The sequence below is a fragment of the Lissotriton vulgaris genome, chromosome 11 (genome assembly GCF_964263255.1).
Source record: "Lissotriton vulgaris chromosome 11, aLisVul1.2, whole genome shotgun sequence".
In the NCBI taxonomy this organism is placed as follows: Eukaryota; Metazoa; Chordata; class Amphibia; order Caudata; family Salamandridae; genus Lissotriton; species Lissotriton vulgaris.
Window position 1 is genome coordinate 766,712,228 of NC_141699.1, and position 288,358 is coordinate 767,000,585.

Here is a 288,358-nt window from a genome sequence, read left to right on the forward strand (position 1 = left end):
TCTCTGATGACTCTTATTCTTCCAGGCCATCAGAGAAGTTTGTCTATGGTGATTGTGAGAAATCGGGTTGTTGTTGACTTGTGTGCGTGCCCAAGTCAAGCAACAAACACAATGCCTTGCAGGATGAACCACAATAAGTCATTTAATTAACCTGTGCTTAATCCTGGATAGTTCGGCACCAAAAAGCAGTCAGTTTAACTTAGAAGCAATATCTAAAGTGTTTATGCAGTTATGTAGCTCTGGGTTCAAGATGAAGTTGCAGGCTCAGTTCTCCTCTGCCAAGCAAGAGGACAGCATGGCAGCATTTCAGCAAAGCAGCAAAGCAGTCCTTCTTTTTGGTATAGTCCACAGTGTTTCATAGCGGTCTTACCTTTTGGGGCATTTGCAGCAGTCCGTGGTCTTGCCGCCACCGCCAGGAGTCAGCGGGGGCCATTGTCGAGCGGGGAGACGCCTGAGGGGAGTTAGCCTAAAACTCCCAGTGTCCCCTGCGACACACACGCCGCGCCCGCAGCCAGCACGCCAGGAGGCGCATAAAGGGACGCTAGGGCTCCCGCGCTGCGGGACTCGCGCGGGCGCTGCCCCGGCGAAGCCCGGACCAAAGGCGGGCCTGTCCGCGCCTGTCAGCGGCAGACAGAGGCTGGGCTGGGCCACCCCTGAACATTTTCCTCCAGGCATTAAAAGTAAGCATAACCCGGATACTGTTTTGGGGGACTATCTGCACCATCCAATAATTTTTGCTTCGCTGAGACAACCACCCGGTGAATTGTTGGACTTATAACCTTGACTTTAGCCATGTTGTTTAGAGACTTATCATATCTTCGTCTATTTTATCATAAGAAAATTGTCACTTTGATCTATGCCCAAATCCACACGTAAAGGGGGAAATGGGGTGGGGGCTGTGGGTACTTTGGATGCTTATCTTTCCAGGGCGGAGTCTATCATAACCCAGGAGATCCAACTAACGGAGCGGAGGTTATCTTTAGAACCTTTTAACCTAGCTCTACCACAAGCTCCCCCGTTAGAACCAAGTATTACTGTAGTAACCCCCTCCGGAGGCTCTCAGGTTATTCCACATACACAGCCCCAGGGTCTCTCCGAACCACTGACGTTGGTCAATTCATCATGCTCATTACCCTCCCGCTTCCCTTCTTCTACTCGTAGCAGGCAACTGAAGGCAATGCCTGCTTTTAAGGGCAAAGAACAAACAAAAAAGAGAAAAGCTCATAGCATCCCTAAATTAAGCTACCAGTCCGCAAAGTACGCTAAGGATAAGCAGACAGGCACGATCAGGGAGGACAGGCAGCTATGTCCTTAGCCATAGATACTTCTAAGGGAGTTGGCAATGTTACTAATCCACCATTAGTTGGATCAGTGGAGCTTAATTGCCATCAGGAGACTGTTGACGTTCTAAAACAACTAGAAGATAGGCTAGCCAAAATAGTCAGTCCTGTGATGGCTAAACTGTAAGCAATTGAAGAGAGGCTGGGTATACTAGAGAAACATATACTTATAAACCCTAATGCCACTATGGCACCCAATCGGGGAGAGTCGGCAGAGGTCACATTGGTAGAACAAATGGGAGATACCATCAAAGACCCTATAACCTCCAGGCCCCTGCAAATGCCAAATCCAGCTAATAGATCGATGGGTACCAGGAATAGTGACAGCAGAAGCAAGGGTGAATTGCCTTTCAACGCCCCAAGTTCTATTGTTTTACAATTGCCACCCCAATCTACACCTTTGGTGGCAATTCTGGGGAACGTCTCGCCCCTTCCTCCAAGCTCTACTGAAGATTACCCCCAATTGAAAAACAACTTATCAGTGAACCCTACAATAAGCCGTAACATAATAATGGCCCGTCGTGTAGGATGGGTAGGTAATTACAGGAGATCAGGCACGGGGGACTGTATCGTTGTGAACTTAAACAACTGTAAGCTCGTTGAAAGGCTATTCAGAGAACATAGTTTAGGTACATCCAATACCGGCACCAGTATTCAGTTTCTCCCTTTGGGATTTTTTTATAAACCTGAGCCATCAAACCGTAATCTACAAACCCCACATACCAATTGGCAGATACATGGCAAGACTACAGCCTTAAAGCCCTCCTCTTACATACCGGTAGCAGAACAATATCGCCAAGGGCACCCAGACTTATCACTCGTTGCCCTAGGATATTCCGACTTATTACCCAGTTCAGATAATAGATTTGATGCCCTCTTGTCTCTAGAGGACTGTGATTGACTGAATACATCTGAGGCCCAAATCGTCCCTGCATTGCTGTATCCAAATAAGGTCTGTTTACGGGCTCCACAGGGGGGAGATCCACTTGTCATTCAGGCCAATAGCTCAATATTCACCCAAATTATAGCTCCAGGTAAACATGTTGATTACAACATAATTTCCTGGAATGTTGCTGGCCTGGCAGGGAAGTTCCAAGATCCCAAGTGTTTGGAGTTTATCAGGCTTTTCCTCGTGATCTGTTTACAAGAGACCTGGCTGATGGACTGTGCCTCTTTTTTTTTTACAGGGCTACAAGACCTTTTTTGTCCCGGCCAAACAATCATCTAGTGGCAGAGCCAAGGGAGGCCTGGTAACATACATTTCTTTCGCCCTGAAATGCACAATAACTCCAATATCCAGTGCAAATTGTTATTTTCAGGCAATCACCTTGAAATATGGGAATGTAAAGCTGCTGTTAATTAACTTTTATAATGCAGTGAGCACCTCTGGCCCTTGCCAGATTACTCAATTTGTAGAGGCTGTGCTTGAAGAAATTGTGACTTTCTGTAACAGGCTGAATTACAATTGAACATGGCTTCTTCAAAATTGGAAATAAAGTCCTGTTCTTCAATGCAGTTTGCATTCAACTTTCTTAGTATATAACGTGGGCTCCCACTAGAGACCAATTTATATTTGTGCTACTTACTTGATTGTTTTGAAGTATTCCTGTGTGTATTGTTGATATCTTCTTGTAGAAGATATACCAATGTGTTTGTGACTGTGTTGCATAATAAATAGACTTATTTTTATAAACACTGTGAGGTTCTTTTTCATCTAATCTACACTGTTGATTAAATGTGGTAAAACAAGCTGCTTTGCACTCTTTCAATTTAAGCCTGAAGGCCACTCTTCACATCTATCACTTTCAGAGCTTTCTATGGTTATCAAAAGACCACTAAAATCACCATAAGGGTTGCCTGGATTAGTGTAAGGTGCATCGCACCTGAGTATGTACACCATATACTAAGCCAGCCTCCTAGAAGGACCCTGTTAGACCTGGCCCTTTCTGCAAAACATTTTACCTTCACCCCGAATATTTTTGCTGATCTCGTTTTTGTTCACCTTAGGACTCTGATCTTTACCACGGCTAACCAGTGCTAAAGTGCGTGTGCTCACACCTTAAAACAAGGTTATCCCTAGGTGGCATATTTAGTTTGCTTGTAAGTCCCTAGTAAAGTGGTACTACATGTGCCCTGGATCTGTAAATTAAATAGCACTAGTGGGCCAGCAGCACTGATTGTGCCACCTTTGAACATGTCATGGGTCTGCCATTGCAGCCTATGTGTGCAGTTTTAAACTGCCATTTTCACCTGGCAGAATAATTCTTATGCCAGCCCCAAACCTTCCTTCATTGTTGTAAAGTGGAGTGTTTTACAGTGGAACAGCGTTGAGTGCAGTAGTATACAGAGGAGTGGCATACATTGGAGTGGTGTAGAGTAAAGTGTCATGTAGTGGAGTACTGCACAGTGTATTAGGGACTTGCTGTGGGTGGAGAGGGTGGGAATTGGGAATAGACCAGTGATTGGGCTAGTTTTCTTTGGACATTTGTTTGGGACATTGGTTGGGGACTGAGTGATTTGTTTGGGAAAAGGGGTGGGCCTGTTGTGGGTGGAGAGGGTGGGTTTGTTTGTAAAAAAATAAAGGGGAAACTAATTATATAGTATCTACATTTATGCCTGAAGTAGATTGTTTTACTTTTACTTTGCACTGTTACCTTTAATTTTTACCCAGCTTGTTTATGGGCTTTTAAGAGTGTACAGCTTAGTTATAGAGTTATACCTCTCTAACTGTGGTGACCATTAGGGGGGATGCTGCCATGGCCTATATTGTCTACAACAACCTAGATTAACGATAACTTGCAGTAGCAGTTAGTTACTTACATACAAATGTAACTAGTTCACCTCACTCCATAGTTGTGTTACCTGAAAAAGACTACTCACACAAAAAAAACCTCTAACGGCCCGTTGGAGAAGAAAATCCATTCGAAAAGCCTCTTAGCTGCTTCTTGAGCACAACAACTTCTCGAGCAGTCCATTCGTGATCAGCTCTGTATTGGTGTTGCCGTGGCGGAAACCGGGCAAGCGAGCACAAAGTGTAATGCGAGCTCGCTAGTGGCCCGTTTATCATGGTGTTTGCAAGCAAGTGCTCAAACAAATCACGATCACGCGCACGAAAGAAAAAAAATCCACTTTGTCACGGAAAGGAGGTAGTCAGAAACTCCATGTTCCTCCGTGGAGCACAGAGGGCGTGGAGTTTTACCCCTGTGCCTAATATTTATTTAAGCTTAATGTTTTTTATTTTTTCAGATACTAGGTTTTAAAGGTGATATCGGTGGGGAGTGTTTCATAACAATGTTCTTTTATTTTTTTTTCCTTGAATCATTATTGAATCAAGGAATAATAAAACCCAACGAGGTAAAATGCTGGTTGTTGACTCCCAATCTTTTGCTTTACAGGCTGCCGATGAGGAAGGTCGTAATGCTTGAAACACGTTGGAAGCAAATTCAAAGGAGCTATATACATGAGACCTGAGCGATGATCCTGAGTCTGCCTCCACCGCAAGAAGGGAACTTTGTTTGTATATTTATTAAATGATATATGTTTATATTGTTGTTATAGATTTTATTCTTAAAGCTTTTTATTTTGTTGTTTTTTTCTTTAATACATCAAAGTTACTGATATTTTCATTTCTATTCATTTGAATACATTTTTTGCTTTCAAGGTTGATTATTTTCGATTGTGGATAATAACTTTGACCCCCAGCTCCACTCATACAGGCAAATATCTTCTGCAATGTTGTTTATTTTGGATTGCAATACTTCATGGCTCCCCTTCCCCATCCCCCTGACCCCACAGAATTCAATAGCTTTCCCAATGTTGCTTAGTTTGGAGTGAAAAGAGCCCTCCAGAGTCCATCTCTTCTTCAATGCAGTTTTTTTGTAGTATGAGTACTAACTTTTACTGCATCCCACCAAGTTGAATCGTTTCCCCAGTGTTGTTTAGTTTGGAGTCGGGATAAAACGTTTGACCCCTCCACCTACCCCAGAGTTCAACGCTTTCCCTGAAGTTGCATACTTTGGAGTGTGAACAGTAAAACTGACCCCTCCAAAGTCTAACACTTCCTAAATGTGTCTTAGGTTGTAGTGGAGTTAGTAAATCAGCCCCTCACCAGAGTCCAATTTTTTCCACAATAATTTGGAGTTGGAATAGGTAATTGTGGTATTGTGGTATCGATCTATGTATAGTGTTTATAGTGTTTATACTTGAGCAGCACCATGGTGATGGAATCTGGTGATGGGAATGTTAGAAGTAAGGAGTCAGTTGATGTAGCACAGCCTTGCTGGATGGATGAGACCTTTTAAACCTGGATTAAAAGCTGCTTCTACTTCAACGCTGGACTCTTCATTATTTAAGGTTCATCTATTTTACACTGGCGAGGAGCAAAATAAACAACCCCAGCGTACTTTTGACATCAAAAAAGATCCAGGGACTCAACATCATTATTTAAACCGGAGAAGTCTACATTGGAAAACTTCACTGCACCTACTTTAATGTGCCACGTGAGTTTGTTTTGGGTGTATTTCTGATTCGGAGCAAATCACTGAGTAATCTCACCCCTTTCATTTCTGTCATTGGGGCTGGAAGGCTTCGGCGCAGGCTCTTCCACACACTACATATTTGAAAGTCAACACGCCTCTTCACTTACCACACGAGACTCCGCGCGAGGCTCTTGCAAGGCGTTAACAACGCGCACTTCTTTGTTCTGGCTGTGCCCGTGCTTCTCGGCATCTGCAACAAGGCGCTCTTTTCTGTCATCTCCATTACGCGCTCCAGTGTCTGCAGGAATGCTGAATTGATGAGTGACATCATACGCCTCTTTACGCCCCTCACGTTATGTGCTCAACGTGGCAGCCATATTGGTGGAGATTGAAGGGAATCTCTCCTTGCTATTTGTCTACGGTGACAGGCACACCCTGCGTGTTTGGCACAACGTCAAGAATTTGTATACTCGCTATTGTACTGTACACGATTCGTGAATTCATGTGATGCACACACTTTCTAAGGGTACTAATTTGTCGAGACACGCACACTATTATTTACTCATTCGAGTTCAGTCGTACATGAATCTCATTTCTTTGTGCATTTACTCGCAGTTTTAGTGATGCACACTCTTCACAGTGTATTTATCTGAAACCTTAATGACTCCTACATTGATAACAGTTTAATTTTGTTGTACAATATATAATTTTAGTGAAAGTATACAAGTCATAGAAACAACATTTTAAACGTTTAGGGGCCGATTCCGATTCCGGAAAAAATGCTTTCCTAATGCTATTCGTAGGCTTACCTTCCAACTGACTCGTATCCAGAGCTTTTTCTACAAACATACAATTACGATGCGTATTTCATGCATATTCCGACCGAATCGTCGGGTCCGATTCGTGCACTATGTCATTACCTAACAGGCTCAGGAAACACGGATATTGCGTCGTACGGAGGCTCAAACCAACCCTTTTCCGGATATGCAAGTACGATGCGTAATTAATATGCGTCGTACAGGGCAAAAGTTCCAACACCTTGCAGCATTCGGACGAATCATATTTAAGCTCCGAATCGCACCATAACATGTTCAAGTGAGACGAGACGGAGTCTGTCGTGTCGTGTATGTGCCAGGCAGTGTAGAATCATATAGGTACGTGTCTAATGGGTTGTGTTAATGCTGGACCATGTGGCATCGTTCGCGTCCGAGTCTGTCTTGTCGTGTTGATGCTTGGCTACAAAGAGTTGTTCGTGTACGAGTCTATCGCGTCAGGCTCCTTTCCCGCATTCAATATTTTTTCGAACAATTCGGTTGGAAATTACATGCTTCGTATCGTACTTGCCCATTCGGAAGTCGTGTGTACGATTTGTTGGAAATTCTAACGGGTCCTTGTCGGTAGAATCGATTTACTGCCGAAATCGGAATCGACTCCTTGGTGTGAGATTTACCCTTTTAATTTATTGCTGATACATTGATATATATTGCAGTTTTCTTGTATTTTCATTGTGGTACATTGATACCAATTTTGCATTTGTTTTTTTTAGTTTCTTATTTTTATATTCATTTGTTTGTTTCACCATGCAAAATGTTATGGTACCTCCTTTCTTTTTATTATCTCCTGGGGATCCTCTCATAAAATGGCAAAAGTGGACAAAGGTGTTCAAAAGATATGCAAAGGTTTGTGGAACCTCTCTCAGTGCTGAGAGAAAAAACGCTCTTTCTCCTGCACTGTCTGGGTCCGGAAGGACAGGAAGTGTTTGATCACTTTCCAGAGATAGTCGGTGAGAATTCAAACAAATATGAAATATGTATGTTGAAACTTGATAGACATTACTTACTCAAAGTAAGCACAATTTTAGAGCGCTATCATTTTGATCACATGACTCCAAAGGGTGGTGAGTCAGGAGAAAACTATGTCACTGCACTAAGAAAGTTAGGTTTGTCATGCAAATTTGGGGCTTTATCAGAAGAAAGAATAAGGGAACAATTCATGCTAGGATGTAACATGGAAAAAGTGAGAGATGACTTATGGCAAAAAGATGATCCCTCCTTAGATGAAGTTCTTATAATAAAACAAATTGAACACTCGTTAAAATGTGTAGAAGTCATTACTAAACATGAAGGTAAGGGGATGTAGTTCATTTAGTAAATAATTATTTTAGATAAAAGAATTTGACAAAAACAAATTATTTTAAGCCTGAAAAGAAAAATAGTTTTCTTCCCAAATGTTATAGATGTGGAAATATTGATGACCTTGCCAATGACAAGAAGTGTCTTGCACTTAAATCCACAAGCTCAAATTGTAAGAAAACGGGGCATTATGCTGCAGTTTGCAAAGCCAAAACTTACAGAGTAAAAGTTAATGCAGTCTCTCAAGGAGATAGTGATAGTGATGAATGTTCTGATTTTGACTGTGGTCAAATTGTTTCACAAATTACTTCTGTTAATAAGAAAGGTCCCTTTGGATGAGATAATAGTGGAAGGAAAAAAGATCAAAGTTTTATTTGATTCGGGGCGAAAATAACTATAGTCTCCAAAGAGTGTTATTTATGCAATCTTAATGACAAGATAAAGATATTAAAGCCAGACATTAAACCCAGTGCTTATGGTGGAGAACCAATAAAACCTCTAGGTTATTTTTGTGGTTCGTTAGAATATACAGAAAGATGTCTTCCTGGAAAAATGTATGTTTCCCAAAAGGGTGACAGTATCCTGAGTTAGTTTCACCAGAGAGATCTAGGTGTACCACTTGATCCCAATAATGACCCCCTAATCATTTTGAAAGAGAATATTCAAATAAAAGAGGTGAAAGTGGGAGAAGACTTTAACGACAGTTACTCTCTAATGTTGAAAAAAAATCCTAGAGTATTTAGAAGTGACCTTGGATGTCTTCATGATTATGTTCACAGTATACGACTGGTCAGTGGGGCAAAACCTGTCCCTGGAAAGGTACGTGGCATGCCTCTTGCTGTGAGAGATGAGATGAAGTTGCAGTTAGAGAAACTTAAAGCTGAGGCTATCATTAAATAAGTAGAAGGAACTCAGTGGTTGGCACCAGTTGTAGCTGCCAGGAAGGCATATGGAAGTCTGCACCTATGTATTGACTTGAGAGATTTAAATAAGCAAGTCATAGTCAATAAATACCCTCTCCCACAATTTCTGACTTGCTAATGCTGTTAAAGGGTGCCAAGTATTTTTCTACAGTAGACCTTAAATCTGCGTATCACCAGTTAATGCTTGATGACAAATCCCGAGATCTTACTTCTTTCATAACATCCTTCGTGACATACAGATTTATCAGGTTACCATTTGGGCTAGTGTCTGCAGCCTCAGTATTTCAAAGAGCCCTAGAAAAGGGTTTGAAAGGTCAGCAGGGTGGAAAGATTTAGCAAGACGATGTTTTAATTTTTGGAAAGGATGGATAATAACATGATATGAGGCTAAGACAGGTATTAAAAAGTTTTGATCAAGTTAACCTCACTGTTAGATTGGACAAGTGCAAATTAAAAAAAAATCTTATATTGATTATTTAGGCCACACCATATCTGGTGAAGGTGTAACACCGAAAAATGACTTGGTTGATGCCATACAAAAATTAGCTTCCCCTACCAATAAGGAGGAACTTATGAAGTTTCCTGGTATGGCAGAATATTACAGTAAAATTGTAAGAGGGTTTGGTGAAAGGTGCATCAACCTGAGAACTTTACTGTGTAGAGGTGTCAAATTTGCGTGGATTGAAACGTGTGAAGCTGAATTTAAAGAAATTAGGGAAATGTTAAAAAAGACTCCTAAGTTAAGAAGTTTTGATCCCTCCAGGAATTCAGTTCCTATCACTGACACTAGCATGAAAGGTTTAGGTGTAGAATTACAGCAGAGGGATGAAGGTTCTGAAAATGTCATACTGTTTCTTTTATGCATTCTCCGAGCAGCAGAGTTACGTTACTCCATTATCGAGAGAGAGGTTCTGGCAGTACACTGGGCTGTTAAAAAACGTAAGAATCTTCTATGGGGCACAAAGTTTGAGGTAAGCACAGATCATATGGCTGAGATACCCGCCACCCCCTCTCAACACGATCCCCAAAAGAAGGGAAACCGGAAACAGTTCTTCAAAGTTTTTGGATGTGGGAGGGAGTGACCCTCCCGCGGCCGTATTTATTAAAACAAAAAATTAAACATTAAACGTTTCATATTATGTACAATTTCATTATCACATTTGCGATGTTTGGCTAATCTTAACATATTCTCTAATACAGAGGTTCTCCTAGCCGAACTAGCATCCTACAGAAACATTCTCTATAAACACTGAAATTGTACATCCTAACGTTTAAGGGCCAACGGCAAGGTCATAACCGGTGTCAAGATCCCTAACCAGACTTACCCCTCCCACTTGGGAAGGGCGACAGCACAGAGGCTTACCTCAAGTGCAACTACTAACAATTTCCCTTGACTTGTCGGGGGCACTTAAGACTCGACGCCATTTAAAGGTCGTTCGAATACTTGTGTGTGGTATCTAGAAGGTATCGTGGACCTCCCCCCACCCCACACAACTTACCGCATCTGCCGTCGCAGATGACCCTGGCCCCGGGAAATTCCTCAGGAGGGGGCTGTAACCCCTCCTACACAGGAAGGGGCCATGACCGCCTTTCCTTAACTTCCGGCGACCCGCCCTTAGACGGGACCGCCTCCCCATTGAGGGGCCAATGGCCACCTCCCCCGAGCGCTCCCATCCGTGTTGGGTGACGCCCACTCATAGGGATCTACCAATTAGTGCTCACCGATCATGACCTTACCGCCTACCAAAAAATAAATACGACAGTTTGAACTTAGAAAACATTGGTCGCTACGACCGAAAGAGCATGCTCAAAAAGTAACACTACATCAAGTCCTTTTAATCGAAACAACCTAAATGATATTCACCATACTTTATTATGAAAAACACAAAACTGATACTTTCACAACCTGTAAACGAAAAAGGAAGAACATACTTAGAAAAACCATTTTATTGCACAACAACTTGCTGTCCTCAGGGGCTGGTGGGTGGGTCAAAATTGGCTCTTTGTTCTGTCCCGAGCTCACGTGTAGCGAGGAGGTGCAGCTTCGGAGCACAAGAACAAGAGGACGTCTTCCGGTCTTGCGTCTCCTTTTATCCGTCTTCAGGGCGGGCGTAAACCCGCCCCTGCCCGTCCCGCGGGCGTGGCTGGCTGCGTCAGTGTCTAGGCCAGCCCACTCTAGGGCGGGAACAGGCGCGCCCCGGCTACGCCGCTTCGGGCATACCAGCCGAGACGCGCCTCCCGCCCAAAAATGGCTTCCCGGGGGGATCGAGGCACTCCGCCATACGTTCGGGGGGACCGAGTGGTCGCCCCTTTCCATATGGCTGAGATACCCGCCACCCCCTCTCAACACGATCCCCAAAAGAAGGGAAACCGGAAACAGTTCTTCAAAGTTTTTGGATGTGGGAGGGAGTGACCCTCCCGCGGCCGTATTTATTAAAACAAAAAATTAAACATTAAACGTTTCATATTATGTACAATTTCATTATCACATTTGCGATGTTTGGCTAATCTTAACATATTCTCTAATACAGAGGTTCTCCTAGCCGAACTAGCATCCTACAGAAACATTCTCTATAAACACTGAAATTGTACATCCTAACGTTTAAGGGCCAACGGCAAGGTCATAACCGGTGTCAAGATCCCTAACCAGACTTACCCCTCCCACTTGGGAAGGGCGACAGCACAGAGGCTTACCTCAAGTGCAACTACTAACAATTTCCCTTGACTTGTCGGGGGCACTTAAGACTCGACGCCATTTAAAGGTCGTTCGAATACTTGTGTGTGGTATCTAGAAGGTATCGTGGACCTCCCCCCACCCCACACAACTTACCGCATCTGCCGTCGCAGATGACCCTGGCCCCGGGAAATTCCTCAGGAGGGGGCTGTAACCCCTCCTACACAGGAAGGGGCCATGACCGCCTTTCCTTAACTTCCGGCGACCCGCCCTTAGACGGGACCGCCTCCCCATTGAGGGGCCAATGGCCACCTCCCCCGAGCGCTCCCATCCGTGTTGGGTGACGCCCACTCATAGGGATCTACCAATTAGTGCTCACCGATCATGACCTTACCGCCACAGGTCCGGATAGTTGACCGGCTATCCGGACCCCCCACCAAACTCCTACCTAAAGGTCATGTTTTAACGATTTTAACCAAGCTAGGAAGTCACCTATGAGTAACTCGTTGCCCACCCTCGACAAATGCACACCATCCCCCAAATACATACTGTCATCATTAATACAACTATGCGAGATCGAATGCAATGTTTTGGAACGGAACAACCGACTCACTTTGTTATTCAATTTTTTAACGGAATGATTCAAAGCAGGGATCGAGATAGCCCCCCGCCACACTTTTCGTGGGATCATATGAGACCACGCAATTGTACACCCCGGAACTCTCCTTGCTAACCAACTTACCGTGGAAAGCATAGCCTCCAGGAGAAGTCGTCTACCGGTGGTGACTAGATCATTGCCCCCCAAATGTACTATGACTATGGACGGCGGTGACCTCATCCGCTCTAACAAACCCTCAAAAAATGCTTGAAACTGGTCAATACAGAGACCGCCCCTTCCGTAGAAGGACACTCTGTACCCGTATTCCCCAGGTACGTGAATCATATCACCTGCTTTGAATACGTCTGCGGCCCGTCTCACGTATGAGTGGCCTACAACCCACACCTCCTTTCTCTCAGCCGGTGATGTGTGACCGCTGGCCTGGTGTTGGGTCAACTGCACAGTCCGCCCTGCCGCGTAGGCTTGCGCAACTGAAAACAAACAAAAGACAAGAAGCGTGAGTACATGATTACAGCTTCACAACATGTGCAATCGCACATACCTCTTATAACAATTGGAGGACCAACGCCCCACACGTTTCACTTGTTCTACATTGAGACCCCTGGCTGTAGCTTCTGTGGCAGCCCCTATACGAAAGGAATGGGTCCCAAATTCACCCGGGTCCAAGCCCGCTGCGGCAATGGCCATTGCAAGCACCCGCTGAAACTGAAACCTCGTCAGCGGGGTGGCGTCTACATGCCTCAACAATGTCCCCCCCCATGATGCCACCCTTCGTGCTAGGTAATCTTCTAAGCACTGAACCGGACACATGGATGACTCGGGGATCCTGCGAATGATCGTGCAGTCCCCTCTCCCATCTTGGTCAGTCTTGGACCTGAGAAAGGAGACAATCATCACATCACCCCTGATCTGAACCTGCTCCCTGCACAAGCCCCCCGTCACATCCCGTTTGTTCCTTGCAACTAGCTCACTAACTCTCATAGCCCCGTGAAATGCCAGCATAAATGCAGTCCGGAACAAACAGGTCTCGAACGGGGACGAGCATGTGCTAGGGAGTGTGGCCAGCAACTGGGACAACCTGTCTAGACCTATCGGTCGTCTCACGTCTACTCTGCGACCCTCTAGACGTTGCCACCCACGCAGCGCTTTCTGTACCGTAAAAGACGCTGTTGGGTCCAGGATGCCATGGGCCCTGGCAACAAAGGAGATGGCGGCACGATGCCTTTGGGCCGTAGCCACCGATTTCCCAGCCCTACGTAAAGACATCAGGAAAAGTACCACCGACTCCTCCTGCCCCCAAAGTCCCCCTCTCTCTGCCCCCAAAAAGGCTAAATAGGCCTGGAACGCCCCTTCATATGCCTTCCTTGTCCTGGGTGCTAGACTCTCTCCCACGAGGTGACGAAGTTCGGGGCACCGAGAGACCAGAGAGCTTCGGGGAAGGGTGCCGGCTCCGGGTCCGCTGAAGGAAGGAAACCCGAGAAAGCCTGCATGTGAAAACGAGACAGTGCATCAGCGGCCTGATTCATCACCCCAGGGACATGTTTTGCTCTGAATACTACGTTCAGTTGCATACACAGTAAGACAATTTCTTTGAGCAGCCTCAAAATCAATTTACAACGGGCTGCCTGACTATTGATGCATTCTACCACGGTCATATTGTCGGACCAGAACACAACAGAATGATCTCTGAACCCTTCTGGCTAGGTTCTCAGGGCCACCAGAATGGGAAATAATTCGAGGAAAGCGATGTTACTTGTCAGCCCCTTCTCGTGCCACCATAGGGGCCACTTCTGTGCCGACCATTTTGTGCCGAAGATGGCGCCAAAACCTACGCTTCCTGCTGAATCTGTCCATAGCCCAAGCTCCTCGGAGGACATGACTGGCTTGTTCCAGACAACTCGGCCATTGAAGTCCGCCAAGAATGCTAACCAAATCCGCATGTCCTGGCGGACCTCAGTCGATAACCTTGTGCGATGATGACCCTCCTTCAGGCCAACCATCGCTTGGGCAATTGAGCGGGAAAAGGGGCGAGCCATTGGTATCACTCTCAAGGCAAAGTTCAACTTTCCCACTAACTGTTGCAACTGATGCAGTGTAACCTTGGATGCAGTTAAACATACTTGGAGGGCTGCCCTGAATTTCGACACCTTGCTAGCTGGTAAACGGAAGCACCCCTCCCTTGAGTCCAACTCGATCCCCAGAAACTCGAGGCAAGTCGTGGGACCCATAGTTTTACCCGGTGCCAACGGCACTCCGAGATGACCCATTAACACACAGAATTTGTCTAAAGCCTGGGCACATTCGGGGCTACCGGCGGGGCCAAGGAACAGAAAGTCGTCAAGGTAATGCATTACATTTCGGAAACCCGCTGTCTCAGTGAACACCCACTGCAGGAAAGTACTGAATTGCTCAAAGTAAGCACATGAAATAGAGCAACCCATTGGCATACACCTATCCATGTAAAATGACCCCTGGAACCCGAATCCCAAAAGACGCTGATCGTCTGGGTGTACCGGGAGCAACCGGAACGCTGACTCGATATCAGATTTCGCCATCAACGTCCCGTGCCCCAGGCGATTCAAGATGGCTACTGCCTCATCAAAAGATGCGTAACGCACCGAACAAACTTCTGGATCAATTGCGTCGTTCACCGAAAGACCTCGTGGAGCAGACAGATTATGGATCAAACGGAACTCACCCGGGTCCTTCTTGGGGACCACCCCTAACGGAGAACAAACGAAACCTGGTACCGGGGGTTCACTAAACGGGCCGGCGACCCGTCCCCGGCTAACCTCTTTCTGAATTTTCTCTTGCACTACCGATGTATGTTGTAAAACGGAAAGTTGATTTTTGCACGTCCCTACACCCTGAAAGTCCCCTACCGGGATGCGGAAACCATGTGTGAAACCGTTCCGTAGCACCCCGGCAGAAGTACGATCCGGGTATTCGCTGAGCCAGGGAATCATTGCCAAGGTATCAATCGGGGTTGGTAAAGGCGCCCCTCGGCCTAGCTTAGACCTGTTTGGCGCCCCCCTTACCCCCATTCTCACCCGTTCTGGCTCTGCACGCTGACTCAGGATGGGACGACCCACACGTACTACACTCGTGTTTGAACTTACACGATCCTGGAGGCCTGGTACATTTCCCCTTGTTGAAATTAAAACAGAAACCCTTTTTCCCTGTATTGCCTGCGGGCCTTGACTGGTCGTCGGTGCTCGTACTTGGCCGAAAGGGCGTCCCCACATTTTGGCGGGAGTAATCAACAACATTGCTCCCGACCAATGGCATTCTTAACATTCCTGATTCTTTCATTTTGTCCCAAGTTAACGAATCGTAACAATCCCAAGTCAAACTCTTGTTATGTTCCTTTTCCTTTCTGAACAGATTGTCATAACAAAACCAATGGTTACCTTGATACGTTGTCGAGTAACCCATAATTCGTGATTGGTAAACGGGAAACTCAGGGAGCAACTCGGGCCTACGTTCCCCCAAAATCGATGTGAAAATACCCCATGCATTGCCCCAGTTGCCAATGTTCTCATTAACCTTAAAGGCGGCCATTTTTGCGCGCCAAACACTCGGATGCATCAAGTCCTTCTGACTTTTCACATGCTCCACATCATAATGATCAACAAGCAGGGAAAAAATATTCACGTACTCTCCCGCCCAGATCTTTTCTTTTATAGCTAACGGCACATGTTGTCCCAATCTCTCTCTACGAGAGGGTGCTGACTCGTCCCTTGCAATCGGCAATGGCCGCTTACCTGCACCGGACGCAGCTTCTGCCGCTTGCGGCTTGTCTATCCCCGCCACTCTAGCTGCCTCTTTCTTCTCACGAAGCCCTTTTATCAGCGCCTGTGCCTCGGCAGCCGTGGCGCCATCACCACTATCCCCCAACCACGCTGCTAGCTGTGCTGCCAGCTCGGGGGGCATGTCTTCCTTGGATGTCGGGGAGACGACCCCCGGGATTGGATTCCCCTCTATCGGTACTGGGGTCGGCGCCTCGAGAGGGGCAGGGGGAACCGGGACGTCCCCACCGGCTGGAACCTTTCTCGGCCTCTTAGGTCTCCCTCCAGCCGGCGAAGGGCCCGAACCTTCCCCCCCATCTCGCTCCGCCAACCGTTTCTTTATGTCGGACATATCTTTAAAGAGTGCCCGAACCATCTGGTCAGTCGTCATTCTCTTTTCGCCTTTCCTGGGCATCTTCTTCGACGAAGTATCTGGAAGACAAAGAAAAAGATCAAAACGCTCAAAATTGGCTCTTTGTTCTGTCCCGAGCTCACGTGTAGCGAGGAGGTGCAGCTTCGGAGCACAAGAACAAGAGGACGTCTTCCGGTCTTGCGTCTCCTTTTATCCGTCTTCAGGGCGGGCGTAAACCCGCCCCTGCCCGTCCCGCGGGCGTGGCTGGCTGCGTCAGTGTCTAGGCCAGCCCACTCTAGGGCGGGAACAGGCGCGCCCCGGCTACGCCGCTTCGGGCATACCAGCCGAGACGCGCCTCCCGCCCAAAAATGGCTTCCCGGGGGGATCGAGGCACTCCGCCATACGTTCGGGGGGACCGAGTGGTCGCCCCTTTCCATAAGCCCATGTGTGAGATCTTTAAAAAAGAAGGGTATTAATGCTGTTTCCAGTGAATATGACTCGTTATTTCGCAAACCCTTACTTCGCAGCATTTTAATACAAAGTTTTTACTTAGCAAATACCATTACTACGCAAGTTTTTAGTTTGCATACCTTTACATTGCGAATGTTAATCTATGCATACTAAACACTTGCCTAGTAATAAAAACAGACATTTACCCCAACACTACACCAAATACTAAATACAAGTACACAACCCTACACATAACAATCTCTAAAACACTACCCAAACACTACACTACCCTACACTACTCAAGCACCACTACACTACCTTAGACCCTAAATCGCTACCCCCAGCATGACCCTGCCCCTACCCCCATTCCTGTCCCTACTCCCAAACACTACCCTTCAAGACCCCCAACACTACCCTAAACCCTAAACAACTACCTTAGACTACAGAACACCAAAATTCTACCCTAAATCCTAAAACACTACCCCCTTCAAAACTCTTCCTCGACCCCCAGTCCTATCCCTACACCCAAACACTACCCTACAGGACACCCCAACACTACCCTAAACAATAAAACACTACCCTACACTACACTAACACCACAACTGTATCCAAAACCACTACCCCTGCACAACCCTCCCCGACCCCCAGTCCGCTCCCTAAACTACAACACTACCCTGCACAACACCCCAACACTACCCTAAAGCCTAAAACACTCCCCTACACTACATAAACACCACAACACTGCACTAAACCCTAAAACACTACCTACTGCACAACTCTCCCCGACACCCATTCCTGTTACTACAACAAAACACTCCCCTGCATGACCCCCCAACACTACCCTAAACCAGTACCCTACAATACACAAACACCACACCACTATCCTAAACCCTAAAACACTACTCCATGCACGACCCTCACCCTTCCCGCAGTCCGCTCCCTACACTACAACACTACCCTGCACGACACCCCAACACTACCCTTCAAACCCTAAAACACTACCCTACACTACACAACCACCACAACACTACACTACCCCCTGCACAACACTCCCTGACCCCCAGTCCTGTCCCTACATCCAAACACTCCCCTGCATGACCCCTGACATTACCCTAAACCCCAAAACACTACTCCTCAAACATAACACTAGCCCTAATCCTAAAAGACTACACCCTGCACGACCCTCCCCCTACCCTAAAGCCTTAAAAACAGCCCCTCTTACCTCTCTCTCCTCGTGTCCTCTGTTCTCCTTCCTGCATCGTCAGAGGGGCGGTGATCATTGCACATCATTGTGAGGAAACACCTCAGTTTCCTCACATCTATGTGGTTCACATTACAATGCTTGCGTTGTTGCCGCACATGCGATGTAATAACATGAGTAGAAATGGCTACGCGTTATTACAGCGCATGCGTTGTAACGCTTGGGTTGTAATGGTACGCGGTGTAATGACAGCGTACAAATGGATGTTTACCATTTCAGGCAGAATTTCTAAATGGGTGGTTGTGCTGCAGGAGTATGACTTTCAAGTAAAATATTTACCTGGAGTCAAGAATAAGATTGCTGATACCCTTTCGAGATTAGTGCAAAGCACTGAAGGAGAGGAGGACCATGAAGAAGATGAGCAGGATGAATGGGTATGCAACATTGAGTGAGATGGTCTCAAAGAAAGCAGATGGTGTGAACAGTGTGCCATAGATAAAGAATTGCAAGAACTTTAACGGTTACTTAAAGAGGGTTGACATACCAAAGTTAAGGGAGATTGTGAGAAATATTGGACTGTTCGGAATGAACTCTCTGAGGGCAATGGACTTTTATTTAGAAGAACTAGACTTATTCCCCCTGTTTCACTTCATCAAGAGTTATTGAATTTGGCTCATACAGGACATCAAGGTATGTCCACAACTAAAGAAAGACTTAGATTGAACTACTGGTGGCCTGGTATGGATTTACAAGTAGAACGCTTGGTAAGAGAATGGGTTCCAGTTGTTTTGAGGGAGAAGAGTTTGAAACCCAGATTACAACCCACAGTTGTCATGGATTGTCCAAAGAAGCCATGGGAAGAAGTAGCCTTTGACACAATGAGTCCCATACAAGGGAATGGATGTGATGTCTATGTTTTAGTCCTCATTGAAATGTATTCAAGGTGGCTGGAATTTAAAGTTTCTAAGGGCATTGAAACAAGACATGTCATATTGCTTTTGAAGGAAGTGTTTGGGAGAGAGGGGTCACCTGGTGCTTTATTAACTGATAAAGGGGTACAGTTAGTCACTAAGGAAGAATTTTGGGAAAAATGTGCTATCAAACATAAGAAGTGTTCCCTTTATCATCCTGTGACAAACGGTATGGTATAACGCTTTAACCGTGTATTAAAAGAAACCATTGCCATGGCCAAACAAAATAACCTAGATTGGAAACAAGAGATGAGGAAACAGGTTGAGGTTTATAGAGTTTCTCCCCATGCCATCACAGGAAGGACACCGTTTGAGTGGTTTACGGGAAGGTATCCTAACAATTTAAATGCACCTCATTGGGTGAATAGTACAGAATAAAAAAAAGAGAGTACTGTTGTCTGATGGGGAATGGGGAGTCAAGGAAGTGGAAAAGATTAATGCTTGTAAGTTAAACTTTGATTGTAGAAAATCGCTGAAAGTTTCTTCTGTGAAAGTTGGCGATTGGGCAATGATTAGAGCTCCCTTTGGGAGAAAACCATCTAGTATGTTTCAGAAACCAAGTAAAGTGATCAAAGTCTTGACCAATGCTATTTAAACAGAAGATTCACACATTTGAAATCTGAACAGAGTTGTTGTCATAAAGGAGGATGTGTTGGAATAATATGAGCATGATTCTTACGCTACAGACTCAGCTCCACATTACCCTACAGACTCAGCTCCACAGCGACAAAAAAGAAATGTGAGACAGCCATCACGGTTCAAGGACTTCGTTGTAGAGAAGAAAACGAAATGAGAAGATTCTATTATTTATTACTTTTAGTTAGATGTTTATGTACTCTATTTTTAGCTTTTACTGTTTTGTTTATCTGTTATTGTTTCCCATGTTTCCAGGTGTACTTTACTCATCTATATAAAGGGGAAAGGTGTGCTAAGGAGCCCAGAGGTACTCGTGGCTGAAGACAGAGGTGAGCGATCCTCCCCAGCGCGTGGCAAAATGGCGGCTCCTTTCTGTGCTGGCCTGCAGAGAAGGGAAGCACTTGTGACTCGCGCTGCAGCTGTTTGATTCATGGAAGCATTTGGGAGCCCCCTGCGAGGCGAGAACCATCACCCAACCGGCTTGCTTTGTCCTCCCGGTGCTGGGGGGGAGAGAATCAATCATGGCCAGGCATGAGGCCTTTGCTAGTAGGGGGAGCGCCAACATCAACGCCAATGGTAACACAAATCGAAACAATAGAACTTGTAGAAAATGCTGATGAAGAAGTTGTTGATCTTACATGTGAATCCGCATCAGATGCAGTCGTAGTTGACTTAACTCACAATGATTATGTTGTGTGCCAAGAAACCATGGTCTGAGCATCATCCTCTGCACCCAAGAGCTTAATATGAAAACATCTGGATTGCTGATGTGCAGTGTACTATAAACTTATGTGAATTGAGAAAAAAATAATAAAAATAATTCAAATTACAAACTGTGCTTCATGTCCTGGATGGCAAAGCTTCTGGAATGGCCTGTGCTAGCTTTATATCTTTGAGATGGTGCAAACTCATGGCCACAGAGATAAAACAGTCTGTTCCCTAAACTGATGCTGTTTGTTCCCATTTAGTACTCTTTTTCTCTTTGTCTACTTCCCTTGCTCCTATCCCCTCTTCCCTGAATCTCTCCCCTTGCCTGCTACACCGCCTAGCCCCTTGTCCTTTGTGCCTTTTGACTAAGCACTCCTTCTCCCCTTGTTGGATAAAGATCCAATATTTATACTCTGGAGTCTCAGCGAACCCGCTGAGAGAGTCGCCAGTGCCAAGGGAGCCACTCACAGCTGAGGTATTGTATGGCACCCTTTGCCAAAGCACTCCCTCTACCCTTTTTTGGGAAGGATTCAGTATGTAGGCCTTGGAGTCTCAGAGACACCTATGAGAGGGTCCACAGCGGAAAGGGAGCCTCTCGCAACAGAGATCGGGAAATTATACCACTTCCCCTAGGATCACAGCTTACTGGGCTTTGGATGCAGCTTTGACTCATCTACCAGTTTGTGTCCCCGTCGCCCTCCCCCTCCTCTTTCCATGCTGTGTCTCTCACCCACCCCTCCTCTTTCCCTCCTTTATTCTCTGTCTACTTCCCCTTCTCCTATCCCCTTCCCCTGAATCTCTCCCCTTGCCTGCTTTAGAACTTTATGTATATGTGCTTATTGTTTCTCTCGACCTTACAAGTAACTATCTTGCCATGCTCTAATAACTGTGCAACCTTTGTAACGATGTAACCTGCAACTATGATCTGATACTCTGATGCGCTCTGATACCTCCGGGTCTAGCCAGGGCTAGATAAAACCTTTAAAGTAAAATAAATAAAAATAAGGTGTGTGGTATTGTGGCATCTATCTATTTATAGTGTTTATAGTGTTTATGATGGAATCTGGTGATCTGAATGTTAGAAGTAAGGAGTCAGTTGATGTAGCACAGCCTTGCTGGATGAATGAGACCGTTTTAACCTGGATTAAAAGCTGCTTCTTCTTCAACATTGGACTCTTCATTATTTAAGGTTTATCTATTTTACAGTAATCTGTTCACCCCAAAGACCAACACTTTCATCAATGTTGCTTATTTTAAAGTTAGAGTAGTGTGACCCTAAAAAAAATACATTTTCCTATTAAGTTAAAATAGTACATTTACCCCAGTATATATACTGGAGTTGGAATGATAAATCAGACCCTCCTAAATTGATGTGCTTTCTCCAATTCCAGTTCGGCTAGCCTTTGAATATTAAACCCGACTCACATCCCACATTGTTCAGCTATAGCTAGGAAAATATGTGTTTTTTTGACTAAAAACATGAGGTTAGTTGTGAGGACATTCAATTTTATTTTTATTTTCAGATAAATAGACCTTTACAAAATATTTAGATTTTAATTGATCTATGTTTTGTAAATTAAATAATGTTTCAATGTTAAAAAGATATATTTTAATGATTGTATTTAAAAAAAAGAATTTTTTAAAGAATATTTACAAAATAAATAAATTTTAATCATACAAAATATAGTTTTAAAAAGGTTTTCAACTTTTTTCAATGTGAATGTATTTGTAATTAAATACATTTAATATTGTTGAACTGTGTTTTTGATGTTTTTTACGCCATCGTTTTTTCTTCATTTCTCTCAAATCCAAGGTTGATTTTAAAGCTACATATTATTGTAATCTATACTTTGTATTCGATTTTTTTCAATTTTTAATATTGGAAGGATGATGCAATCAGATTGAGGGGATGTGGTTTGAATCAGGTATTTTATGGACAAGGTTGTTGTCATGTAAAACACAATGAGTTCAGAAACCAGCAGTCTTTAACAGGGATGGCACAGAGATCAACTGGGAGGTTATGGAATTTTGATGGAGCATGCTTGTGAACATTGTAGTCAAAGTCCCCTTAATTATGAAAGTGCATTACTGCCATTCTTCCAATTTAGCTTAGAGTTTTTTTGATGAGTAGTGGTTCAGTTTGAGGAGAAAAGTGACGAGGTGGAGGCAAGAAATCGCACCGATTTTTTTCTAGCAATGATATAGCCTTCCAGGAGAAGAAACATTATGCTTAAATGTGTCCTGACTTTAAATATTTCACAGATTGAGAGATTATAAAGAGGGGGCATGAAGATACAGCAGCCAGGTTCCAGTTTATATTAGTGTCACAGATCAAGACCGGTAACTATGAAAAATATGTCTGGTAGGGCTGCCGGTAGACCAGTAGGTTCAGGAAAATTGGAAAATATCCATAAGCTAGAAAATATGGTAAAGGGACTGAGAAGTTTTATTTGGGATAACCTGGAAGTTGTATTGTTTAGGTGTGGCGAAAGGTATAGAGTAGAAAATGTATTAGGCTCTCATTTGCTATTAATGTATGGGGTTGTGAGGTGAAAGGACAGAGGAGTTTTGTATTTAGTTTGATCCTCCTTAAAAAAAAATACAGTGCCTGATTTGCAAAACGTTGGTATAGTTCCAAACTGTTTGATTCTGAGTCTGCATTCTCAAAAAAGTGTCCATATACTAAATCCATTGTAGAAGTCGTTAAAGTTTTACTGACTCCTAAAATGGGCTTGCGACTGGCAAAGCAGCATTTGGAATTTGCATGTTATGAGTATCTGAATATCGAATTTGTACCAGATGTAGCAATCACCCTTGAAAACTTACTGACACCAACATTTAAGTGGTTAGTTCATTTGCAAACAGGAAAAGCCCACATTTGACCCCTTCTCCTTTGAAATTTGCGCAAAACGTTGCTTTGGGAGAAAGTAGTGGCTCGGAGGAACGCTGCCAACTCTCAAAGAAACTTATTTTTTTTTAAACAGCCATGTTTCCTTTTGGGATAATTAATTGCAATGACAGTCATGGTGGGCCTGGTTATTTAGCGAATACACTTAAAAGATATAAGCCAGAAAGAACATTAAGGTCCAGTTCAAAATCTCTTCTTACCCCACTGCGCATTCGCACCGTATGTAATGGGCATCGATCCTTTTCTTTTATCGACCCCCATCTCTGGAACAATCTGCTGTTTCATCTTCTTTCTATTGCAGACAACCAGCGTTTCCACAAAGAATTGAAAACGTGGCTGCTTGACCCAAAATTATGCAATTGGATATGGTCGCCAGTCTTTGGAATCTCCGCAAGCACCACAAGACCTACAGGTGATATGTACGCTATATAAGATTCTCTGGCTTGACTTGACTTGACTTTACTATCCGGCCTCTCTGAGCATCACTCTCCTCTCCCAGTCTGCCTACCTTTCCAGTTCTTTTCATGATTTAGTCACTCAGGGCCCCCGGGGCTTTCCAGTATCGTATCATTTCTCCTTTTGCTAGGAAGAATGCTAAGTCCTGGAATTTGCTGGTCACCTTTATCTTGGAAAAGTGAGGGAACCAGCCAATCAGTCGATGAGCTGGGTAGTAGAGAATTACCTTTTCTGTGACAACTGCAAATATTTTAGTTATTATTCCCAGCAATTATTCAGCTCAGGGCAAGCCCATAGAATATGTAGAAGTTCTGCCGCCACTTACCTGCACCTTGGACAAGCTGCATCTACCATATGGAATCATTTATTAATATGCCCAGGTGTAAGGTATGCCCTGTGTAAAATATGGAAGTTAATCAGTTTAAACCTTGCATTTCTGGAAACCTTGGTGGTTTGCTCCAGTATATTTTTCCAGTCTCTATCTGTCATGTGGACACGTAAATCCTCTTCCCTTTCGAATCATAGGTCAGCTATTGGCTGGAGCATGTTTCCATGTTTTTCTCTGTAGAGGCATGCGACTCCATTGATCATGCCCCCAGACAAGCCAATATATTGGCAAGCTTTACGGAGTGTAGGTTCCAGTGTACCTGTCTTCCAGTGGCAAAGACGGACTGCTGTCACCACTCTATAGTGCAAGAAGAGGCCCTGAGGTAGGTGAAATTCCAAGTGGAAGTCCTGAAAGGGAAGTAGCTCCCCCTCTCTGTAAAGGTCCCCAATATTCTTTGCTCCAATTTCTACCCATTCTCTTCCATCCCCCTCCATTGTCCGCCATAGGGTAGGGCAGTCAGAATAAGCATGGGTAGGTCAGGGAAGTATGAAACTGGACTATACGTGTTCTGGACACATCTATTCCAGCAGTGCCTCATGTCTTCAACCTTCAGCAATGCTCTTGTCAGTATGTCTAATTCTGGGACACAAGGCCCTATGATGTTCTCACATGCCTGTCTGTTTGTGAGCCATTGCGTGAACTAGTGTAACTGACAGCTAGACCATAAATCTCATAGTCAGGGACTGCCAGACCCCCTCCTCTAGTTTCAGTCATTTTAATGTGGATATGGCCACTCTGTTATGTCCCTGTTGTGACCGTGTTTTTGGCTCTATTTCTGAGTGATGGTGACTTTAAGCTTGCTACCATCCTGGATCCCTATTCTTGGCTTGTGTTGGTCCTTTTCAGGCCTTTTTCCAGACCTAGAAGCATAAACTAGAGGATAGCTGCTTTATATGATGATAGATCCCTTATTCCTGACTCTAATCCATCTATTGCCTATTGGCTTTGACATAATTATGTGTCCTTTCATTATCCTACCTATAGTAGAGGGTGGATCCTGTAGTCCTGACTTTATATTACATATTGGTATGGTTTGTGTATGTACTCTGACAGAGCTAAGTGTTATTTCATCCTTTTCGGGCCTACAAGGCCCAGAACTAGAGAGACTCAATTGTGCTTTCTATCCCTGCAGACTGAGATGCTTGCAGGGTAAAGGTGATGTTTTAGTTATGAGGTGTTGTTCGCTAGGGGAAAATCAGCCGAGACTGGATCTTATCGAAAGAATGTGTTTGTCTCTTGGGCCTAGACATAACATGCAGATGGTCACTGCATGCTGCGCAGGAGGCCTCGGAGCTGGCACAGGAATTCGGTGGGAGGCAGCTCTCTGTTGGAAATTTCCATGAGAGAGAGCATTCCATATTAGTGAAGTGCAGAAGAGGCGGAGCAGTCAGTTGGTGTTTGGAACAGAGAGAAGTAAGTCGGTTCTTGGAGAGAGAGTAGTCAGTTGGTGTTTGGAACAGAGAGAAGTCAGTCGGTTCTTGGAGAGAGAGAAGTCAGTTGGTGTTTGGAACAGAGAGAGAGAGAGCAGTCAGTTGGTTGCTGGAGTTGTCAGAAGCAGTTGTGAGCAGATGGTGTTTGGAGCTGGAGAGAGAAGGCAGATGATGTTTGGAGCTGAAGAAAGCAGTCAGAAGCAGTTACTTATCAGAAGGAGTTGTGATCAGCTGGAGTCTGGAGTGATGCCTTTTGGAAGAGACTGAAGTTATATCGTGGATTAGTCTGTGGGAGCAGCTGGAGTGAGTTGGACATTGGAGCTGGGATAATCAGACAGAGTGAAGAAGCTAGTGGAGCGAACGGTTATCAGAGCGGCAGAAACTATATCATTAGACTGAAGTTTGAAGGTGAAGACAGTTCGTGGGGGAGAAGAATCCAGTGCAGAGTAATCAGCGCAGATGCGTGTCCAAGAGTGCAGGGGAGAATCTGAGATGAGCCAAGGCACAGACGAGAGAGGAACCCAGATGACAGCTAGAGCAAGACTTCATACTAATCAGGTGATATCTGTCCTGTTATATTAGTGCCCATAAACATTAATCTTGTCTTTTATTTCCTAGGCTAGATTCCCCTACTGTATTGCTAATCCTTTTTCTTTCAGCGGTGTGCAGTATAATCCATTCCCTTTTTAGCTATCTATAGTCCCTGTCAGTTACATGTGGATGTGTTATAGTAATAAAGCTTTCCATTATAATAAAGAGACCCCGCAGATCTGTGTATGTGTCTATTCCCCTCTTACTTTTCAGGCTATGTGTGATATTGTGGTGCTATATTATTGATGTTATTAGTGAATAAAGAAACCCCAGTTCTTAGTGAACCAGTGTGTATGTTTTATTGTCTTATGGTAAAGTTAGCCTTTCTTCTAGTCAGATGCTGTTATGTGAACGGATGCAATTCCCGTCCAGGTAAATGGTAACTGAATAATGAGGGAGAGAGGAGCCCTTGAAATAGGGAATAAGTCATACACCGTGTAATTTGGCCATTCTTGTGTACCACATAAAATATAACAATTACATCCCCAGTAGGTATTAGATGTATGAGAGAAACTTCCCAACAGAGAGAGAGAGAGCTGAAGGTATTCATAGGACAGAGATTATCACTAGAGAGAGAGTGGCATTAGTGAGAGCATTGAGTGTGGTCAGTGTGTAATGAGATCGCCGCTAGGGAAAGTGGCGTTAATGAGAGCATTGATTATAGTCAATATGTATACCCACAGAATTGTGGCTTGTGTATGTATGAAATAGTGAGAGCACTGGGAGAACACAGTGTGTATACCCACAGGATTGTGGCTAGTGAGAGCACTGATTGTGGCCAGTGTGTAATGGTAAGTTATTGGAACTGCCCCTTCACTATGAGTAGGAGGGTAGCAGAGTCTGGGTCTGAGTTGCCGCGAGACTATAAGGTATGAGTGTGGTGTAGGGCATGGACGTCCTTAGTAATCAGTGAGTATTCCTAGTAATCCCTATAGATTTAGTGGTGTTTCTGATGATATGAGCTTGTATATTGCTAATTCCCCATCCTTAGTTTGGAACACAGATACCTGTTGTAAATAGGTCCTAAGGAGGGAGGTGGTTGCGTTTCGGGTGGGTTGGTGGTATTTTGGTGAGCTGATTCTATCTGGTCCGAAAATCCGGTCCTTACAGTCCCGCCCCCCAGATAAATGACATAATCAAAGAGCCCAGTTCAGCAAAGCACACTCTTGGGATCCATATGAGAAGCATTACGAATACTTACAGTAGACTAGGAAGTGCCACCATTTTTGGAAGTTCTATCCTACCCACTACTGACCAGAGCAGTGTATTCCAGAATTCTTTCAGGTCCGTTGAGTGTAGAGCTCTTAGGCTGTCCGGTTGGTCGCGACCTCCCTCCATTGGGAACAACCAACACTTCTGCCTGTTAATCTTGAGCCCCAATAGGGACCTTAACTCCTACATCATCTCTGTGCTCCTTCCAAGTCTTCTCCCACATCATGGAGGAAAATCAGCAAATTGTCTGCAAAAAGCACTATATTCTTGCAATGCTCTCCTTTTCGTATGCCCTGATAGCAGCTTGCGGAGCGGGTGAGGCTGGCAAAGTGATCCACCGCCAATGCAAAGAGCAACTGAGACAGGGGGCCACTCTGCCTGTTCTTCCGCTCCACTTTGTATTGCTCTGATATTGTTCATCCCGTCTGGACCCTGGCCTGAGGGTTCATCTATAGCAATTTAACCCAAGCAAGGAATTTGGCCCCAGCTACACTCACTCTATTACTACACTTAGGAAACTCCATTCCAGGTTATTGATAGCCTTTTCTATGTTGATTGCAAAGACGGCTGAGTCTTCCCCATCCTGGTCATGCGTTTCCAGCACCCACATCAGGCACCTTATATTGAGTGCTGAATTATGACCCTAGATGAATCCTGTTTGGTCAGGATAAATCGATGTAGTCATCTATGGAAGGAGTCGTGTTGCTAATATGCAGCATAGAACTCCACTGGGAGCCCATAAGTGCCCTGGCTTTTCCCCCTTGCATGGCCCTTGATAGCTGCCATTACCTCTTGTGTGGTGTATGCTTCTCCTACTGATTCTGCCTCTTTATCTGTGAGATTTTAAGGGGGAGCTGTGCCAGGAAGTCCCAGATCTCTCCCTCATCTTGCCCCACTGAAAAGGAATCAATAGATTTTCTCAAACACCAGCTTACCCATGAAGCCCAACCTGTTTTTATAAGCTTTGGAAGTTCCTGGGGCCCAAGCTTTGCCAATGAACTATGATGCCTCTGGCGAAATGGAATCAAGACATTCTGCAATCCTGCTATTTTTCAAGCAGCAAGAGTGAGGGAGTTATCTATAACTAGGTGTGGGGCTGGCCAACGGACCCAGAAGTAGATTGGGAAAGGATGGAAGGAGTTATGGGAATTCGATCGGCAATTCTAGAAGGTGAGGAAACCTTATCTGTGATTGTCAGAAAAGGACTACTATAACTGGGGTAGCCTGTTGTTTTCGGATCTGTCCTAGAACTCAGTTGATCATTACGAAAGAAGGTCAAGTGGATTAAATGGGACCAGTCCTCTAAGAAAGCATCTCTAGTTAAAGCTAGTGGTTCTGGACGCCAACTGAAGAGGTAGTTGTGAATTTAGCCTGATGACGAAAAGATGAATGTTGAAAGGACCCCACTTGTGTATCAGTGACTGAAAAACTGACGGATGAAGTCTTCAATTGCTGGAGTCTCGAAGATGACGGAAGCGCCAATCTGCTATGGAATTGAGAATCCCCCGTCAGTACTCTGCTTGAAATAAGATTTTTTTGAGGAGGCAGAATTCCTAAAAACGTTTTGCTACCTCTGCTTGAGGCTTGGATCTGGTGCTGCCCAGATGATTAATATAACAGATCGCTGAAATGTCCATACGGAGAAGTATGAAACATTGCACTCTGGGGTCTATTATGATGGTGGGAAGACAAAGTCTGCCCCCCACCGTAACGGCAAAAGGGACCGCACCCCATAGGTGCAGCGGTCCTGCCATTCAAATTAGGATGCACCCGGCACATTGGTGGGCACATCCCGCATTTTTTGCATTGCAGCGGGCGGTGCTGTAAGCAGCACCCGCCGCAATGTCAAAAATGCATGTTGTGCATTTGCATGCGTGGTGCCTGCCACCTTGTGCATGCAAATGCACCCATGTGAACCCCCCAACACCTTGGGGGCCCACAATGGGTTGCCGCCATGGAAAGGCTGTTCTCCACAATGATCATAATATGGATGGCGGTGTCTTGCAGACACCACCACCATATTATACATGTTTTCCGCCTGGTCGACGAGTCGACCGCCGGAAAGGCGGCGGACAGTCTTTCCATCTGCTGCGGACCCCACAGCCATATTGATATGGCGAGGGGTCAATTAGGCACTGATGGTGGGTGGATCGCCCCTGCCGGGCAGGCAGTGGCTACTGCCGGCCCAGCGGGGGCGCTCCGCCCGCCATCATAATAGACCCCTTAATTTTTGCTAGGCTTTTGATTGTAAAGAAACCTGCAAGCATCTCTAAATAGTCTATGTGCGATTTGGTATCCTCAAGAGACCATGCACCCCTAGTCAAGTTTGGACCACATCGGGTACCAGAGTCCATCCAACTTGCATCAGATTTTCATACAATATTGTGGGCCAACACGATGATAGTTCTGCCTCTCCTGGTGTCTAAATGATCTATCCACCAATGAAGCTCTAATTAAGACTCTGGGACTATGCTGATGGGATTGGAATAGGCAAGACCTGTGCATAGGTGGCAAATATGTAGACCTTGCAGGGCCCGATAATGGAGTGTACCTAGAAAGATGATTTGCATGGAAAAAGACAGAATGCCTTCAATCCTTGCCGGAGATCTGAGGGAAACAATGAAGCTGCAAAGAGTCTTAAGAATTTTGTATTTGTTTGCCTTTACTTTTGTGAAAGGTAGCGCTTGAAGAATTTACAAGAAAACCTAGAAATTCTATCTGATGTGATGGGATCATAACTGATTTATCTGTGTTTATAAGGAAGCAGCACTCTGAAAGAAAAGAAACAGTGAGGTATAGATGAGATTGAAGAGTATGTAGATTTTGACTCATTAGCAAAAGATTGGCTAGGTAAATTATTAAGTCTGTTACCCTGAGATGTGCTACTGCTGGTTTCATTATTTTTGTAAAGCACCTTGGTGCTGAAGAGAGTCCAAAGGGAAGAGATGAACACTGGTAAGTTTGTCCCTACTACTGAAATTGAAGACATTGTCTGTGACTGTGATGAATGGGGTTTGTAAGATTTGAATCTTACAAATCCAATCTTGCCATCCAGTTGTATTGAAGCAAGGAGTCTCTGAGGTGTAGTATAGTTCCCATTCTGAAGTGGCAGTACACAACAAACCTGTTGATGATTCTGAGGTTAATCACCAGTCTCATCTTTTTTCTTCTTCTTTTGGACTAGAAGCAGGGAACTGAAAAATCCAGAGTGATCTGGAGCGGAAAGTTGAATTGCCGGTTTGCGTAAGAGAGACAGGCAATTCTAGAAAAATCAGGTTGGACTAGGTAGCCATAGTTTGAATTGAAGGACCCTCTGGATCCCTGGTTATAATAGGTAGGCCCGGTAAAGCGGCTTCTCCCTTTTCTGGCCCGTGCAAAAGCTCACTGGGAGAACACTTTTATAAGCGACTGTTGAGCTTTATCAATAGACGAAAAGGTAGTGAGACATATACTGAAATCTTTGATAAAAGAGAGTCCAAATAAAAGACATTCTGCTTTGATGCAAGCAACAAGAGTAGGCAGATTTGCTATTTTCAGATCCAACTTTAATAGAAGGCCTTTCCTCCATTTGTGTTATAGTAGAGTTAGAGTTCGGTAGCAAGCGAAAAGCTCTTTCGATCCTTAATGAGAGATCTTCAGGATCAATACTGGAATTTTCGAATCTGGCTGCCTCTGCCATGTCAAAAATTTGAGCCAAAGGACCCACTATCTCAAGCATCTTTGCTGGAAAATTGGACCAGGCCTTATCAACTTTGGCCTTATGGAGATCTTTGCCAACTTTTTAAAAGAAAGTAGGCAACAATGGTTCAATTGTTGATGTGGAAGTGATGTTGGACGATACAGTACGCCGGGGACATTCTGATTTCAACTTGGCTCTAGTTTGCTTGCCCAAGGCCAAACACTGCCTGGAAGAGATGTAAACCCCCACATGGTCAGGGGGAACCATTCTGTGGAATTAGCTTGTCATATGAGGGTTGGATAAAACACAGGAGTCTCTTCTGTATCCGGAACCATTTTGGCCAGAAAAGTATCAGACCTAGAAGGAAGCAATTTGAACATTTTTGGAGGAGCGGCAGAAGATGGATCATTGATCCCAACATTTTTGATATTATAATCTGGATCCCCCATGTCATCAACAGTTTCCATAATATTACTATTCTTTGTTGGACATCCTGAAAATGTTTTGCTTCACTCTTGCACTTACTATGAGATTTAGGATTCCCCTGCTTAGAAGGAGGCCTGGGAGGAATAACGTTCTTCAGTGAAGAAATCTCACTATTCAAAACTGTCATTTCAGGAGTAGGGATCGTTACTTGCTTCTTTTTTGTTGTTAAGGAAAATGTTTGACTTTTTTTTCTTTCCCCCACAGAATGGACCGTTAGTGTCTTAGACATCATATTCAGTACAGAATTGTCAATGTCCTTAAGACATCTTATCAATAGAGGCACCCATGGCCTGTTCATCTGAAAAATGAATACATTCATTTAAATTGTTTTTAAAAGCTTCCCCATCATTGTCATTCACCAGTGAGGAACTGTCTAATTCCATGATAAAAAGAAGTGCAAACAGTAGGGTTAGACAGAAAAGGGGTAAATGTATATGGAGGCAGAGACAAGGCCCAGTTCACTCTTGTAGGTCGTGTACACACCACGCAAGCCACTGAGAGGGACATTAGGATTAACCCTGGGCGTAGTTTGCGAAGTAGCGCTACGCGTAGATATGCAGAGTGCACTTCGCACTACACGAGCTACGTGTAGCACTACGCGAACAGCATAGTACCCTGTTCGCACTGTGCATGAAGCCGTTTTTGATGATTGCACAGTGTGGACAAGCATCCGGCACTGTCCAACCATTGAAAACGGTATCTTGCACAGTGCTAGCTGTAGTTTTCTGCAGCTCGAGTAGATTTTTACTCAAGCTGCAGCTTTCTCAATGCAGACTGGTAGTTTCTCATCGCAAGCGGTCGCGAGCATACGCGACCACTCGGAATGAGAAACCTGACCTCCCCACGTTGAGAATCTCGCCAGGAGGTTTATTTTCCACGCTCGCGATCGGCAACTTGATGTTGCTGATCGCGAACGAGGAAAAAGTCACGCCGGATGTCATTATGCTTGCTCGCAGTCGCCAACTTGACGTTGAGGACCCCGAGCAAGCAAAAAATGACCTCTGCACTACACTACGCTACGCATGTTTGCACTGTGCTACATGAAGTTTGCGTAGTGCGAAGTAGCGCAAATTTCGCAAACTATGCAAGCGTAGCTTAGTGCTTTCCCCAGGGTTAATTAGGAGGTGGGGTGAAAAGCTGCTCCTCTCCGAAGATAAAACAAGTTGGAAGAAGGCAATGCAGGCATAGAATGGGTCAGAAATACCCACTGATGTGAGAAACAAACAGCAGCAATACAGGGAACCGAGCGCCACACAAGACGGGAGAGTTGAAAGAAAGATCACATTCAAAATGGTGAACACAGGAGGAAACAATGGGAAGAGAATGTAGTGCAGCATGCCCCAGAGAAAGCTGCAGCACATCTCACTCTGCATTCAAGGAGACTATCAAGCACATAATACAGTTAATAAAACAAATACACGTTAACCGAATATAGAGGCAGTAAATTATAACATATATAAATAAAGACACATTATGGAAATGAAGTACTTACCTTGACTCCGAGCAGCAATAAAAGAGGGCTGTTCGCGGTCAAGTTGGGGGTTATACATGTTGCTGGTATCCTATTGGTGGTTACTGTGATTACATGTTTCTATCCTTTAGGCTGGTCTGCTTACTGAGCTTTGTGGGACTTGTAGTCTTAAAGTTCTTGACTGCTGCTGTGTTAATAAATGCAAGATTAGAGAAGCATAATAGGAGCCTCCAGTCTTGCCATAAAATTCCTAAATGATATGGATACCTTTGTTAGGGGAGCAGGTTAAGACAGTGGAGGATTGAACTAAATGATATGTTTTGAGGAACATTTTTACAGAAGATTGTGACTCCTTAAATTGGTAGAAGAAAAGTTAAGCATGGGTGAATGAGTTATGATGGCCATGAGCAAAATATGAACATACTAGCCACAGTACAATATGGCAAGATTGAGGAATGGTCAGTAGGGATGTTTGACGAAAGTAGGTGGTTTATGAACAGGTGGTATCTAATTATATTTTGAGAACAAGGGTACCCCATAAAAACTAACTTAACTTCTTTCAGGACCTTATCAGGCCACCCTTGAACCATTGTTCCTTTAAAAAGCAGGTGGTATCTAAGGCCTACAAGCTGGAGAATGTGGTAGAGTTGCGGAGGATGCTCTACAGTGAATATACTTTGTTAGGGGTGAAGAATGAATGAAATATGAAATATGATTGAGTGTCAATTTGTAGCATATTCATTTGCGAAGATGAAAGGTAATGGGTTGTACTATTCTGAATTGTGTCCTGTAACTATAATACAGAGACAGTTTGTCAATGTCAAAGCGCGTCACTCTTTTACACTGCCTCCATGGCAAAGGACAAGAAACCTTGATATCAAACCTGTTAATCTCTTTGGGCCTCATTTATGAAAAGTGACGCATCACTGCCAGAAAACAGCGATGCGTCCCTTTTCATTGCGCCCTCCTTGCGACATGATGGATGTGTCATATTTTCTGTATGACATGATGGATGCGCCATATTTACTGTATGACATCATGTCTCAAGGAACAACAGATGCGTCCGTTTTACAAAATTACGCACTGCTGGAGTTTTGTCGGAAGCATGACACAACTCCAGCAATGCCGGGGAGGGCTATAGATACAGCACTGCATCGCTGTTATCCCTACAATGAGGCAGGCGTAAGGTTTTGACTCATTTGCGTCCTAGAAGTTTTGCAGTGAAATCCTTTAGATTTCACGGTGTCACTTCTATGAGGCTTACTTGTGTGGGAATCCCCCCGCTTACATTACAACTGACACAGGTAAAATGCAGCGCAGGGGTTTACAAAGTGACGCATCTGCTTAGATACATCACTTTGTAAATAGCACGCAACAAGGGGCATGTTTTACACCACCGATGCGTCATAAAATGTTCTGCGACGGCAGCGCAAAACTGTAGCAAGGCCTCATAAATACGGCCCTTTTCCTTTACTCATGTAGGTTACTACCAAAAAATACATAATTAAAAAAATTGAATTGTCCACACATTTGCAGCAGAATGCAATGAGAGAACAGGATTTGTCTAAGTTCTTTAAACAATCTGTATTGTACTTTCCTAATCACTGGTGAGTCCATATGGAAAGGGAAAGCACTGGCACTCCTCAGAGGAATTTAAATACATTTTATGGATTTGAACTTTCAACTCTAACATAGAGAACAACGAACAACGAGGCAAAAAACACCAGTACCAGCACTTTTTTCAATTGTATGAATTAACCTCATATTTTCAAATAAGACTCAAATATAAATTCACTGTTTTTCGAGCATGTCTTTATCCCAACTGCTTGAAGTGAAAGTTGAAAAAAAAAAAAGATTTTCTACTCCTCACATTTTGCTTTGCCTTAATGGTGTGAAATCAGGGGACACAATTAACAGATGCAAGATATTTTTACTGCTTTGCAAATGGATTCACAGGACGAGGTGGGAATTTTATCACAGCTTCAAAGCGTGTGATTCCTATGATGTTATCAGAGCAGGAAGGGAATCCCACATGAAAATGCAAACTTTTTGTCAGTTCAAAGTTTGTCAAAGTCATTGGGCACGTTCTCAGAAATTATTAAACACTCTGGGCAGTTTTTTGTCAAGAGTTTAAATGGCTATTTGTTGACTTAAATGTATGTAGCGTACCAGGAATCCCATATATATATATATATATATATATATATATATATATATATATATATATATATATATATATATATATATATATATATATATATATATATATATATTCACTTAATAAAAACATAGGTTTCAAGCCTTATATAGTTAGCATTTAAAAAAAACATTGAAATTGCTCCTATATAGTTAGTTGTACTAACTATATTTCTCTCACCCGCAATCCACTGCTGATGTTGTCACATATTACATCATTCATGACATGGTCAGTGACATCACTGATGACATCACTGATGACATCTCAAATGACATCACTGATGACATCTCATTTGACATCACAGATGACATCATCCAGTGACTGTGTGTTTCTGTAAAGTTTAAATATGGAGTGGATGTGTAAGTGTCTGGATGAAGGATTTAGTAGGTGCGTGACTGACTGTATGAGTGAGTGATTAAATGTGTCTTACTAAATGCATGGGTTAGTGACTAAACTGTCTGAAAGTGTGCATCAGTATGTCTGTTGTTGTGTAAGCTGCTGCATGTGTTGATCAGTATCTATATGAGTGGCTATATGGGTTATTGATTGGTTGCCCAAGTATTTGAATGGGAGACTGAGTGTGTGTGTGGGTGGCTGGGAGGTGTGTGACTCTGTGCATAGATGTGTGAGCAGTTGATTCACTAGGTGTATGAGTTCAAGAGTGCATGTGGAAACAGCTATATGGGCGGTTGACTGTGTGCATGGGTGTCTTGGTGAGTGAATGGATATCTCAATGCTACATGTCCAAGTAAGTACATATGTAAAACACAGTGCATGTGAGAGTTGGCATATATAAATGACTATACATGAGAGCCAGTGAATGTGCGAGTGGCTGTATGGATCATTGTGTACTTGTATCAGTGATTGTATAAGAGAGGAAGTATGTGTTAGTACATGTTTGAATAAGTAAGGTGTTGTGTGTATAACTGTATAGTTGAGGAAATGGAAGTGTGATTGATTCTTTGCATGACTGACTAGGTGTGTGAGTAACTCCATGAATGAGTGGCAGTGGTTGAGTGTCTGTATAGGTGTATGAGTGCATATGATAGTGTTGTATCGATGAGTAACTGTATGTATGAGTGATTCGATGGGTGAATGAGTGAATGTGTGTGTAGACCTAGGAATCAGTAAGTGTGTATGTAGTAACTGGTATTGGTGTGTCACTGGTTTCAAGAATGCTAGTATGTATTTAACAATGGGTGTATCAAAGGTTATATTAGAGTGTGAGGAGGTGCATCGTATTATCACATGAATGATATCATCAGTGATGTGATCAGTGATGTCAAATGAGATATCATCAGTGATGTCATCAGTGATGTCATTTGAGATGTCATCAGTGATGTCATCAGTGATGTCACTGACCATGTCATGAATAATGTAATATGTGACATCATCAGAAGTGGATTGCGGGTGCGTGAAATATAGTTAGTACAACTAACTATATAGGAGCAATTTCAATGTTTTTTTAAATGCTAATTCCTAACCACTCTCCTCTATGCTACTCAACTGTATGCTACACTACTCTTCTCCACTCTCCACCACTGAACTCCATGCTATTCCACTCTACTGCACTCCACTCTGCACCACTCCACTGTAGGCCACTCCACTCTTCACTATTACACTGTATTCAACTACATTTGACCCCACTGCAATCTACCCCACCCCACCCTACCCCACCCCACTCTCTGCTGCTGCACTCCATGCCACCCACTCTTTGCCACTTCAGTGTACACTACTCCAGTGTGCATCACCCAAGTCAACACAACTGCACTGTATGATATTCAACTGTATGCCACTCCACGCTACACCACTCCACTTTACACTATTTCACTGCATGCCACACCACTCTATTTGACTCCACTGTACGACACTACACTGAGCACTATTCCACTTTACTCCACCCCACTCTATCCTACTCAACTGTATGCCACTCCACTCTATGACACTCCACTCTGCACCACTAGACTCTACCCTATTCCACTCTACACCACTCCACTCTACTGTATTAGAGTGTACGCATCTATACTCTACTCCACTCAAGTCTATAACACACCACTCATACACCTCTCTACTGTATCTTATTCCACTGCACACCACTCCACTGCATGCCAATACAGTGTACACCACTCTACTCTACATTATTCCACTGTACATCACTCCACTTTACTACACTCACCTCTATGCCACTCCACTCTACACCACTCCACTGTACGCAACTACACTGAATGCAATTCCACTCTACACCACTCCATGCTAGGCTACTCAACAGTATGCTGCTCCACTTAATACCGATCTGCTCTACACCACCCTACTCCACACTATTAGACTGTAGGCAACTACACTCCACCTCATGCTACTCTACAACACACCACTCTACATTATTCAAATCTATGCCCTTGCATTCTACACCAATCCAGTCATCACCACTCCAGTCTATGCCACTCCACTGTGCAACACTCTACTTTCCCCACTCCACTCCATGCAATTCAACTATATGGCACTCAATTCTAGGCCACTCCACTCTACATCACTACTCCCTGTAAAATGATCCTCTGCACTGTTCTGCTCTACATCACTCCACTGTACACCACTAAAATCCAAGCTACTCCACCTTATGCTATTCAACTCTGCAGAAACTCCAGTGTACGCAAATTCTCTGAAAGCGATTGCACTGTACACCACTCCACTCTATGCCACTCTACTACGTGCCACTCGACTGTATTGTATTCCACTGTACACACACTCCACTGTATGTCAATGCAGTGTATGCCACTCCACTCTATGGTATCCCACTGTACCTCACTAGACTTTGCCTTACTCCATTCTATGCCACTCCACTCTACACCACTCCACTGTACTCTATGGCACTCTACTCTACTCTACACTATTCTACTCTAGGCCTCCCCACTCTATGTCATTTCACTTTCTGCCACTTCACTCTATGGTATTCCAATGTATGCCACTGTACTATATCATACTCCACTCTGCGTTACTCCACTATACATCACTCCACGGTATGCTATTTCCTTTACACCACTCCACTGTACCACACTCCACTCTACTCAATTCCTCTCTGCTCTACTCAATTTCTCTCTGCTCTACTCCTCCATACAATGTTATACTATACGGCACTACAGTGTACAACACTGTCCTCCACTTTAGTGTATGACACTCCACTTAACAACACTCCACCCTAGGACACACAATTGTATGCTTTGAAATACATTTTTATTAAAATTAAAAACGAAAAATTCAATGAACCAAACAAAGGTTAAGGGTTACTGTCCTGAAGAAAGATCTTGGGAACTACTTTCTGATATTCATGCTCCTTGATTAATTAAGGACTTTCACAGGAAGTTTCCTAATAAACCTAAAGCGGGAGACCTACTTTGAGGGAGGGTACTGTCAGGATCCGTCAGCCCCCCAGGAGAAAAGGCTTTTCAGTTAGCGTGATTAGCCTCAAGCATCTTTGAAGGCAAGGAATGCTATTCATGTACTTAAAGGCAGAAGGAAAAGAAACCCCAAGATGGCCACCAGGAAACAATCTTTGAGTCAGCTTCCTAGTGCTCAGGTAGCTAATTGTCGTTTGAAATGTCCAGGTGAAGCGACAGCATTATTACGCACTTCACCTGAGATTCGACAGAGATAGGACGTGAGGAGATACTTTTGTTGCGCAATTGTTTTTTTTACGCGTTTCGTCGCATATTGCGTGCATATTGCGTGCCGGAGTCGAACGTGAGCAGCGAAGTCATTTCCAGCTGTCAGTAAGAGTTACAGTTTCATTTTGGGGCGATAATTAAAGGTAACTGGTGAGCCTGGCAGTTTTTCAGTTGTGGCGCATTTCAATTGGGAATGTTTTTCAGGACAACACTAGTAGATGTAAATATTTCCTGAGAAAATCCAGAGCAGAGATACAGGAAGTTCGGTGAGAGTGTTCTTTAGTATATCTGGAGTTCAGTAGAAGAACACATTAGAACGTACAAGTAAATAGTTGTTTAAGGGTAACACTTGCCAGAGTAGGAGTTAAAGTAAAGCTGAGTCTTCTGAACCTAAGGTGAAAAAAATTAGGAATAATAAGAAAGAAATATAGTTAAGGAAAAGCAGTGACAAATAATAAACAATGTTTAACGTTCAGTTACAGTAAGCCAGTAACAAGAAGAAGACAACAAATGACAGAAGAGAGGCACAGGTCACAGGAGAACTGAAGTTGTACACTAAGAATAATTTATTTAAGATAAATGTTGAGTCAAATAAGTTGTTTATGACCATTTCTTTCGCAGTTCACTTCAAATAAGACAAACAACAGAAAGAAAAGAAGAAAGGTCTAGGCGCTGAAGGAAGAACCAGGGAATATCCTGAGGCTCTATTTTCTCTGTCCCATCTCCTTTCCCCCCTGTGGTTTTGTGGTCGCTCAAGTGAGTCATATGTGCATGCCCAGAAATGATAAGGGGTTGATGGGAAATGCCTCTGTTCTGCTCCTGTGCATAATTGGTGGAAGACACCCTCTGACACCCGGTGACTACCACCTCCCCGGTGCAATGCATAATAATGGGTGGGGGCCTCATGGCCCCCCAAACCCCGGGGACCATCACCTCCCTGGAGCTAGCTTTAAAAATGTGTGGGAGGCTCAAGCCCCTCCACACTGCCCCGGGGACCAACCCATCTCTGTGGCTTCAATTTCTTTGGGACAAGGGACCTCACAGGCTGCCCAAGCCCTAGGGCCCGTCAACTCCCTGGGGCAACTTCTAAATACTAAGTGTGGGGGGCTTAATCCCCTCCACACTGCCCCAGGGACCACCACCTTCCCATGGTCATTGAATAATAAAGATATGGGGGTTCGTTCTGGGCCACCAGCCCCGGGTGCCACCACCTCCCTGGGGCTTTAAACACTAAGGGAGGGGGGCTACGCAGCCCCCTCCAGCAGTGTTCAATTTCCTTGGGCATCACCACCCCCCAGGGCTGGCTCCAACAATGTCCTGGGGTACCCACTCCCGGGACATTGCAGTTTGCAATGGCAGGGCGAGAGCACTGCTCCCGCCCCTCCATTGCAAACTTCTGTTTCGCTTCATGGAAGCGAGAGCAGAAAAACGGCTCTTGCTTCCATAAAGCGAAGCAGAATTGTTTTGGACCAGGGGAGCTACATGTTTGCAGCTCCCCTTGTCGAAAAGCAATGCCGGCTCCCGCAGGAGGAGGGGAGCCAGCAGGGACTGTAGGGGCATTGGGGCTCACCCGTGGTCCCCATCACGATGACAGGCCCAGGTGATGGGGTCCCAGGCCCAAAAGTGGGGAAGGTAAGCCACGTGGCCCCACTCCTGTAAAATTAAAATATTTTTTTTTAAAAGAGGCAAAGCGCCGGTGCCGAAAAAGGCCTCAGGAGGGGAGCCGCGTGGCCCCTTTCACATTCTTTTTTTAAATGGCTCGGGTCCTGAGGGATGGGGTCCCCAAGACCCAAAAAATACTAAGGGAAGGGGAGCTACACAGCCCCCCTCCAAAAAAAGAAAAGAAAAGGAGAAGCCGGCATCTCGCCGGTAGCCCCGCCCCCCTCCGTGCACCATTCTGCAAACACGTCTCCTGGCCCGTTCTGGGTTGGGGGATTAAGTCCCCTTGAATCCTAAGGGTCCTTAGGGGCCAACTAGCCTACAAGGTACATCCATAAAGCCCCACACAGTGGGATTGCTGAGAGGTGGTCCAAGGCATACCCCTTTTTATACCACTCTGCAAATGTACCTCTTGGCGCACTGCTGGTGGGGCAATGAGGTCCTCTTGTGTCCTTAGGACCTCAGGACTAAAGTGTTCTTCATCCCCCCAACAGCATTGCACCAGGAGGCGCATATGCAGAGTGTTGTAAAAAGGGTGTGTTGAGACAACATAGTAAGAGAAAGGAGTTCTCCCAGTTAGTTGTAGGTCAAGAGGAGGGAGATAAAAGTGAACAAAGCGTAAACAGAGCCTCTTAGAAGACCTATATTACTTTTATCAAGGGAATAAATCCAACAAATATTTTCATATACAAGGATGCTATAGATAAGATTTTACTTTTTTAAAGATATATACATATGATCTATGTGGTATTGACCAATCTTTGATGCATTGTCCAGATCTTATTGGGATGTACGGCCTACGTACGTTTCAGATCATCGTTTGAACCGGTGGAATCCCCATTTATATACCAACTGTGGAAAGTGAACCACCATTTGCACCTTTGGGTTATTATTTCATCCTATTCAGTTTGTTTGTATGTTCCTGTTTTAAACAATTATGAATGTGGTTGTATGACTGGTATGTGTGAAAGATTGTATGTTAGTAAGATGTGTTAGTAATAGGGGAAAAACTTCTCTCTAATTGCACTTTATCTATTTGCACTGTTAGTAACCTATCAAATGTATTAGGATTATTTATGAATTCTTGTATGTAATGTTGTATGATAAAATGCATATATGTATAAGTCTTTAAAAAAGTAAAATGATAAAAAAAGACAAAAGAAAAGGAAAATAAAATAATTGTTTTGTAATATCTAAAAGTCTTGGCTCTTATCTATAGCATCCTTGTATATGAAAATATTTGTTGGATTTATTCCCTTGATAAAAGTAATATAGGTCTTCTAAGAGGTTCTGTTTACGCTTTGTAAAAAGGGTGTGTGGCCTCGGACCACTCTCAGTAATACAGCTGTGAGGGGCTTACTAGAGATAGCAGGAGGGCTAGTTAGCCCCCACGGAACCCCAGGAGGCAAGGGGACTTTATATCCCAACCAAGAGTGTGCCAGGAGGAGCATTTGCAGAGTGGTGGAGAAAGGAGGCATGGCCTGTATCCACCTCTCAACAATCCCACTATGTGGGGCTTACTGGAGGTATCAGGTGGGCTAGTTTACTCCTAAGGACCTTCAGGAGACAAGGGGACTTCAATCCCAATCCTAGAGTGCACCATGGAGTTGCAATTGCAGACTGGTGGGCAAAGGGGGCGTGGTCTGCTATGAGAACTTACCAATGCTGTTGTGTGGGACTTACTGGAGGTAATAGAAGGGGATGTTGGCCCCCAAGGTTGTTCTTGGTGGTCAACTACCCATCCTGTTACCTCCAGTAAGTCCCACACAGTGGGATTGCTAAGAGGTCTTCAGAGGCCACGCCCTTTTCACCATTACTCTGCAAATGCTCCTCCTGGCACACTAAAGGTTGGGGATTTAGTCCACTTTACTCCTGAGGGACTTTGAGGGCCAAGAAGCTCTCCTGGTACCTCCTGTAAGTCCTACGCAGCAGAATTCCCGAGTGCTGGTTGGGGCCCAGCCCCCTTTCTCCACCACTCTGCAAACATGATTGCTAGTTAAAAAAAACATAGAAATTCACTGAAAAAAACACAGGTTTCTAGGATGTTATTGTTAGAAATTGGCATTTAAAAAAACCTTTGAAATTAACTGTAAAAACCAAAGGTATCAGGAACTTTATAGTTAGTACTTAGCATTTGAAAGACCTTAGAAATGCACTAAAAAAAAACACAGGGTTTAGGGACGTTATAGTTAGGCTGTCAGTTCACTCGTACAAAACCAGAGAAATTCAGCCGTTATAGTTAGCTGCGCTAACTATAACTCGCGCCCCTGCAATGCACTGCTGATGACATCACATACTACATCACTCATGACATGGTCAGGGACATCACTGATGATGTCTCAAATGACATCATCCACTTAATATAAGATGCACCTCCTCACAACCTAATATAACCTTTCATACACTTACCTAACGTATCCATAATTCTGACAATTCTTGCCTTATGACCATTGCAACAAATCTAAGTAGAAACTACAATGACTTGATTGGAACCATTTTGAACAGCCCACTCAACATGTGGCACAATACAAAGGTCAGCTTCCTCCAATTTGCTGTTAAGTTTTTGAACAATATGACCCATATATCTCTGCAGACACAAACTCTTCTTTGACAAATCATTCCACTTGCAATAGTTGGAAATTCAGTGTTCACTAAAGCATCAGCAATGTTTTGGTGACTTAACATCTCCAAGTTTATCTTGTTCAATGTTGATGACCAGAATCTATCAAGTTGTACAGGTATAGGTGTCGAATTTTTGACGAAGACAAGGTCAACTGTTCCACTTGTAGACATTTGTCTGATTCTCTCACACTCTTTGACAAATAATTTTAGATAACTGTATAAGACATTTTGCAGTTCTTGCAAGGTGCACATTGGCTGTGATATCTGTAGAACAGTCTGAACGACCTCTCTGAAGGTTTGCATGGATGAAATCTTGACAATTCGCAATAGTGGCATATAGTCTACAACAGCAGCAATTGTCAATGAGGACACAATTTCGAAATGAAATTCCTCAGGTGAAAGTTTTTTTCTCTAAGTTTTGTATGCGTTTGTGCTTCACTGGTTTGATTGCAGCATCTCCTTCAAATAATGCATTTGTTGGAAGAAGATTATGTGAAAATAAAGCCTTGATATATTCACCCATTTCTTTTGCTATATCCATATCTCTATGTGCTTAGGAAAGTTGCTTTTTGTAACCTGTTCTGTGTGGCTGGTTGGACGGAACACCTACTATGGCAATTAAAGCGTGGAAGTTTTGCTTTAGTGATTTAGCGTCAAACAGCTTTTTCTCTTTCAAACCAAATCTCTCCTGCTTCAGTTCTGCTAATAGTTTCAATCCATGCTCCATGACATCTAGTAGACGTGTGTTTATATCGTTCTCCACATATTGTTTGGTCACAAAGTTGTGCAGTCGCGGGGCATGGCCAAGATGGCAAACATGACCTATGCATTCTAAGGGGCTTTGAACCCCTATTATCCAACATTAATCTGAACCAGCACCTGCTATCCAGCTCATATTTGCCAACCTTCCATATCCTGCCTATGGAACTGACCATCTTTGGCCAATTCTAACCCTCTCGATGTGCTGAATGCCCTTTGGTGCCGCTGTTGAGCGGTGGAGTGAGGCCTGTGGTGCAGCCGACGGCCCTTGTCCAGACCTGCATACACCGGCGTGGGAGGTGAAGGACTTCCCTGTTCCACCATCTGCCTCGAGGCTGGGGATACTCAGATGAGATCCTGGCACAGTGGTGAGGCAGAGCTCCACTGCTGTTGACAGGAAAATACTGAGCCCAAGAGAATTGACTGATGACAGTGGCCCTTCTGGTTTGCTCCTGGGGTAAGCCGTGTCACACAGCGCTTGTGGTGGGGGCTCCTCCACAAAAGATCCTGGGGCTGCCCACTGACCTTCCCCACCCCCTCGGCTTTCCTGCCCTCTGCTTGATGCCTCAAGCACAATGCCAATAGCCCTGCCTAGTGGACTCTGTGTGGTGTCTGGGGTCTGGTGAGAAACGGGAGCTACAGTCCTGGGTAGCCACCCACTTCTCAGGCCTACGCATCTGCTTTGGGCCTGCAATGTGGTGCCGCAAAGATCACACACCAAAGCCAGTGGTGCATCTCTCCGTGTGTGGGAATGGGGTCCTGAACTGCAGCAAACTCTTGCCCGAGACAGTGCCGGGGCTTCTGAAAGCGGATCCCTGTGCTTACTCTTTTGTCATGTTATCCCATGGGGATGAACCTGCACCGGTTTAGTGGGGCCAATGGCGGAGGCCCACCTTGCCCCTGCAAAGGCTTCACATGCTGCACAGTCATTGCAGTTGCTAGAAGGGAGAGACCCGCTGGGGATCTCCACACAGTGGCAGCAGGGATGATGGGAGACCGGGGCCTGAAGCGGAGCATGGCCTGGTCTCCGTGTCTACCTTCAGGATCGGCTGGTGCAACCCGAGCCAGTTACTGCAGTGCTCATAAGTAATACCTGGTGCTGTGGCTCTCTCTGGACTGGGGTTGGAGTCCTATTGGCTTGCTGCTACTACCTGTTGGGGTGCCGCCAGAGCAGCTATAGGAGGAGTCTTGTGCCGGTGCCCCTGCTGTGTCCTCTTCTGAGACTGTGCCAGTGGTAGGTGCAAGGACGTGCCTTCTTGGGGGTACCCCTGCTCACTTCCCCTTACACAGTGTACCGTATCCTATACCCCATGCACCTGTGTGCTCTTCATTATTGATGACCTGCTGTGAGAATCCATTGGATGTATGACCCTGTTATGCTCCGCCGCTCATGATTACTTTGAGGATTCCGGATACTCTGCAAAATGACCCTGACTGCTGACTCCCGGCTCACTCCTTCTCTGTGCAGCAGGAGCTCTGTCTGTGACTGGCTGGACAGTTTGTGCATCTTGACCCAGCGAGGCTCCGCTGTTGTGGGGGACCCAGGTTGAGGGCATTGTCTACCCTTTATTACTTCTTTCAATCAGCGGCTATCGGCAAAGACAACCCTTCCTGTTCTACTGCCATGCAGATGCAGATGGACCAATACACCACAGGCCCCACTATTTACACGCTGGGACTATCAGACTCTGATGAATCTACGCCTCTTTTGAGTGATCTTACTGCCATTCTGCAGGCCATCCAGACATCACAGGCTGTGGTGGAGGCAATGGTCAGTGAGGTGCGGATGGATATGGTATTGCAACATCAAGATTTCCATAATGCTAATGTCCGAATAACGGAGGCTGAATCATGACTATCAACAGTCGTGGACAAACTCTCCACTCTTAAGTCTCATGTTTTCACACTGCTCGCTCGCAAGTCGGTGCTCCATAGATGCAAAAAATCACTCCAGACGTAACAACATTTGTGTAATTGGAGTTCCTGTAAATACTGAGGATGCTGGGCCTCAACAGATGGCAGACTTCATGGAATGTTGGATGAAATCTTGGATGCCCAGTGACTGTTCTCTTGGATTGCTGTTGAAAGGGCCCACTGAGCCTTGGCCCCAGACCTCTTCCTAGTGTCCCACTTAGATCTATAATAGCTTCCATTTTAAACTATAGGGATAGGGATGCGATCCTGTGAGAGGCCCGGCTTCATTCTGACCTCCGCTGCAGAAACACTAAGGCTCTCCTTTTCCCTGACTACGCATGTGAGGTGCAACAATGAAGGCATTCCTACCTGGAGGATAACCAGAGGTTGTGAGCTATGGAACAACAGTATTGACTATTATTTCCAGCCAGACTCTGTGTTATTCATCTTAACAAGTCAAACTTTTTCGACAACCTGGAGCCTGCTGCACGGGACTGCCCGTTCCTCAACATGTCAACATAAGGCAACTTCTGCCTCAGACTCACATTCGCTACCCAAGCCCCGCAGACAGCTCACTCGGTCCTGAAGGGGGAGTAGGACCGCTCGATCGGCCTCACCTTCAGGCTCCTCAATGAGTGCAACCAATGCAATTGTCTGGGCCTGTCTCAAGCCCTGCTTCTGTGGTTGATGGGGGTCTGGGGCCTGACAAGCGTCTGGCTTTTCCATCCATCGTTCCGACTATTCTGCTCCTAGACTTTGGTCTCTCCCGCAGTCCTGTGATTAGATTGCATTTGCATGTTTCATTACTTTCTACATTGACTCAAATCTGTTTCCCAGCCTTGTAATTTGACTGACCTTGAACTCAATTGACTGCACACACTCTTGATTCATATTTTTTCCTGTCTGCTATCCGGCCAAGTTTAATTGAATAATTACATATTTTTGATGTATCTCTTTGGCCAAGGTCTGGCTGCTGCTGTCTCCACCTGCTCTGACTGCACGCACTACTGATTTGAACTTTGCCCTATCTGCTTTTTAGCTATGTTACCTGCTTACCTATCTATACTCACCTTTAAGATCTGTTCTGTTTTCTCTTTCTATTTCTCTGCTGCAGGATAGTGGATGCTCTTTTCATGCCTTCTCCTACCATTCTGGGGTACCCCCCTTGCAGTAATTATGATATTGTGTTTATGTTTTTTTCAGTTGTATCAATTCAATTCAATTCAAAATGCTTTATTCAGTTTGTACAAGTACAACCATATAGCAACATACATAAATACAATTTCATAATCACGTTTATGTAGGTTTTAAATGAAAAAAACAGTTTAAATTATATCAATATCAATACACCAAACCCATTTTTCGTTATATTATTGTACAAGGCATATCTCATTTGAGTGCAAAAAAAGCTATTCAGTCACTGTAAACATTGTAGCAGCAGTTATTATAGTAGAAAAGGTTTGTGCACAAACGCTAGTGTAAAGTGCAGAACACCAATCCTATCGTATACATATGATACTTTCAACGAGTGCAAATATGCAATATAAAGTGCGTAGCAAATAAATACATATGTAAACAGTTTGACTCAAGCGGTGAATCACACACAAAATAGTACACATCATATTATGATTGATTTCCTAAGTGATGTACATTTTAAGATGTAGGTGGCCACATGGTAACACACGTCTGAGGAGGCTAAATTAAACAACAGTTGCATCGCGGCTCTCGTATTGCACATATTGTATTTTAAAAACAATTGCTTCAGATAAAACTTTCTAAAACCAGTATAAAAATTACAGAATAATAAGAAATGGCAAGTGCTTTGTTTAGATATTCCATCGCATGGACACGGACATGTCCCAGGTTTTTTTGCAGTGGGGAAAGCCACTAGGTGGTGAACTATTCCCAGCCTCAGACGTGCAAGGACAAAGCGATGAGAATTAATACTGACAAATGTAAGGTAAGGAGATAGACCTGGGCTGAGGTTGTATTCCATATATAAATTAAACGTACTTTGCGTTGCATACTTGTTCATTCTGGTCCCTTTTGCATGGACCAGGTAGGTGGATTTGAGGTCACGCTTTGTTAAAGTTGACTCTGTTAAGATGTCTTTGAAAATATCCTGGCCAAAGAGGGTCTTGTACCAAAGTTGTATATGTTTTAGCCATGGGATATTAGAGTGACGATCAAGTTTGATACAATCCACAATTACTTCCTGTGTGAACCTGGTTTCTTCCTTGGCCCATATAGATCGCCATAGGGACAGCGGACGCAATGCAATCAAATCTGTTACGTACTTTAGGCCAAGCTCTCTGTGTATAATCTCGCTAGAGGCCGCAGCAGGGAGGCATAGTAATCGTTTTAAGTACTTGTTTTCCTCCCTCTGGATGGACAGGGCAATTTGGGGGTTATAGCCCCATATCCCAGCTCCATATAGAGCAGAGGCCATACACCCTGAATTATAGATGGAGATCATCTCACGGATTCTACGACCCCCGAGTTTTGATGCAAATCTAAAAATGCAATTTACATTTCTGATCATTTTCAGGTCAACACATGATTGTTCATTGGCCCACCTCCCATCTCCTGAAAAGGTGATGCCTAAATAACAAAAACTCCGGACGGCCTCGAGTTTTTCCCCATCCAGAAAGAATGCCTTATTTTTCCTCATTTTCTTTCCACAGGTCATAGTCATCATCTTACCCTTGTTAATTTTAAGCTTTCTACCCTGTATAAAAACCTGTCAATTAACTTTTGCAGTCCTTTCGCGGTCCTGGAAATCAGGACCGCGTCGTTCGCATATAGAAGGACGGGTATTTGTTTTCCATTAATTAACGGTGCATCGGCATTAGATTCTCGTAAAAATTGATCAACCTGATTAATAAAAAGAGAGAATAAAAGTGGGGCTAACACGCACCCTTGTCGGATGCCTCTTCCAATTTTAAAAAAGGGGGTACATTCGCCATCTGTTCCGAATCTAACCGTACTTGAAAGACTACTATACATTCTGGCCAGAAGGTGAATGATTTCTGGTGGTGCACCCATGGCAAGAAGTGTTGGCCAGAGCAGCGCGTGTTCCACCAGATCAAATGCGGAACTTAAATCGGCAAGCACATAAACAAATTCCCTTCCTTGGCTTTCGTGTACTTGCCGATAATAAGTTCCAGGTTCACGCACTGCTCCATAGTTCCTAGGCCCCTTCAAAACCCGTTCTGGATAGGTGAGAGGATATTGTTGTCTTCTACCCAGGTTTCTAGTCTCACCAGGAGTATGCGACTCAAAATCTTTAACGACGAGTCCAAGAGTGAAATTGGGCGGTAATTTCGTGCTTCTGCCCTGGAACCCTTTTTAAATAGTGGCACTATGATTGATTGTCCCCATGAGATCGGTAACTTGTCTTCAATTGCAGCGTTAAAATAGCGGGTCAGAATGGGGGCCCATAGGGTGATCTCAAATTTATAAAAGTCCACAGGGACCCCATCGGGCCCAGGGGCTTTTCCCCCCTTGCTGTTCTTAATTGCCTCAATCACCTCGCTTATTGTCACAGTAAACAGTATTTTCTCCCATTTAAAACAGGAAGCAACATCAGTATTTATGGTTAAAACATCAGGGTTAGAATCAGAAGTAAAATCAGGAGTAAAATCAGAGTTAAAAATCCCAGTAAAATGTGCTATCCAGGCCCGGCAACTGACGTGCAAAGTTAATTCAGGAATGTTATCATTCTTCAGAAATGGGCTATTTACAGTCTCCCAAAAAAGTTTGTGATCCTTTGTATCTGCAGCCAAGTCTAGTTTTGCCCATGCCTCATCCTGCAATTCCTTCTTCCTGGTTAAAAGTGCAGTTTTGTAGTTGTGCCGATCTTCCCTGATTTTACTTTTTTAGTGACTGGGCACAATGGTCATCAAACCACACAGCCTTGACCTTCCTTGATTTCCGATTTCTGCATGTCAAGGATTTCTCAACCATTTTTGTTATATTTAGAAAGTTGGATAACAGGGTTCGCAGGCATGTATTAGAAGACAGACAATACTCAACCTCACTGCTACATGTTGAGATCACATTGGCTACAAAATGAGTTGGGTCAACTTTTATCCATTTCACCCTCATCTCATTTGGTCTTTCTGCCGCGATGTCATGAATTGGTTGACTATAAACATTCCTTTTGGCTCCCCATCCCAGTAGTTCAACGGTTACACTATTGTGATCACTTACTGTTTGTTCAATTACCCACACATTGGAGTAAACTACGCAACAGGATATCATAATGTGGTCAATAAATGATTGGCTGTTTCTCCCATGACACCTAACATTGTTTTTGTTCTTGTTACATTCTATAAGATCCAGGTCATATTTGGCTAATAAGTTATTTAATGCACTGCCGTAATTGTTGTGTGGGAAATGGTTATATACACTAGTGTCCCTTCCTGAGAACTCCTCCCTATGACCACAGGCCCCTTTAAGAGCATAATTACATGTTTTAATGTTGAAATCTCCTACCCATAGGATTGCAGCTGATTTAGAAGTTCTTGATAATGTCGCATCAATGACCCGCTCTATGTCAGAAATAATCATTCCCCGTTTGGGCCCCACAATGTTATTGTAGAAGTTTACTACTATTAAATCTCTACATTTACTATGGACCATGCGCAAAACGGAGGCATGCTCTCCAAGTACTTCATGGTGGCTAACACTAAACTCCGTCAGTGCGGTAGATACCAAGGTCACTAATCCTCCCTTGGCTCTGCCTGCCTGGGATGCCACCGCCTTCACACTAAAAGAAGTGTATCCTTCGACGTGTATTTCATCCCTGTGCCAGGTTTCTTGCAGACAGATTATGTCGAAACCCTGTTTAGTAAAATCATCCCAGATGGGGGTGGATACCTTGGTGGCTAACCCTGCTATGTTCCAGGTAATGACCCTTAGGTTCTCTTCTAAGGTTACATGTGGTGGGTCATTGATAGTTGTGGCTAAAGGTGTTAATGGAGTTTCCAATTGGTTATCGCCAGTACATATAATTACATCTATCAAGGTTGAGCCATTTAAATTTACTAAGGCAATGTCTGGTGTAGGATCCTCAACTGCATTAATGTCCATCAACCCGGGGGCCTCAATGACGGATGGTTTAGCAGCGTGAGTACCCCCTAGTCAATCGTTCTCATCTAGGGAGTTAAATATCTGGAACCTTTTAGCTGTTGGGACTGCGTATTGGTCATAGACGTTAATTCCTAACCCAGGTACGTTGGGGTTGTTAAAATAATTGGGGTTTGGTACTCTAAATTGGTTCGGTAGTTGCTGTGGTACATGATGGGTGCCATAATCATAAGCAATCCTTGGGTGCTCAGCTAGTTGTACTGGTGCCTGCTGTACAGGCGGGTGAGACATATGTATTGCTCTGGGGTGTTTAAAGTTCTGCACAGGAATTTTAAATCCCACATGGTTCCTGTAAAAATAGTCCAGGGGGAACAAGGTAGTATTATAATCATTATCTGATGGGATCGGTGCATTCAAGATAGAGTCCCTTGCCCATTCAGTGGTTTTATAATTTATGATTACACAGTCCCCACTTATTTCCTTTTTGCTAGGTCCCACCCACCCTACCCTTTGGGTTGAGAGGATTTGACTTGCCCCTCTCAGGGGGAATCCACAGTTGTGGGCCAACCAGTGCAGAATTTTATTTTTTAGTGTCTCGTTATTTTCAAATTGAGAGGGTTTCAGTTTCGGGACATTGGCAAGAATTGCCACATATGGTCTGCTTTCTGGCGGGAGATTAATCACAGCAGGTATAGTGTTGCTATAGTAGCTGCGTGCTGGAGGGTTCCCGTTTGCTGACGCATGGCCCGTTGCCTCTCTTCCTCTAACCCCGCTAGGCCCGCTAGTAGAAATAACTGGGCGATTGGAATTTGAGTTACCGAGCTTGCCAGTGACTGCGACAGGGGCCACATTTCTGGCTGGTATACCCGGTGTTTTTGTTAAATTACTAACGGTCGAGTTATCCTCATTCCTAGGAGGTACGTGCAAAGGAAATGGTTTAACTTGTGTAACCAGATGTTCGAGGATTTCTAACTTGGCGAGGCCCAATTTCTCTAAGTTTTCCACTTTTTTGCAAATCAACTCCAGTTTGTCAGTTAGAGGGGCAATAAGGAGCTTCATGGCATCCATAAGGTGACCCATTAGAGACTCCCCATTAGGTATAGTTGAATTAGAGTTATCCCTTGGTCCTACATTTAAGCTGGGCTGCAGTGATGACGGCTCTCCACCATTCGCCTGATCTAATGGCGGTGATGTTGCCTTCTTTCTCCTGCCCCTTTGCTTCACATGCACCCTACTTGGGGCCAATAATTTCCTGTTGCGTGTGCGTCTAGATTTACGATGGACAGAGCCGTGGTCAGTTGTGCTGTCTACACAGCTATTGTTGGGTGAGTCGGCTATGGGGATGGGGTCTTCGGTGTCGCAGGGAATCAAAGCCGCGCTGGCATTGAGCACAGTACTTGACCCCAAAGTCCCCACCGGTGTATCATTAATTAACAAATTGGGAGTTAGGGACAGTCGACTTTCCCTATCTTGGAACACAACAGGATCTGGGGGATGGTCTCCCACATTAATTAACTCAGCACCGGGAAGACCTGTATAAGATTGCATTAATATGGAATCATTTGAGAGTGATGTCACATTTATGTTATTTGTATTATTTACTGTGAGTTCTTCAGTTTGTGATGACTGTAAGATTAGACAAGCACTGGGTGGTAAAGATAAGCGTCTCTCGGTATTTTCAATAGCGTTAGCTACTACCACGATTGTCTGTTGTAGCATGCGGTCGATTGCAGTTAGTGTTGGTAGTGGGGTTTTTGCAGTAACAATGTTCCTTGTGACCGAGCGTGTATGAATCGGCGTTTTTTTAACCATGGACTTAGCATTGAGCTTAGGCTCCATATCCGCTGTTAGCAGAGGGCTGTAGTCGGTTAGTAGTGTAATTACCTTTTGGCACGCAGTTGAATCGACCAGGATTTGTGGCCCAGCCCAGACTCCTCAGGCCTTTGAGGGCCACAGAGGGCCCGCCCTTTGCCCGGGCTTAACCCCGGGCACGGCCCCGCGCGCGGTCCCGCGACGCGGGAAGGCCAGCCCTTTTAACGGCGCCTCAGCGTGCAGCGTGCAGGTATGCTCACGCACAAAATGCCACAAAACGCCACAGGCTTAGGCGCAATGACACCCGCTCCGCCGCAAGGCCAGCCCCTTTAACGGCGCCTCCGGGCGCTAAGCCTCAACGTGACTTCCGGGCCAGTCGCGGAGGCTTCTGGGGGCTGTAGTCTCTACTCCCCCGCTCTGCGGCAGTCCCGGTATTGGAGGGCTGCGGCGGGGGGAGGAGACAGCAGGTGCAGTGGAATCAGGCAGCAACTCCGGTCGGCAGGTCGCTCGGGTCCCCAGGCAAGGCGAGGCTGAAAGCAGGTCGGGACCCCCAGGCAGCGTGCAGCGTGCAGCGTGCAGGTAGGCTCACGCACAAAACGCCACAAAACGCCACAGGCTTAGGCGCAATGACACCCGCTCCGCCGCAAGGCCAGCCCCTTTAACGGCGCCTCCGGGCGCTAAGCCTCAACGCGACTTCCGGGCCAGTCGCGGAGGCTTCTGGGGGCTGTAGTCTCTACTCCCCCGCTCTGCGGCAGTCCCGGTGTTGGAGGGCTGCGGCGGGGGGAGGAGACAGCAGGTGCGGTGGAATCAGGCAGCAACTCCGGTCGGCAGGTCGCTCGGGTCCCCAGGCAAGGCGAGGCTGAAAGCAGGTCGGGACCCCCAGGCAGCGTGCAGCGTGCAGGTAGGCTCACGCACAAAACGCCACAAAACGCCACAGGCTTAGGCGCAATGACCTCAGTTGTATCATTTTTATAGGTAGCCAGATTCTTCTTGGGTGGAAGTGCTGGAAGAAATGGGAGTTGGCAGAGGGGTATTTTTGCAAAATGTTGAACCATGTCGTTGTTTACCTTCTTCCTTCCCTTTTAATCTCTTGCACAAACGTTTACCTTACTTATGTACATGGTCTTGCAGTAGTGATCACACATCATGTCCCACTAGTACAGTCTTCTTATCTCCATAGGGCCCTGTTTGTCCGGCTTCTCTGTTGTCCGCTGATCATTCCTTGCAATACCTTTCATCCCCCTCGCATATAACTTTTGGTTTTGTTCTAGAATGTTAATGGTCTTTTAGATCGAGTGAAGCGAGTGGCAATTTTTACCTTTGCCCATTGTTACCTTCCTGAGGTCCTATTGCTAAAGGAGACCCATCTCCTAGGGGAACATTGTCCCTTCCTGGGCCGCAAGGGTTATGGCAGAGTTTTTCATACGTGTTACTACCGGGAGCTAGGGGGTTGCAATAATTTTATGCTGTTCCTTTTGCCTTGTAGTCTCTCATGTGACACGTGCTCCACAGGGACATTTTCTTGCAATAGGTGGCACATTGGAAGGGCGTGTGGTCATATTAGTTTGTGTCTATGTGTCTGCTTCCTTGCTCGCCTAGCTCAGATACCTTTCACACCTTCTCTCATGTCTCCCACTGGGGCTTACAATAATAGGGGCGATTTCAATGCTGTGCCTGGCCTAAATATAGATAGTACTGGACCTCCTACTGCCTCTCAACAGGTCAGCGCTCACTGCCTCACTGAATGGACCACTTCTCTAGGTCTCTGTGATCCTTGGAGATCTTGGCACCCCTGCCTTCAGCAATTTATGCACACATCGGTGGCTCACCACACCCACTTTCGAATAGACTTAATTTTTATACCCGCCCTTGATCAACCAGTGACTCAGATCCAGACTCTGCCCCACGGAATGTCTGACCATTTCCCTTTACACTTCTCTCTTGAGCACCCACGGTGGGGGAACGCACCCTATGCAGTATCTCAACACCTGATATCTCCAAGACAGTGAGTTTGTCCATTCACTCGGGTCCGAACTCCGAGATAATTTCCATAATACCGAGGGATTAGTCACACAGGTGGGCCGCCAGTAAGGCGACGCTTCGGGGCTTTGCTAAGAGTAATGTTCGAGCCCAGCAGCACGCGCTTCTAGCAGGGTGCTCTTATCACCCAGCTAGAAGCGTGTTTCCTTTACCTGGAGCAACAGTTGCAGTCTAATAAGCAGCCTACTATTTCTCACCAATTAGGTTTTATCCGTGAAGATAGTCATCTGCACTCCCTTTAAGCAGCCAAACACCTGTGATGGGGCACAACACCCAGGATTTACAACTGCCAAGGCAAGAACAGGAAACAACTTTACTGGTTGGTCTCCCCTCTGGAAGCCAATAGAATTGTTTCTGAAATTTTAGATGAATCTGGTGGCTCTCTGCAATCCCTCCCCAAGATAGCTCAAACTTTTGCTCAATATTATCAAGCATTGTACTCCAGGCCAATGGACAGGGATGCAGCTGTATCCAGTTCCTTTCTTGACTCGGTTCCTCTCCCTAGGCTATCACCCTCTGAGTCTCGTCTGCTTAATGAACCTTTTACGATGGAAGAGGTTGGAGAAGCATTGTCAGGCTTGGCGCCCAGTAGGACTCTGGGCCCTTAAGTCTTGCCTATGGAAGATTATGCTATATTTTATGATACTCTTATCCCTCATCTGTTGTTGCTCTACAAGGAAGCCTCCTGCATGGTTTCCTTTCCATTGGATGCAGCTGTATCCAGTTCCTTTCTTGGCTGGGTTCCTCTCCCTCGGCTATCACCCTCTGAGTCTCGTCTGCTTGGTGAACCTTTTACGGTGGAAGAGGTTGGAGAAGCATTGTCAGGCTTGGCGCCCGGTAAGACTCCGGGCCCTGACGGCTTGCCTATGGAAGATTATGCTACGTTTCATGATACTCTTATCCCTCATCTATTGTTGCTCTACAAGGAAGCCTGCTGCATGGGTTCCTTTCAATTGTAGTTAGATCCAGCCAGCGTAATGTATTACACAAGATGCAGCCTCCTCCTATGCCCTGCACAAATTATCGCCCGATATCACTCCTCAATGGTTTAGTTAAAATCTTTGCAGCAATACTTGTCAATTGGCTCAAACTGGTCCTACATGGGTTGGCGCAGACGGACTAATGTGGCTTCATGCCATCCCGGAGCACAAGACACTATACATCGGCTCCAAATGGCCCTGGTCCACCGTCATTGATTGCCTCAAGACCTGGCATTGATTCCTATTGATTATGAGAAGCCTTTCGACACAGTGGGCAGGGACTGCCTCCAATTGGTGCTGACTTGTGCTGGTTTTGGAAAGCGAATCCGGGGCCGGGTTTGGGTCTTCTATTCAAACCCTACCAGTCAGGTTTGAGTCAATGGGGTCCTCTTCGATGCATTTAATATAGAGCGGGGGACAAGTCAGGGCTGCACCCTGTCCTCTATCCTATCAACTCTAGTGATAGAATCCCTGGCCCAACTTATCTGTACAGATCATGTATACACTGGATGGGTCCGGAGCACGGGACACAAGGACACATTGCCCTATATGCCGACGATGTATTGCTTTATCTTGTGAACCCGACTGTGAGTGGGCCTGAATTCTTCAGTTGCTTGAGGACTTCGAAAGGGCCTCTGGTCATAGGATGAACTCCTGTAAATTGATTCTGGTCCCCCCTGGCACCGCCTAGAGATTGCTTCAACTGGCAGATGAATATTCCACTCAGTTGGCTCAGTTTTAAGTATCTCAGCATATTCGTCGCTTTACATCCAGAACTCACCTGGACTCCTATTCTTCACCCCCTAGTTCGGAAATCTAAGTCAGATTTCACCTGATATTGAGTTCTCCCCCTCAATGTCTTGTGGTGCATTGCCCTATACAAGATGATGATCCTCACACGATTTCTCAATGTTTTACAGAACTTGCCACTCCACCAACCCCAGATATAGTTTCACGACCTGGATGGTGCAGTGAAACATTTCTGTGGTGGGGTTAAAGGCCACGTGGGGCTTGCCTGAATTGTCAACAGGCACCTATGATGGTGGCCTGGGGATGAACAACCTCTATCTGTACTATCTGTCCACTCACCTTCTTGTTCTTCATGATTGGTTTAATGGGGGATGGTCTGACCCCGCCTATCACCTGAAACTTTCATTGCTGGGTTCCCCTCGTCTACAGGTCATGCTCTATGGATCCCCATTCTCTCTCTCTATGCCCCTGGTAGCTCAAATGGTGTTCATAGCATTGAGAGCTGCACTTCGAGACATATAGTGGAAAAATAGGCTTACGCAGCAGACCCAGCTTTGGCATGCCACTTGGTTGAGAGAGGTGGCTGTACTTGGCGGTTTCCATTTCTGAAATCTTATTTGCATCATGCGATTAGGAGATGTATGGTTGAGGACACATATCTGCTCCTTCCAAGACTGTCAGCAGACATATAGCCTAATCCATACCAAATGTTATAAATACTTCCAACTCAGACATGCTCTTCACATTCACTCCTCGTCAACCAACACTCTCCCAGAGTTCAACCCTTTGGAAGCTAAGTTGCACATTGGAAATATGGGCTGAGGAGGACTCGTCCTTATTTACCGCCCACCCATTATGAATTCCCCCTGCTCGTTGGATCACCTTCGAACCTGTTGGGAAAGCTGGATGAGCCCTGTGGTTTATGGGATGGGTGGAATGCCTTGTTGGCTCCCCGGGAACGTACTACCTCTTCCCGAATAAGGGCCTGATTAGGATGCAGATGGAAACGGCTCAGACCAATGGCCAGAGCTGTTCCGACAGCATCCTAATAAGGTGGTTGGATTCCTTTCTGACTGACCCATTAGGTTGGAGTCGGTTGGAAAGGAATGCAACCGGACATTCTAACTGGCTTCCGATGAGTTCGGTGAGTCCGTCTGCCCCCCTGTTGATCCGTGCACCCGGTGGCAGGCACCTTCAGGTGCTTGCCACAGGTTGCAGGGATGAACTGCACCTCTGCTCTTTGCAATGAGAGCATGCATTCCGTTCGGAATGCGTGCTCCCATTGTAAAGAATAGGATTGTGACCGAACAGTGTTCGGACAAATCTTAATTGCTGGTTTGATACCGCTGACAGGAGGTTGGTCGGTCTCACTTCCAGAACGATGTCAGACAGACTCTGGTCTGTCCAACATCATAATCAGGCCCTATGACTTGTCCAAACCTATTATCTCTACTTTGCATATCTCTCCCCTGCCCGCTTACACCGAGCAGGCCTACATCCCACCTCAGCCTGTCCTCAATGTGGAGTTGATCCAGCCACTTTTAATCATATCATATGGACTTGAGCAGTGATGCACTGCTACTGGACGAAGGTGAGCCAATATCTGTCCGATGTTCTAGGAGGGTAAGTTCCCCTTTCTCCCTTATTGATTCTCCTTGGGGTGTTCGAGGAGTCTGGAGGCACAAGGGCCGATAAGGCGTTCCTGGGCTTAACTCTACCAATGGCAAAGCGAGACATCACTCTGGGTGGATATCCCCTATTTCCCTTACCATGGCAGGAAGGAAAAGGGGCATGGATTGTTGTGTGCAGCAGAAACGTGTTCTTTCTGAAACCTGTGGTTGTCCCCAGAAGGATGGACTGGTATGGTTAAAATGGTTAGGTCAATTCATGTAATCTGCCATGGATTTGTACTTGTGGACATTCTTCCTATTTACTGTGGTATTCTGTCTGCATGTTCTTACTTTGCAGAGACTATCTGCCAGATTCATCATCGGCATGTTTTGCGAGTCTGTAATAGCGAATCATAAGGAATCGCTATTACAGACTGGCAAAACGGGATTCATGTAGGAATCGCAAAATAAATTGCGATTCCTACACATTCCTTATTAAGGCCCATAGGAATGAATGGGGGGGTTATTCCTTATTTGAGATTAGCAATTTGCCAATCGCAAATAAGGATGCGATTTCAAGGGTGGTAGGGGTGTCCAAAGGACACCCTGTAGCACCCCTGAAATGTAATCTACATTGGTGTTGCACACACACATGTCCAAAGGATATGTGTGTGTGCAACATGCAACTTAGAAAAATGCATTTAAATGCATTTTTCTAAGTTTTCGCTATTTACCACGAGGTTTGACCTCGCGGTAAATAGCGGCCCGAAATTGGGAATTAGCAATTTATAAATGGTTAATGAATTGCATTTAAGGAATCTCAAATAGAGATTCCTTAAATGTAATTCCTCGCAATTTAGCGAAATCGCATTTACCGATTTTTGCATTTGGGATGATGAATCCTAAATGCAAAAATTGCGCTTGCAAAGGGCCAGATTCTCAGAATCTGGCCCTTTGCGAGCGCAATTAAGCTTCATGAATCTGGCTGTATGTACACCATCCTGCAATGCACTGCATATGTGCCGCGTGTTAATCTCTGCTATCTCAGATGGCCGAAAACTCAATAAAGTTTATCCCCAAAAAAGTTTTGTAATCACACAGGCTCAGTTATTTCAAAGGGGTTTCCTTGCTGCTGCATGAAAAGAAAAAGGCTTTCAACGTGTTCATTAAAATGTCCACTTCTCTTTTGCACAAGTTCTCGGTGAGGAACAGTTTCATGATGGCCCATCAATTTTGAATTTGTCATGTCTCTGAAAACATTGCCAATAGAAAGGACTATGTGGTAAACTAGCTGCCATTGAACAACATGTTCACTTTTACATGTCTGACCAACAATTCCCGTGGAGCATTTCTGTGACCTCTGGCTTGTCTGTTCCAGTTTCATACCGGGAGCAACAGCATTAAGCCTTCCATCTCTGTCTTTCACCACAAAATGTCTTTGGTTTTTTTTCAGTAGATATATGGGTTTTCCACCACTAGCTACTTCACTCTTTCCAAATACAGGCACCTATATCTTAGGTAGTTTATGCAATAAAATTCACGAAACACAGATATCAGTGACTCCACAGTGTTCGCGTGCAGCTCCCAATCACCTTCCCTATTAGCATGTACTAAGTTTTTCACTAGAGCTATCATGTGTAAAATATTTCCACAGTACTTGCAAGGTTCAGATTTTTCGTCACACTCTTTGACAAACTCTATGAACTTAGTTTTCAGGTTTTCTGATTTTGTATTGAACTTTGCCTGACTTTGCATTATGTCTTTTGAATGAAGTGCACCATGTGTCTTGGTCCTTTTTGAGGTAAGATATGCAAAACCAAATTTGTCATTTCTGTTCCAGAAAACTTTCCAAAACAATGTTTCTATAGCTTCAGATATGATAAGGATACCTTGTAAAAAATGTTGAGTTCTGCTCAATACTGACTGGACAGTTTTGTTTCCAAAGATTTCAGCCTCAAAAAGTGCATCATCTATGCCACATCCACTGAGATAACTTCCTGCATATCGCAATGCAACTTTTGTCATGTGAAAAACACCCAGCATCGAATAAAGATCATCATGGATTGCTGATAAAATTGTCAGCTTCACTGCAGAATATTGGCAAGATAGGCTGGTCTTGAAGTTGAACACGCACATTATGGATTTTTTTTAGAGCTGTGTATAAAGTTGCAGAGTTTGTGACTGGAGATGGTATTACTGGTAAAAACCCAACCTTCTTCCGTGGGACAGTATTCTAGGAAATCAGAGCATGAATTCTAGCCCACAGAGAAACTGGCTTTTGCAGGAAACATCCTTTACAATGCAACTTTTACAACGCACTACCATTATGACGCAACTTTAACAACGCAGTCATTACAACGAATTGCGCTGGAGGGCGCTCTAGGATAGGGAATAGTTTAATTACTATCCAACACCTTCCCTACTATCCACGGGGATTGGAGTTGGAATAGTAAATTAAACTATTCACTATCCAGTGCCCCCCAACGCATGTCGTTGTAACGACTTGCGTTGTAAAAGTTGCGTCATAATGGCATGCGTTGTAAAAGCATGCGTTGTAATGGCATACATCCGGCTTTTCATATTGGCTTAATTCTTGCCACCAACTCATTGCATAATCACTGTATTTTTCTTTGGTTATTTGTTATTGTTGTTGTTTTCTTATTGTCCAGTGTCTGAATTTGTTGTGTTTAGTCGTCTGGTTTGTATTTATTTTATGATTGTCAAATTCTGTCTTGAGTTGGATTATTATGTTCAATGAGCTCCTTTCTCTCTTCTCTTAATGGACGATCTGCCATTATTCACATGAAGGTGTCTGTTTACATGTGATTTGAAGCAATTGACTATGTATGTTGTATTCATGAATATTTATATTTTTGATAATAAAAGTTAAATACTACATGTCTGTGGGAAACCATATGTTTATTTTGAAGGAATCACCAGAATTTAGAAAATTTTGGGGAAGGATTTGTGTTTTTGCTTACTGGCTTTTTTTCATCTTTCAGTCTGCACCAAATAAGCAACTTGATAAATTCAGTTAAATCAGCTTTGCGGACCCGCAGCATCATGTAGAAGGAGATCCATGTCCTTAACCCTTTGAAACTTTCTGGTGGATTGGGACGTGTTAATGGCTTGTAGTGATTTTGCATACGTTGGCAGGGCTTTTGGGTTATACGTTTTCAGCTTCATTTGGTTATTCCTACAGATGACAAGGTTTGTTTTCCAGCGATACTTCTTTGCTACAATCTTGAAAAAGCACAAGGTCAATATCAGGTGTGCTGGATGTTCCAGACACAGAACGGCTGTCTTTAAAATCAAAATTCTCAAGAGCAGCAATTGCAAATCCTTTCCTGGTATAGTGACTTGGAGCTAATGTGCTGTCGGATTCACACGATTTACATTATGAGCTGCAACCAAGTTCCTGCTCAGTACTATATCATTATAACTTGTTGATACTCCAGTCCAAGTCATTGAAGTAATTAGCTCTCTACTTTTCCACCTGTCATAGATTCATAGTTTGCGTGGGCAGTCTTCATGTGTAGCAGAGATTTCTTTTTGCTGTGATGTAATTCATAACACATGATTTATAAAAGACAGTACATTTGCACAGCATAAGTCTGTCAGTTCATGGGATTGTCTTCCACTTCTTTGTCTATAGTTTCAAAGCAGTCATCAATGTTGTCAGATACTGTTACAAACTCAAGAACTTTAGTTTGTAGCAGTTTTGCTTTGCTGATATTAAATTATGATGTAAAAAACATTTAAGACAACATCAGGCACTCTTGTTGACTCCCATGATATGCGGAGCTCTGGGGCAGCACAAAACTTGTAATTCAAACAGAAAACTGCTTGTAAACGATGCACTATACACACATCCCCGCAGGGTATTTTATCAACCACACTTGTATGTAGTATCAACTATTGTAACAATAATTTCAAACAAATTTTAAATAAAACAATTTTTTAGTATTTCAAGCAGTAACATAAAACCAGTCGGATGCAAAACATCTTTTGTTTAATCGAAGTTTTCTTGTCTTTGTTATTGATGCTTCAATCTTGGTACATTACTTCATGTACATACATCTTGTCAGTAGCTCCCAATGCATTTCGGTATAGCAATACCTTCGTCAGGGGATGCTCTAAACAAATACAACAATGGTAATCAGAACCGTAAATGTGGGAACCCCACATTCCACCAGAAAACAATTTTCATTGTTTGCAAGTTTGTCAGAACAAGTACCAACTGAGTGTGACCTCCACCACTGTGCTTTATAACTAAAAAGTCTCCACGTGTGACACTGCACACAAATCCAAACATGTGACCAGGACTGTACCTGTCTGAATGTCGTGAACTACTGCATTGCGTTTCATAAGATGTTCCTGGATGACAAAACACTAAGGTAACTAATGATGTAAATGACACACCAGACAATGTCATTCTAAACAAAAATATGCACAACTGTGTAAAGCTAAAACCAGACACCGCCTACCTCTTCAAGTCGCTCTTGTTCCCCAAGGTGAAAAAGCATCTAGTAGTCCTCCTTCTTATGTTCTAACTCTGCAATGAATGCACATGCTGTTTTAGTGCCACACTAACCCGAGGGTTCGTATCCCACCCAAGGTCCCACGCGTTTTGCTGCTTACCTCGCTATCTCGAGCCTTGACTGAGAATCGCCGCCATGCGTTCGAAAAAACGCCTCCTCTAACCCTCGCCTATGAAGCTCGCTATCTGTTCCGGGTAGAAACTAAAAACGGACTATCGGAACTGGCGTTAGGCGCCATCTTAGCCTAGTCTCCAAACGTAATAATGGAAACAATAACCAAACGGTGCTCGTAATTACAAAAGTGGTTGCAAACTAATGGAAAAAATAAAAGTATACCAATAATAAATAATAAATAAAGTACTCCACTGAGTAAGCGCTAGTTGTGACAAAATTGCCATTTAAACAATGCACGTGACCATGATAATGACAATATACAATAATTCAATGTTGATTACAGAAAACATGTAAATTCAATTTTATCATTGAGACCCTGTGGCTCAAGCGTGTTCAGCCTGCGAATCCAGTATGTCTCCCTCTGCAATAGTTGGCGATTGGTGTCAGCATGTACTTCCTGATCAATGTTTTCTAGTACTGTGTAATGCAATTGCGGAATTGTGTGCTGTCTCTCCTTCCAGTGCACGGCTAAATTGGACTTCGGGTTACCTGTTCTTATGAGACTCTTATGTTCTGTGATGCGAACTTTTATTTTTCTAGTGGTTTTACCCACGTACACAAGCCCGCACGGGCATTTGATGGCATAAACAACTCTACTTGTGTTACAGTCTGAGGTGTGCCTTAACTGTATGCGTTGACCTGTTTGTGGATGTGTGAACACATCCCCTACTATTACGTTGCCACAATGGCCACAGTTGTGACACTTGACCATGCCTCTGTTTCGTCCTGTGCCTGTTTTAGTTTGGGAATGTTTCAAAATCTCTTTTATGTTCCTGGACCTTGTGTGTGCAACTATGGGTTTGTCAAAAAACACATCTTTGAAATCCGTCTCCTGTTCAAGCACCTCCCATCTTTTCAGAATGCTTTTCTTAATGAATTTGCTGGATGTGGAATTTTTAATGACAAAAACTTCCCTCTTTAATGGTGTTTTGACTGTCTTGGTGAGTAATTCCTGTCTGGTTTTCTGACTTGCCTTCTGTTTTGCCTGCTGTAGTACCTCATCTGGATAGCCTCTTTCCTTATATGCCAAGACCATACCCTCCATCTCTTGAATGCCTTGTTCTTCCTGTGAACAAATTCTACGTACACGTAAGAACTGTGAAAAAGGTAGGTGGTTTTTTAAAGACTGTGTGTGAAAGCTGCTGTAGTGCAGCGCACTGTTGCGATCTGTCGCCTTTTTATACAGTCTGGTTTCCAAACTGCCCTCTTTGATTTCAATAAGGATGTCAAGGTAATTGATGGACTTATCCTCCACTGTGTATGTGATCTTGATTTGATCGTGACACTGATTTAACTCTGTCAGCAGGTGTTCTAGCTTGTCTTTTGTACCATCCCACACTATAAGGATGTCGTCTATGTACCTGACGTAAAGCCTGAGGTTTTGTGTCCATTGGGGATTCTGTAAAACATGCTCATTCTCGTACTTTGCCATGAATATATTAGCAAAAGTCGGTGCCCCTGTAAAACCCATGCTGGTACCTGTCCTTTGTAAATAGTAACTGTCTTGCCATCTGAAATATCCATGAAACAAACAGAAATGCAACAGTTCCAGAAGAAAAACATTTGTACCCTCGTCATAATCATGCTGTAGTAACATCCATTCTACCGCCTCTAGGCCCTCCTGATGAGGGATAGAGGTGTATAAGGCACATATATCTACAGTACATAACAATACATTTTCTCCTTGTGTGATGGTAACTTGACTGATCTTTTTTAAACAATCCGTGGTGTCTTGTATGTACGTGCCCCATTGTTGTACTAATGGCTGTAGATAGTAATCCAGAAACTTGCCTAATGGTTCATGCAATGACCCGCATCCCGCTACAATTGGCCTGAAAGGGGGATCTGTTGGATTTTTGTGCATTTTAGGCACCATGTATATGTGTGGCCTCTTTGGATGTTGTACCGTCAAAAATTTACGAGTTTGCTCATTGATCCAACCCGTCTCTTGTGCTTTCTCAAGAATGGTGTTCAAAATGGTTTGAAAACGAACTGTCGGGTCAGTATCCAATTTGATGTATGTGTCTTGATCAGTGACATGCTGATTCACCTTTGCCAGATAATGAGAATGGTTGAGTACAACCAATGCTCCTCCTTTATCTGCTGGTACAATTTTTAACATATCATTCTGTGCCAATTTAACCAAAGTTTGGTGTTCTAATCTAGTTAGATTGTTGTGTCTAGATTTAGTAATTGGAATATGCTCTACATCTTTCTTTACCAAGGTTTCAAAAAGGTCTAAAGCCTTATGTGAAAATGGAGCCATAAAATTGCTCTTAGGTCTGAAGACCTGTGGTTGTTCAGTTGTGGTGGATGAAGTTGTGGACTCTTTGTTAATCGTATGGAAAAACCAGCGTAACCGAAGTTTCCTCATGAATTTAAATAGTGCAACCTCAGTCTCCAGTGGGGTAGTGGAATATGTCGGAACAAAAGACATACCCTTGTTTAATACTTTAAGTTCTATGGGGTTCAATTGGTAGTCTGAAATGTTCATCACTAGTTCCTCCTGTTTCTTGGCTTTTTTTGTTGAACCTTTTCCCCTCCTTGTCCGTTTTTTTGGAGTGGTTCCGTGGGCGGGTGGTTGGATGTTTTGCCCCCCTCTAAAAAAGCCGGCCCATGGGTGATGTCTGGGCCACCTTCTGCACCTGTATCACTACTAGTACTGGGAGTTGCTTCTAATGGTTTACGAGTGGGTAAAGTGTCTTGTTCAGTCGCAACACTTTCTTCTGAGGACGAAGCTTGCGGTTTTTTATATGCTCTTCTTTGGGCATACTGATCCGCCCATGAATAGACCTCATCAAGCTTGTAGTCTATTGTGTCACGCTTAAACTTGCGCAGTTTACGTTCGTGTACTTCCCTGGTATACTCGTCTAGCTGGTCATTGATGTTCTTGAGTGTAGTTGCTAATTCTTCCTCTGTTAACCTAGATGATAATTCAGTGTTCAAATCTTGAATCTCTGTGTCCAATTCTTTTAGTATGTTTGACAACTCTTCCACTATGAGCAAAATTAGATCAAGCGAACACTTATTAAGTATCGCATACCACCTTAACATAAAAGGTTTATTGAATTTGAATAGGAGTGGTCTGAGGGATACACGTAGTCCGCGCGGAATACGCTTGACTTTGTGATATTGAATTAACGTCGTGGCATGAAGCCTTTGGTTGATTTGTTTTCTTAATGTATATTGCAGTTGTTTTATCATTTGTGTGGTGGAACCTGGTTTTCCCTGAAAATCTTTGACATCTTTTATCAGTGCATACACACTCTCTGCTTCCTCTGCTGTGTATGCCTTAACATCTGCTTGAATGTCTTTAAAAAACCACCTACCTTTTTCACAGTTCTTACGTGTACGTAGAATTTGTTCACAGGAAGAACAAGGCATTCAAGAGATGGAGGGTATGGTCTTGGCATATAAGGAAAGAGGCTATCCAGATGAGGTACTACAGCAGGCAAAACAGAAGGCAAGTCAGAAAACCAGACAGGAATTACTCACCAAGACAGTCAAAACACCATTAAAGAGGGAAGTTTTTGTCATTAAAAATTCCACATCCAGCAAATTCATTAAGAAAAGCATTCTGAAAAGATGGGAGGTGCTTGAACAGGAGACGGATTTCAAAGATGTGTTTTTTGACAAACCCATAGTTGCACACACAAGGTCCAGGAACATAAAAGAGATTTTGAAACATTCCCAAACTAAAACAGGCACAGGACGAAACAGAGGCATGGTCAAGTGTCACAACTGTGGCCATTGTGGCAACGTAATAGTAGGGGATGTGTTCACACATCCACAAACAGGTCAACGCATACAGTTAAGGCACACCTCAGACTGTAACACAAGTAGAGTTGTTTATGCCATCAAATGCCCGTGCGGGCTTGTGTACGTGGGTAAAACCACTAGAAAAATAAAAGTTTGCATCACAGAACATAAGAGTCTCATAAGAACAGGTAACCCGAAGTCCAATTTAGCCGTGCACTGGAAGGAGAGACAGCACACAATTCCGCAATTGCGTTACACAGTACTAGAAAACATTGATCAGGAAGTACATGCTGACACCAATCGCCAACTATTGCAGAGGGAGACATACTGGATTCGCAGGCTGAACACGCTTGAGCCACAGGGTCTCAATGATAAAATTGAATTTACATATTTTCTGTAATCAACATTGAATTATTGTATATTGTCATTATCATGGTCACGTGCATTGTTTAAATGGCAATTTTGTCACAACTAGCGCTTACTCAGTGGAGTACTTTATTTATTATTTATTATTGGTATACTTTTATTTTTTCCATTAGTTTGCAACCACTTTTGTAATTACGAGCACCGTTTGGTTATTGTTTCCATTATTACGTTTGGAGACTAGGCTAAGATGGCGCCTAACGCCAGTTCCGATAGTCCGTTTTTAGTTTCTACCCGGAACAGATAGCGAGCTTCATAGGCGAGGGTTAGAGGAGGCGTTTTTTCGAACGCATGGCGGCGATTCTCAGTCAAGGCTCGAGATAGCGAGGTAAGCAGCAAAACGCGTGGGACCTTGGGTGGGATACGAACCCTCGGGTTAGTGTGGCACTAAAACAGCATGTGCATTCATTGCAGAGTTAGAACATAAGAAGGAGGACTACTAGATGCTTTTTCACCTTGGGGAACAAGAGCGACTTGAAGAGGTAGGCGGTGTCTGGTTTTAGCTTTACACAGTTGTGCATATTTTTGTTTAGAATGACATTGTCTGGTGTGTCATTTACATCATTAGTTACCTTAGTGTTTTGTCATCCAGGAACATCTTATGAAACGCAATGCAGTAGTTCACGACATTCAGACAGGTACAGTCCTGGTCACATGTTTGGATTTGTGTGCAGTGTCACACGTGGAGACTTTTTAGTTATAAAGCACAGTGGTGGAGGTCACACTCAGTTGGTACTTGTTCTGACAAACTTGCAAACAATGAAAATTGTTTTCTGGTGGAATGTGGGGTTCCCACATTTACGGTTCTGATTACCATTGTTGTATTTGTTTAGAGCATCCCCTGACGAAGGTATTGCTATACCGAAATGCATTGGGAGCTACTGACAAGATGTATGTACATGAAGTAATGTACCAAGATTGAAGCATCAATAACAAAGACAAGAAAACTTCGATTAAACAAAAGATGTTTTGCATCCGACTGGTTTTATGTTACTGCTTGAAATACTAAAAAATTGTTTTATTTAAAATTTGTTTGAAATTATTGTTACAATAGTTGATACTACATACAAGTGTGGTTGATAAAATACCCTGCGGGGATGTGTGTATAGTGCATCGTTTACAAGCAGTTTTCTGTTTGAATTACATGTTATGTCACTGACTTGAGCCAGTCAGAGCAAACGATAGCACCTATAAACAAGGATTACTAGATTCATTTACAAAAAAGGAGTGCAGGGTGTCAAATCTCACATATAGATGCAGCACAAAACTTGCCATTAAGTCAAAAATCTGAATGTTTCAGGACATTTCTTAAAATGGTTACTGCTGATTTTACTGCATCTTGTGATCTTATTTTGGCAGCAAGAACTTCAGGAGTCAAATCAGCTATAAACACAATTAATGGCTCATTCTTTACGTTAGAATGACAAAAACAAAATCTGTCATTGTACATGCTCACCATAAAAATCTTAATTTAATTATTATGGATAAATACAGTTTCATCAATGTTTTTTTTCCGATCTCACTGAGTGTGAACCCTGTAGCCAGCACTCATGAGTGCCTTTAGACCTTAATTTGCTTTTTCAAAGGGTGCAAAAATCACTGAAGGCCGGCTGTTTCGTTGCAGCTTGGAGGTCATTGTAAATTCATATTTTCTAATGTATGCACACATGCAGTTTGGGTGGACACACAAATCCACTGCAAATACATTCACCTCAATTTTTAGATAAGCTACTAGGCTGAAAACGTAATCTTGGAAGAAAGTAGCGGCAGATAAAAACATGTTTGCCCTTTGAGACTCTCATACTCTGTTCATTGTTCTTTCAAAAGTCCCTTTGGCCCTTGTTCTGACTAAACCACAGATAACCCATTGAAGATCCTCTGCTTTCTGATCACTTGTTGGAGATGGATAAGGGGTAGCCATCAATCTTCTAAGTGGATAGGCTTTGGGGTTGGTTGTCATCACTTCATCAGAAGACTCGGATTCCTGTTGTGATTCATAGGTTTCTGCATGTTTTTTAAATTAATTTGTTTCAGCCTTTTACCATTGTATACAACTTGTAGCACGTGTTGGTACAATGATAAAATATTTTATTCTCTTCACTCATCAGTTCTAATCTTTTGTAAACTTCATCTTGCTGTATTTCTGCAGCATCTCAAACCCTCTTCTGTACAGCCTTTGTTGATGTTAACTTTTCTTTCGAATTAGTTTGGCATATGACACATTTTTCTTTGTTGAAGGATTCCTCAGATGTTGTAGTTAGCAACATTCTGTCAAGAGGTAAGGATCCTCTGCTATCACATCATTCGCTCATGTTTACAAATTTGAAGCAACAGAAAACCTATAACAAAAACAATATTAAACTAAATTATCAATATGATGGCTGAAATACATTATTATAGAACAGCCATTTTAGAAAATGGTTTAAGGGTTCCTCTGAGGAGTTATTTTCTGTCTCTAAACGTTTACTTGACCCCCCCAAACCTATGATTTAACACCAAAATGAAGCATGTAGGTCTCATGGTTCATGAAATATTGCATCATCACTGCAACCTAACTGCCATTTTAAAAAATTTCATCCAGAAAAAATCGGCCTGCATTGGCAATGTCTACCCAAGTTCAATTACTTCTCTGCTGATACAAAACACACATCAAAAATGAACATTTTTGGACAACAGTTTTTTTTATGGTGGTTTATCAAGGGGCCGGACTATATGGTCCTTGGACCTCCAGGGGTCCACAAAACTTAAATAGTGTTAGCAGAATAATGAAGTATACAAACATGAAAAAACAAAGTGTAAAATTAAACATTTTAAAACATTGTTTAAATGTGACAAATGTGAGACTGAAGTCTAAAAGGTAAGCTGGTATCCTTACCTGGATTCGTAGGAACAGTCCAAGTACAGCAAACAGAAACTAGTAAGGATGATTAGGGGCCCCAAATGAAGTAGAAATGCTCCAAGAGAGAGCATACATTAGAAGAAAAAAATACAAAGTTGTGTGTTTGAGTCTAGCATGTTGCTCTGCCTTTTAGAAATAAAAACACATTTTGAAGTTTAAACCTTCCCATTAAAATTCAACATTTCAGTTTTTGCGTATTTTTTGTATGCGTATTAAATAAAATATCTTGCTATTTGTTTAATTGGTTATACATATTTGTTTGTGTGTATTGTTTTGTGTTACAATCATAAAAAATGCTCAGGCAGGCATCCCCGTGTTCCAGCAGTGGTTCATTTCGGGTCACATATGTCAAATGTTTAAAGACCACTGGACCAGAGCTCTTGACAATGGAACATGGGGAACAGGTTTGAATACTGGAACTTGCTCAAAATTCGGTAATTGTGTCAAATCACTTACTCTCCCTGTGCCTGAAAAAATGTGTAATGTAGTCTGGTTTTGTTGTAGACTACTCTAATGTCAGGTTTGATCCTTGAAAACACTGCAGGAAAAGTCCTATGAAACAATTATTGAGTTGACGATCCAAAAATCTGATCTTGCCATGCATGCTGGAATCGATTTTATGACTGTTGATTGTGGGTGACTAGTGAGGTACCTTTTAGATGAAGAAGTTCTTACGCTTTTAGGTAGGCATGTCCGTAAGGCAAGTCACCTATGAGCCAAAGGTTTGCTCAAAAGTGATCACATCAAAGTGTTCTTGGTATTTCAATCCGGCAATAGATTTGTTCCGTAGAGAGTAACCTTTACCTTGGGTGATTTCGTCTCCATTTTGACCCCATTAAAACAGACCATTCCATTTTTTCATGACTATCTTCACTCTATAGTTCAGGGTATTTATGTAACATGTGACTAGGATTTGGAGACCACTTGACCCTTAACTAAATTCTACCCCTTGTTTTCTGTTGTAGCAATCATTCCCAGGAGAAAATTATTCTCTAAATTGACTGTGTGGTTCTCCTTTGTAATGGCAAAACAAAATAGAAATTTAGTTTTTTCTTTCTTTCTCCATTAATGAAATACCCTGTTCATGTACTGATAGTACTGCTGTTGTTTGTAAAAAAATATCGGAAACACAAATATCATGGGACAGAATGTCGTACCAAAAATATTGAGATCAAGAATATTGTCAATGTAATTTTCTATGAGTAAGTAAAGCTTTGCTATATAAGACTCCACATATATGTATTGTGACAATATATATGTCCACAAGGTACGTAGATGCATGCAGGCTCACTTTAGAGGCTCACCTCAGAGTTATCAGTGAATCATATTCTAAAGGATGTAACTTGCCAAGTTTATGTGAATATGGTTTAATGGCTCTTTTTTTATAAATACAGTATTGCTTGCATAGAAGAAACATATTTTTAAAGCCCTTTGGAAAAGGCCTCATCATATGCAGTAGCGCCATAAATTTCGTTCAGGTTGTTAGTGGTCTAATGACATCTGACAGTGTGTGTTTTAACATTTAAATTTATAGCTGTAAGTAGCAGCTGCATGTATAATATAAATATGTAAATGTGACTGTAAATCATGCTTTCCGGATACATAAATATATGTAAATGAAATGCATTAATCTTAGCACCATTCCTCCCACTTCCTACAAACACCCTCCATCCTCAAGCTGCAGAATTCAACTCCTGTCAACCTCGCACTGCTTGATTCTACCAGAGCATCTTCTTGGTCCACTGAAACGTTCCATTTTTTTTCTTTTACCCTGAAAATGCCAATCCCACAGAAGTTCTGGGAATGGCTGCTTGCACAACATATAATAGTGTGGGCTTGTAGAGCATGTTAATAAAAATATCATGTGTCATTCATATGAAGCACCATTCATAGGTTTCATTAAGATTTTAGCAAACACAGATATATAGCAGATTTACTGGTACAGCTGATATCACGATATCTGGGACATATAGGATTGCACTTCATAGCAACCGCGGCCCGTGCAGGTAAGAGCGGTGGGCTGGTGGGGCTGGGCGGGGATGGGATTCGACAGACGACCACAAGGGAACATTATATAAATAATTCATTATTCCTCATCGTCGTGTGTCGAAATCCCCCCCACCTACCGCTCTTACCTGCAGTGGCCACGGCTACTTCATATAGAGATTACAGTGGAGGAGATCTCAGTGCCCAATGGACAACTGCAGTCTGGAAAGGTATTGAGTTCAAATAGTCAGCCAGTCAAATTCTGGAAATTCACTACATTTGTGCTGGACCACCATCTGTTAGAATTATTTAGGCTCTTTATCGAACAGGGCCTTCCACTCCATGATCTGTGGGAGCATTTATTACTATCAGACAGATACGAGTCATACAAGCCAATATCTTTGCTTAACATCAACTTCAAGGTGCTAATCAAATTCCTTGCTGCCCATCTGTTGAAAATAATTGAGGACTTGATACAAAAAGATTAAAGTGGCTTCATGCCACAGTGATTGATTGCCTAGGTATGATAGACAGCGGTTAAATAATGCACTTGCCATGGCAGGGAGACCCAGGGAGTTACTGGCGACCCTGCAAATTGACTTTGAGAAGGCTTTTGACAGCTTCAACTGTAATTCAGCATTTGCTGTGTTTGACTGCCTGCCACTGATAGCCAGATTATTGACATTCACTTGTATGCTATAAACCGGGAGAATGGTACAAGTATTGACCAATGGGGTTCCTTCTCAACAATTTTTAAGCAGTTTAACAATTAAGCAGTATTGCTTAGAACAGGCCCAAGAATAGAGTAGTGCTTAGACTTGCCTCCTTGCCTGACTGACAAAGTCAGGCTTTATACAGACAACCTCATTGTCTATTTAAAAAATGGTGTCAGATCGAAGCTCAGGACTGCGCCAGGCTTCATGTCAAAAGGAATAAGTTCAAGGTGGAGTAAATGGGTCATACAATTATTGTTGAATGTGTTAAAAACAGGAATTATTATCTTTGTATGTTTGTGTTAGAAAACTCAGTTCAGTACAGAAACGGTAAGATTTGCCAGCGGGAAAAATTAAAAGAGACATGCAACACTGATGATCAAGCTCCCCGGGACACATTATACTTCTACAGAATACACATAAAAGATCATTTTTACACCTGATGGTGGTGGTTCTCTCTTGAGGTAAGTATGGCAGTGGTCCTCTCCTTAGATAAGTATTGTAAACTTGCAATCCAGGGCTGGGCAAACATTTTATTCTATTACCAGTGAGTGCATTTGGTTGTGGTAAGAAATGTTTTCATAATCCCAGATTCAGTCAAGCTTACTCTAGTCAGAGGTCGGCATTAGGACACACTGACCCATGACACTTTTTTTATGGGGATGGCCTGCCACTGGGGACACTGGCGGCAACAAAAACAGCCACTGGGTCAATCAAAGATGCTCTGAAATTCATGGGTTGGCAGGGTAAGCTGACGCAACAAACGCCTTTGTGGTTAGCACCGATCATGCCACTAGTGATGGACCTAGAGAGATTCTCAAAATGTGGCACAGCTAGTGCCTTGACACTGAGTGATGTGGGCACAGGGATTGTCAGTAAAACATTCATAGCTATTTAAATGGGATTTGCATTTCTCAGATCTCCATTATTTAGATAGTTACAGCTTAAATATGCATTTAACACTATGCTGGTGAAAATTTACATGTCCCTCCCAAACCCCACTGACGAGATGACCTCAAGGTTAAATAATTAAACTCTAGATATTCACAGTTCAGATACATTTTAGGTCCTTAAGGTGAGCTGTAAGGCAGACCTAGATCCATCTGATGACACAGACTGGCAAACAGCTCTGAGGGCCGGAAGATAAGTAGCAATATTGGCATGCATGATAGTGGCTTACTCAGTTTAAATATGTACATCATGTTTATTACACCGGGGAAGAGCTGGGGAGGTCATTTTCTGCTGGGATACTGTAGTTGAATGGCCAGCGATAGTTCTACTCAATATTGAATAGTTGCCCTTTATTGCCTTGTTAAATATCCTAGATGACTCAGATGTCAATAGATAAATGAAATGTGTTAGGGGACTGGGGTTTTCGATCTCAAAAATGGATTAAGTGGAGTGGTTGTGTCCCCCAACGGCTCTGCCCCTGTCTAGATGAAAGGCTGGTTAGAATGCTGCTGCTGGATATTAGATAAGCATATTTACGAGCTACAAGGATACCCATGCAAGTGTAATTGTATATGGGGCAGATACATTCTGTATAGACAGCTGAGGTGTAACACAGATTTAATAGAGCCCATTATCAATGCTAAACGCATAACTATGTGTGGCATGCTTTACTTATATTGCAGTATAAGGAACAAGGGGACCCGTCTAGGTAGTTGAGGACCTCGGGTAGTTAATGATATTTTAGAAAGACAAAGGTCCTAAACTTTTTTATGCAATTTTAAACAATAAGCACAGACTTAGATAAGAGCTGTGTCTCTTTTTCTCCAATGTCCAGCCAGACAGAGGAATATTTATTTCAAAAATGAAAGGAAGATTTAAGATTTAGGTGAAACACAACACAAATCGAAAACTGGTCCCCTGCCTGTACCAAGTAAGAAAAGGAGAAAACAATACATGGGGGAAATGTAGGCAAACAGATTGGAGCGAGAGGTTGCTTACATTACAATGCAATACTTATATTGAAGTGACTCTTTGTGAAGTATTTAAGAGGCTCAAATCTCTTGTTATCAATGCTCCTGCTTTGCGTTCGTGTATCCTTCTGGGGACTCTTTCATTACTGTAGATGCAAGCCTTAAAGGGCTGGGTGCAGTTTTTGGGCAATGGGCAGATGGCCAAGAGAATACCTATGCTTTTGCTTCTAGTTCTCTCTCTTGAGATGAGTGCCAGTATAGCACTATTGAAAGAGAGGCATTAGGAAATGTATGGGCTATGCAAAAGTTGAAAACTTACATTTGGGTCAAGAAATGAAAAAGCTTTACCGATCACAAACTGTTGGTGTTTTTCTTTGCAGGTAATGGTTTAGGTAAGGTTTCTGCTCGAGTGGTTAGGATTCTATCCAGATTGCAAGAATTTGATCTGAAAATCAGGTACATCCAAGGGGGTAGAAATGTCCGTGCTAACTATGTATCTCGCAATCCCTTACCTTTTAATCCAAATAACTTGAATGATTTTGATGATGGCTGTGTTGTTGGTTTGATTTATGTTGTATCTGCCAGTGGCGGAAACATTTCTCAAAAGGATTGGCTTATGGTTATGGAAAAAGATGTAGTATTGAAGAAAGTGGACATTTTCATTAGAAACAAGTGGTCCACTAGTAAGATGCTATCAGCTGAGTTAAGATATTTTGCACAAGTTAGTGAAGAACTTTCTTTTGAAAATTGTATTGGCATTCGCAACGGGTTGTTTGTGCCTCCTCTTTGATTAAGCGATAAGATTGTTGCCATTGCTCATGAGGAGAACATGGGCATTTCTGCCACTTGGAAAATCTCAAACAAGTATACTGGTGGCCAGGTGTGAAAGTTCCTGTTGCCAATTGTGTGGCAAAATATCCTAAATGTTTTGTCTCTGATAAACACTGGAAACTTAACAAAAAACCTTTATTTCCTGTTCCCTTTCCTGAGATGCCTTGGTGAGAAGATTGCCTTAGATTTTTCTGGGCCCTTCAATATTTTTCCATCTGATAAGAGATATCTTCTAGTGGCTATTGACTATTTTTTTAAGTGGTTATATTTCTCCTTTGTTGAAGTGGCTAACTCCTCCACAAATATTTCCTTTCTAGAGAACATTTTCAAAGTCGAAGATGCACCTTGTTCCATTGTTACTGACGATTATGTTTCTTTTGTCTCTAGGCAGATGACCAATTTCTTGGAAAAAATTGAAGTTAAGCATCATCAAGTTGCTTTATACGTTCCGTCTTCCAATGGACTAGTTGAGAGGACCAATCGTATCCTAAAGAAGGGCATTCAGACTGCCATAGCAGCTAACATTGATGTTGCTGATTTTTTGCAAGAGAAAGTTTGGATTTATCTCACTTCACCTCATTCTACCACTGGAGTCAACTCCTTTCAAAGCTCTCAGGGGGATTGAAGCAAGATCAAAGTTGATTCCTGAATGTTTTTCTAATGTAAATGCTGGATCTGCTTTGATTGGTTAAAGGTTTTTGAGTGAAGATCAAGAGCTTGTCAGAAGTAAGGTGCTATCAAAACAAATCAAGCAAAAAAAATGGTTTGACAGCAACTCAGGAGTCAAACTTGGGAAATTTTCTGTTAATGATTGGGTTATTATTAAGAAACCTTTTAAGATTTCCAAAGGACAATCTACCTTTTCTCTTCCTGCATGTGTGATGAGGGTTAGAAACCCTTCTCTTTTTTTAGAAGGGAGAGGATGGTGGAATAAGGATTATGTTGTTAAACTCACAAATGAACAAGTTGAAATCTTTAGACAGGTTTATGCTGATAGAGAAGAGAGCAATTATTCCAGTACAGATTTTGATATTCATCCTGCTGTCTGGTTCTACTATTGTTGATTATTGTCCTTTTGTTCCTGCGAGTTCTGATATTTTTCCTTCTCCAGTTGCACATGCTGTTTGGGGGCTCTTGCTCAATGTCCAATCATCAAGTTGGTGTTGAGGGATGACTTCCTGATGTTCTCTCTCTTAGCCATTGTATAATCATATAATCAGGCTGCCTTCTAAATTGCAAGATTACATTCTTGACTAATTGTTTTTTTCTTTTTTGTTTTATGGGAGGAAGGGTGGTGTTGTGTATGCTTTACTTATATTGTACATATGTTTTCGTTTCACTGTGTTTGTTTCTTTAACTCAGTTCAGAACCTTGTTCTGTTTATGGTTCTGATTCCTGGAATCCCAAGCATGGGTTACCTAACGAGAGTCAGTTGAGTATCCACTGGTCAGCCTGCATACTGTGTTGCTGTGGGTTCCTGTATCCTACTTGCTTCTACAATAAAACTACGCTGTTCCTATTTCCCGGTCTCAGCCTTTCATTTCAACTGGACTCCGATACTAGGGGCCAGATGCATGAAAGGGTTTTGCCCATTCTGTGTCTATGGGAATATGTGTTGATGCATATGGCCCATGTACTTGCCATTTACAGATATAGTGATAAAATACGTATATCATGCCATCTTATTTACTGTATTACATTACAATTCACAATGGCAATAAAGTAGGCAATTTAAAAAAAATGGTGGGACTGGGCAAACCCTATGCAGACCAGGGTCATTGTACTTTTGTCAAAACAAATAACTGCTTTGAATTTTATTTTAGATATAAAAAAATTAATCCTGAGCAGGTCTCACCAACATGGTGGCCCACAAAGCCTTCTGCTTAGTCAAAAGGACATCAGTTGCACCTGATAGGCTACTGTCGGCAGAGATCCCCATCAGGCTGGTTGTCATTAGTATAGGTTATTATTCATTAATTGGTGCTCCTCCATTATTCTATATGTTGTCAACAGATGTATATACTTTCCACTTATTAAACCTCCTTGATTTTATTCAATAATCGGGGCACTTCATCGATACCCTTATAGCCATTCATCAGTGAGTTTTTAGGACTATTGTCATAGAAGGAGGCAATCAAACATATTGCCCCTAACACAGTATATAGACACCGTTTAGGGGTCGCTAAGGCAACACCGTGCAGACCTCTTTGCTGGCTCTGTCTGTATGTTTGTGCCTCCTGGCTTCAAGCTGTGGAGAAGGAAACAACAGGATTGGAAATCAAAAAGTGCCATGATGAGCAGTGCTACAATTCAATGGCTCCCACAGTCCATGGTCCAGTTGATATCACCAACAAAACCACACTATCCGATTATCAGCACTTTGCAGATGCAGTATTCGTCGATGCAACTATTATTCACAAAATGATGTGGTCTTCTGCATATACATTAACTAGAAAAAGATATAACTCAATATATTAGCTGCAAACAACAAAGCTCAGAAACACAGAGTTGTACTTGACCCTCTGTGTTAATCAGCTGGGCTATCTGTAGTCCATACAGTGCCATATTGTGTTTGTCCAGGTATGTATACAATTGATGCAATGTTTTTGTTTCTTGTTGCAAGGGCGTTATTACATGTGCACATACACTTTATGTGGGACCTCAAGTTTATGCTCTAGCCACACGCCATGATTTGGAGATACCTTTTGGTCCTACTCAACCTTGCACGCAACCTTGGCTTCATCCTAGACTCCTCTCTCTCGATGTCCAGACAAGTCAACGCCGTTTCGTCCTCCTGCTTCAACGTACTTCGCATTCTCAAAAAGATCTGCAGCTGGATCCCCCTCGAGACAAGAAAGACTGTCACCCACGCATTGGTCACGAGTCGACTGGATTATGGTAACACACTATACGCCGGAATCACAGCAAAATTACAGACAAAACGCCAGCGCATCCAAAACGCGTCAGCGAGACTCATATTAGACATACCCCGCCAAGATCACATCACCGGACATCTAAAAGACCTCCACTGGCTTCCCGTCAACAAAAGAATTACTTTCCGCCTTCTCACCCACGCACACAAGGCCCTCTACAATCTAGGACCCGAATGCCTCAACACTCGACTGTCCTTCTACAAATCCACCCGCCAACTAAGATCGTCAATCAAACCCTCGCCGCAATCCAGCGCATCTGGAAATCCACCAATGGTGGCAGATCCTTCTCCTTCCTGGCGGCCAAGACCTGGAACACGCTCCCCACCCACCTCCACCTTACTCAGAACCACATCTCCTTCAGAAAAGAACTTAAAACCTGGCTATTCAACAAATAATGAACCCCTTCCCCTAGCGCCTTGAGACCCTCTGGGTGAGTAGTGCGCTATAAAAATGCCTGAACTTGAACTTGAACTCAGCATGCTCCCTGAGTAAGCCTTAAACTAAATTTTGCCTGCAGAACAATCAAGCTGGAGAAAAAACACCCATTCCACATTGCAATGTTGAGTCTTCCATTCTTATTTAAGTTTCCCAACTGAAACTTGAACATTACCATTTTTGCAGAAATATGGTAGGTAGGTACTTTATATTCTAGCTGAAATATGGTGATGTCAAGGATGTTGTGGGTCATTATATCTCAGTCAGGAATATTTTTTTAATGTTACTCTTAATATCCTTGTCAGCGTTATTGAGTTCTAAAATATAGTTGTACATTATAATTTCATTTATATTATGTAAGGTTTCTTTGTTTTTAGATTTCATTTATTTGCTTTTTTTAAATTTGTTAGTGTATTTAATATACTTTCTTTTGTATGATAATACTTTAGTAGCAGTTTGTAGGGCTTGTAGAGAAAGTTCTATAAGTAGTTTTTTTTGTTAAAATCATCTTAATATTTACACATGTATTAAAATGTGTCAAAAAGTGTGCAAATAAAATTATATTCTAAGGTTAATTAAAACATTTTATGAGTATATGTTTTGCTTACTTGGATTCTCCTCCCGGTAGCCTTGCTGGTGCCCGCCCACAAGCTGGATGTTTGATCCGGAACACACTGGTTTGCTTAGGAGCAGCTAAAGTATGTGAAAAGGCTGCTGCTGTATGTGAAAATATTTACAACAAGGGGTGGTGAGGGACAGAGTCTCTGAATTAAGCAGAAAGCTCTCACCCAGTCAAGAGATCAGGGCTAGATCCAACACCGTTTTTTAGCTCACTGCACCATCCCAGTTTCAGAACCTGGCTGTATGCAAATTAGTCTGTTCCTGTCCCAGTGCATGATGGGAACAGGGCAAACCAAACTACAAAAGCCAATTCTTACACTGGGAAGGAAACAAGCTGTATGTGAAAAGGCTGCCACTGTAGACGGATGCTATAGATGAGCACCTTTTGCCTCCTGCCTTTGTCACTGCTCTTCACCCTGGCCTGGCACTAAAAACACTTCTAGTTCCCACAGCTTCCCCTGCCTCTGCATCCCCTGCGGTCCATCACCGCCACCATGTCTTACTCCCTTGGGTAGCCAAGAGACTATGGGCAGCAGAGGGAGGATTTTGTGTCAGTTAGGCAGATATGCATCACAGTAGGGGTTGGAGTTAGCTAACCGACTCCTAAGTCTTTCTCCCCAATGAGGAAAAAGTGTTCAGGAAGTCCTTTTGGAAGAGCATTCCCTTGCCTGTTACCAGGCACCAGGGGAAGAGTTAAGTGGCGCATTCTTTCCAATACCATTTGGTTAGCATATTTCGCATATTTCAATTCATGCTTCATTGCACTATCAGATAGTAGTTTCTCTTTTATTATTCACTCTGGTCACAGTCCAGATATGCATGGAAACACTCTGTAGGTCAATTCTTAACGAGGCAACAGGTTTCATGAAGAATAATCTTACTGGAGTCTTCTGGGCTATTTTGAGGAAGGCAAACAAATCAAAGGGGGCGAAAGACTTAGGGCCAGATGTATGAAACTTCCAGCTTGCATTTCTTAAATAACAAATACTAACAAATTGCTATTTAGGAAATTAAAAACAGAATGTTCAAAAATAGCGATTTCCTAAGAGCGATTCCTACAGAGTCGGACTCGCAATTAGGAAATCAGTATTTAGGAAATGCAGACCAATTGGTTCCTATTGGCCTAAAGCCAAAAGGTACGAATGGTTTTGCATTTCCTATTTTCGATTTTCTAATAGGAAATCGCAATTTTGAGAAGCAAAGGCATTTGTACCTATGGACCTAGGCCCCCCTGAATCAAAGCCGAAATCAAAATAGTGCTCGTGTAGAGGGCTTAATTGCCCTCTGGAGTATTGGGCACTCTATGACACTTCAAACAATGCATTTGTTGAATTCTTTATAATTGCACACGGTTACCATTAACTTGGAGTCGATGGTAATAGCATTTCCTAAAAACGATTTTGCGACCGCCTTTAGGCCTTTGTACATATCAAAAGGCCATTTAGCATTTCTAAATGGACTGAAATATCGATTCGTCCATTAAGAAATTGTAACTGCCTTTGTACATTTGGCGCTTAGCATCTTCTGTATCAACTTCAATTACAAATTACTTGACCATGGTAATGGGGGCTACTGTCTGAGATCGGGCTCGTAGCAGAGAGAATAGATGTTGTCCAGTTACTCTCTTTGAATCCTCCAACCACTTTTCGTAAACATACCTGGTCTCCGGTGATTTTCCCACTTAACCCAAGTGCAGCATCTAGTTGTACTTTGACAAGTTATCAACAGAGGATCTCATGTGACAGGGCCAGCAGGGACTATACTTTAATAAGTAGTCTAAATACAGTTCCACATCTGACATCATATAACCCAGCCCTTTGACTAATCCCATGGGCAGTTGGGAATCAGCTGCAAACACGCCACCTCCTAAAACTAAAAGGAAAGAAGACCTGCCTCCAAATCATGTCAAAGTAATGCCCAGCAATTCCTCAAATATCTCTTCACATAAATGCTGCTCTGTGGCAACACAAACAATGGTGGGTGATGTGTCTGATAGAAATACCTTTGAATTGTCAGAGTACAGCAACAGTCTTCCTACATTAATTGATGTAAATCTAAAAAAATGTCATAAGGAGTTTCAGAGAATTTTGAGTCCGCTACAGTAATAAAATCACCATTGTGATTGTATCACATTGTCAGCAGTTTAACCTTAGTACTCTAAGCAACCCGAAAATAGAAAACCACCCATCATCTGCTGTTTCAATGACTCATATCAATAACCCTTGCGAACTTCCTACCCCACCTTACCTAGTCATAGAATTAACTCTGTAACAATAGCGGAAAGGGTAAACCCTATAGCTGACCCACCAGTCAACTATGTTCAAAACCATGACACAAACGATTGATGACATTTACTCACAACTTCCTCCGGATTGCACTCCTTATGTCATAGTTCTTGAATCAGTCGCCTCCATTAAACCTCGCCTAAAAAGAAAAAAGAAAGAGGGAATGGACTTCATCCATGAAGTGCTCATAAGTTAGGGAAAAAAACAAGTTGACACAGTGACCTAACTAGGGAAAGTCTTACTGCCAGAAGGGCATGCTGGATGGGTGAGGAACCTAATCAATCTTCTGGGGATTGTGTCGTCATAAGCTTTAAAAGACCAACCATGGTAAATAAACTTTTACAATGCCTATGCTTATTGTTTGTCAAAATCCCCTGGGAGAATTCACGCCCATTCATTAGAATATTTTTACAGGATGCCCCACTTTTTTATGAGCCCTCGCACCACCTTGTGAAACATCACCCAGACATGCTTATTCCCCCTCCAGGCTTTACTCTTGACCTAGTGAATAGTTATGCTCTCCTTGATTCTATTCAGGATGTTGAATAACTACAAACTGAAAATGTTTTTGTTTCTACAAAATCACCACATGATGATAGTCAAACAAAATTGTCAAGCTGAGAATGGCTGGACTTTATAAAAAAATGATATCATTTGTTGCCAAGAGACATTGGTCTCAGAGGATTCTATGTTGATGGCTACCATGTCTATTGCCACTCTGTAAGTCCAAGCCGTTTTCACTATTTTTGGCCCGTTTTTTTGACTGTTTTGTCATTTTGGCTACATTATATATGTTTCTGAAATCCTGGAATTTCTTCATATCTATTGTGTATCCTCATGTATTTTACTATAAGTGTAATGAGTCCTATTACCAATACTGGACATTTTGGTATTTTTCTTGAGGATGAGTACCCTTATTTTTCATTCTGATATTCCTATTCATGGTAAATTGGGTATATGGAACAATGCACAACGTCTGAAATCGCTTCAACTTTTTGACTGAGACTCCTTTCTTTGAACGTTGTTCTATACTCAACGCTGGTGTATTGTGTGTCTGTTATCCATCTAGGGCCAGATGTAGGTAATCTCAATGTACCTATTCTTAAATACCAAATCATACTGATTCGGTATTTAAGAATAGGTAAATGGGATGTAGGTAATTTTTCGTTAAAAATTACCGAATCGGTAAGTTTCGGTAATTACCGAATCGGTATTTACCGATTTGGTAATTGCCATTCTTTCCTATGGGCCTGGAGGCCCATAGGAATGAATGGCAATTACCGAATCAGTAAATACTGATTCGGTAAAAGGGGAAAACATTGAAGGGTGGCAGGGTGTCACTTTGACACCCTGTTGCACCCCTCAATTGTGTATGGGTGCACATGTGGCACACATACATGCCCTAAGGGCATGTATGTCTGCCACATTGCACTGTTGGAAAAGCAAAATAAATGCTTTTTCAAAGGTTTTAATTATTTACCTCCAACTTGTGGTTGGTGATAAATAACGAATCCTTAACTGAGGAATGCACCAACTTGAGTACTCCCTACCTCCTGGATTCGGTAATTTACCGAATCGGTATATTAAGAATTTGGTATTTTACTGAATCCTTAAATTACCGGTTCGGTAAAATACTGAATCCTAAAAAAATGCCACCTACATCTAAAAAGCCCAATACCAGTCGATAACGGCCGAAATTCGGTAATTTCGGCTTGTTCTTTTTGGAATATACTGATTTACTTAGGGTGTTACAAACAGCCAAACTTAAGGGAAACATTTCTTGGCAAGGCTCTAACCTGTTTTTTGCTCAGGACTATGCAAATGTGACAGCAGACCATCGGAAACAGTTTCTAGATATGAAACTTGCACTTTGTAACCTAAATGCCAGATATGGTTTGTTTAACCCCTCCTTTTTAAAGTGACTTACAAAAACAATACTACTAACTACGAAGATCCTGCTCTACTAAAATGCTTTTTGGATACCTGCAGCGAAGAAGATATGGACATCCCTCGCTCTTCGTTGAATTGAATGTTGTTGTTTAGTCTTGTTGTTTTTCCATTTTTCTCCCCTATTCTCATACCTTTTTAATTTGCTTGCTTGTTGATGATGTGACATGTTGTTTTATTGGTTTCACTTCATTGGATCTGTGTAGTGTTTTAATTGGTTGTTATCCGTTTCCCTCTAACTGTTAACTGTTATCTGTTTCGGATTGTATGGTCATATAATGTATTCTCTTTCTTTTTATCACTAGGTAGAATTTCCATAGCCCCATGATTTAATAGGCGTTCCCCAGTCTGGTTGTTCGCCTCCTTGTCCCAACTTCATCTTGAGTTTTTCGAGTGGCTGTTCCATCTTACTTATGTGGCTCCACCACCCCCTTCTCTCATTGTATGTTTGTGGTATGTCTTTTTATTTTTTCTTAACTTTTTCATCTTCCTACCCATTTCTGATCTTTCCTCTTGAATATATTCTCATTTCCTGGTTCCTTCCCTACTGTTTTGTTCTACTTTTCTCTTTCCTTTTCAACCCTTTGTTTTTATCTTTTTCTTTTCATAAAATTGCTATATTCTCCTTCTCTTCCATTTTTCTCTCACCATTTTGTTTGCTGGTCTTCTCTCTCTTTTCTTACTATTACGATTTTCATGATTCACTGTGATGTTCCTAACTTCTTTGTATCCTCCCTATGCATAGTACTTGTCTTCTTGGTTTCTTATTTCTAGGCATATATCTATCATATGTTTTGATATTTTACTTTTCAATTTCATATTACGTTTTATTCAAAGTTTGCTTATGTGAATGTTGTTAAAAGTTATATGCTGGAATGTTAAAGGTTTGGGTTCCCCCATCAAACGTCATCGAGTTTTATCATGCATTGCTAGATTAAAAGCTGATATAGTTTTACTTCAAGAAATTCATGTAACAGACAAAGAAATTTCCAAACGTCAACGTCAATGGATGGGTCATGTTTATGCATCCCCAGGATCAGGCCAACGGAATGGTATAGCTATCGTTTGTCACAAGCGTTTAGATATTCAACTTTTGAATCAAGATGCTGATTCTGACGGCAGAGGGGTTTCAGTTTCGTTACATATTAATAAAATTCCCCTAGCTATTTTTAATGTATATGCACCCACCACCCCGTATAAACTCTTCTGGCCTCACATTTTACCTAAATTGATGTTATGTTCTAATGATTATTTACTATTGGGAGGAGATTGTAATATGGTTGAAGATCCTTTCTTAGATAGATGTTCCAAGTCTAAATGTAATCCCTCTACCATGCATACTCAATTTACATCTACCATATCTCAAAGGTCCCTAGTTGATTCTTGGAGACTATGTCACCCCACTCTCCAAGAATACTCATTCTTTTCACCCCTTTATTCCTCACAATCTTGTATAGATTACATATTTATCTCAAAAGCTCTTCTCAGCATATTTCACACTCCGACATAGGATCTATACTGCCCCTATAACCTTAGTTTTAGACTTACTCCCTCCCATTAAAGGAACTAGACGATGGAGATGTAATAATACACTTCTCCTAGATCCTAAATGTACTCCTGCCTTTCAGACATTTGCAGACACTTTGGGGCATATCAGCAAGGCAGCATTATGAAATTATTGCAGCTTTTGCGTCCGTTTTCGGGCGAAAAGCGGTGATAATTTCATCGCCTAATCAGCAAAGACACGCTATCGCTTGTTTTGCTGATTTAGCGCCCCTTACAACAGTGGGCGTTCTGTGCCAAAATAACTGGATAAATGTCGCTAACTGACATTTCCCCAATTATCAAGCTGCACGCAAACAAGCAGAGGGATAAGAAAAGTAGCGCTAACGACAGTTATCACTATTTTCCTTACGCCTGCTTGTAATCTGACTTAGCCATGTAATCCAATGGGAGGTGGATTACATGGCTAAGACCACGCTGCCCTATCAAGAAGGTGTCACTGGTCGCAGTGCGATTATTGCTGGATTTCCCACGATAATCATACTGTTTTGCAGCTAACGCATTGATTCCTATCACTTGGGAGATAAGTGTTGCTGATAGCACGCTATCTCTGCGATAGAATCCATTGTAAGCCTGCGATAACTATCCTCGCGCTAAAAGCGATGTGCGATAATTATCGCAGGCCCTTGCTGATATGCCCCTTTCTTTTTAGAAAATGAATCTCCTCTTACCTCCCCTCCTCTCATTTGGGACACATTCAAAGCTGCTTCTAGAGATTTCATTATTTTTTATGTAGCCCAAAAGAGGAACGCTACTGCCCAAGTCAGAAATTCACTTACTTCACGTATTAAACAAATAGAACATTCTGACTACTCTACAAATGCCCCCTCTGACTTGACTGAGCTTATTAAAGCTAAGTTTACTTTTAATAAACTTTCTACTGAATCTGCCAATTTATATTTACTTAAGTCTAGTGCTAAATATTATAGTGCACAAAATAAAGCGGGAAATCCTCTTGCCAACTATCTCAAAATCAAAAAAGAGCGCACCAAGATTGAATCTATTTCAACTTCACTTAACACTACAGTTCATAAAAATGAAGATATTCTTTCGGAATTTTTAATTTTTATCAACAATTTATACCCCTGAATCTCCTTCTCAACAGGCTGTTATTGATCGTTATGTATCCCCTAATCCTCCACCTTCATCCCTTAATGTAGATTTTTGCCCCTTGGAAAAAGATACTCAGACTACTGAAATCATTACTGCTTTTCAAGCTATTAAAAAGGCAAGGCTCCTGGCCCGGATGGACTCACCATTGAATTTTATTCACATTTTTCCTCTTTCCTTCTTCCCAAATTACACCAGTTTTTTACATATTTTAGTACTACTCAAAAATCGGAAGGATCTTTTCAAGAAGTGTTGATTTGCCTGCTCCCAAAAGAAAACAAAGATATCACACATTCTGTAAGAATTACAGACCTATTTCTTTAATTAATTTGGATTACAAAATCTTCACAAAAATTCTGGCACTTCGTTTAGATTACTCCGCAGTAACTCTGTCGTTGAAGCACACAAGGGAGGTATTCGACCTTCCTGGTGGGGCCCGATGATGAAGCATGTCACCAAATAGGTTGGTGGTTGAGGGCTTTCTAAAGAATCAAATCTGACTCTTTGTGATCGCTCTTCTCCGAAGAAGGCACACACTTTTTTTGTTTGACGCCATATTTTTATCCTGGTGGGGCAGATTAGATTCTATCAAAACAATGCTTGTTCCAGTAATATTGTTCTACAAATCAAATATACCCATTAATATTCCTAAGTCTTTTTACAAATCTATATATAGCACCCTTTCAATTTTTTATGGCATAATAAACCTCCTGTGTACAAAAAGTGGTACGAAGTTCATCTAAGATCATGGTTAGGAAAGGAGAGATACTGTTGTATGGGGTGGGGTAATAATGACCCCACTAGTATATCAACAAAGGGGAAGTCCCCTTGTGGGAAATAGGGCTCTCACACACCAAGCAAGCTAGGTGTTATGCTTCATAATATGAGCCTGCCATTCGTCAGGTTAGCGCTTCAATACCTGATGGGCACCCATACCGGGGTTCTTTATCAGGGATCTTTTGTTCCTGCTGGTGGGCGATGTGGGGGTGAGAGGCCTAGTATGTGTAGATATGGATGGGGGTTTAAGTGAATCGAAAACAGGTCAGTTAGTCCTAACAACCAGTTTATCATAAAGGTAAACTGCCTGATTAAAAGGAGCGAGAGGGGTAAAAAGACTAGGAACAATGGGCCATATGTAGGTAGCTAAATACCGGTCGGTAATGGCAGAAAATCGGTAATTATCTCGTTACTGACTGGTATTTAGGCATCTGAGATGTAGTAGGAGGCCAAAAATAAGGATTCGTTACTTATGAATTGGTAAATACCGATTCATTATTACCGAATTCAAAATTACCGATTTGGAATTACCGATTCCTTATTTCCTGAATCGGGAAAAGAGATGTAGGAAAATTCGGTAATACCGAATTTCATGAAATTCCGTATTTAAGAGTCGGTAATTAACACTGACTGAAAGCATGTGGTAATCAGCTACAGTGTATATAAGCAATCCCAAAATGCAACAGTGTGATCACTATGGCGGCTTTCTATGTGATTGCAAGGCGGCTACGTCTACAGGCAGCAGGAGTGAGGATCTGGAGATGGGAGGAGCGCATTTATAGACAGCGCATCACACTTTTCCAAAAGACTGGGGCTGAGATCCATGAAAGTTACAGGCTACACACCCACACCATCCTGGACTTGATGAGGGACCTGCACCCACTCCTGGAGCACCCAACACCAAGGGCGCACGCCATACCATCAAATGTGCAGGTGCCTTGTAGCCTACATCTACTTGCATCTGGCAGTTACCAGGCGGTGATAGCTGTGGTAGGCGGGGTGTCTCAGAGTTGCCTGTCCCGTTTCTTCAGAAAGTTCCTGGATGCCATGATTGCATCACTACATTAGCTTCCCAAACACACAGGCGGAACTGCTGAAAACCAAGACAGACTTTTACCAGATTTTCTATTTCTATTTCTATTTCTATTTCTATGCGGAATTTGTTAAGCGCGCGGACACCCAGGGGTTTCATGGCACAGTTCCCGCATGTCATAGGGTGTATTGATGGCACAAACATTCCAATCTGCCCACCAGCAGCCACTGAGTATACCTACAGGAACAGAAAGTCCACCCACTCCATAAATGTGCAGGTAATCTGCGATGCTGCCGACATAATCACTGACATTGTGGCCAAATTTCCTGGGAGCACCCATGACTCATTTATCTTCCAGAACAGTGGGATCTTCACCCGCCTGGCTGCAGGAGAATTTGGAGAAGGATACCTGCTAGGTAAATCACTGTGACACACCCTTATACCTACTGCAGATGAATGTGTATTGGTGTATGTGACTTATGGCACTCTCTTTCTCACCTAGGCGATAGTGCATATGCTGTGCGGTCATTTATCCTCACCCCCTACCTAAACCCATCAAGCCCAAGTGAGAGACGATACAATGTGGCACACAAATCAACACGGAACGTTGTGGAGCGCACGTTTGGACTCTTGAAAAGCAGGTTCTGCTGCCTCCACAAAAGCGGAGGCGCAAGTCAGTGCACACCTATCATCTGCTGCAAAATCATTGCAACTTGTGCAATGCTGCACAACCTTGCCACAAAGAAAGCTACAGAAGTGGAATTAACTAATTTTGAGGACAATGATGATGAATTTGCACAGCCAGAACCCAACGCAGCAGGAGTGGCGCCAGCAACAGATGGGATTCAAAAAAGGGGGTGGTGATGGACAGAGTTTCTGAATTAAGCAGAATACTCCTACCCAGTCAACAGATCAGGGCTTGATCCATCACCGTTTTTTAGCTCACTGCATCATTCCAGCTCAGAACCTGGCTACATGCAAATTAGTCTGTCCCTGTCCCAGTGCATCATGGGAACAGGGCAAACCAAACTACCAAGCCAATTCTTTCAATGGGAAGGAAACAAGCTTCCGGGGACCGGTTTCTGGCATTACAGCCGTCATCGGCCCGGCTTGCTTGAATCCTGATGGTGCAATGAGCAAGGGGCTCACATCTGAGTATACCCTTCCACTCTTATGGTGGACAAAACGATTCAAAAAAGCAACAGATGGGAGACAGAGACGGGCAGAGATCACACACATTTATTTTTAAGTAAGTAAGGAGAAACAGGCCAGTTGTTGAATGTAATGACGTAGTTTTAATATCTGGGCACTACGCCACAACACAAACGGCCAAACTTGGCAGTCCAATTTATGACATCCATAGAAGCAAGTCATGGGTTACTTCACCCAATCCTGTTCTGATAGTGTGGGCTGCATCAGCCTCCGCGGCCATGCACAACAGTGCTGGAGGCCATTGTCTGACTGTCCTCACTGGCTGTGGAACCAGTGCCAGCCCCATGCCGTCTGCTGCTCCTCCGGGTGTCTGTTACAGGGGGGGGGGTAATGCTGCTCCGACTGGTCGTGTCCTCGTTGTCCCCAAATTCCACAGCATCAGTAGTGGCAGACTGAGTCGTCAGCAGCACTTCAAGAACAGTGGTCACCTTTAACAGCCCCCTAGAGACAGCAGTGCTGTAGTGCGCAAGCCCCTCCTGCATGGCCACGGAACGCCTGCAGAGCAGAGAAGTGGCAGTTGTTAGGCGGCTCACTGCCCTCGTATGGTGCTCCATCTTCTGTCTCTCCCTGCGCCGTGTTACCCTGTCCTCATCCATTTTGCTGCACAGCAGCATCACAGACTGGGACATGTCCCGCATGCCCGCAGCCATCTCCTTCATGCCCTCAGCCATTGAGCTAATGCCCTTATCAATGTTGGTCATGGTGACATTGAGGTGCTTCATTTGTTGCTGGACTGACTGAATTACCGTGCCTTGTAGGCGCTGCACCTTCACCATGTTTGCCTCCAGCCCTCCGAAGACACCATGGCTCTCACCCTGTGGAGGTGGACTGCTTACTTGAGCCCTGCGGCGGCATCTGGCACCAGTGTGTGCCCCCTCAGAAGTGGCCAGCAAACCAGCATTGCTGCCATCCAGTGGCACAGTAGATGTTTCCCTCCCTCGAGTATTCTGAGGAGGACTCAAACTCCTGGAGTCTGGCAACAGCACGCCTCCTAAGTCTAACCACTGGAGGTGGTGTTGCTGCTGGTGAGGCTAGCAGTAGTGGTAAGGCTGGCTGTGGTGGCGAGGCTGGCTGTGGTGGCGAGGCAGGCTGCGGTGGAGAGGCTGGCTGTGGTGGTGAGGCTGGCTATGGTGGTGTTGCGTGCCCTGCACTCGTACCGGCCTTCTCTGTGATGTCCTTCCGGGGTGCCCTCCTGCACAGTCCTGCACGATGTCTCGCCTGTGGACAGAAATGGTATATTAGCTCAGTGTTCCTGCAGCCCTGCACTGCAATAATAAAATTACATTTCTGCCACACTATCTCATTATCCTCTGCCATCTTATGGCTGATGTGTCTCACATACCTTGTTGTTCAGTGCGATTTCTGTCATGATAGGGGTTTCACTGACTACATCTCCCATAATGCATTGCTGGTCTGAACAAAAACATGTACTGGCGTGGGATTCACATAGCCCAATTGGGGATGTAGGATAGAGGATGGGGGGTGCACAATGCTGTGCATGCTTCTTACCTTGTTTGGAAGCAGCTCTGGCAGAGCTGTCTGCATCCCCGATTCCACAGACACTTTCTGGATCTATCGTGGACTCCACAAGCTGCTCAAGTTCAGTCAGGGCAGGTGCCCTGTTTCTTCCACCTCTTGTCTGGCTGGCTTGTTTTTTTAGATCAGCCATCTTCTTTTTGGTGATGCTCCTGATATCATACCAACGCTTCTTGAGCACTTCAATGTCCCGGGGGGTCACTCCAATGACATTCACCTGAGACTGGATTCCATGCCAGATTTTTCTTTTTTCTGAATCTGCAAATGCAGGGACTGCTTTCCAAACAACTCTGTGTGCTGCTTCACTACCTCCTCCACAAGGACCTGCATTTCCTTTTGGCTGAATTTCAGTTTTTTCTTCCTTTCCCCTCCTTCTCTTTCTGTGTCCTGGCTGGCCATTGTGCAAGATTTACAGGCAAAGTTCAGGCAGTGGTTCTGTTGCTCTCCTCTGCACTCCCAGCCTCTCCAAAAGGTTCTGATTGTGTGCACCTGCCTGGGTGTGGCCACTTCCTGGTTGGGAGGGGTGGTGATTGCACAGGATTGGCTGATTCCTCAATTGCTGTTGTTTTGAAATTCTGATTCGGTATTTTCCGATTCAGTATTTACAGATTCGGTAATATTTACCGATTCGGTATTTACCGATTCGGATAAACCGATCAGTATTGTCGAATCGGTAAATATTTACCGAATTTTTCCAAATCGGTAATATTTACCGATTTATTACGTACATCTGAAATACTGACTCCTAAATACCGAATCGGTAAAATTTGGTATTTAGGAATCGGTATTTTCAAATTACCTACATCGGGCCCAATGTGTCTAGCTGTGTGTAACCTGCTCTCGAGTGATCAACATGTGTCTGCCATAAATGTCGTAAAGATCTGGGCACATCCTCAAGATTGATGAAAAGCACTATCTACACTGAGTGGATAAGCAAACATCTACATACCACGTTGTCTGGTTGGTAACCTGAAATGGTAGAAATGAGAACCAAATATAAAAGTATGCAATTAGGTGCACTCGTACAGTATCTAGGGAATCCTTCAATAAAAAATGCCCAGGTGGGCATTTATGCTGGAAAAACAACAATAAACACGATAACATTACCATTTTGAACTGGGTATGCCAGTGAGTTATTATTAAGGGTTAATAATATCATGTTCTGAAATCTCTAAAAAGTCATAAAAAAGCAGAGGAAACAAATGCAGCCAGGACAGAGATAAGACTCACCTACGCTGTTGTCAAGTATTTATTTGCAACAGTTGCCGGCAGGTGAGATGGACTCCAATTGAGTCCTGTAAATATTAGGAGGAGCTAAGTTGAGCAGGTGGTGAGTCTAAGCAGGTAGTAGGAGGGGCAACTGGACCACTCAAGAAGTAGCGGTTTAAGAGAGGTGATCACAAACATGGTGACCAAGCCATAATGGGTTAACCGTATTACCAAGTGTACCAAGGGGGTCAAAAGCAGTAACCCACATTACATAGGCGTAGAGATGGGATCAGTATGGCACCAATATGTACCAATGCGTTGAATAAACAGGAAAACAGATAGGAAACCCAAAGTAAAACCCTGGATTAAAGCACCACACGGGGTCGGTAAACAACCAAAAGTCTGTTCACTCCATTCCATACACTGAGCACTCACCTTCAATCACAGTCCAGTAAAACCTCTGTGTCAAAAGTAGGATACGACTTAAATCGTATTTTCAGGACCTACCCCTCATTGAACAGGATGACTCTAGATTGAGAAATCCCTTGTCTTTCACATCACACAATGGTATGGTTCCAGTAGAAGTACTAGCCTTTGAACAGGTAGTTCTAAAGGAATTAGCCCTTCCACACAGGCAGACACCTTTTCATAACCTCTCCAACTCAGATGCTATGACATAAGGAACCTCTCGGAAGATGTTACCATTACAATCAAACAGGAAGACAAGGGTGGAGCTACTGTAGTCCAGTCCACTGTGGTCTATGAGACATAATGCAATCGTCAACTCTCCAACGAGAGGTACGACACCTCTATGACGGTTGATCCCACCCCACGCTTGACTACTACCATTTCTATATTGGTACATGAGGCTGAGTCCAATTGTTGGATAACACGCAAGGAAGCTGACTTTCTGATCACCGAGGGTATCATATTTCAATACCCTACCTAGAATACATAAGGGTACCACCCCTGTTCCTGGTCGTCTGAGGGATAAAACTCTGATTTCCCCTATGTTAGTAGTATGGGTCGTAGATATATATTATGTTAGCATGATGTATCTATATATCTTTAGTATACAGGTATGCATAGAATGTAATCTATAACTTCTTTAGTTGAGTTAGTAAGGGTATATGCTGTGTGTGGGTTCTGTTTTCATCGAATAGGCCGAAACTATACAGACGCCATCTTTTCTTGTTTGCGTTAGGCCCAAACAGTAATCATGTGTTACCTTCCAATGGCTGTCAGGCCCTAGCTTAGTTGATTTGCTGGGGACAGCTGAATACATTCTATTCTTCTCTTCTCCTGGGACTCAAGGCCGCATCTGGCTTTGGGTGCGATAAGCGCATTCCTGAAGGTGCCGTGCCTGTACTCCCGGGCACTGAGACGAAAGGGAGTCACCCTACTGACCTCCCCAATATTAACTAAAGCAGAGCTTTGTACTAATCATGTGTGCCATATATGGTCCTTCCTCGAGGGCCAAGAGCCAAGTGTTTTTTTTCCATCTACGGTGTTTCATGCGCTATGCTGAAAGTATATATGTGTTGTTTTGAATGTAAGGCAGCAGTCTTCTCCACACACATGGATGGGTGAGGGTGGGAGAGGCTCTTCTATGGAGTAGTCTGTATAATAAACAATTGAACTTTCTTCACTGCAAACTGACTGGTTATTGGGTAATTGGTATTGGGGCTATTGGTAAGTACAGCTCCTTATAGTATTTTCTATGGTACATCATCGTCCAATCGCTTTCGGGATTGGCTCTACATTAGAGCCTCTCTCCAAGTTTTGTGACCACTTTCTGCAACCAATAGTGAGAGACACACCCTCCTTTGTAGGAGACACCACTGACACCCCTAGGATTATTGAAGAAACACCTAACACAGGAGAGATTGACCTCCTCATCACCCTAGACATGTAGGCTCTTGTCACAAATATTCCCCAGAGAGCCACCTTGTCAGTTGTTAAAACTGCATTGAAAGCATTGGAGTGGTCTTCAACTACCTCAGTTTCTTTTAGAATAGAGTGTGCTACCCTGGCTTTTACTGAGAACTTTTTTGAATTCAAACAACAGCTCTATCATCAAAGCCAGGGTACATCTATGGGGAGTACCTTTTTTCCTAGCGTAGCGTGCATCTATACGGCAGCATTTGAAAAAGATGTCGTCCAGAACATTACCAATCCATACTAAAAGAACCTTAAATTATGGAAACGCTTTATTGACGATATCCTTATTTTCTGGCATGGGACACGTTCCACCTGCGAGGAGTTCGATAGATGGATCAACGACCAAAATGACTACCTCAATTTTTCCCACACCATTTCAGATTGTACTATACCATTCTTTGATCTTAACAACACACTTACTGAGGGCTCACTCAACACCACCCTGTACAAAAAGCCCACGGACCATAACAGTCTACTCCTATACAAAAGCCATCACCCCAAAGCGTTAAGAGACAACTTACCTTTTGGTCAATTTTTGCGTATCAGACGCAACTAAAACTGGTTACTGACTACAGAACAGAAGCCAACACTCTGGCGTCTAACCTCAGGGTGAGAGGCTACCCAGAGAAACAAGTGAGGGACTCCATGAAAAGAGCGAGGAACAACCCAAGAGAGACACTACTTGAGGTACATCAGAAACCGATTACCGACACTCTTACTTGCGTTACATCCTTTACTCCCGATTCAGCCAGAATTAAGGAAACCATTTTGAAACATTGGAATATATTAGACACAGGCAACCTACAAATAACAAAACCCAGGTTTGCATTTAAGAGAACACGCAACCTGAAAGATGTCTTGGTACATACGAGAGCTAGAAAAAATACAACCAACACACAGAAGACTCTGTGGGGTCTCCCTTCAGTGACCGGACACTATCCCTGTGGGTCCTGCACAGTTTGCTCACCTCCTACTTCTTCATCTAAAGAAATTTCTCCACCGACCATTTTCAAATGGATTCTGAAAAAACACACCAATTGTAACACCAAACAATGCATTTACATGATCACCTTCCCTTGCGGCTTGATATATATATAGGGATGACCATGCGTATTGTGAAGACCAGGATAACCGGACATAAGAGCAATATTCGGTGACAAAGGGTTACCACTAGGCTATATACACACTTCAAGGAAGCACAACATCCCCCAGATTCACTACGCTGGCTTGTGATGGAGGCCCACCCACAGATTTCCAAAAGCGTACTGTTCAAGATCGAACAGAGATGGGTTCACAGACTCTCTACACATACTGCTGGGCTTAATGACGATATACCGTGGGGTGCGCTCACCTAGATTATATCAACATTTCCAACTGTGTGCACATGTCATGAGCTAATAAATCTTTTACACCTTTCATATTCAGGGTGCGCGTATTATCGGTCTACACACCAATGTGTTATGTGGCCCCACCTCTATCCAACACAATTACCTCACATGTGCCTATTTTAGCTATGCACTCACATGCTATTGTACTCCAGTCATAACATACAAGGCATCCCTGGACCATACAAGCCCCCCATGTTTCCATAAAACGCATACTTGCTAGCACATTACAATCACTATTCAGCCTCATGACTAATGGAGGCTATATATACGATCCACTTCTCATTGTTGTGGGTGCTTCATGGCTATACCACTGCTTGGCAAAAACCATTACCATTTTACCACCTTCAGCACTGAGTCAATATTCTTGAATTCTTACACTTCAATATTGATTGAGTATTACAGTTCACAATACACATCTATAATTGTAGACAACATATACTTGTGTAACTGGCTTTCCGGTATACTCAAAGATGGCTGCTGTGCTCACTATGTCCTTGTCCTGATTTTACACACAGCGCTTACAGTCATGCAATATGTGGTGCCCCCACGTGATTCCCCCTACGTTATCAGGCTAGTGGTTCTTATACGCTTGCCCGCCGGTAACCATTTACCATCCCGGTTCTGGTGGCAGGGTAGGTCATGGGCTTGACACATTCTGAAACGCTGGTGAGTACTCATCCACCACCCCAATTTTTGACACAGAGGTTTTACTGGACTGTGATTGAAGGTGAGTGCTCAGTGTATGGAATGGAGTGAATGGACTTTTGGTTGTTTACCAACCCCGTGTGGTGCTTTAATCCCGCATTTTACTTTGGGTTTCCTAGCTAATGTCCTGTTTATTCAACGCATTGGTACATTTTGGCGCTATACTGATACCACCTCTACGCCTATGTAATACGTGTTACAGCTTTTGAACCCCTTGGTACACTCAGTAATACGGTTAACCCACTATGGCTTGGTCACCATGTTTGTGACCACCTCTCCTAAACCACTACTTCTTGAGTGATCTAGTTGCCCCTCCTACTACCTGTTTAGACTCAGCCCCTGCTCAACTTAGCGACTCTTAATATTTACAGGACCCAATTGGAGTCCATTCCCCCTGCCAGCAACTGTTGCAAATAAATACTTGACAACAGTGTAGGTGAGTCTCATCTCTGTCCTGACTGCATTTGTTTCCCTTGCTTTTTTATGACTTTTTAGAGATTTCAGAACACGATATTGTTAACCCTTATTAATAACTCACTGACATACACAGTTCAATATGGTAATGTTATCATCTTTTATTGTTGTCATTCCAGCATACATGCCCGCCTGGGCATTTTTTACCAACCAGACAACGTGGTATGTAGATTTTCACTTATCCACTCAGTGTAGATAGTGCTTTTCATCGATCCTGAGGAAGTGCCCAGATCTCTACGAAATTTATGGCATGAATCATGTTGATCACTCGAGAGCAGGGTACACACAGCTAGACTCCTTGTTCCTAGTCTTTTTACCCCTCTCGCTCCTTTTAATCTGGCAGTTTACCTTTATAATATGCTGGTTGTTAGGACTAACTGACCTGTTTTAGATTCACTTAAACCCCCATCCACATCTACACACACTAGGCTTCTCACCCCCACTGCACCCACCGGCAGGAACAAAAGATCCCCGATAAAGAGCCCCAGTTTGGGTGCCCATCAAGTATTGCAGCACTGACCTGACGAATGGCAGGTTCAAAAGATGAAGCATGACCCCTAGTTTGCTGGGTGTGTAAGATCCCTAGTTCCCACAAAGGCGGACTTCCCTCTTCTTTGATATACTAGTGGCGTCATTATCACCCCACCCCATACAACAGTATCTCTCCTTTCCTTACCTATGATCTTAGAGGAACTTTGTACCACTTTTTGTACACAGCTTTGGTGGGGTATGTACTTTGGACCTCGATAAACTTGCCCCTGTGTCCCTTTTTTTGTTGGATATAATAAACCTCCTAGAATATCTCCTAGTAAATTTAAAAAACGTAAACACATGGGTGGTGTCAACTTTCTGGATTTTTACTCTTATCACTCCTCATTTTTTCTTAGAAATTCCTCTTTCTTATTATCTGAGTGTGGAACAGATTCTCAAGTTTACCCTTTGTGGGTAGACATCGAGAGAGCCTATTTTCATCCTTTCTCTTTCGAAGAATTTATTTCCCTTTGTCGTTTTCTTTAACTTTTCTTAAAAATGCTCGGAAACTGTTCCAAACGCATTTTTCATCTGCTTTAGACGAACAAGCACAATTTATGAACTCATCCATCTGGTACAATAAGCATTTTTAACTCAACAATAAATATATTTTTTGGAAAGACTGGTTATCATATGGTCTGAAATGGACTTATCACCTTTTTCAAGACGGTGTTTGTATACAATTTTCGGTATTGCATTCTCGCTTTTCTCTTCCCACCTCATTTCATTCCAAATACTTATCTTTAACAGCAGTTGCTCAATCCTCTTATAATTCTCTCTCTACTTCTCCCACTCCTACTCCTTTATCCCCTATTACTACATCGTTTCTAAATAATTCTCCTTCGGCTTCCCAAATATATGAAAAAATAATGGATATCCCAGTTTCTCGTAATAAATCTGAGGTTGAATGTAGCTGGGAATCTGATTTGGGTACATCTTTCCCTATTGCACTGTGGAATAAAATCTGGACTAAAGTGAGGAAATCTTCTAGAGCAGCTAATACTACTCAAACTATATTTTTTATTGACAATAGACTACTCATCACTCCAGTTAAACTACATAAGATTGACCCCAACATACCTTCTTCCTGTTGGTCCTGTACTGCTTCGTCAGCAGATCTTAAACATATGCTTTTTGATTGTCAAAAATTTTTAATTCACAGTTTTTGGACTCAAGTATTGTGTCGGATTAACATTATTTGCCATTCCCAAATTAATTTTTCTTTTTTACACATTTACCTAGGTAGTGTATCTGAAGTTTGGCCTCCGTCTTTTCATAATATTGATTTGCTTATAGCTGTTACGTTTCAACAGATCACTAAATCATGGAAAGACACCCCAACTGTATCTTTTCAAGCATGGTGGTATGGTGTTTGCTATAATCCTAGACTTGACAGAGCTTATGTACATCCAGGCTCACTTGTCATTAAAAGAGAAGCTCTGTGGATGCCTGTTACTGAATTTTTAAATAATTCTGCTACAAAACTACCATTATATAACCCCTGCACTGAAGAGGTACCCAAACCCCTTGAGTATATATTTATTACTGTTTTATTTACAAATTATGTTATGGTCATAGATTATTTCAATGTTTGTAGAAATTTTTAATTAAAAATTGTTGCTTTTTTGTTATATTTCACATAAAATGGATGTTCCTTCGCTCCACTCTTATTTTTTTATCTTTTTCTCCCTCCATTTTTTCTTTCTCATCCCTTTCTCTTTTTCCTTCCAGTTTTTTATAATGATAATTTATACATATATGTAGCTTTTTGTTTACTGTATTTCATCTTATGTTCATATCCAAGGAACTTCTTTTAAACTCCCAAAAAATAAGTCACCCGTAATTTCCTGATAACACCACCCCTAGAATAGAAATTTACATTCCAGCTGAAAGATGGTTGGCCCACTTTGTAAGGTTTTTAACTCCGGTAGTAATGTGGCTAATCTAGCTGAAACTATTTAAACCCTAATTATAAATTCTGTGGCACTCCTTTACATTAGTAGTACTATTGAAGTTAATGAAGTGGCCCGTGCCAGGCTGTGCTGTGCCAGTGGATATTTTAAAAATAAACCTTACTCTTTAGGCTCCAATTATCCCCAATGTCCTGCATTCAGTCATTCAAGGCACCTTGATAACCTCATGAAGGGAGTCAGTAATAGGCCTCCTTTTTATAAAAAGAAATAGAAATAGCCCTAATTGTTATAAAGTGATCTCCCATCTGAATTCAAACTCTAAGATCTTGAGACTAGTTTTAGTTACACGACTTGAGGACTGAGCCACTAGAAACCCTGTTATTACACAGGTTCAATAGGGCTTTTGGACGGTACAGTCGAACAGTCCTTTAATCTCTCTTTAATAATAGGAAAGTATATCAAGGCCAGGAGCGGTTCACTACATTTGATCTTTATGGACAGTGCCTTTAACATCATAAACCGGTCTTAGCGATGCAACATGTTGTATACTATAGGAGTGAAAGAGGCCCTTATTATTGTATTGAAAAAATGACATACAGACACTGGAGTCAGAACTTGATATGACCCTAATGGAGAATGTACGCCCTGACTAAGGGGTCGATTAGGATGTAGGGCGGATCGCCACTGCCTGCATGGCAGTGGCGAGCCGTTCTACAACACACCCCGCCTGCCACCCATTTCCACCCCGGTGGACGGAAAGACCGTCCGCCGGTTTTCCGCCGGTCACACTGGTGACCGGGTGGAAAACGAGCCTGATATGGTGTAGGTGTCTGATAGACACCGCCATCCATATTAGGAAGGCACCAGGGAGTGCCACAGAAAGGTATGCGGATTGTGCTTACGGGGGCCCATTGCTGACCCCTAGGGTATTGAGTGGGTGGGGGGTGCACATGGGGGTACCTAAAGATTGTCATGAACAAGGTGGCAGATACCGAGCGGTGCCTGTCACCTTGTGCATGACAATGCACACACTGAATTCCCAGCATTTTGGCGTGCCGGTGCTATGAGCACCGCCCACCACATTGCTGGGAATGGAGGATGCCACTGCCACAGTGGCGTTGGCATCCTAATTGCAGGTGCAGGACCACTGCACCACTGACAGGCGGTCCCAGCACCGCTAGGGTGTCAGGCTCCGCCTCTATCTCTTCGGAGCTGTGCTGAAAGACCTCTACCTTCCCTCGAAGAACCATCCCAACGTCTGAAGTATTACACAGACCATAAAGGCAATTCCCCCAGGGAAGGAAAGGAAAGGAACAGCGGGGAGGGGGATCTGAAATGACAAATGAACAGACAATTAGAAGAAGTCCCCCCCCGTGCCCACTGATTGCTAACTCTCCTCCTCTTTAAATACAAAGCAGTTACAACCTTTCCTTCCTACCTTTGGGGAGAATATAATAGGGATTAAATGTGAGGAGAAGAGACTTGAGGTGATACCAGGGATTCTGTTTCACTGTAGAGAAGACAAAAGGAACCAGCATGAAACCCTGATGCTATTAAAGACCACAATACTCATTCATACAAATTCACTCATACCGTCCCTGAACTGCTCACCTAACAGCACAGGACCCCTTACTTGAGGTACCCCTCTCTCGGTTCTCCTGCATATGAAAATAAAACAAAACAGGGTTGTGGAAACAAACAAAAGACAGCAATCAATGTTAATCTCTCCTTAACGCTGTTTGCTTTGTAGAATGTCACAGTGTCTCTTATGCACGTGTTGCACTTCCAGTAACTCTGAACATGAATAATGCAGAAATCCGACGTGCAACACTTCGCCGGTACCTCTGCGCAAACAATGTCCTCACCAAGCCTTTTATCCCCTCTCTCAGCCGAGAGAGAGAGTGAAGCTCTTAAACACACGCTACCTGCGTGTCCAATACTGAGGCATTCCTAAAAGTCACCAGAGGTCCATACCAACACGCTACCTGCGTGTTCAAAATGTTATCATTGATCTCCCCCAAAGCAATGAGGGCCGAGGAGAAAAACAGACCGGCTTACCACTACCAAAGCTTACCGCACCGACGGCTTCGGGCAAAGCTGAATAATCGGCGCCGCCGCTGGTCTCGGATGCATTCTTATTTCCGGGTGAGCACCTGACCCTGCGTCTCCTGTGCGCCGCGATTCTCGGCATGCCGGGAATTGTAGTTCTACCTCCGACTGCCTCAGGACTTTGTGTTTCGTGCTAGAGGGTGCGCCTCTCCACATATAAACGGAGCTTGATATGTTCCTCGTATCGGGGGGGGGTCGAGCTCTGACATAGGGTGGCGGGCGGACTATAGTGTGCCGGCCATCCTAATCGGCCCCTAAGTTTCAAGCATGGCCTACGCCAAGGCTGTATCCTAGCCCATTCTCTGATTTAACTCTATATTCATGTTTTACAAACCTTTCTGGTTCAACATGGTGCCATCGTGCCCCAGGCCGGGTAACATCTGAAATGCTAGATGCTGATGACGTGGTACTTTTAGCTAGAACTGCTAACCCACTATGAGCAATCTTGATAAAAAGGTACATTTTTTATTATGACGTGTACTGACAAATCTGAAATCAAAGTGACATTTTATAGGGTGAGCGACGGTTAGAAAGGTCACTACTTTTAATTATTTGGGAACTATAGGCCAGAGGTACGATCATTCCATTTTGCACGTCATAAATTGAGATGTTTGGCAACTCACAATTTGTGACTCGCAAACTGCAATGTACAACAGTGTCTTAGACAATGTTTACGAATCCTAATGGGGTCACTAAAGACCTACCCTATTATTAATGAGGTAGGTCGCAATTTACGACCCCTTAGGAATCTCACATATCACAGGCCTGCTCGGGCTGCAGACCACCATGTCTGTGTTTGCTTTTTTTAATAAAGCCACTTTTATTTTAAAATGCAGCCCATTTTCCTTGAAAGAAAACGGAATGCATTTAAAAGACAAAAAAAGAAACGTTTTCTTTTCATTTTTCAGGGGCAGGCAGTGGTCCGTGTATTTTTGCATACATTCACAAAGGGGAAGGGGTTCCCTAGGTACACCTTCCCGTTTGTGACTAGCTCACCATCTACTTGAAGTAGGTGGTAACTGTAATTGTTTTGCGACCGCATTCGTAAAATAATCATACATACCAGTGCAACTCGCTATTAGGACAGGATGCCCTTGGCATTCCCCTTCCTACTAGAGACTCCAGCCGGGGTCCGTGCAGGTAACAGCGGTGGGGCAGTGGGGCCAGGTGAGGGGGGATTTCGAGGAAGAATGTCGTCGGAATCCCCCATCTCACCCCACCGCTGTTACCTGCATGGGCAGTGGCTGAGTGACTCGCATGTGACCATTTAAAAGGATTGTACATCTGGCCCTATGTTTGATACTTCATTGCAGTGGGAGTTAAATATGAGATTGCTGCAATTTGCAAGGGTGACTGAGATGATGTTTAGTTTTGCCATCAAACTTAGTCACAGACCCCTGACGGTGATGCTACAGCTTTATTAGTAAATGTATTCCAGGAACTCTTAATGGGGTGGGTATATGAGTTCACATTTTACTCTGGAGGTCTTAAAAAAGTAGAAAATGTATTTTTTACGTAGACATTTTTCGGTACCCCAGAGCATGTCACATACATTTGTCACACTGGATTAGGTGTGAATTCTATTTCAAACACAATACGATAAACCCCTCTACAACTATGGATTCAAATTGGGCTCTCATCAGAGGTGGCATTTTCAAGACCAGTATTAAAATGCATCTTAGATCTGAATAATTCATTAAAGATTCCTTGTCCCAAATATATTAAACAGACCATATTAGAGTTCGGTGTCCGAAAATATATCTCTAAACCTGAGATGATTAATAAAAATTGCAAATCAAGGATTACAAGCTTGTTCTTAAACCAGAACCTTACTTGATTACCTCACGTAATTCACAACATTACTTTCATTTGACTCACTTTGCCTTAGCACTTTGCAATTCTTGGTAGCCTTCCCTTATTGGGGAGTCAATCAATTCAATTCAAAATCTTTATTCGGATTGCAAGAAATCCATAAAAGCACAGTTTAAAATACAATTCAACATTTACAATTACAATTACAGTAGATGCAATAGATGTTATAAAGTGCATTATCAGTACAATTACAAAGTCACTCGTTTCTAAAGTGCAAAGGAGGTCAATAATCATGGAGAGTGCAAATGAATCAAGGGCATTCCATACTTCTACGTACATTAAAAATAACTTTTAGAAAAGTGCTTGTGCGGAATATAAGTTCGTCATCCTCTAGTTTTAGGAGCATCAAATAGGACTGGTTCAAGGAGAGAGGTCTATGTTTTTTAAAATATGGCGCTAGAAACCATTTAATATATTTCATATAAAACTTACACATGAAGAAGAAATGTAAATCATTTTGTTTACTAGTTCCGTAACAAGGACACGGAATATTACCATCTAAGCTGTGTCCCAAAGGAAAACAAAGTGAAAACGTTATCGTTCCTGCTCTCATTCTGAAGAGTAGGGACCTTTCCCAATAACACATTGGTAATATCAAGTACAATGGGAGTTGTTGAATTAATAAACCATTGTTAATATAGGACACAACAGTTTGTTTCCACATCTCTTCTGACAGTCTTTTTCCATTATAGGTGGCACACAATACAAGTTGGACTTCCTTTTTATCGGTCCTCTTAATGTGAGATGGATTATCAAAGAGGTCACCTCTATCTATGCTAGACAAACTGTCTTGTATACCACGAAGCCATGGGATCTTGTTCCATTTGTCACAGGCTAAGCATTCCCTCAGGATGTCATGTGTTAGGCTAGCATATTCATTTGCCCAAATAGCCAACCAAAATAGTGCGGGCCTGGCAGCAATAAAATCACTAATGTAAGGTATATTCAGCTCTGAGTGGCAAATGTACCCTTATGATGAAATGGGAACCCCCAGTAGTTTCCTACAGAGCCGATTCTCTTCTCTTTGTAGTATGGGGGGTTTTACTGACCCCCAAATTTCGGCGCCGTAGGTTGCCACTGGAGTACATTGGAGCCTATATATCTTTAGAATTGCTTTAGTTGCTCCAATTTTCCTCGGTCTGGGAAGAGATAAAATTGAATTTGAATTTATAGCCTTTGAGAACTTGCCTGTGGCGTGGGCAATATGCCCACTCGACAGGCCGTTCGCAGCAAAGACTATACCTAAGTATGGGAAGGTTTTAGTTGAGAGCAACTTATCAGCTCCTATCGTGATAGAATTTAATTGCTTAGCACCCGGCCCACAAGACATAATGAATGATTTTTTGAAGTTTACTTTAAGATCCAAATTCCCCATATAAAATGAGAAATCCCTTACTAGTGCACGTAGGGCATTAGGTGTTAATCCCATGAGCACAGCGTCATCCGCATACAAAAGACAGGGTAGTGGGCCTCCTTTAATTTTGGGAACATCTGAGGTAGCCTTTTTGAGAGAGTTGCTCAGGCCGTTTATATAGATAATGAATAACAGGGGTGCTAAAACGCACCCCTGTCTCACACCTCTTTCTACATTAATTAGCCCAGAAACTGTACCCTCCATGTCAATCCGTACTTGCGCCTTCGTATCTTTGTGCAGGTAGGCGAGGAAATGTACCAGTGGGGGATCCAGGCTGTACGACAAAAGAATCGACCACAATTTTGACCTATTTACCAGGTCAAATGCGGACGATAAATCCATGAACGCAAGGTAGATGGGTGATGCCTTGGCTATATTATATTTACTGATTAAAAGATTTAGGTTTAGGCATTGTTCGATGGTCCCAACCTTGCGTCTAAAACCCATTTGACAATGGTCTAGTACCCCCATTTCCTCAGCCCAGTCATTAACTCTATTATACAGTACCCTGCCCAAGATCTTCAGTGTATTGTCCAGGAGCGAAATAGGCCTGTAATTTACAGGATCAGATCTTTCGCCCTTTTTATAGATGGGCACTATTATGCTCGTGGACCAAGTTGCGGGTATTGGGACAAACGGTAGACTGTTAAAGAGGTTTACAAAAATTTTCCCCCAGAGTTCCGGCTTATACTTAATTATGTCTATTGGGAAGCCATCGGGCCCAGGTGCCTTGTTACCCAGGCTCTGATTAATGGCCACAGTGACTTCCCCCATGGTGATTTCTAGAGATTCCAATGTTCCTGGGGCATAGTCTTCTAAAACAACTCCAGGGCTAGCATATATTTTGGAAAAATGCAGTTCCCATTGCTCACTTGCTATGGTACAGCTAGTTGGAGTTAGTTGCTTACCCATATCCCGCATCTTTTTAACAGCAGGCCAGAAAGTTGTACTGCTCCCTAGCGCAGCAGCAGTTGTTAGTGCCTCCCATTGCTCAGCTAGTAAAGCAGCCTTCCTTGAGCCTATGGCTGTTTTATAATTCTGTCTAGCGGCCCTCACATCCCTTATACTTCTGGGTTTGCAGTTTAAAGCTCTACGAAGAGCTTTATTTGCTGCTGAGCAATAGCAGTCGAACCACCTTGGCTCAGAGGCAGTCAATTTAATAGGGACACTTAGGAGGGATTTAATAGTATTGCAGAGTTTAGAGAAATCTTTTACTATTCTGTGGTGGTTCCCATCATCCAAAGAGCAGGATTCGAGTAACAAACCATGGTTACTTATAATTGTGTTTGTTACTTGACTACTGTCTACCCCTCGCCATTTTAATCTTAAATTATTAGTTGAGACAGTAATATCCCTTGCTCCCAGGATGCGAGCAAAGGCATTAGGGGGACCTAAGCCGATGTTAACCTCCAGGGCATTGTGGTCCCCGAAAGCAGTTTCAAGGACACCAGCCTTATTGACTCTATCTATTAGGTCAGAAGACATAAAGATATAGTCCACTGTGCTAGAAAATTTTCGTCCTCTAAAGGTTGGAATGTAAGTAGGTGGCTCCTTTTTATTAACATCCATTATGTCTGCTAGGATGTGTTCATTAAGGAAGCGTTCTAATTCTTCGCCCCGTTTGTAAGCCCTATCTATTTGTATGTTATCCGTTTTAGATGTTGTAAACTTTGCATTAAAATCTCCTGCTAGGATTGTCCTAGTGCTCACCTGATTATGGGATTTTTCCGCTATTTTAGATAATTCTCCGAAAAGTTCTATATAATTCTTATTCGGAGTTGAGCTAAAATCATTATTATAAAAATTAATTAGGTAATATGGAACCCTACGGGTATACTCAATTATCTGAATATTTGGATTATTTGAGGGGATCAATTTTATAGACCCCCCTATACTTATCTTAAACCCTATTAATAAACCTCCAATCGGGCGGCCAAAAAGAGGCTTTTTGGCCTTAATACAATAGCAATGAAAGCCCTCTATGTGTACCGCTGTTATCGCCCAGGTTTCCTGCAATAATATTATATCCTTATCTGAAATAACCTTTAGCCATTCCAAATCAGAAACCCTTTGCTAGAGTCCTGCAACATTCCAGCTTATAATCTTAAGTTCCTTATTTTGCACCCTTAAGTATTCACTACCTCTATGTGCCACCAACTCATAAGGGGTGGCATGTTCTTCCTTTTCTTGGGACACTATTTGACCCAGTGCACTGGCTAAGCCTTGAACTGGTATAGGGTGTGCCTCATCTGTTTGTATACTTCCCACCTGAGCCTCGTTGGTGATTTTTCCCCTAACACTGACATCTATTATAGTATTTTGTGATTCAGTTAGTGATGGGAGTCAGTCTACCATATCCAAACTATTAAATCTGTTAGATGTGGGGAACCCCCGAATAGTATCCCTTACCGGAGGACATCTCTGGTAATTCCTATAATTATTATGCCTATGGTTGTTTCTCCCCCATTCTCCCCAGTTGTTTCCTAGTTCTCTCTGTCCCACCTGGGTCCACCCTTCATCCAATCCATAATCATAACGTTCTTGTCTGACATTTCCTCTTGGTGGGTAGAAATATGAAAGGTGCCTTGTCTCAATGCCCTCGTTATATCCCTCACTGACCCAGGAGCAAATGTAGTCCACTGTGCGAGGGTCATCGAAATTAATAATCACACAATCGCCTTGAACTCTCTTTTTCTCATGGCCTACCCAGGGTACTCTCCGTACTGTCAGGATTTTACTTGCACAATGTGGTGGTAAAGGCCTATTATTGCTCAACCAGTGTGTGACTTTATTAAGTAGGGACCAAGATGGCTCACCTATGTTGTCAGGGGTCTCAGGGACTCCCGTCATCACTACAACATAGGGACTTGAGCCTGGGGGGGAGATTAGCAGCGAATCGTCCTTTCTTCCCTTTATGCCACTCCTTTTCCTTATTTCCCTCATTGGCTTTATCTTTCCCATTAGTAGCATTATCCCCTGCAATATTTTGGTTGTTATCTTGTAGTTTTGCAGTTGGGGTGGGTACTATTGGTTTTATTGCCAAGTCCTTAGCCGTTGGAACTGCCTTAGATTTGGTCGTAATGGTAGGGGGTGGCTTGGTTTTTTACGTTGGCTGGGCAGTTTTTTGCGGAGGAGGGGGAGGGGATTTTACAGGGGGCCCTTTAATTATGGTACTTAGTTCGGTTAGTTGTTTTTCTATCAACCCCAGTCGTGCATACTAGGCATTTTCCCTAAACATGCAGACTCTGCGGTCCCTTTCTTACTCCCTTTCTTAAGACTATTTGCTGGGCCCTTCCCCTGCTTTTTCTGAACCTGGGGATTCCCCCTAGAGCTAGTTGTAGTTGTAACTGAACTTTGTAGCGGTCGTTTCTGTATAGCCCCCTCCCTTAAACCTCTCAAATTCCTTGAAATAGTAATTGAGTCATCCAAAGTATTACTGGTGACAGTGAGTGTATCAGGGATGGGGTTTACAACAGATCGGTCCAGGTTTATAGTCTGGGTATCACTAACAATAGGGTTAATTTCGATATTAGGGGTGACTTGCGGTGCCTCTATCATAATGGAATCTAAGACAATTGCAGGACGTGCTGTTGGAATTGACTCAGTCACTATATCCAGTTGTGTGTTAAAATCATCTATCAGATCGAAATTTGGTGATTTTTCCAAACTCAACTGTAATTCTGACAATGACTGGGTTGCAGATAAGTCTACGGTATTTGGCATACTATATATTTCCACTATTGCGCCAGGTTTAATATGTGTTTCAGAGTCTTGATAGGGTGTTTTGGCCGTGGCTAGCAAACCCAATGATGACCTTTTCGCCTCTGCCAACTCTAGGGAGACGCGTCGTTCCAATAAGGATATTCCATGATCTATTGCCTCATTTGCTTTTGTAATAAAATTGTCAATGTGACCAGTAACCTTGGCTCCTCCAGCTGCAGTTTTACTCTGGCTACCCCTTGTAGACATGGTAGCCGTTATTATTCAAGCAGGAGGTATATGTTACAATGTGTTAAGGGATAAATGATTGGTACTTATCCTCACAAGTCACAAAATCCAGATGTAAGGGGGGTGGCCCGTCCCGTCCCCGGTCGTCCCCGGATGGCCACAGACGGTCCCGCCCTTGTCCCGGGCTTCTCCCGGTCGCTCCCGCGCCGTGGGGGTGATCCGATTGATTTGTAGAGTCTGGAACTGAGAGGGGCGTAGCCTGCAGGGAGAGCTGCCCAGGTGGATTGAATGAGGGCGGGCGGGCGCTCCTGGGACAGGTAGTCCTGCGCCTCCGCCTCCGCCTGCTCGCAGCCCTGCACGGATGATTCCCAGTTAACCCCTGCGGTTGCTTCCACGAAGCGGGACCCGCGCAGCGGGTTCCGCGAGTTGTTGCAGGAAAGCGAGGGAGGTGTGGGACAGTTCTCCTTCTGTCAGCGAGCTGTTCTCTGAAGAGTAAGTCACAAGAAATCCGGCCGTTGATCTGTTACACCAGCCTTTACATCACAGCCAGTGGGGGCGTAGCCTGCAGGGAGAGCTGCCCAGGTGGATTGAATGAGGGCGGGCGGGCGGGCGCTCCTGGGACAGGTAGTCCTGCGCCTCCGCCTCCGCCTGCTCACAGCCCTGCACGGATGATTCCCAGTTAACCCCTGCGGTTGCTTCCACGAAGTGGGACCCGCGCAGCGGGTTCCGCGAGTTGTTGCAGTAAAGTGAGGGAGGTGTGGGACAGTTCTCCTTCTGTCACCGAGCTGTTCTCTGAAGAGTAAGTCAAAAGAAATCCCCGGGGAGTCTGATTTGTAAGTCGGCCAACCTGTCCCTATGACAACACAACTCTGCAAAGTACTACTCATCTTACATTATGTTGCACTATACATAGCACCTTATGAAAACGATTGTTTGTGCCAGTCCTGCAGGGATTTGCTATTAGATGTCATAAGCAATGTATGGTATATTGACAACGACTTGAGACTCAAGAAATAAGATGACCAGTATTTCATTTTATACATAAAGTTTTAGTAGTGTGAAAAAGGTATGAATTAGTGCCATGATTAAAATTTTCATGATTTATTTTATTTGACTATTACTGGACTTGGTATGTGAGATCAGCTGATTAAAAAAAATTCTGTGCTATTAGTATTGGAGGAACTGCTTTTTGAAGGTAAACAGACATAATATCGATTCCAAAATATCGATTGGACAAAATATCGAGTAAAAAATATAGACTGGACAAAATATAGACAACAAAAATATCGAGTAATATCGACTAGAATAGCCAAAATATCGATTCAAAAATATAGACTAGACGAAATATAGACTAGATAAAATATAGACAACAAAAATATCGAAAATAAGGTAAGTTATTAATATTTAATAATATTTGTGTAATATATATCTGTAGCGGGTTGTGGGTTTATAGGGGAATAGGGTGGGAAGTAATTTAATTATAAATAATTAATCATGTAATTTATTTCTAATTGTTAAATAATTATTAATTGGTAATTAATTAAAATAGATTAATTGATAAATAAATAATTTTAAGTACATAATTATCTGTAGCGGGTTGTGGGTTTATAGGGGAATAGGGTGGGAAGTAATTTAATTATAAATAATTAATTATGTAAATGTAATCTAATTGTTAATTAAATAATAATTGGTAATTAATTAAAATATAATTGTTAATTAATTAAAAAAGAAAAATTGATAAATAATTAATTTTTAGTAAATTATTTTCTGTAGCGGGTTGTGTGTTTATAGGGGAATAGGGTGGGAAGTAATTTAATTTTAATTAAATAATTATGTAAATTAATTATATTTTTACATTAATTATTAATTGGTAAATAATTAAAATATAATTGGTAATTAATTTAAAATAATTAATTGGGAATAGTAATTTTCACCCCTACGCTATCCAACACTTTCCCTACTGTTGCACCCACTGGAGTTGGAATAGTAATTTTTACCCCTACGCTATCCAACGCTTTACCTACTGTAGCACCCACTGGAGTGGGAATAGTAATTTTTACCCCTACGCTATCCAACGCTTTCCCTACTGTTGCACCCACTGGAGTGGGAATATTAATTTTCACCCCTACGCTATCCAACGCTTTCCCTACTGTAGCACCCACTGGAGTGTGAATAGTAATTTTTATCCCTACGCTATCCAACGCTTTCCCTACTGTTGCACCCACTGGAGTGGGAATAGTAATTTTTACCCCTACGCTATCCAACGCTTTCCCTACTGTAGCACCCACTGGAGTGGGAATAGTAATTTTTACCCCTACGCTATCCAACGCTTTCCCTACTGTAGCACCCACTGGAGTGGGAATAGTAATTTTTACCCCTACGCTATCCAACGCTTTCCCTACTGTTGCACTCACTGGAGTGGGAATAGTAATTTTTACCCCTTCGCTATCCAACGCTTTCCCTACTGTAGCACCCACTGGAGTGGGAATAGTAATTTTTACCCCTACGCTATCCAGCGCTTTCCCTACTGTTGCTCTCTTTGGAGTGGGAATAGTAATTTTTACCCCTACGCTATCCAACGCTTTCCCTACTTTTGTACCCACTGAAGTGGGAATAGTAATTTTTACCCCTACGCTATCCAACGATCTCTTTAATGTAGCACCCACTGGAGTGGTTACATTAAATTTAAACCTTTTGATATGCAACAGTAAATATATTCTATATGTTTTATTAATAACATGTATTTATATATATATGTATTATTATTATTATTTATTAATTATGTAATAATGTTACATTTATTTAATAATTTTAACAATGTTTATATTAAATATATTTAATATTATAATAGTTTTAACTTATTTTAAAGACATAAAAAAATCGATATTTTGACAGTCTATATTTTTAACACTCGATATTTTAAACTCGATATTTTTGTACTTACTTTAGTGAAGATAGAAAGTCGATATTATGTCCCTCGATATTTTTTCATCGATATTATGGGAATTCTATATGTTGGTAGTAGATATTATTTCAGTGATCCCTTTTTGCATTTATAAGTGGACTGTTGTGATTTTGAAATGTTATGCTTTTATTGTAACTTTTATGTGATTTTTCCAAATAAAGTTGATTGACTGACTGAGTGAGTATATTTGTTTCACGCATATCATTATGCAATTCTTTTCAAAACAATTTTTTTTTTTTGAGTTTTAAACAGGGTGGATGATGTATTCTTTTAAAAAATATATTTGTATTGTTGTTTTCATTGACAAAAAAGCAGATGGGCAAGTAGTTTCCATTATTTGCATGCCCAAAACAATACCAATACACAACACCTAACCCCAACCCCTCCCGACTCCCCGCTGCCGCCCCCCCCCCCCCCCAAGATTCCAAAAGCAGCCCACACTGGTGTAATGGTGAAAGAACATATCGAACAAATAACAAAAGTAGTATCAGGTATGAACACAATGACTGCCACTCAGCCCTTTCTCAATCCACCAATACCTCCAGGGAACAATGTGATATCCTTTTGCCTCAGACTTTATGGAATTTTTGGGGACAGCCTCTGCTGGTGTGTGTGGCTTTTCCAGCCATCATTTACATATCCATTTCTCTTTTCCACTCCTGCAAGGTGGGGCATTGCCCTTAATGCCCTCCAGTGACGAGCCACATCCCTCCTAGCCATTACCAGGCCACAGAACAATAGTTGGGCCTGAGGCAAATCAATATCATTATTGATACCCAAAAGGAGAATCTTGGTGTCCATGCAAAGGGGAAGCGAGAACATGGCACTAAGTTCTACAATGATAGCACTCCAATAAGATTGTAAACAGGAACAACACCAGATGGTATGAAAAAAGAAACCCTCAGTATCATTTTGTCTTAAGCAGTGTGGGTCAGGTGCCCTTCCGAAGGCATGGAGTCAATGTCCATCATATGAGTCAGGTGCATTAGGGCTGCCTCCCAGTCAATGTCCTCCATGTCTCCCACATCAGACACCTCTTCTCACGCAAACCCTTTAGTGTGTCTGCCTTGTTGTTATTGAGGGTCTTGTAGGTGGAGGAAATTGGGCCCCTTCCATGGTGTTCCATCAACCGCCTCCCTTCCAATGGCAAAAGTCTGGGATACCTTCACCCAGGAGCCTCTCTGCCTTCCATGTGTGCTACACTTATGGGTACTTTAGAAATTGATTCCCCTGCATTCCTTATTCTCTCTGGAGTGAGGAGAATGGCATGATGTCGCCATTTTCAATTAGATCACCCACTTTAGAGATCACTATCAAGTCCCAGGCCCCAAAGTACATCAGCTTTCTTAGTTCAGGCAGCCATCTACCATCACACAATTGCATTTCTCTAGTGGGTTTACCATGCCACCCAATGAACTTCATAGCTCTATCCCAGGCCATAATCAAGACCTGAGTGTCTGGAAGGAGATGTTGTGTCCCTTGACCCACATATAGATAATAAAGGCAAGAGTTTGATGTCCACTGGGACCATTCCAATCTAAAAGTAGCATGGTTTAGGGGGGTGTAGATCCAATCATTAACATTAATGAGGTGGGATGCCAGTAATAAGCATGTAAGTCCAGCAAAAGCAATTTCACTGTTATATTGGTTATGTTGGAGAGTTGGTAGAGCTATTCTGGGGTGTTTACCATCCTATAGCAAAGTCTGTAGGTCCACTTCTATTGTGGAGATGGTCTCCAGGGGAATCCGGTAATATATATTTTGGAGGACTTAGATGAGCTTGGGCAGTGATACCATGTTAAACATAGCCACTATACCTAACAATGTGAGGACTAGATCTTTCCACTTCTCCATGTCCTCTCGTCAGATACGTATAACCCTTCCTGCGTTCACAGCATATCACTCTTCGCAGCATCAGAAGTATCTCAAGGTATTTAAACCCCGAGGCAGTGTGTGTCAAGCAATGGGGGAGCAACAATATTCTCTTGTATTGACTTTTCCCAGTTGAAGCGAAACCTCGAATAGACCACATATTCCTCCAGTAGCTGGAAAAGTAAAGGAATGGTTGGTGACATAAAGGAGGACATTGTTTGCATACATTGAGATCTTCTCTTCAAAGGCTGTCTCACCTGAGACATGGAAGCCCCGGACCCTGGGTGGTTATGGATCATACATACTAGTGATTCAAAGGTGAGGACAAACATGGGGGGGAAAAGGGGACATCCCTGTCTCGTACCCCTACCGATCAAAAATTCAGAGGACATTACTTCATTGACTGTGATGGAGTCTACCGGGTCTTGGTACAATAATCTGACCCATTTCCTAAAATTGAAACGGAATCCAAACTTTACCATTGTATGCTCTAAGAATAGCCAGTGTACAGCACCAAATGTTTTTTCAGACTCGGGCACTGGCAAAACATGTGGCTCCAGCTGATCTTTTATTTCATTAAACCAATTATATGTGTCTCGCAAATTGTATTTGGTAGACCTTCCAGGCATGAAGCCAGATTTGTCACGATGTATCAATGGTGTAATATATTGCATAAGTCTAGCAGCTAGGATCATAGATAGTATTTTAATCTCCTGGGCGAAGCACTACGCTACGCTCGCGGAGTTTGCGAAGTTTGCGCAACTTCGCACTACGCGAGCTGCACGTAGCACAGGGCGAACACGCGTAGTGCAGCGTAGCGTAGTGCAGCGGTCATTTTTTGCTTGTTCGCGGTCCTCAACGTCATGTTCCCGACCGCGAGCAAGCAAAATGACATCCCGGCAAGATTCTCAACGCGAGGAGGTCAGGTTTCTCATTGTGAGTGGTTGCGCATGCTCGCGACCGCTCTCAATGAGAAACTACCAGTTCGTGTTGAGAAAGCTGCCGCTCGAGTAATAATCTACTCGAGCAGCAGAAAACTACAGCTCGCACTGTTCAAGATGCCGTTTTCAATGATTGCACAGTGGCGGATGCTTGTCCGCACTGTGTAATCATTGAAAACGCATCTTGCACAGTGCGAACATGCTACTACGCAGCTTGCGTAGTGCTACGTGAAGTTCGCGTAGTGCGAAGTGCACTTCGCGTACCTTCGCATAGTGCTACTTCGCGAACTACGCCCACCCCTATGAGCAGGCAAATCAGACAATAGGAACCACAATGCTCCTTGGAATTACCGTCTTTGTGTATTAATAATATGGTTGCCCGCATAAGGTCAGGGGGGAGAGCCCCAGTCTAGGATGCCTCCAGGAACATGCCCAGGAGATAGGGTCCCAGGATTTCCAAGTATCCCTTGTAGAATTTTGTAGAAATTCCATTCATATCTGGGGTTTGTTAGACTTAGGTTTGGCCTTGGCATCTCAGACTTCCTTCAATGATATCTCAGAATTGAGTCCTTCCTGATCCATGTCATCTAAAATTAGGGTTGTGAGAAAATCGAGATATGCTGTTATCTGGGGCAATGGCTGCAGTGGTCTAGCCCGATATAACTCTGTGTAGTAGCGAGCAAAAGCAACCGCAATTTCGCTGTCTTGTTCCACAACCTCCTTATCAGGCCCCACTCTCTGGTGAACCGATCTAGTATATAATCTAAGTGGGAAAATAGTCTACGGGAACACCCTCTACGCGGGAACCACTGCCAAACTACAGAAAAGACTCCAGCGCATACAGAACGCCTCTGCACGACTCATCCTGGACATCCCACGCCGCAGCCACATCTCGACCCACCTGAGAGACCTGCACTGGCTCCCCGTCAACAAGAGGATCACATTCAGACTCCTCACCCACGCACACAAGGCTCTGCACGACATGGACCCGAAGTACCTCAACAACCGCCTCACTTTCTACACACCTACCCCGCCAGCTCCGATTCGCCAGCCTCGCCCTCGCCGCCGTACCACGCATTCGCAGAGCCACCGTTGGAGGAAGGTCCAAGACATGGAACTCCCTCCCCATCCACCTACGGCTGACCCAGGATCATCTCTCCTACAGGAAGCAACTCAAGACCTGGCTCTTCGAGCAGTAACGACCCCCCCCCCCCCCAGCGCCTTAAGACCCTCCTGGGTGAGTAGCGCGCTATACAAATTGCTGATTGATTGATGGGCTCCAGAGAATTAAGACTAGCTCCTATCTAATGGGTATGCCTGCCTCCACAGGTCAGATAATCCCGGGGTGATCATGAAGCCTACAACTGAGGTAGTGTGGACATGGTAGCCCGCTGAGCTCAACCTCACTCGGCCTGGTGCCATAACATTGTTGAAGTCTCTTCCTATTATATGAAGTGCGGATTCCCTTTTTAGTAGGATGCTAGTGACTTTCTCTTAGGTAGGGGTCTGTAGTCAGGGGTGCATATTTGCTGATCAGGATGTTATATTACTACTTTACACTTTAAAAAATGTTATGCTTAAATGTTTACTTTTATTGAATCAATTTATTATAAATATTGGTATTTTAATGTTGAGGTTGTGTGTAGAATATATATTTTTTCCTTGATGCTGTCCCCCTCCCACTTTTATCTCCCATTAAAACTGTCATGCTAGATGAACCCTTTAGAGCCAAGGGGGTTGGAGAAGCTCAGCTTAGAATGGCTCTGGGGTAAACTCCCAGAGCTGATGGCTTCCCTACAGAATATTATGCCACATTCCGTGAGACACTATTTCACTATCTTTTGTCCCTTTACAAGTAGGTGTGTCACACTGGCACCTTTTCCCCAAAACTGGACTCGGCCACGATAGTACTGATCCCTAAAACAAAGCTTTCCTCCACATCATGCACGGACTATCGTCCGATATCCTTTCTTTGTCACATGGCCCATGGGGACATTGTTGTTTTCTCTAAGTTAGCATGAGCATGCTGCAGCTTGCCTGCTGCTTTGCACATGTTAGTACACAACTTTATTTTCACAATAACTTCTATGTTGTTATTTTGTTCTGGCCAGGCCTTAGCCCTTAGACAAAACATATCGATGCAGCTGCTGATTTGACAACGTACTTTGGTTTTACTAGAATACACAAATAGGTAGCACACACTTGGAGAGGGACATTTCCAGGGAGAAGAGAAAGATAGCACCTATGATGTAGATCTATCTATAGGCTAAGGTATGGGGTCTGCTGACAAAACACAGAGATCTTCCAATATATAATAATACTGCTTCTTAGAAAGGTGGCAGGAGGTCTTTTCACGATGACAACTCCCTTCATGTTTTATGGACTAGCTGCTATGCTGACTGTATTTGTACTATGCATTTTCCTGCTTGTTGTGGAATGTGTACTGCATGTTTGCGCACGTTAGTTAAAATAAATATTTTAAACTGTTTCATGTCTCTGTCAGTTCTTATTGTGGACAAGTACAAGAGTGAGAGCACACAGGTGTGTCTTGTTACCACGATTCCTGAGAGATTTGGGAGTGTTGTGTTCTGGGGTGTCTAATCATTTGTTTCTCTGTGAGTGAGTAGGAGAGCAAGTGAGGCACTATAGCAAGTCAGTCCTGAGCTCGAGAGTACTTAGGTGGTAGGATGACTCAGTCCCTATACACCAAGGACCAATAATCCTGCGCATAGTTCTGTGTTTGTGCAGAAACCCTGCAACATAGCGACGCCAACGTTTGGTCTGGTACTTATTCACCAGACCCCTGAGTAGCTCATATGCTTGTTCACAATACCGGTTCTTGAAGACGTCTGTGGTGGGGGGCATAGCCTCCGTATTTGTAGGGTACCCCAATTTTTATACGTTTTTTAAGCTTGAGTTTCAAAGGGTTTTTCAACACTGTTTTGCGCTGCTGTTTTGTTATTTGCTTTCTTTATAAACATGTGCTATGCAAACAAATAATGGATGGAATGCTGAATAAATCATACATCCACCTACAGTCAAGAGATCTGGGTTAAATCCATAGTTGTTTTGCTCATCATGCCACCCCATTTTAGAAATCCCGAAACCAGTCCTAGGATGCTTGATCCGAGTCCATGGAGGACCTTGCCTGGCAGTTCGGGCTGGACTGTTCCCATTGGGCTCTGGGCCAAGACTGATTTGCATATGGCTGGGTCCAAACTGGAATGGCATGGTGATCAAAAAACTATAGATTTAGGCCCAGATCTCTGTACTGGGGTGAATATATGACATTGTTCTGCATTATGTCCATCAATTGTTCTTTTTGCATTGTTTATAAACATTGCACAAGCTGTCGTAATAGGGGCACCTAACCGTGCAACGGTTACAGCTTTTTTAACTCAACACAGAGACCCCAGTGCAGGGGCAAACATTATTTTTGTAGTTGAAGCTGATCCAGCATACCACTTTGAGGTATTTTATTCTGGGTTACATTTCAGGCAGTGAATGGAAATGATAATTTATTTCATGAATATATGCCTGCTGCACCTCCGCAGGTCCTTATGCGTTATGTGAAGTTCCGTTGACATCCTGGGAGGATGCCATTTGGTTTAATGGTGCCCTTCCTTACCCTGTTTCCTCTGCTTGAAGGCGCCCCCTATCTGTCGATGGGGCCACTTGGCCAGTTTTGGCTGGTTTTACACCACATCCAAATGATCTCAATGTCACTATTGTAGAGCTGCATCACTTGTTTACACAGTTAATTCGTCTTCATAGACAAGTCACACAGTTTATGTCTCATGCACGTCACACAGCTCTGTCTGGAGCTGCTCCTCCAACATCACAACACAGCAGTGGACTGGTGATTAGTCCCGTCATGATTAACTCGGTAATGGGCAAACATTCTCAAAACCGCGATGACTTGCCGTTTTGGCTGGCACAAAATTTTGAGCAGCTTGAAGCTGTTTTTCCACATACTACTTTTTAGATTTGGGGGTCTCCAGTTGGCACAGGTAGGTACTTGTAACAAATAGGAACCCTTGCCTCTAGTCAGGGTAAGGGGGTACACTCCTAAAATAACCCCTGCTCACCCCATTGGTAGCTTGGTAAGAGCAGACATGCTTATCTCAGAGGCAGTGTGCCAAGCATGTGTGACCACATACAGTAACCCAGTGACAACATTACAGATGGACACCACACAAGGATTTATATAAAAAATAAGTATACTTTATCTAGATTTACCACAAGACCATAAACCACAAAAATACACAATACTGTTACTTTAAGATGGTATTTTTAGCTTAGTTCAGTTCAGTTCTTAAGATGCGACACTTTGCGTCAATGTTCCTTACGACGCGTTGCGCTTCCACAACAAGTAATGTTGCAGCGATGGAAATTCGGCAAAGTTTTGGTGCAAAGAAATAAAGACGTGAAGATCTTCCAGATGCTGCACGCTTCTCCGGGGATGCGAGAAGTTCTCAGTTCGATGCGTGGACTGCAGCGGCGACACCCTTTTTCAGAAGTGCGAGAGCAACAGCTCCAGCTGCGACACTCTTCTCCCATGCTTGCATGAAGCTTCCGCATGAAATCTGGAGCACTCTGTTTGCATGACTCCTTCTTTCTTTTCACAGTGCAGGGCAGAAACATCAGACGCCCCACAGGAGGTGGAGACAGCATTGTTGAGGGAAAGCACAGCCCTGGTGCACTGTGTTGACAGGATTCCTTCTCTTCTTTCACTGTGCAGGGCAGAGACATCAGCCGCACCCCAGGAGGTGGAGCCAGCATTGTGGAAGGCAGGCACATCCCTATTCAGGCTCCAGGTTCTACTCCTCCCACCCATCTAGATGCAGATCTCTGTATTCTCCACAGTGCTAACTCATCTGTCTCCTGGAATTCCCCAGCCCTGTCAAAAAAAACTCCAGACAAGGAATAAATCACCTAGCAGAGGCAGGCTTGAAAGGTTAGGAAAGAAAATACCACCTTCTAAAAGTGGTATTTTCAAACACAGAATGTTAAAACCAACTTCACTAAAAGATGTATTTTATCATTCGAGTTCAGGCATACTAAACTCAAATTTCCATTATGTTCTTTGAGTCAGTTAGGATTATAAGAATGTAATAATCTAACTGCCCATTCTAGCCTATGGAGAATAGGTAGCCTTGCAATAGTGAATTACGAAAATGGCTGTAATTCACTATTAGGACATGACACACACACCAGGGCATGTCCTAACTTATACTTACAAAGCACACTGCCCATGGGCCTACCATAGGGGTATCTGATATGAAGAAAAGTGAAGGTTTAGGCACTCGCAAGTGGGTGCACTTGCCCAGTCTGCATGACAGTACCAGACGACTGCACACAGGCCCTGCAATAGCAGACCTTAGGCACACTTTTACATGCTGCTTCTGTGGGTGGGCCAACCAGTGATGCAGGCCCACTGGCAGCATTTGGATTTACAAGCCCTGGGCACTCCTGGTGCACTTTACTAGGGTCTGACAAGTAAACCAAATAGTCAATCATGGAATCACCCATTAATACATTCATTTACAATAGGGAGCACTTGCACTGTGGCACTGGACAGCACTAGCACAGTGCCCAAAACATCTAACACCAGCAAAAACACATGAGGCAGCAGCAAAAATGGAAGGGAGACCCACCCCAATGGTGCCAGGACTGACACGTGTCCCCTCCAGCTGAAATGTGGGGAGAACTACCCTAACTCCTGGGAGTTCTCATCACTAAGGCGTAAAAATCTGGACAGACCATCAGCGTTGGCGTGTTCTGTACAAGGGCGGTGTTCCACCGTAAAGTCCATACCCTGTAGGGAAAGGGACCACCTCAACAGCTTTGGAGACTCACCCCTCATCTGCATCAACCATCTGAGGGGCCTGTGGTCTGTCTGAACCCAGAAGTAAGTCCCAAACGGTTATGGTCTCAGCTTCTTCAGTGCCCAGACCACAGCACACACCTCATGCTCAATAGCACTCCACCTCTTTTCCCATGGAAATAACCTCCTACTGATGAAGGCTACAGGTTGATCTAGGCCCTCCTTATTCATCTGTGACAAAACAGCCCCCACAACATGCTCTGAAGCGTCTGTCTGAACCGTAAATTCTTTGGAGAAGTTGGGTGCCAGGAGCACGGGCACCGTTGCACATGGCAGCTTTCAGGGCCTCAAAAGCTTTCTGACAGGTGTCAGTCCAAATCACTTTCTTGGGCTGCTTCCTGGAAGTCAGCTCTGTCAAGGGTGCAACAATGTTGCCATACCCCTTGACAAACCTCCTGTAATACTCTTTGAGTCCTAAAAAGGTTCTCACCTCTGTCTGGGTTTTGGAGGGCTCCCAAGCCAGGATGGTTTCAATTCTTGGGTTGTAGGGGCGCCACCTGGCCACTCCCAACTTGTTGTCCCAAGTACACCACGCAACCCTGCCCGATCTGGCACTTACTCGCCTTGCTCATGAGGCCTGCCTTCAGCAGCGCCAACAACACTTCCCAAAGGTGGCGCAGATGTTCCTCCCAACTGGCATTGAACACTGCGATGTCATTCAGGTAGGCGCCACTGAACTCATCCAGTCCAACCAACACCTGGTTGACCAACCTCTGAAAGGTGGCAGGGGCATTCTTCAACCCAAAGGGCATAATACAGAACTGGAAATGCCCATCTGGTGTGGAGAATGCTGACCTCTTCTTTGCCCCATCAGTCAAGGCGATCTGCTAGTACCCACACGTCAAGTCAAACATGCTGAGGTACTGTGCAGCCCCTAGCCGATCAATGACCTCATCAGCTCTGGGGATGGGGTGCGCGTCAGTCTTCATGACTGAATTGAGCCCCCTGTAGTCCACACAGAACCGGAGTATGGGTATGGTACCCGGCGATGCAGCCTTTGGGACCAAGACCAATGGGCTGGCCAACGGACTGCTAGAGGACTCAATCACCCTTAGCGCAATCATCTTTAAGACCTCCTCTTTGATGCAAGCCCTCACCCTGTCAGTTACCCTGTAAGAGTTGTGTTTCACAGGTAAGCTGTCTCCTGTGTCCACATCATGGACGCACCAATCTGTGACACCAGGAACCAGGGAGAACTGATCAGAAAACTGTCCCAGCAACTGGCAGCAGTCATTCTGTTGCTCAGGGGTCAGGGTGGAAGAGAGGTTAACATCATACACTAACCCATCTTGCTCTGTTGCAGACAGGAGGTCAGGAATAGGCTCAGTCTCCTCCTCCATTGCAGCATCTGTTGCTAAGAGGGGCTTAAGGCAATTGACATGCAGGCCCCTCAAGGGGTATCTTGGAGACCGCAAGTCCACCAAGTAGGTAACTGGACTCTTGCGCTCCACAACCTCAAATGGTCCGGTCCACTTATCCTGGAGCGCGCAGGGCTCCACTAGGGCCCTGACCCACACTTTTTGACCAGGTTGAAGGTCTGCCAGAGTAGCATTCTGGTCATACTAGCACTTCATTTCCTCCTGGCTGGCTTCCAGATTCACCTCAGCGAGTTGCCTGAAATGCCTTGTCTGGTTCCTGAAGGCCAACATGTAGCTATAGACATCCTAGGGAGGTTTCCTGGGCGATTGCTCCCAGCCTTCCTTGACCAGATTCAGAGGTCCTCTGACTGGGTGTCCATAGAGAGGCTGAAAGGGACTGCCTAGAGATTTCTGTGGCACCTCACGGTATGCAAAGAGTAGGCATGGTAAGAGGACTTCCCACTTATGCCTCTAGGGTTCCTCAAGACCCATTATCCTGCCTTTCAGGGTTTGGTTAAACCTTTCGACCAATCCATTTCTTTGGGGGTGGTAAGTTGTGGTGAACTTGTAAGTTACCCCACACTCCTGCCATAGGGTCTTCATATACTCAGAGATGAAGTTGGTTCCCTGGTCAGACACTACCTCGTGAGGGAATCCTACTTGTGAGAAAATTCCCATCAGTGCTCGTCCCACCACGGGGGCCGTCACTATCCTCAGAGGTAGGGCTTTCGGGTACCGGGTGGCATGGTCCATCAAGACCAGGATGAACCTGTTGCCCATAGCTGTCTTGGGTCCAGTAGCCCAACAATGTCAATCCCCACCCACTCAAAGGGGGTACTGACCACAGGGAATGGCTGGAGAGGAGCTTTATGCTTCCTCCAACTCTTTCCACTTACCTAGCAAGTCTGACATGGCCTGCAATGAGTGTCTAAACTCTTGCACATTTGGGGCCAATGAAAGTGGTTGACAAGCCTCTCAAAGGTCTTGTTTTGCCCCAAATGTCCTGCCAACGGCACATCATGAGCCAGCCCCAGTAGGAAGGCTCTGAACTTCTGTGGTACCATCAGCGCACGGGCTGACCTAGGCTCAACAACCTTAGGCTCACTATACAGGAGACCATTCTCCCAGTAGATCCAATGTGATCCTGACTGCTCACCTGCTGCCTGGCTTACAGCTTGTTGCCCCAAGTCCTCAAGTGAAGGGCATTCTCTCTGCTCCTTGCAGAATTCTTCCCTGGAGGGGCCTCCTTCCTGCTGCTCAGGCTGGTCCCCCAGTTCAGCTTCCTGTTCCCCGGTAGGCTCCAGGGTATCCCCTCAGGGTCTTCCTCCTCCTGGGCCGTGGGAACTTCGGGGGCTGGTTTCCCACGCCCTCTCTCTGCTCCTTGCAGAATTCTTCCCTGGAGGGGCCTCCTTCCTGCTGCTCAGGCTGGTCCCCCAGTTCAGCTTCCTGTTCCCCGGTAGGCTCCAGGGTATCCCCTCAGGGTCTTCCTCCTCCTGGGCCGTGGGAACTTCGGGGGCTGGTTTCCCACGCCCCCTGCCACTTCTCTCTAAGGCAGGTACCTGGGCCTCCCTCTCAGGCTCCAGGTCCTCTTGAGCACCCCTACTGGCTGCCATTGACAGGGTGGTCATGCACGCCCAGTCAGGCAGACCCACCATATTCAAGTGAGTACTCTTCTCCACCTTCTCCCAAGGTGAGCTCTCTAAATCGTTCCCCAACAAACAGTCAACAGCCATGGAGGGCCTCACAGCTTCCTGAAGAGTACCAGAGACCCCCCCACACTCAAAGAGAACCTGAGCCATTGGACAATGGCTCTCTTTGTTGTCAGCGGCAACAACTCGGCAAAATACATGAGAGACAATCTGCTCTTGAGACACCAGGTGACACCTGACAGCTGTCACACTGGCTCCTGTATCTCTAAGAGCCTCCACCTTTTGGCCATTGATGGTCACCCACTGCCCATATTTCTTAGTGTTCCTGGGCAGCTGAGTTTCTGAGACCACCTCACAGTCTTCTAAAGAGACAAGGGTCATCTGTGCAGGACCCCACCAACCTTGGACATCAATCTCTTCCCCCAAGGCTACACTAGCCATCTGCCGGGGCAGAGCATCAGTGGGTGCTACTTTTCCAAATAGGCGGCACCTGGGATCACTCGCCTTGTGACCCAGGTCCCCACATTTGTAACATTTCAGGGGCCCCTGTGGAACAGGACTACCTGTTGGGACCCCTTGCTTTCTCTCATGGGAAGGCTGGGAACTTTTCCCTTGGTTCCCTTGGGGATTACTTTGGGGCCCTTTACGGAACTCCTTCTGTTTAAACTTGTTCCCCCACTCTTCTGCTGGGGACCCTGCCCCCCCTTTGGCTGAGTCTCCCATGTGACCCTTGTGGACCCAGGTGTTCACCCAGCGGTCCACCTCATCAGCAAGCTTCCTAGCTTTAGTCAGCTTCTATCAATCAGGTCCTGGTGCAGCTCTGGAAAACAATTATCAGACAAGTGCTCCCATGCAATCAAATCAAAGAGACCTTGAAAATCATTAACTTTGCTGCCCTTCACCCAACCATCCAATGCTCTGCAAAAGAAAGTGACATATTCTACCCAGGTACTGTTTTCTAACTTCCTGCACTTCCTGAACCTCTGTCTATAGAGTTCAGGGGTCAAACCATACCTAGACATTAATGCATCCTTCATGTGTACCTTCCTTCCTCCTGAGCCCAATGGCTCTTCCTGTTGTACATCTGCATGGTCATCCCCCTCCTCAATTTCAGGGGTTTTCCTTGCTTCTACCCAGGCCGTCAGCGCCTTGTAGAACTCATCCTTCTTCGTGCACCCAACAGTTGAAACCTTGAATGTCTTGCGGAAGTTCTTCAGGAGTCTTACTTTGTAGCTTTCCAGCCTTTCTTCTTCCCATTCACAATCAATAGAGGATATGGATTCTGCTTGCTCCACTACAACAGAATCAGGCATCTTTCAAAAATAGAAAATCCAAAAAGGAATCTACCAAAAAGTATGTGGTTGCGATATGGTCTGCACTCACTAAGTAGTGTTCACCAATCACTGTACATGAGTCACAAATGCAAGTCCAGAATCCTCACCGCTGACCACCAATCTTAGATTTGGGGGTCTCTAGTTGGCACAGGTAGGTACTTGTGACAAATAGGGACCCGTGCCTCTTGTCAGGGTAAGGAGTTACACTCCTAAAATAACCCCTGCTCACCCCCTTGTTAGCTTGGCATGAGCAGACAGGCTTATCTCAGAGGCAGTGTGTGAGGCATTTGTGACCACATACAGTAACCCAGTGACAACACTACAGATGAACACCACACAAGGTTTTATATAAAAAATAAGTGTACTTTATATAGATTTATCACAAGACCATAAACGACAAAAATACACAATACTGTTACTTTAAGATGGTAGTTTCAGCTTAGTTCAGTTATTAAGATGCAACACTTTGCGTCAATGTACCTTACGATGCGTTGCACTTCCACAACAAGTAATGTTGTAGTAATGGAAATGCTGCAAAGTTCTGGAGCAAAGAAATAAAGACGTGAAGATCTTCCAGATGCTGCACACTTCTCCGGGGTTGCAAGAAGTTCTCGGATCGATGCGTGGACTGCAGCAGTGCCACCCTTGTTCAGAAGTGCAACGGCAACAGCTTCAGCTGCAACACTCTTCTCCCAGGGTTGCGTGAAGCTTCAGCACGATGCGACAACTACATTGGCGACATACTTGTTCAGAAATGCGATGACAGCAGCTTCGACGGTGGGGCGCTTCTCGGGGGTGCAAGGCGCTTTCCTTGATGGGGTGCAATACGACAGTTCCAACGGCGACACCCTTGTTCAGAAGTACGACAACAGCGACGGCGACACGCTTCTTCCTCGTGGCGAGACTCTTCTCTTGATGCGGTGCAGTGTGACAACTCCAGCAGCGACACCCTTGTTCAGAAGTGTGACGGCAGGCAGCAGCGACGGCGACACGCTTCCTCTTCATTGCGAAACTCTTCTCTCGATGCAGTGCTGTGCGACAACTCCAGGGGCGACACCCTTGTTCAGAAGTGCGACGGCAGCAGCAGCGATGGCGACACACTTCTTCTTCGTTGAGTCACGCTTCCAGCTCCTGGCGAAACGCAGTACCTCAGAAGGCCCAAAACAGCACCAGGCACTTCCTAAAGAACTCTGGGGAGCTGGGGGTTGAAGTCTGTTGTCCCGGAGAATTCAGCAGGAGGCAAGCTCTTTTCCAAGCCCTTGGAGATCCTTCACAAGTTAAAAGTAAAGCACACAAAGTTCTTTCTCCTCTCTTTGGCGGTCAGGCGACCACTGCAGGCCAATCCCCTAAGCAGTACCTCAGCTTAGGGATAGTCTCTCCTCAGTTTCTTCAGGTTCCTCTCCTCAGCAGAGGTTTCTTCTTTTAGTCCAAAAGTGATCTAATTTCTTGGGATCAGGGTCCCAATATTTATACCACAAAATCCTTTGTCCTCTGAAGGCAGAGGGGCCTTTGCCCATTCCAAACCAGTTCTGGAGCACTCCCCCTTCCTTTCACAGTGCAGGGCAGAAACATCAGACACCCCACAGAAGGTGGAGCCAGCATTGTGGAAGGCAGGCACAGCCCTATTCACGTCCCAGGTACTACTCCTCCCACCCATCTAGATGAAGATCTCTCTATTCACCACTGGGCTAACTCATTCTGTCTTCTGGAATCCCACAGCCCTGTCACTCAAAAACTGCAGACAAGGAATACACAACCTAGCATAGGCAGGCTTGAAAGGTTAGGCAAGAAAATACCTACTTTCTAAAAGTGGCATTTTCAAACACAGAATGTTAAAACCAACTTCACTAAAATATATATTTTATCATTCTGAGTTCAGGCATACTAAACTCGAATTTCCACCATGTTCTCTGAGTCAGTTAGGATTATAAGAATGTAATAATCTAACTGCCCATTCTAGCCTATTGAGAACAGGTAGCCTTGCAATAGTGAAAAACGAAAATGGCTGTAATTCACTATTAGGACATCCACACACACCAGGGCATGTCCTACCTTATACCTGCAATGCACCCTGCCCTTGGGCCTTCCATAGGGGTGTCTAATATGAAGAAAAAGGAAGGTTTAGGGACTGGCAAGTGGGTGCACTTGCCCAGTCAGCATGACAGTACCAGACTGCACACGGGCTCTGCAATTGCAGACCTTAGACACACTTTTACAGGCTAGTTCTGTGGGTGGCACAACCAGTTCTGCAGGCCCTCTAGCAGCATTTGGATCTACAAGCCCTAGGCACTCCTGGTGCACTATACTAGGGTCTGACAAGTAAACCAAATAGTCAATCATGGAATCACCTATTAATACATTCATTTACAATAGGGAGCACTTGCACTGTGGCACTGGACAGCAATGGAACAGTGCCCAAAGCATCTAACACCAGCAAAAACACATGAGACAACAGCAAAAATGGAAGGGAGACCCACACCAATGGTGCCAGGTCTAACACTACTCCTGTTGAAAAACACAGGATCCTTATAATGAGTTTGTCATGTGGTCTAATTCCCTCTTTAGCTGACCGCACCACCTGGGGGACGGTGTTTGCTTTGGTGTATACATTGTGCTTTGGCACCCCTTCCATGAGTGTTCTACCGAACATTCTGAAAAAGGGTACAGGATGAGCATGGGGCTCGTCCAGCTCTAGATTTGGGGATGAAGTTAGTGGGAATGTCTCTGATAGGATTCTGGCCGACATCAAAGGTAAAGCAGTTTGCTTACAAGTATGCCAACGCCTGGTGGTGGTGGTGGAAGTAGATCAGCAGCGACAGTTGCCGATTATTATTGCGGATGAGTATACATCTTTAGGTCGCATTAGCTTGGGGATTTGACCATTTACTCAGCCACAGGTTAAACCGCCTCCTGATGAGGAGGGTCATCCAGTCTTTCCTAAAAAGGCTTTAAACAAGAACAAGTGTCAGCAACAACAGAAGCCTAGTTCACCTGCGAGTTTACAACCTGACGCTTCTGAACATAGATATCATTTGCGTGCCCCCTCAAAATGTAAGACACCATAGAGGTTACAGATTTCTGATCCTTGTTCTCCTTGTTCCTTTCAAGAATCATCGGATAAACAATTTGGTGGAAGAGGGGCATCTGGATCGCACACAAGGCAAGTCTACACAAGCAAAACATGAGCCTCAGCGCCAGTTTGATGTAAAAGTCAAGCAGGAGGAACCACCTCAATACCGGGCCCCCTTTCAGAAGAAAAAAGTTGCTGCTTTGATGGCAAAGTATGCCTCAGAAGGTAAGAACCCTGCTCCTCGACAGGAGTTGGGTAGCAACTCTCCTCGACAGAGCACCGAAGGTTACCATAGTTCAACAGACACTTCACTAGTGTCTGGAGGCGAAAGCAACTGACACTTTCATTACCGTGGAAACAACTGATACACTAGTTGCTCCTCCTGATAGGCTTTATGAAGTAAGTAATAATCTGACTTCTTCTTATTGATATTGAGCTTGATTTGCCTTCCCCTTTTGTCCTAGCATCCTCAAGAGGGGAAGATGTTATTCTACCCAGTTTTTCACAATAAGTACCTGTTGATGATAAAATGGCTTATGTTTTTAAAGTGGCCATTGTCCTTAGCTCTGGCATTATAGCACAATTAGGCGGGTTGGGATTTGGATTTCCCGGTCCATGTGATTCCTTTGCATTCTACACCTCAGCCTCAACCACAGTATCCAATTAAACATGACGCAAAAGCATCCATCAGTGACATTTTGAGTCAATTGGAATAACAGGGTGTGATTGAACCCTGTGTTTTGGTGATGAATAATTCACTTTTTCCAATTTTGAAACCGGAGTGTTCATATTGTATAGTTTTATATTACAGACATTTGAATAGTCATGTTCGTACCTTTGTAGTTCAGAACACACGATAGAGCACGCAGGTCACCCGACTATAAATTTACCATACTCACCTGGGCCCATAATTTAATTATACGTTTATTCAATTAGGTAACCTGCGCTCTACTACCAGATATTTTATTCCACAAGGTCCTATACCATTGATTAACCAATCCTTGTCACTGGTACCTGTAACCTCTTGGATCAGGGAGTTAGTTTAAATTAGGTAGCCAATAACATTTGAACTCATATAATAACCACAGACTCAGGAATTTTTAAACTCTTTATCTAAATTTCATCAAAGGTCATGATCCACAGATTGAAAGCAATAAGACTATCAATAATCAAAATCAGAAATAGTGTATAGCTATGCAAAAGATATATTATTCCAATCATTTAGCAAAAAGTATAACGGGAAGGTAAGAACAAGGAACAAGCTATTATTTTTAAAACCAACTTGCACAATTTTCTACGGGTGGGTAAAGAATAAGGAACATACTAAAACAACACAGCTTCCGCAATTATCAACAGTTGGAAAAAATGGAACACAATATGCAACAACGAAACCAATTTTAGCATATAACTATAGGGAAGGTAAGAAATGGAACATACTATTAATTAAATAACCACGTTTAATTACTTTAAAAGGGAGGGTAAAGAAAAAAAAGGAACATTTATGCAATCATGAACAACGTTTTAGCATTTCAACTACAAGGAGGGTAAGAAAGATGGAACACGCTTTTAAACAGCGGAAACACAAATTTATCAATTATCCAAGGGAAGGTAAGAAAAAGAGAAAAAGAACATATGCAATTAAAGTTTTGGCAATTTAAAGGGAGGGTAAAGAAAAGGACACAAATTATACTGACAATTACCCACACATTTATATTTACCAAGAATGATGTGAAGACCAACCCTGGCCACGGGTCAGTTGAAAGGACAGAAGAACCCCAAAGGTTGCAGTGCCTGTAGGCCAGCAGGTGCAGATCAGAATCAGGACAGGAAAAACCCAGATTAGGATCAGGACCGGACCACCAAGGTTAAGACCAGCACCCGCAGTTCAGTTGCAACGCCTGCGCTACTCCCCCTCTGCAAGGAATCAGCCAAAACCCCCGATTGGGTTACAGCATTCACCAGCAAAGTGCTTCACCAGCACTGCAGCTTTCCAGAACCCGATTGGGTCTGCGAGTCTTCCAACAGAGTGCTCCGCAGCCCTCTGCTCTTAATCACCTATTGAGTGCGTTAGGTCAGTGACAGGTCAGCTATTCAGACAAGTCTGACAAATTAACTAGCTAAGCCTACTCTAGTTATACTGTTTTCCAGGTCAGCGTACCACCCCCCAATGTTGCAAGTGTAAGGATCCCCAATTTCTATTGGACAAAGGAGGAGGACAGGTCATCACACCACCTAAATTTTAGACTTTTACCGTATCCTATTCAAATTTCGTTTCCGCCCATCAAATTTCGGGTTCTCATGACGTTTTATTCAACCCAACAATGGATGTTCTATTGTCCAATACATTGCTTAACATTGTATAAACTTGGGTTCAGTAGGGCACTTTCCCAGGAGCATCTTCTAGTCAGTCAGCTCCTTGGCTATAGTCCAAAGGTCACTTGTTCCTGAGAATTTCGAATTTCGCGCAGCCTCAGTTTCAACAAATATGGAGTACAGCGGTACAAGCCAGGCCAGTTTTCAATGTGTAACATGAAATGGAAAAGAAACAGTTTTAGAACACGGAATAAATGAATACACTGTATACCATGTATTTCTACACTATACCCATTACTTTATAATAGACTATAGCATTAGGATTAGGCAGAACGAACAGCTTAGCAAAAACAGCAGTGCAAGCTTCTCGCATGTGAGAACACAGAGCAGCCATATTAGCACTAGTGCACAGATATGACAGTTTCCCTCCAAAGCTGCGAGTACGTCATGTCACTTGAGTATGACAGACACATGCGCAGTAGAAAATCCTGCGTAGCAGCAGCCATTTTATATGCAAGCGTATTATGTTTAGTAAGACACATAAGCAAGCTTCACTCAGACACCCGATGTCAATGTAAGAGGTGTAAATTAGTAAAACAAACATGTTGGTTACATAGTTAGCGTTATTCGAGGTTCATGAGTACGAGCAAGTCGCTTCTCGTGCAAATCCTTGCTCCATCACACACATAGCTCTGCGTCAGTAAACAACATTGTTCACAAAAAATGTAAAACTCTTTGGCTATCTCCAATGACTTTTTCAGCCATTCTTTGGCACTGCAAAGCCATGATTTGACCGCATTCAGTGCGTTAGGCAATCAGAGACACGACACGAGGTTGCCTATGGGATATAAGCATAGCCCAGGTGTTATTGAGGCACGCATTGTTATAATTTTACATGAGATTGATCCTGATGACTTTTCGTACGTCGATGACATTTATTTGACTTATAATGACATGACTCCGCATCTTATGAGCGTGGATCACAGAGTCACACATTTTGCGAGGTTAGGTTACAAATTAAATTTAGCGAAATCACATATTGCCTTTCTGGCAGTGCTTTTCCTTGGTTATGAACTCAATAACGAAGGTGGGGGTTGGCCTCATGCTTTTAGTGAAAATGTGCTCAATTGCAGCCTCCCTCTACCCTTAAAAACGTACAGTCTTTGCAGTTCTTTTTACATTTTGGCAGAGCTTACATTCCTGATTAGGCCTGGCATATCAAGTCACTTTACCCGTTGATACAACCCTCTTTTTCGTCTTCCAGTTGGCTTCCGGAACATACAGCAATACTTAGGTCTTTGCAATCTGACTGTTTGTGAGTCAGTTCTTGTTAACAAGAGATAATACTACTAATTTGGTCATAGGGATTGTACCAGGAGCATTAGGATTCACTTACGTAACTTTCAATAAAGGGGACACTGTCCCCGTTGCTTACAAATTGCATTTGTATACTCCAGCTGAGATGCATTTCTCTTTTACAGACATTTTGTTGACAACGGTCCAGATGGAGATTCTCAAAGAACGCTCTTTAGCTCAGGGTAAAGGCATTTTCATGGTTTCACCAGTACCTGCTTTAGAAGCAGTCAAAAAGGTAAGTGTCCCAAATTCACTGGTGCACCACAATCTCTTTTTCACAGCTCAATTGGCGTAGCTATGTGATTTGGTTTTTTGCTCTTGAATTTACTGACCCAACAGTTCCTACACTTGCAGTGTGCAATGTGTTTTACCATGTGCAATCATTCAATGACAATTTGTTCTTTTGGACACAAAATGATTTTCGTGATGCTAAAGGCAGTGCAATTAAGCAGAAAATGCTTTAGGTTTGAGTGTCCGCTCTTAATGAATGTTAGCCACTCACACATGTTATCCATACATTGGGCCATCAACGTGTGGGAGCAAACACTGATGATAATTCACTGGCTGATGAGGCAGCCAAATCTTCAGTAGCCACATGTTCAGTAACATCAGTCACTAGGTCTATGACTAAAATTGATGATGATATTCTAGTGGCTATAGGGGCTATATCGCTAAATGCGCTTAGCACATTCTTTTTTATCGCTGCCTATCGCTGGATATGTTAGTGGAGAAAACATTCTATTAGCAACATTTTTCTCCATTGTGCTAAAAAATCCAGCGATAGTGGCAAAATGCTTGAATATTGCTGGAAATCCAGATCCACCTCCCATTGGATAAACAGGTAAGTCATGTTTTTAGCAGGCGTTGGATCATAGTGATAATCGTGTTTAGCGCGATTTTTATTATCGATATGCCTGCCTTACTAATAGGCAATAGCTGTGTTAGCGACTGCTTTCAGTCGCTAACAGTTTGGGTGTGCCCACTTTGCAAGTCATTAGCGATAAATATCGCTGACATGCAAAGCGGGCCCCAAACCGGTCGCTATCACCTAAAAGCTGTAGCTAACTGCTGTTAGCAACAGCTTGCTAATAGGGGGATACAAATATCGCCACTTTAGCAGCAAAAAGTGCAGCTAAAGCGGCGATATGGCCCTCGCCAATATGCCCCATAGTTTCCCCATGGTTTCCATTCACAATGTACATACCACTTGCCGTCAGAACAAAATCCATTTCTAACTATTCCATCCATTGATCAGCTGATTCCCAACAAGGACCGCAGACTTTCTTTTATAGTGGCTGCACCTGAAGGCATTGCTTCTGCACATGCCAGAGTGACAGCGACTATTTCCCTTTTACAGAAACGTTTTTGGTGGCGTGGTTTGTATTAACAGGCACGTAAATATGTTCTTTCCTTTGAAATTTGTCAACACATTAAGCATTCCACTGTTTCACGTCCACCCCACACTCAAGTATACATTTTGAATCAACCATTTGGTTGTATTTTTCTTTATTACTGCAGTCCTTTAACATCTGAAAATGCTTTTAAGTATATCTTGATTGCAGTGGATTCCTGCATGAAGTTCCTTTGGGTTTGGCTGCAACGTAGTGCTGACGCTCAAACTGATATTAACCTCATAGATGCTAGTAAACATCCCTCCCCAGTGCTGCGCTGTCCATTGGAACCAGTGCTGAATGGACGTCCAATGGTCGTGCGCAGCACTGGGGAGGTAGTGCTGCCGTCGGCCAACGCACCGACGCAGCACTTAAGGGGTTAAAGATTTGAGTGTCTTTGTAGGGACATTTGCCTGTGGCACCTTCCATTCTGACCAATGTCCTGCTTTTGCCTCTAAGGCTTACCGGGATGCGATGAAGTCTCTGGGAGTGCAGGTGCAATTCTCGTCTCCATATCGGCCTGAGGGCAATTCTGTTGTGGAGCGGATAAACCGTGACTTAAAGCAATCTTTAACAGCAAGAGTATTATGTACTGGTTGGGCTGGTTGACTCATCTATGTGGAGATCAACAAAACACAATTCTGGTAACCAGGCAAGGAATGGGCGCTCAACACTGGTGCAAGGGATAAAAGTAGTAAGTCAATATAAGTCTAAAGGGTGCTGCAAAGGGAGAAAAGGGGCGATTACCAGACAACCCTCAGAGACCATACCGAGGTATGATCTTAATTGAATTAAATGGGGGATCCTCCCTGAGCTCCAATATCATCAACAAGCTATGTATCTCAAAAGAAACATATCTTACACATACAGGACAAAATCAAATATTCTGTTATAATTATAAGGTAGAAAATCTCAATCACGTGACCACACGTAATGATCACTAGCAATCAAAGTCCATTTCTCTCATCAAAGGGTGGTAAAGTCCATTAAATATCACAGTATGTTGTCTTGTGGTCAAATATGATCCAAACTCTGTCAAATCCAGAATAAAGATCTTCTTTTTTTCCTTGAATGATGATTCAAATATTTCATTATATCCAAACGCAGCCAACACGTGTTTCGTCAAACATCAACATGTGCCATTGACTTCCTCAGGGCTGCAACCCAAACATCAAAATAACACATATAAGACATTTATAGTCCCTAGGTACTCATAAAGAAAAGATGATAGTCCAATCGCAAGATAAAAGATAAAAAAGTAAGTATCAAATGAAAGACACATGAGTCCATAATGTGCTACAGTTAATCAAAAGGAGAAATGAACAAAGTAACAGTAAAACGCCACCAAGATCGCAAGGTCACCATTGTGCCCATCCTCTTCCACCAAGATAATGAATAACATCTCAAACATTATTCACCTCAAATAATCAAATTTTGAAAAATTCTTCCTCTTGAACTGGCACCGTCCTTCTCTCTATAAAACTTGAAGAACTATGCCCAAAATTAAAAAAATATATACCGTCTTTAACTGTATCAATGGACCTCTTATTAATCCTAATAGGGTTCAACCCTTGGATTGCAATATCATAAATTAGATCATATATCGCAAAGATCCCTCACAGGTTACCCACAGTAAAATTAAATGTGACTAATCTAAGAACGAACTTACCACTTATGAGTAGTAGCCAAAAATAGTCCAATAGAACTTGTTTAGTCACTCAGACTGCACGTGAAAACATAAACATTGTGTGTATCTATAATAAGAAAAAAATAAAAAGTAATTCTCAATAGTCATGTTACTAATAGTAGTCTGTCACTAATCGCCTAATGGGGACTGGATAACCATCTCACCTCAATATGGCATGAATCAAAATTAGGAATACAGTCCTCTGTATCCAAAGCAAACATAAGCCACAAATCGTTAATATTAGCGGATTCTCAATTTTGCAATATCTGAAAAAAACGATAAGTGCATTTCAGGTAAACTAATGCAGCTCACAGACATCACTAAACCATGCAAGTATGTCCGGAGACCGGAATATGGCTCACCTCAAAGTAACCGAGCGTATATTTCATCCCGCTGAGTACGCTGAAATGCAACGTAGAAAAAGCCCAATATCAATATAAGCAATAAGTAGGTAAGAGCTACTAGTTAATCCCGATTCACGTACACAAACCGACCTTACTCGAAAAAGCTATCTGTATCCACAAGAATCTGGCGTGCAGCATCGTATCCATGTTAGTGTTCCTATTTATAGTGAAACAGAATATGCGCCATCTTGTAGTGGTGAATCTTATATATAAACAGCCGCTAGTTGAACCATGTAATCACAATCATCATATTATAAATACTCATCCTCATATATGTTGCAAAGATTAATTAATAATATTCCAAAGTGTACGGCTCCCTTTCACCCAAATACAATCCGCCGATCAGTGTTATAAAGTCCCTTCTCTATATCCTTGGCTGACAATTTCCTACTCATTCTCAGCGTAAAATGTAAAAATTACTACGTTCTGAACTAATATTATGTAAAGCAACCATGACTAAGTTCATTATGCACAATGTAAATAGATTTCGCCCCTATTATTGTAAATAAAAACCAGAATATCAAAAGCCAATCTATAAAGAGAAAACAATCTGAATAATCGGTCTAAGGCAGTCTCGAACTCCAGGTTTCAACAATGTTAAAGCGGTAATCATCCGTAGAGCTAACGGTGATTACAATCCAAAGGAGATTGCATTCGCCTCTATCTATAATAAGTATCATCATATTCTATAAATTTAATCGAAGGGGGATACTCCAAAGGGAAAATTAGAGAAGTTCCAAAAGAAAGTGTAATACAGAGAAGAGTAATATATATAAGTGCAAATTAAAAGAACCAAAGAGAGAATATAGAGTAAAAAGAGAATATAGAATAACAAGAGAATATAGAGTAAAAAGGAGACAAAGTACTATATAGTCAAAGCTAAATCGTTCATTCTCTTGACATTGATAACATCAGATAATAACTGATCACAAGATTCAAGTATATGACTCAATTATGTTACAATAAAGATACTTATAAATTTACAGTATGTGAAAAAATTTGTTTCTACAGAAACAGGTCATAGGGGAATAACCTACATATGTAAACGCAACATGGGTCAATGGAAGAGAAATACCTACAGAATAATAACCTATTAAATGCATAATATAAACAGACAGATTTAATGTCCCAAGAAGCACTGTAATTCAGAATCCAAATTCAGGCCATCCTCCACAGCCCTCAATTTAATAATCACATACACTCCCTACGTCGCAGTTGTAGGGTTATGTCTCCGCCTCTCTTATCAGCTTTCACAACATCTATGCCATGGTAACTGAGTTTGTGTTTCTGAGGATCATCCTGAGTTCTTATAAAATGGGCAGCTATCGGATACCTTGTATCACCATTTGAGTGCTCGGAAATGCTCAATCATCCTATCACGTAATCTTCTGGTTGTACTACCAACATAAATTTTGGTACAAGAACAAACTATTACATAGACTACATGAGTAGTGTCGCAATTAATAAATGAATTAATTTTGAAAATACCCATGTTGTTGTAATCAAATTCTCTAATTCTCCTGTTAGCCCATCTGCAGAAACTACAATTCCCACAGCTAAAAAATCCATGAGGTTGACGACTCAGCCAATTCGTTCTGTCAGGTACTTTTGGGTAACTGGGACTCAACTTGTTAGAGAGTGTTGCACCCTTTCTATAAGTAATACTAGCCTTATCATATGAGTGATGTCTGCATCACTTTTCAGTAGGTGCCAATATTTGTTGAGAACTTCAAATAATTGATGGCTGCCTTCACCAAAGTTCGTCACCATTCTCACAATCTATTTAGTATCATCTTTCTGGAGAAGACTCGGTTTTGGTTTCAAAATATCAAGTCTATGTAGTCTCTTGGCCTGTATCTTGGCGTCATTAATAACCTTCTCAGAATAACCACGGGCTTGAAACCTCTTAGTCATATCTACCAAGTTATGCTCACAGTCTACATCTTCCAAACAATTCCGACGTCCTCTTAGCATTTCCCCAAAGGGGATAGAGTTAATATGGGGCACAAGAAGGGTACAAAGTTCCCCAATGTGAGTAGGAATATGAATCTAGCGTAAAGAGAGAGTAAAAGGAAAAAAGGGCGGGGAATTTCCCTTTTCGGAACTAAAACCCTCACACACCCAGCAAGCTACGTGTCATGCTTCATCATATGGGCTCTGCTCCTCGTCAGACTGGCGCTGCAATGTCTGACGGGCACCCGCGAAGGGGCTCTTTATCGGAGATCTTTTGTTCCTGCCATATTTTGCATGCGTGTAAGAGGGGAAGATAAACGCGGGTGAATGTGTAGTCATGAAGTGAGTGTAGATTAAAAAAGGTAAGTCAATCCAGTGGGGACTTTATTATTGTGGTTGACTCCCTTGGTTAAAAAGTGGGAGGGGAGATATGTACTGGTGTAAGGTTCACAGTAAAAATCTACTACCCTCTATTCAGGTCAACATGTTTCTTACATTCTAAGCAATTTGTCAGGACCTAAGTGCAAAGTACTACACAGTGAATAAAGAAATGCAACCTTATATCTTGAGGTCAATGGTAAAGCAGGCCGATTGGTCCTTCCCCTAGTGATGCTAACTAGAAAGGAAAGTAAACAACAGAGAAGAGCAATGAAAATTACGCTCCATTCCTGTCTAGGTATTCTCTTGTATACGCTAAAAACACACTCATACTGTGAGTTTAAAATTGTGGCTAAGCGTTCAGATGAAAAACCACAGTGGTAATTTAAAATCTCTAAACATATAGAGGACGAGGCTCTTCAAGTCAACAGGACAGGGTGAGACAGTGTGATGCTTACCCTAAGGATTTCCCTAAGGTGCCACAGCAGTCAGCTCCCGTGGAACCAGCACCTTTGAGTAAGGTACCTGAGGGAGAAGGAACGCAAAGTAAAGGAAAAACCTTTTAGAGGGGGCAGGAAGGAATCTGTACAAATGTTCATAGAGCCCATCAAGTAAAAACTCGAGGTAGAGCGATCGCTCCCGTGAGCTGCCCCGGGTCTACCGTCCACGGTCTGCATGAAGGTAGAGGGCCACACAGAAGTGGGTCTAACTGCCAAAGACCCCCCCGTAAGTGGAGAGTCAGCTCCCACTAGGGGCGCACGGCTCCGCTACCGTCCTGCTAGTGCTTGGGGGAACAAAAAACCCCGTGGGGGGAGACAAAGTAGCAGATCTGGGTCGGTGATTGCTGAAGCCACCGGGTGGGGTATATGCGTCGACCGGGGACTGTGAGTTTTTTACAGAGTCCCGCATACAACCATATACCAGCAGTCAAGGGACACCCACCAGCGCGGGCGAAAAGTACCGAGAGCGTTACCTGGATGATCCCGTTCGCTGCGTCTGCTTTTGGTATTGATGCAAATTTACCCAAAACGGTGCGCGGTCTCAGCCGTCAGCACCTACCCCCATAGCGTCCGGTTATGACTAGGAGCGACTGGTAATCGGCTCAGGTGAACCTGGAGTCTCTTATGGCCATTTTGTTACTGTCTCGCTGATTCGCGGGAGGCGGTGTCTAACAGGACTAGAACCGCGCATGCTCTTAGTAGGAGGGACGCATAGACCTGGGCTAGACTACCAGCTCGGGTGGATGAACGGAGCGGCCATGTAAGGTGTATCAAAGGATTTGGATGGCCAGTAGGTGCAAGCGGAAATGAAAAAGGGGTCCATTACCATGCTTAAAGTATAATGGGACCATGAAAGATGGGAGTAATATCCTCATTGGTCATAAGCTGGATAGTCAGCATGAGAATAGAGAAGGATGGTTATATTGACCGGGAGAGCCCACCCGGCTCACTAATAATGGTGGCAAAATGTATGGTGTTCCAGTGTCGGGGTAGTGGACATCACAAAATCATAGTGCGGGAGGGGGTGGGTACCAGGATCGTCATGATGCATGCATGGGTAGGTATGTCATTTCTTCGTTACAGTTACAAGATACTAAAGTTGGTAGCAGGGGGCAATGAACTCAACGAGGTCAGAAATGGTGTCAGAAGGGCCCTAGTCCCAGATGGTAAAAAAGCTTAGCCCCAAGGAAGTCTGAACGTGGGTTGAAGAGGTATAGTCCGCATGGTTAACGAGTTAACGTGGACCATGGGACGGAGTCATTCAGACCCACCGTATCCAATCTTAATCGATGGGCCCAACTCTGTTCGATCCTAAACAGCGCCTGGGAGGTGATGTTTGGATGGGATTCCAGTACCAGCCAGCGTATACTGTCTGCTGTATGTCCCAGTTGTGTATAATGGTCGTATAGTCTGGTATGCGTTTTTAGGCATCTAATGTTACTCTTATGTTCAGTGATTCTCAGCTTCACTTGCCTCATCGTCATCCCGATGTAGTTTTTGTCACAGGGGCAAGTGAGCATGTAGATGCATCTAGTGCTGTTGCAAGTAGTGTGTCTTCTAAGATGCCAGACGAAAGTTTCATTGAGACTTATGTCCTTACATTGAACAGTTTGTGGGCATACAGAGCAACCCCAACATGGGAAATGTCCCACTACGGGTGGGAGATCCCACAGTGTGCTCTGGGTATTGGTGTTCTGTTTTCTTGGCCTTGTGTGAATCAGCGCGCCTTTCAGATTTGACGTGCGCTTGAATGCAAACCTTGGTCATGGGATGTCTAGATTGCCCGTATTGATGATGTTCCAATGTTTATGTATTGTTTTCTTAATGTAAACTGAGTTCTTAGTGAAGCAAGTCACACAGGTGACAACTTCTTCGGGCTCCTTCGGGAGTGTTTCAAGTAACGTTTCCCTCGGGTTATTCAAAGCTCGTTTGCAGGAGTTGTGAATAAGCCTCGTGGGGTATCCTCTGTCTTGTAGTTTGTGTTGGAGGAGTCTAGCCTCCTGTTTGAAATCGGCCTTTGTTGTGCAGTTCCTGCAAACCCTGAGGAACTGACCGAAGTGGAGGTTATCCCTCAGGTCCCTGGGGTGGTAGCTCTCATACAGCAATAGGCTATTTCTGTCTGTTTCTTTGCGGTATAGGGTTGTACTCAGCCCCTCTTGGTTTAAACAGATTCTCAAGTCCATAAAGGGGATGGCTGTCTCTGAGATAGTACCAGTGAATTTTTAAAAGGGGTTCTGGAGATTGATCCATGTGCAGAATGCTTCACAGGTCTCGCGGTCTCCTCTTAATAGGATAAGGATGTCGTCAATAAACCTGCGCCATAATGTTATGTTGTCAAGGTAGGGGTTCTGGGCAGTCCTAATTGTGTTTTCTTCAAAAGTGGCCATGTAAATACAGGCTAGACTAGGAGCAAATGTAGAGCCCATTGAAGTCCCCCGTATTTGATGGTAGAGCGGAGTCCCATACTGGAAGAAGTTCTCAGTTAAGGCTATTGTTGCGCAGGCCATTATGAAAGAGATTGGGGTTGGTGAGGACCAGTTTTCTTGAAGGAGGGTAGTTTCAACAGACTCGAGGGATGCCTGTTGAGGGATGTTTGTATATAATGCTTCCACGTCTAATGTGAGGAGGAGGTCACCTCCGTCCCTCCCTTTGATGTTTTCAATTAGACGGTGCACATCCCTCATATCCTGTAAGTAGTAGGGTATTTTCCTTACTAGTGGTTGGAGAAAGGAGTTGCAAAACTTCGAGAGCGGCTCAAGTAATGAGCCGATGCCTGAGACAATGGGTCTCCCGGGAACAGGTGTGACACCCATATGAATCTTGGGTAGGGCGTAGAAATATGGTGTAACTGGGTCATCGGTTGTTAGAAAGGCTGCTTCGTTCTTGCTAATCCATTCATTAGTCTCGCCCTCCATGACCAAGCTGGCAATGGTCGTTCTCAGTCGTTTGGTGGGGTCCACCGTCAGAGGCATGTAGTGATTGGTGTTGGATAGTTGCCGTCTGCACTCTGTGTCATAATCGCCACTATTTTGGATGACGGTGGCGCCCCCTTTGTCTGCCTGTTAGATTACAATGGTGGTATCGGTAGCCAAGGATTGAACTGCCTGTCTCTCAGCTGTAGTCAGATTGTTGTAGCTGTGTGTGACAGGTATGTTCGCTAGGCTCCTGTGAACCGCCCCCTCAAACGCTAGTACCTCAGGTGGGACCATATTATCTGTCGGCGTGAATGTGGACGGTTTTCGTAGCCCTGTGTCTGTTCTCTCAGTTTCAGGTCTGGCCTGAAAGAAAGAACGCAGTCGTACCTTCCTGAAAAGTTGTTTGATTTCACACATCTCATTGAAGCTGTTCGGGGCCGGAGTGGGGACGAATCCTAAGCCTTTTTCTAGGATATTTGTCTCAATTGAGGTAAGAGTTCTATTGGAGAGGTTGACAACTAGACTTTCCTTCCCCTGGTTGTGCTCCTGGTCTCCACCGAGGATGGTGTGGTTGTCTGATCTTGCCACTGCACGCCCTTTTGACATCCTCGCTTGCGCCTTCTTCCTCTGGCTCATCGGGTGACAACTTTTAGCAAACAGTAATGAGTATATGGAGATCAACATGCACTTAATAATCTCCCTAGAAGATCTCTGGGTGAGCGGGCCCCATACGAAGTGCTCTATGACATTAAAATTATTGTACCAGACCTTGTAGGTCTAGACGTTGCAGCGGCGGCAGCAACTTTTCACGTAGATAACCATTCTGCTATGTTACAGGATCTATGAAAGGCTTGTGATTCACAAGCAAAAGCTCATTTGCCCTCTTCCACGGATGCAGCTGTGTGGATTCCAGTTGGCTTTCTAAAGTTGGAGATCTGGTCCGAGAAAAAGTGGAGAACAAAAAAGAATTTGGTCCATCATACCGTGCACCGGTCAGAGTCTTTGGCTTAAAGAGCATTGTGATTCTGCCTCCATTACCTGGTTGCACGGATAATCATTACATTTCAATCAAGCATGTCAAGCTATACCATATGGTAGATACTGAATAGTATGCCTGCAAGCATTCCATGCCGAGATATTTCACTGAATCTGATGATTTCTGTTTCCTTGACTAGTCCCAAACAAATAGAGGGGGAGATGGAATCTTCAATTGATTTGTTGCTTGTTTTACCTTCTACATCTACAAATGTGAATATTGAGTATACTTCTCATACAGTTGAAGTTATAATTGACATTCCCGACAGTACAATTCATTCATCTTCCAATGAAGAACAGCCTCCATTGTTTCAACTGGGGTCCAGTGGTTACTATATGGACCGTAATAGTTCTTCTTCTGATACATCTTCATTGTCATCATCTGTGGCAGAGTCCCCTACACGTATTGCTCTTTTCATATAATTTATGTATTTCACCGATTACAATCTTTCTGATCCTGTATCCTATTTTTATAAATTCAAGATACTCATCCAAACCAAATGTATGCTGACCCATACTAAATGGGTCCACTCCTCATCTTTCATCACTGATTTGTTTGTGAAAGGTTATGATTATTGGAAGGTTGATTTAAAATCCATTTGGGGTACCAAAGATTAGCGAGTGCACGGTACGGAATCATTGCATCGCGCATGCCTAATACTGTCTTAGCTCATATTTTTAAATGAGACGTGCAACAGACTACATGTTTTGGTTTAGCCACAGCTAAAAATCTAAATTCTCCCTCCGTTCAGTTATTGGCTGCTTATGACACGTGGCAAACACACACCAACTACATAATTGAGGACATAACTGTAATGTTTCAGAATGACTCTTCCAATATTGACCCCTTGGGATGATTGTTGTGACCAACAAACTCAAATGCATGTCAATTACGCTTTTTTAATACCACCAAAGGGTTTACACAAAGTAGAACTGATCTTCGTTTTCCACATACCCATACTGTTACCCCATATTCTGTGGGTAAATTATGTCAACAATGGTTAGAACATTCCACATTGTCATCTGTGAAACAACATCTTTCTATATTATCAGGTGACATTGATCTTGCTGATTTTCTTTTAGGTACAAAGTCCCCTCGAGCTAAACGTTTTGTTTATGCAGCATATAATGAATAATGGAAGCTATCGCAGATGGAAGCTGCGGTGCGCATGTGCAAATTGAACAATATAATTTAGATACAGTTCTTGCAATTGTTGATAGGAGCATTCATACACTGTCTTCTTGAATATATACTTTAGATGATATTGTATCATCAATCATTGGCATTGTTCAACATGAAGTATCTGTTTTGTACTCTGGTCAAAATCAGTTACGTTCTGTAATGCAATTTGGTTGGACCTTATAATCACTCAAAAGTGGTAAAGTTCCATGGGATTACCTAAATGCTTCTGCACTGCTTTTACCATTTAATTTTCCAGATATACAGAAAATTATGTCAACATATACGATGATAAATATTGGAAAGTTAGACCAGTTACCCTTTTCTGTGGCTGAGACTGATTCAACTGTGCGGTTGATACAAGGTGTTATTTCACTGTCTACCTCTATCTTCCAGTTTATGGCCTGCATGAAATACTATCCGGTTGGTAGATATGAGCCCCTCAGCAGTAGCTATATTGATGAATTATGGTTCCTGCCTTTCACGTTTTGCCGTCAACAAGCAGATAAGGAGGTTTTACTTATAGGGGAGGATTTTGATTTTACAGTAGGACACTCCCTAGACTGCAACCAGCTATTATTCCCGCACTAACTTTGCTTTCTAACTGTAGTTATCTGCTTCTAAATAATCACAACTGCTGTGGCTTACGAGCAGGCATCCTATATATAGTAACAGTTTCACAATGTGTTACATTTTGCAAAAATGTCCTGTTTCCACCCCCACATGGGATTGCAGATAGTTCGCTTTGGCCTTCCATTCCAACTTCGAAAACGGATTTGAAAAAGCTAAGCAGACTCAAAGCGCTATTATTTCAACAAGACTTGGCTCTCACAGCAGCTCATGAGACCTTTGAATTGCATGTGGCAAGAACCGCAAGTGAGACTCAGTCATTGCTAAACATGAATCTCCCACTCCATTTTGGAGAATTAATTCCCCAAATATTTAATGCGTCTGATACAGAAGACCTTGCCCACTTTTTTAAACTTGTGGGATCCCGACTTGTCACCTCCTTTCAGACAATTTTTTGAGTAATCACAGATTTTATTCATTGTATTATTTCCAGCGCTTTTGGAGGATTTCCCCCTGCATTCCTGCTCATTTGGAGCGGACTTGTACTTCTACTGTTGCTCCGCAATGGCTGCTTGATCTGTGGAGCTGCCAAGCCCGGTCAAGTTGCAGCTGTACCGTGATCGGAGGCACCAGCTTTTTGGTTCAATGCCATTAAAGGCTGTTATTATTGACTATTGGCTGACCTTCCGTTTTACCTAAGTTACCTGCATGCAGCCAGTGTTCCACTGCCTCCAGTGCCCTTTAAAATGGACCCTGGATGTCTGCCTCTCCAATACAACATACCCTGCCACGGTTTATGAACTGTTAATGGGTCAGTTGATGACCCATGACCAGGAATATTCCATGGGTAGGCGTCTGGTGTGCGATCCTCTACTGGACCAATTTCAGGCTTGGGTACCTGTGCTTATGCACAGCACCTCTTGGATCGGTGTCTCATCGAAGTTAACGCAGGTTGCCCTAATATGCTCCTGATGGCCTCAGAATATGAGCAGCATGTGTGCTTGTGCGACTTACTTAATTGGATGGCATACCTTTTTATTATGGAATGTTCAGACAGCATACTGGAGTTTATGGCATTCCGCTTATCCTGCAACATTTTTGGCTCTGAATATTTGCTGTGAATGGATGTTTTGGGGTACCCGATAGGCTATTTTTTAAATTTGAGAAAAAAAATTGGGGTCTACAAATATTCTAATTTGGATACCACTGAGATGCTTTGCCTCTGCTAACTTAAGAATTTTGTTTTAGCCCAGTGCTAATGATCTGTCCATGGGGACATTGTTGTTTTCTATAAGTGTTCAGAAAAGGGGGTGGTGATGAACAGAGTGTCTGAATTAAGCAGACCACTCTTACCCAGTCCAAGGATCAGGGCTTGATCCATCACCGTTTTTTAGCTCACTGCACCATCCCAGCTCAGAACTTGGCTATATGCAAATTAGTCTGACCCTGGCCCAGTGCATCATGGGAACAGGGCAGACCAAACCCGGATCTTTGGACTGGGTAAGAGTGGTCTGCTTAATTCAGACACTCTGTTCATCACCACCCCCTTTTCTGAATCGTTTTCTATAAGTGAGCATGAGTAAGCTGCAGCTTGCCTGCTGCTTTGCACACATTACTACACAAATTTATTTTTGCAATAACTTCAATGGATGTTTTCGCATGAGAACTCATCGCTGTGTTCACTCTCTGCAGGTTCCTGGGATTTTGACATTGTGAGCAAGGTCGAACAACAATGCCACTTGTTATTTTGTTCCGGACAAGCCTTATCCCTTAGACAAAGCATAGCGATGCAGCTGTTGTTTGAACAACGTACTTTGGTTTTATTAGAATACACAAATAGGTAGCACACACTTAGAGAGAGACCTTTCCAGGGAGTGGAGTAAGACAGCACCTATCATGTAGATCTACCTTCTATAGGCTAAGGTTTGGGTTCTGCTGACAAAGTACAGATATCTTCCAATATAGAATAATACTGCTTCTTAGCAAGGGGGTGAGAGGATAGGCTCTATTGTCTTTCCAGGATGACATCTCCCTTCATGATTTATGGACTAGCTGTTATGCTGACTGTAGTTGTACTATGCATTTTCCTGCTTGTTGTAGCACATATACTGCATGTTAGGGCACGTCAGTTAAAATAAATATTTAAAGTGTTTTGTGTCTCTGTCAGTTCTTATTGTGGAAAAGTACAAGAGTGAGAGCAAAAGGGTGTGTCTTGTTACCGCTATTCCTGAGAGGTTTGGGGGTGTTGTATTCTGGGGTGTCTAATCATTTGTTTCTCTGTGAGTGAGTGAGTGAGTGAGTGAGTGAGTGAGTGAGAGAGCAAGTGAAACACTATAGCTAATCAGTCCTGGGCTCATGGATACTAAGGTGGTAAGATGACTCAGTCCCTATACACCAAGGTCCTATAACCCTGAGCATAGTTCTGTGTTTGTGCGGAATCCTTACAACATCTTAATGGGGAGGTCAAAATCTTTGCCACCATGCTGACTACCCGTCTCAAGCTGGTCCTTTCTATGTTGATCCACCCAGATCAATGTGGCTTCATGCCGACCCATAGCATGAGGCATTGCCTCCAATGGCTCCAAATGGCCCTGGCTCACAGTCATCAATTGCCACATGAACTAGCTTTAATTTGTATCGATTTTGAAAAGAACTTCAATACAGTGGACTGGGGTTACCTCCAGCTAGTGCTGATTCGGGCTGGTATCGGACCTCAAGTCTGTGGCATAGTTCAAGACTCTCTATTCCAATCCTACTACTCGAGTCCAGATTAATGGAGTCCTCTCTACATCTTTCCCCCTAGGTCAAGGGGCTAGACAGGGCCTCTCCTTATCCCCACTCATCTTTGCACTTGCAATTGAGCCTTTAGCTCAACTTGTCCATATGGATGCCCAGAAAAGGGGATGGAAGTGGAGTGATGGCCAGGAGGATTGCATAGCTCTGTACAAGGACAATGTTCTTCAATATGTCATGAACCCAGCCACGAGTGATCCTCACTGTCTTCATCTCCTAAGATGCTTTGAATACACCTCAGGTCTAAAGATGAATCCCTCCAAGTTTGTACTGGTTCTCCTGGACTCATCTAGAGAATGCTTTGATTAGCAGACAAACATTCCTCTCCGTCGACTCAATTTCAAATATTTAGACTTTTGAGTTATTCTACCTTACGAACCCATCTGGAATCTTAATCTCCAACCCCTAGTACAAACTGCCAAATCTCACCATGTTAGGTGGCAGTTTCTCCCCTTGAATGTCATGGGACATATAGCTTTATACAAGATGGTAATTCTTCCACGATTTCTGTTAATCTTTTAGAATTTACTGCTTCATTTGCAGTGAATGTGGTTCTGAGTCCTATAGGGGATAGCCACAATGTTTCTATGGAATGGGTCTCAACCCCGTCTTGCTTCCACACATTATTAACAGAGGCCCTATGACAGTGGCCTGGGAATGACCAATATTTACCTTTAATATTTGTCACCTCCTTTTCATTCATGATTGGTTTAATGGGGGATGGTCAGACCTGCTTATCGACTGGAGCTATCTCTGTTGGGTTTCCCTCACCTACATGCCTTGCTCTATGGCTCTCCAACCCCTACCCCCATGCCTCAGGTAACAAGAATGTTTTTTCTAGCCTGGAGAGCTCTTTCTTAGACATGACAATGGGACGCCAAGCTTACACAGCAAACACCTCTCTAACATGGCACCTGGCTCAACGAGTTGGCAACTCTTCAGAGTTTCAAGTGCTGAGACATTATTGGTATTACCCAATTGGGAGACATTTGTTCTGGGATGAACATACGTTTTTTCCAAGCCCTTCAAGTCACTTACATCCCTAGCACGCACATAATTTTACAAATATCTTTAACTCTGACATGTTCTCCACACACATGTACTGGAATCTGACACCCTGCCATGTAATCCACTTGAAGCCAAACTCTTTATGGGCAATCTGGGAAGTGGTGGAATCTCCCAGAATTATTGTACCTTGATTACTAATTCTCCTGGTATGCTGCAGCATCTCAGAACCCAGTGGGACAGCTGGTTAGTCCCATTGAGGATGAGGATAGTGGGATGCACTAATGGCCCCTAGGGAGCTCACTATCCCACACTCGATTGCAGCTGATCCAAAAATAATATCTTTATTATGCTTAACTCTACCCAAACCGAATGCACCAGTTGATAATCCTTCTTGGTCCCTCCTGCCCCGGATGTGGACCAGATCTGGTAGATTTTTATCACAAGGTATGGTCCTGATCAGTTATCGCAAACTATTGGACCACATTGATCCACAATCTATCAGATGTCCTTGTGTGTTAGGTTGATATTGCTTTGTGTATTTGAGGGCTTGGGGGGAACGTGAGCTGTGCGGTTGGTTCTGGGTACGGCCCTCCTGGTTTCCAAATGAGATATTGCTGCTTGATGGATGTCCCCTAATCCTCCCACCTTGTTGGGATGGAGGCGAGGTGTAGGCTTCCTGGAGCGAATTCTCCCCTGTTTACGAAACTGCTATCATCAATATCATCTCTAAACTCAAACCATCATCTCACACAAAAGATTCTCTTCCCACTCACCTGGTCCAAGAACTCAAACACATCATTGCCCCGTTATGGACCAATATCATCAACTCCTCTCTTTCCACTGGCTGTGTTCTCGCCTCCCTTCAGCTAGGTCAAATCTCCCCCATCCTCAAAAACACCTCTGCCGACCCTAATGACCTTAACAACCTACGCCCTATCTCAAACCTTCCCTTCCTCTCAAAAGCCCTGGAAAAATGTGTCCTGTCCCAACTTGATAACCATATCGCCTCTTTCGATCTCCTTGACATGTTCCAATCTGGTTTCAGAAAAGGATGCAGTACCAAAACTGCCATGCTCAATATCACAGATGACATTCACCACTCTCTAGACAAAGGCGAGTCCTCTCTACTAATCCTACTTGACCTCTTGGCTGTATTCGATACTGTCCACCATCCCACCCTTCTTAACACCCTCAAAGTTCGCTTTGGTCTTGAGGGCTCCGTACTCAAATGGTTCTCCTAATTTCTTCAAAATTGATCCCAACAAATTAAGCTCAGCCACTGCCTCTCCAAACCCTAACCTGTCTCACTTGGTGTTCCACAAGGCTCTATCATCTCCCCTACATTATTTAACCTATTCATGGAACCACTCACCCTCATTCTCAAACAAGCTAAAATATGCTACCACCTCTATGCGGACGATACCCAACTATACTACAAGATCAAATCCCACAATGACATCCTTAACCTCAACGATACCCTGAACAAAGTACAAGCCTGGTTCCATCTTAATCATCTCAAACTGAACCCGAAAAAAACTGAAATCATCCTTTTCACTCCCAAAAACAATTCCCTCCCTATTCAACTCTGTATCAATGATATGAAAGCTCTCAACTGCTCCCTCTCCACCTCGGATTCTGTCAAAACCCTAGGCATCAACACTGAAGAGCGTAGGGAAAAACCCTACGCTACTTGTCGCACAGCTACGGGCAGAAGGCCTCTGTAAAGTATTCAAATGATTAATCAAAAATATTCATCATTTACCATATGGTTTATTTATATCGACTCAACCTGGATTTTTCATGCAGTCTCAATATTAATGTACATCACATTTCTTTCTGGTTTATAAATTCAACAAATAATCTGTGAGCTTTATGTTCACTCAATCCAATTAAATCACATGAAATGGTTTAGATAATATCAAAACTCAAAGAAATACCCAATGCATTTCGGGTTCTAACTGAACCCTTCATCAGGGGTTAAGTGCTAAAACATATTTATAACAGTACAAGATTTTTTGTGTCCGTTGTGTGGTTACAATCTGGATCTACAACACAAAAAACAAAAGACAAAAAACAGCAAAGTCTTAATGTTTCACATGTCATTAGGCTACGTTAAGTTCCTACAATCTATGTTAATTCAAGATTAAACTGGGAAATGACACCGCAGACACCGAAAGATAAAAGAAAGAGAAGGAAAAGGAGAAAAGGTGAATAGAATGCAACACCCGTGCAAAGAAGAACAGCATTATAAAAATGCATTACTCGGGATGCCTAACTCACAGTAAATTATCTTGTGGTATCTATTACTAGTGAATGTGCAGTCTGAGAGGAATTAACCTCTCTATAACCAACGTGGCCTTAAAGGTCTTTAGTGCAATGCTCGGGACTGATACTCATAGAAGTATACCCGGTCTGCAGCCCGTGCAAGCGGAAAACAAGCCAGCAATCTAACTAGCTCTTACCTAACGCCCTGTTCAGAGTACTCAAAGTATTAGATGTGAAACAACAATGAAGAACTCTGGGTAAGACGACAATTATCCTGCAATAAATAAACAGTGAATATGTGAATGTCCCTGAGTGTATAAACTATCTCAAATGGTGCCCACGAGCTCAAAAAGTTCGTACCTGACAATTCCAGAAAAGACCACTCGAATTCCGCTCTACTTCTTCGTTAATGTTCTGCAAATAACCATCCACATGAAGAGAGGTTAATTCACACCCTGCCCTTCCTACGCTTATCTATCGATATTATATTAGACAGCAGAATACCATAATGAACACTCACCGAAATACACGAAACGCCACCTCCATAACGTATATTCAAAGCTCAAAGCACAGCAGAGGTCACATGATCGCTAAGGTTACACGTGACTATTTCAAGGGTCTGCCTCAAAATGATGGACATCAACAATGGACTATGTGTTCCACAACACTAAAAACGGACTACTATTCAATGCTGTTGAATGTACGCAAAACTCGGAAAACCCGAGTTCGAGTGTACTGTGAGTTGAAAAATCGGCCGACACCCGGTATTCAGAAATCAAACTCGAAGAGCTTGAAAGCGACAAAGTGAAAGGTTGAAAAAAGATTAAAGAAGCAGTGCATTCCCTCACAATCTAGCAGCAGTACGACATTAAAACAAATGTTTACAAGTAACATAGTAGTTCATAATGGTCATTAAGACCTCCTGGTATCACAGTTCCTAGGTACTTTATCCAGTGGGTTTCCCTACGTGCTAAAACAGTATTTAGGTCTGTGCCTGAACCTGGTTGGATACATTCCAAAATCGTTTATCGCAATTGGGGGATAGTGTGTGGTGTTTCTATCCAGTGTTTTGCAAGTGATGAATTAATGTTTTTATTACGGATGCGACTTTTATGTTCCTCTATCCGTGTTTTGATCTTACTACTGGTTCTACTTACGTATACTAACCCACATGGGCATTTTATGGCGTACACTACCCCTTCTGTATTGCAATCTGATGTGTGTCGTAGCTCCATGTTTTTACCGGTGTGAGGATGTGTGAAATTCTTGCCCATCATGACGTTACCACATTGTTCGCAGTTATAGCATTTCATCATGGCCCTTGTGTTTGATGCGAGACACTTCTTTAGCAGGTTTAAAAAGTTCTCTTAAGTTGCTTGCCCTCGTGTGCGCAAACAATGGAGTACCTTGAAATACTTGTTGGAAATCCGGTAAATTTCCAATGAATTCCCAGCGGTTTCTGATGATTGTCTTAATTGCTGATGCCTGAACCGAATGTTTGATGATGCATACTTCTCGTTTCATTGGTGATTTTATTTTCGTTCTCAAAAGGTCTTCACGAGGTTTCTGAGAGACTATGGCGTCGATTCCGATCTGGTAAAAAAAATCCCCCGTACGACTCGTAAACACACCGTACGACCCAGCGAGTACGATCCGGACCGGGTGATCGGGACGCTATTCGTACGGTCCGAGTCAGGTAAGGGCGATTCTTACGGAAAAGCGCACAATCACATACACACTGTACGGCGCGTACGCCCCATGATCGCTGGGGTACGCGCCGTACCCCTGCGATCATGGGGGTACGCGCCGTGCACCCAGCGTACATGTATCGGATAAAGAGACTTATATCAAGTTGGATCATGACCCTACGAAAGAAATTTTAGCTACGCTAGGAGTCATACTACAGAAAGCATTTGATGAAGGCTCCATTGACAATAACACCAAAAAATGTCTGTATAATTCCACTCCACGTGTTTCAACAATATACATGTTACCCAAGATTCACAAGCACAAAACTACACCTCCATTCAGACCCATCGTGGCAGGATGTTGATCAATCAATGAACCATTAGGATACTACCTAGATTTCCATCTTCAACCACTTGTACAGACAGGGGTAACCTAATTGAAAGACACTACAGACTGTTTGCATAAGTTAGAATCTGTACGGCATCTGTTTCTACAAGACATTCAACTGTGCACCATAGACATAGTAGCGTTGTACACTTCGATAACACACAACGAAGGCATCGAGGCATTAGAATGGAGGCTACTTCAATCGGACATTCCGGAGGACAAGAGTATCTTTCTCTTGGAACTGTTGCACTTTGCGCTGTATCACAGCTACTTTACCTGGCAAGGAGACCATTACATTCAACGCATGGGGACCTCCATGGGATTTCCGGGAGCGCCTTCCTATGCAAACACGTTCATGTCACACTTTGAAGAACAACACATATTATCTAAAGCACACTGGAAAGAGAACGCAGCGCTTTTCATCCGGTACATTGATGTCCTTTTAGTCATCTGGGCGGGTTCTAGGCAACTGTTGGAAGAGAGTATCAATGACTTAAATCAGTGCAAGATACCGCATGTGAGTGTGTACTATGAGTTGTTCTCCCCCGCCCTCCATCTGATACATCTCCACAACAAAATGGATACGGAGGGTAAAACAATGCCAATAGTAATGAATGCAATGAGGAATCTAGAAATATAAACCTAAATATGAATATCATTGTTAAAATAGACAGTTTTTTCCAAATGGTTCTAAACAGAAAGACTATAGAAGTCGCAATCTAGGGGACAGAAGGAGCAGTAGCTACTACCTAAGAAATAGTTGATGCAGAGCTTGTGCATGTATAGTAGTATGCAATACAATGTGATGCTAACACATCTTGTATGAAGTAAGTGATATCCTCCCTTCTCTCCCGTATACCTACAGAGAAGATGCAAGCCACCACGCTTTGAAGCAAATAACCCCAATAACAGAAGTCCTGAGGAAGGTGCTACAACATCTCTTGTCCTGCACCGAAACGCGTCAACACATTTTCCAACACAGAGAATCCAACTAGGCCTAGCGAACAACCGATATACATGCATTTTTGATACTGTTGTTCAGCGGTATATAAAAAATTACAAGCCTTTGGATCCACTCATCAGTAGTGGCAAAGACAACTAGAGGCCACAGACAATAGAGGGGGTTTCTTTTCCTTTCGTGTTAGGTTTTTGTATATTTGTTTCCATGTGTCACCCTTGAATCTATGACATGTTATTTGTATATCTCTCCATGCTTTTTAACTTGATTTTGATAATATGTGTTATGAAATGTAATAATTAATTGTTGTATTTTATTCTTTTTCAAAGAAAATTTTCTTTGAAAAAATTATTTTAACTGTGTTGTAAGGCGCTAAATTTTTATATGTAATGTGTTTTTGATTAAAATTAGACTGTGAACGTTCCAATTTTGTTGTGCAAATTTATATTTAGTCTTCTTAAATTATTCTTGTATTCCCTGATTAAGTTTGATCGTGAACCTATAGTGGTGTGAAAGGATAGTGAGCGTGTGCCCAGGGATTCTGATTTGACTTTAAATCAGTGTAACTCCAGAATCAAATTCACTTTTGAAATAGATACTGAATCCATTCATTTCCTAGATATAGAAATCAAGAAAACAACATTGGGTTTAGAGACATCGGTATATAAAAAACCGACAGATGTGAATTATACCTTACTGTTTTCAAGTGCGCATCCACATGCTCTAAAAAAGCACTTACCCATTTCCCAGATGATGCGGATAAAAAGGATTACTTCTGAACCAGACACATGCCAAAGATTAATTGAACACCAAATGATGGAGTATAAGGATCGAGGATATCCAGAAACTGTATTTAAGGAGGCTCAACATATAGTCTCTCAGAAACCTCATGAAGACCTTTTGAGAACGAAAATAAAATCACCAATGAAACGAGAAGTATGCGTCATCAAACATTCGGTTCAGGCATCAGCAATTAAGACAATCATCAGAAACCACTGGGAATTGATTGAAAATTAACCAGATTTCCAACAAGTATTTCAAGGTACTCCATTGTTTGCGCACACGAGGGCAAGCAACTTTAGAGAACTTTTGAAACCTGCTAAAGAAGTGTCTCGTATCAAACACAAGGGCATGATGAAATGCTATAACTGCGGACAATGTGGTAACGTCATGATGGGCAAGAATTTCACACATCCTCACACAGGTAAAAACATAGAGCTGCGACACACATCAGATTGCAATACAGAAGGGGTACTGTATGCCATAAAATGCCCATGTGGGTTAGTATACATGGGTAGAACCAGTAGGAAGATCAAAACACAGATAGTGGAACATAAAAGTCGCATCCGTAATAAAAACATGAATTCATCACTTGCAAAACACTGGATAGAAACACCACACACTATCCCCCAATTGCGATATACGATTTTGAAATGTATCCAACCAGGTTCAGGCACAGACCTAAATACTGTTTTAGCACATAGGGAAACCCACTGGATAAAGTACCTAGGAACTGTGATACCAGGAGGTCTTAATGACCATTATGAACTACTATGTTACTTGTAAACATTTTTTTTTATGTCCTACTGCTGCTAGATTGTGAGGGAATGCACTGCTTCTTTAATCATGCTTCAACCTTTCACTTTGTCACTTTCAAGCTTTTCGAGTTTGATTTCTGAATACCGAGTGTCGGACGATTCTTCAACTCACAGTACATTCGAACTCGGGTTTTCCGTACATTCAACAGCATTGAATAGTAGTCCGTTTCTAGTGTTGTGGAAAACATAGTCCATTGTTGATGTCCATCGTTTTGAGGCAGAACCTTGAAATAGTCATGTGTAACCTTAGCGATCATGTGACCTCTGCTGTGCTTTGAGCTTTGAATATACGCAATGGAGGTGGCGTTTCGTGTATTTCAGTGAGTGTTCATTATGGTATTCTGCTGTCTAATATCGATAGATAAGCGTAGGAAGGGCAGGGTGTGAATTACCTCTCTTCATGTGGATGGTTATTTGCAGAACATTAACGAAGGAGTAGAGCGGAATTCGAGTGGTCTTTTCTGGAATTGTCAGGTACAAACTTTTTGAGCTTGCGAGCACCATTTGAGATCGTTTATACACTCAGGGACATTCACATATTCACTGTTTATTTATTGCAGGATAATTGTCGTCTTACCCAGAGTTCCTCATTGTTGTTTCACATCTAATACTTTGAGTACTCTGAACAGGGCGTTAGGTAAGAGCTAGTTAGTTTGCTGGCTTGTTTTCCGCTTCCACGGGCTGCAGACCGGGTATACTTCTTTGAGTATCAGTACCGAGCATTGCACTACAGACCTTTAAGGCCACATTGGTTATAGAGAGGGTAATTCCTCTCAGACTGCACATTCACTAGTAATAGATACCACAAGATAATTTACTGTGAGTTAGGCATCCCGAGTAACGCATTTTTATAATGCTGTTCGACTTTGCACGGGTGTTGCATTCTATTCACCTTTTCTCCTTTTCCTTCTCTTTCTTTTATCTTTCGGTGTCTGCGGTGTCATTCCCCAGTTTAATCTTGAATTAACATAGATTGTAGGAACTTGACTTAGCCTAATGACATGTGAAACATTAAGACTTTGCTGTTTTTTGTCTTTTGTTTTTTGTGTTGTAGATCCAGATTGTAACCACACAACGGACATCAAAAAATCTTGTACTGTTATAAATATGTTTTAGCACTTCCACCTGATGAAGGGTTCGGTTAGAACCCGAATTGCATAGGGTATTTCTTTGAGTTTTGATATTATCTAAACCATTTCATGTGATTTAATTGGATTGAGTGAACATAAAACTCACAGATTGAATACATTATTTGTTGAATTTATAAACCAGAAGGAAATGTGATGTACATTAATATTGACACTGCATGAAAAATCCAGGTTGAGTAGATATAAATAAACCATCTGGTAAATGATGAATATTTTTGATTATTCATTTGAATACTTTACAGAGGCCTTCTGCCCGTAGCTGTGCAACAAGTAGCGTAGGGTTTTTCCCTACGCTCTTCAGTGTTTCATTCGTAATTTTGAGGGCTTAGGGTACGCGCCCCCACACTTGTTAGCACGCAAAATAACACACACTGTGTAGACTTTAAGGTGGATTAAATTGAATAGACTTGACAAAAGTCGGTGTGCAGGACCACCATTCGCATACTCAAAACCCTAGGCATCAGCATTGATCTGAACCTGAATCTCATCCCACACATTAAAAATGCTGCTAAAGGTGCACTTTTCACCACTTTTCATCAAAAAACTGAAACCTTTTATTCCAGCAGATGATTTTAAAATCGTTGTCCAATCGCTTGTCCTTTCTAGAATTGACTATGGCAACGCCACACTAGATGGCACCCCTAAAGTCCACCTGGCACCGATTAAATGGGTTTTCAACCATGCTGCAAGACTTATCTCTGACTGTAAAAGATTCGACCACATCTCTCCTGTCCTGAAAAACCTCAACTGGCTCCCAATAGAAGGAAGATCCACCTACAAGATTGCATGTATCACGCACAAAGCCCTCCACCAAACACCCCCTCCTACCTTGCTGAAAAATTAGAAAAAGCTGGATGCTCCAGGTCACTGAGGAGCACCAACTCCCTAGTTCTAATCCCTACCAGACTCAAATGCAAAAAAGCCCAATTGCGTGCATTCTCTGGTAATGCCCCAACGATCTGGAACTCTCTCCCCAAGGATCTTCGTTGCAACTCCTCCTACCCTCTCTTCAAAAAAAGACTCAAATTTCTTCTTCTCAACAAATATTTGGGTACGTAATGTTCACTGAATCTGACTCTGTTCACTCCTGCTCCCTTGCTCTCGCCCCATCATACCCCCTTCCCGCCTTTCATACCTCCTCTCCTCCTGTTTACACTCCCATCTCTCTCTGAATTTCGACTTTACAATTCCCCTTAATGATCACCTTGCCTCTCTGCCCCCTTCGCTCATTTGAATGCTATGTTTTTTATCATGCATGATGAAATGTACACTGTTAATTTTGTCTTATATGTATAACTACCATATAAAGCGCTCTGACATCCCTGTGGCCAGTAGCGCTATATAAACCCTTTTAAAAAAAAATAATAAAAAACAAAACAAGAAGGAACAGTCTATGAGGCCAGAGGCTACCCCCGTAAACATGAGCGGGTTTGGGGGACGTGGTTGGGCCAATTTGTCTAAGATTGTTACCAGCTTAGAGATTTGGATGGTGATTTCTATATTTGTAATGTCTCTCTTGAATGTTGTTTATTTGTGCATACGCTACCTCATTTTCTATATTGCGATACATGTGTGTCGTTTGTTCTACTTTACCATTCACTGTGGCTTAAAATCAATAAAATCTGCCTTTCAAAAATATATATTTTTTATTATTAGTAGTAGTTAAATTATTAAATAATTACTTTTTTGTGTTTTTTATTTTTTTGCTGTGAGTTGTTTATATTTGCTAAATAAAAAAATCATAATGAGCATCCATTTCTTTTTACCTGTTTTGTATTATTTACAAATGTATTATATCTATATAAATAACCTATTTATAAAGGTTTATGCACATTTTTAAAGAAATGTATTTATTTATGTGTAGGTGCTTTTGTATTTTTATGAATCTTGTATTAAAATGTTAATAATATTTTGGGGCAGTTAATGCAATACTTTTTTAATAATTGTTGATGCTTTATAAGATTTCTTTTATCATTTATTTTCAATGTATTTATGTTTTTAATGATTTATAATTAACTACATCCACTAAATTCTTTTGTATAGTTTTGAATATTATTATCATTTTTGTGTATTTTCACCTTTGTTTTTATTCCTCTAATTCCATTTATAAAAAAGTAAGTGCTGATTAGTTTTGAATAACTTTAGTTAATAAAATATAAAGATTTTATGTTTTATACAATGTGGTTTAATTTGAATTGGGAATATCATGGATTATTTGGTTCAATATTAGACTAAGACCTACTTAACCTCTTTACAGTCAAATGAAAGAAAAGATTGAGTGTGTCTACCCACATATATGGACACACTGCAAGAAGGAATTTAGCCGATGATGGACAACTTTGTTAGGATTTTGAGAGGACCTGCATGATTTCCTTATTAAAATGTTAAAGAACAACCATTCAATGAGCTGAAAAATATTTTACGAACCTTGAAAAAACCTCAGGCAATACAGCCATGCAGGAGGCAAAACATGTGTCGGCTGTTTGCAATATACCAACAGTACAAAATACACATAAGAATGGGACTTCTCCGTAAAGACACACAATGAAAAGCATACCATGGAATTTACCATCACTAAGGAAAAATGAAAGAATAAAAACAAAACAACTAATCTGTGTTTCTCTTTAATTCAACTGGTAGATAGACTCAATCTTTTCTTACCTTTCAATGTTAGCACCACACTTACATGAATATGGCTATGTTTGGACTCCTTACAAACTCAAACCCTTTCTCCAGTATGGCTAAGTCTGGATTGGGGGATAGCAAACAGTAAATCTAAACCCCCCAAAGTCCAATACATCCCCCTATGTGGCTATAGTTGGAGTTTGAATAGTAAATTTAAACTTTCCAAAGTCAAAAACATTCCACAATGTGTCTAAACTTGGGGTGAGAATAGTAAATCGATTGAAGCACAACACTTTCCCCAGTGTGGCTGAGTTTGAACTAGGAAAAATATTCCAAACTTCAATACCTTTTTTAAGGTGGATAAGAATGGGGTGGGAATAGTATATTTAACCCCCCCCCCCACTCCCAAAGTAAAACACTTTCCCAAATTTGGCTACATTTAGAGTAGGATTAGTAATTCTAAAGCCATTGACTTCGACCACTCAATCAATCAATCAATCAATGCATTTATAAAGCGTGCTACTCACCCGTGAGGGTCTCAAGGCACTATGGGGGAGGGGGGCACTGCTACTGCTCGAAGAGCCAGGTCTTGAGGTGCTTCCTGAAGCTGAGAGGGCCCTGGGTCAGTCATAGGTGAGTGGGGAGGGAGTTCCAGGTCTTCGCTGCCAAGTAGGAGAATGATCTTCCTCCAGAGGTGGTTCTGCGAACTCATGGGACGGTGGCAAAGCTGGTGGAGCGAAGCTGGCGGGTGGGAGTGTAGAACGAGAGCCGGCTGTTGAGGTAGTCGGGCCCATGTTGTGGAGCGCTTTGTGTGCGTGGGTGAGCAGTCTGAACGTGATCCTCTTGTTGACTGGGAGCCAGTGGAGGTTTCTTAGGTGGGTGGATATGTGGCTGTGATGAGGGATGTTGAGGATGAGACGTGCGGAGGCGTTTTGTATGCGCTTGAGCCGAGTCTGAAGTTTGGCAGTGGTTCCAGTCGGCTGGTGACAAGGGCCTGGGTGACTGTTCTTCTGGTTTCGGTGGGGATCCATCGGAAGATTTTCCGGAGAATTCGCAGGGTGTTGAAGCATGAGGATGAGACGGCATTTACTTGTTTGGTCATCGAGAGGGAGGAGTCCATGATGAAGCTCAGGTTGCGTGCATGGTCCGTGGGTGTTGGTGCGGTTCCCAGCATCGTGGGCGACCATGAGTCATCCCAGGCAGATGGGGATTGACCGAGGATGAGGACCTCCATCTTGTCTGAGTTGAGCTTGAGACGGCTGCGCTTCATCCAGTCTGCTACCTCTTTCATTCCTTCCTGGAAGTTGGTTTTGGCGGTGGCTGGGTCCTTGGTGAGGGAGAGTATCAGCTGGGTGTCGTATGCATAGGAGATGATGTTGATGTTGTGTTTTCGTGCGATGGTGGCGGGGGGGGGCTCATGTAGATGTTGTAGAGTGTTGGACTGAGTGAAGATCCCTGAGGTACGCCGCAGATGATCTCGGTGGCCGCGGACCGGAAGGGAGGAAGGCGGACTCTTTGGGTTCTGTTGGAGAGGAACGAGGTGATCCATTCCAGGGCCTTTCCTTGGATTCCAGTGTTGTTGAGGCGGTGTATTAGGGTGCGGTGGCATACGGTGTCAAAGGCTGCGGAGAGGTCCAGAAGGATGAGGGCAACTGTTTCCCCGTTGTCTATCAGGGTTCTGATGTCATCGGTGGCTGCGATGAGAGTGGTCTCGGTGCTGTGGTTGGCTCGGAATCCGAACTGAGAGGGATCAAGCGAGTTGTTGTCCTCGAGGAAAGCAGTCAGCTGTTTGTTGACGGTCTTCTCAATGACTTTAGCCGGGAAAGGGAGAAGAGAGATGGGACGGAAGTTTTTGAGGTCCTTGGGGTCTGCTGTGGGTTTCTTCAGGATTGTGTTGATCTCTGCGTGCTTCCACCTCTCAGGGCAGGTTGCTGATGTGAATTATCTGTTTATGATGTTCCGCAGGTGGGGTGCGATGGTGGTGCCGGCTTTGTTGAAGATGTGATGGGGGCATGGGTCGGAGGGGGAGCCGGAGTGGATGGTGCTCATGACGTGGATGGGGTCTTCTCTGCTGATGGGGGCCCAGGAGTTGATGGTGATGCTGGGGGTCGCTGGATTGATGTCCAGCAGTGGAGTTTGAGGTCCGAAGCTATTGTGTATGTCTGTGATTTTTCGGTGGAAGAACGTGGTGAGGGAGTTGCAGAGGTCTTGCGAGGAGGTGACATCGTTGTTGCTGGCGTCGGGGTTGGAGAGCTCTTTTACGATGCTGAAGAGTTGCTTGCTGTTCTGGGTGTTGTTGTCCAGTCGCTCTTTGAATGCTGTCCTCTTGGTGGGCCAGATTTGCTGATGGTATGCGCGGGTGGCGGCTTTGAGGGTTGTCAGGTTTTCAGTGGTCCGTTCTTGGCGCCAGGTCTTTTCAAGTGTTCGGCAGGATCCCTTTGTGGCTTGGAGGGCGTCTGTAAACCAGGAGGGTCTTCTGCTGGTGGTCTTGCTGTGGGGCTTTTTCAATGGAGCGAGGTTGTCGGCGCAGTTGGTGATCCACTGTGCGAGGTTGATAGCTGCGTTGTTGGTGTCGGGTAGATTGGTGTCGGGTAGATTGGGTTCTGGCTCAGTGACGTGGTGAGCTGGTCAGCGGTGATTTTGCTCCAGCATCTGCGGGGATTCGATACGTGTTGTGGTGGGATGTAGTCTTCTTGAAAGTGAAGTGTATGCAGCTGTGGTCAGTCCAGTGTAGTCCTGTGGAGCGGTTGAAGGCGATGTGGTTACTGGCGGAGAAGATGGCGTCGATGGTGTGGCCAGCGAGGTGTGTGGGGGAGTCCACCAGTGCTTGAGTCCGAGGTTGGCGAGGTTGTCGAGCAGGGTGGTGGTCGCGTTATCGTTGCTATTTTCCAGGTGAAAGTTCAGGTCTCCTAGGAGGATGTATTCTGTTGAGGCTAGGGCGTGCGGGCTGATGAGGTCGGCGATGGTTTCACTGAATTGTGTGTGTGGGCCCGGGGGTCTGTAGATGAGTGTTCCTCTGAGAGTGGTCGGGGGTCGGTGTGGATCTGGAAGTGTAGGTGCTCGGCGGATGAGATGGTGTCTTCGGCGTTGGTCATGACGCTGATGGTGTTCCTGTACATGATGGCAATCCCTCCTCCTGTTTTGTTGATGCGGTCCTTTCTAGCGATTTTGTAGCCGCACGGGATGGCTATGGCGATGTCGGGTGCTGAGGAGGCGTTCATCCAGGTTTCCGTGAGGATGGCGACGTCAGGTGTTGTTGTGTCGGTGAGGTCCCAGAGTTCGATGGCGTGCTTTTGGACGGAGCGGGTGTTGAGGAGGATGCACTTGAGGTGGTTGTTGTTGCTGTTTGCTTTGTCGGGCGGGGTACGGGGTCTGAGGCAGGTGAATTTGCAGGCTTGACAGGTGAAGGGTCCATGGGTGCGTCCAGGTGTGGCTTGGTAGCAGGCGGGCGGTGGTTCGGTGTTGAGTGCTTTGAGGGCGGCGCAGTCGTATGTCAGTCTGTTGGTTTGGGGCCGCGGGGGAACAGGGGTTCTGGTGCTGGGCGTGGTCCAGGCGCGGACGGGCGCAGACGGGCTTGCCTTTGGCACGCCTTCGGCGCGCCAGAGGCACGCCCGCTGCGCGCGTCCGCTGCGCGCGTCCGCTGCACTTCCGCGTGGTCTCCTCCATATATGGCGAAGTGGGAGGAAGGAGCAGCTGGGAGGGGGAGCAGGGCGGCGAATGGGTGTAGGGAAAGTGGGTACAGAAGCTAAAAGGGGCGGGCCACAGGGAAGCAGCGGCGGGGAGCGGTGGGCACAAGGCGGGAAAATACAATCACGGCACAAAGAGGAAAAATACAATCACGGGCAAACAGCGCAAAAATACAATCACGGGCAAAAAGCGGAAGAAATACAAACACGGGCAGAGCGAAATGCACAACAGATGCAGGGGCACAGAAGAGCAAACACAGAATACTTATGGCGCAGGGGCAGCGTCAACTGGCGGAGCAGCGGTGAGGTCCTGGGAGCACACGGGGAGCCGTGCGGTGCATGGAGCGGCCTGAAGATATTTAAAAAAAATCTTCAATAAGCCAAGCGTCTCCTCAAAAATAAGTTGCACAAATGGTAGGCCTTGTAACCTCTTTTATATACAGGCCTTGTAACTTCTTTCATCTTGAGCTCCAGGGTATGGTATAGAGATTAATATGCATGTGTTTAAGCCAGTTTCACTCTTCATTTTGCCACCTGGAGATCACATCAACAGATGTCAGAGGCAGGTATTAACTCACAAATTCATCTTCAATATGAAATATTTGACACTGCACACACTACAAACAATGTTGTCCCTTCCATTTTGTGTACAAATGCAGTCTCGCTGGTGGTGGACAGATTTCTACATTTGTGCCAGCTACAATACATGCTATGTTTGAGACATTTTAATTTGTATCAAAATCCTTGTTGATGCCCACTGAATCTTTCAGTGTGTAGAAAATATATATTTTCCTCCACTTCCTAATTACATGAGTCATCTGAGGCTATCTCCACTTGCAGTCACCTGTGCAGCATATAAAAAGTACCATAATGGCCACCTGATCTCTGAGGATATTTTTGAAAAGTCTTCAATAAGCCCAGCGTATCATCAAAAATAGGTGGCACAAATGGTAGGCCTTGTACCTTCTTTTATATACAGGCCTTGTAACTTCTTTCATCTTGAGCTCTAGGGTATGGTATAGAGATTAATAGGCATGGGCTTAAGCCAGTTTCACTCTTCATTTTGCCACCTGGAGATCACATCAACAGATGTCAGAGGCAGGTAAGTAAGTATTACTTTTATTTGATTTCGTTAAAAATCATAAAAGCATGAGAAAAACACATATTACATAATAATTAACTGAAGTTAAAATCTATGAAAATGTAGACAAGTAAAAACCATTATCCTTTCGTAAGCTTTGGTCGCAACAACAGTTAAAACGATAACAGTGTAAGAAGTTCATTGCAGTTCGATATGAAAAGAGCGATATTTGATGTCTGTGCAGAAAGGGAGTGACCAGTCAGTCATATACCTTTGCCGTGTGGATGATTGTCTTTTTTGTCCAGTTCTTTGGCTACTATTTTCCAAAAGGTGATGGCTCGACATGACAGCTGAATTGACAGTCCATCAAGGCATTGTATCACTGCAGCTCTGCACGATCTCAATTGGTGCTTCCTAAAAATCTCCCGAAGAACTATTTTTCGAGGTTCCAATAGCACGGGGCAGATGCATAAAATGTGTAATAACGACTCTTCTCCTTGTTCACACAGGCGACAGAGGCAGGTATTAACTCACAAATTCATCTTCAATATAAAATATTTGACACTGCACACACTTCAAACAATGTTGTCCCTTCCATGTTGTGTACAAATGCAGTCTCTCTAGTGGTGGACAGATTTCTACATTTGTGCCAGCTACAATACATGCTATGTTTGAGACATTTTAATTTGTATCAAAATCCATGTTGATGCCCACTGAATCTTTCAGTGTGTAGAAAATATATATTTTCCTCCATTGTGGATAAAGTGGCGGTGAGAAAGAATTTGACGCATGATGACACAGCACTTTGTGTGACTCTTCTTGCCATATCTACAGTGGGCTCTGCCACCCGAGACCAGTAGGCAAAATGAAAGTAGGACTTGAATATGTGCAGGCAACCGCCTACAGAGCTCAGTTTGTCCATCTATTAGAATTTTTACATCATTTTAGTCAAGCCGAGGAATTATAAATATCAACCTCTTTTCTTCAGTCCCAAGCACTGTGCTACAGGGACGCAGTTGTCAATGCTTCTGTAGTTGCAGACGCACCGAAGCCTAGGGCTATGAGTGGCCCTCTGCATCCCAACCTTTGGCTACACTAAAGGGGCCTATAGGCCAAATTTTCTTGCCTGAGTTACGGCACTGACACTTTTGCTACGCCATTGCTTGACGTAAAGACATGAGGCACGACTCCATTTTAAGTAGGCTGCAACTCCATTTTCTGTATTTTTGCAGAATCATCAACATGTCTGCCTTTGACAGAGATGCTGTTTGTCCTTACCTTTCCAAGAACTGTGAAAGTGTCAAGTAATTCAGATATAGGCGTCAATAAAACACATGATGCGCCATCAGTCTGGAACAAGTACCTTGTTATCTCAATTTTAAGGTTTAATAAGAACAATAGCCTAAACAGTGCAGTTGGAATTGTCAGATTTATACCTTATTTGGTTAAAGGAATGTGTCTTAAACTAGCATCTTGATGCTCGTTGGTTATATCAAACATTTCTAAATTGATGTTGGAAACTTAATCTTAGATAAGATACAGTATGAAAGGACTGCCACTTGACCTCCTATCAGGAGTGCTCCTTTGCCCTACAATATCGCTATTGATATACTGCTAGAGACAATCATGCCTGCCAGAGATGCTGCTGTATCGCAGTATCTAATGAAAGTTGATATCGAGCCAGGCCTAGAAAGAGCTGATGCTGAACGTGTGTTTGCCGTGTACAGCGAACAAGGCCTCTTTGGCTCCTGATAATTATAGTGTTTTGCTATAAATAAGGTGTGCTTTTTCTGCCTAAGAAAATCAAGTGGCATGTTATTGTACACTCCATGCTTCATAGCATGGAGCATAGAAGTATGTTTTAGAGTGTTAGGTTTTTAGATTACATTTTAATCATGGCACAAATGTTCATTTTATTCTTGCTGTTCGCAACATGCATTTGTGCTGTTTAATCGTATTCTGCATGGTTATTTTATATTTGTTGAGCAACAGGGTGCACCTGTTGAACTAAACATGCCTTTTAGTTAAAGTGTCTTTTTCTTAGTACATCGGGTGTGTGATTGAAGGGAACGAAAACGTTTTTTTCTGATCACCTCAGGGTCCCTAGATCCATGTTTAGGGAATGTTAGTAACCCAAAATCATTGACGCCACTTCAACTATGAAAGGAGTGGAGCTCTGTGGCAATACAAAAATCTTCTACATTTAAGTGCTGATGCATTGAACTAAGTGGTCGATTAGGATGGCGGACAGACATGCGGCATGCACAACTTGGCAGGCACCGCGTGGTGCCTGCCACCTTGTGCATGCCAAAGCAGGGGGGTACCATAGGTACCCCCCATGTGCACCCCCATCTCCCAACACCCTGGGGGCCCACAACGGGCCCGCAAACACAAAAGACCACATGCTTTTCCATGGCGGAAAAGCCGCCGTGGAAAAGCATGCTTCTTCCTGCATCCTAATATGGCTGGCCGTGTCTTCCACACACCGCCACCATATTTGCTTGCATACACCACATGCATACACCGCAGATCAGCGGCGGACGGTCTTGCCGTCCGCCGCTGATCCCACCGCCATCCTAATGTGGTGGTGGGTGTTTCACATCTCCGCTGCGGTGAATCCGCATCCTCCAGGCCGGGGGTGGCTTCCGCCCACCTGGAGGATTCGGATTCACTGCCATCCTAATCGACCCCATAGTTCACTCGTGCCATCTGTGGGTGGGAAAGCAAACATTGTAGAGCTGAGCCAGAGGTTCAGTTTACAGCACACGCTCTCCCAATGACCCTCTGTTTACCATTGTAAAAAAGTTGATTATTATTTAGGGTGGGAAACTATCCAGCTCAAGGAATAATAACACATCTTGTCAATATGAACCCTCAAAGTCACTGAATTACTAAGCTCAACCCACTTGTAACCATGGCACAGAGCAGACAGGCTTAATTTAGGGGCATGTGTGAATATTTTCTGCAGTACCAAAATAGTAGTAAAGCCAAACCCCCAACCAATATAAATCCCTAACTAAATTAGAGAAATAGAGTAACATTTAACAAACAAAATGACATCAAAACAACAATCCAATAAGGGAAACTGGAGATATGAATTTTTAAATTTTCAAATAGCAAAAGTACTGAAGTGCCAGTGATAGTCCATTGAAGCAGTAGACCAGGACTTTAGAACCAGGAGCAATATAGGGTGACGAGGGTAGAGCCCTAGATGGTTACACTAAGTGGAATGGTCCTGACGAAAAATCAGTGAGTCAAAAAGTTTCCAAGTCCCACTTTAGAAAGTGACTTTGTCACTTTTTGAAGTAAAGTGTTGACATTTCTTCCAAGTCCCAAAGCAGAAAAGGGTTTGTCACCCTTATGGTTCAAATCTGTTTTATTTTTTATATCACGAGTATCGTTCAATCAACCTGCCAACCACGTTATGTTATGTTAAAATTATTTGTAGAGCGAACGTATACTGGTCGGTTTCTTGGAGCTAAATATTGGAGTAGCCTGGGGCCTGGTGAGTTATTCGTATGCCTGAATAAACAGCCATGTCTTAAGGAGTCTCCTGAATGTCAAAAGGTCTCGACAAGATCTGATGTCAACCATACAAAGTTTTATGAGGGGCAGTGGAGCCCGGTCATTGTTACACAGCATTTCCATTGGCATAGGACAGAGAAAACTGACTAGAAATTGTGAATTACCCCAATCCTATCCCCTCCCTCTCACACTCACACAGGTATCATAAAGGGTGGCTATATGGCTGTAACCCTGCTTGGTAGAGTTAGCTGGAGTGGATATTGTTCTATTTCAGCAGACCTCATGCTGCTCAGAGAGAGGTTCTGAACCCCTGAAGCCAGTCGCTGGAGCTGTAGATATTTAGGGAAGGTTAGTTCACTGAAATGTTTGGAGAGCAGTGTGGTAAAGGGGTTCCCTAATTCCTGGAATGTCTCTGGGCAGTGTCCTGCACCAAAAGTGAGTTTATACATGCCTGAAATCCACCACAGCCTATGTAACCACTCAGTATGTGTGGGGATTGGTGAAGTGCCCCAATTCATGAGAATGACCCACAATGCAGCTGTTAGTGCTATCCTATTCGGTGTCTCCTTCTAGATCTTAGTGGGTAGATGCATCCCCGGGGTGTTGCAATCCCTTGAGCACGTCTCACTAGTTGTAGGCTTAATTTTGTGTAGCCTAGTGGGGTTGGGGTTGGGGTTCGAATACGTGGTTGTTTTAACAGACATTTCAGTGCTCTCAGTATATGTCCTCCCATTTTTTGTGTGTGAGGAGACGTCCGATTTCGCGTTCCAGCATAGCTGCGTTAAAGACTTCTCCTTTACGGAGGTTCACAAGAGGATTTTGTATAAATCTGTTATTAGGTGATTGTCCTCCTTTTTCAATATCAGCCATTTCTTGAAAGATATAATTATTTTCTGTGTGCTCCTCCTCCCTGAGGGCTGCATAATCCAATGTTGGACCTGGAGTTAACAGAGACGTTCAGCCGCATGGATACCATAATGCCATCAAATGGGGTTATTCCGTTTGGATGGAAGAGATGCCCTATTGATTTGCACCCAGAATCCAGCCAGGCAGCAAAGGTGGTGGGGTGTAGGCCCTGAGTGAAGTTTGGGTTGTCCAGGACGAGGGTCACTGGGGACAGGAATGGTAGTTATGAGTGTGGCCGTTTTGACAGGGAAGGATAAAAAAAACCATAACCTGTGTTTGCGGGGCAACCAAGGGGCTTCCACATATGTATCCTAGCTATTGCATAATGGTTGAAGTCCAAGTGTTTCTCCGAATCACTCTGGTGCCCTTCTACAAAATAACAGGGCTGGGACTCTTGTTAATATTGGATCAGGTTTGGGGCGCCCAGACTTCCCTCCACCATGGGGTGATAAAATAAGAACCTGTGCATGAGAGGGTGCTTGCCCTTCCATAATAAGTGCTTGAAACTGGTATAAGGCCATTAGAAGCACAATGCGGCCTGTCCATGAGATGGGATTATGTTTCCTTTGGGTGAGATCCGCTTAGACCTGACGGAGTAGAGTGTGATCGTTAAGTGTGACTGTTTCAGCAAGTGATGTGGCTAGATGCACACCTAAATCAGAGAGTGAGGATTGGGATCATGTCAGCGGAGATTGCATAGTTAGGTGTGCCTAAAGTGACAATGTAACCAAGAGGTTGAGAGTTTGAGACTTCTGCATATTAATTTCAAACCCAGACACTCTCCTGAAAAATGGCCGTTCTGATCTGACTCCATTAACCCTCGCTGATGCTTGTTGTGCATGTAGCCAGCACATATTCAGCCACAGGATCTTTTTCTGAATCCATAGTGTTGTAGGGTAGAAAGGAGGTAAGGCCAGAGTACTCTGTTGAATGTTTTTTCTACATCAACCACCAGGACCATTATCTCTCGGCCGCATTGTTTGGCATTGTCGAGCAGGTGAAGTGCCCTCTTAGTATTATCCCTGCATTACCTCTGAGGGATAATGCCCGCTTGATGTGGATCCACTAAGAATGGCATGAGATGGTTAAGGCAGGCAACTAAAATTCCTGTGAAAAGTTTAGCATCCACATTTATCAAAGAGATGGGGCTGTGTAAGCTGTTTAGTTGTCCATCCTTTCTCAGTTTTGGTAGGACAGTTATGGGTGCCTGCAGCATGCATCGTGGCATTGTCCCCTTGTTTGCAAAAGAATTAAATAGCCTGGTTAGTATTGGAGCCAGAATCTGGTAGAAGATCTTAAAAAGTAAAGTGCTAAAGCTGTCTGGGTGGGGATATTTAAAGGTCTTTGTTTTAGTTAGTCTTGTAGAGTGTGTGCCTAGGTACTCTAGGCCACCCGCCTCCTTAAGATCCTGAGAGGTATAGAAGGACTTTTATAGCCCTCTCAGAAGGCGTCTATGTCTGCGTCATTCATCACCTGTGAAGGTCCTTGACCCTCTGGGTCTAGAGCTAAGTTCGCAATCTGTTGCCAACAGTCTACCACATCTATTCCCCTCAGTGTAAGATTGTGCTGGAGGAGGATGAGGGAATATTTTTCCCTTTCCACATTCAAGTGCCCCAGTTGTGACCACACCACCTCTAGCTGTTGCTAGATCCAGGGTGCCCAGGTGCATTTATGAATTGTTTCTAATTCCTTTACCTGACCCTCAAGTCTGCCTGTTTTTCTTTTCAGCTGTGGCAGTGTCAATGATCTCCCCTTTGATTACTACTGTCAGTGTCTTCCAGAAGGTAGCTATGGGCATGTCTCCTGTGTTGCTGTACTAGAGTCTGTCAGAGAGCACTTCAGTTTTTGGACTGTGTGTAGGAGAATGGCCCTGAGTCTCCAGTGGCCTGTTGACCATTTTAGGGTCCACAAGTGGAACATAAGGATCAGTGGGTTGTGGTTGGATAGCACCTGTGGTTCTAGGGAGATCCTATGGACTTTAGGTTGTATGACAGTGGAACTCAGGAACTGATGATTGTGGGAGTAGGTTTATTGAGCAGAGGAATAGTATGTGCAATCTCTAGTGTTTGGGTGTGCTACCCGGAACAAGTCATCGAGTTGCACCTCCTGCACCCATCACCAACCTTCTCCGGAAAGAGCACCCACCTGACCACAGCACTGCTCAGATCTATCTAAGTCATTGTTCATTATCAGACTAAAATCACAACCCATTAGTATAGCTTGGGGGGAAGTTTATGGTACATCCAGGAAAGCCTGTTTTAGGAATTGATCTTGGTTATTATTTGGACGTAAATAATTGATATTGAAAGCGGATGTCTCTCAACCGTAATGCGTAGTGCCAAAAGCCTGTCTTGGCTCTCCACCACTTTGGACTCAATTATCCCAGTGAAGGTTTTCGAGAATATATTGCCCACCTGTTCCTTCTTATCTGGGCCGGATAAGAAATATTGAAGGGGAAATGTTGTGTTCTCAACTTATGTCAATCTTGGGCAACCAAGTGGGTTTCCTGGATGAGACAAATCTCTCCCCTGTCTGTTCCACTTTGTGGGATTGTTGAGTCCTCATAAATTGAGGCTGATAATATAAGGGTCATGTGTGAGTACGGGTGAAAAAACATGTGATCTTAGAGCCCTCACTCGCATGCCGTACAAAGCTGAGGCTGGCCTGCCCATATGAAGATGCCAGCGAGTGATGCGTAGGCCTAAATTGGTCATTGCTTGGATTGAATGTGACCCCTCACCACCCAACTCCCAACTGTTGAACATGAATTCAAACAATACGTCCAAACAATGTTGGTAGGTATTTGAAGTGTTAATGAAAATTGTCCAGGGCTCCCCCTTCTTGGGGAAGAACAACTCTGTGCACAACGTTAAGGACCGTGGTCTCATTCCATAATCAAAATTAAATGGGGTCAAATTTTAACCATGAGAAGGTTTATTCCAAAAAATAAAGTCTATGGACATTCCAGTCCATGAACATCCGCACGAACAATTTGAAATCTACTGTAGCGACTCACTTCATGGAGAACAGACACACTGTGGCTCAGTTAAAATTTCAAATTTTGGAACAAGTTCAATCCACACTTAACAACAAGAACACACTGTTGAAAAGAGAGAACTATTGGATCCGTCTTCTTGCCACGATGGTGCCCCATGGGCTCAATGACCGCATCGAATTTCTTTGTTACTTGTGACATTAACACACACGTTTGCATTATATGTGGAACTGTTTCAACTTTATTTTATTTTTATATTCTATCCTATCTTATAGCTCTTTGTTGCTCTTGCCAGTATTTTGTTTATTCTCTTCTCCTTTTCACCATTTCCCCATCCCAATATGGCGCTTTCAATATTAAACCATTCCACCTTTCTTTACCACTACTGGGCGCACCGCTAGTCCTTTTTCTATTTTTACGCACACCTGACGCTCTAAATCATTCACGCTTCGCGTCTTCCCTGATCCTCCCACTCCGCCGGAACTCCGCGGAGTTTTGACACTGTTGCCAGCATGTAAGTACCCTACGGGGACCCGGGGACACCGTTTATCTTGCTTGCACTGGGTAGTTTTACCGCACGCAGACCTGCCGGCACATCGTCTCTTCTCTCGAGCGTTTTTGGTCAATTTCACTTTCCGAGCATTTCGGCTCTTTCTCACGCATCTAGCGTAACTAAACAGGGTGATTTTTTCACAGGAGCACATACTTTGGTGACTCGCCGATTTTTTTAGGCACTCTTTACTTCTGACTCACCTTGTCAGACACTATGTACTTCACTTCGTGGTCAGCATGTAAACTCACTTTACTTCCTTCGGTCCTATCAGTCGCATGCATTTGTTATTGCTTAATGTTACAGTATTTAAAAAGTTACAGGGATTCTTTATTCTGTTTTGCCTCGTAGAGTAATCCCTTGACAAAGGGCACCCGCCCGAAATGCATCGGGATGTTTGAGGATTATTTTTGTTGCAACTTGATTTACTAAAAGACTTGTTTTTGATGATCAATATCTGATGATAAACATTCATGGACTGGAATGTCCATAGACTTTATTTTTTGGAATAAACCTTCTCATGGTTAAAATTTGACCCCATTTAATTTTGATTATGGAATGAGACCACGGTCCTTAACGTTGTGCACAGAGTTGTTCTTCCCTGAGAAGGGGGAGCCCTGGACAATTTTCATTAACACTTACACTGCCTGGCCAGACAGTGTTTTTCCTCTTGCTGCACACTACAATCCGTTACAATCCTCCACCATTTGAACAATTTGCTGTGCGAGCTCCCCCCACATTTGAGTATTCGCTTTATCTGACCCAGGACCTCAGCACGCAATAATCATGAATTTTGATTCGGTTTCTGGAATGACCGATCAAAAGGCAAGCACCTTTGCTTACACAACAGCAGATGCGGACAAGATTTACAATCTTATTCAGGAAGATGTTGCCTCCACTGGTAACACCCGCAGTGCGGAGAGTAATCTCAAACAATTACTCTACTTGCTTAAAAAAGAATCGAACCAGAAATTACACGCGAGTACCCTGATCCGGTACCATCGTGTTCAACGGATCCCTCGGGGCCTACGGGTCCCCTTGAAACCTCTCCTATGCAAAAACAATGCCAAATTTGTTGAAAGATGGTATTCCATCCTTAATAAATGTTCCCTCGACCTGATCCTCCTGATCGTGGAAGAGCTTTCCAAAACTCTGGAAGAACTAGCCCTTGAAATCAGCTGCGTCAAAAAGGAACTGGACGAGGCCATGCCCATTGATGATTTGAATAAAATGCTTGAAGACATCAATACTCAACTAGACAAACATGCACGTGAAACCCAAGAAAGAAAATTGTGAAAATTCAAGAGGGACACCATCGATTATAAGCTCGGCGAGGTGTACACCTGGGCAGAGGTGTATGCCCGCCGACGCTCTAACAAACCCTATAATCCTTTTTCTGCCAATGAAACATCATCCTCTGATGAGGATAACAGACAGAGACCCACTCGGAAAACACCTGATGCTGAACCTCAGACACCAAGCACATCCACAGAATCCACGGTTCATTTTTTAGAACCGGGCCAGGGCCAATTGAGAGATCCCGGGGGGGAAAAACCCGCCGAGGTATCAGAAAAAACTCCACCTCAGACCAAAGGCAAGAAAGCCAAGGGAAGGCGTTAAACGCCAATGATAACCTGGTGATCAATATATCTTCCACTGTCTTATCTTCTGAAGAAATTGAAACCTTACAAAAGGGTCAATCTTTTGTATCAACCACCAACACAAACACCTTGGAACTTGAAGTAAGTGCTTTTAAACTCGTTCGGAACATCCGTTTGAGACACTACTTTCAAAATATCAACCCCAGTTCCATCCAAGAAGAAGACATGCTCAGAGGATTACGTCCACACAGTACCTTTTTGGCACCCCAAAGCCATAAAATAATAGATGCTTTTGAAAATCTGATCAAACAAGAAATACTTAACTTGCCTTTTCAACAACCCACCAAACACAGGAACCTCACTTGTAAAGAGAGAAACATCCTGCAAAAGTTGGCTGACAATTCTTCCATCACATGTCAAAATGCAGACAAAGGGGGTGCCCTAGTAATCATGGACACCACCTTTTATGAACAGCAAATTGAAGCTCACATCAGCGATACCAATACCTATGATGTTTTACCATGTGACCCGACATCTGAATTTTCACAAGACTTGATGACCATCATCAACACAGCATTTGAAAAAGGCACTATCAATGATAAAACCCGGAGATTCTTGACACCATCCAACCCTAAACCTCCAGTGCTATATATGCTCCCCAAAATGCACAAGCATGCAACTCATCCTCCTTTTCGTCCCATTGTATCTACCAGAGGCAGCCTACATGAGAATGTAGGCAAATTCCTGGACAAATATTTACAACCATTTGTACTTGAATCTACTTCCCACGTGAGAGACACCACTGATTTCTTGCTGAAATTAGAACCCATCATGAATCAACTGAAAAACAGTCAACTCATCATGTGTACTGTGGACGTTTGTTCACTTTACACCTCCATCCCCCATGATGGAGGCATCGAAGCCATTGAGAATGTACTCATGTCAGCAGACTTGGATGCAGATTTAAAAATATTTCTCTTACAACTGACCATCTTCACATTATACCACAGTTATTTCACAGTTCAAGATAAATGGATACTACAACTCAACGGTACGGCCATGGGTAATTCGGCAGCTCCTTGCTACGCGAATATTTATATGAAACATTTCGAAGACTCCTACATCCTTTGCCAAAACATCTGGCAAGAACACGGCAGACTATACTTACGCTTTATCGATGACATTTTCCTCCTATGGGAGGGCACTACTGACACCTTGAACTCCTTTCTACATACCTGGAACAATTTTAACCAGAGAATTCAGTTCACTTGGGAATACAGTGAAAGCTTGGTACATTATCTAGACGTGGCAATACACAGAGGACCAGGCAATTGGTCCACCACCATTTACCGAAAACCCACGGATAGAAACTCCACCCTGCATTACAAAAGTTTCCACTGCGTGAGCCTGAAGAACAACCTACCCTATGCTCAAATTCTTAGAGTAAAACGCATTGTTTCCAATGATGAGGAATCCAAAAAAGAAATAAAGAACACTCTTGATCGCTTGAAAGCACGAGGATATCCAACACCCATACTAGATCTAGCGGTTGAAAGGAGTAACAAATGCCATAGGACTGCTCTTCTGCAACCTCAACTCAAGACACAATCCGACCGCATGGTGGTCGTCTCCAAATTTTCCAAAATATCCAATCGTTTTCAATCCATCATCCGGAAACACTGGCCGATTTTGACCTTGGAACCCGATTTCAAAGGTTTATTCAGTCAACCACCCATGTTTGCGTTTACCAGAGGTAGGAACTTAAAAGAAATTTTGTGTAAACCCAGTAAACGTGAGACAACCACTATTTACAAAGGACTCAAGCCATGTTACAACTGCAGTAACTGTCATAATTGTATCCCTGGTAACACCATCAACCATCCAATGAAAGGACACCCAATCAAACTCAAGGTGAATCCGACATGTAATACCAGCAATGTCATATATGTACTCAAATGTCCCTGTGGTAAATGTTATGTTGCACATACCGAAAGAAAGATCCGTGTCAGGATCTTAGAACACAAAAGTAACATCCGCACGAACAATTTGAAATCTACTGTAGCGACTCACTTCATGGAGAACAGACACACTGTGGCTCAGTTAAAATTTCAAATTTTGGAACAAGTTCAATCCACACTTAACAACAAGAACACACTGTTGAAAAGAGAGAACTATTGGATCCGTCTTCTTGCCACGATGGTGCCCCATGGGCTCAATGACCGCATCGAATTTCTTTGTTACTTGTGACATTAACACGCACGTTTGCATTATATGTGGAACTGTTTCAACTTTATTTTATTTTTATATTCTATCCTATCTTATAGCTCTTTGTTGCTCTTGCCAGTATTTTGTTTATTCTCTTCTCCTTTTCACCATTTCCCCATCCCAATATGGCGCTTTCAATATTAAACCATTCCACCTTTCTTTACCACTACTGGGCGCACCGCTAGTCCTTTTTCTATTTTTACGCACACCTGACGCTCTAAATCATTCACGCTTCGCGTCTTCCCTGATCCTCCCACTCCGCCGGAACTCCGCAGAGTTTTGACACTGTTGCCAGCATGTAAGTACCCTACGGGGACCCGGGGACACCGTTTATCTTGCTTGCACTGGGTAGTTTTACCGCACGCAGACCTGCCGGCACATCGTCTCTTCTCTCGAGCGTTTTTGCTCAATTTCACTTTCCGAGCATTTCGGCTCTTTCTCACGCATCTAGCGTAACTAAACAGGGTGATTTTTTCACAGGAGCACATACTTTGGTGACTCGCCGATTTTTTTAGGCACTCTTTACTTCTGACTCACCTTGTCAGACACTATGTACTTCACTTCGTGGTCAGCATGTAAACTCACTTTACTTCCTTCGGTCCTATCAGTCGCATGCATTTGTTATTGCTTAATGTTACAGTATTTAAAAAGTTACAGTGATTCTTTATTCTGTTTTGCCTCGTAGAGTAATCCCTTGACAAAGGGCACCCGCCCGAAATGCATCGGGATGTTTGAGGATTATTTTTGTTGCAACTTGATTTACTAAAAGACTTGTTTTTGATGATCAATATCTGATGATAAACATTCATGGACTGGAATGTCCATAGACTTTATTTTTTGGAATAAACCTTCTCATGGTTAAAATTTGACCCCATTTAATTTTGATTATGGAATGAGACCACAGTCCTTAACGTTGTGCACAGAGTTGTTCTTCCCCGAGAAGGGGGAGCCCTGGACAATTTTCATTAACACTTACACTGCCTGGCCAGACAGTGTTTTTCCTCTTGCTGCACACTACAATCCGTTACAATCCTCCACCATTTGAACAATTTGCTGTGCGAGCTCCCCCCACATTTAGGTATTTGAAGTGTCCAATGAATGAGACCAGTGGCAGGGGAGAAGCCTTCTGAATTCCACAGGGCAGCCAGGAGTTCAAAGCTACACCACCACTGTCCCTATAGATCCTAGGAGTTGTAGCACAGGTATTTGGTGCCCCTCATTTTTACTCAAGTGGCCCACCCAGTCATTCTACTTCCATGCAACTGGTGTCTCCTGTTAGGCTGTCGATGATGGGTTGCTGCTCCTGAGCTATAGTTGCAGGATTCAGGCATCTTCCGAGTTGTGAGTACGTTGTTCAGAGCCATCTATCAATTTGACCACTGCATGATGCCTTGAGAGTGTCACTGGGGATATCTAGCATTTAGCAGCATTGTCTATCACCTGGACCTGATGAAGCTTGTCCTCACACTAAAAGATGATGCCAATTCGGTGGTGTGAGCTATACTTATTTCTGAGGACCTCCATGATAGGGCAGAATATTTCTCGTTTCTGGAGCATCAATGCAGAGAGGTCCTGATAGAGTGTCAGCATGTGCCCACCGAAAAGCACCGGTTGAGCATCCTTTGCCGCATGTATGATATTTTCTTTGAGCTAGAAGTCCTGAATGCATTTTAGGAAGTCCATTGTGGGTGCTCCGTCCCTGCCCCCCGGTCTTGTTTTTTGTGTGTAATTCAGCTGTATAGACATCTCCTTATTCGCACCCAGGATGTGGCGATAGAGTGTCTGGACTGAAATCTTAATGTCTGAGCCCTCTGCCTGATGGGGATACCCATACACACATTTTATTCCTCTGTTAATGTGTCCTGGTGCTCCGTAGGGGCTTGAAGGGTAGCTTGTTGCTCCTGCAGATGGAGGAACTCCTGCTAGAGGTGTGCCATCTCCTCAACTTGGGCTGTAGTATTGTCTTCTAATGTGGAGACCATGTCTCTCTTCACCTCCATTTCTTGGTGTCGCTCTCAAATGTCACAGGATAGGTCTTGCTTGACAGCCTGGAGGTCGTCTCCCAGAGAGTGATTCTATGAAGGAGGGAGTAAGGGGTGCTTTGTTTGCAATGTCAGATGTGGGGGTTCCTCCTGGGTTCGACTGTCCCTCTCTGGTAGGCGCAATACAGGTGCCCATAAGCATGTCCCAGAGGTTGCAGTCCTTTTACCCGATGTCTAGGCAGCGAATACGTTTAATGTCAACTGGGATATGGAAGGAGTTACTGGTGCCACACAGGAGTGTTTTGGGGGCAGTTCAACCTCGGGGATGAAGGAGCTAGGAGCTCAAATGAGCCCTCATACTTAAGGGTGTGCTTAGGGGCACACTTTGCTAGGAGCTGTTGTCCTACTCACCAGTGTGGGTCCTACTTGAGCATAGAAGTGCTGACCCCTAGTGGCTTGAGATGTCCCCCCTGGCTTCCTCAGGGAACCCTAGGTGCCTGGGGGGTGTGTGTTCTGCTTGGGTGGATAGTGCCGGGTGGGAGGTCAAGGCTGCACTGTGGTTGGTGACAGCTCCCGGTGAAGAAGCACTGTTGTTCCACTTTGGGAAGGTTATGTACTCTACTGGCTAAAACCTTTCAAATATTTACCTTACATGTTTTATAATTCTGTTATTGTGTGTTTTATTTGTTCTGATGGATTGTAAATTGCAATATATTTACAAAGTGAGTCCTATCTTTTCAAGAAACGAAGAACAAGTAAAATGAAAGAAACACCCAGATATGGTAGAATAAGTTCAAGCGGTCACTAACAAAATGTCGACCAGGAAATATTGACATCCTATCTACAACATGGTAAGTACAAAAATATCAACAAAAAAATATAGATGTTAAAAATATCGATGTTAAAAATATCGTTTTTTGTCTGTAAAAATATAAATGTAAAATAAAGTAAATAACACTAATAAATAAAATAAACAGTTCAAAATATCGAATAATGTTTAAAATTAATAAATAATACATATATAATAATAATACATTAATTAAACATATACAGAAAATATATAATATATAAATACTTAACAATAAGTTGTAATAATAATTTTAATAATTTATAAATCATTAAAAAATATTATAAATTTCAAATACATTTACAAACATAAAACAAAAACATAAATAAAAAATAAAGATTTATGTTTAATAAATTAAAAAAATTAAATATACTTTTAATATTTTTAAAATTAATTATATACTACATTATCTAACTTTATCCAAAAACGAATTAAGTAGCTAAATACATAAAAATACTATTCAAAATCCATAAGTAAAAAAAAATACAGTAATAAAAATGTTGGATAGCATAGAACCTAAGATTACCATTCCCACTTCACAGAGCGCAACAGTAGAGAAAACATTGGATAGCGTAGGGTTAAAATTACTATTCCAACTCCAGAGAGTGCAACAGTAGGGAAAACGTTGGATAGCGTAGAGTTAAAAATTACTTTCCCAACACCAAAAAGTGCAACACTAGGTAAAGCGTTGGATAGCGTAGGGGTAGACATTTCTATTCCAACTCCAGGGAGTGCAACAGTAGGGAAAGTGTTGGATAGTGTACAGGTAAAAATTACTATTCCCACTCCAAAGAGTGCAACAATAGGGAAAGCGTATGTAGCGTAGGGGTGAAAATTACGATCCCAACTCCAGAGAGTGCAGCAGTAGGGAAAACGTTGGATAGTGTAGGGGTAAAAATTACTATTCCAACTCCAAACAGTGCAACAGTAGGGAAAGTGTTGGATAGTGTAGGGGTAAACATTGCTATTCCCACTCCAGAGAGTGCAACAGTAAGGAAAGTGTTGGATAGCGTGGGGGTAAAAATTACTATTCCCACTCCAGAGAGTGCAACAGTAGGGAAAGCGGATCTCGTAGGGGTGAAATTTACTATTCCCACTCCAGAGAGTGCAACAGTAGGGAAAGCGTTGGATAGCGTAGGGGTAAAAAATACTATTCCCACTCCAGAGAGTGCAACAGTAGGGAAATTGTTGGATAGCATAGGGGTAAAAATTACTTTTCCCACTACAGAGAGTGCAACAGTAGGGAAAGCATTGGATCGCATAGGGGTGAAAATTACTATTTCCACTCCAGAGAGTGCAACAGTAGGGAAAGCGTTGGATAGCATAGGGGTAAACATTACTATTCCCACTCCATAGAGTGCAACAGTAGGGGAAGCGTTGGATAGCATAGGGGTAAAAATGACTATTCCCACTCCAGAGAGTGCAACAGTAGGGAAAGTGTTGGATAGCGTAGGGGTAAAAATTACTATTCCCACTCCAGAGAGTGCAACAGTAGGGAAAGCATTGGATAGTGTAGAAGTTAAATATAACATACTTATAAATAATTGTTGTAAATAAAATAATTAAAATTAACATTTTTAAATAACTCTACAAGATTGGCAAATACCCATTAATAATTACTAAAAACATAATTACAATTGAATAATTAATTAACAATAAAATAACAATAAATAACAATAAATACTAATGAATAAATATAAATTACCAAATAATTAACAATTAAAATTATCAATTACCAATTAAAAAAAATAATTAACAATTACAAACCTTAATTACCAATTAAAAAAAGTAATTGCCAAATAAAAAATGTAATTACCAATTACAAACCTTAATTAGCAATTAAAAAAATGTATTACCAATAAAAATAATTAATTACCAATTAATAAATAATTAGAAACAAATTAATTATCAATACCAATAAAAAATAAATAATTACTTAATTACAATTAAATAACTTGTCACCCAATTCCCCTATAAACCCACAACCCGCTACAGAACTTAAACGCAAACATTAATTAAAATTAATTTACAATTACTAAAAATTTATAATTAATTTACTATAATTAAATTACTTCCCACTCTATTCCCCTATAAACCCACAACCCGCTCCAGTACTAAAACATAAAATTAAATTAAAAATAAATTTTTAATATAAAAAAATAGTTCACATATAATTTAAAACAAATAAAATACTTAACAAAAAACATATAACACATACATACAAAATACAAGTATCGATATTAGTAACATCTAAATTAGCAACATCGATATATTTGATTTTGGTATTACTAACTTCGATATTACTTACATCGGTATAAAAAAAATCAATATTACTTACCTTAGGGTCGATATTCTGTCCAACGATATTCTTGACCTCGATATTCTTCACCTTCGATATTTTTGACTCGATATTACTGTAAGTCGATACTAGGGAATCAATATTTTGACTGTGCACCAAGTTCACGATTATTATATTAGCTTTGTCAATGTTGTGAAATAATTTCATCTTAACCCCTTAGCTTCTGTGGCTGAGCACTTTTTTTTTGATGTTTGGATACTTCACATTTTTCACGGAAACGGCTGTTGGCACGAAAGCGTAAATCTGGTTGTGGTTGCCTGCTGTTGTGCTGTGCGTACGTAACCCCCATGACCCGTGACCCTCACGTGATCGGAAGACGCGAGAGCCGTGAGCCGCGAGTATCAGACTGCAAAACGGCCCCCGGCTCTCCCGGCCCCTCTGGCCTGCGCTAACTGGTGTATGCAGAGAGTCGGCAAGAGGCGAGAGACGCGGTATTCAAGCCGCCCCTGGTCCCGTGAATTACGCCCCCCCCGGCTTGCGACTTCCAGCACCTGCACTAAGCAGAGAGGTGGAGGGAGACCTCAGAAGCCGGACTGAACCAGGGGAAGACGTAAGACATAAGGCTCAAGGGGCAAGGTACGTGACCCAGCATTGGTTGGCCTCGGGTCCTAGGCTCTTGGAGAACCACTTAAGTGCAAGCAGAGAAGGGCACGGGAACGGCGCAGGTACACGCAAAAAGCTCAACAGAGGTAAGTGGAGAAAGGGGAGTGGTCTCGCTCCCTCCCTTTTCTCTTCATTTTCTTTTACTTTTAATACCTTAACTGACCACCCCTGTCCTGAGGACTGTGTTTGGAAATAAGGGGTTGGGTCAGCTAGGGTTTAGAGAAGTTGAAATTCCTGAGTCAAAAAGCTCAATTGATGGCGTCAAGGAAGAAGAAAAGCGCACTGGGACAGACAAAGATATCAAAAGACCCCCCCAATGTATCAAAATGCGTCGAGTGGAAGCCCTGTGGAACCTGGGTTAAAACTAAAATCCAAACGTATTCAGAAGAAAAAAGAGAAAATATCAAAGGAGCCATCGCAAGTGGGACGAAAGGGGGGTATAGCTACAAACTCCCTGAAAGACTTTGTGGGAAAGTATTTTAAAAGGGTTTTCTCACCAGTTAAGCCCCTTGCAACTGATCTTGAAATAGCCTGGGAAGAATCATGAAAGGGAGGCTCCTCCGTTATATTTGATGAACAAATGATGGACTCTGCAAATGTAATCAACCATTCCCTACAGTCTTTAACTGTTCATAATGGTCCAATAATGTCACCCCGACTATCCTCGTCTCCAAGGTTGTCCTTACTCCATGACCCTAAGGAAATAAATACTGAAGATCACGGGCAAGAGGAGGAAGATGGGTTTGCCTTGGACGGAAATTTGAAGGGACATGAAGTGTACGAGGAGCACAATACAGGGTCCAAGGGTACTAGCGACTGTAATCAATCTTTACAGCTTAATCCAGATTCTTCTACAAATCCGGCCTCCTCAATGTTGGAACTGATGTTAATGTTGCAAAAAACACTCCAGGGAATCCTGGAAGTGACAATGTTAAATCATGATATTTTAAAAACACAGAACTCGCATATTTCAAAAATTCAGGGGGAACTACAAGGAATTAGGGGCCAAATGCCTTCAATGTTAAGACCAGTTCCCGACCCCGAGTATATAACCCCAACTGAGGGAGGAGGTCAGGAATATAGAACCCCCAGCTGCCAACCACGAAGTACACATCTCAAGATGGCCGATGTTGGTATAAAGAAGGGGCGATTATAATAGACATACCTTATTGAGACAGGGGAGACCCATTAGGAAAGGCGCGCAAAGAAAAGATATAGGCAGAGTAGTGGGAAAAGGGAGAGAGATGGAGGATCCCTTAGGATCAGTGGAACAAGTGCTAAAATTAAAGACCCCAAAAAACATGAGAGAGGGAGTGAGTAGAATAAGAATAGGAAGCACTGAGAAACCAGCAAAGAATCAAACGAAAAAGGTTATTGGTAGTAGGAAATAAAATTATAAGGAGAAGTTGACTAGATGCATAAAACATGCACCGTGCAATATAACTAGAAAACCTGCTACAAATGTTACCCTTAACGAGTGGTATCATCTGAGCAATATATCAGAGGATGGGGTTAGAACTGATATATACAACAACCACATAGGGGCCAAAATCAAAAGGAATGGAGGTTAAAGGAAACCAGTGGCTGTATTTTGAACAAGTAAAAATTGGAAGGGGTGGGAAAAAAATGAAGTAGAGATCGTATTTAAATAGATCACTTCTCCTTAATTAATTCGCCCATTGCTCTAACTTGAACGTGGAGAAGTGTGGCTCACTGGTTAGAGCAGGCAGACCCTGAAGCAGAGGTCAGACCCGGGACCAGGGTTCAATTCCCGACGCGGCAGGGTCTTGAGCTCAAATGTCCATGGACTCGATAATTCTCGCTTCGGTGCCTGACCTAATCATGGGTTCACACTCTGCAACTCTGGGCATTAAGCTTGCTTAATCTCCACAACGGCCCCCCGTGGCAGGATGCCTGGCTTTCACCTTGGGGATGCCCTGTTGGGGCTATCTCACAGGGAAAAGCCAGGATGGGTACCCAAGGCAAGCGTGGAGATACCCCTTCAGGGGTCGATTCAGGCGCTATATAAGAAACATAATAATAATAATAATAATAAAGGACTCGGCACAAAAGACCTCCGACAGGTAGGCTTTCAATCAACCCTCGATGGAAAAGACCTTACTAAAGTACAAGTCTACTCTGACCCGGTAAAAATTGTCATAGAGAGAACAGAGAGTGAGTTACTAAAAGCAGGGATTCGGCTAGTACCCATTGAAGAAGTAGGGGCAGAAGATAAGGTTCAACAAGAAAAGCTTTCTTAGAGCACCATGCAGGGCTTGAAAAAAGGCAAGTAAGACAACTAGAAAGAGGTGCAGGTTTAGGCTTAGGAAATGTTAACATAATAATAAATAATTCCGCTCTGGAGGACTCTTGGAAGAATTAGAGCCTTAGTACTAGCTCTCCAGGGCCTTCTCAGCGATACTTAGAGGAATTTAATAGTTACGGGCCCCTTAGTGACGTAGAATAAGTAATGGGGCAGCCACATGGCCTAAAAGTGGTCTCCAGGAATATAAATTGGTTAGGAAACCAAATAAAGCTTGTACGGATAAAAGAACTGGCGAAAAACAACAAGATCATTTGTATCCAGGAGACCTGGCTATGTGGTGAGACCCCCATAGTGTATGGGTCCCGTCAAGTTTATCGCCCGGCAGTAAAATCTAGGTCCAGCCGCCCTGCAGGTGACATTATTATCTACAAAATTAATGAAAAATGTATTCCAGATCACTGTAACATGCAAATGGCTGCTCTGTTGTAGAATAACCCTAATTGGTGCTGGTAATAAGAAAGAAAATGGGTTGATTTTAAATGTGTATATGCAGTGGGGTGATCTGGAGGAACATGGTGTTGAAATGGGACATTTTAAGAAGTATTTAGATTTATTGTGTGAAAAGTACGATTCAGATTTGATATTGTGGGTAGGAGATTTTAACCATAAACTTAACCCTAAGCGGCATGCCCTTATGTATTTGGAAATTTTGGAGTCCTACGATATAATTCAGGCAAAGTTTCCTGAAATTCCTTGTTCAATGCAGGATGCAAGTGTGGGAAACTACCTAGCAACCAAAAGCCTCTTCTGCTTGAATGGTAGATTCCCACAAGACTGCCCGGCAATGAAAACTTTCAAACAAGGGACACAAAACTGCCCCATAGATTATGTTTTTATGCCAGCATGGAACTTCAACTTAAAAAAGGGCTTCAGGGTCAACCATATAGAAGACAGCGACCACAATAATTTAGAATTGGAGTTGGTGTATTCCCATCAGATTGTTGCTGACAAAGTAATTATGCAACAGATGGATTATCCCAGGCGCATTTCAACACGGTTAACCGAAGAATATATAGAAAGGTTAACCAGGCTCCAACAAAATATCACTTTAGGAAGTGTAGCTGGATTAAATCTGGCCTGGTACATTAAAAAAATAAATCAAGTGGTACAAAGTATCAAGGTCGAACTTAAAATAGATGTAAAGGCCTCCAAGAGTAAACAAAATATACAGGTTAGGCAAAGTAACTGGTTTAATATAGACTGTTTAAATAAGAAAAGAGAACTAAGGAGAGAACAGCATAGTTTGCGTAAAAAACTTTGATAAGTCTAGGGCAGAAAATCTTGTCAAACTAAAGAAAGAATACATCATGCTTCTTCATAGTACAAAAAGAGCCCATAAGGAAACCTGCTGGGGGAAATTGTTTGAGGCAATAGAATCAAAGAACATACGATTATTCTGGAAGTTAGTTCAATCAGTATCAGAGTCCTCGGTTGCTTCAATAAATTGTGTGGTAGAAGAGGGCGCCTGGGAAGACTATCTGAAAAAATTGTACTCCCCAGGGAGAGAAATTGAAGAGTAAGTACTAGGGGACTGGAGTGGTCTGGTAGATGATTTAAAACCAGACTTCTCAGTAGAAAATGTTCCTATTACGATAAAGACCCTAAACTTAACAAGAGCTACTGGCCCAGATAACTTGCCAGCTTTGATAATAAAGTCATGGACACCATGGTGTGCTGAATTTTTCTCCCAAATGTTCTCAGTAATCCTAGAAACAGGGACAATTCCGATTAATTGGAAGGGTGCGATAATTAGACCGATCCATAAAAAAGGGGATGTCTCCGCACCTAGGAACTATAGATTAATTAACCTACTTGATATTGAGGAAAAGATATTTGCTAAAATAATATTAGGTAGGTTAAAGACTTGGGCAGAAGAGGGATCAATTATCCCAGTTGAACAAGGTGGTTTTAAAGAAGGCCATTCCACAATAGATCACTGTTTTGCCCTATGGGCCCTGGCCCGGAAATCGATAGAACAGAATGGGAAGTGGCATTGCTGCTTTGTAGATTTTCGGGCAGTGTTTGACTCTGTGGACCGTAATATACTCTGGGAAGATATGTTAAAATATAGAATCCCGGATGGTCTGTTGATGATTTTAAAATAATTACATAGAGGGAACTGGGACCAGGTCTTTAGAGATACGCAGGGGTCAGTAACTCATAAGATACTGTAGGGAATGGCCTTAGACAGGGGTGCGTTTTGGCATCCCTGTTATTTTCAATTTTCTTGGCAGATCTCCCCATGGCATCAGAAGTTGAAAGAAGCGCAAGCCCAAGAATGAGTGGTCACAAAGTGCTTTGTCTCCTATACGCTGATGATCTAGTGATTCTTGATCAAACTGAAATAGGACTCCAAAGGAAACTAAATGCTTTTGAACATTATTGTGATAGGAAAATATTGACTATAAATATGGAAAAAAAACAAGGTTTTATGTTTTGGGAAGAGCCAGAAAAATGTTAATTGTTTTTTGGGCCATGACAAATTGGAGGCAGTTGAAGAATATAGATATCTAGGCCTCTGGTTTGACAGTGCGCTAAAATGGCGCACCCATTTGGAGGCTCAAAAAGAAAAAGCTTTTTCGTCCATATGCGGGCTAAAAAAGGTTAATAAAAAATATGGCAACATGACACACAAACCAATGTTAAAAGCATTCGAAGCAATGATATCCCCCCCACCCCCCCCCCCCCCCCAAGGATTGTACGGGGCATAGGCTCTATACCTGAGTGGTAAACATGAGTGGGATCAGGTAGAAGGAACATTTTTAAAAATATTATTGTCTTTACCTAGCTGTACAATGGTTCAAGCAATTAGAATGGAACTAGTGTGTGCAATCCCAAATGGCCCTGGTAAGATTTTGGAAGTGTCAAGACCCAGGAGTGGGACAGAAGGTCTTACAATGGTGTAGAAAGGAGATTCAAATAAGTAGCCTTGGTTGGGCAAAGGAGGTGAGAAGAATCCTCCAGATAGTAGCAGGGCGCCTTAATGTGAGACTCTCCCAGGACTCCTTGGTGGCTGATTTTACAAAGAGAACGCTTAGAGAACAAGGTCAGTCCTTTTCAAGGACACAGGACCTTGATTATATGCTAGGGAAAAAATCGGTCCAGTGGTTAAAGATCTCATGGGTAAATGAAGATTGGTTTCCGTACTTGGATGTATTGCCCAACCAAGGGTTAAGATATGAAATTCTAAGTACCCGAGTTGGGGTTAACCCTTGGAAGATAGACGGAAAAATAAAGTCTGCACTGATTGGCCTAGATGGTAATTGTAACTGTGGACTAGGATCAAGAAACGACATGCTTGATTGCACATTTGTACTTGCCATACGGAAATTGTTTTTAAGTCCTATATTTTTATCACATAAGATAAATTTGCGGGCCCAAGCGGTTTGTATACTTACAGATATGCCCTCATTAGAAATTGCAATAGGATTGGGAAAATTCCTGAAGGCCATAAAAGAATTAGGAAGGGAGATACTGAAGGAGGGGCATCGATCTTAAGGGTTTCTAGGTCTTTTATAATTGTGAATTCTTCTTTTATTTTAGGAATCTAGAGATTTCTGCAATAATTGGATTCAATGAATTGTATGTTTTTGAGGGTGTTACCTTCTTTTAACATGTATTGATTTTAAATATTTATTATGCAGTAGAATTTAGATTGTCTATATTATTTGGATCCTGATCGTGTTTTGTACTGTTTAAAAGACTATGGTCTAAATAAACAAAATTTCTCTCTCTCTCTCTACTTCATGTGTAAGCCTTCAAAACTGTTTTTCTGCATGAACATATCCAGTGTCCTTTTCACTCTTGCTGAGTCTTCACAGGCTTATTGGTTTTGTGGATTTCCCTGGAAGGAACTGAGAAACTAACCACAAAAAAAGCAACTCATTTTTGAAAAATGGGAGAAAGTGCAGTGCAAGAAAGTGTATTTTTCCAAAATGACATCAACAAAATGTTTGCTGTGATAAGATCATCATCTTACCAGCTTTTAGCTAAAAGAAGAGTGGTAAAAACGTTTACAACATTGTTTGTATTTTTCTAAGTGGTATCCAATTATCCCTATTTTTGTGATTTCTAACATGTTTCAGATTGTGGTGGGAATAGGTGTAAAACCCACTGGCAAACCCAAGTTATATATTTCTGAAAAGTAGAAAACATGCCAAATTCAGTATGGTGTCAACTGTGTAGATCGCTCATGGTTTTTCCAGAAAAACTAATTGTTGAGATCAAAAATAATGAAAAAGTATGAAATAGAAGTAGGTGACAATGTTGTAAGTAATGTTTGCCTCGACTTGCACATATAATAATATACTGTTATGTCCATCACACCCTTCTAGTCACAGGAATATATGGGGTTTGTTGATTGTACGAAAATATGCAATACACATAGACAAGAACTGAGCTGCAGCTTATATTTCGTTAAGTCCCGACCAAGCAGCAATTCATGGGGTGAAATTCTAATTAATCAAAAATGTGTATGTAAGAAACGTTTTCATTTGGTAAATGTGCCCAGTATACTGAGTAAAGGAATCGTGGTGCAGCTCTAAATTTGGGGTTAACCGCACTATTATGCGATCCAGAGGCCAGTTATGTTCTTTCTTGTAGAAGTGGCTAACACAGGTTTGTTCCCTTATGATGCAAGAAAAGAGGCTGGGCCACATGAAATGTGCAACCAGAAAAAGTGCCTCTCTGGCTAACTTTGCAAATTATTCTTAAAGATAAAGACTGCTCATAGCAGTCATATAGCACACATTAGATGTAACTATACATCAAATGGGTAATTCGTCACACTTTTATCAGTTTGTATACAATCTTAGAGCACAGCACATTAATCAATCACTACTGTGGATTGCATTCTAAACAAAGGCAAACTAAACATGTGTCCCCCCATCAAACCATGACCGAACGTGCTTCAAACAAAGGGAATAATTGTGAGTATGTGTATCCACACACCTCAGCGACACCAAAAAATACATTTCACAAACACATTCAAGAAATGTTAAAAGTTTTTGACAAAGTCTTAGGGGTCCATTAGGATGTCGGGCGGATTGCCTCCGCTAGGGTAGAGTTGGCCACATCCTTCCATCCTTCCCTGCATTCCCCCCGCCATATTACGATGGCGGAGGGGACCGCAGCGGTGGGAAACACCACCTGCCTTGCGGCCGGGGCGGAAAAGGGATAACATGGTGGCGGTGTCTATAAGACACCGCCAGCCATATTATAATGGGCATTTTTCAATGCCTTTCCGTGGCGGCAATGCCGCCACTGAAAGGCATGCGGTCTTCACTCTGGGGGCCCCCTGCGGGCCCCCAGAGTGAAGTACAGTTGGGGGGGTGCACATGGGGGGTACCTGTGGTACCCCCTTCATTGTCATTTGCAAAGCAGCAGGCACTGCGGGGTGCCTGCCGCTTTGCAAATGAAAATGTGAAAGTACATTTTCAGCATTGTGGCGGGCGGGGCAGAGAGCACCGCCCGCCACAATGCTGAAAATACAGGATGTGCCCGCCACTGTGGCGGGCACATCTCAATGGCACCCCCGGGACCCCCGCCCTTATGGCGGGCGGTCCCGATTTACGATAGGATGACGGGCGGGCAAAGTCCGCCCGTCATCCTAATGGACCCCTTAGTAATCAATCACCAGTTCATAGTTGTGTAGTTCATGCACGTGGGAATATGAGCTTGAGCACAAGAGCTAACATTTAACAGCCAAAAATGGGGAGAATTTTAATTGATAATAATGCATGTTCTACTATTCGCTATATCCACACTTCTCCCAATGAAAACAGTGCCCCACTTGTTTTGCTGGGCCTACTGCCCAGAACATGATAGGCCATCAAACGCAATGTGGTAACATCAAGTTTTGATCATAAAAATTGGCTAATTTTGGCAATGTGGCAAGCTGCAGCATTTGGTTACGAGTCAGCAGCCACCCAGAGAAACCTACAAAACCCAGACTGTCACAGATTTCTGTCACATTTCTGTGAGGGTAAATTTTAGACTCTGCTGGGATCCATAAATTTCCACCACCCACCATTTCCCACATTTCTCCCACTAAGGACAGTACCCCATTTGTGTGACTGGGCATATAACTGTGACACAATAGGATCCAGATGCAAAGTAGAGATATCAAATTTTCATTAAAAAAATTTACTCATTTTGGTGATGTGGTCAGCTGTGGTATTTAGGACCAGCCCCTAAGCACACCTAATATGGCTAGATATTTCTGAAAATTGGATATCCAGAACAGTCGAGGGTAGTGTACTTAGTGAGGTTCTTATAACTTTTTCTTACAAAGAATAGCTTGCAGAAAATGTTAGTCAGGATGGGAATGTTTCTATTTAATAAGTGTTTAAAAACATAATTTATAAATTAAATTTAGACAGTTGCATTAAATAATTATTTAATACACATTTAATTTGATGAGTTAATGTAGCGTACCGTTTTTTTATTAGTTCCAGGTTAAAAAAAATCAATTATTTTGCATTTAGAATTTACATTAAATATTTGTATTAATTTTATCTTACTGTAATGTGTATGTACTTCTTTTAAAGATATTTTTATATAGAAATAAATCCAATTTGACTGACTGTATTAATTTTTTTAAAGCATTAAAGGCGTTATTATTTTCCCCTACACTTTGCAATAGGGAAATCTCCCCCATGGTGGCCCAGATCTCAGCCTACATTTTTACAATTACTAGTAGTAGCTGTAGACGGCTAAAGCCCCTGATTTGGGTGGTGAAGCTATGTCTAGGCGTAAATCTACATATGGATACGGTGAAAAGAATAATAACATTGAGTTATACCTATGTGTACTAATAAATATACATGGGAGTCAATTTTATTATTATTATTTTAATTTCTTTATTATTTTTCAAAAGTAAAACATTGCAAGGCGAAATAGATTCACTGTTTGTGTGCACAACTCCAGAGTGTGATCAATCCCAATAATGTACAAAGAGATATATTCAAACTAACGAGAAGCAACAGAAATATAAGAGGAGACAAGTGTGGAGCGGCCACTACAAGACACAGGAAATTGTGGAGAAACAGGAGTAAGGGAAACAAGGGTGGGGGTTTGTATTTCAAGGAAAGACAATAGAAGGGCTTTGGGGTGGTGAGTCCAGGTCGAATGTGTGGAGGTAATCACAAAGTTGCTGCTAGATGTCTTTAGGATGGGAAATGGGGGGTTGAAAGTAGGCATGGGCGAAAAACTCTGCTCTGTTCGCGGAGTTTGCAAAGTTTTCTGCACCTCAAGCTCCACGAAGCTGGCAGAGTGCACAAAAAACTGCTTTGCGTAGTGCAGCAGAGTTGTTTCCTCACTGATGGTAAGTTGGTGAGTGCAAACTGCTGCTTGGGTAGAATTTCCACTTGAGCAGCAGGATGATCAGTGCGAACTGCAGTTCGCACTGCACTCTGCAACTTGCGGAACTATTGGATTCTCAATTTCTTCACCAAATTCGCTACTACTGGCTCATCACTCACCTGTCATCTGCAAGATCAATGAAAAAACTGTGTATGTTCAACTCCAAAACCACATCAATGCTAACCATCTATTGGATTGCTACTGGTCTGGCTTCTGAATGCACTGCAGCAAGGAGATAGCTACTTTACACATAGTAGATGATGTCTCCTGGCCTCAGATGAAATTGACCTCCGCCTCCTGATTGCTGGATCTCTGAGCAGCCTACAACACAGTTAAACTTCCCACCCTGATGCACACCCTGGACTCTCAATTGGGATTCACTGGCAATGAGCTTCACTGGTCATCCTACTACCTTCCCAACCAACACTAGTTTGTTCACAAGGGTACCTCCAGGTCCCAAAAGATCGCTATCACTGGCAGAGTCACCAAGGGATCCAAGTCAAGTCAAGTCAAGTCAAAAATGCTTTATTCGAGTTTTTTCTCATAAAAGCACATACAATCACAAATATAAAAACGCCATTAAAAGCACAACAATTGAGGTTAGACTTGAATGACAATCAGATAATTTAAAACATAAAAGCAATAGTAAATTATGAATTTCCAATTAAGAATTAACAGATAGAAATATTCAAGTATTTAAAATACAGGCGATCTTTGAATACAATAAAAGGTAATCAGCTGCCTAGAAACTTCTGTCTGATAGTCCACACCCATCCTAAAACTTTGGCTGTAGCTATTGCTAAAGGCAGTAAAGTGATAGTACGTATGATTCTTAAAGCTACAACACTGCTGGTAGTACCTAAATTCTTACACACTGGTGATAACCAAAATGCGCCTGGGTTCTGAATAAAATTTACAAGCAAATAAAAAATGACCAGTTGTTTCCTTGTGTGCTCCACAGGCTGGACAATTGCTATTGGAGGAACCCCCCCACCTGCCTGTTAGAAATCTAAGGGGGAGGGCACCTGCTCTAATTTAAAAAAAGAGCTTCCTGTCCCTAGGCGTGGTTATGGTGTCCCAATAAAGTTCTAGGCTGGGGTACAGTTTTGCTTCTAGAAATCCACCAGCCATAGACGCAGCGTTAGTACCTCTCCAATTTCAAGTGGCCACATTCTCCCAATATATTTCCTTTAGGACTTTTTTTGAAGGTAATTTGGCTCCCGTCGGGTTATCCCAGAGCATATGAAGGCCGAGATCACCCAGCATTACTCTAAGAACATTCAACCTTCCGATTTTGTGGAACACATCCGCTTTGATTATATCCAAGTACCCCTCAGCGTAGTGTGAGAGCTCGGTGTAGTCCAGAGCCTCCTCCAATATAAGATTGGATGGAGCCTCGCCAGATCTACTACAGCCTTCCTGCCCAAACTAAACCTGAGTGGGAGCAATGGAGTACATTTACGAAGGCCAGTGATACTCCTGAGAAACTTATTTTCCGATGTTTGTAAGGACTGTAGCTTCTTAAAGCCCCACAGCTCGGCTCCATATAGGGCAGAGCCGAGGGCCTTGGCCTCGTAGACCTGCAATGTCAGTTTAATTGGTTTAGTCCTAGATTTTCTATGCTCTATACTAAGAGCACCAGCCAATTGTCTATGTCGCAGGACTGCAATGTCTATATGCTGGGACCATCTAAGATCATTTCTTACATAGATACCTAGATACATGAAGGCGTTGACTATCTCTAGAGGGCGATCATTCATTACTAGCTTGGATCTGAAACTACGATGGGGATTAAAAGCCATAAGCTTAGTTTTGTCCACATTGACTTCTAAGCCAAGGGATCCATATTCTCATACTCCCCTGTTATCTTGAAACTGTATATGGAGCCTCTTGGTGCTCTACTCGCAGATAACAGGCCCATGAAACCCAACGCTACTTGAAAGTCTCCCCTGCATCAGACATCCATCATTGTCTGACAAAATAGAGACCTAGATGTCCAGGATCGAATCAAAGCTACACCCATCCAAGACAACATTACAGTTGTTTATCTAACAGGCGTCTCCAAACGATCGATCCTAAGCTACTGGTGGCTTGCCGACAACCTGTCGATAACTAGCGGCCGGATGCCCACTTTTGTAGCCTGTAACTGTAATTTTATTTATTTTAGGCCTTTTGGCCTCCTATCCATTCTTGCCCACTGTCAAACAAACCTGCTGCTCCCATTAGGTTTTGCTGTAGTGGGGGGGGGGGGTAAAGTGGGTGACGTCCGCCTGGCATGAGCAGTTTTAGACTGCACACAGGGAACTGCAACACCTGTCTTCTGCTGCCTGGCACTGTGCTTTGAACCTGAGCGACTTCTGCGGCCGGAGCAAAAGCATTGCGAGCCTGATGTCTCTTCAAATTGCAGCACAAGAGGTGAAAAGCTCAGCACCCCACTCTCAATCAAACCACCAGCATGAGGTTTGTGGCAGAGAGATGCTTTTAAAAAAAAAAGATGTCTGTGAATTGCTTTATTCGAGGCATTAAAATGCGAGAGATACATTTTTTTTTTTGAAAATGTATTTGAAACGCTGTTGTAATTTAATCATTAAATTAAAGAAGTGTTTCACTGGGATCTTTTATTTTTAAATAAATAAAGTACATTGAAAGTTGTACCTGGCCACAAACCCAGAGGCAGGAACATTATTTTACATTTAGTTTCAATGAATGTTAATGAAATAATGAGAGAAATATAAAATAAGTTCCTGGCTCCAGTTTGTGCTTAGGGACAACTCGCAAGAGGTACTTTATTTTTATTTTTTTTCATTCCCGTAATGCGCTGCTTTAAATTAATGAAATAAAGGGAGAAATGTTAATTGAGGTGTTCATTTTATGGCACAATGAACATAAAGCTGAACACATCACTTTAAAGTGATCCTACTCGAAAAAGGTTCCACACCCCTGTAGCAGCTATATTTTTCTGTTGGAAATGTAGTCAATGAACAGGGAAAAGCTGAGACATGAGACAAACTTAGGTGTATGGACCCCTGCCTTGCACCAGCACAGATATGAAAATATTGCAAATAGTGGAACAACCGTCATACAAAAATGGTACCTTTGAAAAATTCTCTACTTTTATTTCTCCAACATGCAGAAGCCTTTGATCAAACCATCAAATTATATCAATGCATTGAGAGGCATTTTTAGAAGTAATAATTTTTAAACATGAAACAGTCGTGGAGTGTCACCATTCATGATGACAATTCTATATAAATGAACTAAGAGGCAAATCATGTGTACCATAAATGTGGCAGAGCTAATTGCCACATGGAGCAATTTTATAGTCATTTAGGGGAGATTTTTTTACTGTGCAAAGTGCACACCCTGAACTCAAGCATTTCAAGGTGCTTTTGTCTGATATTAAAGAAAAAGAAGGCATACTGTAAAAAAATAATTGCATTGCATGATTTATATAGCAATTATTAACGCTTTGTGGGGCACTGAAGTACTGTGTTGTTTCGTAATCCTATGTGCTACTTGTTTTCAAGTCATGGGTGATGACCACCAAGGTGCCTTTAACGTATTATGGTAGGTAGCAGTGTGGTGGGTGACAAGTTATGAGGTACAGACATGCAGTTTATGGTTTTCAGAATGCTGGTAGCTTTGCACAGCTCTGCAGGTCCCTATAATTTCTTATGATTGTAGTCTACTTAGCTGGTGATTGCAGATGCCGGAATCAAGCAATTTGTTGAAGAGGGAAGCTGGGAATAATGCCAGGTTTTCTGGTTTCATGTTGTGCATTACATAGACTAAATGAGTAGTTCTTGCTACGTAGAGGCCCTTTAGTCGATGTAATTGGACGTGGGGGTACTCTGGGTATAGTTCGCGAGTTGCTTGTCCTTTAGTAGCTCATGTTGTTTTCACTGATCAAAAGTAGCTCTCACTGAAGAAGAGATTGGAGACCCCTGATCAAGAACAACAAACAGTAAAAAACTGACTCTATGACATTAACATTGATGGCTCCAAACCATAACATTTACTCAATGCCAAGTCACTATGATTCACTCTAGATACCAACCACAGCCTCAGAAACACACTGCCAAAAATGCCAAAACGGTGATCAATAATCAGCTCGCTTTTCTAAAGAAAGTTAAACCGTTTCTTCCAAACTGCTGTCAATGCCCTCATACTTTTGCATTTGAGCGGTGTTAAGCCCCTGCTCAATGTCCTCCCAGTCTATACTCTAGCACCCATTAGGAGCATCCTACACACCATAGCAAGTCTCATCCAGAGGATGAAGAAATATGAGCACATCATCCCTTCCTCATGGAGCTCCATTGGCTCCCCATGCCAGACCACACAATATATTGCTTGTCTTGCGGAAAAGCTCACCGTCTCAAAGTTTGCAGAACACGCGCATTCAGGACTGTAGCCTATGAAGTGTAAAAAAAGAAAATATAAGGCAGCAGGCCTTTTCCATTTATGCACCCGGGATCTGGAACACTATCCCAGTATCCAGCAGGAGCACTGCAACTCTGCTTCAATATAGGAATTTAGGAAATAATTTAAGACACACCTCTTTAAAGAACACTATATAACAATGATTAGCAATCCAGAAACCAGCTACCTCTCCTATCCCTTGTTGATGTTATGCTTGTCTTTGGATGATATAGCACTCCACTCAGTGGCGGCTTGCACAGGTAACACTGTAGGGGGTGAGGCAGAGCGGGCTGGGTGGGGGGGTAGTGGCGATGCGGCAAGTGCAAGGTAAGTGGTTTTATTTATTTATTTCGTCACTCTCCACTTTACCGTCACATGACGAACTCCACTACACCCCCACTCGACCCACCCCATCTCACCGCCCCATAGCATTAGCTGTGTTAGCCGCCTCTGGCTCTACTGCGTTTTGGCTATGTTCGCTCTATAGATATGTATACATAGGTATATAAATATGTGTGCAAACTTCACCAAATTGGGGATTCGGTGTAAAATTCTGTAAATCAAGGTCTGCTTTCTGTGGACTTTAACACCGTGCCTGTGTGTACTAGTGCAGTTCCTACCATGCCAGTACCGTGCAACTCGTAATTGTGGCCTTGGTGATTAGCAATTGGAAACAGGCGGGCATTATTTTTTTCATATCTCTGCATAATGTAGCTGATGATAGTATGGAAATAATTGCTATAATATATATAATTTCTTACAACACTTTCGCATTTGTAAGTGAAGTAAATAGGCAGTGATAGTACCACTAAAATTAATTGTCCTCATTTAGTCGAATTAAAAAGGCTGAAAACCTGTGTTAACATGGTGGGATTTGAACTTGTGACCTGCATGTTATACATAGAATCCTACGACCTTAAGATTTTTATTAGTTTAATGAGCAATTGTACTAACAAGCAATACTATGTAGAACTGTATGGCATTTCTTTACTTCTAGTGAATGCTGTACACCCTATTTGCTACATTGAAGTTCAATGGTTTTTTTTATGGGTAGGTGGGAAGGGTCGCTAAGGGCAACTGAATGAATGAATCTTAAAGATTTGTAAAACGAGGCTGTTACCCCAGAGGTCTTCCTGGCGCCCATACACCTACTAAAGCTCAGCCCTGTCATGAAAGGTGTGACTCTGGATGGGCTAGTTAGAACATGAATAGGAATGTGTCTTGTGTGACCTAGCTTTCTGCATCCGACGGTCATCCTTGTGAAAGTTCTTTTTCCGAATTCTCATGCTTTTCGACTGTTTTTCTTTGAGATTTCCAATTCGGAATCAAATGAAAACTACAGCAATTGTAAACTATGATACCACAGGTTGTCGTGCTTCGCCGACGAGTGCATTGCCAGCACCATAGGTCGGTTTTCTAAATGTTTGGGAATGACATTTAAAGTGCCAACCAGTGTAGAGAAAAAAACTGATCTATTTGCCCAATCCTGCAACTTTAATAATCACAACAATATGCATTGGAGAATAACAAAAAGCATTCGAGAATGTTGTTTGATGATGAAAGTTTGATTGTGCAGACTCTCCTGGAGCACCGTCAAGAGGTTCTGCAAAACTTCTCTCAGTTAAGGGAAGATAATTGTAAAATGCAGAGCTGTCTGCAGGAAGTTACCGGTAAACTACATAATGTTACAGAGGAGATAGTCGAAATTCAACAGAGGATTGTTACGGTGGAAGAGACTTTGGCTACTACGGTTGTTTCTACAGAACGCCAGGACAAAGATATTGTAATGCTTAAAAATAAAGTTGAAGATTTGGAAAATCGCCAGCGGCGTCAAAATCTGCGCATTTTTGGAATTACCGAGGGATCCGAAGGGGCCGACGCTCGGGTGTATATGGTCAAACTACTGCATAAAGCTTTCCCAGATCTCTCTGATTGGGATTGGGACTCCCAAGTACAGAGAGCTCACAGATTGCCCATGTTCGCTAAAAACAAGGACAGTAGATATCCAAGGCCCATCTTGATCTACCTGGGGAATTTTTTACTGAGACAAGCAGTATCCATCAAGGCTAGACCGAATACTCCAGTGACAGTAGATAATATCACGTTTTTCACGAAGTCTGACTTGAGCAAGGTCACAATGGACAAGCGATGGGAACTGAGAAAATTGATAGATCCTTTGAAATCGAAGGGGGCGGTGGTCTATCTACAAGAACCTGCTAGGCTTAAAATTATAAAGTCAGGCCACACCCGCATTTTTAATGATTTCAATGAGGCCGAACAATTTCTCGCATCATTAACAAACGATCGCTAATAATACCAGAAGTATTGTACTTAATGACTTAGGAGATTCGATTAGTTGTTTTGCTTCCTTTTCTCCTCTATCTATGTTAATTTGATACTACTATATTATGAAATAATTTGTTATCATTTTTTTTTTTTTTTTGCTCTCTACTCCGATACTACGATACTTAAGTATGTATGAATGAATGCGGATGGGGAGAATCCAGGGAGGGTCCACACTGTCTCGCTGCCCAACCAGCGGCAGCAGAAGATAGGGTTAGGCTTCCGGGTAGGTACAGGGTGGGGGGAAGACATAGGCCTAGACCTAGGGGTGGTGGCGGGAGGGGAGGGGGGTCAACTAAAAAGAATATCACAGGCAGGAACGATTCATGCTACAAATTTATAATTTCTGAAGGGGTATATATGTTACTAGAAGCGGTTACTCCGAACATTTATGACTTAAGAAATGTACCAAGTTAATTGCCTTGCATGGAACGTATCAGGGTTAAATAATAGGAGTAAAAGACAGCTTGTATTTGAAGAGTTAAGGATGTATAACCCTCACCTGGCACTACTAAACAAAACACATTTAAGATATCGAGATAGGAAAATGCTGGTGCAAGGGGGGTATGAGTTGATAGTTAGTGCATCTTTAAATACCTCGATACGTGGGGTAGCTATACTAAAGAAAAAAACATTTAAGGTTGAGGTTAATAAGGTGGCATCTGACAAAGCGGGTAGATGGGTCATCGCTCAAATCACGTTGTCAGCTGTTAAGTACACCATATGTGCAGTATATGGGTCCAATCATGATGATGCTGCAGTCTTTGATCGTTTAAATATAGAACTACTAGGGTGGGAGGGAGAGATACTAATCATGGGGGATTTCAACTGTGTTATAAACTATGCAATAGACACAACTAAGAGCACTCCATCGCAGCGAATGTGTAAGACTAGGGCATCCATCTTAGAGCTGGCCCGTATACATAAATTAAAAGATATCTGAAGACAGCGACACCCTACAATGTCAGGATACACTTACCATTCTATACCTCATAAAATGTATTCCCGTATAGATATGGCCTGGGCAACGAGTCAAATTACTAATGGTTGTAAAATGGAGATCTGCCCAAAGGTAACCTCGAACCCTAACCCTATAATGGTAATCTTTAAGGTACTCTCTTCCAAGAAAGTACCCAGGCTTTTTTCTTTACCCAGACATCTCTTATCTGATAACAAGTTCATTTCTTTATTGAAAGTTCACATTAAGGAATTTTTAGAGTTTAACATTGATTCGACTAAGATAACTACAGTTTGGGATTGTTGTAAGGCCAGTATCAGAGGATTTGCACAGCAATATATTATACAGCAGAATTTTAATCAGAAAGCAGAGACTCAGTGCTTAATCTCAGGAATTAGAGGGTTAGAAGAACACCTGGCCGAGATTGCTAGAAAGGAAAGCGCAGGAGGCCCCAATAATTTAAATAAAGACAGACTTGAACTTAAAATAAGTGCGCTGCGCTGTGAGACCAAAACATTTTTAAGAGATAAAGTCACCGCTAAATTACACAAATATAAAATTACACAGAATGAAAGTGGCGACAGAATAGGAAAAATACTTGCTTATAAAATAGCCAACGAACGAGCCACTTCCCTAATTAAGAGTATAAAAGGAACAGATGGTACTATCTATACTCAACCCGATAAGATACTGCAACAATTTGCTGATTACTATACTAAGCTGTATACCCCCGAGAATGTGCCTTCAACTGACTTGGTGGAGAACTATATAAGAAATAACTGGCAATCGAAGACTGACTCGAATTGTATGGAAGAGTTAGAAAAAGATTTTACTGAAGAAGAATTTAAATTAGCTATTTTTTCCCTTCCATCTGGAAAGGCTGCCGGAGATGACACCCTTCCAATTGAAATTTATAAATTATGCTGGGAAGAGCTCGTGCCTATACTTTGTTTAGTTATTAATCAGATTGCTACAGAAGAAGGGGCCCCGCCATCTTGGAACACCGCCAAAATTATATTTTTTTTTAAAAAGAATAAAAATCCAATGGAATGTGGATCTTATCGCCCAATTTCTTTGATCAATGCGGATGCCAAGCTCTTTGCCAAATTATTAGCATTGAGACTGTCCCCCATTATGCCGAGAATGGTTAGCAAACATCAGCATGGTTTCGTATTGGGCAGAGATACGACGCAGCATGCAAATACGGCCATCACAGTGCTTGACGTCGCCGCAGCTAACTCCACCCCACTCGGTATTATACTACTGGATGCCGAAAAAGCATTTGACCGAGTGGGGTGGGACTACTTGTGGTCAGTTTTGAAAGCAATGGGGTTTAAAAGTAAGTTCATTACCAAGATAAAAGCACTTTATTATTTACCTAATGCATTAATTGGATACGACTGCCTACTTTCTACTAAATTTCCCATTAGAAGAGGAACTCGGCAGGGTTGCCCTTTATCACCCCTTTTATTTGCCCTCTCCATGGAACCCTTTATCAATGCCATACAGCTTCAAATTATGATAAAACCATTTACATTCGGGGCAAACTCTCTTAAAATAACAGCATACGCCGATGATTTGGCAATTTATACAAGCAATGTGACTGAATCCATGTTAGGTATAGTTAAAGAGGCAGAAGCCTTTGGAAAAGTTTCAGGTTATAAGCTAAACCTAGATAAAACACAAATAATAGCTAATTACAAACTGACAATACCTGTGGTAGGAGTAAGTTATTCTGCTACTTACCTAGGCATTAAGCTAACATCCAATATAAGGGAAATTAATATACTGAACTATGATGCTTTATTGAAAGGCCCTTCTTAAAAAATGGCATAAGGTACCTTTAAATCTTATCGGGAGAATCAACCTTATTAAAATGAATATCCTGCCAAAATTTTTATACTTATTCAGATGTATACCGTTGAAAATAAACACAGTCTTTTTCAGAAAACTAGATGGTATATTGGGCAGCTTCATTTGGAGCTATAAAAAGAACCGAAGAGCACTTTCCTCTCTGAAACTCCCGTTTATAAAAGGAGGGCTTATTTTCCCAGATTTCCGATCGTATTATTTCGCATAATTTTTGGGGCGGATACAGAGCTTATTTAATTCCAATAATCCATACTTTTTTCATCAATTTATGCTGGGGCCAGAATGCTTGCAGTTTCTGGCTAGAAGTAATGATCCAAATTACTTCAAAAGAGTGAGGTTTAAGACTGCAAAGGACATAATTAACATCTGGAGGATTCTTATGAATCAGAACAAGCTATAATTTTATCACCCACTCTTAAGTCTTTGGAACAACCCAGGCTTACCTAGCATTTTTTCTGATTCTGGGTGTAAAATATGGGCGAGTCAAGGTATATTGAAACTTGGGGATCTTTACGGCTCCTCAGGTTTTTTGGAGTTTGAAACATTAAGGTTATTGTACAAACTACCAGAGCATACTTACTTTAAATATACACAAATTAGTGATTTTTTTGTAAGAAAATTAAAAATGAAAGAGATTCTGGATTCGGATTTCTGGCAATGTTTGTACAAGGGAGAGGAAAATCAAAGAGTAACCGTTAGTGAGGGATACAAATGTCTTACTGAAAATAAACCAGACGAGTGTCCAAAAATAGCAGAGAAATGGGCCCTTTGCTTTCCAACAGGTATCTCCTCGAATGAAATATCATACTCCTTAAAGAAAATTGATACGCTGGTTCACTCTTCAAGCTTAAAACTGCAAGCATATAAAACAATTTGCCAACTTTACTACACTCCTCTGCAAATAAGCAAATGGTCCTTGAATAATGGCTCTAATGATCACGAGCCGACTGGACTACGGAAACACCCTCTACGCAGGTACCACCGCAAAACTCCAGAAGAAACTCCAACGAATCCAAAACGCCTCAGCCAGGCTCATATTAGACATCCCACGCAACGAACACATCTCTGGTCACCTTAAAGACCTCCACTGGCTACCCATCGATAAGAGGATCACTTTCCGTCTACTTACCCACGCACACAAATCACTCTACGACATCGGACCAGATTGCCTCAACTCACGACTGTCCTTCTACACCCCCCCCCGCCAACTACGTTCTTCCAGCCAAGCCCTCGCACTGTACCTCGCATCAACAAGACCACCATGGGAGGCAGATCCTTTTCATACCTGGCTGCTAAAACATGGAACTCACTCCCCGCTCACCTCCGCCTTACCCAGAACCACCTAGCATTCAGAAAGCAACTTAAAACATGGATATTTGACAAGTAATCCTCCTCCCCTTCCTAAGCGCCTTGAAACCCTATGGGTATGTAGTGCGCCATACAAATTCCATGACTTGACTTGACTTGACCAAATGCCCCAAATGTCATCTACAAGCGGCAGATTTAGAACATATGTTGGTTCTTTGCCCTGCGCTAGCTTTATTTTGTGATAGTATAGGGAAGATATTGAGACTGAAATTGCTAATTGATGCACCTTTAACATCTGAAATGATATTGCTAGGTATACAGACTAACCCTACACCTTTTCAAGATTTAATTTTTATTGTGCTGGCATGTGCAAGGTTAGTTTTGGCCAGAGCTTGGATAGCTGATCAAGCACCTAACGTGAACGAATGGTGGTGCTTGGTTAAAGAGATATATCATATGGAGCTATCTTTAGCTAGGAAAAGAGGTGTGAAAGCAATGATTAAAGTAAAGAGAATATGGGGAGACATGTTTTATATACCCAACACTAACTAACTTGATTTGAAGTCGTGCTTAACTTAAATTCAGATAAGATTGTACTTATTTGTGTAAACCCTTTTTTTAAAATTATTTTTCATTTGTCTGATTGAGAATTTACTATTACTTACTAGTTAGGGTAAACTGCTTTTTGTAATAATCTTTAAAGACATTGGAAATTATGTACAACAAAATTTTGATTGCTCTGTTTAATTCTGCCTGTGATATCCATTAATAAAAAGGATAAAAAAAAAAAAAGAAAGTTGGGGTTCTGTGGCGTTTTGTGAGATCATTGACAAGATGGCCATTTTAAAAGGGCTATCCGATAAATGGTGTGAAAAAAATATTAATACCCAAGCAGACCTCATCAAGCAATGGAACATTCTGGAATATCTATAGTAGCGGATTGTTAGCTATGCATGATTGGGTCTAGAAGAACGAGTTTCTCTACTATGGCTAACCCCTGTAAATGGTGCAGAAATGCATTTCTAAAACTCTGCTCATATTGAATATTTTCAAGATTATCCTCTTTAGTTTAAGATTAAATCATATTTTCAGGCTTTCAAAGAAAGGTCAAAGTTCCAACATTCAGCTATTATATAGTGATCCTACTGTTTCTAAGTCCTCTCACTTGCTGGTTAATGGGTAAAAGAGGCATATGAAGATTTAAGTCCCGATGTACGAAAGGTTAGTGCAATTTTAAAGTTTGCTCTGTGCTAAATGGCAGGCTTTGAAAATAAATCAAATCAAATCAAAACCAACTTTATTCGGTTTTTCATAGTTGTAGAAATACCATAAAAGTTCATGAAATACATTTTATACACTTTTCATAGTTTAAAAATTAGTTAAAGTTTAAAATATAGTTATTACTATACAGTAAAAAACAGTTTATATAAAAATCTCAATTCATAAAATTATGACCATAACATGCAGTTTTTACAGTATCTTCATCAGTCCTTGATTTAGCAAACAGGAAGATTAATCTTTTTCAAAGATTTGAACGGATACAGAATTTTAAAAAACGCACCATCTCTTTTGCTATTTTTTTATCTTCGAGGTACTGAAGCGCCAGATATGCTGGACGGCATTGGCGCAAGCCCCAGTTTTTCAGTATGGGCAATAACCAGCGCCTTCGTGGTATTGTATAAAATTTACAGAATAGAGTTGTGTGTATGGTCAATTGTATCGAAACAGAATCACAAGGGCATGGGATTGATTTTGATGACCAATCGTTTTGAGTGGGAAAAGAGACCATTAAGTGAAACATATTAAGTCTAAAACGTGTCAGCAACAATTTTTCATATTGAGTTAATCTGTACATCAAATAAGGTTCAATGGAAAACACAGTCTGAGCTAATAAGCCCTGTTGAACAGACGGTCTCTCTATCTCTCTTAGCAGGCGTACCAGGCTCAAATGTGCCAGGCATGCTTTTTTTAAATCCGCCTTAGAGATCTCAGTTAGCGTTAGCGGTTCTGCGAGAAAAAAAATCATACACTAAGTCTGTTAATAAAGCTTTAACGTATGTTAACAATTTTATCTTTCCACAATGATCAAGTGTCAGAATGTCTTGTAAATTGATCTTGTTAGATGACATTGTTCAGTTACCCAAATTCGGCGCCACAGCATTACTGGTTGGGTTTTTATGGTGTCTGATATGTAGTCTATGCCCAACTTTAAGTGACAGGCATATGTGGAAGAGCTCTTCGGTACACCAAGTAAGTATCTTACAAAAGAGTTTTCTATTTTTTGCAATTCATCCACATTCACAAGACCCCATATCCCCGCCCCATAAGTGGCAGTTCTAACACATTTGGCATAGTATATTTTTAGTAGTTCCAATGGTGGTCTCTGGCCCAGTCTTTGTGAAAACGATTTTAATGCTGTAGTTGCTCTTAGGAAGGCCAGTTTCCTTGCATTGATCGCTGCCTTCCACTTAAATTTTTCATCAATTACAATTCCCAAATATGGGTATGTTGCAGTTCTGTCCAGTACCTCTCCTTTTACAAACAAGCTTCTAGTCTTTGCAGTTTTGTTCCCTGCATGCATAGTGTATGTTTTTTTTACATTCAGGGTCAGGTTTAGACTCGACATGAAGGCACAGTATCTATCTAGTGCTCGCTGCAGCTCAACAGGAGTTCTTGCTAGGATAACCGCGTTGTCGGCATATAACAGGGCTGGTATCTGCCGATGACCAATTGAGGGGAGATCTTTACTTCCTTCTAGCATTGCGGCCTCTAGCCCATTTGTATACAGGGTGAATAGAAAGGGGGCCAGCACACATCCCTGTCTGACCCCCTTTTCCACCCTAAAACTGTCCGTGAGTTGTCCTTTAGTCCCAAATCTCACTCTTCCTGTTGTTCCAGTGTATAGTTCCCGGAGGAAATCTACAATCAGGGGGTCGACACCCATTGTTAAAATGATTTTCCACAGCCTAGAATGTACTACACAGTCGAACTCTGCAGATAAATCAATGTACACCATATGCAGCGCAGTCCCCTTGGCCTCCACGTATTTTCCTGCCAGTAAAGACAGGTTTAACGCTTGGTCTACTGTACCTAGCCCCTCTCGGAACCCGTATTGTATTGCCGAGATGATGTTCTGACTAGTTGTCCACTCCTGGAGTCGGTCGAGAAGAATCCGACCTGCCATCTTCCCGAGCGAATCCAGGAGCGAGATAGGTCTATAACAAGATCGGCTATTTCGGTCCCCTTTTATGAATATAGGGACCAGTATCGACGTTTTCCAAGATTCTATAATGCCCTCTTCTATAGTGGCGTTTAGGACGTTTGTCAGTAACGGGGACCAAAGATCTACTTCATGTTTAAAAATGTCCACTGGGACCCCATCTGGGCCTGGGGCTTTGCCTAATTTCGAGGATTTTAGTGCTTTTTGTACATCATCATGTGAAAACTGCAATGTTATTGGGTAGGTGACTTGGGACAGGGGATCTGTGTAGTCCATACCCCGTATATTCCCATCACTAAAAACTTCAGAGAAATAATTCACCCATTCACGATCGCTAATCGCAACATCAATGGATGGTAGATCATCTCTTGCCAGAAAGTTGCGCTGTCTTTTAATTCTGAACTTCTACTAAGACGCTCCCATAGGTCAGCTTTTAGCTCTTGTTTTCTAGTTTTTAAAGCTAAGGCGTATTCTTTTCTTAGTCTGATAACCTCCCCTCTATCTCTTTTTCCCCTACTTAGGGCTTCCTTTAATTTCGAATATGCTTTTGTGCAAGCCGGACTAAACCAGCCTTTTTTCGCCTGACTTTTTTGTTTGTGTGATCTAGTGAGTTCTTTCTTTATGTTTTGAGAAATGATGTTAAAGCTATTCAGAACTTCTCTAGGTTTTGTCCTATAGTCGAGACAGTTTATTATGTCTGTCTGACTTTGCCTGACTATTTTTGCGGTTGCAGCTACTTTATCAATATTTCCCCATTTTAATGTGTACCCATTCAAGGATCCTATTTCGAGCTCTTGCTGGTCTAAGATGTTCAATATATCGTTTTTTTTTTTTGATTTTGATTCGCGTAAGGCGATAGTATTTGGAAAGTGGTCGCTCAATGGATTTTTAATTACTTCAAATAGTTCGATATTTGGGCCTTTACAGGATGAAATCAGTACATAGTCTATCAGGCTCATTAAACCCCTGCCATTGAATGTTGGCGAAAAGGCTACTGGGGAGGTCTTTAGCTCATTGGCGAAACCCAGTTCCAATTCTGTCATAATCTCATTCATTTTTTCACCTTCAATCGAGTGTAAGAAGTGTATTATACTATTGCCGTCATCCTCGTTAATTCCACACTTATCAATATCGTTGTATCTACATAGGTGAAGGTTGAAATCACCACCCCACACTACTGTACATGACGTCTTGATGTACTGTGCTCGTAGATCTTGAAGGGCTATCGAAATCTCTGAAAGAAGGTTGATCAGGTCAACTATATTCAGATTATTGTAAAAATTTACTATTGCATATATCTTTTGTTTAGTACTCTTTAGGACAATTAACTGATAGTTCTCTTCCAATTTTAGGGGGAGGATGTCCTCACTATGTAGAGTGTTTGCAATATAGGTGACTAAACCACCACTACATCTTCCAGAAGATGATTTTCTGGCTGCAGAAGAAAAAGTCTTATATCCCATTATGTGTATTGGATCAATAGCCCAAGTTTCCTGGAGGCAGATGGTGTTACTCAGATTAACCTGATTCAGGAAGTTAGGGTTTGTCTGTTTAGCAAACAGGCCGGCAATGTTCCAAAACGTAAAATGTACTTGAGAACTAGGTTAATTAGGACTAGGAGGAATTGCTGTCTTCGTTGAGTTATCCGTTGTCCTAGGATAGGGAGGGACTGGTGATGGAATAGCCAGATCACCTGTCCAACATTGCAAGAAAACTGTAGAAGTATGTTTACCAGGAATAAGTGTTATGTCTTTCTCCAGTGTGTCTGAGGTTTGACAAATTAGTGGTTCCCCCGTATTTGATGTATGTACATTTGCCCCATTGAACTGGACATGATGCAGTCAGTCATTAAAGTCCAAACCGGACAGTGCACTAAATCTATTATGGGTTGGAATACTATATGAATTGGCTGATGCCGCAGCAATTTGACGCCATCGAATATCTCTGTGCTCATAGTGTGGGATTGAGGACAAGTAAGGATGAGTTAACGAATGTGAGTGAATTTGGCCTTGATGCGATTGTGCTGGACCATTCGGGTAGGTGAATTTAGGGTTCTGATGAAAGAAAAGGGAGTTACTTTCAGTTGCCAGATATTGACCATGGAAAGGAGTAGTCGGATTGGTTACCATGATGGGATAGGTTGTGATCAGATGTCTATAAAAATAGCCCAGAGGGAGAAGGGTGGTATTGAATTCCCAAGTAGAGGGGGGGGCCCTAGCCAATGTTTTTTCGGCCCATTGCGGGTTCTTAAAATTAACAGTTATACAGTCCCCCTCAAACTTTTTCTTCAAAGGACCTATCCATCCTACTCTCTGGGTATGAATAATTTCTCCTGAGCATTCCATTGGGAAATTGCAGTTGGCTATTAACCAGTGTAAGGTCTTATTTTTCAATGAGGAGGAGGTTTCATCTTGATCATACCTAAGTTTCGGGACATTAACCAAAACCAACACGTAGGCCCCACACTCAGGTGGCAGAGTAATGCGTGGAGGAATCTGCCTTGAGTTATAAGGCTGTTCATGAGGCATCCGGGGCCATTGAAAAGTTGGCATTGTGTCACTAGTTTGATTAGGTGTCTTTCTTCCACTTTGGGATGTTATGTGTGTCTTCCCTGTCTGCGTGTTTGTGATATGAGTATTCGTGTTAGTGCTAGGAGTAGAACTACTAGTTGGTACAGATTTATTTGTGACAGTTTCTTTACTTATAGAGATGGTGGGTTTTGGTTTTGCCACAATGTCTGGAACTAAGATAGCCTTCGGTTGAGAGGGTATAGGTTTACTAGTACTTGTCTTCAAGCCTGGATTAGTTTTTGGAGCAGCACTAAGAGCTTTTTTATTATAGGCTGTTACTTCTTCTAGCTATTTTTTAATGCGGGAAAGCCTAGATTCGATTGGCGACATAAAGATGCTTAAAAGGTCACCAAATCTTTCAACTAATTGGTAGTTTGCTGTGGTTGCATCAGGCTTGTCCATGTGCACATGGGGGATCCTCGGAGTGTCTTCACTTAGTGTCTCTATAGGTGGATTTATTCCATTAGCATTTAGATGCTTGGTTATGCCTTTCCTGTGTTCTCCTTTTGTTGCATTATGTTTTCTAGCGGCAGAGGGAACAGATTGGATTGTTTATTTTGTTTGCTTTCGAATAGCACCCTCTTGCCTGACTCTTAAATTTGTCTCATTGTTTTCCACTATTAATTCTGGTGTGGAATCTATATTTAGGTCTGGTGTCCTTTCTAGTTCGCTGCTCAAATCAGAGTCAATTAGGGGATTGGATGCCGATAGGTTAACCTCATTGGGTAGGGTGTGAAGGTCAGCTCGGGTTTCACGAGTACAACTTGTGTGTAAGTTTTTGGAGCTGACTGGAGTTCTTGCTGATTTAATGCTCCCAAGAGAAGAACGTTTGGCAATTTCTAGATCACGCGAGACCCTACGCTCAAGAAGTAAGATGCTGAGTTTAATTGCATCGTTGGTCCTTGTTATGAAATTGTCTATTGGTCCAATCACAGATGCCCCTCCCGCAGCTGTCTTGCTTCTACTACCTCTGGTAGATATACTATGATAGATATTATTCGTTGGGACGAATGTTACAGGGGCCCAATAGACACGGCACAGTATTGTACAAGGCAAGTAGCCTTCTGATATAGTACCAATACAAAGATGGTAAGCAAAAACAAAGTCAAAAAGCCCTTCTTGATGAAGAAAAGATGTTGTTATGGGGGTGCACCCGACCCGACCTCTTTGTCCTCTGAGGGCCTCAGAGGGCCCGCCCTTTGCCCGGGCTTAGCCCGGCGCGGTCCCGCGACGCGGGAACCCTGTCAATGTTTAAATGCGCCTCCTGGCGCCAAAACGAGTGGTGGGCGTGGTCGCCCACAGGGATCGCTGTGGGTTGTGGTCTCCCCTCTCGGCGGCCGTGCACCGATGGTAACGTGCTGCGGCGGCGGAGGAGACCAGCAGGGTATCCCAAGCGGCAGCGTGTGTCCCCAGACAGGCAGGTGAGATTCTGGCAAAGAGAAAATGTTCCATTTTAGCAAGGGTGCCCGCCAGTCATTCCCCTAGCTCCACCAGAACGTTTTAGAGGAGGTCCCCAAAAGGCTCAGATCTTCCTCACTCAGTGTTCATTACATTTCATGTGCCGTCCAACCGTCTTTCCAGATGCACAGTATTGTATTTATTTTATCCTCTCCCATTTCAGTGGAGATGCAGCTTCATGGTCAATGCCGCTGGTCACGCAAGATGAGCCAATACTATATGATTATGAAGAGTTCAAAAATGTTGGCGAATCTTTGATCGAAGAAAGATGGCTCAGGCAACAGATAACGAATTGCTGGAATTAAGACAAGGAAAATGTGAACTGCTGACTTATTTATCGCAATTCAATAAATTAGTGGTAGAGACTGAGTGGCCCAAATGAAAGAGAGCAGTTTTATTCTATAGAGGTTTGAAGGATGGGCTGAAGGACGCCTTGGCACAAATTCTTAATCTTCCCAATGTGGTGTTTGCTTTGATAGACCTTGTCCTGCAAATCGATTACCGCCTCTGTTCACCTCACGGAGGTCTGCATCAAGGAGTAGAATCCAGTCATTATAACTGCAAGTATCTGCGATAACTGTGATCCGAATAAAAGATGAGACCCGAAGCCCCCGAACTTTGAAATCGCAAAACTCAGATGGCAATAGACAAGTGTGACAGTGAATCAGTAAATGCTTTAGTGACTGACAGTATCCACATTGTGAGTCGATGAGCATCTCCAGAGAAAATGGGATGGCAAAGACTATGCTTTTGTGCCTAACTACCCACAAATAGATCTATTACTCGTTTGTGGAAGGTCCTGAGGTCCCAAACCATTGTCCATTACAGACTGGAGAAAGAAAGTAGGAGGTATCCATTTGCAGACGTGAGTACTCTCCTTAAGGGACAGCTGCCACTATGTGAATGTCAGATGCAGGCAGTGGACACACTAGTCCAGTCAGACAACAGACCCGACATCTGTCACTTTTTGTTCCAGTCCCCATCCTATTCATGGTTAGGTGCTGCAGTATTGCACATTTTGTGAATGACAATGCATGAACGGAGGATTGATGTCACCTGCCCCATCCCTCTATTCAAAGCAATTTTCAAGGAGTTGCCAAGGGATTCCTGCATTTTCGAGTTTCATGGGCCGCATTTCTCTCAATCTTTGGGAACTCCTTCATGAGCTTTGCCAGGATAGCACATCTGCCGCAGTTCAAAAAAAGTGTTGTGCCGGGCTAGGACATCCAATGCAGACCCATCTTTACACATGAGATCCTGAATGATTTATTTAGGATCACACATTTGGGTCAAGATCTAAAGCTAGCTTTAGAAGTCCCCACCCCTGAGTCTAAATCGGCACTTTTGCCATGGACTACATCTCTCTCCTACCAACAATCTTCTAACCACCTCTTGCCAATGTTGAGTCAATCAGAGGATTGTAAGCCCGCTACTCACCCGTCAGGGTCTCAAGGCGCTGAGCACAGGGTGGGGGGTCTGCAGATCTGTTTAGCCAAAGAGCCAGGTCTTGAGGGTTTTCCTGAAGGTGTTCAGGGAGGGGACGCTTCTGATGTCTGCTGGTAGCTCGTTCCAGGTCTTGGCTGCAATGTGAGAGAAGGATCTTCTGCCTGCTTTGGCTCTGTGGATGCACAGGGTTTTGGCCAGTGCAAGGTTGGATGATCGGAGGTTTCTTTTGGGTACATGGAAGTTGATTCTGTCGTTGAGGTATTTGGGTTCGATATTGTGTAGGCATTTCGAATGATAAGGGAGGAGAGAAAATCAGAAAAAGGAAAGAAGTCTTTTGGATTTTTTCTCTAGGCACTTTCACACGGGGCCTTAACAATGAGCTCCCTTGGGAAAATGCAATAACCTGATCTGGCTTCGAATATGAATGTGCACTGACTCATTATCAGTTTTTTATTTTTGTGGTCCTATTTTTATGACATCAATTAGGCTGGCTGTAAATTAAAATAGTTAAAATAGTTATATGAGTGATTTAGACTCCTTTTATATCTTCGAGTTAAGCCAATAGTATTGGAGAATAGAAGGCTTTTTTCACTATTTCTCAAGCGCGTTTCCATGAACACTGCATTCTCTGCAATATATAAGCATCTAGCCCTTTAAGAGAGAGAGCCCACACGCCTGCAAACAACACTGAAGGTGGCGTACGTATAAAAACGCCCCTGCCTCAAACATGCAAAACTTTCAGAAACTACGAACCAGGCTATCGAGACACTGCGGCAGAATCCAGTCTCAAGAAGGTACGTACCCTATGGTCGAGCCAATAGTCATCCTTGACATAAGGTCTTAAACCGATTAAGCGGCATTAATTTAACGCTTGTCGCTTTAATTACCCTATCCGCTAGGTTACAGAGAACGCTTTCCTGGATACTAATCATTGACTACGCCACCGAATACATGTTAAATCCTACGATAAAGAAATGAGGATTTACTGAAAAGGCGTTCTTAAAAAGGTAACGTTGTTTGTTTATATCCCCACGCGCTGAGATGGCATACCATTAGCTTTAAAATAATACCTGCCCTCTATCCCCATGAAACCAGGAATAGAAAAAGGAGGGTCACGTTTTACTTGTCTCCATCGGGGTCTGTAGCCGTTTTTTCAACTGGTTGTTGTGACTTAACGTGCAGCACACGAGTGCAGGTAACAACCTCTCTTTTTAACATCATATAAACGGCTTATTTAGTGCGTTTCAGCAATGTTGTTTAAATTAGGCAGTCCGTTTCACAAGGTGCATTATTTTCTTTCTAGCATCTTGAAATCAAGAGATGGTTTTAAATTTTAGAGAACACGCATAACTCACGGCATTGAAAAAAGGATTTGGTGTGTCCAGAATCTGCTCATGAAAGGTATAAGTTGAATATTAAATGCTCATTTTTGAACAATGAGGGAGAGACCGAAATTATTTTTTGTTTTCAATCTGACTAATTTTGGTCTATTATATGTTATCCATCTCTCTATAGTGTTTAAAACGAAGTCTACACCTCTACGCCTTTTTTGACTATCGGAAACCTTCCGTTCTCTGTAAAGCTCTAAAGGTAAGAACTATCGGCCAGATTCATGAAAGACCCGTTTTGCGAGTCTGAAATAGCGATTCATAAGGAATCGCTATTACAGACTCGCAAAACGTGATTCATGTAGGAATCGCAAAATTAAATGCGATTCCTACAGATTCCTTATTTGCGATTAGCAAATTGCTAATCGCAAATAAGGAATAACTCCCCATTCATTCCTATGGCCAAAAGGCCCATAGGAATGAATGAGGAGTATTCCTTATTTGCGATTAGCAATTTGCTAATCGCAAATAAGATAGCGATTTGAATGGTGCCACGGGTGTCCAAAGGACACCCTGTAGCACCCCTTAAATGCACATTTCAACAGGTGTTGCACACACCCATGTCCAAAGGACATGTGTGTGTGTAACATGCAACTTAGAAAAATGCCTTTAAAAGCATTTTTCCAAGTTTTCGCTATTTACCACGAGGTTTGACCTTGCGGTAAATAGCGGCCTAAAATTGCGATTTCGCAATTTTAAAATGTTTCAAGGATAGCATTTAAGGAATCTCTAATAGAGATTCCTTAAATGCTATTCCTCGCAAAATTGCGATTTTCTAAATAGCGAATTTTGCATTTGGGATGATGAATCCAAAATGCAAAAATTGCACTCGCAAAGGGCCAGATTCTCAGAATCTGGCCCTTTGCGAGCGCAAATATGATTGATGAATCAGGCTGAAAAGGCCTAAAATTAACTATAGACTTGATTTTAGAGATAAGAATTAGTTCCGTTCAAAACCTTCTAAAAGATAGGCTTCACTCATATCTCTAAAAATTTCCAATAAAACCAGGCTACTTGAAGTATCCTCTACGCGCCTCGCATAGGTTATACTATTGTGCACTGTTGTGAATTCGATATCCAAAAACTTTTTTCGTCTATAAATTTAAACCAAAGTAAAAAGAACGGCACGAGTCTAAACTTCTTTCTCTCTCTTTTTCTTCCTGATGTCTTCTTTGTCTAACAAAACCCCCCCTCCCAAACCCCCCCACTTCCCCCCTCTTCTTTTTTTCCCCTCCTTTGCTCTCTTACTTTCCGGCCCATTCTTTAGTTGCCAGCCCCTTCTTTCTCCTTTCTTCTCCCTCTATTTTTCGAGCCTTCTTCCTTTTCTTTTAAGTCCCTTTTTTCTCTTTTTCTATTTTTCTATTTTCACTTGTTGGCCCTTAAAATAATGTAGTAAAAATATGACACCCAGCTTTAGAAATGATTGTTCTAGCTGTACATTTGTAAATTTGTATATAGGAATATATGTGTCTGTGTACTTCTCCCTAGCGATGTATCATGTTATATTTTTATGTGTCTGACAACAGATGGTAACACCACCGCATTTAATAATGAGGAACTTATCTTGACTGGCATAAGGAGATATTTTGACTCTTTTTTGTCTCAACTTTAGAATCTTGCTGAATTTGTCCTGAGGAAGACACAAAGTATGTGTCGAAACGCGTCGACAGGAATCAGCATCCTCAAAAATTTTTGGGAATTATCAATGTGTCAACAATTCCGTGATTAATGTACAATCCCTAATTTGTAGATTTGTCTTTTTAGAAAAACACATTTTTATCTCTTTTTTAATTATGTGTATTATTGAATATGTTCATATCAATTTTTATAAATGTAATTACATTTCCTATGTTATCATATAATAATTTTTCTTGAGTCATTTTCTCCTTATGGTGTGTCTACCTCCCGGCATATTTGTTTCTGTCAGACTTTGTGTTTTCGATTTTGCCTGGGCTTTTACCCTTGCATATGATTGCTCTACCCTGACCCAGGAAATTTATCCCATTCAGGTGGTCCTTGTTACTTCACCATAGTGTAGGCATTTGTAGGCTTAAGTGAGGATTTTGAAAGTGACTCTTTTCTCCATGGGGAGCCAGTGGAGATTTCGTAGGTGTTGGCTGATGTGTTTGTGTCGGGGGATGCCGAGAACAAGTCTGGCGGCGGTGTTCTGTATTGTCTGGAGTTAGCAAAGGAGGAACATGTTGATGTCGGCATAGAGTGCGTTTCCATAGTCCAGTCTGCTGGTGATGAGTGTGTGGGTGGCTGTATTCCTTGACTCAGGGGGATCCACTTGAAGGTCATGCGGAAGATGCAGAGGGTGTTGAAGCAACTGGTGATGACAGCGTTGACCTGTCAGTTCATGGTGAGTGATGAGTCGAGTACGATTCTGAGGTTCTTGTCCGGGTCTGAGGGGATAAGTGGGCTTCCGAGGGCAGTCAGCCACCATGTGCTGTCCCATGCAGAAGGGGTGGTATCGAAGACGAGGACTTCTGTCTTCTCAGTGTTGAGCTTCAGGCAGCTGTTGGTCGTCCAGATACGATGTTGAGGCCGTGTTGTTGGACGATGGCTGCGAGGGGGGCCATGTAGATGTTGAAGATGGTGGGGCTAAGTGATGACCCCTGTGGAACTCCACAGGAGATTTTCATGGAAGGGTGGGAGTCTGATCCTTTGGCTTCCTCCGGTGAGGAATGATCGGATCCAGTCCAGGGCTGTTCCTTGTATATCTGCGTTGTGTAGTCTGGCGACTAGTGTACAGGAGGAGACGTGTTGAAGGCCGCTGATAGGTCGAGTAGGATGAGGACTGTGGAGTGGCCTAGGTCCAGGTGGGTGTGTATGTTGTCTGTGGTGGTGAGTAGGGTGGTCTCTGTGCAGTGGTTGCTACGGAATCTGCATTGGGACGTGTCAAGGATGCCGTTCTTTTCAATTAATCATGTCAGTTTCCTGTTGACTGCTTTCTCTGCAACTTTTGCTGCGAAGAGCGAGATGGGCCGATAGTTCTTGAGGTTGGTAAGGTCAGCTGTCGGCTTCCTGAGCAGGGGTCTGACTTCTGCGCGCTTCCAGTCATCTTGGACGGTGCTTGTTTTGCAGGTGGTGTTGATGGTGCATTGTAGTTCGGTTGCAATGGCGGCCGCGGCTCTTTGCTAGATGTGAGGGGGCAGGGGTCATGGGGGCCCCTGAGTGGATACTTTTCATGGTCAAGGCGGTGTCTTTGGCCATGATCGGTGTCCAGTTGGAGATGGTGGGCTGGCTGGTGTTTCTGGGGGCGGGGGCTGTCTGTGGCTCCTGGTGGATGGTCGATGAAGTTGTCATAGAGGTTTTTGATCTTAAGGTGAAAATAGGTTCCAAGCTTGTCGCAGAGGTCTTGGGATGGGATGATATCTGTGGTTTTGCTTCCTGGGTTGGTGAATTCTTGAATGACACTGACAATTTCCTTGGAGTTGGTGGAGATGGCCAGTATTTTGTTGTGGATGAAGATCCTCCTGGTGGCTCTGATCTGGTTGTAATAGTCTGTCATGGCATCCTTGTAGGTGGTTTAGTTTTCGGTTGTCTTGGTGTTTCTCCAGTTCTTCTCCAGGCGTCTGCAGGTGCGTCTGGCTTCTTTGTGAACCAGGTGGCTTTCCTGGGGCGTTGTCTGTCGGTGTTGCGTAGTGAAACAAGCTCGTCTGTGCAGTTAAAGATCCAGGTGTGGAGTTCTCTGGCTGCGTCGTTTGCGTTGTGTGCCCAGGTGTGGTTGTCTCGCGTGAGAGTGGAGTTAAGTTGCTTGTCTGTAACCTTGATCCAGTTCCTTCGTGGTGGACATGGGGCTGGTTTAGGTGCCTTGGGTTTGTTGATGGTGAAGTATTCCCAGTGGTGGTCGGCCCATGGCGGCTGCATTGTGTGGCTGAATTGGACGCTGTTTCCTACCGCGAAGGTGGGGTCGAGGGTGTGTCCTGCTCTGTGGGTCGGTGTGTTGACTAGTTGTTTAAGTCCGATGCTGGTGAGGTTGTCACAATGGGTAGTGGAGTTGGGGTCACTGGGGTTGTTGAGGTGGAAGTTCAGGTCTCCAATGAGTGTGTAGTTTGTTGAGGTGATGGCGTGGGGTGAGATGAAGTCGGTGATGGTGGCGATGAAGGGTGTTCGGAGGCCGGGGGTCTGTAGACTAGGGTTCTTCGGAGTGTGGCTTTGGGGGTGGTCTGGATCCGGTGTTCGGCAGAGGGGAAGGTTTTACTGGAGGCTGTGAGGTGCCCTCCTGAGTGGTTGGGCAGTCTTTCCTCTGGACCTTGTATCCGTCTGGGATGGCAGTGCTGATGTCAGAGGTGGAGGATGCATTGGTCCAGGTCTCTGTGAAGAAGGCAGTGTCGGGCAAGAGCGAGTCTAGGAGGTACCAGATTTCCATAGCGTGTTTGTGTACAGAGCGTACGTTGAGGAGGATGCATTTTAGGGTGTCACGGTGCTGGCATCGGCGGTGTTGGAGGCCGGGGAGGCGGGGAGGGTCTGGCGGCAGTGGAGGCAGGATATCTGGCCATGGGCCGTGTTCGGCGAGGCCTGTTGCCATTCGCTTAGTCTTCCAGGGTTGAGTGCAAGGAGGGTGGTGGTGTCATAGCGATGGGTAGTCACGGACAGGCGCAGACGGGCTTGCCTTTGGCGTGCCAGGAGCGCGCCTGCTGTGTGCGGCCGCTGCGCAACTACACAGCGGCCGCCAATAAGTAGGGAAGGTGGGAGGGAGGGGAGGCTGGGAGGCGGGAGCAGGGGAATTCCGGGGGGGGGGGAATTCCAGGGGGGAGGGGCCACAGGGGCAGCAGAAGCAGCAGCAGCAGCGAAAGGAACAGGCAGGCCCAAGAAAATAAATACAGTAGTGAACTAGGGCAAGACATATATGGGCACAATAAAAGTGGCATAACAGGGAACAAATTAAGAAACAAAACAGGTGAGAAAGGTTACTGTGGTTGCAGGCAGTCTGGTCCCAGTAGGAGCAGGTAGTAGGCGAAGGAGCGGGCAGCAGCCTTGAACCTCCCAAGGAGGAGGTGAGAGTCTGTAGGCAAGAGACGGCACAGCGGAGCTGTGGGGAGAGAGAGGACCTAGACCGAGGGTCGGACAAGACTGTGTGCATTCTATTACTGTAACAAGGATATGGAATCCCATTTTCAGATAAAGAAACCTGCACCAATGTATTATTTATTTATTTAACCAATCGTTTGAGCGTTTATTTACTTGTTTATTTTTTCCTTTCTCAGGTCTTGCAGTCTGTAAACTAGGCTCCCTGGGGTGTCAATGTGCTGCACAGTAACAATTAAGCATATAATAAGTTGGTTCACTGCATCAGTCTTAACAAAAACAAGCATCACCATGCATCAAGACTACTATGTGATCAAAAATAAGCAAACTTGATATACATCAAGGATAATATAAGTTTAGACATCCCTTCTTTACATTACTATAATGCTCTTTTGATGTGAGCATTATAAACAGTATTAGATACTTAGGCCATTCCCCTAAAGTGCTAAAGGCCATTCTGTGCATGGCTGGTGTAAAAGGCTTAATGTATTTGAGGAGCTTCATATTTTTGGAGTTACTTGGAAGACTGGAAAGAGGAGCATTTCGAAGTGTGGTGGGTAGCTGTTCCTATCTTTCACATCTTCTTGGGATGAGGTTGTTCTAAATTTGTTTCAGTTACTGTGGTCTTATAAGTGATTTTCAGTTTTTTCCCCATGTGAAACAATGGGCCTGATTTACAAACCTAAAGAAATGTACATGTGTAGATTTACTAACTTATAGATCTACTCCGACACCTAGGTGTAGCTCCCGTTTGTTTCTATTCAGTGGAGATTTACATCTAAATGGACACTTGTATTTATGAGTGTTAAGTTATGACTACCAATTTTTCATGTGTTGGTGGAGATGTCAGGGCACAAGGGTGGTGATCTCCTTAAGGGAAGGTATAGGTAAATGTTTTAAAATTTTAAAAATATTTTCACATATATGTAAACAGAAAATAATGTCAAATATTTATTATTAATCAGAAACTAATAAAAAAGAATGTTACAGCACCTTAATTCATCAAATTAAATTTGGATTAAATGCTTTAAATATATTCTTTTGAAGTATGTATATTCATTTTTCAACACTAATGGATAATATATTATCCACCCTCTTTAACATTTCACTTGTATTTAATTTTAGTACACTTTGTTTAAAATGATGTGCCTAATTAACTAACATACTTTTTACATTTCTAAACAATTTTAATTTCTTTTTTTAATGAACTATATATCCTAAATATCTAACTATTTTAATTAATTAGAAAATATTTCCAGCTGAGGGGCATTTTAATTTCCCGCCTCCTTTGTTTGTCTACAGAAATGCAATGCGGTACTAGTGGTTGGCTGTAACAAAATGCCTCTTTTTAAAAGATCAGTCCCAAAGTTTTGGACAGATGCTGCTTGTTTTTTACACTCTGGGACTGCACTGAGGACAGCTAACCAGACCGCAGTGCCAGTGCTCTGACCCTTAAAAGTTCAATGGTTGATTGGCTTATACCTAATTGGCATAACTTAGCTTACTTTTAAGTCCTTAGGATATGGTACCAGGAGTACCCATAGCCTGTAAGTTACGCTGTCCCTCACAGCTGCAGCGTGGATTGTGCTGAAGCAAAACATGTCTCCCAGCCTGCCACTGCAGACTGTTAGGGTAATTTTTAACTGCTAACACGACTTTAAAAGAATGACAAAGGGCCTAATTACGACTTTGGTGGAAGAGCCCCAGCCTACAGCGGCAGCAGTCGGTGAAACTCCGCCAAGTCAGCAGCATCCCAACCGCCGCATTACAACTTTTCCACAGGGCTGGCGGTGTTGCGGCGGCGCAACTAAGGTGGTGGCATGCTTTTCCTTTAGGAGAGAGCCTGAAGCCAATGCCAGCCATACTGCTGCGCCTTCAGCAAATTGGGCAAACTGTTTCCATGCACCATGTTGTGCATGGCAAACAGTGGGTGCACTGACATGATTGGCATCGGGGGCCAAAACATGGGCCCCTGCCATGCTCAATATGGGCCTATTTGCCCCCGGGTCCTTTTGTGTGGTCCTTTACCTCCGTTTCTGCTGAACTTTTCATGGTAGTGACCCTGCAATGAAAAGCTCGGCAGAAAGGCAGGTTGTAATTCCAATGACAGTCCCCATGCCAGTACCGCCTCCATTGAATGCTGCTTTCCCCACCACTGTGGAAGCTGCGATATTGGTGGTGGCAATGGTCTGGAGGTGGTCTTGTGTTGGTCCACCTGCCCACTTCGTAATCCGTTAGTCGAACCACCAGGGTACTTGTTAGTCTGACCACCAAACGGCGACAGCAGTTCCCGGACTGCCAAAGTCATAATTAGAAACAAAGTTCAGACCTCACTTTTTAACAAATATAAGTGAGCCCTACAGCAGGCCCAATGAGTTCTAAGGCAGGGTGATTTATATTAAAAAGCATAACATGTATTTCTATATGTACTAACAATAAATACTCCAAATTGTCGTTTTGTTGTGGAAAGGCAGGTAGACCCATTGGCAAGTACAGGGTTACACTCTGACAAACTCAGCTGTGCCAACTTCTGAATGTGAAGACTAAAGTTGGTACTTCAAGCTGTCAAAATAGTTGCTTCACTTGATGCCTAAGTCAAATTTAATGTAACTTGTAAATTAAAGGTAACCTTAGAAACTTACCATTCTGTTGCTCAAGTTTTCCAATGGCCATTTGCAGATGCTGTCCTCAAGACAGCATTCTGGCCACCTGGAGAGAGGTGTGAACGACTCCTGGATAGTACACAACAGAGGCGTGCCATTGAAAAAGGTATCACCACTCCCTGGCAGAAAGCCAAGGTGTGAGCAAAAAAGGTGAGCTTCAAAGGGAAATCCATCTTTGTATAGAAAATGGTGAACACACATGCGAGGGGCTGATCTTTTGTCCTGGTAGACAGGTTGGCATCAGGGGCAGAGAGGAGAAAACAGTGGCTGAACCGTTTATTCCATAGGTGTGCAGCCATACCTCAATGGTCGGCTACCTAGCTCCCCACACGAGGAGAGCTCCTGCAATTTTGGGCGTGAGCAGTACATTTAATTTGCGGACAGGTAGAAGCCACACATCACACTAAGTCGCCATAAGGCCGGAGGAGATCTGGTAGCACATTGACTAGTAACTTCTGCATCCCCAAGGTCACTTTTGGGGCATAAATATGGCATACCTGATGCCCAGACCTCAGATCGCATCTGCAATGTAGAGAGGACTGAAGTAGAAGTGCCCTGCTCTTCCCTGAACCCGGCAAAAAGAGGTTGCACCAAAGACTGAACTTTACCTGCTTCACCTGGATTAGCAAAGACAGGTCGTGTCTGTGGTGTATAGCTAGTGAAAAAACTGTTCCTGAGCCCCAGACAGAACAGGTAAAGTCCAAAGGTCAGTTGGCTGACCTCCTGTTACAGCATCCTTGGTGTCCTGTTCTCTTGCATCAGGACCACTTCGTTGAAGTCTGTCAGTGTGCCCATAGAGCCTGGAATTGGACTTGAAACATGTTTGTTGGCAAGGTAACTGTCTTACAACTCCTTACTGTCTCCCTTGACCTGCTCAACACCAATGCTGTTCACCGAAAGCTAGCTGGACTATCCAAACACAACGTTTCAGAAACTGTACACAGTTACCAAATTTTACGCTAACCGTGGTAGTTACCAGTGCTTGTTGGCAATTTGAGTGAAAAGCTATGATTTACTTTTTACTTAAAGATCTATATCTCCAGAATCCTCTCATCAATTTTGTTCCTTGTGGTGTCTAGAACTTCATAAAATAAGATCTGTTTTTATAAATTGATGTGAATTTCTTTCAGGGTATGTGGCTATCTTATTTTGTTATTTTTGTATTTCTAAATGCTTTTGCAATTTCTCCTTTGTGTAAGCTTGACTGCTCAAAGCTGGTTGAGCTAAGGTTTAACAAACATCCCTAACTGGACCCAAGACAACATTGTTAGTGTATTACACAGTGAGGTCTCAAAACCATACCATAAAATTCACCAATTTCCTCACATTGGCCAATTGTGGTGCTTGACTTACTCCAAGGATGGGCTAGACAACATTGAAGACTGTTTTCACATTGTTAGGGCTGTAGTAACTTTAGAAGTGTATTTTGTGAACTGCAATTCCCTTACTCTATTGTGGGTGCCTGTTCTGTATTGCCATGTTACTCCCAAACTCATCATTACATTTCCAATAACCACACATTATTTGGGTAATTGGTCCCCATTTAAGAACCCCTTTCCTGATCCAGCCTTTTACTACTCCGTAATATCTTACATGTGAGGATGTATCTTTCACAGGAGATCTCAACATAGAAAAGATAGGAGAGGCAGAGGCAGCGATCTCAGGTCATGGGTTTATAAATTGCATTGGTTGTATTTGAGTAATACTAGTTTACATGCTGCAAAAGGCAGTTTGTGAATCGGGCACACTGCTTCAACAAAACACTGGTTCTGCCATTCACAAACACTTGTGAAAATGCTTTTTCTTTTTTCACAACAAAGTTTTATTGATAAAGTCGGGCAAAGTAAGAAGTGTGGCTCCCCACAATCAGGAGAACACCACCAGGCATGTTGGTACAGTTACAGCACAGGACCAAGTGTCCTATCAAGGAACCAAGATAAAGCAGTAAGAAGAGGAAACATTTACACCCGCCCCTATCCCTTCAAACCCCAACTACCCAACCCCCCATACCCCTCCCTGTGACCCACCCTAACCCCGTGCACGTGTGTACGAACAGTGTTGGTGCTTGGTCGTGACATGGCAATCGAGGTGTAATTTACGGGCTTGCCGGACATTAGGGGGCTAAAGATCTTCCTCAGGTTCCGCCGGGGGGTCCAGTGTCAAACCCCTATAATCTGCCCATCTCTTCCACACCTTAAAGTGTTTGCGGGGGCACCCTCGTGCCTCAAATTTCGGTCGCTCTAGACCCATACAAAAGTCCAGTCCAGCTCTCCATGCACTTGGGGGGGGCCCTCACATCCTTCCAAGCTCGGGCCAAGTCCCTTTTGGCAACCACCAGCCCCAGGAGCAACAAATGTCGTTTGTATATGTTTCCACCAACCCCCTCCAGGATGTGGAGTAGGCCTAGGCGATGAGTACGAGGAAGGGTCCAACTCAGCACCTCAGACAGGCAGCCCCACACACCCCTCCAGAAACCAACCAGCCTAGGGCACGACCATACCGTATGGAGCAATGTGCCCACTGCAACCCCACAGCGCAAGCATTCCGGGGACTTAATCAAGCCTGCTTTCCATAGACGCTCACGGGTGTAGTAGGCCCTATGAAGAATTTTGAATTGGATTAGTCTAAACCGTATTGCAATGGCTGCCCCCCGAGGGGATTCCTGGGCATCCCTCCAATCAACCTCATCCTGGGGACCGATATCTGCTTCCCAAGCTGTCCTCAAAGGAATAAGAGTGGAGGAGCAGTGAGTGACCATCGTCTGGTAGATACGAGAGACTTTCTTATCCCCAAGGTCACCCATAAAGACCTTCGCCTCTATCGGACTAAATTCAGGGAGCGAGTCTAGGTTGGTAATACTGGGCGTTAGCGCGTGTCGGAACTGCAGGTACCGAAAAAATTGGGACTGGGGCATATCGAATTCCGTGCTAAGCGCTTGGAAAGACTTGAGCGTCGTCCCGGACATCACCTGTCCCAGCTGCGAGATTCCGATCGTGTCCCAGCCATCGAATCCTGATAATGTAGATAGTTCGGGTAGCAGGCCGTTACGCCACAGCGGCGTTTCGGCGGTCAGCCTGCCCCACCAGCCCATGCGGCGTAAGGCCTGCCGCCACACAGCAAAGACAAGTCTTGTGACCCTCTGCAACGACCGACGCAGCCGGGGTGAGTAGAGGATGGTGTGGAGCGTATTGTCACCCATCAATGAGCGTTCTAGGGCATAGGCCGGATCTCCACTGTCTCCATACCACCATTCGTTCAGGATTAGGAGGTGAGCGGCTTGGTAATAGGACAGTATATCCGAGGTGGCCAGACCTCCACAGTAGGTGGATAAGAAGCACGTACGTAGCGCTACCCTGGCTGCTCCCCCAGCCCATAGAAAGCGGCCCAAGACCAAATTGACCTGTCGAAACCACTGGGGTGCGATCGGATAGGGATGGTTCTGCAATTGGTAGAGGAGGCGCGGGAGCGCAACCATTTTGAAAATCGCAGATCTGCCAAATATAGAAAGGGGCATCCGAGACTAAGTTTTCACATCTGTCTGAACCTGCTCCCAAATGGGCACCACGTTGCGTTCCCAGGCAGTGTTTGCCGATTCCGATAGGAACACCCCCAGATACTTCAGACCTTCTGTAACCACCCGCAGTTCCGATGTCCAGGGATCCGTCACTGTGCCATCTCCCAGTACCCATAGAGTGGATTTATGCAAGTTCAGGAATAAGCCCGAGACCTCCCCAAAGATTTGCATAACTTCCAGCACACGCGGCCCCGAGCGCTGCAAGTCGGTAAGAAAGAAGAGGACATCGTCCGCGTAGAGCGCAATTCTATCCGATAGGTTGTCATTCCACACAAAGCCCCGCATCTGCGCATCTAAACGCACCCTGGCGGCCAGGGGCTCCATGGCCAGAGCGAACAAGTAGGGGGAAAGCGGACACCCCTGTCTGGTCCCACGGCCGATGTGGAACGTCTCCGACACCGCCCCTGCGACTCGCACCGAGGCCGTTATGTCAGTATAGAGGAGCTTGACATATGACAAGAAGACCGGGCCCAGATTGAGACGGGGCAGGAGTGCAAAGAGGTACGTCCAGCTGACTGAATCAAAGGCTTTGTTAATATCGGCTAGTAACAGAGCCGCCTGTTCTCCTGTGGCCCCCATGGCATCGATCGCTGCCTGCGCGCGTCGGATGTTATGCCGCGTTGCCCTGTGAGGCATGAATCCGGCCTGGTCCGGGTGGACCAGGTCCGTGATATGCGGGAATAACCGATTCGGTAGGGCCTTAGCCAGAATCTTAGCCTCTATATTGATTAAAGAGATGGGACGATACGAGTCATGCCTTACGGGGAGTCTACCCGGTTTCTGAAATACTACTATTTCAGCATGGCGCCAGTCCGGGGGCAACGTGCCCCACGTACGCGCCGTCTCGAGTGCACGGCGATAATGGGACCCCAGTTGTACATGAAATTTTTTAAAGAACTCACATGGGTAGCCGCTCGGGCCAGGGGCCTTCCCGGCATTGAGTTGTCCCAGGGCGTCGCCCAGCTCCTCCGCTGTAAGTGGTGCATCAAGAGCCCTCCTGGTCTCATTTGACACCGTTTCAGGTGGCAAGTCATTGAGAAATCGAGTCACCTCGTCAATCGACAAGCGGTCGCACGGGGCGTACTGGGTTGTGAAGTAGTTGGCAAAGCTCGCTGCCAGCTCGTTCGGGTCAGTAAGGACCACTCCGTTGTCAGTCGTAAGACCCAGCAGCGTGATGGGTTGGAGGTTGTGTTGGCAGAGTCTATGGAGCATCGTGCATGACTTATCCCCCCATTGGTATATCCTACTTCGTGTGGCCAGCCACGCCTGTTTGGCCTCATCCATTAATATAGACGCATATGATTGCTGTGCCTGGAGAAGCAACCGTATCCCGACGTTATCGCCCCCTTCACCGTTCTGCTGTTCCAGGGTTTCTACCTGCGCGGCCGCCTCTGTGATCAGTTCCCGACACCTCCGATGGGCCGCGGTACACCACGCGATGTCCACCCCCCGTATGGTGGGCTTCATAGCCTCCCACACCACTTCTGTATCGATGTCACCTACTAGGTTTTCTCGCCAATAGAGGTCTATTGCTTCTCGCAAGTGCTTAACATAGGCAGGCTGCTGGAGATGCCACGAAGACATCCTCCATCTGAACGGCTGACGCTTTCGAAGGGGTTCTATCCTAACCGACACTGGGGAGTGATCGGACAGGCCCCTCGGCAAGATTTCGGCGTTCTTCACCCTGCACAAGCACCCCCTGGGCACAAACACATAGTCCAACCTTGAGAAGGAGCCATGCACTGCTGACACATACGTATACTTGCGTACTGTAGGGTGCATATGTTGCCATGTATCCATCCAGCCCATTCCCTCAATCATAGCATGCAGTCTGGTGGGTGGGGGGGTCTCAGCCACTTCCTGGCGCCTCCGGCGATCTACAAACACGTCCATCACGTCATTCCAATCTCCCCCAACCACCGCCAGGGATTCAGGGATGTCCTCCCACACTGTGAATAGCTTCTCAGCCAGGGCCCACTGCAGGGGGGGGGCGTAGACACTCCCAAACACCACGGACTCAGTGCCCACCATGCCCTTAAAAAATATATAGCGACCCTGAGGGTCCACCCATTGCTTCTCGTGGACGTATGCCACCCTGCGATGTATCAAGATGGCCACCCCTCTGGACCCCCTGGAAAACCCAGCATGAAAAACCTGGTGATAGCCAAACCTCTGTAGACCCAGTACCCTCGAGCCCATCATGCGAGTTTCCTGGAGCAAAAGCACATCTGCAACCTCCCTTTTCCCCCAGCGTAATACTGCCCCACGTTTAATCTTGTCCAGCATTCCCCTGACATTCCACGTGATCACTCGTAGAGACTCCTCGGGGAGTCTATGAATCATTTCAGCCATAGTCAAGCGGGACCCACCAAGCGGGCCATCTGCGCCGATGCCACTCATCGCGCACTGTAAGGAACACCATTGCGAAAAACACGTGCAGTCTCTCCCACCCACCCCAGTACCCCAAAACAACCTGGTCCCCCACCCTCTCCCCCCTACCCCTCACCCCCAAACACCCATCAACTCTGCGACCCCACATTCCTGAACAGTTCCCATTTCCAACTCAGCAGCCTCGTCCCTAGACACCCGCACCCCACCTCCCCCCCCCTATACCTCAATGAACCATGAAGTATCTGTCGCGGCATGGGTAGCCCCGAGTCCGAAACAGAGGGCCCAGGACCAGTCATGCCAATGGATCCCAACCTCCCAGAAAACAGTGAACTCATCCCCCCTCCCCTAGTGCCTCCCACATTAGTAGGAGATTGGTAGCCCCTAACATGTAGTCCCCGAACCCCACCCCACAACCCCATTCATGGTCAGTAATCAGTTGCAAGTTAGTCTTGAGGCAGCGATAAGGCATCCAGTCCACTGAGCCTCCGGGGCCCCATCGCAGGTGAAAATGCTTTTTAATTCATCATCTTTTGGTAAGAAATGTGAGACAATGGGTGGGCATAACTTGCACAAAAAACGAAATGCTTAAAGCCCCAATTTGCAAACAGTCCAGAAACAAAAAATAGAGGGAATAGAGAATAACATGATGGGTAGCACAAGTTATGGCAGTATGTTGTGTGCACTACCAATGATAACTGGTGAATTTCAGTGGTTTCATACACAGACAGACACAGACACACACACACACACAGTCATATATATATAAAGGAAGGAATGACAAATTTATTTTTCCCATAGTTAAGCATTTTGCCAGTAATATATTTGATGTCTAAAATCCTGATGATTAAATGCTTACTAAACCAAGCCAAAACCCAGATTTGAAATGTCTTTTCAAGGAGAAGTGAATAAAAAGTCATTTGCATTTTGCAGGCTCTTTGAAGCTCTTCAACAGTGGCTTTTCAGTTGATTCAGATGTATTGCACAGTATTAGTTATGGGGTTTAGCAGGAATGTGTCAGAATGAAGACAGACGCGGCAGCAACAGTGAGACAGGGGGGCCCACCCTGCTCAAGCCCCGCACACAATGTGAAACAAAAGAGCAGCCGCTCCTTTGAGGCAGGGCGAGCCTATTAATTGGACAATCCAGGGGGAAAACTGGAGATTCAAAAACACAGGCAACAATAACCAGGACAATACATGAAAAAATGGTTAGTATGTTTTGATGATTCTCCCCTTAGGCACCCCTTACATCATTGTATTATGTGGCTGGAAGCTCATTTCGCTTCACTGAGAAAATCCGATGTGACGCATGTCAGCATCTCTCATTTTAACAGGGAAAGCATCGCACTGAAGCAAAAAGAGGCCTATGCAGTGCCTAGCATGTATTCTGTCTGCAGCTCAGGAATGCAAATTGTAGGTTTAACCAGGATTAGATTCAGAAATAGACAGTGCGTAAGGAAAAATGCAAATAAATGCAATATTTCACCTAGTTGAACCAAAAGCATTGCAGCAAATGTGTGATAGTGTAAGAGACAAGGATGGTGTTTGCGCTGTGCAAACTTGACGCAAACTGGAATGTCTCCTATGAATACTGGGATGGACCTTTATCTCAAATTGAGACTAAAATCATAAATTCGGCGGTATGTAAATGACAGTGAAGCAGAATTTGCCCCACAAGAATAAAAAGGCACTTTGCAAATGATAAAGGTTTTTCAACAAATTAATAATCAAATCAATTAAGCATAACTCAGTAGTCACAGAATGCAGCATATATCAATATATACCAGGAAATTCAAATCTGGACAAGCAATTACACGTTATTAAAGACAGCATATGCAAAGGAAGATACCATTTTGCTCCATAAAGGGCAACTCGTTAATCTTAAGCTAAGATTGTGGTTAAGTCTTAATTTTCCACTCAAGTAAAGGAGAAATGTACTTGCTCTAAAAAGTGAGTCCATGATCAGAAATATAATAACATTGGCTCGCAAGAGAAGGGAAGGGAAGTTTGCCTGCAAAGGTGCATGGGGCCAAGTCCTGACTAACTAAGTCAATTACTCACAGTTAAAACGTTATATGTTATATAAGTAATGCAGTGCACATGTTCACGCACAGTAAGATCAATCAACAATCAGTGTTCCTGCTGTACCTGGTGATGGCATCCTTCTCAAGGATATTACAATGTCAGATTCATCCATCACTGCAGTCTTCACAAAATCTCATATAGGAGTATTCACCTACTCTGTCTCTCATCCTGTGCAGGTGCTGAGAACCACTGTCAAGACAAGTATTGCAACAAACATGATCATCACATAGCAAGTAACAGAAAATAATACATGCATTGAGAACACAGTGACTCTGAGGCCTGGAACAGGAAAAGAGGCATGCACAGCAAGCAGAAATGCAACATTTTATTTTCAGTGTGGAGTTGAGTGCCAGAGGCCCATTTCGACTCATGTCAACTTTATAATGTACATATTTTAACTATATTTATTAGAAAACATATCACTAAATCTAAGCGTAAAATAATGTACGAACAAATATGAGTGATGGTTATGCGTGCTATAGGTTAACATCTCATTAAATGCGAAAACACGATGGTGACACTGCATCACCATGTGCATTCACTCTAAATCTGAACCTGGTCATGGCTTAGCCATAAGAAGAGTCCTTGGCTTCCAATTTGTGCATCAGAAGTAAAGGAGGAAGCAATATCACACTTTTTACTCCTTGAGAAAGTCAGATCCAGAATGTGATCCGAATCCAACAGATTTCTCTATAGGAAGGAGACACATTAATTGCTAGGCCTGTATTACAAGTAAATGTACCACCTACTAAAGTAGCACTGACATCCACCTACCACGCGGATGCTATTCCTTGGTGGTGCCAAAGGGGTATCTATCCCACTTATGTGATAAGGCAGACACAGGTGCAGCTCCCATGCCAGAGCTTTCAAACTGGAGAGCTGATTCACAAAAAGCATTTGTGAGTACGGTAAGTATTGCACTCAATTGTATTGCAGCATTTGTATAGCACTTACTTCCTCAATGAGGGTTGGTGAAGCACTTCCCAACACCATTAACAAGCTACACTGCATATGCTGTGTGCTTACGGAAGTACTCCTTTTAATGCATTTGTGCATAGGCAGTGAAACATATTATTATTTTTATTAATAATATAATTATTACATTTCCAGAAAACACTGTTACCCAAGAAGGTGTCATGGGCTGATGATTGCTGGGTTTAGATAGTACCAAGCTATAATTCACTTATGGTTATACAACCAGGTTTTCAAAGCTTTTCTTAACTTGAGCGAGTCTGAACTGGAATGTAGTGAGAAAGGCAGCTTGTTCCAGAGATGAGCTACCTTGGCCCAAAAGATTCTGCTGCCTAGTCGATTGCAAGTAAACTTTGGGGCCACCTAAATGTTTGCACCTGAAGAGTGTAATGTGTGCAGATGACTATACCTGGGCTGGCTTGAGGTAGCTGGAGTGTTGTTGGGCATCTCTGAACTCCGTCCCGCTGATTGCGAGCGGTGGCGTTTTTATTTCTGACGCTGTTATTTTTATGCCACTAATTCCTGTATTTTGAAAATTAACAGGTCACTAACTTGATCTTGTTTTTAGGCTGACCGGCTGGCTGGCTGCGGGCTGATCGTCCTCGGCGGGCTCCCAGCGGCCGCGGGCGCCATTTTGGGTTGGGCAGGCTAGGCGACCAACACCATTGCCACACCCCCCACGCTCCTCCTCTACTTAAACGGCCACTATGTGTCAGCGCAGCGGACGAGCGCAGCGGGCGTGACGTAGGCGCGCCGGAGTTGCGCCTGAGTTAAGCCCGTCTGCGCCCGTCCGCGGCCGGACGGGACCAGGGGCCTCTCCCCCTGCCTCTGACCTTATTTCCACCAGACTTACCTACTCCCGTTCTTTCTTGTGGAGCTTACGACCTTCGCCCGGTACTGACTGTTCTTGCATACGCTGTCAGGATGCTCCTTTGCCCTGCCCCGTATGCGCTCTGGTTCTTACATCTCTTCCCTCGGAGTTGTGCATTCCACCCTCTCCCTTTTGGAATATCACTCCTCGCAGAGTGACTGCACACTCATCAGATTCCCGTCCTGACCTTAGTTTTATCGGTCTTAATTGCAGATCTCTGCCTAAACACAAGAGGGACATATTTGACCTTCTAGTATCCACAAGTCCTTCTGCCTTGTTTGAGACCTGGCTCAATGACTGTTCTGGCCCTGATATTGCCACTGCCCTCCCTGATGAATACACCTTTGTGGGCCGTAACAGAACACTCAAAGAGGGAGGTGGCATTGCCATTATTTATAAGAGGATCTATTCCTGTAAATGGGAAGACCTCGACATCCCTAACTGCGAGGCAGGTTGTTTTAAGTTACTATTAGCTCCGAATTTCACACTGTCCGGTGCTCTTCTGTATCGCCCTCCGGGGGCGGCTGGCGCATGGGCAGCTGCTCTCCCTGAGCTAATTGCTCCCTTTTTGCTGGAATCCACCAATTTTCTGTTATTAGGTGACCTGAATATTCATTTCAATAACACTATGTGTCCAATTAGTACTCATCTTATTCAGGACCTTGCTGCCCTCAATTTAAGCCTCCTCAACTCCGGTCCAACTCATAAAGGCGGCAACTTACTTGACCCAATCTTTACCAATCTGGACACTGTAACCTGCCTACCTCCCAGACCTATCATCTGGTCTGACCATTTTATTGTGGAGTTTCACATTAAGACTGCGCCTTGCCCCTCCTGGCAATCCACACTCCCTTAGAACCAGTAGAAATTGGAAAAAACGTAATCCGGAGCAACTTAACAACTGTTTGGAGAAGACCTTACCTCCTCTCTTAGACATCACTACTGATGATGTGGGCACGATTGGTGCCTGGCTTACCTCTGCAATCGACTCTTGTCTCCCGGCACGTAAATACAAACAAAACTTTCTCCACCCCCCTGCCCCCTGGTTCAACGAACAGCAAAAAAAAGAGAAATCTTGCTGCAAAAGATTGGAACGTATTTGGAGGGGTAACTACTCCCCTACAGATAAAGAAAACTATAAACTTGCACTACGTAAATACCATTCTTTATGCAACACCGCCAGGGCCAATCATGTCAACTCAATGATACTGAAAGCCCAGAATCGTCCCAAAGCCCTATTTAAAGCAGTACAGGAAATTTCTGGTATGTCATGCGCTCCCAAAGCCCCCTGCTTGGACACCACGCAATGTAATTCTTTGGCGGACTTCTTTACGGAGAAAATTGACAACATCTACGCTGGCTTTGAAGCTATACCACCTGTTTCATCCAGCTCCTCCATGCAGAGCCTAGACCAACTTCCTTTTCAGGAAGACTCTGCACGGTCCTCATTTCCTCTGGTAGATAAATGGGAACTCATCTCTATGCCTTCTTTTCTGAATCTGCTGGCGGGGATCAAATCCGGTTCTCCCATGGATCCTATGCCCCCCAGATTCTCTGTACCCTAGCCACCTCCTCACTTTATCCCATTTTGGCTCTCTTGAATGCCTCTCTCATGGAGGCTATTGTCCCTAATGTTTGGAAGCATGCGATGGTGGTCCCGCTCTTAAAAAAAGCTAATGCTGATCCCAGCAACCCAGCCAAGTTTCGACCCATCTCCTTGCTTCCCTGCCTCTCGAAAGTGCTGGAGAAACATATCAATCGTCACTTAACATCTCACATTGAATCAGCGAACGTCCTTCATCCTTCCCAGTCAGGTTTCAGGGCGGGCTTCTCCACGGAGTCCACCCTCTTGGGATTCACAGAGACCGTCAGACGCCAGGTAGATGGAGGGGAGACGGTGGCACTCATCCTTTTGGACCTGAGTGCTGCTTTTGACACCGTCTCCCACTCCATCCTTCTTTCTGCCCTGAAGTCTGTTGGTATCAGTGGCTCCGCACTTGCCTGGATTTCCAATTTTCTTTCAGATCACACTTTTCAGGTTTTCTCCCCCTCCTCTGTGTCATCTGTTCATAATTCCCCTCATGGTGTTCCCCAAGGTTCTATTATTAGTCCTTTGTTTTTCAACCTTTATGTTAGACCTCTTGCTTTTCTTGCTGAACAATCTGGGTTATCTATTTTTTCTTACCAGATGATACTCAAATCATCTTTTCTCTCTCTTCTAACCAACACTCTCCCTCATCTTCTCTTCTTTCTGGGCTTATTGATATCGCCAATTGGATGCTGACTAACAAACTGAAGCTGAACGGCGATAAAACAGAGCTGCTCTTGTTTGGGCCGGACTCCGCTCTCTGGGACCCACAACATTGGCCTCAGCAAATTGGACAGCTGCCAGTCCCAGCAACAACAGCACTTAATCTCGGGGTCCTATTTGACAATCAGTTATCTATGAGGCAACATGTGGTCAAAGTCTCAGCCATCTGTACTACCATCATCATGTGGCTGAGGAAGATCACATGGTGCTTCCCTCAGGCACCCAGAGGTCAGTAGTCCAGGCCTTAGTGACATCTCGGCTGGACTACGGGAATGTACTTCTACTAGGTGCCTGCAAAGAGGTCACCCGCAAGCTCCAAGTGGTCCAGAACATGGCTGCCCGATTACTCTGCAATCTGCCTAGAACTGCCCCAGTCTCTGCTTCCCTGCGCAGCCTGCATTGGTTGTGCATAGAGTCTAGGTCCAAATTTAAAGCACTATGCTTCATGCATCGCATCAAAGCTGGAAAATCCCCTCACTATCTATCCTCCTTAGTCCATCTCTACTGTCCCTCCAGCACTCTCAGATCCTCAACTCAAAGCAGATTCTGTGTTCCCCGTTTCAAGCGTGCTAAAGTTGGTGGGCGCTCGTTCTCCTACTTGGCGCCCTCGCTCTGGAATTCGCTACCCGTCCCTTTGCGGTCGGAAACTTGTTATCTCAAGTTCCGCAAAGGAGTGAAGACCTGGCTGTTTTCTTTGTAACCTTGTTCCTTCACACTCCTCTGCTTCTGATTTCCTAGCACCGGGAAACCTACGGGTAGCTGCGCGCTAAATAAACTCATATATAATAATAATAATACCAATTCAGTTTCGTTTGTAGGTACAGAGGTCCAACTCAGTAAGAGGCTTTTTGCACAAGGCATAAGAAGTAAAAAAAGATAAACCTTTTGGGTAACAGCAACCAATTTTTCAGCACCTTAGTTGCCGAAGAACCACAGAGGAGAGAAGCAACCATCCATCCTACGGCAATCTGAATCCTATATAGATACTTAATTAAATAGTCTGGAGTGCCTTAAAATAGAGAATTACCATAATCCAATCCGCTCAAATTCGTTGCCGGTACGTACCACAACTAGGTGTTCAAGTAGAAACTACCAACTCATTATTAGTAAATATCCATACAGAACACAAGGATTTTTATTTGCACTAATTGAATTTGAAAAACCCCTATGTTTTTCCATTTTATTCAAATTTAGATATTTTTGGGCCAATTCACTAAGACATCTAAGAGTGCGTAGAAGAGTAATACAGGATAACTACTTTATGTACCCCAAAATGCTTAAGTGAATAGGCCTTGTGGAGTGTATGAACTGAAAGGAATGCCACAGTGAAAATTAAGGAAAGCCCACTCAACTCAGTGCTGGTTCCTATAATGAAACATTGCTGGCTAAATCACAGAAGAGAAAAGAATGAATATCTAGAGCATGCACATGGTGGTGTAGACTTTGGGCACTCTGGAAAGAAACAACAGTAGTTTGAAGCCTCCCTTGGGTGTGCAGTCAGAGCAACACAGGAAACTGTAATATGGCAGTCTTTTAATGCCACGCAGGTAGTGTACATGAGCTGATTATGTCCAGATAGACTAGGCTACATGAAAGAATTGGACATGAGCCCCGAACATGTGCCAGGACCACTCCCTACTCATACACAAGCTGCTTTCCCACAGGTCTCCCTGGAGGAGCTACGGTCTCTATGTAACAAGATTAAATCCGGCTCCCAATCTGACCCACTTAAACCTGACCTGTTCCTGAGATCACTACCTGTGATCTTGTCACCTCTGAGCAAGGTGATTAACAAATCCTTGTCTAGTGCGGTTGTTCCCAGCACTTGGAAGCAAGTCAGGGTGGTTCCTCTCCGCAAGAAACCTTCCTTGGACGCAGCCAAACTGGAAAACTATCGCCCAATCTCTCTCCTCCCATTGGTCGCCAGATTACTGAGGCCCATGTTAACAACTATTTGGACATCTCTCAGAATGGCTTCCACTCAGGCCACAGCACATAGGCTGCTCTTATGGCTGTCATTGAACATATTAGGCTTGCTCTAGATGAGGGACGTACTTCGGCTCTGGTTCTCTTAGAACTCAGTGCCGCATTTGATACAGTCTTTCATCAGATCCTGCTCCGCATGTTGGAGGAGGCAGGTGTTATGGGCTTGGCTCTGGATTGGTTTGCTTCCTTTCTTTCCAATAGGACCTTCCAGGTTGTGCCCCCCCCCCTTTGCTTCCATGCTCCATGCCCACAAACAAGGGGTTCCTCAGGGCTCTGCATTGTGGCCCACGCTTTTTAACCTTTAAGTCCAACCTCTGGGGGTACTGGCGAGGAGCAGAGGGCTCACTATCATGTCATATGCTGATCACACACAGCTGGTTGTCGCTCTATCTGACGACACAGTGGGGGCAGTATCCAAGTTTCAGGACGATCTTATGGCTGTCACTGTCCTGGGCTCCTCTCCCTCCGCCTGGGACGACTCCTGGTGGCCTCCCGCCCTGGGCACCGCACCCAAACCGACAGACCATGCACGTAACCTGGGCTTCATCCTGGACTCCTCCCTCTCCATGACCAGGCAAGTCAACAGCGTCTCCTCGGCGTGCTTCAACATCCTACGCATGCTACGGAAGATCTTCTGGTGGATCCCCACAGAGACCAGGAAGACCGTCACCCAGGCCCTCGTCACCAGCCGACTGGACTACGGCAACGCCCTCTACGCCGGGACCACCGCCAAGCTCCAGAAGAGACTCCAGCGGATCCAAAACGCCTCAGCCAGACTCATCCTCGACATCCCACGATCCAGCCACATCTCCGGACATCTGAGAGACCTTCACTGGCTCCCCATCAACAAGAGAATCACCTTCCGCCTTCTCACCCACGCACACAAAGCCCTACACGACCAAGGCCCGAGCTACCTCAACAGCCGAGTCAACTTCTACGCTCCCAAACGCCACCTCCGATCAGCCAACCACGCCCTCGCCGCCGTCCCCCGCATCCGAAGAGCAACTACAGGAGGAAGGTCCTTCTCCTACCTGGCCGCCAAGACCTGGAACTCCCTCCCGTCCGACCTGCGCCTGACCCAAGACCACCTCTCCTTCAGGAAGAAGCTGAAGACCTGGCTGTTCGAGCAGTAGCGGCACCCCCCCCCCCCCAGCGCCTTGAGACCCTACGGGTAGGTAGCGCGCTCTACAAGTGTCACTGATTGATTGATTGATTGATGACTGCCATAACTTCAATTGAACTCCAGCAAGTCAGAGAACCTGTTGGTAGGAAAAGATCAAGAGCTGTGGGGGGAACGGTGGTGGGTGACCATGCTGGGCTGTGCACCTACCACTAAGCAGGTGGTGAAAGATCTAGGCGTCTGGGTAGATTCGGCCCTCAGCTTTCAGTTTCAAACCAAGAAAGTTGCAGGGACTTGCTTTGGCATACATCGGAGGCTTAAACCGTTGCTTGGTTTTTCGACCCCTCCATCAGGCAAGTTATTATCCAGGCCTCCATTTTGTCAAGACTGGACTATGCTAATGCACTGTATCTAGGAGTTAACAAGACCGAAATCCTGATTCTACAGCAAATTCAAAACACTGCTGCTAGAACCCTTCTGGGTCTCCCTAGAACCTGTCCCACCTCTAGGGCAATTAGTTGGCTACATTGGCTGCCTGTTGCCAGCTGAGTGGAATTTATGGTCCTTTGCATTGCGTTCAAAATTCAGAAATCTTCCTCTTCAGGGATTCCATCTAATTGCTCTCATTCTATTCTCCTCCGTGCCAACTTCACTCGATGGGACACCATCTGGCGACTGTGCCTCATACGAGGAGGGCACGATCGGGCGGGAGCTCCTTCCGTTTACTGGCTGCCAAGTTTTGGAACGCTTTGCCAGTGTCCATCCGTGCCATTAACAATTACATGCAAAAACAACAGGTGATGGATCGAATGTGGATCAATGTCACACACTCACCCCAGTCCAAAGATCTGGGCCCAAATCCATCGTTTTTTTGCACTCCACACCACCCTGGGTTAGACAATGGCGATATGCAAATCAGCTCTGACCCTGTGCCCCATGGGAACAGTCCAGTCCGAACTACAAAAGCCATGTCCTTCCCAGAACGGAATCAAGCATCCGAGGACCGGACCGGTTTCGAGGTAACACCTCTCATCAGCCCGGCTAGCTTGACTCCAGTGATGTGGAGTGCCTGGGACCCACGTCTGGGCATCCCCAGCGCACTTAGGGCGGAATATGCAAAAACAACAGGTGATGGATCGAATGTGGATCAATGTCACACACTCACCCCAGTCCAAAGATCTGGGCCCAAATCCATCGTTTTTTTGCACTCCACACCACCCTGGGTTAGACAATGGCGATATGCAAATCAGCTCTGACCCTGTGCCCCATGGGAACAGTCCAGTCCGAACTACAAAAGCCATGTCCTTCCCAGAACGGAATCAAGCATCCGAGGACCGGACCGGTTTCGAGGTAACACCTCTCATCAGCCCGGCTAGCTTGACTCCAGTGATGTGGAGTGCCTGGGACCCACGTCTGGGCATCCCCAGCGCACTTAGGGCGGAATATGCAAAAACAACAGGTGATGGATCGAATGTGGATCAATGTCACACACTCACCCCAGTCCAAAGATCTGGGCCCAAATCCATCGTTTTTTTGCACTCCACACCACCCTGGGTTAGACAATGGCGATATGCAAATCAGCTCTGACCCTGTGCCCCATGGGAACAGTCGGACTGGACTGTTCCCATGGGGCAACAGGGTCAGAGCTGATTTGCATATCGCCATTGTCTAACCCAGGGTGGTGTGGAGTGCAAAAAAACGATGGATTTGGGCCCAGATCTTTTGACTGGGGGAGTGTGTGACATTGATCCACATTCAGTCCATCACTTGTTGTTTTTGCAATTGCCGCCCTAAGTGCGCTGGGGATGCCCAGACGTGGGTCCCAGGCACTCCACACCACTTGGAGTCAAGCTAGCCGGGCTGATGAGAGGTGTTACCTCGAAACCGGTCCGGTCCTCGGATGCTTGATTCCGTTCTGGGATGGACATGGCTTTTGTAGTTCGGACTGGACTGTTCCCATGGGGCAACAGGGTCAGAGCTGATTTGCATATCGCCATTGTCTAACCCAGGGTGGTGTGGAGTGCAAAAAAACGATGGATTTGGGCCCAGATCTTTTGACTGGGGGAGTGTGTGACATTGATCCACATTCAGTCCATCACTTGTTGTTTTTGCAATTGCCGCCCTAAGTGCGCTGGGGATGCCCAGACGTGGGTCCCAGGCACTCCACACCACTTGGAGTCAAGCTAGCCGGGCTGATGAGAGGTGTTACCTCGAAACCGGTCCGGTCCTCGGATGCTTGATTCCGTTCTGGGATGGACATGGCTTTTGTAGTTCGGACTGGACTGTTCCCATGGGGCAACAGGGTCAGAGCTGATTTGCATATCGCCATTGTCTAACCCAGGGTGGTGTGGAGTGCAAAAAAACGATGGATTTGGGCCCAGATCTTTTGACTGGGGGAGTGTGTGACATTGATCCACATTCAGTCCATCACTTGTTGTTTTTGCAATTGCCGCCCTAAGTGCGCTGGGGATGCCCAGACGTGGGTCCCAGGCACTCCACACCACTTGGAGTCAAGCTAGCCGGGCTGATGAGAGGTGTTACCTCGAAACCGGTCCGGTCCTCGGATGCTTGATTCCGTTCTGGGATGGACATGGCTTTTGTAGTTCGGACTGGACTGTTCCCATGGGGCAACAGGGTCAGAGCTGATTTGCATATCGCCATTGTCTAACCCAGGGTGGTGTGGAGTGCAAAAAAACGATGGATTTGGGCCCAGATCTTTTGACTGGGGGAGTGTGTGACATTGATCCACATTCAGTCCATCACTTGTTGTTTTTGCAATTGCCGCCCTAAGTGCGCTGGGGATGCCCAGACGTGGGTCCCAGGCACTCCACACCACTTGGAGTCAAGCTAGCCGGGCTGATGAGAGGTGTTACCTCGAAACCGGTCTGGTCCTCGGATGCTTGATTCCGTTCTGGGATGGACATGGCTTTTGTAGTTCGGACTGGACTGTTCCCATGGGGCAACAGGGTCAGAGCTGATTTGCATATCGCCATTGTCTAACCCAGGGTGGTGTGGAGTGCAAAAAAACGATGGATTTGGGCCCAGATCTTTTGACTGGGGGAGTGTGTGACATTGATCCACATTCAGTCCATCACTTGTTGTTTTTGCAATTGCCGCCCTAAGTGCGCTGGGGATGCCCAGACGTGGGTCCCAGGCACTCCACACCACTTGGAGTCAAGCTAGCCGGGCTGATGAGAGGTGTTACCTCGAAACCGGTCCGGTCCTCGGATGCTTGATTCCGTTCTGGGATGGACATGGCTTTTGTAGTTCGGACTGGACTGTTCCCATGGGGCAACAGGGTCAGAGCTGATTTGCATATCGCCATTGTCTAACCCAGGGTGGTGTGGAGTGCAAAAAAACGATGGATTTGGGCCCAGATCTTTTGACTGGGGGAGTGTGTGACATTGATCCACATTCAGTCCATCACTTGTTGTTTTTGCAATTGCCGCCCTAAGTGCGCTGGGGATGCCCAGACGTGGGTCCCAGGCACTCCACACCACTTGGAGTCAAGCTAGCCGGGCTGATGAGAGGTGTTACCTCGAAACCGGTCCGGTCCTCGGATGCTTGATTCCGTTCTGGGATGGACATGGCTTTTGTAGTTCGGACTGGACTGTTCCCATGGGGCAACAGGGTCAGAGCTGATTTGCATATCGCCATTGTCTAATCCAGGGTGGTGTGGAGTGCAAAAAAACGATGGATTTGGGCCCAGATCTTTTGACTGGGGGAGTGTGTGACATTGATCCACATTCAGTCCATCACTTGTTGTTTTTGCAATTAACAATTACATGGCCTTTCGCAGGGCCATCAAAACTCATATTTTCACCTCACTCTAGTGCCTTCTCTTGATTACAAGCTTCCATGTTCTGCTTAAGCGCTGGTACGCCTCTTTGCTAAGGCAGGTGTGCGCTATACAAAACATGGTAACATAACATAACATGTGCATTCCTTCGAGGGTGGGCACAGTTAAGGTCAGCACACACCTTCATAGTGGGCATTACGGCCAAAATGTTCCATTTAGAACAGTCTAGTCTTCAGCACACACACACAGAAAACCAGGTAACTACCCTGGGTGACTCACTAGCTCTAAGATGTATTACATGATGTCAAATAGTGGACAGACTAACCTGAGATGGCATGCTTACCTTGTATCCGTGGTTGGAAGTGGTGGGCTCAGCTACTCATTTTTGGGAGCCAGTACTTACTGTTTTTGTGTTGCGTTCTTGCCAATTTGCCAGATTCTGGAACTTTCCTTCATAGAAATGTCTCTACATTTTGGGATTTTAGCCAAAGTTTGACATTTGCAAATTATTCAGGGCAGGAAAATGTAGTGGGTTTCTTGCACACCACACCACCCTGCACTACCCTCATTATCTGTTTTCAGAAATATCAAGAGTTGAAAAGTTACCTTGAAAGCCAACCACCCTCAGGACAAAATAACACAGCTACCCCCTTCCCAAGAAGTTATGTCATTCGAATCTTTATGTTGTGTGGTGTTTTGGGGCCATTCCTGGTCCGAGTGCTAGGCCCACTTACATTCGGGTACCACTTTTATCAGATGTGTGGTAATGCTGAATCATAGAATATTAAGTATTACCTGTTGAATATCTCTATTCTTTTGGGTTCCAAATCTAAATCAGGGTGCACAAAAAACTGCATTATCACCTGATAGCGATGGATATGGACAAATTTAGAGGAGTGCGAATCGCCCTTTCCCTGTGCTCAGATTCTTGGCCATATTTAAAAGTCCATAGATTTCCTTTATACACATTTTTATTTATTATATTTTACCTTGTATATTGATGCATCGTTGACATGCAATCACAAATGGTCATAAGCTGCATTTTGGCTGAAAGCTCTAGGTATCTTATTTTGTGGATCAACGGACAAACAATATATTTCTCTGAAAACAGAAGAGTACGACAGAAATAACGGTATATTACCTTCAGTGCAAAATGTAATCTTTTTCTATTATTCCTTCTTTAGTTCACTAATTTTTGATTTCCAAGATTAGTTACTTTGGGAAAAACCAAGAACAATTTACACAAATTACTTCTGCTGAATTTAAAACTGGGCCTATTTATCAGAAATGTATTGCTTTCTGTTTTCACCTATGCATTTCACACCTCTTTCTCCCACAAACTTAAAGAAAAGACAAAAAATAAGAAATACTGACCAACAACGATTTTATTTACATCTATGCTCTTTTCTGAAATGTGAGAAGAGGATGACACTAATACAATTTGGCTAAAATATTTTGTTGAAAGTGGTTATGGAGATAGATGATTCAGCAGAAGGCAGCAGGTTGCTAACACTGCAACAGGCAGGAAAGGACGTATGAGCCAATGACAGGAAGGGTTCAACAGTCCCTTATGTGCACACAAGGGACGTTAAATGATGATTACAAGCCTGGGGCTGGGGTAAAGACTAAACCATGTAATATTAATGAGTATGGGGTCCATGGACAAGTACTATTTTGGTAACCCCTTTTCAGACAAACTTTTCATTTTATTACCCATTTTCTGCTGATTGAAGCCTTATGACGCCAAATACTATTGAATTATATGTCGATGGGTGAGATAGATGAATAGACAAAAGCGAGATAGAGTAAAAAAATTTCACTGGGGCTCCTAAGAAAGTGAGGTTCCTTGGATAAGTGCCCACTTTGCCAATGTCTTAAAACATCTCTGGATTAATCCTCAATCTCCTCTGTGTGCTGTGCATTTAACACTCAACATACAGGAGATTTCAATCCAGCCAAGCACAATGGATCACTGTTTCTACTTGTTGAAGTAGATGCCACCAGGACTACGTTTCCAGAAGAAACTGCTTCCCTAGGAAACCAGAGTCTATCATGAGTAGTCTGGCTGCTACAAGCCAGCTTCATCACTGTGAATCTCACATGATTTATTTTTTTCCGGACAGGGGAGAACTCAGACAGGTCCCAGATCCTGTCAGCAGTCCTTAAATGATTTTCATTAGCAATAGTAGGTAACGTCACTGGGAGCAATGATGACTGCTTACAGCTCCCCTCAGCCCCCTCTATCCTTCCTGCACCATATCCTCCCATCTCAGCAATGCAAGTATGTGTGTCTGGGGGTGGGTGGGTGTATGTGAGAGTGCACGTATGCATACTTACGTATATGTGCATGTGTGTGAGATGCCAATCCACACACGTTAGAGAGCGAGGGAGACAGAGGCAAGGAGGTGATGTAGCGGAAACCATGTTTTAGTTGTAGGGGTGCTTTATAATCACACACATAGAGCGCACCTGCATATAATCCTTTGTAGTGTTAAAATGAGTGTTAGGATCTTTAGCTGTAATAACGTGAAACATGATGTGTATAGGCCATTGAGTAGTAACATGGAGAATTAACTTAGAAAGTGAATATAACTAGCAGAAAACATCAACGTGTAGAACTTGTGTTGTGCAACGGACAGTTACTCATTTAATAAATGTGTTCATTATGTGTGACATCCCACACTTAGGTAACGCAGTAATCGAGTGTGCCTTATTTCTTAAATACATTTGTTAAGCTCATTTGCCATCTTTCTTATGTTAGCTGAATATGTAAGCCTGAAATGCAATTTCCCTGGACGCTATCTCTTTAGAATTAACAGTTTAAATTTCATGTGTGCTGTGGATTTCATTCTTTCTCATGTTTGTGTTGCAGGTTGAAGAAGCGCCCCTATTAGCTAGAAAAATGTCTGTGTTATTAGTCAGTCTAGGAGGGAAGGAGATACATCGTAAGCTCTAGCCTATTAGAGACATTTTTGTGTTTCCACACTGCAGAAGACCTGGGAATCAAGGTCAATATGTTGCAGTTCAGGAACACCTCTATCCTATTGACAATTACCTTTCAGATCATGCTCAGAGCGGATGGCGCGACCTGCAAGGACTCTTGGGAAAAAATAACTGTAATAATGTGATCTGAGAGAAGGGAAAGGGCCCATTTCTTCCCTGACTTCGGACAGGGAGCATCTTAGAAGGAGATCTGTCTTGGTAGCTTTATGCTACGTAACCCATTATTTTAGAGAGACTTCTTTTGGAGACTCCACAGACTGGCACCTTTTATCTATTGTCCCTGAGAATGCTTAAATAGGGATGTCTTCCATTAGCCCGCGATCCAGGGAAATTTGGACTCATGCTTTTTGATCCTTTCTATCCTATTTCTTGAGTTAATTGTTTTGTTTATGCTACACCACATCAACTTTATTCTCAGATTTGGCATTATGTTGATTCCAATGTATTTGTACACTCTTGTTCTGCGATGTCTTTTTGTTAGTTATTTTTAGCTTTGTAATAAACAAACTAACATAAAGTAGTTGTCTGTAGTTACTGTGTGTCCAGAGAAATTCCTGTTGAATTGATTGGCATTAATAACGACTTTCTCCTCTCTACGATTGCATGTTGCTAAAAAAAAGCATTGGGTTGTAATTCTAGAGTAGGTCCACCAGAGAACAGCAGAGAGCTACAGTGTGGTGAGGCGAGACCCGGGAGCTGAACCGCCGTGTGAACGCCATCTAAGGGAAACGCTGAAAACACCGGAAACGCCGCACTGCATTTGGAAAGAAACACCAACCGTGGGGGGTGTAGTGCCTGCCTGGGGGCCTGGTAGCAGAGAGTTACAGTGCGGCAGATCGATTACTCACAGACTTTTTCCGTGCTTTCCGCACTTGGTGCGGCTTGAAGCGGTTTGTGGCTTCTCGTGGCTTAATGAAGCAGAGTGGTGTGTGGGGGCCAACATGAAAAGCTCACCCAGCTTGTCAGAGCCTGAGCTGCGAGAGGACCGTGATAGTGGTGAGCTGAACCTGGGCTGCAGCAGGAGCGGCTGGAGCCGTAAACGGTTTTCCTGGTCACAGAAGCTGCAGCAGAGAGCCTGGGAGATCTGTACAGTAAGGCGCTGGGGGACCTTAGGGCCTCAGTTCTGCCGGGGGGCCACATTGATTTTCAGAGGCTGGTGAAGGCTGTTGGCTGGTGAAGTATTATTAATGAGAAACTGATAGGAGGTACGAGGTGAATAAAGGCACTGGTCAGCCACATTTAAGTGTGGTTAAAAATGGAAAGTCCTTTAAGAAGGAAGTGGCCAATTATCTATTATATGTATTTTATCTAATGTGACAGTGGAGAACTACAAAATATATTGTTGGAGAACTGTTGGCCAATAAAACAAGTCATTTTCAGCACAGAGCTGTGGCAGAACTGTGGCAGAGGCGTGCACATAAGGATTGTAAATAAGCTATCTAAAATAAGGCGTCATTTACGCTCTACTTGTGTAACCTTGTGTAAACATGGATATTGAAAGCTGAAATAGAAAAATAAAAATTTAAATTTAAAAAGTTATAGTCGCACCTGACCTTGGGGAAAACTGATGGTGCTGAGTTGAGTTGTCTAAATACCTAAGTTGTTATCCATTGTCTTTCCGGCTGTTGATATATTTGTCATTTAACATTGTAATATACACATGCATATTTGCAACATATTAGTGGTATAAAGTATTAAAATATAACTGATCTCAATACAAATAAACAAGAGACACATTGGGAATGCGCTCAGGGAAGGAAAGAACACTGGGCCCCCGACAAGACAAGCACGTAAAACGCAAGCACCTAAGGTGCTAAAATAGGCTAAAGCGCAGATAAAGGGATAAAATCAAATCTTAATTTCACCAATAGTTCGGATGTTTGAAAGATCTACAAAAATACCGCAGAAATTCAACTTTATGAGAGATCCAACAGGAGCACTTATGTCAATGGAATCAGATGTAGAAACAAAACAGTAACAGATTCCACTTAATCCAACAAACATCTTGGAAAGAAATACACTAGTAGTTGGTTCAGAGCAGGAGTATGACCATGTCAGCAATACACAAAATAAAGACTTAAAGAGCCAAATAACGGATCAAAGAGTGGATTTAGAATTACAAAGCCAAGCATCGCTAACTCAAATGGAAGGAAGGAATACGGTTAAGAATGGGACGGGAATATCAATACAAGATCTATCACAAGTCAACAACTTTATGAACCCAATGACTGCAGGAGTTCCAATACCAGTAGAAGTTAAAGTCAAAATAAAGAAAAAAATTGAACTATCCAATGCACACACATCATATAGCAAATAACAAAATCATGAGCTTATATTAAATAGACGAAGACATACAAGGAAAGCAAACAAAAACTAATTAAACAATGAATACTGCATTGGTGACAAATATGCTAATAAGATAATAAGAAAAAGTGGAGAAAAAAACATGGAATTGAGTTATGAACATCAAGATTGTTACACTCCTAACGAGTTAAAAGTATCAAGGAAAAATATATGAGAAGTAAAAATCAAGGGGAATTCAAAGCCAATTGTACTGGTAAAGATAGTAATTTGGCTAAATCTAATACTTCAGAAGGAAACCAAGATACTGGTGAGGCGGACATTAACATCCTTGTCAGTAATAGTAAAATACCGATTGATCGAAATTCAAAAAATGCAGACAATCAAGATCTAGGATCTATATGGGATATATTTGATCAAACCTCAACATTAACTTTAGAAGCACTGACATATCAGTCAAATAAAATGGATACTCAAATTGAAATACTTGGAGTCATGGCCAATGCAGTTACCGGAATTGACAAAAAATTTGCCGAGTTAAACAACTTAATAAACAGAGCTCAAAAAGAAGCAGCTTCCAATTATTTTGATTGCACATGTGCACCCATAATAAACAAACTTGCAGCTAAACTGGATGTATTAAACACCATATTGGAAGATGTTAAAGACATCGTGCACAAAAAACATGATATTCAAAAAGAGGAGATATGTTATTCTCTGTGTAAAAAACATGAAGATCAAAAAGAGGAGATGGGCTACGCGGATAAAAACCCATTTGCCCCCGTAGGAGGGAAAAGAATGAATCAAGTTGGTGATAGAATAGATCTTAATGTCGTAATCAAACCAAACTCAGAAACAATGCAGAAGACACAAGAAGAGACACATAAGTTAAATGGTAAAGAAACACTGCCTGACTTCCTAGTACAGTTGAATAAAGAAGGAACTGATAATGAAGATCTAGTAGCCTTTGAAATAACAAAGAGGCAAAGGAAAAAATAACGTAAAGCAAGAAACAAGGCAAAAAAGGAAAATACAGTAAAAGCCTATTCTAAACTGGAAATACCTGCGGATATGATTAAAGAAGGACAAAGCCAAGGGAAACAAGGAAAACAAACTAGTGATGTATTTGGGATTCAGTCAACAAAATCATTAGAAAAAACTGAAAAACATTATGATATATTTACAAAGTCAGGGAAACATCTGGTAGACTGTAAACCACTCATAGCCAATACAACTATGTTAACGGACAATATCAATCGACAAGCAGAGTCAGTAAAAATTGAGGGTAAGAAAGACCAAGATAAAGAAGAAGCACTTGGACTAGAAGGAAATGGATGTGTAATAACTAAGGGCCTTATGTGTGATATTCAAAGTAACCCAATTGAAAAAATGACATCTTTAAACTCTGTAGAATCTAAAATCTCATTAAATGTAGAACAAAGGTATACCGGTCAAGTAGCTCAGAGAACAATTCACCAAAATCAAAATAATGCACCGAGACTAAGCCAGAGTTTGACACTACAAAAAGATAATCTAGTTGTGCAAAAACAACGGATAGAAGAAGCCGTGACTAATTCAACTACATCAAAAGAAGTGATCGAGGATAGGGGGCATAAACTCAGGAAGGATGATCTAAATATTATAAGAAATGGTCAAGATAAACATATTATATGTAAGGAATATCAAATTTGTGAGGATAAAAAGAGAGAATCGCTGTTTCCTAAAAGGACTTCCCAAATTATTCTTACACCTTTATACGACTCACAAGGTAACCATGATACTTTGAATAGAGGTAATATTCTTTGGGTGTTGAAATCAGTACCATCACTAGAAAAAGTGACAACAGAAGATATTGAATGCATAGGATTTTTACAAAACCCTGAAGGCAGTCAACCAATAACACTGCTAACTGTAAACACAGACTCCATAGTGGATCAAATCCTGCATGAACAAAAAGTCTTTCGAAGTTGGGGGATAACAATTAGTCAACCAGCCCCAAAGGTGTATCCTACTCCACTTATAAAAAAAGTAACCCCCCACGAAAAGGTCTAAAGGGAGAAAAGACGACTCATATTATTCGATATTAAAAAAATTCCTTGGGTAAAATACATGGTGATGATGAAAAGTCCATGGATGAAATAAAAGTTGGAGAAATTAAACGAATTAGCGAAAAATGGATTCGAACAGCTTTACATAGTAACAACGAACAATGACAGAATAGATCACAATATAAAATAGAAGAAGGGAATGTGAACCTCGTACCAATAGGAATATGCTCATGGAACATAAATGGCTTATCTAAAAAGATTAAAAAAATGCCCAAATAGATACATTATCAAACCTCTTTCAAATTATATCTCGGCAGGAGACATGGGAAATTGACCCCTTCTTGCTACAAGGATATAAAGGATACTTTGTGCCTGCAATTAAATATCATAAAAATGTGGCCGACTGTGTGGAGGTTTGGTAATATTCATTCTAATTGACCTGAAAGTTGAACATGAGCAGTTGGTCACGATTAATTCCAACATCCAAGCAGTAAAGTTGAAATACGTAACAAGTGAGGAAAAAAAGCCTGAAAAAGTTAATATTAGTTAATATATATATTCCACATAAGCACTCCTCAAGGAAGTATGTGAGCGCTGCTCTCACTGGATTTTTATTGGACCAAATAATAGATGAACCGACTGCAGATTTTATTGTTACAGGTGATTTTCATATAAACCTGTTAATACATTTTACATGGGATGATTTTATACAGTCCCAAAATCATCAATGGGCAATTCCAGAACAAATACTGGATCCAATAATAAATGCTAAACATAATCCAATCGGATGAAAACTCCTGATGGACGTGGAAGCATTGGGACTAAAAATATTAAACGGCAGACTTGCATCAGATATACCCCCAGCTTGGTCATTTCAGACACAAAAGTCTAAATCAAGAATAGACTATACAATGGTATCTACAAATATTCCCGATAAAATTGTTTCCTACCGACTAAGGAAAGTGTTAGATAGCGATCATAGCCGACAAATATTACAAATAAAATTGTCAAGCCCGAAACGCCAAAATTATTTGACAACACAAGGTCAGGCCTGTACTACAAATTATAGGAAGCTTATATGGAAGACAAATAATAAGGATAATATGAAAGAAAAGGCACAAGATTTAATTAAAGAATGATTCAAAGGAAACATCACGCGGTCTGCAATTAAGCAGTGGGAACACTTCACACAGAAAATAGTTAAGCCGTATGATGCCTCTTCTCCTGATCAGAAAAAACAAATCACTAAAACGGAAAAAAGGGATACTAATATCAACCTCCCACATACTATCAAAAAAGTTAGGCAGACCCGTAATAGACTTAGGAAACAGCTAACACAGGGCCACGTGCATCATTGTAAGGTTTTGCGATTCCTTATTTGCGATTTTTAGGGAATCGCAAAATGGGATGCATGATTTTAATCGCATAATATTTGCGATTCGGTAAAAATTGCACTTTTTACCGAATCACAAACATTATGCGAATTCTAATTATCGATTTGGCAATTCCCATTGATTCCTATGGGCCAAAAGGCCCATAGGCATCAATGGGAAGGCATTGACATTTTGCGAATTTCAATTAGCGATTCGCAAAATGTTAATGCATTCCATGGGTGCAGGGGGGGTCCAAAGGACCCCCCCCTGCACCCCTGAAATGTATTTTAAAGTGCATGTTTCACACACACATGTCCTAAGGACATGTGTGTCTGTAACATGACAGTGTTTAAAATGCAATTTTGAGCATTTTAATACTTTTTCGCAAATTACCACGAGGTTCACCCTCGTGGTAATTTGCACCCCCTAATTGCAAATTCGCAATTTGAAAAACAATCATGCATTGCTTTTAAGGAATCGCAAATTTGCGATTATTTAAAAGCAATTGCATTTTTTAAAATCGCTAAAAATAGCGAATTTCACAAAGATGCATGATGCAGCCCAAAAACGTATTTAGGAATCGCAAACGGCCGAATTTACCGATTCGCACCGTTTGCACTTCCTAAATAGGTTGATGCATGTGGCCCTAAGCTCCCAAACAATAAGGAAATACAAATAAAACTAAAAAGTGTCAATAATAACCTAAGGAAACTAATTTGGAACAAAAAAAATCAAATCCATCAAGAATCGTGGACAAAAAATGTTCATGCTTGAATCCAAGCAAACTCAAGGGAGTTTTGGAAAATTATCAATGGATTAAGGAGGACCAATAAATCCGTGTTAGAATCTGCTTTAACTGAAGATGAATGGTTTGGATTTCTTAAAAAATCCTAAACCCTGTATCTAAACTAAATATTCAGAAACACAAGCAGATAATGATGGTTACAACAGACCTAGAATGTGATGTGGAAATCTTGATTCCAGAAAGTCAGGTGAATAATTTAATAAGGAAATAAAAATATGGAGCACCAGGACCAAATGGCATCCCGTTTGCTCTCTACAAAAAAGATCCAGACTTATGGGGAGCATATTTAACAAAGGTTTTTAATGAAGTCGTACAAACCGGGCAGATACCGAAATCGTGGAGAGGATCATTAATATGGCATATCTTTGAGAAAGGAAACTGGCAATTACCCGAGAACTATCGTTTGATTACCTTCCAAGATCCTGACGCAGAATTGTTTGCTGGACTATTACTATCAAGTTTAACAGACTGGGTTAAGGAGAAGCATGTATTACCCCCGAATCAAACTGGGTTTATCAAAGGCCTAGGAACCTCCACAAATATACTAATCCTATTGGTTTTAATGGATAAGGCGCTTTTAGCTAAGCAGCCCTTGTATTTTTGTTTTGTTGATTTTAAATCGGTATTTGACTGTGTGAACAGGCACCTACTGTGGATGAAATTTAAGGAATAAGGAATTCCAGATTCACTACTAAAAATGATACAATTACTGTATTCTGACAATTGGGTTAGGGTTAGGATTGGTGATGGCCGAACACTAACCAACAAAATACATACTACAGGAGGAATAAAGCATGGGTGCGTCCTTGCTCCACTTCTATTTAATCTATTTCTAGGGGATCTCACTATCGCACTGAACGAAGTTAATGCACATCCGCCGAGGCTAGCTGGAAAGCAAATATCTAATCTGTTGTACGCAGATGATGTTGTACTTTTAAGTCAAACTAAAGTGGGGTTGCAAAGATTAATCATTCGTATATCAATATACGCAAAAGAAAATGAAATGGTAATAAACAAAACCAAGACCAAAGTAATGGTAGTTACAAAAAATACAAGATTTAAAAATAAATGTAAATGGACGTTGGAACAAACTCGATTAGAACAGGTTGATTCCTACCAGTATCTTGGAGTTATATTTAATGACAGTGGAAATGTTCTTCCGTAGAAAAAAGATATTACCAGGAAAGCTAATAGTTTGGTTGCAGCATTTAGGATTATACAAAAAACAATAACTGCATTGTCCCCTTGTCCTTTACTAAAGATCATATAGGCAAAATTATTACCTACCCTGACATACGGCTGTGAGGTATTAAATGGGAAAGATGCGGATATAATTAATAATGCAGTTGCTAAAACGTATACAATCTTATTTCTCCTACCTAAAAATGACTCGCTAGCGCAGGTGAGGTTGGAATATGGAATAAATAACCAGCTATATGCAAGAAAAGGTCAAGACTTTAAAGTGTGGATCCGAATAAAAAACGATCATGACAACCAAATGTCCCAGATATTATGGCAAGAAGTCAAAGATAATCGGAAACTGCAAGCCTGGTCCTACCTAAGTAAAGCAAAGGAAGAATTTGGTGTAACACCAATTTGGGAGAATATAATTACCCAGGAAAGTTTTAAATAAACAATTAACAAACTCATTATCAACTGTCGCTGATAAAAGATAAAGATATATTTGTAAAAAGAAGACACGCATGGCCAATTATAAATACATTTATGAAAAAGAAAGTCTAAGAATATCTTGAAACATCATGGTCGCAGCGAAATAAACAAATCTTTATCAGAGCACATTTTTGGATTATTGCCGGGTTTATGCCATTTACCTACATGAAAGAGCAATGAGGAGAACACTATATGTAGGCTATGTAAATGTGGACAAGAGAATATTATACATCTGAATTAGAAGTTGAAAGGAAAATGACTCTTAAGAGACTATTCAATGTTCTTGGAGTAAGGACATGTAGACAAACATTGCTGGCATGCCTAAACTCTAAAGATATATTTATGAACTCTGCATTTGTAAAAAATGTATGTGTTGTTGGTAAAAAACTTGAAGATGAATTCTTGAACTGTCAAGTCAATGTATCCAAAAATATACTAAGTCTTGAACTATAGTAACTATGCGATTTGAGAAAAATCGTGTATATAGTGTTTTTTAAATTCTTTTATACTTGGTGGTATTTTACACATTTTGTAAGATTTTCCGGGTGGCAGACGGAAACTTCACGTCCAAGCCTAGGGCCATCGGCTGTGGGGGTCCCTCAGGGCTCCTCCCTGAGCCCGACCCTTTTTAATGTTTACATGTCCCCCCTTGAGAAAGTCGTCGCCCCTTTTGGGATCAAGCTTCTAACATACGCCAACGACACTCAACTCGTGGTATCCCTCAGCCAGCAAGATCACCTTTCCCACCTCAAATTGAACAACGACAAAACTGAGTTAATGATTCTAGGCAATAAATCTCTCTACAACCCCACTTCCCTATGGCCACCCACCATGGGCCCTCCCCCGCCCCGAAACATGAAATTAAGAGCCTCGGCATATGGCTAGATGAAGGCCTCAACTTCTCGGCCCAAGCAAGGAAAACGGCGGGAACTTGCCATGGCCTCCTAAAGTCAGCAAGAAAGGTCCTACCCCTTCTCCCTGCACATTCCCGCAAACTCCTAGTCCATGGCCTGGTGCTGTCCCGCCTGGACTATGGTAATGCCCTGTACCTGGGGGCCCCCAAAAAAGTATTGTCTAAACTTCAGACAGTACAAAACGCTGCAGCGCGCATTCTCACAGGAACCAACCGCCGCTGCTCAGCCAAACCAGCCCTAGCTGCTCTACACTGGCTCCCCGTCCAGGAACGGATAAAGTTCAAGGCTCTCTGTACCACCTACAAAATTCTCCACGGCAAGGCCCCTCCAATACTACAAAACTTAATTTCACCCCATACCACTACAAGAACTCTCCGCTCCTCCAACTGCAACCTAGCCTCCATACCTAGAATCAAGAAAGCTCGTTCAGGAGGGCGACTGTTCTCATACAACTCATCCAAACTCTGGAACACCCTTCCCCCTGACATCAGAGCCCAACCTAACCTGCTCTCATTCCGCAGAGCGCTCAAAACATGGCTATTCCCGTGAGACCCCTCCGCAGAAGGTTCTTGTCACTTAGCGCTGGGACGCTCACGGGCAGCCATGCGCTCTAGAAATCTGTTAAATAAATAAATAAATAATAAATTTTAATTAATCAAACAAACAAATAAAACTTGAGTAGGTCCAGAACTTATGTGCCCGGCCCTTTCAGTTGGTAGCAGAGCAGGATCGTTACCTCGTGAAGTGAAGAGAGAATCCAGAACTAGTCTAGAAAAGAGAGAACCTAGAACGCCAGAGTCCCAAAATAGAACCCAATGACCGTGAATGGAGAGACGGAATTCAGCTGAGACTGACAGATTTGGTGGTGCGATGAGATCAGCAGCAAATGGAGGAGTGAGTATCAATAGGTTGTATGGCTTGTGTTAGATTCCAAGAATTAATTGATTGTGTGATGTGTGACGGAGTTGGTGTGAGAGTCGAATGAATGTGGTTTCGGACCGGATATGGCCCATGGATTGAGATTTGAGTTTCAGGTTCTGAAACGGCATAAGATCCTGGGATATTTTAAATGGTGTAGAAGAAAACAAAATTTATTGGGATTGTATAGTTGAAGAATTGAGTAGTTGTCATAAGACGTTATTGACAGTTCGACCTAAGAAAGGGACCTTTGTGTGAATGGGTCGTATGGGAATCGTCTAGTGGACCATATGTACAGCAGTGAACTATACTGATTCAGGTGACTAGAGAAGGTCAAGGGTTGCCACGTGTACATGTTCTTGGATGACTGAATTCTATAGATCCTTTTAGATGGCAGACATTTACGTAGTTTAAGACTATTGTGTGAGTGAATGTGTATGGAGAAATTGTAAAGAAGGGTGAGCCACTGCGGGGAGTTAAGGTAACGTCAGAGTGTGCCATGCTGCAATAGGTTGGTTGGTGTAACGCTGCACTGGGATTGGTTGGTAGTCATCAGGAAGTTGTGGTTGGAAAATACCATTCCGTCATGATATGTGAACTACAAACTGCAATTCAAGCATGCATTGTATAAGGGTGTTCTCATCAGGGATGATCAATGGCTTGTTACTCGAGTCGGCAAAGAAGCGCCACCCGAGGATACTCCAGCACACTATATGGTGACAAAAGTAGGGTCCATACCAAAATTTGGCTTCAAAACTGGCACTAAATCACTAAAAAAGAGGCTGAATTGTCAATTCCACGTTTTGGTTTGTTTTGGTTTGGTTTGTTTGAGAGGACTGATGTTTGTGCTGCGACCTTTGCTTAGACCAACACAGTTTGAGAAATTAGATGCATGGATACATGCAGCACATGCAAAAAAAGGAGATATAGCAAGAGAAGAGGAGGATTGCTTTGAGGGTATGTCGGAAAGCGCAACGGGATGTAGAGCTTAAGAGATGGAAAGTGGATACTATTTAAGGAGAAAGGCTGTACCCAATCTTGGCAGGAGAATTGGAATAGAAGAGGAAATAGAAATGATGGGAGTGATACTGACAACAGCTTGTTGGATGGGTTGTTATATGAGCGTCCTCCACCTTACAATCCACACTCCGAGGAGGGAAGGTGAGGGTTGGCAAATTCAGCAAATGTAGAATGGCAGTCAGCACGGGTCCTAGTACAGGAGTTGTGGGAAGGATATCTTTAGGAGGAGGGGGAGGCCAGGAGTGTCCGCTTTAGGAGGTATGGCACAAAATGGAGTTAGCGCTGCTTCTCAGTTACCGGAAACTCTTACAGTACCGGTCACCTTTGGTCCTGTTGTGCCTGTGTATGACCCAAGCTCAGTGGGAAACCTTAGTGAGCGACAGTCTGTTCAAGTGGAAGGAATCATATTGGGAACAAGAATGGAAATCGCCCATCTCAAGCACCTGTAGGATCTAGCACCCCTTTACCAGCTACTGCTGATCATTTGGGAATACATATTGGTTCCAGTACTATATGATCCATACCCATGGCAAGCACCATTTCAAACTGTAGGATGTGGAAAACACTGGGGAGAGGACCAGTGGGTGCAACTTTAGAAGCAAGTGCAAGTCAAGCATTTGCTAGAAATAAGCATGTCCTAGATGTTGCATACTTAGAGACATGGTTGAGGGATCACAATAACAGCAAGGACGGTCAGAACAGTAGTTCAAGTCAGGGAACCATCGAGGTTGCTGTAAAGGCAAAACTAATTGGATGAGATGAGGTTGAAGCCTGAGGTAGATGAGATCATCAGGAAGAATTTACCTTTGGAGAGAATAGAGACCTATGAGCCAGACAACCTGTTGTTTATAGCAAAGGATGTCACCCGCAAGGCGAGACGAGCACATGAGAAGTTGTCACTAGCTCAGAGGTATAAAGTAGACCTGTCTTGAATGAAAATGCTACAGGTGAATCATAGTTTTAATTACAGTGACTAGGAGCTGAAGGAAAAGAGAGTGACGGGGCTGAAAAGGTGTACCCGAGAGTTGGTTATAGGAATACAGGCTTGGAGTATGCTGGATAACTGGAGAAAAGGTGGTCTAAAAAGAAGAGTATGAGAAAAGTGACATGGGCAGCACCACCTTCAGGAGGGGGAACACTGGGAGTTGAGGTATATCCACTACAAGAGGTGCCTAGCAGAGGATATGTGCCTGTTCTATAAAGTAGAGGTGATCTTGCTGCAGTCACAAATGATTTTCCCAGGTTGAGAGAGAAACCAGCTGAATTGTACAAGCAAGTTGATCACTTAGTTCAGATTTCAAAGGTGTTGTGGTTAGAGTTGAATGCTCTGTTTGAAATGTTGGTTCCTAGTGATTTATGATCTGCATGTAAAATCGCTGTTGTGTGGCTTGCAGCTGAGTCAGAGAGGGATCCTGCAACTCATGGTCCTTCGCCCTTGGTTACGAAAAATTATGATCAGGTGATCACATGGCTGCAGTCCAAAATAGCCCCTCAAGACATTGATTGGGTTAAGATTGATCGAACGAGCCTAAAGAGTCAGTGCATGATTATTACGAGAGGCTCTTGCAAGCCTTTAAGCAATACAGCGGTTAGACACACTCTACCTTGAAGAAATGGTTTAATTTGTCTCAAAATTTGTGACAGGATTGAGGCTGGAAATCAGCATTATGATCTAGCAACATTTGATCTGCTGGAAAAATAAATCCATGGATGAAATTCTACGGTATGCCAGGTATTGCAGTGATGAGGTGGATGCCAAGCATAGGTGGAGAAAGAGGAAGTTAATGCTGGTTCAAATGCAAAACACACAAAAAGGAGAGCAGGTGCAGGCAACTGTAGGGACAGAAGTTAGTCATCAAGGGAATGTCCAAGGAGTGCCTAGGGTACATCAGGTCCAGTGGGACAGGGGAGAAGAAGAGGTGTCCCCATTGATCCCAAAACAGGGATAGATGTTGCTACTCTGAAAAAGACATCTGCTTGTAATTTTTGTCACAAGATCGGGCATTGGAAGCGTAAGTGTCGCTTAAATCTGGCAAATCAGGTGCAGGAGGGAGAACTTATGCAAGTGTCAGATTTGGTAAATCAGTTACCGACGGTGACAAGGCCAAGATCTCTTAATATGAGAGGAAATCAGAACCAGTTAGTGTAAGTTCCCCAACCTTTGAGAATCTCACAGGGCAATCAAACATAGCATCAGATGACCTTTATGGAAGAGCTAGATGGATTTTATCAGGACCCATCCCTATGACAGTGATTGAGGGGGGAGGAAGACTGTACTCTTGGAGCAGTCATATAGGTAGATCCGAGTGGAACAGAAACTGACATAGGTGGTCATCCCTTTACATTCTTGATTGATACTGGTGCTACTCATTCTACTGTGAGAAAGATCTGCAGTAGTCACAAACCCACCCCTCTCAGGAAAATTAATCCAAGTTGTAGGAGTTGCCATCAAAAGAATGACAAACCCTTTGACAGAAGAGGTGCTGGTGAGAATCAGAACTTTCTGAGATCATTACCAGTTCGTGGTGTGTGATTCAAGTCCAGTCTGTTTATTGGAGCCTGACCTACTGTGCAAATTTAATTGTACAATCTATTGTATGCCGAAGGGAATTGAGTTGCAGACTAATGATGAGGCCTTCTCTTTCAAGTTGGTGAATGAGAATCATTGTGTGGCCATGTTTCCATTGCTGACAGTTAAGGACATGCCTCTGGACTTGACAGACAATCATCTCTCCAGTGGTATGGGACTTCACACGAGAGGAAATCGGACTGATTCGAGTAGTTGAGCCAGTCCATGTACAGATCAAGCCTAATGCAGAATTTCCGAGAACATCTCAGTACAACCTGACCCTAGAAACGGTGTCAGGGATTACATCTGTGATTGAGTCCATGATTGCAAAGGGCATATTAAAGGAGATCATAGGATGACACTGTGTGACTGCTGTTTAACTCATCTGTGAAACTAAATAAAGTTTGGGACCATTGGTCTTCAAAAAAAAAAAAAATTAAAGGAGATCATAGGACGTCCGTGCAATTCACCCGTCATGGGATTAATATTTAGATTCCATGTTGTCCTGTGGTTGTCCTGTGGTACTGAACCTATCTGTGAACCAATTCCAGAATTCTTGTGAAGCTATATGGTTCACAGTGGTTCACAGTGATTGACATTTGTCAGGCATTTTCTCCATTCCATTGCATGAGGGAAGCCAATTTTTATTTGGTTTCCCGCTGGAAAATCTCATCTTAACAAGGTGCTGTATCCCTCAAGGATATGCTGAAATCCCATCCATCTTCAATCAGGTCTTGGAGAAGAACCTTGAGAGTTTAGTTTTGTCCCAATACTCAGTGTTAGTTCAGTACATTGATGATCTCCTCATTGCATCTGAAACACGAGAGGCTTGCAGGGAATATACTATTGTTTTACTGAACCACCTGGCTGACAATGGGTATTAGGTGTCTCCGAGCAATCTTCAGTACTGTCTGACTGAAGTTCAGTACTTGGATCATCGAATTGCGAGAAGCAAGAGGATGGTGTCACCAGAACCAGTGGAGGTGATCATGAAAATGAATCCACCTACTACCTAGAAAGAGGTCAGGATGTTCTTGGGAATGGTTGGCTACTGGCGACAATGGATTCTAAATTTCTCCATGATGGCAAAGCCTTTGCAGATGCTGACCCACAAAGATGTGAGTAATCCAGTACCTTGGTATAACAACTGTTTACTTGCCTTCTTGGAGCTGAGAGAGTGCCTCTGTCGTGCTCCAGCTTTAGGAATGCCTGAGTACAACAAAGCGTTTTCGCTGTTCTGCCACTAAAAGGAAGGTATTGCTCTTTCTATACCCACCAAGACACATGGAGGTGCCCGTAGACCAGTGGCCTATTTCTCAGCTACCTTTAGATCCTGTACCTTCAGGTTTCAGTATTGAACAACGTGAAAGCATTGTGATGGATCATCCACTCACTGTATATGTACCGCAATCAGTTTAACTTCTGGTGACAAAGAGCAAAACACAGCCTTTAACTAATAACAGTCTGACAAGGTATGAGCAAGTGCTTCTCACAGCAGAAAATGTAACTCTAAAGCGCTGTTCTGTGTTAAATCCTGCTACCTTGTTACCTGTTCCAAATGTCAATGGAGAAGATTGTGAAGACCATGACTGTCTAAATGTTACTGAGCTTTGCACCAAGCCTCTGAACCATTGCCAGATCCCGACCAAGCCTTTTTTGTTGATGGTGTATGCCTAAGGGACAATGGATGTAATCTGAGAGCAGCATTTGCTGTTTGTACCATCTCTGGAGTTGCGGATGCTGCTTGTCTACAGGGAGTTCACTCCACACAAGTGGCCGAGATCAACGCTTTGACTTCTGCATGCCTTGTCTCTGAGCAGATCCAAAACATTATCTATGCAGATAGCCAGTACGGTTTTGGTGTAGTTCATGACTTCGGACAGCTATGGTCGCCGAGAGGTTTCCTAACGTCATCAGGATCTTCTATTAGGAACAGGGAATAGTTGAGACAAATGTTGGAAGCACTGGAGTTACCAAAGGAAGTGGCGGTTGTAAAGTGAGCTGCCCATGGGAAGGGAGATGATTTTGCCACCACTGGAAACTGCTGCGCGGATGAAGTTGCTCAATTTTGTGCCACAAACTCATGCATTTGCAATGGCGAATATGTTGGCGAGAGTTTAGAGAAGACCAAACTCAGCACGATTCTAGCTGTTGCAGATACATGGGATGAAGTTAGGTGTTTACAAAAGGAAGCAACAGATCAGGAAGAAGCGGGTTGGACCAGAGCAGGTTGTGAGAAGGGACAAGGTGACATATGGGTTCCAACTGATGATAGGGCAGTATTACTGGATTGTTTGCTAAACCCAATGGCAAGGTTTATTCATGGAGCAACTGCTTATATAGGAAGGGATGTTGTGTGCATCTTTTCTAAGTGGGTGGAAACGTATCCAACTAGAAGGTGTGACAGTCTCACAGTAGCAAAGTTATTGCTAAGGGAGATTATATCTTGTTTCGGATTTCCATCTACATTGGAATCAGATAGAGGAACTTACCTCCATAGTGAGATCATGAAGCTGTTGTGTATTGCCTTGAGTATGGATCAGAGACTGCATTATAGTTAGAGGCCAGAGGCATCAGGCATTGTGGAGCAGATCAATGAGACTTTGAAAGGCGAGGCTGGCAAAAGCGTGTGCTTTGACATCTTTGAAATGGCCCAAAGTGTTGCCCTTGGTTCTAATGAGCTTGCTCAGCATTCCTGATGGAAGAACTGGGTTGTCACCCCATGAGATCCTCATAGGAAGGGCGATACGCTTGCCTGCAGTGCTGTCTACTGCTTTGATAAACATCACAGATCCTTGACTACTGTAAAGGGTGGACTGATGTGGTTTGTTCTGTGTCTCATCAGGTTGGAATGACAACGGCACCAACATCGAAAGACCTTTACCACGACTTTGGCTTCAGGGACTGGGTACTTGTCCAAAAGGACATAAGGAAGAACTGTCTTGATTCACGTGGGTGGACCATATCAGGTGATATTGGGGACAAGTTGTGAAGTGTGGATTAGTGCCGAACTGGATCCATGTTTCCCATACCCAATGAGTCTCAGGTACCTCCCATGAAACAGCTCCTCCCCCAGAAGTGATTCCAGCTGTGATTGGAAGGTCACAGGAGAGGGTAAGCCAAGCTGTGGGAGTTTCTGAAGAGGCTGGATTCCCACCACGTTAAGCTGAGAGAGGTCAAGCTACACAAGACCCAGGTATAGACTCTGAGGGTGAAGGTAACTTTGCAATTGACTCAGCAGAAGAGACTGGTGTGGAAAATTGTTGTGTGCAGTCAAGGAAGAAAGAGGTTGCAAATGAATCATGGCCTGAGAGACTGAAAAGAAGGAACTTGAGACTTGCATCTGAGAAAGAACTTGTACCAATAAGTGAATCATCTGAGTGAGTATAAACAAGCCTCGGTAAGGGTAAGGAGATCAAGGAGAACAAGAGTGCTGTGTAAGAGATACTCCTCTTCCGAGTGGACTTATCTAGCTAACAATGCCGGGGAGAGCGAGGTCCTTCACTCCAATACTGATTGTCGAGGTCCTGTTGAGAGTTCCTGGAATAGAGGCTAATTCCATCCTGTCATTGACGGTGCCCTATCAACCAAGGTTTAGTGGTTTATGTACTCTGATTCTTGACGACATCTTATGCCTGAACTTTGGAAATCAACCACCTCCTCAGGAGGTTGCAGCATTTAGAGGAGAACTGTTACAGCGAGTCATTGAAGAGATTGGCTCTGATCTCATAAGGGATGTAAATTGAACTTTTGCACTGTAAATAAAAATTTGCTTGAAAGAAGATAACCTAGGCCGAGTGGAAGAAGAATAAAAATAGAGACTTTTCTTTTGAAGAGGAAAGAGGGCTAAGGAAGTCTTCCAACCTGTGCAAGTATGATGCCAAGGACTGTTATAAGAATTTTCCATAATCCAAAACGAAGATGTTCAAAGACTTTGTTGTCAGTAAGAGGTGGGAAAAAAGAGACTATGTTGATCCTACCAGCTACAATCCTAGCCACTTTGAAAATGGAGTCTGGAAATTCGATTTGCAGGCCCAAATGTATTATAAGTACACTTATTGTAGGAATAATCATAGCGATAGCTGTAGTCATTACTGAGTCCATTTTAAGCACACACAAAGCTGAGCAATAGGGAGTGGGGGTAAATGGGACACCTACCAATGCTGCCTCAAAAGTGGGTACACTAGGATCTGATAAAGGTTTTATGGAGCAAACTAGTCACATTCTGCATGTAGATTTGTCTGAAGGTGATTACTTCCTGAATGCTTATGCGAAGTTGATGCATGAATATGTGAATATTATGGATGTGAGGAGGTGTTACATGTGTATGCAATTGCCTGCTTCGGTTGAGGAAGGTATTAGGTTCCAACACCTGCCCATGATGTATGGTATTAGTTATAGTTTGCTCCATGGTATGTTTTATGGAAAGGGTCATTACGAGTACTATTTCTTGAATTATGATTTTGTACTCTCAGAAGCTCCAGTCTACAAACATCTGAACAAATATGAATATTACAAGCAAGAAGAAAGAATGGGAAAGTATTTTGTACCCACAGTAACATTAGAAACTGCTTATGCACATAGACACAATTTAACCTACACATTAACAGACATGGAAAATAAATGTGTAGATCAAGTAGAGGATAAACATAGAGGCCTAACCGTCAAGCTTAATAATAAGAAAGGAAACTTCAAGTGGACCAAGGAGGAGTTAGCTCACAGGGCTAAGAGAAGCTATGGTCCTATAGCTCTAGATTGGGATCAACAAGGCAAGCTTTGCATTCAACAGGTACAGACCCAGTGCAAGTGGTGCAATGAGTATATTTTGTGTGTGAGAAGAACGCATAAGTTCGGCTCCCAAGCAATTGGTATGGTACTTGTTTAGTTGCAGTTTCCTTTCCAAAGATATATTATGTGGAAGATTTAGACAGATTGGAGGAAATTGAACAATAGGATTAAACATAGACTGAGTGCTGGTGAAATTGTAGGAGACATATTTGGAGCGATGATACCCAGCTTGGGCATGGTGTTGAATAACCTCAAGATTAGAAGGTTGCCTACCATTGTGATAAGTTGTTGGTTAACACAGCCTAATAATTGTTGCTCGTAGATGGTTTTGATGAGGGTGATGGTGATGCAAAACTGCCTTGTTTTAGATGTGTTATTGGCAAAAGAGAGTGGAGTATGTCGGATGCTGAAGGTCCAACAGTGTTGCACTTACAGTTCTGATAAAAATAAAGATCTGAGGCAACATATAAACAACATCAATGAGATACACCATAAAATACATGACTTGGCAACTAAGACATTTTGAGATAGGATTGGTAAAAAGATATGGAACAGTTGGAAATTGGTTTGCTAACCTAGGAAAGGGAATTCTTGGATATATCTCAAGGCCAGTAATAATTACTAGGTATGATAAGAGCATAGAAATGGCACAAGATGAGGCAAATGGAGGATTTCTTCATGGAGAGAGAAAGAAGAGTGGAAAGTGCAGGACAGTCACTATGAGAATCTTAAGCGGTTGAAGGAGTTCAGACAGAGGAGACTAGCTACGACATCTGTTTAGATCGATCTTCTCTACAGGAAATTAAAAAGTTTTGTGATGACACAAATCAGCAGAGGGGGGAATGATGTAGTGGAAACCGCGTTTTAATCATAGGGGTGCATAATAATCACACATGTAGAGAGCACCCGCATATAATTAACAGGAGTCTTAGGATCTTGAACTGTAAAACATGATGCGTATATGCCATTGAGAAGTGACATGAAGAATTAACATAGAAAGTGAATATAACTAGCAGAAAACATTAACGTGAAGAACTCGCGTTGTGCAACTGACAGTCATTTATTTATTAAATGTGTTCATTAAGTGTGACATTCCATACTTAGGTGATGTAGTAATCGAGCGTGCCTTATTTCGTATATACATTTGCTAAGCTCATGTGCCATTTTTCTTATTTTAGCTGAAATTGTAGGCCTGAAATTCAATTTACCTGGAAACTCACTCTTTAGCATTAACAGTTTGAATTTCACGTGTGCCTGTTTTCGGTGCGTGTTCAGCTCTCTTCAGACTTGCCGACACACATGATTTACACCGTGTACAGGAGAGGTCGGACGGCAGTGCTATTTCCTGTGCCTGGAGCTCAGGGAGCAGCGGAGCAGTGGAGCAGTGGAGGCTGCAAATCCCACAAACCCATAAGGAACCCCCAAAGAAGTGAAAATCGGGTATTGAACATCAAGGGCACAGGCCCATACCAGAGGAAGGATGCCAGATTGCTGGCCACTGAGGCCGTACATTACCCGCCGGAGCAGAGCAGAGGAATGTGGCTGGCATGGGTGAGTGAACAGTCGAGAGGAGCATGCGCCCGAGCACTGCAGCAGCTTGCTGCAGAGAGTGAGCCAAGCCCCCTGCAAAAGCTGCCTAGCTATATCTGGGTGCAGCCTGCAGGGGCTTGTAGGAGCCCCTGCTCAAGCCTGCACCAACCCCCGAGCCCTTCCACTTGTTCCTCTGGGCCTACTTCATTTCTTCTTCCTCAACGAACAAGAAATCACTGCCATTATCACAGTTATTTAACTGTTATTTAACCACAGTCAGCAATGAATTTCAGAGTGCCCTCTGGGGGGCTTCCTTGTCCTTTCACGTCACAAGAATTCCATATGTGATTTGTCTGTAAGCCTTAACCATTAGCGATTCCTTGCTCAATCCCATTGTCTGACATAAAGGGATCCATCAACCCATCGCTTCCAACACCTCTGAGTCCCCCCAAAAAGAACAAGCTGCCTACTGCTAACCGCTATCATCTCAACCACAAAATCTTTTTGTTTTTAAAAGACAACATTATTGGCAGTATTGGCAGTCATTGACAGTTGGGGAAAGAAGTAGGTTGTACTGTTGGTCTTCAGGCGGCTCTTTGAGTGGAAAGAAAGGAATTAGTCAATAAAGGGGGCATATAGTAGGCAAGGCAGCAGGAGGTCAGTCCCCGCTACACGGAGAGTGACCCGGTTAGAGCCCCGCCCCATGGAGACTGCCCAGCTAGGTCTGGATGCGGTTTGTGGAGTGGGGACTGCTCCCAGACTTGATTATTCTAAACCCACAACTTACAAAACTTTGCAGATTTTGACCCCTGGTAGCAAGAGGCATGCCCCAAACCATAGTTGGGGCAAATTAAGCTGCATAAAAGGAGACCACAGGACGAAAGGGATGAAAGGGGGAAAAGTAAACACAAGGAAGCACGGCACGCTCAAGCCCATCCTCATAGGCTGCAGTTTGAAGTCAAACAAAGTGTGGTGTCGCAGCCACCAGAAAAACGAAGGAAGCAGTGTAAGATCAAATACACCTGCGCTTCCCTTCAACTACACGGTAAAGTTGAGATTACAGTTTATGGCTTTTTGACAGCTAAATTACCCCCAAAAAAGCATGAGATCAGGGAATGTTCACCATACAATAACACGAAAACCAAGGAAACGTACCTAGTTAAAGGACATCAACCTAATCAGTAAAAAAACAAACACGAAAAAAGAGAGATTGGTATCTGCACCAACACCAGAACCAACACTCTTTAACTTCTGGGGAAAAAATAAACAGCACAAACTTTTCTTTTTAAAAGATCCAATGGCTGCAATATATGCCACGTCAGACGAGATTCCTGGTTCACCGAACCCCATTAATCCTAATAATGCGGACAAGGACAGTCCCCATGCTTTAAGCTTACCTAAAGAAAAGGTGCAAACAATCCAACCTTATGAAAGTATGCCACATCCATCGATACACTGGACAGAGGTAATCCCAGGGAAGTTTATCTCACAGGGGACCAACCCCCAGGACAAACTAATACAGATAACTGCACAGGTGCATATAAGTGGATCACCACAGGTGCATATAAGCGGATCACCACAGAGAACAATCAAGCATGCAGCAAATAAAACAAACTCAGGTCATAAAGGAGCCTTAGAAAATGCCATCTACTCCAACAATGGCACACATGAAATCCAAAAGAAAGGTTCCTAGTCCTGCTCTTTCTCATTATCCAATAATGCAGATCTCCTACAAGCCTTGGAGCACAACACAGTATACCAAGAAGATAATCAGTCTACAAGCTCAGAACAAGGTTCCAAAGTATCTCCTATCTCCTGTGACTCAGCTAGGCAAGAATGTGGACCTGTCTCTACATCCCCATAATCGACTTCAATAGTAAACCATCAGAGGGGAAACAAAAAGGAAGAAAACGTACAATCCTCAGCAAGATGGCTACAGTCCTCATCTCCGATTACAATATCATCTGCAAGTGAAATTGAACCATCACCAGCGACAGGCCCGTACTTGCTTTCCGCAGTTCAGTTGGGGGAAACCTTGCTAACTGTATTACAAAAAGCCATCAAGGTCCTGAATTTTCAATCGAATAAACTCGATGTGTGGATTGATCTAATGAATTTGATAGCAGAATACATAGCGAGAATTAAATCAGTTAGAATCACTAAGGGCTCGATTCCGATCCGGTAAAAAAATCCACCGTACGATTCGTATTCGTAGCCCTTTCCGTACGAATCGTATCCGTCCGTCCGAGTTGTGTAGTACAATCTGCATTCCGTGAATCCGTCCGAATCGTCGCGATCCATACGTATTGCAAGGCTGAGACTGTGAACCGTACGACTCGTACACAAACCGTACGACCCGACGAGTACGATCCGGACCGGGGAATCAGGGCGCGATTCGTACGGTCCACGTCAGGTAAGGGCGATTCGTACGGAAAATTGCACGATTACATATACCCCGTACAGCGCGTACCCCCCCATGATTGCAGGGGTACGGCACGTACCCCTGCGATCATGGGGTGTACGAGCCGTACCCCCATTGTACGATCGGTGTACGAGCCGTACCCCATGTACGATCGGTGTACGAGCCGTACCCCATGTACGATCGGTGTACGACCCGTACCCCCATTGTACGATCGGTGTACGAGCCGTACCCCCATTGTACGATCGGTGTACGAGCCGTACCCCCATTGTACGATCGGTGTCTGATTGGTGTACGAGCCGTACCCCATGTACAATCGGTGTACGAGCCGTACCCCCATCGTACATGGGGTACAGCTCGTACACCGATCGTACAATGGGGGTACGGGTCGTACACCGATCGTACATGGGGTACGGCTCGTACACCCCATGATCGCAGGGGTACGGTGCGTACCCCTGCGATCATGGGGGTACGCACCGTACCCGGGGGGCCGTTCCGTGCCTGTTTCGGCACAAACTCTGCTTTTACGGCTGTTTTCAGCTCCCGTAGAAAAAGGGTCATACGGTGCGTACCCGACACGTATCGTACTTGCTGGGTCGTAAAAACCAGCCATGAACCGTACAGATGTCGCGTACAGCAGGTTCCGATGGGAGAATCGTACGGAGATTAGAGTCGTACGGTGTCTTGTACGACTCGTACGGAGTACGGCTCCTGGTACAAATCGTACTTCGTCGTACGTACGGGGGACGTTGCAGGGTACGATTCGTACGGGAAAAATGCTCCGAACGGCTATTCGGAACGGTTTTTCCCAAATCGGAATGGACCCCTAAGTGTACCGATGACAAAAGCACCAATCACAAAAGCACAAATTAGCATCCCCTTGGCAAACGGCTCTGTCAATACTTGCGCATGCGGACAAGTAATTGACAAACTGGCTTCCCTCCCAGACATTCATATGGAAATACTACATGCAGTAAGATCTACTCTTAAAAATGTCCCAACCACTTCAATGCATATGAAAACTTGACTCCAGAACCAGCGCAAGTGTGATGGAAAGTGAAAAATGGTTGAAACCGAAGAAGTTAGACTCACAGGCCAAATTCAGGATGCTCCTTCAATGCCGCTTACTTCCAGTCCATCCGTTTGAAGGCTAACAAAAAGGCAACAAAAGCGAGCAAAAAAAGGCTAGGCTCGGGTTTCCTAGGCAAACGGCATCTGGAACCAAACAAATGCATCCAATTTGTACTCATCAGCATAGGCCAAGCATAGATAACACAGATATAAATGAATCAGCACGTGATAAGAACAGCTGTGGGTCAATGGCTTCAGTTCTTTCAGTTAGGTCATACATATCTCCACAAAAAAAGGTGCACACTACCGGTCCAAGAACTAGTAGCACACAGTTGAGACAAAAAAGGTGCCACCCAAAAAAAAAGCAAAGAGGATTAAATTTGGAACCACTAATGCTGAGACCTGACCAAAAAGATACAATAACAGATTCAGAAGAAGATAAAGAAAATCTAGCCATAAATCAGGTTCCTGCACCTATTACTCTTTGATATTTATCAAGAAAAATAACAGTATCAACAAAAACAAGTCAGCAAGGAAATCTAACAAAACAAGTTAGTAACAACAAATGGACAAGGTCGTACATGTACACTAAAAAACAAAGGAACCCTCAATGCTGAACTTCCACCACAAAGGACCAGGCCGAACGCTGGGAATTCGATCAATGAAACATCAATTGAAAAGGTTAACATCTCAATTGAAGAACACTTCCAACAGCACAAAATAGGCCTGAATAGACAAGTCCCTGTAGATAACACCAACCATTTAAAACCCATTAGCCAAGCGAAATCCTCAAAAAGTATAAAGGATTGCTGAACAAAACTGATATTCATGCCAGAATATTCAAATGAAGGGAGACAGGACACTCTAAACAGAGGTAATTTGTTAAGACTGTTTGGGAGATTCCGGAACTAAGTGAAATAACATCATTTGACCTCCTTGCAGTGGAATTCCAGCAAATTGAAGCACCAGGTAGAAGCAAGATTAACAACTTGGATTTCTAGTGAAACAGCCGACCTTGTCTCTGCATTCAGAAATTCTTTTGAAGTTTGGGGAATAACCCTATTAAATTAAAAGCCTCATAAATACCCATATCTCCTGCTACAAAAAATAGTGTCGCCAAAAATCTCTACAGGCTATAGACAAAGGCCCAATATAATTTCTGAGGGGAGCAAAAAGTTCCTCACTTGAAGTACGGCCAAATTCAAAACAAAACCAGATGGAAGATAGGCAAAGCCAGGCACAATCCAAGCTAACGATAGAAGACAAGCAGGTTTGGGCATGGGTTCCCATGGCCCTAGAATCTCGGCGGACCTGGCGTAGCATTGCAGCAAAAGGAATGTGACTCATCAGGGGCCCAATTCCGATCAAACACAGAGGAGCTCATCAAGATTTGGTCATGGAGACATGTGCTAAGATAATGAGATGTTGACCTTGTTTCAAAATTTTGGTTTGATAAAATTACCAGAAACCTGGAATCAAACAAGACCAAAAGTAGGTTACGAGGAGCACCATGTACTGGCAGCAAAAGGCAGCAAAAATCTCCAACTTTGGACACCCAAGACGGGGCATGGCTATATATGACTCTTCAAAGTATATTTGGACTACTGAAGAACTTGACTCAGGAGAGAACTGGCTGCATGTCTTGAAACTTGAAAGCAAAAGTAGCAACCAAACTAGGTTTGGGCAGTTAATCATCATAAACGTATATGCACATTGTGACAAAAAAAGGAAGAAAGATCGGCAAGCCTGGTAAATCTGATAAAATTGCTGCAAAACTTGTATCAGCATGGTCAAATGATTATCTCGGGGGATTTCAACATCAATTTTGTTAGAAGTAAATCAAAGACAAGGAAGAATCAAAGTGCACTAGGAGTACTCAAACTACAACAACAGCTGGAAGCACAAGTCCTAATAATTTTAAATGGAATAACAAAGGCTGACCGTCCAGCAGCAATTATGTTTTTGAGTGGAAAGAGCCAATAAACCATAGAATACACCTTTGTTAGTGAAGAGTTACTCCTCATGGTGAACTCCTTTGATATTTACCCCCGCCCAGAAAGCAACCACCTTCCCCAAATGTTGAGCATTAAACTCATGCTGCAACAGACAAGCAAAACATACGACCTAACAGAAAAAAAAACGGAAAATTACAATTTAATAAAACTAAAATGGCGAAAAACCAACATAGATCAAATAATGGATGCGGTCTACAAGCATGTGAATAAAATGGGGATCTTGAGCAAGGAACAGATTGTGAATGCATATTTAGCTCTAAGAAAGGCCCTATTAATCAAATTTCCAGTAAAACCGGTATCACACTAGAACTTTGTCAGACTACAAGCCCAAGGGGGCAGTAGGCACAAACCATGCTATAACAAAAAACGTGAAGACAAAAGGAAAATAGCTAGGGAGGTAAGAACTCTGGCAGCAACAGCAAGAAAGGGCATATCAGATAAATGCAAAATCGCAGCTAGAAGGAAACAAAATTAGAATGATTACAGGGAGGCAAAAAAGATGTATATGGAAGAACTCTGGGGAAAATTACTCTGGGCCAGCAAACAGTCAAATGGTAAGGAATTTTGGGGTATAATAAACGGCCTAACAAAAGGCCAGAAAAAGCCCCAAAATGCAGCAATAAGTAAAGAAACCTGGAAAGCATATGTGTGTGAAATGTATACTATTCCCCAAAATAGGAGATGAAGAGAGAAGAGGTAAGTAGACTTATCTCTGGAAAATACACAGTCCAAACAAAACCAAAAGCAGCACACTGAAGGACCATCTGCTAAAACACTAGAGGGAATGAACAGGGTAGTGAAGCCAAGCAACCAATTTTAGGATGGTGAGGAAACATCAAGGGAAATGCCTGACTCAACCAAACACAGACCAACAGTATCAACTGATGCAAAACTTGTAAAAGGGATATTAAAAAAATTAAAGACAGAGGGAGAAGCTGGACCAAATGCTTTCCCCCATGCATTATTTAAGCAAGCTTCATGTTTCTGGGCAGGATATTTAACACCTCTTTTTAATTACATCTACACTCAGACATGATACAGAATTCTTGGAAAGGGAACATCTTCCACCCAATATAAAACACAGAAGTCACACCTTGTCAGACAATTACAGGCAAGATAGACTTGATTGATATAGAAGCAAAATATATACCACCTGTACCTTATCACATCTCCAAGCATGGGTGGAGTAGAAAAGTGTGATTACAAACACCCAAACAGGATTTAGGCCAGGCTTCGGAACTCCAACAAACTTAACAGTCTTGGCAATGTTCACAGAAAAAGCCAGAAGAAAGAAGTCTGGGTAGTTCGCTTGTCTCATAGACTTAAACTTGGCATTTGATAGAGTACTACAAGACAGACTCTGGACAAAATTGAAAGCATGGGAAATTGCTCAAAACCTGCTTAATGCAATAATTGCACTATACAGCGAAACGTGGGCTCATGTGAATCTTGGTGACGGCAGATGAGTGACAGCCAAAATTAACATCAAAAACGGCTAGAAACAAGGTTGCATGTTGGCACTGAGCTTATTTAATTTGTACTTGGCGGACATGAACAGCTATTTGATAAATGTTGAGAGCCACCCACCCAAATTGGCAAACAAGTCAATCACGTCAGCAATACGCAGATGATATTGGGGTTCTGAGCAAAAATCCGATTGGCCTGCAAAGAGTAATTAATGCCTTGGCAAGCTACGTTGAGCTGCTAGGTTTGGAGCTGAACCTGAGGAAAACAAAAGTGGTACACTTAGTGGATGCTCAGTTCACAATGTATAAATGGTACATAAAAGGCAAACAGATAGAATGAGTCCGTTCATACAAGTACTTGGGCATATACATGGGGAGTCAGATGTCACTAACTGACCAAACAACGTCAATGAAAATCTAAAGCTCAATCATTAATATTTGCTTTCAAACTTCTGAAAAAGAAATGGAGTTACCCTTGGCATAGCCACTTGTTGAAAGTAATGGAAGCATAGCTCCTACCCTCCCTGACATGGCTTGGAAATATGGCATGGCAAGTAAACAGACATACTGATCGAGCTACACACTAAGGTGTATAAAGCAGTGATCTGTCTTCCCAACGCAGCCTCTCCAGCTCAGGTTCGTCTAGAATTTGGACTTCAAAATCAGAAATTCCAAAGAATCAATAACTGTGCTGGAAAGCTTGCGCCTCAGAAGGTGGATCATTGAATAACCTATGTTGGATAGAGATTAGGGCACAGATGGAGCAAAGGCAACTTAATTCATAGGGTGCCCATCTGGGAAAAACATTAGCTGAATTTGGTATCCAAGAAGCTTGGGACAGCAAGTCTACAGAACAGAAATCACAAGGCTAAGCAATGACACAGTAAAGAAACTGTCGCTTTTGAAAGACAAAAACACCCTGGTTAAATAGCGATATGCTTGGACTGTGATAAATTCATACGTCTACTTGAGGCCGTAGGGATACATATCAGTGCAGTTCCATCCAGCCATAAAAAGGATTTTCACATTGTACCATTTAGGATCTCATGACTCAAAAGTTCTGCTTCCAACATGGAAGGGCAGGAAGCAAAACAAACATGTATGTTTATGCGGATATAGAATAGAATCTATAAGTCATCTGATGTGTACATACCCAATAGACATGGACCTAAGAAAGATACTTCTCAAACCAATTTTTCGAGAACTAATCAGCTGTACCTCTAGGCAAGCCGGGTAGAGGTGCTGGATGGGAGCTGGATGGGAGGTGCATCCAACAAAATGATATGTTGAGGGGTTAGATTCTTACGAATAAGCAACCTCCTCCGAAAAGCGGACCTAAAGTAACTCTTTTTATTTTAAGCACTGGCTAAACAAATGAAGAACTTAAACCTGACAAATAGATAGTTTTTATGAACTCTAATGAACGGCAATGAATACATTATTTAATCTGGGGTGAGTGATTTTATATTAAGGCAAGCATGCAAATGTAAATGAAAAGTATTTTAGGGTAAGGACAAAACAAATATATATTTTCTTTTACTTTTATAAAATGTAAATGATATTTAGTGACATTTTTTTTCTTTTTATAAATGCTCTTTATGGTTAAGAATAACTAAATAAAGGTTTCTTTGACTGACGTGTGGTGTGGATTTTGTTCTTTCTCACATTTGTGTTGCAGGTGGAAGAAGCACCCTGGTGAGCTAGAATAATGTCTTTGTGTTGTTAGTCAGGCAAGGAGAGAAGGAGATACATCGTACGCTCAAGCCAATAAGGGAAATTGTTGTATTTCCACACCAGAGAAGGCCTGGGTATCAAGGTCAACATGTTGCAGTTCAGGAACACCGCTATCCTGTGGAAAATTACCTTTGAAATCGTGTTCAGAGTGGATGGCATGACCTGCAAGGACTCTTGGGAAAAATACCTGTAATAATGTGACGTGAGAGTAGGGAAAAAGCCCACTTCTTCTCTGCCTTCGGAGAAAGAGCATCTTAGAACGAGCACTGTCTTGGCAGGTTTACGCTACATGACCCATTATTGTGGAGAAACTTCTTTGAGAGACTCCACGGATTGGCACCTTTTATCTTTTGTCCCTGAGAATGCTTAAGTAGGAATGTCATCTTAGCACTAGTGTAAGGATAGATTGATGCTATATTTCAATCAACCCACGATGCAGGGAAATTTAGACTCATACCTTTTGATCTTCTGCATCCTATTTCTTGAATTAATTGTTTGTTTATGCTACACCACTCAACTGTATTCACAGATTTGGCTTTATGCTGATTCAGATGTATTTTTACACTCTTGTTTTGAGGTGTCTTTATGTCCATTTATTTTTGGATTTGTAATAAACTAACTATCCTAACACAGATGTCTGTGGTTACTATGTGTCCAGAGAAATGACATTTCTGTTGAATTGTTTGCCATTAATAATGACTTTCTCCCCTCTACTCTTACATGCTGCTAAAAAGAACCATCAGATTGCGATTGTAGAGAAGGACCAGAACTTATGGACCCAACACTTTTAGAGGTGTGAGAAAGATCCATGGGGATGAGAGATGCACAGAGCTCCATGTTGACACAGAGAAAATGGGAAGGACATCAAACCCATAAATGAAAATACATGTAAAGGAACAGAACAGAAAAGTAGTGACAGCGAGAGAAGCATGACATGTACAACTCCCTGATATGATTGGTCTGCATGGACAACAAAGCATAATAATTCTTCCGAATGTAGAATTGTAGAGGCTCAGAAGTAAAAATGTATCTTCATTTATCGTTTTCTTTACAGAAAAGGATAGTCGGTTTGACAGAAATATCTCTGCATTTTACTTACCTTTTCCATTGAGCTACAGTATGTACAGTTTCATCCACCAAGAGTGTAATTCTAGCAATAGGTTCTCATAAAGTAAATACATATATTGGGAGCTCTGGAAAGTAAGGATAGCTGATTGATGTTACCTTGGCAATAGGCATTTGTATCGAATCCTTCGCATGAGTATACCATATGTGTAATACGGTTATGTATACATCAAGTATCAGCCATATAACTTGGAACACATCTGTTACTTTAAAAAAGCCTTACATGTAAAATCTGCATTTTCTTGGTTATGATAGGACTCATTACAAGTGGGATTGAACTCTGCTCGTTTTCCCATCTGTCCCACTCTCTGGAGTTTCTTATATGTGTTTTTTTAGGTAAGTAAAATCTATTTTTAACAGTGCCAGGAATATGAGCGCCAAAATTTAGGGGGAGATTCCCAACTGAGATAATTTTTTTTACAGGGAATTATTGTGTCTTACTCCGTGCAAGTGTTGATAGTTTTCAATAGATTGTACCTTAATAATAAAAAGGAATGTACTTATACCTAAGGCATTAGTATGTGAGGGTAAATGTTTCACAAATAGTCTCTGGATTTACACCTGGACCGGAGACATTGTTTACAACACATGCGTTACAACGCGTGCAATTACAACGCAATTTGAGAGCTCCCTCATGCCCCCATCCCCTAAGAAGGCGAGAGTGGAAAGCGGGAGAGGAGACGTGTACTTTGTCTGTGTGTGTGTGGTGGGTTGCAGTGGGGAAGTCAGGTGGTCAACGCCCCCATGCTCCTATGCAGGCACGGACTGGCCGTAGTGGGCACTGGGCATTTCCCTGGTGTGCTGCCAGGGTGGGGGCCGGTTTTGGGCCCCTGGGGGGGCGTTTTTGTTACGGAGGTCTTCAATTTCAGACCCCGGTAACAAAATGGTCCAGAAACGGCCTTCGCAAACAGCTCGGCTGCACCCCCCTCCCACCAGGGAGGACCAGCCGAGCAGTTTGATTTCGGCTCTCAGTCCGGCCCTGCCCCTATGCACCAACCACCCCGGTGGAAAACATTTTATTCATGGAAAATCAGCTATTCCCAGGAGTACATCCACAGGTACAGATGCACTTCTTTTTTCCAAACAGGGCTCATGGTGTTACGAAAATAGTCACAATTCCCAAACTACGCAGATAAAACACACCAAGGCACATACACTATATCAAGCATCCTTTAGGAATGAGTAGCAAGGAATATATGGGACATTAAACAATAGTAAACTGCACACATACAGAAGAATATAAATTGTATAAAGTAGTGAATGCATCTAAATCACTAGCGTTGCGAATTGGCCCCATTGTGAATAATAGCAACTTCCTGTAATCTGTGGGCCCAACTGACTAATGATAAAGAAAGTTTGTAGCCTGCTTCTTTAGTTAGACAAAGACTGAAAGCATTCATATTATATTTTGTTTACCATCCTAGGTATTAACATTGTGCTATTGTTAATCACTTAATTTGCAATATTTGTTTGTTTTAATGTTAGAAAATGTTATTGGTATATGCATAGCACGCATCTGCCTTTAGATTATGGCCCCTATAAATTCAGGTGGTACCCTTGCATTAATCTGAAATGGGCCCCTGTTCCTCCTTAGCATTTCAGGCTCAGAAGTTCCCCCATGTCGGCTAGATATGCACTTCAGAGGTAATTGTTGGTGCTGCAATGAGAATTTCTAATGATTGTGCAAATTACAAATGATTTATGCAAGCAATGATCCTACTGTTGTGGTAGAGTCCTGTGGAATGCCTGCAGGAACTCCACATGTGCTCACTGTTGCCTTCCATTAGCCTGTACAAAGTGTGGACAACAAGGCGCTGAACACAGAAGCATATTGCGACTACAACTGATAATATACCTTTCTATTCATAATATATCAAGATATTTAATTTTCTTCTAAATACTGTCTCATAATAAAAACTATTGGTAAAACAAATATTATGTCACTGATAATGAGGTAAGAAGAAAATTGCACAGCACAGTTAGGGCTAGTCCCACATTTCGTCCCAATTCACCTTCCATATGGTCTATTCCAAGAATTCATGAAAAAAGTAAAGCAAACTATTATTCACAAAAATGTCAATGAAAAAATCATTCATGTATCTCAATAAGATTTTGTCAGCAATTTATCCAAATCTTTTAGAGAATTTCTGTGCAAAATGAATTGATAATCAGAAAAACGGCCACCAGATATTCCACATAATAGCTTCATCAGGGCTGTAAACATCAAATACAAAACAGCAATTTTAAGATGCATCATCATTGTCATAAACACTTTATTTCAGCATACATACCACAAAAGTTTCCACATCATCAATATCACTACTATAAAACTCCTAGGATCCCTTTACGATGTCATTCGTGCAGCCTCCAACTGCTCGTTAGAGGTTTACCGACCGACAACGTAAATTTACAATCCAGCTGCCAAATTATAATGTTGACAGTTGGAGTGTAAACCAGCCAGAAAAACAGACTGGATTCTGATGGGCGCAAGAAGCCTGTCAGCTTGTCGGGAGCTCTACTTAGTCCCTAACGGACAGCCTTTCCGCCGTCAGGATTATGATACCGGTTTCCAACAGGCTTTTCATGTCGGGCTTTCCAACATGGAAAGCCTGACGGAAAGCGACTTTGGAAGCCTGTAGTGCCCTCTTCCCTCCACCGCCTACGGTTGTGGGAATGGGGGGCACCTATGATGCGCCCCCTGAAAATCCCTGCACCATGAGGTGCCTGCAACATGGTGCAGGGATTTGCACAAACTCCCATTTCTCTATGGGAGCTTATGCTGCGGGCAGTTTTCTCCAGCACCACAAGCTCCGATAGAGAAATGGGAGTTCGAACCATAATACTGTGTTCGGAACTGCATACCGAGGCACTGTAAGTCTGGGGCAACTCCGACCAGCATCGTAATAGGGCCACTGAAATACAATGGCATGTATCATAGATTAAATTCCACAATTTATTCAATCAATCAATCAGGGTTTTATAAAGTGCTCTACTCACCCATGAGGGTCTCAAGGCAGAGGGGACGGGGGGCTGGTGGTGCAGGTCCAGCTCAGTTAGACCAGTTTTGGGCTAACAGCCCCCATCAGCCAGGCTAGCTTGAATGGTTAAATAGTTCAAATTTGTAAAGAGTCCATTTTAAAATGTGATCTAAGAATTAGAAGGGCTGACCATCTAGAAAAGATTATAGTATATACAGATACAATTAATAGAAATGTGTAAAGGTTTGGCAAGTTCTCAACTTTACATTTGTCACTTAATTCCCCTCCCCCGATTTCTTTATTTTTGCAAACTACACTATAACCACGTACCAACAAGACCACAGGGCATAGGGCACATATATTACAAGCTTGTTAAAGTGCTCACTGGGCACAGAAACGACTAAGCATGCAAGAAGATGTGATTAAAACATGTAATAAATTTAACTTTCTCTTTTCCAAATACCCCACATGTGGTCAAAGAATGTGCCAACCACACAGCCAAACAAAGGTCTAGGGTCAGATCTTAATATTCGCAAGGCTTCTGTGTGGTTGCAAGTTCCTAACTGTTTACAGATGAGTCTTAGCCAGTTTCCTCCACTTGGTGGAGTGGGAATAGTGATTTAAAAGGGTTTACTGTCCAGCACCTTTCCTGAAATTATACTTGGTGGAGTTGGAATAGTAGATTATATGGGTTTACTGTCCAGCACCTTCCTTGACTTTATACTTGGTGGAGTTGGAATAGTAATTCATATGGGTTTACTGTCCAGCACCTTCCCTGAATTTATACTTGGTGGAGTGGGAATAGTAATTTATATGGGTTTGCTGTCCAGCACCTTCTCTGAGTTTATACTTGGTGGAGTGGGAATAGTAATTTATATGGGTTTACTGTCCAGCACCTTCCCTGACTTTATACTTGGTGGAGTGGGAACAGTAATTTATATGGGTTTATTGTCCAGCACCTTCCCTGACTTTATACTTGGTGGAGTGGGAATAGTAATGTATATGGGTTTGCTTTCCAGCACATTCCCTGAGGTTATACTTGGTGGAGTGGGAAAAGTAATGTATATGGGTTTACTGTCCAGCACCTTCCCTGAGTTTGTACTTTGTGGAGTTGGAATAGTAATTTATATGGGTTTACTGTCCAGCACCTTCCCTGACTTTATACTTGGTGGAGTGGGAATAGTAATTTATATGGGTTGAATGTCCAGCACCTTCCCTGACGTTATACTTGGTGGAGTGGGAATAGTAATTTATATGGGTTGAATGTCCAGCACCTTCCCTGACTTTATACTTGGTGGAGTGGGAATTGTAATTTATATGGGTTGAATGTCCAGCACCTTCCCTGAGTTTATACTCGGTGGAGTTGGAATAGTAATGTATATGGATTGAATGTCCAGCACCTTCCCTGAGTTTATACTTGGTGGAGTTGGAATAGTAATTTATATGGGTTCACTGTCCAGCACCTTCCCAGACTTTATACTTGGTGGAGTGGGACTAGTAATTTATATGGGTTTACTGTCCAGCACCTTCCCTGACTTTATACTTGGTGGAGTGGGAATAGTAATTTATATGGGTTTACTGTCCAGCACCTTCCCTGAGTTTATACTTGGTGGAGTTGGAATAGTAATTTATATGGGTTTACTGTCCAGCACCTTCCCTGACTTTATACTTGGTGGAGTGGGAACAGTAATTTATATGGGTTTATTGTCCAGCACCTTCCCTGACTTTATACTTGGTGGAGTGGGAATAGTAATGTATATGGGTTTGCTTTCCAGCACATTCCCTGACTTTATACTTGGTGGAGTGGGAATAGTAATTTATATGGATTGAATGTCCAGCACCTTCCCTGACTATATACTTGGTGGAGTGGGAATAGTAATTTATATGGGTTGAATGTCCAGCACCTTTGCTGACTTTAAACTTGGTGGAGTTGGAATAGTAATTTAAATGGGTTTACTGTCCAGCACCTTCCCTGACTTTATACTTGGTGGAGTGGAAATAGTAATTTATATGGGTTGAATGTCCAGCACCTTCCCTGACTTTATACTTGGTGGAGTGGGAATAGTAATTTATATAGGTTGAATGTCCAGCACCTTCCCTGACTTTAAACTTGGTGGAGTGGGAATAGCAATTTATATGGGTTGAATGTCCAGCACCTTCCCTGAGTTTATACTTGGTGGAGTTGGAATAGAAATTTATATGAGTTTACTGTCCAGCACCTTCCCCGACTTTATACTTGGTGGAGTGGGAATAGTAATTTATATGGGTTTACTGTCCAGCACCTTCCCTGACTTTATACTTGGTGGAGTGGGAATAGTAATTTATATGGGTTTACTGTCCAGCACCTTCCCTGAGTTTATACTTGGTGGAGTTGGAATAGTAATTTATATGGGTTTTCTGTCCAGCACCTTCCCTGACTTTATACTTGGTGGAGTGGGAATAGTAATTTATATGGATTGAATGTCCACCACCTTCCCTGACTTTATACTTGGTGGAGTGGGAATAGTAATTTATATGGGTTGAATGTCCAGCACCTTCCCTGACTTTATACTTGGTGGAGTGGGAATAGTAATTTATATGGGTTGAATGTCCAGCACCTTCCCTGACTTTATACTTGGTGGAGTGGGAAAAGTAATTTATATGGGTTTGTTGTCCAGCACCTTCCCCGAGTTTATACTTGTTGGAGTGGGAATAGTAATTTATATGGGTTTACTGTCCAGCACCTTCCCTGAGTTTATACTTGGTGGAGTTGGAATAGTAATTTGTATGGGTTTACTGTCCAGCACCTTCCCTGAATATATACTTGCTGGAGTGGGAATAGTAATTTATATGGGTTGACTGTCCAGCACCTTCCCTGAGTTTATACTTGGTGGAGTTGGAATAGTAATTTATTTGGGTTTACTGTCCAGCACCTTCCCTGACTTTATACTTGGTGGAGTGGGAATAGTAATTTATATGGGTTGAATGTCCAGCACCTTCCCTGACTTTATACTTGGTGGAGTGTGAATAGTAATTTATATGGGTTGAATGTCCAGCACCTTCCCTGGCTTTATACTTGGTGGAGTGGGAATAGTAATTTATAAGGGTTTACTGTCCAGCACCTTCCCTGAGTTTATACTTGGTGGAGTGGGAATAGTAATTTATATGGGTTTACTGTCCAGCACCTTCCTTGAGTTTATACTTGGTGGAGTGGTAATAGTAATTTATAAGGGTTGAATGTCCAGCACCTTCCCTGACTTTATACTTGGTGGAGTGGGAATAGTAATTTATATGGGTTTACTGTCCAGCACCTTCCCTGAGTTTATTCTTGGTGGAGTTGGATTAGTAATTTATATGGGTTTACTGTCCAGCACCTTCCCTGACTTTTTACTTAATGGAGTGGGGATAGTAATTTATATGGGTTGAATGTCAAGCACCTTTCCTGGATGTATTCTTGGTGGAGTGGGAATAGTAATTTATATGGGGTGAATGTCCAGCACCTTCCCTGACTTTATACTTGGTGGAGTGGAAATAGTAATTTATATGGGTTGAATGTCCAGCACCTTCCCTGACTTCATACATGGTGGAGTGGGAATAGTAATTTATAAGGATTTACTGTCCAGCAGTTTATACTTGGTGGAGTGGGAATAGCAAAAAATTTCTAGAGATATACATTTTGGTTGGTAGAATATTACAATTATTTTTTCTATGTAAATATATTAACTATAGTAGTAATTTTATTTATTGTTATATTAGTAGTAGATTGATAAAGAAATCACAATTTTTATGATTTAATAAAAATAACGAATAAATAATTAAAAATATATATACATTATATATTATTTAGAAAATTAAAAAAGGAGACACACACATGTTTAAGTGAAAACATTTACAAACAGTTTATTAAGATGTAAAAAGAAATGGGAAGTACAGGAAAAGTTTTTATTTGCAGTATAATTTTGTAAGTGAATAGTTATTAAAAAAATGTAAAAGCACATAAATATGTGTATATTAAAAACATTCATAAATTGCAATGAGATAATTTTTATGTTAATTCACATATATTGTAAATGTAAATTTTTATAACAAATATAATTACATAGTGTACAATTTATTTCATAACAAATATTTTAAACCACATACAAAATGGAAATATTTTAATAGTCAACATGTTGAAAATAATTGTTATATTTGTTGTACATACATTTGTTAGTATTTTATAGTACAAATCATTGATAGATACATTTTTTACAGATCTCAAAATAGTAAAATTTTTGTTGGTTACAAAATGATAATATTTATTTTATAAATTAACAAAATTAATATTGAAAATATTAATAATAATAATTTTGAGAAATCATTTTTAAAATGTACATACATTTTATAATCACATAAACATATTTATAAGCATAAGGTTTAGCAGAAGGTGAATGATAAAAGTTATTTCAACATTATAATTAATTACAAAGTGTACCTATAAATAATATTTTCTTTTTCATACTTCATTAAATAATATTGTAAATACTTTTTGTAAATAAATATATATTTATAATAATTTAAAAAAATTATTAGGAGAAATAATATAGAATGTAAGCCTATATTTTTAATTTTTAAGTGTAAGAAAATAGAAAATAAATAGGCTTTTCATTTATACAGGGACTATTTTTGTAACCGCGTATTGTTATTTTGTTTGATTTTGTACTGGAACAGCTTGCGGTTGGATGCTGCGTCGCGTTGGAGAGGGTAACTTTGTTTGTGTTGTATTTTTTAAGTTAGTAAATTTAATTTAAGTGTTTGTGTCTTGTATTTAGGTTGAGTAGGATTGTAATATATATCGTACATTGTGTTTTAGGTGTTAGCTCGAGTGTACGATATTTAAGGCTCCATTAGGATGACGGGCGGACTTTGCCCGCCCGTCATCCCATCGTAAATCAGGACCGCCCGCCATAAGGGCGGGGGTCCCGGGGGTGCCATTAGGATGTGCCCGCCACAGTGGCGGGCACATCCTGTAATTTCAGCATTGTGGCGGGCGGTGCTCTTTGCACCGGGCGGTGCTCTTTGCCACGGCCGCCACAATGCTGAAAATGCACTTTAACATTGTCATGTGCAAAGCGGCAGGCACCGCGCGGTGCCTGCCGCTTTGCAAATGACAATGAAGGGGGGCGAAGACCGCATGCCTTTCCGTGGCGGCATCGCCGCCGCAGAAAGGCACTGCACACCAACCATCATAATGTGTCTGGCGGTGTCTATTAGACACCTCCACCATATTATTCCTTTTCCGCCCCGGCCGCAAGGCGACCGGGGCGGAAAAGTGGCGGGCGGTGTTTCCCTCCGTTGCGTTCCCCCCCGCCATTGTAATGTGGTGGGGGGGAAAAGGGTGGCGAGCGGGCATTTCTGTCGGGCGGATCGCCACCGTCACCATGGCGGTGGCGATCCGCCCGACATCCTAATGGAGCCCTTAGTGTTTATCGTGTTTTTAGTGCTAGGTGTGTGACAGATGTTTATATGTTTAAATGTTACTAAATGCTTATGTTCATAGTATAAATATGTATTTTTATATGTGTATGGGTGTATTTGTGTGGGTGGGTATGTGTTTTTTCTATTTTTCTATTTTTAGGTTGCCGTCCCCCTTTTAGTTTATGGAGGAGGTCCGTTTTTTTTTTAAAGTAGTTTTCCAGGAGCGTTTATTTTTTTAAATTACTATTTTCGGGTTTTGAAGGGTATACTCTGTGGATTACATTGGAGAGGAGTCACCATGGATTTGCTTGTATTTTTTCATTTTTTTTTGGGCTTCCTTGGATTGTATGGACATTTTGGATTATTTGTTGTGGATTTTTCAACATTGGATTACTTTTGAAGAAGCGACAGAAACTGTAAGTATATTAAGAAATGTTTTTGGGTGAGAAATCTGTTTAAATTTGTTGTATTGCTATGTTATATGTAACAGTTTGAAAGTAAATTATCATAATAAATTTAATAAATGTGTTTGTAATTTATTTGATAATTTAATTACAATTTGTTACATATAGTAATGGTAGGAAAATGTATAATTATAAATAGGCAATGTATGTATAGTTGTGATATATTTTATAGAATCGTTTTAGCTATCATTGAGAGATATTCTAGTCCTCTGGTACTTGGATAGAAGGTAACTTGGCTTTGGAGTGTGTTATACATTTTTTTGGTTTGTTTAGTCAATTTTGGTCCTATCAGGGTTACTGATTGCTCCATTTGGAGGTCTTGGTAACTCTGCTCTTTTTCTAGGGATTGAATTAATTTGTAAAGAGTGGGTGTCCCTCTGCCTGTGGTTGCTTGGAAGGCGTTATGCCATCCCTCAACTGCGTTGTTTGTTTTTGCTTCCTTATTTAGGGTGCTAAGGTAGGCATTCCAACAGACTATTTGATATTTAGGTTGTTTTCTATGACCTGATTGGTGTAGCCTTCCTACCCATGTATCTTCGAAGTAGGCAAGCATAGGGCTTAATCTTTCTTCGTTTCTTCTATAGTAGGGGCTGTCTATTAATAATTTATAGTGCTCTGCAACGTCTGTTACAGGAACATAGGCTAGAGAAATACGTTTTTTAATTTGATAAGCAAAGGTGCTGTCTGGGGCGTATTGGACACTTAGGGGTCGATTTCGATTCGGGAAAAAAACGTCCTTACAATTTGTATCCGGAGCCCTCTCCGAACGAATCGTACCCGTCCTTCGGGGTCGCAAAGTACGATCTGTATTCCGTGAATCCGTCCGAATCGTCGCGATCCGTATGTATTGCAAGGCTGAAACCGTGAACCGTAAGACTCATACACATACAGTACAACTCGTACACATGCCGTACGACCCGCCGAGTACGATCCGGACCGGGGTATGAGGACGCGATTCGTACGGTCCACGTCAGGTAAGGGCGAGTCGTACGGAAAAGCACACAAACACATACACACCGTACAGTCCGTATACCCCATGATCGCAGGGGTACGCACCGTACCCCTGCGATCATGGGGTGTACGAGCCGTACCCCCATTGTACGGTCGGTGTACGAGATGTACCCCCATTGTACGATCGGTGTATAAGCCTTACCCCCATAGTACATGGGGTACGGCGCGTACACCGATCGTGCAATGGGGGTACGGCTCGTACACCCCATGATTGCAGGGGTACGGTGCGTAACCCTGCGATCATGGTGGGTACGCACCGCACCCGGGGGGGCCGTTCCATACCTGTTTTGGCGCAAACTCTGCTTTTACGGCTGTTTTCAGCTCCCGTAGAAAAAGGGTCGTACGGTGCATACCCGACACGTATCGTACTTGCTGGGTCGTAAAAACCAGCCGCGAACCGTACAGATGTCGCGTACAGCGGGTTCCGAGGGAGAATCATATGGAGATTAGAGTCGTACGGTGTCTTGTACGACTCGTACGGAGTACGGCTCCTGGTACGAATCGTACTTCGGCGTGCGTACGGGGGACGTTGAAGGGTACGATTCGTAAGGGAAAAACGCTCCGAACGGTTATTCGGAGCGGTTTTTCCAGAATCGGAATCGATCCCTTAATGTAGATTTCTGTATATGTTGCAATATACATTGATGAAAATGATAATAGCCACCTTGTATTGCTGTGTGTGGGTATATTTTTAGGATACTGTTTATCATTGCTTTTTCGAAATCAACGATCATTTTTTGTGGGAAATAGTCATTAGTTTGTTGTTTGACTTTTGTTAGGATTTCTTGGTAGGTGGATTGTTGTTTGTTTGGTAGGAGGGCATATAGGAATGGAATATTAGCATTTTGGAAATGACTATGGATAGCGTACAATTGGTAAAAAGGTTTAGGACATACTGCAAAAGTACCATCCATCATCCAAGTTTGGCATTGGTTTAGTTTAGTCATGTTGTCTGCAGTGGCAAACAGTATTATTCTTTTATCTTTTGAGTTATTGTCATATAGTGTAAATTGTTCATTATTATGAGTTAGACAGAGTTCAGGGGGAAATTGCACTTCTTTAGGGGTGGGAGGATTAGTTGCTGTAGGTCATTTTTGTCTAGCTATGGTTCTTTTAGGGGAATCTATACTTGGTAGTTGGCTAGAGGCATGTTGGGGTAGAGCACTTAATTGCTGTTTTAGAACAGTAGTTGTTGCTATATCAGTAGTAGTGCTAGCTCCTTTAAGGGAATCAAGCATTTCCATAATCCACATTTCTGTAACATTGGGTGGGTGGTTATGTTCCTTAGTATAAGTTACAGTAGTTTCCTGAGTTTTAGCTCTCCCATAACATTTGTTAGAATAGTATTTAGTGCATTTCCAAAAAACTTTCATATATTTATGTTTCTCTTGAGTTTATACATATCCCATGTAACAAAGAAGCATTTTCCCTTTCTGAGAATACACAAATTTTGCTCCTTCAGTCATGTTTACTTTTTGGTGCTAGGAGAAATTAAACATTACATTATTAGAAAAGTATTTAAATAATGTATTTAGTATTATAATAACATTGATGTGCACGTTAATTATTTACCAGTTTATTTCTTTGTTGAATTCAGTTGTTGCTTTTCTTTGAATTTTTCTTTTTGCTGTATTTCTTCTGTACCTGTTAAGATGGAGAAGATGTGTTACAAGAATGTATTATTGTTTATGTTTCTTTTGTTGTGCTCTGCTAGCTAGTTTGTCCTTAGTTTTCTATTTATTAAGGTTTTTAGTCCTTTTTTAAATTAGATACCTACTTTTTATCTTTTTTCTTTGAAGTGTTGATGTTGTGCAGTTTTTCAATGATTTCTTTTTATCTGTAGAAAATAGAGTAGGAATAAAAGAGATGTTTCAGTTATTTGTTTTCTAAATACAGGTTTGAAGTCTTAGATTTACGTTTAATAAAAATATAAAGGTGGTAGTACTTACTTTGTGTAGCTGGTTTTTGGTAGAAGTAAATCCGTTTTCTTTCAGCAAAGTGGCAGAGTTTCTCCTTCCTTTTTTTTGGTGTTTTAGATTGCGATTTTAGCAGGTGTAATCCTTCTTTTTATAGGATTTGTTGAATTGTTTTTGAAAGTTTATTGGTTATCCACTTTGATAGCTTGTTCTTATTGGTTTATTTGATTTTTTTTTACTTGTTTTGGTAATTGTTTTCCTTAAATGGGTGACGCCAATTAATGTTTTTTTTATGGGTAAAGCAATTTTTTTCAATGGTTAATGGCGTTTTTTTATATTTAAAGTGAAAGAATATTATGTGTATTAAGAAATGTTTTATTATTTGCAATGTTGTACATGTATTATAAATTGTATATTTGATGTAAATGTTTTTTTTTTAATTTTAGAAATGTTTATTGTATGTAGTATACTTTTTAAAAAATATATTATGTATAATTGTGATGTGTATATGTTTTTTTTATTAGAAAGTGCATTTTGTATGTATTTTGTAAAGTCGATATTATTTAATTTTCGATATTATAGTATTCCGTATAGTGATTGTCGATATTTTGACTGTGTTTTATGTTAAGGATTGCTGGTCGATGACTTTTACGTGCGATAATATAGATGGTCGATAATGTTGTAATCGATTTTTTTATCGATATTGTTGTTTCGATATATTTGTTATTTCTTGTTTAAGTATTGGGAGTCGATATTTTTGTAGTCGATAATTTGTCATCAATATTTTGTCTAGTCGATATTCGGTCTCTCGAGGTTATGTCAGTGATTCACCAGGGCAGTGTTAGGTGACACAACTTGAATAAATCACATTCTTATAAAATTTGAAAATAACAGAATCAATTGCCACTATCAATGAGTGTACACACAGGAAATACATGATTTTTCTCTTTACAAAAGAATGACCTAGAGCAACAATTGGGCCTTTCGCCATAAAGGCTCTTAAATAGAGCAATGGCTCTTGCCAAAAGGTGGCTATTCATGCAAAAAGCAAAGGACCAACTTGGCCCCATTATTACTGCTCCAAACATGCACTAGCATCATTTACATGAACACACTTGAACCGCCAGATCCAGGCTGCCTGGAGATACCTGGCGACCATGTATACCACCAGACTCGATGTGTCGGTTCGGAATCCTAGCGCTCACAAGGTAGATCTTAACACCCAGAGTCCTACACAGTGGCAGTAGCTATATTTTTTCAGCAAAACGTGCCCAGGGCAGATGAATCAGAAATGGGGTACATCCTCAAGGGGGACCTTCCACACCAGGCATTCACTACCCTTGTGTTTCGCATTTACCCATTTCGCAAAGAAACAATTTACTCACTATGGGTGGAGTGATCTCATCAATTATACCCTCATAAATAGAGCTCAATTTAAACTCCAAGAGGTCAAGGGTCAAGGTACCTCTACTGCTACCAATGGCTTCTTCCTATTTGCCCAGTCAATTGGCCAATATAATAACCATACTGGAATCAGGGGTGATATCCTCTTGTACTGGACACAAATTTTCCAGACCCAGCTTCCTGAATGTGGACCTGATGTACTTGAAACAAGGTATTGACTGAATATCAAGTTGAGCAAATAGATCTTTATGGGGAACTCCATAGGCTCCTAGGGTGAATGAGGTCCAACTGCTCTGCCAGTAGAATAGGGGTCTGCGCTCACCCTTCCAAGCAAGTTTCATGATTGACAGATCACACGACAATGGAATCAGCTGTGTTTATAGATATTAGTCATTACCAAGGATTTACCACAATTAAAATCTACAATAACAGCCAGCACATCAGGGGAATCGACAGGTAGGATCTTGATTCAGCACTGCAAATCTGTCTGCACCCATGTTGCCAAACACCCTGATGGCTGTCCTATAAGGGATTGAAATATGGGGGTATAAAAGGAGGTGTACCCATTCCTAACAGTGGATACTAGACTCCAAGTCTCCTGGAAGAGACAAATACCATAATCATCTATAAATTGGTCACAATCAAAGTCCCCCAGTTTGGTGCATATCCAAGCTGCATTCCAGGGCATATTATTTTGTGACTCCTTAGCATGCTTCACAGCTACCACCTGCTATATGTACAGGGTTCCCCTTCCAACCCCCCCACAGGTTGTTTTCAGCATACCAGAAGACAACACATACCCATCTTCACCACTATTTCTCCAACTGGTGGGGATTATTGAATGTGTTGAGTTGCATTGCACTGGCACTGTCTTGAAATATGTTGTTTCTTGGAATCCTGGCCCTTTCACTGCTTCCAAGGCTAGTCCCTAAGGGTATTGTATTCAGTCAGTCAATATCTCCTAAGCTGCTGAATCTAACTTGGTTGCGTGGGCCACTTCTGGAAACTTGCTGGATAGCGTAATCATCCCTGTACCTAATCTGAATCTGGGTACCAGCATTACAGATCCTACCTGCATCCATTGACACCAGCCCGTCAACCAAACCACAATACCTCAAAACCACCCTTATTAAAGCATCAATCTGTGCAGGGGTCTCAATGTGCTCTATTCTTAGATGTCATTCCAGCTAAATGAGTAGCCCTCCTTCACATGCCTAGGTCAATAAATGACCTTGTTGGCCAGGGAATCCTGATCGTCCCAGCACCTTGGAGCTTCCTTTGGCACATAAACCAGGAAAAGTTGAACCTGCTCAAATGTAAGTTGCTGCAGCCCTGCAAACTCTAGATAGCTTTGGTATTGGAGGTGGGGGTTATATGAGCAAGGCGACCATGTTTGTTTAGGCTGGTATATAGGGCCATAATTGTTGGAAACACCAAGGTTCTCCCCATCTCCCACTCCTACCCATCCCATATTTGGTGTAGAACCCAAACCCCTGACCCTGCCCTCTTCATGCCCGACCCTAATCTCTTGAAGTTTATTCGTTCCAGGACCCTTTCATCCACTAGGAAAAATGCTGTTTGTACAAAGCAAACACAAGGAAATGATGGACGGAGCACTGAAACTTTTCAGACACTCACCCCCAGTCACAGATCTGGGTTTAATCCATCATCATTCTTTAGATCACTTTGCCACCTCAGTTTAGACCCAGCTTCATGCAAATCAGTCTTGACCCTGTGCCTCATGGGAACAGTCCAGCCGAACTGCCAAGCCAGGTCTTCCCTGAACCAGAAACAGGCAACCTGGGGCCGGTTTCTGGGTAACACCCTTCATCAGCCAGGCTAGCTTGAATCCAGGGGCAAAGTGAGCAAGGGACCCAAGTCTGGGCATAACCTGCCAACTAGTCCAGTCGTGGGTCCTGTGCTCTCCATGCCACTGGAGTCAAGCAATCCTGGCTGATGAGGGCCTAGGATGCTTGTTCCCAGTCCAGGGAGGACCCGGCCTGGCAGTTCGGGCTGGACTGTTCCCAATGGGCGCAGGGTCAAGACTGATTTGCATATGGCTGGTTCCAAACTGAAATGACATGTTGGGCAAAGAAACAATGGATTTAGGCCTTGATCTCTGTACTGGGGTGACTGTGTGACATTCTTCTGCATTCTGTCCATCAATTGTTCTTTTTGCTAATGCTATTTGTACTACATGACCATGGGGAGTAGGGGCTAGTTGGAGTGAGGTGTAATCCTTGCACTCAAGCGCTTATTTTCTTGGGGCTCCGGGTTTCCCTGGGGTGAGGCAAACATAACAACCGTTGGATTACCCTTTGGTGATTTAATCTTTTAGATTTTTGTTTTCAAGGATAGTATGCTCTGTTTCAAAGCTCTAACCTCGTTTCAAGCCCCTCCATTACCTACATTAAGTTTGTAAAGTCAACAGGAACCCTGGCTAAATCAGGTACATTAGCCCCCAACTAATTAACATTCATACCACTAATTTGCAAACTCAAGGCAGTGAACCTATTTTCCTATGTGACATTAGAATTCACTGCAATCACTGCATTATCCCCTGTAAGATGGTCAGAGGCATTAGAAGGATGGTGCGAGTCCAAAGGGAAGTCATCTGACGTTAGGGGGAGAGTCTTTTTTCTCGTAAACATCTCTGGAACCTTCTTTTTAGATCTTTTTCTCTTCGCTTGGCATAGATAATAATAATAGATATCCATCACTAATCTATTTCACCTTTATCTGGTTGAACTATCGATTGATAGTGTCAGAAGTGGGATAGATAGTTCTCCATGGTACCAATAATCAAACAATTAGTAGAAAACCATGCTCATGTGCAAGTAGCCCTTGGGAGACGAGACAGGCAGAGGCGACCCAGTAGGAGCAGGGCTTCTATAGCAGACACTGAAAGCACATCCCACGCACATATAAACCAATCAGTGTGTACCAGACCGCCCCACTCTATGGTTGATGGGTTCCAGAACCAGCACCATAATCAAGCTTCTTGGGCCATTATCTCTGCTGACCTTTTGTTTAACAAATCTTTAACTAGTGACCCAGATTGAAGCGTGGGCACCTCCAAAGTAAAAATTCCAAGAAAGACTCAAACATACAGATAGCTGCTGTGCAACCAACGACTTCACATGCCAACTGGTCTAACCGTAGACAGGGGAAATTACACAAAAGGTTAATCCAGCATTTCCTCGCTGAGATACTTTTGAGATCTTAACTATTAAGGCAAAGCTCAAGTCCTGCTTGAAAGAATTAAACGGAGACAAAAATGAACTGGTAACTCAAGTGAATGACCTGGAAATAATGATAGGTTAGAGGAACAGCACGATATGTCGGATATGATAATAACCCTGCAGGAACAAAATGAAGAACTCAAAATTAGAAAAAAGAACAGGCAGGAACACCCTCAGTATTTGCAGCATCGCACAGAGAGCAAAGACAAATATGTTGCGAGTGATCATATGAAAACTACTAAACTAGATCGAGAAAACACAATAGAATTTAGAATGATACTGTAGGGAACTTTTGGGATGCAATTTATTATGAGCACACAGACTTATATTCGCAAAGTAAGGAATGAAATGTAAAATTGCTGACTTTATAGCAAATAATTTAGTGGACATATATGGCTTCATTAGATGTCAAGCAGGCTTTGCGGTTTGGGACCGCCGACCCGATCGCAGGAGTAGGATGCGACCACCCATAGGGCGGTCGAAAACATCAACCTTTCAATGGAAGCTTGTGAGGCAGGCGGAAAAGGCGCACAGCACAAGCTTCCATTCAAAAATGGATGTTTGCAACCATCCCTGCACCATATGACAGGCACCTGTCACACAGTGCAGGGATGTTGAGCCCGTCGGAGGGGGAGTGATATCCCCCCATGGGTTTCCCTCTGACTGCCATCATCATAATACAGCAGTCAGAGGGAAACCCTGGATGTTAGGGGGAAAGCCTTCGACAGACTGTCAGATGGCTTTCCGCCCGACATCCAAATCGGGCCCAGAGGTGAAATATATTTTTTCTCACTGCAGTGCAGTAGTGTGTGCAAGTACAAATATGACAATTAATATTTTTCAGCGGACAACGAATATTTTGCAGGCAGAGAATGCCTGGGATTACTTAACTGCTCAGGGAATAATAACTATTTTGAAATATTTTTGATTGAAGTTCCCTGTAACTTGACAAAAGAAGGGGTGTTGTACTGAGAGGTAACACTGATGAAAGTGCTTTACACAATTAACTTAATTTTTTTCCCTTCAATCATAAAGTGTACATGGAGTGTGTGTATATTTTCTATGTGAATCACGAGTTGACAATTGACCCATGAAATTTGCAGGTTAAACATTTTCTTTTAGGGCAGCCACAAGGAGACAGTGGCAGCCCCATGACCAACTTAAAATCCTTTAAGTGTCCAGTACCTGCACAGGATGAAAGGAGACAACAGGGCCAAAATATACCACAATTGCTAACATATAATGCAGACAATTCCTCAGACAAAAACAAGGCATGCCTCATAATGACCTCCTGCTGCAGGATTTATTTGTACATCACTACATCGGAGTACAGAAGAGCACTGCGCTATGCAATTTTAAAAACATAATACAGTAAGGGATATAGTAAAGGCTCATGAAGAGCACCATTAGGGGAACAATGAATGGCAAAGCAAACATATCTGGCTTTTATTATTTGGCCTTGGAGATAGTGGCTTTGCCAATGCTTGTTTTCTTTGGCATTCTTTATAGCAAAAAACGATCATAAATATGCCGGAGCATCTATTTTTACTGTTTTATATTATGTACTTTACGGACAAAAACATTCAAAGATGGCCGTCAATACCTGAGTACATATGTGGATGCATGCACATGCACAGCTAAAAATCTTTGAATGTTTTTTGTCATAAAGTATAACAGAAGCCACTCAAAGATGAACAGATATTTATCTGCACACATGTGTATTCAAGGCAGCCATTTTGGAATGATTTTTGGCATACTTTAACATTAGTGTACAATTCCAAAAATGGTGACATCCATTTGCAGAAGTAACATTATAGTAAAGTATGCACAAGAGGCCTTGCAC